Source organism: Amia ocellicauda, chromosome 14, assembly GCF_036373705.1.
Source record: "Amia ocellicauda isolate fAmiCal2 chromosome 14, fAmiCal2.hap1, whole genome shotgun sequence".
Classification (NCBI taxonomy): Eukaryota; Metazoa; Chordata; class Actinopteri; order Amiiformes; family Amiidae; genus Amia; species Amia ocellicauda.
The window spans coordinates 21,833,672-22,054,603 of record NC_089863.1 but is presented as its reverse complement, the minus strand read 5'-3'; the positions used below and the strand labels follow the sequence as shown (position 1 = coordinate 22,054,603).

At 42.6% G+C, this 220,932-nt stretch overlaps 1 long non-coding RNA gene and 70 other non-coding genes across 71 annotated transcripts; 33 read left to right on the top strand and 38 right to left on the bottom strand.

Annotated features, from left to right (window-relative positions):
- Positions 1–3,881: 3,881 nt before the first annotated feature.
- trnaa-ugc (transfer RNA alanine (anticodon UGC)) lies at positions 3,882–3,953 on the bottom strand. The gene has a single exon. It is a non-coding gene; the product is annotated as a tRNA-Ala (tRNA).
- A 1,187-nt stretch (positions 3,954–5,140) lies between these two features.
- Positions 5,141–5,211, top strand: trnag-ccc (transfer RNA glycine (anticodon CCC)). The gene has a single exon. It is a non-coding gene; the product is annotated as a tRNA-Gly (tRNA).
- Positions 5,212–6,311: 1,100 nt separating this feature from the next.
- Positions 6,312–6,383, top strand: trnag-ucc (transfer RNA glycine (anticodon UCC)). The gene has a single exon. It is a non-coding gene; the product is annotated as a tRNA-Gly (tRNA).
- Positions 6,384–9,693: 3,310 nt separating this feature from the next.
- Positions 9,694–9,765, bottom strand: trnaa-ugc (transfer RNA alanine (anticodon UGC)). Its single transcript has one exon. It is a non-coding gene; the product is annotated as a tRNA-Ala (tRNA).
- Positions 9,766–10,952: 1,187 nt separating this feature from the next.
- Positions 10,953–11,023, top strand: trnag-ccc (transfer RNA glycine (anticodon CCC)). The gene has a single exon. It is a non-coding gene; the product is annotated as a tRNA-Gly (tRNA).
- An 802-nt stretch (positions 11,024–11,825) lies between these two features.
- On the top strand, positions 11,826–11,897 carry trnam-cau (transfer RNA methionine (anticodon CAU)). The gene has a single exon. It is a non-coding gene; the product is annotated as a tRNA-Met (tRNA).
- A 226-nt stretch (positions 11,898–12,123) lies between these two features.
- trnag-ucc (transfer RNA glycine (anticodon UCC)) lies at positions 12,124–12,195 on the top strand. Its single transcript has one exon. It is a non-coding gene; the product is annotated as a tRNA-Gly (tRNA).
- A 2,648-nt stretch (positions 12,196–14,843) lies between these two features.
- Positions 14,844–14,915, top strand: trnag-ucc (transfer RNA glycine (anticodon UCC)). Its single transcript has one exon. It is a non-coding gene; the product is annotated as a tRNA-Gly (tRNA).
- Positions 14,916–18,985: 4,070 nt separating this feature from the next.
- On the top strand, positions 18,986–19,056 carry trnag-ccc (transfer RNA glycine (anticodon CCC)). The gene has a single exon. It is a non-coding gene; the product is annotated as a tRNA-Gly (tRNA).
- An 803-nt stretch (positions 19,057–19,859) lies between these two features.
- On the top strand, positions 19,860–19,931 carry trnam-cau (transfer RNA methionine (anticodon CAU)). Its single transcript has one exon. It is a non-coding gene; the product is annotated as a tRNA-Met (tRNA).
- A 226-nt stretch (positions 19,932–20,157) lies between these two features.
- trnag-ucc (transfer RNA glycine (anticodon UCC)) lies at positions 20,158–20,229 on the top strand. The gene has a single exon. It is a non-coding gene; the product is annotated as a tRNA-Gly (tRNA).
- A 3,310-nt stretch (positions 20,230–23,539) lies between these two features.
- trnaa-ugc (transfer RNA alanine (anticodon UGC)) lies at positions 23,540–23,611 on the bottom strand. The gene has a single exon. It is a non-coding gene; the product is annotated as a tRNA-Ala (tRNA).
- A 1,187-nt stretch (positions 23,612–24,798) lies between these two features.
- trnag-ccc (transfer RNA glycine (anticodon CCC)) lies at positions 24,799–24,869 on the top strand. Its single transcript has one exon. It is a non-coding gene; the product is annotated as a tRNA-Gly (tRNA).
- An 802-nt stretch (positions 24,870–25,671) lies between these two features.
- Positions 25,672–25,743, top strand: trnam-cau (transfer RNA methionine (anticodon CAU)). Its single transcript has one exon. It is a non-coding gene; the product is annotated as a tRNA-Met (tRNA).
- A 226-nt stretch (positions 25,744–25,969) lies between these two features.
- On the top strand, positions 25,970–26,041 carry trnag-ucc (transfer RNA glycine (anticodon UCC)). Its single transcript has one exon. It is a non-coding gene; the product is annotated as a tRNA-Gly (tRNA).
- Positions 26,042–36,512: 10,471 nt separating this feature from the next.
- Positions 36,513–36,586, bottom strand: trnam-cau (transfer RNA methionine (anticodon CAU)). Its single transcript has one exon. It is a non-coding gene; the product is annotated as a tRNA-Met (tRNA).
- A 2,462-nt stretch (positions 36,587–39,048) lies between these two features.
- Positions 39,049–39,121, bottom strand: trnam-cau (transfer RNA methionine (anticodon CAU)). Its single transcript has one exon. It is a non-coding gene; the product is annotated as a tRNA-Met (tRNA).
- A 5,967-nt stretch (positions 39,122–45,088) lies between these two features.
- Positions 45,089–45,159, top strand: trnag-ccc (transfer RNA glycine (anticodon CCC)). Its single transcript has one exon. It is a non-coding gene; the product is annotated as a tRNA-Gly (tRNA).
- A 901-nt stretch (positions 45,160–46,060) lies between these two features.
- trnag-ucc (transfer RNA glycine (anticodon UCC)) lies at positions 46,061–46,132 on the top strand. The gene has a single exon. It is a non-coding gene; the product is annotated as a tRNA-Gly (tRNA).
- Positions 46,133–51,502: 5,370 nt separating this feature from the next.
- trnaa-ugc (transfer RNA alanine (anticodon UGC)) lies at positions 51,503–51,574 on the bottom strand. Its single transcript has one exon. It is a non-coding gene; the product is annotated as a tRNA-Ala (tRNA).
- Positions 51,575–53,535: 1,961 nt separating this feature from the next.
- trnam-cau (transfer RNA methionine (anticodon CAU)) lies at positions 53,536–53,608 on the bottom strand. Its single transcript has one exon. It is a non-coding gene; the product is annotated as a tRNA-Met (tRNA).
- Positions 53,609–56,459: 2,851 nt separating this feature from the next.
- trnag-ucc (transfer RNA glycine (anticodon UCC)) lies at positions 56,460–56,531 on the top strand. Its single transcript has one exon. It is a non-coding gene; the product is annotated as a tRNA-Gly (tRNA).
- Positions 56,532–61,913: 5,382 nt separating this feature from the next.
- trnaa-ugc (transfer RNA alanine (anticodon UGC)) lies at positions 61,914–61,985 on the bottom strand. Its single transcript has one exon. It is a non-coding gene; the product is annotated as a tRNA-Ala (tRNA).
- Positions 61,986–63,145: 1,160 nt separating this feature from the next.
- Positions 63,146–63,216, top strand: trnag-ccc (transfer RNA glycine (anticodon CCC)). Its single transcript has one exon. It is a non-coding gene; the product is annotated as a tRNA-Gly (tRNA).
- A 798-nt stretch (positions 63,217–64,014) lies between these two features.
- Positions 64,015–64,086, top strand: trnam-cau (transfer RNA methionine (anticodon CAU)). The gene has a single exon. It is a non-coding gene; the product is annotated as a tRNA-Met (tRNA).
- Positions 64,087–67,412: 3,326 nt separating this feature from the next.
- Positions 67,413–67,485, bottom strand: trnam-cau (transfer RNA methionine (anticodon CAU)). Its single transcript has one exon. It is a non-coding gene; the product is annotated as a tRNA-Met (tRNA).
- A 2,459-nt stretch (positions 67,486–69,944) lies between these two features.
- trnam-cau (transfer RNA methionine (anticodon CAU)) lies at positions 69,945–70,017 on the bottom strand. The gene has a single exon. It is a non-coding gene; the product is annotated as a tRNA-Met (tRNA).
- Positions 70,018–72,991: 2,974 nt separating this feature from the next.
- LOC136767269 (uncharacterized) lies at positions 72,992–75,985 on the top strand. The gene is made up of 4 exons (XR_010821822.1): positions 72,992–73,128; positions 73,217–73,270; positions 73,590–73,649; positions 73,957–75,985. It is a non-coding gene; the product is annotated as an uncharacterized LOC136767269 (long non-coding RNA).
- Positions 75,986–89,293: 13,308 nt separating this feature from the next.
- Positions 89,294–89,366, bottom strand: trnam-cau (transfer RNA methionine (anticodon CAU)). Its single transcript has one exon. It is a non-coding gene; the product is annotated as a tRNA-Met (tRNA).
- A 2,461-nt stretch (positions 89,367–91,827) lies between these two features.
- On the bottom strand, positions 91,828–91,900 carry trnam-cau (transfer RNA methionine (anticodon CAU)). Its single transcript has one exon. It is a non-coding gene; the product is annotated as a tRNA-Met (tRNA).
- Positions 91,901–94,363: 2,463 nt separating this feature from the next.
- trnam-cau (transfer RNA methionine (anticodon CAU)) lies at positions 94,364–94,436 on the bottom strand. The gene has a single exon. It is a non-coding gene; the product is annotated as a tRNA-Met (tRNA).
- A 2,464-nt stretch (positions 94,437–96,900) lies between these two features.
- trnam-cau (transfer RNA methionine (anticodon CAU)) lies at positions 96,901–96,973 on the bottom strand. The gene has a single exon. It is a non-coding gene; the product is annotated as a tRNA-Met (tRNA).
- Positions 96,974–99,434: 2,461 nt separating this feature from the next.
- On the bottom strand, positions 99,435–99,507 carry trnam-cau (transfer RNA methionine (anticodon CAU)). Its single transcript has one exon. It is a non-coding gene; the product is annotated as a tRNA-Met (tRNA).
- A 417-nt stretch (positions 99,508–99,924) lies between these two features.
- On the top strand, positions 99,925–99,996 carry trnag-ucc (transfer RNA glycine (anticodon UCC)). The gene has a single exon. It is a non-coding gene; the product is annotated as a tRNA-Gly (tRNA).
- A 4,502-nt stretch (positions 99,997–104,498) lies between these two features.
- On the top strand, positions 104,499–104,569 carry trnag-ccc (transfer RNA glycine (anticodon CCC)). Its single transcript has one exon. It is a non-coding gene; the product is annotated as a tRNA-Gly (tRNA).
- Positions 104,570–116,189: 11,620 nt separating this feature from the next.
- On the bottom strand, positions 116,190–116,262 carry trnam-cau (transfer RNA methionine (anticodon CAU)). Its single transcript has one exon. It is a non-coding gene; the product is annotated as a tRNA-Met (tRNA).
- Positions 116,263–118,725: 2,463 nt separating this feature from the next.
- Positions 118,726–118,798, bottom strand: trnam-cau (transfer RNA methionine (anticodon CAU)). The gene has a single exon. It is a non-coding gene; the product is annotated as a tRNA-Met (tRNA).
- Positions 118,799–120,474: 1,676 nt separating this feature from the next.
- On the top strand, positions 120,475–120,545 carry trnag-ccc (transfer RNA glycine (anticodon CCC)). Its single transcript has one exon. It is a non-coding gene; the product is annotated as a tRNA-Gly (tRNA).
- A 901-nt stretch (positions 120,546–121,446) lies between these two features.
- On the top strand, positions 121,447–121,518 carry trnag-ucc (transfer RNA glycine (anticodon UCC)). The gene has a single exon. It is a non-coding gene; the product is annotated as a tRNA-Gly (tRNA).
- A 3,029-nt stretch (positions 121,519–124,547) lies between these two features.
- On the bottom strand, positions 124,548–124,620 carry trnam-cau (transfer RNA methionine (anticodon CAU)). Its single transcript has one exon. It is a non-coding gene; the product is annotated as a tRNA-Met (tRNA).
- Positions 124,621–127,082: 2,462 nt separating this feature from the next.
- trnam-cau (transfer RNA methionine (anticodon CAU)) lies at positions 127,083–127,155 on the bottom strand. The gene has a single exon. It is a non-coding gene; the product is annotated as a tRNA-Met (tRNA).
- Positions 127,156–127,575: 420 nt separating this feature from the next.
- trnag-ucc (transfer RNA glycine (anticodon UCC)) lies at positions 127,576–127,647 on the top strand. The gene has a single exon. It is a non-coding gene; the product is annotated as a tRNA-Gly (tRNA).
- Positions 127,648–133,317: 5,670 nt separating this feature from the next.
- trnag-ucc (transfer RNA glycine (anticodon UCC)) lies at positions 133,318–133,389 on the top strand. The gene has a single exon. It is a non-coding gene; the product is annotated as a tRNA-Gly (tRNA).
- Positions 133,390–143,837: 10,448 nt separating this feature from the next.
- trnam-cau (transfer RNA methionine (anticodon CAU)) lies at positions 143,838–143,910 on the bottom strand. The gene has a single exon. It is a non-coding gene; the product is annotated as a tRNA-Met (tRNA).
- An 8,098-nt stretch (positions 143,911–152,008) lies between these two features.
- trnaa-ugc (transfer RNA alanine (anticodon UGC)) lies at positions 152,009–152,080 on the bottom strand. The gene has a single exon. It is a non-coding gene; the product is annotated as a tRNA-Ala (tRNA).
- A 1,960-nt stretch (positions 152,081–154,040) lies between these two features.
- Positions 154,041–154,113, bottom strand: trnam-cau (transfer RNA methionine (anticodon CAU)). The gene has a single exon. It is a non-coding gene; the product is annotated as a tRNA-Met (tRNA).
- A 1,676-nt stretch (positions 154,114–155,789) lies between these two features.
- On the top strand, positions 155,790–155,860 carry trnag-ccc (transfer RNA glycine (anticodon CCC)). Its single transcript has one exon. It is a non-coding gene; the product is annotated as a tRNA-Gly (tRNA).
- Positions 155,861–156,964: 1,104 nt separating this feature from the next.
- trnag-ucc (transfer RNA glycine (anticodon UCC)) lies at positions 156,965–157,036 on the top strand. Its single transcript has one exon. It is a non-coding gene; the product is annotated as a tRNA-Gly (tRNA).
- Positions 157,037–160,063: 3,027 nt separating this feature from the next.
- trnam-cau (transfer RNA methionine (anticodon CAU)) lies at positions 160,064–160,136 on the bottom strand. The gene has a single exon. It is a non-coding gene; the product is annotated as a tRNA-Met (tRNA).
- Positions 160,137–162,587: 2,451 nt separating this feature from the next.
- On the bottom strand, positions 162,588–162,660 carry trnam-cau (transfer RNA methionine (anticodon CAU)). Its single transcript has one exon. It is a non-coding gene; the product is annotated as a tRNA-Met (tRNA).
- A 2,451-nt stretch (positions 162,661–165,111) lies between these two features.
- Positions 165,112–165,184, bottom strand: trnam-cau (transfer RNA methionine (anticodon CAU)). Its single transcript has one exon. It is a non-coding gene; the product is annotated as a tRNA-Met (tRNA).
- A 2,451-nt stretch (positions 165,185–167,635) lies between these two features.
- On the bottom strand, positions 167,636–167,708 carry trnam-cau (transfer RNA methionine (anticodon CAU)). Its single transcript has one exon. It is a non-coding gene; the product is annotated as a tRNA-Met (tRNA).
- Positions 167,709–170,159: 2,451 nt separating this feature from the next.
- Positions 170,160–170,232, bottom strand: trnam-cau (transfer RNA methionine (anticodon CAU)). The gene has a single exon. It is a non-coding gene; the product is annotated as a tRNA-Met (tRNA).
- A 2,461-nt stretch (positions 170,233–172,693) lies between these two features.
- On the bottom strand, positions 172,694–172,766 carry trnam-cau (transfer RNA methionine (anticodon CAU)). The gene has a single exon. It is a non-coding gene; the product is annotated as a tRNA-Met (tRNA).
- Positions 172,767–175,228: 2,462 nt separating this feature from the next.
- On the bottom strand, positions 175,229–175,301 carry trnam-cau (transfer RNA methionine (anticodon CAU)). Its single transcript has one exon. It is a non-coding gene; the product is annotated as a tRNA-Met (tRNA).
- A 2,454-nt stretch (positions 175,302–177,755) lies between these two features.
- trnam-cau (transfer RNA methionine (anticodon CAU)) lies at positions 177,756–177,828 on the bottom strand. The gene has a single exon. It is a non-coding gene; the product is annotated as a tRNA-Met (tRNA).
- Positions 177,829–180,281: 2,453 nt separating this feature from the next.
- trnam-cau (transfer RNA methionine (anticodon CAU)) lies at positions 180,282–180,354 on the bottom strand. Its single transcript has one exon. It is a non-coding gene; the product is annotated as a tRNA-Met (tRNA).
- Positions 180,355–182,818: 2,464 nt separating this feature from the next.
- trnam-cau (transfer RNA methionine (anticodon CAU)) lies at positions 182,819–182,891 on the bottom strand. Its single transcript has one exon. It is a non-coding gene; the product is annotated as a tRNA-Met (tRNA).
- A 2,461-nt stretch (positions 182,892–185,352) lies between these two features.
- trnam-cau (transfer RNA methionine (anticodon CAU)) lies at positions 185,353–185,425 on the bottom strand. The gene has a single exon. It is a non-coding gene; the product is annotated as a tRNA-Met (tRNA).
- A 2,463-nt stretch (positions 185,426–187,888) lies between these two features.
- trnam-cau (transfer RNA methionine (anticodon CAU)) lies at positions 187,889–187,961 on the bottom strand. Its single transcript has one exon. It is a non-coding gene; the product is annotated as a tRNA-Met (tRNA).
- A 1,676-nt stretch (positions 187,962–189,637) lies between these two features.
- trnag-ccc (transfer RNA glycine (anticodon CCC)) lies at positions 189,638–189,708 on the top strand. The gene has a single exon. It is a non-coding gene; the product is annotated as a tRNA-Gly (tRNA).
- A 901-nt stretch (positions 189,709–190,609) lies between these two features.
- trnag-ucc (transfer RNA glycine (anticodon UCC)) lies at positions 190,610–190,681 on the top strand. Its single transcript has one exon. It is a non-coding gene; the product is annotated as a tRNA-Gly (tRNA).
- Positions 190,682–196,057: 5,376 nt separating this feature from the next.
- Positions 196,058–196,129, bottom strand: trnaa-ugc (transfer RNA alanine (anticodon UGC)). The gene has a single exon. It is a non-coding gene; the product is annotated as a tRNA-Ala (tRNA).
- Positions 196,130–197,257: 1,128 nt separating this feature from the next.
- On the top strand, positions 197,258–197,328 carry trnag-ccc (transfer RNA glycine (anticodon CCC)). The gene has a single exon. It is a non-coding gene; the product is annotated as a tRNA-Gly (tRNA).
- Positions 197,329–198,432: 1,104 nt separating this feature from the next.
- trnag-ucc (transfer RNA glycine (anticodon UCC)) lies at positions 198,433–198,504 on the top strand. The gene has a single exon. It is a non-coding gene; the product is annotated as a tRNA-Gly (tRNA).
- A 3,013-nt stretch (positions 198,505–201,517) lies between these two features.
- trnam-cau (transfer RNA methionine (anticodon CAU)) lies at positions 201,518–201,590 on the bottom strand. The gene has a single exon. It is a non-coding gene; the product is annotated as a tRNA-Met (tRNA).
- A 2,462-nt stretch (positions 201,591–204,052) lies between these two features.
- trnam-cau (transfer RNA methionine (anticodon CAU)) lies at positions 204,053–204,125 on the bottom strand. Its single transcript has one exon. It is a non-coding gene; the product is annotated as a tRNA-Met (tRNA).
- A 417-nt stretch (positions 204,126–204,542) lies between these two features.
- Positions 204,543–204,614, top strand: trnag-ucc (transfer RNA glycine (anticodon UCC)). Its single transcript has one exon. It is a non-coding gene; the product is annotated as a tRNA-Gly (tRNA).
- Positions 204,615–209,109: 4,495 nt separating this feature from the next.
- On the top strand, positions 209,110–209,180 carry trnag-ccc (transfer RNA glycine (anticodon CCC)). The gene has a single exon. It is a non-coding gene; the product is annotated as a tRNA-Gly (tRNA).
- Positions 209,181–210,280: 1,100 nt separating this feature from the next.
- trnag-ucc (transfer RNA glycine (anticodon UCC)) lies at positions 210,281–210,352 on the top strand. Its single transcript has one exon. It is a non-coding gene; the product is annotated as a tRNA-Gly (tRNA).
- A 10,447-nt stretch (positions 210,353–220,799) lies between these two features.
- trnam-cau (transfer RNA methionine (anticodon CAU)) lies at positions 220,800–220,872 on the bottom strand. Its single transcript has one exon. It is a non-coding gene; the product is annotated as a tRNA-Met (tRNA).
- Positions 220,873–220,932: the final 60 nt, after the last annotated feature.

The window sequence follows — 220,932 nt, the reverse complement described above, 5'->3', positions numbered from 1 at the left end:
CAGACACTGGGTTCCTAAGCCAGGGAGTGTGGCTTTGAGTCCCAGCTGCTCAGAAGCACGGTCATTTTTAAGCTCGGATCTGAGCTTAGACTGAGCCCCGATCCGCTTAGTACAACACAATTGACATGATGCTTCCCACAGCACATACAGGGTGAAATGTGAAGGCACTGAAACCTGGAAAGCTGCTCCAGCGCATGGAGAAGCTCGGTGTGCAGTCTTGAACAGGAAAGTGGAAATAACGCAGGTCTTTGCAAACTTGTATTGCTTGCAAATATGCAATATACGAGTGGCTGTGAAGTTAACAGGTGGCTGAGTGCCCAAGGAGCAGAGTGGAGCAGCGGAAGAGTGCTGGGCCCATAACCCAGAGGTCGATGGATCGAAACCGTCCTCTGCTATGTTTCAACTTTGGTTTTGTTTCATTTCGGAAAGGTCTGAATAAAGTGCAATCTGGAAAGATGCTAATGGACATTTTCCTTCCGCACTCAGGAACAGGAAACTGCAGATAAATGAGGCCTTCCCAAATGTTCACCGATTGCAATTTGGAAAACAAATTGCCTGCCACTTTTTTAATCCTGGAATCATGTTCGACCACAGTGAGATATTGTTGGTGTGCTCTTTCATGCTGCTTCAGACACTTTTAAGAACATAAGAGAGTTAACAAACGAGAGGGGACCATTCCGACCCATCGTGCTCGTTTGGTGTTCATTAATATCAAAGTGATCCAAGGATCCTTTCCAGACCATTTTTAAATGTTCCCAAACTTTCAGATTCTTCCACATCGCTGGGTAGTTTATTCCAGATTGTGACTACTCTCTGTGTAAAGAAGTGTCTCCTGTTTTCCGTTTTAAATGCCTTGAAGCCCAATTTCCATTTGTGTCCACGGGTAGTCTCCTCTGTTCCAGGGTGACAAGGTTCAGTTCCCTCAGTCTCTCCGAGTAGGACTTTCCCTTGAAGACCTGGAATAAGTCTGGTTGCTCTCCTCTGAACTGCCTCTAAGGCAGCAATATCCTTTTTGAAGTGTGGTGCCCAGAACTGTACACAGTATTCCAGATGAGGTCTAACTAGCGCATTGTACAGTCTTTACATTACTGCACTTGTTTTAAATTCTACACTTTTGACAATATACCCTAGCATTCTGTTTGCCTTCTTTATTGCTTCCCCACATTGCTTGGATGGAGAAAGTGAGGAGTCCACATAGACTCCTAGGTCTTTCTCATGCGTTACTTCATGTAGATCTGTACCTCCCATAGTGTAATTATAGTGGACATTCTTGTTACCTGCATGTATTTCCTTGCACTTGTCCACATTGAATTTCATTTGCCAGGTGTAAGCCCACAACTGAATATTATCTAAGTTCCTCTGAATAGCCTGTGCTGCCAAGATTGTATCTGCTGAGCCACCTTTTTTCTTGAAGTACTGTTGGAATTATCCCATCTGGCCCAGGTGATTTGTTTGTTTTTAATTCTGCTAGTCCCTTTAGTACCTCCTCCTCATTTATCCTGATCTCTCTTAGGGTTTGACTGGACTGATTGTCAACCTGTGGCATGTCATCTGTTTTTTCTTTTGTAAAAACCTCTGTGAAATACTCATTAAGAATATTTGCCACATCTTGTTCAATTTCCAAGATACCTCCGTTTTTGCCCTTTATCTGTTTCACCTCCTCCCTTATTAACCGCTTGCTGTTGTGATATTGAAAAAAGCTCTTTGCATTGGTTTGAGCTCCAAGAGCTATGTTTCTTTCTAATTCCCTCTCTGCTTTCCTGATCCCTTTCTTAAGATCTCTTTGCAGCTCAACATGTTCTATGTATTTTGTTTTGTCACCATCCCTTTTGTATGCACTATACAACATTGTCTTCCTCTTTAAATTTTTTGCATACCTCTATTATACCATTTTGGCCAATGTTTTGTGTTCCTCAATTTGCTAAGTTTTGGTACAATTTGCTCCTGAGCCTCGAGTAGTATATTCTTAAAATATACCCATGCATTTTCAACTAACTCTGTATCCAGTGTGCTCCAGTCTACCTCTTCTAAGTGCCGTCTCATACCTTCAAGGTTTGCTTTTCTAAAATTGTACACCATTGTTTTAGACTTGGACCTTGTTTTTTGAAAGAATGCCTCAAAGACAACCATATTGTGATCACAATTTGCCATTGGTTCTCTGACTACTGTCCCCCTGACTCTATCTTGGTCATTTGAAAAGATCAAGTCAATACATGCGCTCTCTCTGGTTGGTTCCCTGACAAATTGAGTTAGAAAGCAGTCATTTACCATCTCAACCATTTCCATTTCTGCTTCTGTAGTCCCCACTGGGCTTTCCCAGTCTAAGTTTGGGAAATTGAAATCCCCCATTATAACAGCCACATCCTTGCTACATGCAGTCCTGATTACACTTTACAATGCAGCATCTTTCTGAATATCTGAGTTTGGTGGCCTGTAACACACTCCTACCGCTAATCCTCCAGATCTCTTGTTCAAATGTTTCACCCACAAAGATTCTGTTCCGTTACTGGGATCTAATACAAGTTCTTCTGCCTCAATGTCATTTTTCACATATAATGCTACCCCACCCCCTCTTCGATTTTGCCTGTCTCACCTAAACTGTGTGTATCCTTCCAACTTGTATTCATCCCCATCATTTTCTGTAAGCCATGTTTCTGTCACTCCTACAACATCATAGTCACACACCAGCACTGTGGCTTCCAAGTCTAACATCTTGTTCCTTATACTCCTGGCATTGAGGTACAAACATTTCAGGACTTTCCTACTGGCAGTTTCCCTTGGTTTCCTTTCCTTAGTGGAACATCGCCCATTGTCAAAGCTCCCTGCCCCCCTGGTTCCTAGTTTAATGATTCTCAATTTCACTGCACATACGCTCTTCCAATGCATTAGCCCCCCTTCTGTTTAGATGTAGACCGTCCGGTTTGTACAGGTCCCATCTATCCCAGAAGAAAGACCAATGCTCCATAAACCTAAACCCCTCTTCCCTACACCAAGCTTTCAACCACGTGTTAAACTTTCTAATCTCTGCCTGTCTCCCTGACCATGACCAGTGGATTCCCCCCGGCTTTGGCCAGTAGCCCGTCTACTAGTTTAGGGAGATCTGCAACCTGAGCACCAGGCAGGCAAGATACCAATGCGGGCCTCCATGTCACTAGAACACACTGTGTGATCTACACCTCTAAGAATTGAGTCTCCTACTATAACTACCTCCTTCTTTAGGCCCCTTAGTGCCAATTGGGCCTCGTTTAAATGCCACGTCCTACCTGAGCATTGTTTCTGACCATGTCCATCCCTTTATGACCACCATGTACCCATCCTCTGATGGCTACTTCCAGCAGGATAATGCACCATGTCACAAAGGTCGAATCATTTCAAATTGGTTTCTTGAACATGACAATGAGTTCACTGTACTAAACTGGACCCCACAGTCACCAGATCTCAACCCAATAGAGCATCTTTGGGATGTGGTGGAACGGGAGCTTCGTGCCCTGGATGTGCATCACACAAATCTCCATCAACTGCAAGATGCTATCCTATCAATATGGGCCAACATTTCTAAAGAATGCTTTCAGCACCTTGTTGAATCAATGCCATGTAGAATTAAGGCAGTTCTGAAGGTGAAAGGGGGTCAAACACAGTATTAGTATGGTGTTCCTAATAATCCTTTAGGTGAGTGTATACAGAACCAGCTTGCAATCTGGCCCATTGTTTCACTTCTCACAATGAATACATACACACACGATGTTTCTCGGACGAATGCTGGGAGAGAGTGCCGAAAAGGCCCATGCTAGTGTGACCGATGAATCACGGGCTCCCGATTTGTTCGGTACTTGCTATGTGCATCCAATGACATAGTGCACGGGCTCCATTAAAAGACAGTCTGGAGATGCCGAGGACTGAACTCGGGACCTCATACATGCAAAGCATGCGCTCTACCACTGAGCTACATCCCCAATGCCAGCCTGTCTTCTCTCAAACTTTGTATCTCTGTCAACAACAAACATACATGCAAAACGAGATAGAAAAGAGCAGTGATGGTGTCGTTACTCACAAAAAGAAATGTATTACGTTGTATTCTTTACTCATATAAACAGTAACAAGATACTTTACTTATTACTCTCTGGGCAAAGTAATTAGTTACTTTACTATTAGATTACTTTGCATTTCACCCCAAACTTTGCGGGACCTCATTAAACAATTACAAAGTTACACCCACACATGCGGTCGAATAAAGACAGAAACATACTGTTATCTCTTGCTGTTCTAATAAAGCGCCACAGGAAAACCAGGCCAGTGTCGGAAGTCCACGCCCTGATGTGGGAGGAGCGGAGCGATTGTGGGTTTGGTTTGTGTCTCGTTTTAAAGACAGTGACAGAAAGCAACACTACGAGCGATAGAGCCTGGTGTGGAAAGGACTTTTGTGGCTGTCTTATTCTGTATGCTTTAGATGATTGGAGAAAGCTAAAAATATACAAGTTTCTGTTAAGAGATATTACGAATAGCTAAAAGGGTATAGACAACATTATATTCAGAAGTTACTGTAAGAAAACTTTCCATGTGCAACACTAAAATAAATATTTGCTATGTATTATTATTATTGTTATTATTGTAATCTTTATCAAGATATGTGCTAGTAGATTTGTATTTTAAATTGCTGAACATGACTCCCTTAACGTATTACTCTTACTACAGATTTGTAACTGCAAACGACAATTTTTGTAATATTTTTAAATTACACCGTAGACGTGCTTAACCAGGGCGAGTTACAGCTGAAATAAAACACACACGTATCACGATGAATCGTACAGTAACAGCAGCTACAATAGAGTTGCACGTTGCACTCGTGGCGTTTATGGACTTATGGACGCATTTATGAAACCAGTCCTTAATGTTTCAGAGGAAAACCCAGATCTGCTTTATTTATGTATACATTCATTGAACTTGTAAATGGGCACACGTTAACGAAATCGTGTTCGCCTTCATACTGATTGTCTCTGCACCTGTGATGTAGTGATTGGCTAGGTACGTATTAAGCAGATCGACAACAGACTAATAAGGATAATCATTAAGACATCATCTTGCCCCATGGGACGCTTTCTATGAATTTGCTTCAAGGACACAAGCCAGAGCTTCCCCAGCAGCGCCAGTGGTGTAGTGGTATCATACAAGATTCCCATTCTTGTGACTCGGGTTCGATTCCCGGCTGGCGCATCGGACACAGCCTGCTCTCTTTCTTGATTTGATTGTACTTGTCATTTCATTCTTTTCTTCATTCCAGAATGCAGCGGCAAGACTCTTCTTTAGCAATTGACTGGATCATTTCTTTCTTTTGAGGTTATTCAATTTCAAAAACACAGACAATATTTTCTGGGAGTTATATTTCAGAAATAAAACGAGGCACATTGGTGACAAATGCCAGCCCTCTTTTCGAATCGATTGACGCAATAATCTGCGCAATAGGTAGTCACATTCTGCTGCAGCAGAGAAGGGGTAGTTATCCATCTCGTGTTATTTCACAGGAGTTCGTATGTGCCCGTTTCAAGTTGAGGAGCTTACGTGACAGTTCCTGTAACTATTCACTTCTTTACCTGGTGTCTATTGTGTAACGCGCCGCATCTTTTTATTTATTAATTTATTTATTTATTTCCATTTTCCGATACTGTCTGGCTGAGCCCCCGTGTCCTAGTGGATCAGACACTGGGTTCCTAAGCCAGGGAGTGTGGCTTTGAGTCCCAGCTGCTCAGAAGCACGGTCATTTTTAAGCTCGGATCTGAGCTCAGACTGAGCCCCGATCCGCTTAGTACAACACAATTGACATGATGCTTCCCACAGCACATACAGGGTGAAATGTGAAGGCACTGAAACCTGGAAAGCTGCTCCAGCGCATGGAGAAGCTCGGTGTGCAGTCTTGAACAGGAAATTGGAAATAACGCAGGTCTTTGCAAACTTGTATTGCTTGCAATATGCAATATAGGAGTGGCTGTGAAGTTAACAGGTGGCTGAGTGGCCAAGGAGCAGAGTGGCGCAGCGGAAGCGTGCTGGGCCCATAACCCAGAAATCGATGGATCGAAACCATCCTCTGCTATGTTTCAACTTTGGTTTTGTTTCATTTCGGAAAGGTCTGAATATAGTGCAATCTGGAAAGATGCTAATGGACATTTTCCTTCCGCACTCAGGAACAGGAAACTGGAGATAACGCAGGGCTTCCCAAATGTTCACCGATAGCAATTTGGAAAACAAATTGCCTGCCACTTTGCAATCCTGGAATCATGTTCGACCACAGTGAGATATTGTTGGGAAGCAGTTTCTAAGCGTTGGTGGTATAGTGGTTAGCATAGCTGCCTTCCAAGCAGTTGACCCAGGTTTGATTCCCGGCCAACGCAATATACACTCCCCTTTCTGTCTGTTCTCAGCTGCCTAGTGTGCTCTTTCATGCTGCTTCAGACACTTTTAAGAACATAAGAGAGTTAACAAAAGAGAGGGGACCATTCGACCCATCGTGCTCGTTTGGTGTTCATTAATATCGAAGTGATCCAAGGATCCTTTCCAGACCATTTTTAAATGTTCCCAAACTTTCAGATTCTACCACATCGCTGGGTAGTTTATTCCAGATTGTGACTACTCTCTGTGTAAAGAAGTGTCTCCTGTTTTCCGTTTTGAATGCCTTGAAGCCCAATTTCCATTTGTGTCCCCGGGTAGTCTCCTCTGTTCCAGGGTGAAAAGGTTCAGTTCCCTCAGTCTCTCCGAGTAGGACTTTCCCTTGAAGACCTGGAATAAGTCTGGTTGCTCTCCTCTGAACTGCCTCCAAGGCAGCAATATCCTTTTTGAAGTGTGGTGCCCAGAACTGTACACAGTATTCCAGATGAGGTCTAACTAGCGCATTGTACAGTCTTAACATTACTGCCCTTGTTTTAAATTCTACACTTTTGACAATATACCCTATCATTCTGTTTGCCTTCTTTATTGCTTCCCCACATTGCTTGGATGGAGAAAGTGAGGAGTCCACATAGACTCCTAGGTCTTTCTCATGCGTTACTTCATGTAGATCTGTACCTCCCATAGTGTAATTATAGTGGACATTTTTGTTACCTGCATGTATTACCTTGCACTTGTCCACATTGAATTTCATTTGCCAGGTGTCAGCCCACAACTGAATATTATCTAAGTTCCTCTGAATAGCCTGTGCTGCCAAGATTGTATCTGCTGAGCCACCTTTTTTCTTGAAGTACTGTTGGAAATATCCCATCTGGCCCAGGTGATTTGTTTGTTTTTAATTCTGCTAGTCCCTTTAGTACCTCCTCCTCATTTATCCTGATCTCTCTTAGGGTTTGACTGGACTGATTGTCAACCTGTGGCATGTCATCTGTTTTTTCTTTTGTAAAAACCTCTGTGAAATACTCATTTAGAATATTTGCCACATCTTGTTCAATTTCCAAGATACCTCCGTTTTTGCCCTTTATCTGTTTCACCTCCTCCTTTATTAACCGCTTGCTGTTGTGATATTGAAAAAAGCTCTTTGCATTGGTTTGAGCTCCAAGAGCTATGTCTCTTTCTAATTCCCTCTCTGCTTTCCTGATCCCTTTCTTAAGATCTCTTTGCAGCTCAACATATTCTATGTATTTTGTTTCGTCACCATCCCTTTTGTATGCACTATACAACATTGTCTTCCTCTTTATATTTTTTGCATACCTCTAATATACCATTTTGGCCAATGTTTTTTGTTCCTCAATTTGCTAAGTTTTGGTACAAATTGCTCCTGAGCCTCGAGTAGTATATTCTTAAAATATACCCATGCATTTTCAACTAACTCTGTATCCAGTGTGCTCCAGTCTACCTCTTCTAAGTGCCGTCTCATACCTTCAAGGTTTGCTTTTCTAAAATTGTAGACCATTGTTTTAGACTTGGACCTTGTTTTTTGAAAGAATGCCTCAAAGACAACCATATTGTGATCACAATTTGCCATTGGTTCTCTAACTACTGTCCCCCTGACTCTATCTTGGTCATTTGAAAAGATCAAGTCAATACATGCGCTCTCTCTGGTTGGTTCCCTGACAAATTGAGATAGAAAGCAGTCATTTACCATCTCAACCATTTCCATTTCTGCTTCTGTAGTCCCCACTGGGCTTTCCCAGTCTAAGTTTGGGAAATTGAAATCCCCCATTATAACAGCCACATCCTTGCTACATGCAGTCCTGATTACACTTTACAATGCAGCATCTTTCTGAATATCTGAGTTTGGTGGCCTGTAACACACTCCTACCGCTAATCCTCCAGATCTCTTGTTCAAAAGTTTCACCCACAAAGATTCTGTTCCGTTACTGGGATCTAATACAAGTTCTTCTGCCTCAATGTCATTTTTCACATATAATACTACCCCACCCCCTCATCGATTTTGCCTGTCTCTCCTAAACTGTGTGTATCCTTCCAACTTGTATTCATCCCCATCATTTTCTGTAAGCCATGTTTCTGTCACTCCTACAACATCATAGTCACACACCAGCACTGTGGCTTCCAAGTCTAACATCTTGTTCCTTATACTCCTGGCATTGAGGTACAAACATTTCAGGACTTTCCTACTGGCAGTTTCCCTTGGTTTCCTTTCCTTAGTGGAACATCTCCCATTGTCAAAGCTCCCTGCCCCCCTGGTTCCTAGTTTAATGATTCTCAATTTCACTGCACATACACTCTTCCAATGCATTAGCCCCCCTTCTGTTTAGATGTAGACCGTCCGGTTTGTACAGGTCCCATCTATCCCAGAAGAAAGACCAAAGCTCCATAAACCTAAACCCCTCTTCCCTACACCAAGCTTTCAACCACGTGTTAAACTTTCTAATCTCTGCCTGTCTCCCTGACCATGACCAGTGGATTCCCCCCGGCTTTGGCCAGTAGCCCGTCTACTAGTTTAGGGAGATCTGCAACCTGAGCACCAGGCAGGCAAGATACCAATGCGGGCCTCCATGTCACTAGAACACACTGTGTGATCTACACCTCTAAGAATTGAGTCTCCTACTATAACTACCTCCTTCTTTAGGCCCCTTAGTGCCAATTGGGCCTCGTTTAAATGCCACATCCTACCTGAGCATTGTTTCTGACCATGTCCATCCCTTTATGACCACCATGTACCCATCCTCTGATGGCTACTTCCAGCAGGATAATGCACCATGTCACAAAGGTCGAATCATTTCAAATTGGTTTCTTGAACATGACAATGAGTTCACTGTACTAAACTGGACCCCACAGTCACCAGATCTCAACCCAATAGAGCATCTTTGGGATGTGGTGGAACGGGAGCTTCGTGCCCTGGATGTGCATCACACAAATCTCCATCAACTGCAAGATGCTATCCTATCAATATGGGCCAACATTTCTAAAGAATGCTTTCAGCACCTTGTTGAATCAATGCCATGTAGAATTAAGGCAGTTCTGAAGGTGAAAGGGGGTCAAACACAGTATTAGTATGGTGTTCCTAATAATCCTTTAGGTGAGTGTATACAGAACCAGCTTGCAATCTGGCCCATTGTTTCACTTCTCACAATGAATACATACACACACGATGTTTCTCGGACGAATGCTGGGAGAGAGTGCCGAAAAGGCCCATGCTAGTGTGACCGATGAATCACGGGCTCCCGATTTGTTCGGTACTTGCTATGTGCATCCAATGACATAGTGCACGGGCTCCATTAAAAGACAGTCTGGAGATGCCGAGGACTGAACTCGGGACCTCATACATGCAAAGCATGCGCTCTACCACTGAGCTACATCCCCAATGCCAGCCTGTCTTCTCTCAAACTTTGTATCTCTGTCAACAACAAACATACATGCAAAACGAGATAGAAAAGAGCAGTGATGGTGTCGTTACTCACAAAAAGAAATGTATTACGTTGTATTCTTTACTCATATAAACAGTAACAAGATACTTTACTTATTACTCTCTGGGCAAAGTAATTAGTTACTTTACTATTAGATTACTTTGCATTTCACCCCAAACTTTGCGGGACCTCATTAAACAATTACAAAGTTACACCCACACATGCGGTCGAATAAAGACAGAAACATACTGTTATCTCTTGCTGTTCTAATAAAGCGCCACAGGAAAACCAGGCCAGTGTCGGAAGTCCACGCCCTGATGTGGGAGGAGCGGAGCGATTGTGGGTTTGGTTTGTGTCTCGTTTTAAAGACAGTGACAGAAAGCAACACTACGAGCGATAGAGCCTGGTGTGGAAAGGACTTTTGTGGCTGTCTTATTCTGTATGCTTTAGATGATTGGAGACAGCTAAAAATATACAAGTTTCTGTTAAGAGATATTACGAATAGCTAAAAGGGTATAGACAACATTATATTCAGAAGTTACTGTAAGAAAACTTTCCATGTGCAACACTAAAATAAATATTTGCTATGTATTATTATTATTGTTATTATTGTAATCTTTATCAAGATATGTGCTAGTAGATTTGTATTTTAAATTGCTGAACATGACTCCCTTAACGTATTACTCTTACTACAGATTTGTAACTGCAAACGACAATTTCTGTAATATTTTTAAATTACACCGTAGACGTGCTTAACCAGGGCGAGTTACAGCTGAAATAAAACACACACGTATCACGATGAATCGTACAGTAACAGCAGCTACAATAGAGTTGCACGTTGCACTCGTGGCGTTTATGGACTTATGGACGCATTTATGAAACCAGTCCTTAATGTTTCAGAGGAAAACCCAGATCTGCTTTATTTATGTATACATTCATTGAACTTGTAAATGGGCACACGTTAACGAAATCGTGTTCGCCTTCATACTGATTGTCTCTGCACCTGTGATGTAGTGATTGGCTAGGTACGTATTAAGCAGATCGACAACAGACTAATAAGGATAATCATTAAGACATCATCTTGCCCCATGGGACGCTTTCTATGAATTTGCTTCAAGGACACAAGCCAGAGCTTCCCCAGCAGCGCCAGTGGTGTAGTGGTATCATACAAGATTCCCAATCTTGTGACTCGGGTTCGATTCCCGGCTGGCGCATCGGACACAGCCTGCTCTCTTTCTTGATTTGATTGTACTTGTCATTTCATTCTTTTCTTCATTCCAGAATGCAGCGGCAAGACTCTTCTTTAGCAATTGACTGGATCATTTCTTTCTTTTGAGGTTATTCAATTTCAAAAACACAGACAATATTTTCTGGGAGTTATATTTCAGAAATAAAACGAGGCACATTGGTGACAAATGCCAGCCCTCTTTTCGAATCGATTGACGCAATAATCTGCGCAATAGGTAGTCACATTCTGCTGCAGCAGAAAAGGGGTAGTTATCCATCTCGTGTTATTTCACAGGAGTTCGTATGTGCCCGTTTCAAGTTGAGGAGCTTACGTGACAGTTCCTGTAACTATTCACTTCTTTACCTGGTGTCTATTGTGTAACGCGCCGCATCTTTTTATTTATTAATTTATTTATTTATTTCCATTTTCCGATACTGTCTGGCTGAGCCCCCGTGTCCTAATGGATCAGACACTGGGTTCCTAAGCCAGGGAGTGTGGCTTTGAGTCCCAGCTGCTCAGAAGCACGGTCATTTTTAAGCTCGGATCTGAGCTCAGACTGAGCCCCGATCCGCTTAGTACAACACAATTGACATGATGCTTCCCACAGCACATACAGGGTGAAATGTGAAGGCACTGAAACCTGGAAAGCTGCTCCAGCGCATGGAGAAGCTCGGTGTGCAGTCTTGAACAGGAAATTGGAAATAACGCAGGTCTTTGCAAACTTGTATTGCTTGCAATATGCAATATAGGAGTGGCTGTGAAGTTAACAGGTGGCTGAGTGGCCAAGGAGCAGAGTGGCGCAGCGGAAGCGTGCTGGGCCCATAACCCAGAGGTCGATGGATCGACACCATCCTCTGCTATGTTTCAACTTTAGTTTTGTTTCATTTCGGAAAGGTCTGAATAAAGTGCAATCTGGAAAGATGCTAATGGACATTTTCCTTCCGCACTCAGGAACAGGAAACTGCAGATAACGCAGGGCTTCCCAAATGTTCACCGATTGCAATTTGGAAAACAAATTGCCTGCCACTTTGCAATCCTGGAATCATGTTCGACCACAGTGAGATATTGTTGGGAAACAGTTTCTAAGCGTTGGTGGTATAGTGGTTAGCATAGCTGCCTTCCAAGCAGTTGACCCGGGTTTGATTCCCGGCCAATGCAATATACACTCCCCTCTCTGTCTGTTCTCAGCTGCCTAATGTGCTCTTTCATGCTGCTTCAGACACTTTTAAGAACATAAGAGAGTTAACAAACGAGAGGGGACAATTCGACCCATCGTGCTCGTTTGGTTTTCATTAATATCGAAGTGATCCAAGGATCCTTTCCAGACCATTTTTAAATGTTCCCAAACTTTCAGCTTCAACCACATCGCTGGGTAGTTTATTCCAGATTGTGACTACTCTCTGTGTAAAGAAGTGTCTCCTGTTTTCCGTTTTGAATGCCTTGAAGCCCAATTTCCATTTGTGTCCCCGGGTAGTCTCCTCTGTTCCAGGGTGAAAAGGTTCAGTTCCCTCAGTCTCTCCGAGTAGGACTTTCCCTTGAAGAAATGGAATAAGTCTGGTTGCTCTCCTCTGAACTGCCTCTAAGGCAGCAATATCCTTTTTGAAGTGTGGTGCCCAGAACTGTACACAGTATTCCAGATGAGGTCTAACTAGCGCATTGTACAGTCTTAACATTACTGCCCTTGTTTTAAATTCTACACTTTTGACAATATACCCTAGCATTCTGTTTGCCTTCTTTATTGCTTCCCCACATTGCTTGGATGGAGAAAGTGAGGAGTCCACATAGACTCCTAGGTTTTTCTCATGCGTTACTTCATGTAGATCTGTACCTCCCATAGTGTAATTATAGTGGACATTTTTGTTACCTGCATGTATTACCTTGCACTTGTCCACATTGAATTTCATTTGCCAGGTGTCAGCCCACAACTGAATATTATCTAAGTTCCTCTGAATAGCCTGTGCTGCCAAGATTGTATCTGCTGAGCCACCTTTTTTCTTGAAGTACTGTTGGAAATATCCCATCTGGCCCAGGTGATTTGTTTGTTTTTAATTCTGCTAGTCCCTTTAGTACCTCCTCCTCATTTATCCTGATCTCTCTTAGGGTTTGACTGGACTGATTGTCAACCTGTGGCATGTCATCTGTTTTTTCTTTTGAAAAAACCTCTGTGAAATACTCATTTAGAATATTTGCCACATCTTGTTCAATTTCCAAGATACCTCCGTTTTTGCCCTTTATCTGTTTCACCTCCTCCTTTATTAACCGCTTGCTGTTGTGATATTGAAAAAAGCTCTTTGCATTGGTTTGAGCTCCAAGAGCTATGTTTCTTTCTAATTCCCTCTCTGCTTTCCTGATCCCTTTCTTAAGATCTCTTTGCAGCTCAACATATTCTATGTATTTTGTTTCGTCACCATCCCTTTTGTATGCACTATACAACATTGTCTTCCTCTTTAAATTTTTTGCATACCTCTATTATACCATTTTGGCCAATGTTTTTTGTTCCTCAATTTGCTAAGTTTTGGTACAAATTGCTCCTGAGCCTCGAGTAGTATATTCTTAAAATATACCCATGCATTTTCAACTAACTCTGTATCCAGTGTGCTCCAGTCTACCTCTTCTAAGTGCCATCTCATACCTTCAAGGTTTGCTTTTCTAAAATTGTAGACCATTGTTTTAGACTTGGACCTTGTTTTTTGAAAGAATGCCTCAAAGACAACCATATTGTGATCACAACTTGCCATTGGTTCTCTAACTACTGTCCCCCTGACTCTATCTTGGTCATTTGAAAAGATCAAGTCAATACATGCGCTCTCTCTGGTTGGTTCCCTGACAAATTGAGTTAGAAAGCAGTCATTTACCATCTCAACCATTTCCATTTCTGCTTCTGTAGTCCCCACTGGGCTTTCCCAGTCTAAGTTTGGGAAATTGAAATCCCCCATTATAACAGCCACATCCTTGCTACATGCAGTCCTGATTACACTTTACAATGCAGCATCTTTCTGAATATCTGAGTTTGGTGGCCTGTAACACACTCCTACCGCTAATCCTCCAGATCTCTTGTTCAAAAGTTTCACCCACAAAGATTCTGTTCCGTTACTGGGATCTAATACAAGTTCTTCTGCCTCAATGTCATTTTTCACATATAATGCTACCCCACCCCCTCTTCGATTTTGCCTGTCTCACCTAAACTGTGTGTATCCTTCCAACTTGTATTCATCCCCATCATTTTCTGTAAGCCATGTTTCTGTCACTCCTACAACATCATAGTCACACACCAGCACTGTGGCTTCCAAGTCTAACATCTTGTTCCTTATACTCCTGGCATTGAGGTACAAACATTTCAGGACTTTCCTACTGGCAGTTTCCCTTGGTTTCCTTTCCTTAGTGGAACATCTCCCATTGTCATAGCTCCCTGCCCCCCTGGTTCCTAGTTTAAATGCTTCTCAATTTCACTGCACATACGCTCTTCCAATGCATTAGCCCCCCGTCTGTTTAGATGTAGACCGTCCGGTTTGTACAGGCGTGTTGCAAGCGTGCTGGGCCCATAACCCAGAGGTCGATGGATCGAAACCATCCTCTGCTATGTTTCAACTTTGGTTTTGTTTCATTTCGGAAAGGTCTGAATAAAGTGCAATCTGGAAAGATGCTAATGGACATTTTCCTTCCGCACTCAGGAACAGGAAACTGCAGATAACGCAGGGCTTCCCAAATGTTCACCGATTGCAATTTGGAAAACGAATTGCCTGCCACTTTGCAATCCTGGAATCATGTTCGACCACAGTGAGATATTGTTGGGAAGCAGTTTCTAAGCGTTGGTGGTATAGTGGTTAGCATAGCTGCCTTCCAAGCAGTTGACCCGGGTTTGATTCCCGGCCAACGCAATATACACTCCCCTTTCTGTCTGTTCTCAGCTGCCTAGTGTGCTCTTTCATGCTGCTTCAGACACTTTTAAGAACATAAGAGAGTTAACAAAAGAGAGGGGACCATTCGACCCATCGTGCTCGTTTGGTGTTCATTAATATCGAAGTGATCCAAGGATCCTTTCCAGACCATTTTTAAATGTTCCCAAACTTTCAGATTCTACCACATCGCTGGGTAGTTTATTCCAGATTGTGACTACTCTCTGTGTAAAGAAGTGTCTCCTGTTTTCCGTTTTCAGGACTTTCCTACTGGCAGTTTCCCTTGGTTTCCTTTCCTTAGTGGAACATCTCCCATTGTCAAAGCTCCCTGCCCCCCTGGTTCCTAGTTTAATGATTCTCAATTTCACTGCACATACGCTCTTCCAATGCATTAGCCCCCCTTCTGTTTAGATGTAGACCGTCCGGTTTGTACAGGTCCCATCTATCCCAGATGAAAGACCAATGCTCCATAAACCTAAACCCCTCTTCCCTACACCAAGCTTTCAACCACGTGTTAAACTTTCTAATCTCTGCCTGTCTCCCTGACCATGACCAGTGGATTCCCCCCGGCTTTGGCCAGTAGCCCGTCTACTAGTTTAGGGAGATCTGCAACCTGAGCACCAGGCAGGCAAGATACCAATGCGGGTCTCCATGTCACTAGAACACACTGTGTGATCTACACCTCTAAGAATTGAGTCTCCTACTATAACTACCTCCTTCGTCTGGGGGGGGATTGGGCACCATGGTGCTCTGGTGCTCAACTGCCCCCCATCACCCTCTGAGCTGTCACTGTCCAACTCAGTGTCCAGCAGTTGGAACCTGTTGGGCAATTCAAGCTCTTGGGGTGTCTCTACGGGGTGTGCACGCCCTTTTCTGCGGTTACGACCTACTGTAACCCAGCAGATCTCTACGCTGTCCTGCCCTAAGGTCTCAACTCTCCTAGGTTTTACCCCTAATTCACACCTAATTGGCCCCACCTGGCTCCTCCTGCAACAGAATTCCTGCTAGTCCTAGACAGATCAAGATTCTACAGATCAACAGATTCTACAACCTGTTTACTTTCACCACCTCAGCAGCTGAACTGAATTGGCTTCAATTTAGGCAAACTACAGACAATGCTAACGTCAATTTAAGGCAAACTTAAAACAAAATGAGCAATGCTAAGACTATTCTGAAACTAGTCAAACAACAAGATGGCTACCTCTCACCTGTACTCTCCGGTCTCTCTCTGTGGCAACTTGAAAATACTTCTGTTTACCTTTTTGCAAGATCAACGACAAGGTGGTAAGCACTTTACACTGTCAGCTGTGCAATTACTCATGCAACCTTAGTGTTACTGGTTACTGCTGGTGTACAAAACACTGACCCCGACGTCATTTGAACACGCACCCTTGTGATCTAGAGTCAGACGTGCTACCCTTGCCACAAGAGCTCACTGCTTTCAAGGCGGGTGGTGAAACGCTCCTCTTTAAATTATTATTGGTAGTAGTAGTAGTAGTAGTAGTAGTAGTAGTAGTAGTAGTAGTAGTAGTAGTAGTAGTAGTAGTAGTAGTAGTAGTAGTAGTAGTAGTAGTAGTAGTGGTGGTGCATATCCGATACAGCGTGCTCTACATATTGCTTTGAATGCATGTGTAATTTACTCATGAATTTAGGTCCGTTCCTTGCTGATGGATTGATTATGGAGAGAGGGAGGGTCTACATATAAGTCGGTGTCCTGTGGGGGACAATGCTTTGCTTAAGGAGTCTGCATTTGGTAGACTTTTGAGGTGCACAATTCAGTGGGAGAAAACGCATCGGTCGGTGCTTGGTTAACACTTCTTTTTTAGTAGCTTAGTAGAGCCAATGAGCTCGGTGTTAGTGCGTGTGCCTCCAATGTATCACACCTGGCACCTGTCCCCGCTAATTCCCTAGTCCTGACGACGGTCTGTGTTTAACTTCAAGCCAACATGTAAAGACAACGCGCGTTTTAGATGGCATGTGTGTCAACGTGATGATGACGATGTTCAAGTACACCGTGCCGTTTAAAGCGCCCAAATCTTACAGCCTGCGCACTTACACTCACCTAAAGGATTATTAGGAACACCTGTTCAATTTCTCATTAATGCAATTATCTAACCAACCAATCACATGGCAGTTGCTTCAATGCATTTAGGGGTGTGGTCCTGGTCAAGACAATCTCCTGAACTCCAAACTGAATGTCTGAATGGGAAAGAAAGGTGATTTAAGCAATTTTGAGCGTGGCATGGTTGTTGGTGCCAGACGGGCCGGTCTGAGTATTTCACAATCTGCTCAGTTACTGGGATTTTCACGCACAACCATTTCTAGGGTTTACAAAGAATGGTGTGAAAAGGGAAAAACATCCAGTATGCGGCAGTCCTGTGGGCGAAAATGCCTTCTTGATGCTAGAGGTCAGAGGAGAATGGGCCGACTGATTCAAGCTGATAGAAGAGCAACTTTGACTGAAATAACCACTCGTTACAACCGAGGTATGCAGCAAAGCATTTGTGAAGCCACAACACGTACAACCTTGAGACGGATGGGCTACAACAGCAGAAGACCCCACCGGGTACCACTCATCTCCACTACAAATAGGAAAAAGAGGCAACAATTTGCACAAGCTCACCAAAATTGGACAGTTGAAGACTGGAAAAATGTTGCCTGGTCTGATGAGTCTCGATTTCTGTTGAGACATTCAGATGGTAGAGTCAGAATTTGGCGTAAACAGAATGAGAACATGGATCCATCATGCCTTGTTACCACTGTGCAGGCTGGTGGTGGTGGCGTAATGGCGTGGGGGATGTTTTCTTGGCACACTTTAGGCCCCTTAGTGCCAATTGGGCCTCGTTTAAATGCCACGTCCTACCTGAGCATTGTTTCTGACCATGTCCATCCCTTTATGACCACCATGTACCCATCCTCTGATGGCTAAACTTCCAGTATCTTGTTACTGTTTATATGAGTAAAGAATACAATGTATTACATTGTATTCTTTACTCATATAAACAGTAACAAGATACTTTACTTATTACTCTCTGGGCAAAGTAATTAGTTACTTTACTATTAGATTACTTTGCATTTCACCCCAAACGTTGCGGGACCTCATTAAACAATTACAAAGTTACACCCACACATGCGGTCGAATAAAGACAGAAACATAGTGTTATCTCTTGCTGTTCTAATAAAGCGCCACAGGAAAACCAGGCCAGTGTCGGAAGTCCACGCCCTGATGTGGGAGGAGCGGAGCGATTGTGGGTTTGGTTTGTGTCTCGTTTTAAAGACAGTGACAGAAAGCAACACTACGAGCGATAGAGCCTGGTGTGGAAAGGACTTTTGTGGCTGTCTTATTCTGTATGCTTTAGATGATTGGAGACAGCTAAAAATATACAAGTTTCTGTTAAGAGATATTACGAATAGCTAAAAGGGTATAGACAACATTATATTCAGAAGTTACTGTAAGAAAACTTTCCATGTGCAACACTAAAATAAATATTTGCTATGTATTATTATTATTGTTATTATTGTAATCTTTATCAAGATATGTGTTAGTAGATTTGTATTTTAAATTGCTGAACTTGACTCCCTTAACGTATTACTCTTACTACAGATTTGTAACTGCAAATGACAATTTCTGTAATATTTTTAAATTACACCGTAGACGTGCTTAACCAGGGCGAGTTACAGCTGAAATAAAACACACACGTATCACGATGAATCGTACAGTAACAGCAGCTACAATAGAGTTGCACGTTGCACTCGTGGCGTTTATGGACTTATGGACGCATTTATGAAACCAGTCCTTAATGTTTCAGAGGAAAACCCAGATCTGCTTTATTTATGTATACATTCATTGAACTTGTAAATGGGCACACGTTAACGAAATCGTGTTCGCCTTCATACTGATTGTCTCTGCACCTGTGATGATGTGATTGGCTAGGTACGTATTAAGCAGATCGACAACAGACTAATAAGGATAATCATTAAGACATCATCTTGCCCCATGGGACGCTTTCTATGAATTTGCTTCAAGGACGCAAGCCAGAGCTTCCCCAGCAGCGCCAGTGGTGTAGTGGTATCATACAAGATTCCCATTCTTGTGACTCGGGTTCGATTCCCGGCTGGCGCATCCGACACAGCCCGCTCTCTTTCTTCATTTGATTGTACTTTATCATTTCATTCTTTTCTTCATTCCAGAATGCAGCGGCAAGACTCTTCTTTAGCAATTGACTGGATCATTTCTTTCTTTTGAGGTTATTCAATTTCAAAAACACAGACAATATTTTCTGGGAGTTATATTTCAGAAATAAAACGAGGCACATTGGTGACAAATGCCAGCCCTCTTTTCGAATCAATTGACACAATAATCTGCGCAATAGGTAGTCACATTCTGTTGCAGCAGAGAAGGGGTAGTTATCCATCTCGTGTTATTTCACAGGAGTTCGTAAGTGCCCGTTTCAAGTTGAGGAGCTTACGTGACAGTTCCTGTAACTATTCACTTCTTTACCTGGTGTCTATTGTGTAACGCGCCGCATCTTTTTATTTATTAATTAATTTATTTATTTCCATTTTCCGATACTGTCTGGCTGAGCCCCCGTGTCCTAGTGGATCAGACACTGGGTTCCTAAGCCAGGGAGTGTGGCTTTGAGTCCCAGCTGCTCAGAAGCACGGTCATTTTTAAGCTCGGATCTGAGCTCAGACTGAGCCCCGATCCGCTTAGTACAACACAATTGACATGATGCTTCCCACAGCACATACAGGGTGAAATGTAAAGGCACTGAAACTAGTAACGCTGCTCCAGCGCATGGAGAAGCTCGGTGTGCAGTCTTGAACAGGAAATTGGAAATAACGCAGGTCTTTGCAAACTTGTATTGCTTGCAATATGCAATATAGGAGTGGCTGTGAAGTTAACAGGTGGCTGAGTGGCCAAGGAGCAGAGTGGCGCAGCGGAAGCGTGCTGGGCCCATAACCCAGAGGTCGATGGATCGAAACCATCCTCTGCTATGTTTCAACTTTGGTTTTGTTTCATTTCGGAAAGGTCTGAATAAAGTGCAATCTGGAAAGATGCTAATGGACATTTTCCTTCCGCACTCAGGAACAGGAAACTGCAGATAACGCAGGGCTTCCCAAATGTTCACCGATTGCAATTTGGAAAACAAATTGCCTGCCACTTTGCAATCCTGGAATCATGTTCGACCACAGTGAGATATTGTTGGGAAGCAGTTTCTAAGCGTTGGTGGTATAGTGGTTAGCATAGCTGCCTTCCAAGCAGTTGACCCGGGTTTGATTCCCGGCCAATGCAATATACACTCCCTTCTCTGTCTGTTCTCAGCTGCCTAGTGTGCTCTTTCATGCTGCTTCAGACACTTTTAAGAACATAAGAGAGTTAACAAAAGAGAGGGGACCATTCGACCCATCGTGCTCGTTTGGTGTTCATTAATATCGAAGTGATCCAAGGATCCTTTCCAGACCATTTTTAAATGTTCCCAAACTTTCAGATTCTACCACATCGCTGGGTAGTTTATTCCAGATTGTGACTACTCTCTGTGTAAAGAAGTGTCTCCTGTTTTCCGTTTTGAATGCCTTGAAGCCCAATTTCCATTTGTGTCCCCGGGTAGTCTCCTCTGTTCCAGGGTGAAAAGGTTCAGTTCCCTCAGTCTCTCCGAGTAGGACTTTCCCTTGAAGACCTGGAATAAGTCTGGTTGCTCTCCTCTGAACTGCCTCTAAGGCAGCAATATCCTTTTTGAAGTGTGGTGCCCAGAACTGTACACAGTATTCCAGATGAGGTCTAACTAGCGCATTGTACAGTCTTAACATTACTGCCCTTGTTTTAAATTCTACACTTTTGACAATATACCCTAGCATTCTGTTTGCCTTCTTTATTGCTTCCCCACATTGCTTGGATGGAGAAAGTGAGGAGTCCACATAGACTCCTAGGTCTTTCTCATGCGTTACTTCATGTAGATCTGTACCTCCCATAGTGTAATTATAGTGGACATTTTTGTTACCTGCATGTATTACCTTGCACTTGTCCACATTGAATTTCATTTGCCAGGTTTCAGCCCACAACTGAATATTATCTAAGTTCCTCTGAATAGCCTGTGCTGCCAAGATTGTATCTGCTGAGCCACCTTTTTTCTTGAAGTACTGTTGGAATTATCCCATCTGGCCCAGGTGATTTGTTTGTTTTTAATTCTGCTAGTCCCTTTAGTACCTCCTCCTCATTGATCCTGATCTCTCTTAGGGTTTGACTGGACTGATTGTCAACCTGTGACATGTCATCTGTTTTTTCTTTTGTAAAAACCTCTGTGAAATACTCATTTAGAATATTTGCCACATCTTGTTCAATTTCCAAGATACCTCCGTTTTTGCCCTTTATCTGTTTCACCTCCTCCTTTATTAACCGCTTGCTGTTGTGATATTGAAAAAAGCTCTTTGCATTGGTTTGAGCTCCAAGAGCTATGTCTCTTTCTAATTCCCTCTCTGCTTTCCTGATCCCTTTCTTAAGATCTCTTTGCAGCTCAACATATTCTATGTATTTTGTTTCGTCACCATCCCTTTTGTATGCACTATACAACATTGTCTTCCTCTTTATATTTTTTGCATACCTCTAATATACCATTTTGGCCAATGTTTTTTGATCCTCAATTTGCTAAGTTTTGGTACAAATTGCTCCTGAGCCTCGAGTAGTATATTCTTAAAATATACCCATGCATTTTCAACTAACTCTGTATCCAGTGTGCTCCAGTCTACCTCTTCTAAGTGCCGTCTCATACCTTCAAGGTTTGCTTTTCTAAAATTGTAGACCATTGTTTTAGACTTGGACCTTGTTTTTTGAAAGAATGCCTCAAAGACAACCATATTGTGATCACAATTTGCCATTGGTTCTCTAACTACTGTCCCCCTGACTCTATCTTGGTCATTTGAAAAGATCAAGTCAATACATGCGCTCTCTCTGGTTGGTTCCCTGACAAATTGAGATAGAAAGCAGTCATTTACCATCTCAACCATTTCCATTTCTGCTTCTGTAGTCCCCACTGGGCTTTCCCAGTCTAAGTTTGGGAAATTGAAATCCCCCATTATAACAGCCACATCCTTGCTACATGCAGTCCTGATTACACTTTACAATGCAGCATCTTTCTGAATATCTGAGTTTGGTGGCCTGTAACACACTCCTACCGCTAATCCTCCAGATCTCTTGTTCAAAAGTTTCACCCACAAAGATTCTGTTCCGTTACTGGGATCTAATACAAGTTCTTCTGCCTCAATGTCATTTTTCACATATAATGCTACCCCACCCCCTCATCGATTTTGCCTGTCTCTCCTAAACTGTGTGTATCCTTCCAACTTGTATTCATCCCCATCATTTTCTGTAAGCCATGTTTCTGTCACTCCTACAACATCATAGTCACACACCAGCACTGTTGCTTCCAAGTCTAACATCTTGTTCCTTATACTCCTGGCATTGAGGTACAAACATTTCAGGACTTTCCTACTGGCAGTTTCCCTTGGTTTCCTTTCCTTAGTGGAACATCTCCCATTGTCAAAGCTCCCTGCCCCCCTGGTTCCTAGTTTAATGATTCTCAATTTCACTGCACATACGCTCTTCCAATGCATTAGCCCCCCTTCTGTTTAGATGTAGACCGTCCGGTTTGTACAGGTCCCATCTATCCCAGAAGAAAGACCAATGCTCCATAAACCTAAACCCCTCTTCCCTACACCAAGCTTTCAACCACGTGTTAAACTTTCTAATCTCTGCCTGTCTCCCTGACCATGACCAGTGGATTCCCCCCGGCTTTGGCCAGTAGCCCGTCTACTAGTTTAGGGAGATCTGCAACCTGAGCACCAGGCAGGCAAGATACCAATGCGGGCCTCCATGTCACTAGAACACACTGTGTGATCTACACCTCTAAGAATTGAGTCTCCTACTATAACTACCTCCTTCTTTAGGCCCCTTAGTGCCAATTGGGCCTCGTTTAAATGCCACGTCCTACCTGAGCATTGTTTCTGACCATGTCCATCCCTTTATGACCACCATGTACCCATCCTCTGATGGCTACTTCCAGCAGGATAATGCACCATGTCACAAAGGTCGAATCATTTCAAATTGGTTTCTTGAACATGACAATGAGTTCACTGTACTAAACTGGACCCCACAGTCACCAGATCTCAACCCAATAGAGCATCTTTGGGATGTGGTGGAACGGGAGCTTCGTGCCCTGGATGTGCATCACACAAATCTCCATCAACTGCAAGATGCTATCCTATCAATATGGGCCAACATTTCTAAAGAATGCTTTCAGCACCTTGTTGAATCAATGCCATGTAGAATTAAGGCAGTTCTGAAGGTGAAAGGGGGTCAAACACAGTATTAGTATGGTGTTCCTAATAATCCTTTAGGTGAGTGTATACAGAACCAGCTTGCAATCTGGCCCATTGTTTCACTTCTCACAATGAATACATACACACAAGATGTTTCTCGGACGAATGCTGGGAGAGAGTGCCGAAAAGGCCCATGCTAGTGTGACTGATGAATCACGGGCTCCCGATTTGTTCGGTACTTGCTATGTGCATCCAATGACATAGTGCACGGGCTCCATTAAAAGACAGTCTGGAGATGCCGAGGACTGAACTCGGGACCTCATACATGCAAAGCATGCGCTCTACCACTGAGCTACATCCCCGATGCCAGCCTGTCTTCTCTCAAACTTTGTATCTCTGTCAACAACAAACATACATGCAAAACGAGATAGAAAAGAGCAGTGATGGTGTCGTTACTCACAAAAAGAAATGTATTACGTTGTATTCTTTACTCATATAAACAGTAACAAGATACTTTACTTATTACTCTCTGGGCAAAGTAATTCGTTACTTTACTATTAGATTACTTTGCATTTCACCCCAAACTTTGCGGGACCTCATTAAACAATTACAAAGTTACACCCACACATGCGGTCGAATAAAGACAGAAACATACTGTTATCTCTTGCTGTTCTAATAAAGCGCCACAGGAAAACCAGTCCAGTGTCGGAAGTCCACGCCCTGATGTGGGAGGAGCGGAGCGATTGTGGGTTTGGTTTGTGTCTCGTTTTAAAGACAGTGACAGAAAGCAACACTACGAGCGATAGAGCCTGGTGTGGAAAGGACTTTTGTGGCTGTCTTATTCTGTATGCTTTAGATGATTGGAGACAGCTAAAAATATACAAGTTTCTGTTAAGAGATATTACGAATAGCTAAAAGGGTATAGACAACATTATATTCAGAAGTTACTGTAAGAAAACTTTCCATGTGCAACACTAAAATAAATATTTGCTATGTATTATTATTATTGTTATTATTGTAATCTTTATCAAGATATGTGCTAGTAGATTTGTATTTTAAATTGCTGAACATGACTCCCTTAACGTATTACTCTTACTACAGATTTGTAACTGCAAACGACAATTTCTGTAATATTTTTAAATTACACCGTAGACGTGCTTAACCAGGGCGAGTTACAGCTGAAATAAAACACACACGTATCACGATGAATCGTACAGTAACAGCAGCTACAATAGAGTTGCACGTTGCACTCGTGGCGTTTATGGACTTATGGACGCATTTATGAAACCAGTCCTTAATGTTTCAGAGGAAAACCCAGATCTGCTTTATTTATGTATACATTCATTGAACTTGTAAATGGGCACACGTTAACGAAATCGTGTTCGCCTTCATACTGATTGTCTCTGCACCTGTGATGTAGTGATTGGCTAGGTACGTATTAAGCAGATCGACAACAGACTAATAAGGATAATCATTAAGACATCATCTTGCCCCATGGGACGCTTTCTATGCATTTGCTTCAAGGACACAAGCCAGAGCTTCCCCAGCAGCGCCAGTGGTGTAGTGGTATCATACAAGATTCCCATTCTTGTGACTCGGGTTCGATTCCCGGCTGGCGCATCGGACACAGCCTGCTCTCTTTCTTGATTTGATTGTACTTGTCATTTCATTCTTTTCTTCATTCCAGAATGCAGCGGCAAGACTCTTCTTTAGCAATTGACTTGATCATTTCTTTCTTTTGAGGTTATTCAATTTCAAAAACACAGACAATATTTTCTGGGAGTTATATTTCAGAAATTAAACGAGGCACATTGGTGACAAATGCCAGCCCTCTTTTCGAATCGATTGACGCAATAATCTGCGCAATAGGTAGTCACATTCTGCTGCAGCAGAGAAGGGGTAGTTATCCATCTCGTGTTATTTCACAGGAGTTCGTATGTGCCCGTTTCAAGTTGAGGAGCTTACGTGACAGTTCCTGTAACTATTCACTTCTTTACCTGGTGTCTATTGTGTAACGCGCCGCATCTTTTTATTTATTAATTTATTTATTTATTTCCATTTTCCGATACTGTCTGGCTGAGCCCCCGTGTCCTAGTGGATCAGACACTGGGTTCCTAAGCCAGGGAGTGTGGCTTTGAGTCCCAGCTGCTCAGAAGCACGGTCATTTTTAAGCTCGGATCTGAGCTCAGACTGAGCCCCGATCCGCTTAGTACAACACAATTGACATGATGCTTCCCACAGCACATACAGGGTGAAATGTGAAGGCACTGAAACCTGGAAAGCTGCTCCAGCGCATGGAGAAGCTCGGTGTGCAGTCTTGAACAGGAAATTGGAAATAACGCAGGTCTTTGCAAACTTGTATTGCTTGCAATATGCAATATAGGAGTGGCTGTGAAGTTAACAGGTGGCTGAGTGGCCAAGGAGCAGAGTGGCGCAGCGGAAGCGTGCTGGGCCCATAACCCAGAGGTCGATGGATCGAAACCATCCTCTGCTATGTTTCAACTTTGGTTTTGTTTCATTTCGGAAAGGTCTGAATAAAGTGCAATCTGGAAAGATGCTAATGGACATTTTCCTTCCGCACTTAGGAACAGGAAACTGCAGATAACGCAGGGCTTCCCAAATGTTCACCGATTGCAATTTGGAAAACAAATTGCCTGCCACTTTGCAATCCTGGAATCATGTTCGACCACAGTGAGATATTGTTGGGAAACAGTTTCTAAGCGTTGGTGGTATAGTGGTTAGCATAGCTGCCTTCCAAGCAGTTGACCCGGGTTTGATTCCCAGCCAATGCAATATACACTCCCCTCTCTGTCTGTTCTCAGCTGCCTAATGTGCTCTTTCATGCTGCTTCAGACACTTTTAAGAACATAAGAGAGTTAACAAACGAGAGGGGACAATTCGACCCATCGTGCTCGTTTGGTTTTCATTAATATCGAAGTGATCCAAGGATCCTTTCCAGACCATTTTTAAATGTTCCCAAACTTTCAGCTTCAATCACATCGCTGGGTAGTTTATTCCAGATTGTGACTACTCTCTGTGTAAAGAAGTGTCTCCTGTTTTCCGTTTTGAATGCCTTGAAGCCCAATTTCCATTTGTGTCCCCGGGTAGTCTCCTCTGTTCCAGGGTGAAAAGGTTCAGTTCCCTCAGTCTCTCCGAGTAGGACTTTCCCTTGAAGACCTGGAATAAGTCTGGTTGCTCTTCTCTGAACTGCCTCTAAGGCAGCAATATCCTTTTTGAAGTGTGGTGCCCAGAACTGTACACAGTATTCCAGATGAGGTCTAACTAGCGCATTGTACAGTCTTAACATTACTGCCCTTGTTTTAAATTCTACACTTTTGACAATATACCCTAGCATTCTGTTTGCCTTCTTTATTGCTTCCCCACATTGCTTGGATGGAGAAAGTGAGGAGTCCACATAGACTCCTAGGTCTTTCTCATGCGTTACTTCATGTAGATCTGTACCTCCCATAGTGTAATTATAGTGGACATTTTTGTTACCTGCATGTATTACCTTGCACTTGTCCACATTGAATTTCATTTGCCAGGTGTCAGCCCACAACTGAATATTATCTAAGTTCCTCTGAATAGCCTGTGCTGCCAAGATTGTATCTGCTGAGCCACCTATTTTCTTGAAGTACTGTTGGATTTATCCCATCTGGCCCAGGTGATTTGTTTGTTTTTAATTCTGCTAGTCCCTTTAGTACCTCCTCCTCATTTATCCTGATCTCTCTTAGGGTTTGACTGGACTGATTGTCAACCTGTGGCATGTCATCTGTTTTTTCTTTTGAAAAAACCTCTGTGAAATACTCATTTAGAATATTTGCCACATCTTGTTCAATTTCCAAGATACCTCCGTTTTTGCCCTTTATCTGTTTCACCTCCTCCTTTATTAACCGCTTGCTGTTGTGATATTGAAAAAAGCTCTTTGCATTGGTTTGAGCTCCAAGAGCTATGTTTCTTTCTAATTCCCTCTCTGCTTTCCTGATCCCTTTCTTAAGATCTCTTTGCAGCTCAACATATTCTATGTATTTTGTTTCGTCACCATCCCTTTTGTATGCACTATACAACATTGTCTTCCTCTTTAAATTTTTTGCATACCTCTATTAAACCATTTTGGCCAGTGTTTTTTGTTCCTCAATTTGCTAAGTTTTGGTACAAATTGCTCCTGAGCCTTGAGTAGTATATTCTTAAAATATACCCATGCATTTTCAACTAACTCTCTGAAGACTCTGTATAGGAAGTTGAAGAAAGTGTTTTGTGATTATTATATAATGTTTTATATTAATACTAGCATTAGAAGTAGTTTTGTATACAGACTGAGCACATTCGATTTAGCAGTACAAGTAAAGGGTCAACAAGGTCGATTTGTTAGAAACTCCTGTCAGTAATGAAAGATTACACAGTGCCGAAATAGCCTACAGCTGTCTGCTGAGAATTTGTTTATGACTTAATCGTTTCTCCAGATAGGCAGGAATTGTTTCTGTTAAAGAACGATTGACACTAGGTAAATGATGACCGTGGGATCGCATCTTCCTAGTGCACATCAAAGACGGACATCTGCTTTGGATCCATCACCTCTTCACGGGAGGACAGATCGTAAAACGGACCCGGACCTGTTTCTTCTGATTGGATGAACGGCCATAAGATGTTACGTCATTTTTCCCATAAAGTTGTACTCATGTTTGTAAACATTAAGTCTCACTGAAGGAATTATTTCTGACGTGGAGCTTCCGAGTCGGCTCCATTAAAGTTCTATTTGCTTTATCTCTGCGACTTCTCCTCTTATTTCCCACACGGTTCTACAACTTGGCGTCACGAATGAGGATCTGAACTTGCCTCCACTCCCGGGACCAAAGCAAGGGTGAGTACCTTTAAAAATTACCACCCTGTATATTTAGATTTGATCTCGGGATTGTGTTTGGCTATCAGATTGTAATTTATAGAGAACCTGTGGAGAGGTAGAGGTAAAACAAATAGAAAGGTTGACTGTACAGCGGAGGTTCACAGTAGGGTGAACTCCAGGTAAGACAGATCTGCAGGGAGAGATACCAAAGGAACCGAAAGGTACGATTACGAGGCCTGCTGAGCCCCAAGTTAAGCAAGGAAATCATTGTACGCCAGGGCCAGAGTTAGTGGCAGTCAATAACCAGACGGAACTGGAGGTACTGTAAAGTCCAACGATATAGCCCCATCATTGGCAAAGATAGGGTTGGCATTATGGCATTACAAGATGTGTCTATATGTGAATACCTACAAGAGAAGTTTAAGAAACTTCAACTTAAGATGGAAAAGGCAGGATGGGATCCTAACTGGGTTCCCAAACAGCATAGAGAATGGTGGAATAAGGAAAAGAGAGAGAAAAACTTCTGCCCCTCCACCATATAAACATTCAGACAACCCCACTGATAATAGAACAGAGTCTAAACTTTACCCAGATTTGAGTTCATTCAAGTCAGAGAAAGTAAAATTAGCACCTATAGAGACGCGCACTAAGGAAACACCGCGATGTAGACGGACAATTTTATGCATTAACAACGTCGGTGCATCGCCCCTTCACACCCGGAGAGAAACACACAATTTTAAGCGACCTTCCAAAACTTAAACCCAATCATGGGAATCTGGATTTCTGGGAAAATTTTTATGAGATGTTAGATGTACACCAAATGCACGCTAGAGACGTACATATAATAATTAAAACTAAATGTCCAAGGCCAATCTGGGACGGGTTAAAAGCCGCCCAGCAGGATGGTACCTGGATAACAGCTGGAAATGATAATAATAATCTAAGGATCACTAACTTCATCACGGCTGTAAAGACAGTTCTCGGAGCAGGACAGGGAAATTGGGGTATAGTCTGTGGCGTCGTACAGAAGCCAGGAGAGACTTGCTACGATTATGCGGAACGAAAGTACACTACTTTTAGAGAACACTCCGGAATGCCAGACACCGAACGTGATAATGCGATCTTTTTAAAATTACTAAAAGAAGGGTTTTGTAAAGCACACCAAGACATCCTCAATATGGGTGTGACTGTACAATTGTACAATGGGCTTCAGAGGTAGAAAACAAGCAGTCAAAAGCTAAAATAAATGCTGTGGCAGCTATATCTGCCATAACACAAAACGGAGGTAAATGTTACAATTGCGGAAAAATAGGACATGTCGCTAAAGACTGTCGGTCTAAATCAACCCGCCCTAAGTGCACTTTCTGTGGGAGGACAGGGCACACGGGAGACAAGTGCTGGAAAGCAGGCGCTCCAGGCGAACACGAAGCGCCCTGGAATCAGACCAAGACAAACCCAGGCAGCCCAGAGGAAACGCGGAGCTTCTGCAGATCATCTGAGATCTGACAGAGAAACTAAATAGGAAATAGGTCGCCTCGGCACCCGAGGTCGGCACATAACCGCACTGTTAGGGGGTCGGCAGTGTTCAATGTTGGTGGATACAGGTGCCTCTGTCTCGATAACCGATCTCCCCCTCCCACTGACTAAACGCAGACTACAGATCTCAGGTGTAGGCGGCGCATGTATCACAGCCACACTCAGCATACCTCATCTTCTAGAAATAGGCGATCTCCTAATTCCAGTGTCTTTTTGGGTTTGTAAAAACCCAGAGGGGACAATATTTGGCATAGATATCCTTAGAGAAGCCGGCGCACTAATGGATGCTAATAATAATCGCATAATATGGACCAATATACACGGGAAAAAAAGGATACACAAAGATACGCAACAAATTGCGCTAGTATCTCACTCACACCGCCAACATCTCATATATGGCCAGACACACCACTTGGACACGTGTGTCAGGCATTTCCTGATGTTTGGGCAACACATTAACAAGATTGTGGTCTGGCACAAATTGAACCTATAGTTATCCCAGGTCCAGTACACAAAGCACATAAACAGTATCCTATTAAACCAGAAGCTTTTACGGCAGTTCAGACAATTATTCAAACATTGCAAAATGAAGGAATAATACGCGAAACGCATTCAACCACTAATTCTCCAATCTGGTCAGTGGCAAAACCAGACGGCTCATGGCAACTTACAATTGATTACACACAATTGAATAAAGTTACACCCCGATTACACCCGATTGTAGCCAATCCCAACACTATATTAAACGATTTGAAACCCGAACACTCTATTTTTACGGTCCTGGATATTAGCAATGGATTTTGGAGCCTGCCACTCCACTCTGATTCCCAAAATAAATGTGCGTTTACTGTATTCGACAAACAGTACACATGGACTAGAGTGCCACAGGGATTTCACAACAGCCCAACACTCTTTCACCAGGCAATGGCCAAGACTTTAGAAGCAATGGGTCTGACACCCTGGGATAGTTTAATCATCCAGTACGTGGATGATCTTTTGATTGCGTCTCCTGATGAGACCGCACACTTAGGCGCATTAATTACAGTCCTCGGTGTCTTACAAAAGGCAGGATTTAAAGCAAGCCCTAAGAAAGCACAAATAGGCCTAACTAAGGTTCAATATCTCGGACACAACATTTCACAAGGACAAAAATCTATAACGCATAATAGGCAAGAAGCCATTCAAAATATGCCAAAACCACATAATGTTAGGGCTGTGTGTAAAGTTATGGGGCTCCTTAATTATTGCCGCACTTTCATCCCTAATTTCACAAAAGCCACAGGTCCGATACAGGCGTTAATCAAAGGAAGCCCGGCTCCCTTGGACCCCATAGACTGGGGACATGAACAGGAAATAGCCTATCGTGTAATAAAACAGGCTCTCAGCAATGCCCCCGCCCTCGGGTTACCAGATCATACTAAACCATTTCACCTCTACTATTCCCAAGATGGGATCTATTATACAGCAGTTCTGACACAGGAACATGGGGATAGGCAACGTCCCGTCGCCTATTACTCCACAAAGCAACCTACGGTAGCAGCAGGCATGCATCGCTTTATGGCAGCAGTAGACTGTGCCTCTTGGGCAGTGCAGGCATGCGAGCCGATTGTAATGAACACACAGTTGATTCTGCATACAGGACACATGTTAGTTGAATTATTACACACCGGCAAATTGCGTTCAGTCTCCGATAGTAGACGAGCTGGATGGGAAGCCGTTTTGCTCCCCAGAGATAAATCCATACAAATAATAAAAGACACACGAGTAAACCCAGCAGATGGGATGTTAGGGGAGGGAGAAGAGCATACATGCTCTGAGCTGGTGCTCCAGGAGGACCACAGTCGCTTCCTAGAAAACCCCCTCACAGACCCTGACTTGGAACTATATGTTGATGGATCCAGGAAAATAATAGATGGAATCCCCCACACTGGGTGGGCGGTGGTATTGGATGACAGCACCGTTGTAAAATCTGGATCCCTGCCAGGACACTGTTCAGCCCAAGCGGCAGAACTCGTGGCGTTGACTGAGTCATTAAAAATAGCGAAAGACATTAAAGTTAATATTTTCACTGACAGTCGCTATGCATTTGGAGTAGTACACGACTATATGGCAACCTGGGAATGTAGAGGGTTTATAACAACAGCAGGAGAAGTAATCAAACATTATGAGTATGTTATAGCCCTAGCTGAGGCAGCACACCTTCCAGAAAAGGTAGCAGTAGTTAAAGTGAAAGCTCATCAGAGTCTTTCTGATGATGGATGCCCGCGCACCCGTGGGAATCACTTTGCAGACCTAGCTGCGAGAAAGGCAGCAGAGACAGGCAGTCATGTGACGTTATCAGGATTCCCCTGCTCTAGTAAACTTGCGAGTATCCTAGAAAAAAAATTCTGACCTCGCACAGCTACAGAAAGACTGTGAGAAGAATGAAGTACAAGAGTGGGTTAAGGGAGGTGCAGTACACTCAGACGGTTTGTGGCGAAGTCCTAACTTACAATGTGTATTAGCACCCCAGTGTATTAGGTCAATGCTTCTGGACCAGTACCATGGCCCAGCTCACACGGGTCGCAAGGCCATGTTAACTCAATTGCGTGAACACTGGTGGTGGCCTGGCATAGGCAGGGACACTGCGAAGTGGTGTCAACAGTGTATTCCTTGTGCACAAGTAAACCCAGGTAAACCGATCAAAGTCACTAAATCACACCAGCCCCGGCCTCGAGGTCCGTGGGAAAATATTCAAATTGACTTTACAGGACCCCTGACAAAATGTCATGGGACATCCTATTGCTTGGTAATAATTGACCATTTCACAAAATGGGTTGAGGCTTTCCCCTGCAGGGACTGCTCTGCCACCACTGCAGCACGAGTCCTAGCAACTGAGGTTATTCCTCGATGGGGTGTGCCCCGTCAAATGGACTCAGATCAAGGGACTCATTTCACCGGTAAGGTGATGAAGGAAGCATGTTTACTGCTGGGGTAAAACAACGATTTCATATACCTTATCACCCTCAGAGTTCAGGCTTAGTGGAGAGCACTAACCGGACACTGAAGAAAAGTTTGGCAAAAGCCCTGTTAACTACAGGCAAGGGATGGAGAGTAGCACTCCCCCCTGTGCTGTATAAACTTAGAGCATCACCTAATCGGAGTACTCAGCTTTCTCCATATGAGTTAATGACAGGGAGAGCTATGCAACTCCCTGCTGGCATCTGGGGTCCCATTGATCCCAGTGCTCCATTCAAAGACCATCTTAAACAGTATGTGGCACAGCTATGTACACACTTAAAAAAACTTAGATCACAAGCACGTGATCTCCAGTCCCTCAGAGACTTGGAACTCAAAGAGGAAATGCCAACAACACTTCCTGAGGTTGGTTCACAAGTAATGTGTGAAAAATTTCCAAGCAGACCAGGGCTCAGGCCCAAATGGAGAGGACCACATAATGTCCTTCTTTCTACAGACACTTCGGTTTGTATTGATGGACAGGAGGGGGGTACTAGATGGAAACATTGTTCACAAGTTAAAAATTATAATCCAGGAGAACTGTGTACTAAACCTTTATCTTTTCTCATTCCTAGGAAAGCAACAGTTGCAGATTTCCTGAATTTTGAGAGACATTCCCCTAACTGGTAAAGGTTTTGTCCCCCTACAGGTACTAAGAGATAATCCAGCATGACGACGACTGTGTACACTAGAGTATTTGGACTGATCTGCCTGTCCTTAGTTGAATCATGGACAGATAACAAATTTATCCAAATGACACGCACCTATGCAAATGCCCTTAATAAAACAAAATGTTGGGTTTGTTCCCACATTCCACACGACACTAAGAAAGGGGTTCCAATGATCCCCATTCCAATTCCAGTATTTTCTGATTATTCACAACTTAGAGTTGCCTCTAATGTACGGTATGCATATGATTATGCCTTAGGCATCACAGGAGAATGGTACTTTAGACCGAAGATGGATCAGAATAGAAGATATTTTAAAATGCCATATATTGACTTGGCTCACAGTAACAAAGGATCTGTGTGTGTTTCATACTATAACCAAACCATGCAATCCCAATTGATAGGTAATAGTACTTGTAATCACACTGTGGCTATCGATGGTCTTGACTTTAGGTATCAGACTTGTCGATTTTACGCTCCATGGAATGGGACTTATTGGATATGCGGCATGCGGGCATATTGGGAACTTCCTTGTAAGTTCACAGGTTCTTGTTATTTAGGATTTGTGGTGCCAGCTTTGCGCCACACTGAAGATAAATACCTTCCAGATATAGAACAATTTACTCACCCTAAAGGTGAGATAGGGGAAGGAGACAGGTTTGCTTCCATACTATTTCCTATGTATGGAGTCGGAAGAGCAATAAAGGAAATCAGATTAGTAGCTGGTATATTAGAAACATTAAGTATTTCTACAACTGAAGTTCTCAGCAATTTAACAACTGAAATAGTGGCTATGCGAACTGTTGCCCTCCAGAACAGGCTAGCTCTAGATTTCTTGCTAGCAGCACAAGGAGGGACATGTGCCATTATAGGGCAGGAATGCTGTACTTACATACCAGATAACTCTGAACACATTTATAATCTTATAGAGCACATTAGGAAAGCAACTACAAAGATACACCAGTCCTCCGGAGGAAAAACCCTCTGGGGATGGCTTGCTGATACCTTTGATAATCTGGGTATGATTGTATTAAAAGGATTGATATCGGTAGTTACTATTCTGCTATGTCTGTATGTTTCTTTTTTATGTCTTAAATACACTGTTCAAAGAGCATCTCAACAACTTTGTAAACCTCATAATGTATCTACTATGGTTACAGCTGCTATTAAAACACCCTCGTTGGCAGACTTTCTCTAAATTTCTACTAAACGACACCGTCCCTCACTCGGGAGGAGCAAAACTCACACACCCATTGACACAAATCTTATTCTATCCCCTTGGTTCTGGAGGCTCCATGTGACTGAGGACAAATGGATTTAGTATCAAAGGCAATAAACCTCATGACTCAAGGAAAACCAAAGGATGCATTGGAAAGATACTATTACAAAGGTCACTCACTCACGCCTACAGGACATTCTGTACATTCACATTTAGGGACACACACTTATCGCTCTCCCCGACAGCAGGGACACCCTTACACTCGCCGTACACACATATACACCCCACGGGGAAGGGTTGGGATGAAGGAGCTGAAAACGCAGCGTCAAATCTTCCTAACCCCTTGCTTGTAACTGATAAACATAACTTTTCTTTGGCTTCTTTCCGCTTTGCTCTATTGCCAAACAGCAGGGAATGAAGACTCTGTATAGGAAGTTGAAGAAAGTGTGTTGTGATTAATATATAATGTTTTATATTAATACTAGCATTAGAAGTAGTTTTGTATACAGACTGAGCAGATTCGATTTAGCAGGACAAGTAAAGGGTCAACAAGGTCGATTTGTTAGAAACTCCTGTCAGTAATGAAAGATTACACAGTGCCGAAATAGCCTACAGCTGTCTGCTGAGAATTTGTTTATGACTTAATCGTTTCTCCAGATAGGCAGGAATTGTTTCTGTTAAAGAACGATTGACACTAGGTAAATGACGACCGTGGGATCGCATCTTCCTAGTGCACATCAAAGATGGACATCTGCTTTGGATCCATCACCTCTTCACGGGTGGACAGATCATAAAATCTTCAGATTGGATGAACAGCCATAAGATGTTACGTCATTTTTCCTATAAAGTTGTACACATGTTTGTAAACATTAAGTCTCACTGAAGGAATTATTTCTGACGTGGAGCTTCCGAGCCGGCTCCATTAAAGTTCTATTTGCTTTATCTCCGCGACTTCTCCACTTATTTCCAACGTGGTTCTACAACTCAGACTTAGTAACGCGTTACCCACAACCCTGGAAAAGAGTTGCACTGTCGTTTCTTGAATCTCAGAGCATTCTAAATCTGTTTCGGAGGCGTTCCCCAAAGGCACAATATGTGGATGATATGGGCAAAAAGAAGGAGAAAAAGCTACTGTGCGCTAGATGACATGTAAAGCAAGGAACACATTCGTTACTGTCCCAGCAATCTCCGAGAAACACCGTGTGTACGCATCCACTGTGATATGTGATTGAAACAACGAGATTGCAAGCGCCTTATGTGCATCATTTTTACTTCTCGGGTTGAAGTCACAGACAGACTGTGGTCAAAAAGTAGGGAGTTATCAGGGCCAGGTGCCAGGGATGATACATGTAAGGTACACGCAATAACGCCGAGCTATAGCCTCCACTATGCTGAGTGTTGCTTTGTGGGTACAGCGACTAAATTAAGACATGTTGAAGTCAATCAATCAATGAATAAATACATGTCCATTGATTTATGTATTGATGTATTTCTTTCAACATTGAATTCTTTGTGTAATGTCGTTTTCAACACAGTCCTCAACTCTTGTTGTCCTTGTCGCCAGCACGGGTAAGTGTGTGCTCCTGAGTGGTAAAAGGACCCTTGTCAGAGGTGGGATTCAAAGCCAAGCCTCTACAGGAGATGATGACCTGCACGCAGCACCTTACACCACTCAGCCATCCTGACTTGTGCTGCAGTGATCAAATTGAGTCGTTGCCGACGTCATGGAAAACAATGAACTTTTCAATGACTGTGTTCTGCCAGGGCTTCCTTCACTTTGACTTTTGGGATCACGACGTCATCTCACCAATGGCCGAAGTAGCTCAGTTGGGGGAGCGATAGACTGAACATCTAAAGGTCCCTTGTTCCATCCCAGGATTTGGCATTTTGCCATGAATTTCTTCAGACAGCGCAAGCAACCACTTTATTGCACAGGTGTGCGCCTTTTTTCTGCAGCTGGAGATCAGTGTGGTAGAACTCAAAGATAAAGGAAGAGTGCTTGCCCCCGTGTGAGGGTCGAACTCACCACCTTCAGATTATGAGACTGACGCGCAACCTACTGCGCCAACGAGGCACGGCACAGCCAGCTCCCTCTACTCCAACTGACCTCTTAGCATGACAACCACTCCGATGAACATTCGTGAACACATATTTTCCCCGAATGACAACCATGCGCCTGTGATGTAGTGATTAGCTAGGTATGTATTAAGCAGTTCGACTGCAGATTATTACAGATAATTATTAAAAGACCATTGTGCCCCAGGGGACGCGTTTTATATGTCTTGTGCATTTGCTTCGGTGACAGAATCTAGAGCTTCCCCGCAGCGCCAGTGGTGTAGTGGTATCATACAAGGTTCCTGTTCTTGTGAGTTGCGTTTGATTTCTGGCTAGCGTATGCCACACAGCCTACTTTCTTACTTGCTTTGATTGCCCTTGTCATTTCATTTTTTTCTTCATTCCAGAATACAGCGGCTAGACTTTTCCTCGGCAATTCATTGGACCATTTCTTTCTTTTGAGGTTATTCAATTTCAAGAACACAAAGACCATACTTTCTGGGAGTTATATTTCAGAAATAAAACGAGACACTCTCAAACTTTGTATCTCCTTCAACAACAAACAAACAAGCCAAAAGAGAAGGAAAAGAGCAGTGTTGGGGTCGTTACTCACAAAAAGTAATGTCTTACATTGTACTCGTTACTCATATCAAAAGTAACTAAACACTTTACTTATTACTTCCTGGAGAATGTAATTAGTTACTTTACTTTTTCATTACTCTGCATTACACCCCAAACGTTGCGGGACCTCAATAAACAATTTCAAAGCTACACCAACACAAGCAGTTGATAATGACAGAGACATACTGTTATCTTTTGTTGTTTTAATAAAGCGCCACAGGAAAACCAGGCCAGTGTCGGAAGTCCACCCCCTGTTGTGGGAGGAGCGGAGCGATTGTGGGTTTGGTTTTGTGTTTCGTTTTAAAAATGAAGAAAGAAAGCAACACTACGAGCGATAGAGCCTGGTGTGGAAAAGACTTTTGTGGCTGTTTTATTCTTTGTGCTTTAGATGATTGGAGACAGCATAATAAATACACGTTTCTGTTAAGAGATATTAGCAGTAGCTAAACGTGTATAGACAACATTATACTCAGACAAGCATTACGTTACCATAAGAAAACGTGCAACATTAAAATACATCTTTGCTATTTATTTTTATTATTGTTATTATTGTAATCATCATCAAGATATGTGCTAGTAGATCTGCATCTTAAATGTCTCAACTTGACTCCTTTAACTTATTACTCTTACTATAGATTTGTAACTGCAATCGACAGTTTTTCTAATATTTTTAATGTACGACATAGACGTCCTTATCGTCCTTATTAAGACCATATCGTTACAATGTGTAATGCAGTAACGAGAACAAAAAAAAGGAATCAGTAACTGTAATATTATTACTCCTTTTGGAACCATACCACGTTACGTTACTCGTTACTACCAAAAGTAAAAACATTACTGTAATGCGTTACTTAGTAACGCGTTACCCACAACCCTGTAAAAGAGTTGCACTGTCGTTTCTTGAATCTCAGAGCATTCTAAATCTGTTTTGGAGGCGTTCCCCAAAGGCACAATATGTGGATGATATGGGCAAAAAGAAGGAGAAAAAGCTACTGTGCGCTAGATGACATGTAAAGCAAGGAACACATTCGTTACTGTCCCAGCAATCTCCGAGAAACACCGTGTGTACGCATCCACTGTGATATGTGATTGAAACAACGAGATTGCAAGCACCCATGTGCATCATTTTTACTTCTCGGGTTCAAGTCACAGACAGACTGTGGTCAAAAAGTAGGGAGTTATCAGGGCCAGGTGCCAGGGGTGATACATGTAAGGTACACGCAATAACGCCGAGCTATAGCCTCAACTATGCTGAGTGTTGCTTTGTGGGTACAGCGACTAAATTAAGACATGTTGAAGTCAATCAATCAATGAATAAATACATGTCCATTGATTTATGTATTGATGTATTTCTTTCAACATTGAATTCTTTGTGTAATGTCGTTTTCAACACAGTCCTCAACTCTTGTTGTCCTTGTCGCCAGCACGGGTAAGTGTGTGCTCCTGAGTGGTAAAAGGACCCTTGTCAGAGGTGGGATTCAAAGCCAAGCCTCTACAGGAGATGATGACCTGCACGCAGCACCTTACACCACTCAGCCATCCTGACTTGTGCTGCAGTGATCAAATTGAGTTGTTGCCGACGTCATGGAAAACAATGAACTTTTCAATGACTGTGTTCTGCCAGGGCTTCCTTCACTTTGACTTTTGGGATCACGACGTCATCTCACCAATGGCCGAAGTAGCTCAGTTGGGGGAGCGATAGACTGAACATCTAAAGGTCCCTTGTTCCATCCCAGGATTTGGCATTTTGCCATGAATTTCTTCAGACAGCGCAAGCAACCACTTTATTGCACAGGTGTGCGCCTTTTTTCTGCAGCTGGAGATCAGTGTGGTAGAACTCAAAGATAAAGGAAGAGTGCTTGCCCCGTGTGAGGGTCGAACTCACCACCTTCAGATTATGAGACTGAAGCGCAACCTACTGCGCCAACGAGGCACGGCACAGCCAGCTACCTCTACTCCAACTGACCTCTTAGCATGACAACCACTCCGATGAACATTCGTGAACACATATTTTCCCCGAATGACAACCATGCGCCTGTGATGTAGTGATTAGCTAGGTATGTATTAAGCAGTTCGACTGCAGATTATTACAGATAATTATTAAAAGACCATTGTGCCCCAGGGGACGCGTTTTATATGTCTTGTGCATTTGCTTCGGTGACAGAATCTAGAGCTTCCCCGCAGCGCCAGTGGTGTAGTGGTATCATACAAGGTTCCTGTTCTTGTGAGTTGCGTTTGATTTCTGGCTAGCGTATGCCACACAGCCTACTTTCTTACTTGCTTTGATTGCCCTTGTCATTTCATTTTTTTCTTCATTCCAGAATACAGCGGCTAGACTTTTCTTCGGCAATTCATTGGACCATTTCTTTCTTTTGAGGTTATTCAATTTCAAGAACACAAAGACCATACTTTCTGGGAGTTATATTTCAGAAATTAAACGAGGCACATTGGTGACAAACGCCAGCCCTCTTTTCGAATCGATTGACGCAACAATGTGCACAATAGGTAGTCACATTCTGCTGCAGCAGAGAAGGGGTAGTTATCCATCTCGTGTTATTTCACAGGAGTTCGTATGTGCCCGTTTTAAGTTGAGGAGCTTACGTGACAGTTCCTGTAATTATTCACTCCTTTACCTGGTGTCTATTGTGTAACGCGCAGCATCTTTTTATTTTTTTAATAATTTATTTATTTATTTCCATTTTCCGATACTGTCTGGCTGAGCCCCCGTGTCCTAGTGGATCAGACACTGGGTTCCTGAGCCAGGGAGTGTGGCTTTGATTCCCAGCTGGGGTGATCCTTGCTTTGCTTTCGCCCACCACACGGAAATTCACTGCATGTTAAACAGCCGTATCAAGCTCTGATCCTGCTCAGAAGCACGGTCATTTTTAAGCTCGGATCTGAGCTCAGACTGAGCCCCGATCCGCTTAGTACAACACAATTGACATGATGCTTCCCACAGCACATACAGGGTGAAATGTGAAGGCACTGAAACCTGGAAAGCTGCTCCAGCGCATGGAGAAGCTCGGTGTGCAGTCTTGAACAGGAAAGTGGAAATAACGCAGGGCTTTGCAAACTTGTAAAGCTTGCAATATGCAATATAGGAGTGGCTGTGACGTTAACAGGTGGGTGAGCGCCCAATGAGCAGGGTGGCACAGCGGAAGCGTGCTGGGCCCATAACCCAGAAGTCGATGGATCGAAACCATCCTCTGCTATGTTTCAACTTTGGTTTTGTTTCTTTTCTTAAAGGTCTGAATAAAGTGCAATCTGGAAGGATGCTAATGGACAATTTCATTCCGTACTAAGGAACAGGAAACTGCAGATAACGCAGGGCTTCCCAAATGTTCACCGATAGCAATTTGGCTTCCAAGCAGTTGACCCGGGTTCAATTCCCGGCCAGCGCAATATTCACTCCCCTCTCTGTCTGTTCTCAGCTGCTTAGTGTGCTCTTTCATGCTGCTTCAGACCCTTTTAAGAACATAAGAAAGTTTACAAACGAGAGGGGACCATTCGACTCTTCATGCTCGTTTGGTGTTCAATAATATCGAAGTGATCCAAGGATCCTTTCCAGACCATTTTTAAATGTTCCCAAACTTTCAGCTTAAACAACATCGCTGGGTAGTTTATTCCAGATTGTGACTACTCTCTGTGTAAAGAAGTGTCTCCTGTTTTCCGTTTTGAATGCCTTGAAGCCCAATTTCCATTTGTGTCCCCGGGTGCGTGTGTCCCTGCTGATCTGGAAAAGCTCCTCTGGTTTGATGTGGTCGATGCCTTTCATGATTTTGAAGACTTGGATCAAGTCCCCACGTAGTCTCCTCTGTTCCAGGGTGAAAAGGTTCAGTTCCCTCAGTCTCTCCGAGTAGGACTTTCCCTTCAGACCTGGAATAAGTCTGGTTGCTCTCCTCTGAACTGCCTCTAAGGCAGCAATATCCTTCTTGAAGTGTGGTGCCCAGAACTGTACACAGTATTCCAGATGAGGTCTAACTAGCGCATTGTACAGTCTTAACATTACTGCCCTTGTTTTAAATTCTACACTTTTGACAATATACCCTAGCATTCTGTTTGCCTTTTTTATTGCTTCCCCACATTGCTTGGATGGAGAAAATGAGGAGTCCACATAGACTCCTAGGTCTTTCTCATGCGTTACTTCATCTAGATCTGTACCTCCCATAGTGTAATTATAGTGGACATTTTTGTTACCTGCATGTATTACCTTGCACTTGTCCACATTGAAATTCATTTGCCAGGTGTCAGCCCACAACTGAATATTATCTAAGTCCCTCTGAATAGCCTGTGCTGCCAAGATTGTATCTGCTGAGCCACCTATTTTAGTATCATCTGCAAATTTGACAAGTTTGCTAACTATCCCAGAGTCCAGATCATTAATATAGATTAGAAAAAGCAAAGGCCCTAGTACTGATCCCTGTGGAACTCCACTAACAACCTCATTCCAGTTAGAAGTGACTCCTCTAATCGACACCCTCTGTTTCCTAGACATCAACCAGTTCATAATCCATCTACTTACATTACCCTGAATGCCTACAGCTTCCAATTTGAGGATCAGTCTTTGGTGTGGAACCTTATCAAAAGCTTTTTGGAAATCTAAGTATATCATATCATATGCTTTCACGTGATCTACAGCTGCAGTTGCATGTTCTAAACATTCTAATAAATTAGTAAGACATGATCTGCCTCGTCTAAACCCATGTTGACTAGCTCCGAGAATATGGTTTTCATTGAGATGCGCCTCTATTTTCTGTCTAATCATTTTTTCCAACATTTTACAGGTGATGCAGGTCAGACTGATTGGTCTGCAATTTCCTGGCTCAGTTTTGCATTGGTTTGAGCTCCAAGAGCTATGTTTCTTTCTAATTCCCTCTTTGCTTTCCTGATCCCTTTCTAAAGATCTCTTTGCAGCTCAACATATTCTATGTATTTTGTTTCGTCACCATCCCTTTTGTATGCACTATACAACATTGTCTTTCTCTTTATATTTTTTGCATACCTCTATTAAACCATTTTGGCCAATGTTTTTTGTTCCTCAATTTGCTAAGTTTTGGTACAAATTGGACCTGAGCCTCGATTAGTATATTCTTAAAATATACCCATGCATTTTCAACTAACTCTGTATCCAGTGTGCTCCAGTCTACCTCTTCTAAGTGCAGTCTCATATCTTCAAGATTTGCTTTTCTAAAATTGTAGACCATTGTTTTAGACTTGGACCTTGTTTTTTGAAAGAATGCCTCAAAGATAACCATATTGTGATCACAATTTGCCATTGGTTCTCTAACTACTGTCCCCCTGACTCTATCTTGGTCATTTGAAAAGATCAAGTCAATACATGCGCTCTCTCTGGTTGGTTCCCTGACAAATTGAGTTAGAAAGCAGTCATTTACCATCTCAACCATTTCCATTTCTGCTTCTGTAGTCCCCACTGGGCTTTCCCAGTCTTAGTTTGGGAAATTGAAATCCCCCATTATAACAGCCACATCCTTGCTACATGCAGTCCTGATTACACTGTACAATGCAGCATCTTTCTGAAAATCTGAGTTTGGTGGCCTGTAACACACTCCTACCGCTAATCCTCCAGATCTCTTGTTCAAACGTTTCACCCACAAAGATTCTGTTCCATTACTGGGATCTAATACAAGTTCTTCTGCCTCAATGTCATTTTTCACATATAATGCTACCCCACCCCCTCTTCGATTTTGCCTGTCTCACCTAAACTGTGTGTATCCTTCCAACTTGTATTCATCCCCATCATTTTCTGTAAGCCATGTTTCTGTCACTCCTACAACATCATAGTCACACACCAGCACTGTGGCTTCCAAGTCTAACATCTTGTTCCTTATACTCCTGGCATTGAGGTACAAACATTTCAGGACTTTCCTACTGGCAGTTTCCCTTGGTTTCCTTTCCTTAGTGGAACATCTCCCATTGTCAAAGCTCCCTGCCCCCCTGGTTCCTAGTTTAAATGATTCTCAATTTCACTGCACATACGCTCTTCCAATGCATTAGCCCCCCTTCTGTTTAGATGTAGACCGTCCGGTTTGTACAGGTCCCATCTATCCCAGAAGAAAGACCAATGCTCCATAAACCTAAACCCCTCTTCCCTACACCAAGCTTTCAACCACGTGTTAAACTTTCTAATCTCTGCCTGTCTCCCTGACCATGACCAGTGGATTCCCCCCGGATTTGGCCAGTAGCCCGTCTACTAGTTTAGGGAGATCTGCAACCTGAGCACCAGGCAGGCAAGATACCAATGCGGGTCTCCATGTCACTAGAACACACTGTGTGATCTACACCTCTAAGAATTGAGTCTCCTACTATAACTACCTCCTTCGTCTGGGGGGGGATTGGGCACCATGGTGCTCTGGTGCTCAACTGCCCCCCATCACCCTCTGAGCTGTCACTGTCCAACTCGGTGTCCAGCAGTTGGAACCTGTTGGGCAATTCAAGCTCTTGGGGTGTCTCTACGGGGTGTGCACGCCCTTTTCTGCGGTTACGACCTACTGTAACCCAGCAGTTCTCTACGCTGTCCTGCTCTAAGGTCTCAACTCTCCTAGGTTTTGGCGTGCACACCATCTCTCTCATGGGCTGATTGACCAATTCTTCTATATCCCTAATACAGCGCAGATCGACAAGCTGAGCCTCAAGATCAATTGATCTCTAGGATTTCAACCTGCCGACAACGTTCTCATATGAAGCCTTCTTGGATGAGTTCATCCAGGAAGGCAATCATTCTGCAAACCTGACACTGTAGTGGCCACATGCTTCTAAATGTTACTTTTTGTTTGTTTGTTTGTTTGTTTGTACTTCTCTTGGTTCCTGCTGCTAGTCAACTGCCTAACTTTTGTCAGCGAAAAACAGCACAGCTCTTTCTCAACAGCTGCTTTAAGTAGCTTTTGTCTACCTACCCCCAATTCACACCTAATTGGCCCCACCTGGCTCCTCCTACAACATAATTCCTGCTAGTCCTAGACAGAAACTCCCTTCTACAACCTGTTTACTTTCACCAACTCAGCAGCTGAACTGAATTGGCTTCAATTTAGGCAAACTACAGACAATGCTAATGTCAATTTAAGGCAAACTTAAAACAAAATGAGCAATGCTAAGACTATTCTGAAACTAGTCAAACAACAAGATGGCTACCTCTCACCTGTACTCTCCGGTCTCTCTCTGTGGCAACTTGTAAATACTTCTGCTTTAGATGATTGGAGACAGCTAAAAATATACAAGTTTCTGTTAAGAGATATTACGAATAGCTAAAAGGGTATAGACAACATTATATTCAGAAGTTACTGTAAGAAAACTTTCCATGTGCAACACTAAAATAAATATTTGCTATGTATTATTATTATTGTTATTATTGTAATCTTTATCAAGATATGTGCTAGTAGATTTGTATTTTAAATTGCTGAACTTGACTCCCTTAACGTATCACTCTTACTACAGATTTGTAACTGCAAACGACAATTTCTGTAATATTTTTAAATTACACCGTAGACGTGCTTAACCAGGGCGAGTTACAGCTGAAATAAAACACACACGTATCACGATTAATCGTACAGTAACAGCAGCTACAATAGAGTTGCACGTTGCACTCGTGGCGTTTATGGACTTATGGACGCATTTATGAAACCAGTCCTTAATGTTTCATAGGAAAACCCAGATCTGCTTTATTTATGTATACATTCATTGAATTTGTAAATGGGCACACGTTAACGAAATCGTGTTCGCCTTCATACTGATTGTCTCTGCACCTGTGATGTAGTGATTGGCTAGGTACGTATTAAGCAGATCGACAACAGACTAATAAGGATAATCATTAAGACATCATCTTGCCCCATGGGACGCTTTCTATGAATTTGCTTCAAGGACGCAAGCCAGAGCTTCCCCAGCAGCGCCAGTGGTGTAGTGGTATCATACAAGATTCCCATTCTTGTGACTCGGGTTCGATTCCCGGCTGCCACATCCGACAAAGCCCGCTCTCTTTCTTGATTTGATTGTAATCTGCGCAATAGGTAGTCACATTCTGCTGCAGCAGAGAAGGGGTAGTTATCCATCTCGTGTTATTTCACAGGAGTTCGTATGTGCCCGTTTCAAGTTGAGGAGCCTACGTGACAGTTCCTGTAACTATTCACTTCTATACCTGGTGTCTATTGTGTAATGCGCAGCATCTTTTTATTTATGAATTAATTTATTTATTTCCATTTTCCGATACTGTCTGGCTGAGCCCCCGTGTCCTAGTGGATCAGACACTGGGTTCCTAAGCCAGGGAGTGTGGCTTTGAGTCCCAGCTGCTCAGAAGCACGGTCATTTTTAAGCTCGGATCTGAGCTCAGACTGAGCCCCGATCCGCTTAGTTCAAAACAATTGACATGATGCTTCCCACAGCACATACAGGGTGAAATGTGAAGGCACTGAAACCTGGAAAGCTGCTCCAGCGCATGGAGAAGCTCGGTGTGCAGTCTTGAACAGGAAAGTGGAAATAACGCAGGGCTTTGCAAACTTGTATTGCTTGCAATATGCAATATAGGAGTGGCTGTGACGTTAACAGGTGGATGAGTGCCCAAGGAACAGAGTGGCGCAGCAGAAGCGTGCTGGGCCTATAACCCAGAGGTTGATGGATCGAAACCATCCTCTTCTATGTTTCAACTTTGGTTTTGTTTCATTTCGGAAAGGTCTGAATTAAGTGCAATCTGGAAAGATGCTAATGGACATTTTCCTTCCGCACTCAGGAACAGAAAACTGCTGATATCGCAGGGCTTCCCAAATGTTCACCGATTGCAATTTGGAAAACGAATTGCCTGCCACTTTGCAATGCTGGAATCATGTTCGACCACAGTGAGATATTGTGGGGAAGCAGTTTCTAAGCGTTGGTGGTATAGTGGTTAGCATAGCTGCCTTCCAAGCAGTTAACCCGGGTTCAATTCCTGGCCAATGCAATATACACTCCCCTCTCTGTCTGTTCTCAGCTGCCTAGTGTGCTCTTTCATGCTGTTTCAGACACTTTTAAGAGAGTTAACAAACGAGAGGGGACCATTCGACCCATCGTGCTCGTTTGGTGTTCATTAATATCGAAGTGATCCAAGGATCCTTTCCAGACCATTTTTAAATGTTCCCAAACTTTCAGCTTCAACCACATCGCTGGGTAGTTTATTCCAGATTGTGACTACTCTCTGTGTAAAGAAGTGTCTCCTGTTTTCCGTTTTGAATGCCTTGAAGCCCAATTTCCATTTCTGTCCCCGGGTAGTCTCCTCTGTACCAGGGTGAAAAGGTTCAGTTCTCTCAGTCTCTCCGAGTAGGACTTTCCCTTGAAGACCTGGAATAAGTCTGGTTGCTCTCCTCTGAACTGCCTCTAAGGCAGCAATATCCTTTTTGAAGTGTGGTGCCCAGAACTGTACACAGTATTCCAGCGCATTGTACAGTCTTAACATGACTGCCCTTGTTTTAAATTCTACACTTTTGACAATATACCCTAGCATTCTGTTTGCCTTCTTTATTGCTTCCCCACATTGCTTGGATGGAGAAAGTGAGGAGTCCACATAGACTCCTAGGTCTTTCTCATGCGTTACTTCATGTAGATCTGTACCTCCCATAGTGTAATTATAGTGGACATTTTTGTTACCTGCATGTATTACCTTGCACTTGTCCACATTGAATTGCATTTGCCAGGTGTCAGCCCACAACTGAATATTATCTAAGTTCCTCTGAATAGCCTGTGCTGCCAAGATTGTATCTGCTGAGCCACCTATTTTCTTGAAGTACTGTTGGAATTATCCCATCTGGCCCAGGTGATTTGTTTGTTTTTAATTCTGCTAGTCCCTTTAGTACCTCCTCCTCATTTATCCTGATCTCTCTTAGGGTTTGACTGGACTGATTGTCAACCTGTGGCATGTCATCTGTTTTTTCTTTTGTAAAAACCTCTGTGAAATACTCATTTAGAATATTTGCCACATCTTGTTCAATTTCCAAGATACCTCCGTTTTTGCCCTTTATCTGTTTCACCTCCTCCTTTATTAACCGCTTGCTGTTGTGATATTGAAAAAAGCTCTTTGCATTGGTTTGAGCTCCAAGAGCTATGTTTCTTTCTAATTCCCTCTCTGCTTTCCTGATCCCTTTCTTAAGATCTCTTTGCAGCTCAACATATTCTATGTATTTTGTTTCGTCACCATCCCTTTTGTATGCACTATACAACATTGTCTTCCTCTTTATATTTTTTGCATACCTCTATTATACCATTTTGGCCAATGATTTTTGTTCCTCAATTTGCTAAGTTTTGGTTCAAATTGCTCCTGAGCCTCGAGTAGTATATTCTTAAAATATACCCATGCATTTTCAACTAACTCTGCATCCAGTGTGCTCCAGTCTACCTCTTCTAAGTGCCGTCTCATACCTTCAAGGTTTGCTTTTCTAAAATTGTAGACCATTGTTTTAGACTTGGACCTTGTTTTTTGAAAGAATGCCTCAAAGACAACCATATTGTGATCACAATTTGCCATTGGTTCTCTAACTACTGTCCCCCTGACTCTATCTTGGTCATTTGAAAAGATCAAGTCAATACATGCGCTCTCTCTGGTTGGTTCCCTGACAAATTGAGTTAGAAAGCAGTCATTTACCATCTCAACCATTTCCATTTCTGCTTCTGTAGTCCCCACTGGGCTTTCCCAGTCTAAGTTTGGGAAATTGAAATCCCCCATTATAACAGCCACATCCTTGCTACATGCAGTCCTGATTACACTTTACAATGCAGCATCTTTCTGAATATCTGAGTTTGGTGGCCTGTAACACACTCCTACCGCTAATCCTCCAGATCTCTTGTTCAAAAGTTTCACCCACAAAGATTCTGTTCCGTTACTGGGATCTAATACAAGTTCTTCTGCCTCAATGTCATTTTTCACATATAATGCTACCCCACCCCCTCTTCGATTTTGCCTGTCTCTCCTAAACTGTGTATATCCTTCCAACTTGTATTCATCCCCATCATTTTCTGTAAGCCATGTTTCTGTCACTCCTACAACATCATAGTCACACACCAGCACTGTGGCTTCCAAGTCTAACATCTTGTTCATTATACTCCTGGCATTGAGGTACAAACATTTCAGGACTTTCCTACTGGCAGTTTGCCTTGGTTTCCTTTCCTTAGTGGAACATCTCCCATTGTCAAAGCTCCCTGCCCCCCTGGTTCCTAGTTTAAATGATTCTCAATTTCACTGCACATACGCTCTTCCAATGCATTAGCCCCCCTTCTGTTTAGATGTAGACCGTCCGGTTTGTACAGGTCCCATCTATCCCAGAAGAAAGACCAATGCTCCATAAACCTAAACCCCTCTTCCCTACACCAAGCTTTCAACCACGTGTTAAACTTTCTAATCTCTGCCTGTCTCCCTGACCATGACCGGTGGATTCCCCCCGGCTTTGGCCAGTAGCCCGTCTACTAGTTTAGGGAGATCTGCAACCTGAGCACCAGGCAGGCAAGATACCAATGCGGGTCTCCATGTCACTAGAACACACTGTGTGATCTACACCTCTAAGAATTGAGTCTCCTACTATAGCTACCTCCTTCGTCTGGGGGGGGATTGGGCACCATGGTGCTCTGGTGCTCAACTGCCCCCCATCACCCTCTGAGCTGTCACTGTCCAACTCGGTGTCCAGCAGTTGGAACCTGTTGGGCAATTCAAGCTCTTGGGGTGTCTCTACGGGGTGTGCACGCCCTTTTCTGCGGTTACGACCTACTGTAACCCAGCAGTTCTCTACGCTGTCCTGCTCTAAGGTCTCAACTCTCCTAGGTTTTACCCCCAATTCACACCTAATTGGCCCCACCTGGCTCCTCCTGCAACAGAATTCCTGCTAGTCCTAGACAGAAACTCCCTTCTATAACCTGTTTACTTTCACCAACTCAGCAGCTGAACTGAATTGGCTTCAATTTAGGCAAACTACAGACAATGCTAACGTCAATTTAAGGCAAACTTAAAACAAAATGAGCAATGCTAAGACTATTCTGAAACTAGTCAAACAACAAGATGGCTACCTCTCACCTGTACTATCCGGTCTCTCTCTGTGGCAACTTGTAAATACTTGTGCTTACCTTTTTGCAAGATCAACGACAAGGTGGTAAGCACTTTACACTGTCAGCTGTGCAATTACTCATGCAACCTTAGTGTTACTGGTTACTGCTAGTGTACAAAACACTGACCCCGACGTCATTTGAACACGCACCCTTGTGATCTAGAGTCAGACGTGCTACCCTTGCCACAAGAGCTCGCTGCTTTCAAGGCGGGTGGTGAAACGCTCCTCTTTAAATTATTATTGGTAGTAGTAGTAGTAGTAGTAGTAGTAGTAGTAGTAGTAGTAGTAGTAGTAGTAGTAGTAGTAGTAGTAGTAGTAGTAGTAGTAGTAGTAGTAGTAGTAGTAGTAGTGGTGCATATCCGATACAGCGTGCTCTACATATTGCTTTGAATGCATGTGTAATTTACTCATGAATTTAGGTCCGTTCCTTGCTGATGGATTGATTATGGAGAGAGGGAGGGTTTACATATAAGTCGGTGTCCTGTGGGGGACAATGCTTTGCTTAAGGAGTCTGCATTTGGTAGACTTTCGAGGTGCACAATTCAGTGGGAGAAAACGCATCGGTCGGTGCTTGGTTAACACTTCTTTTTTAGTAGCTTAGTAGAGCCAATGAGCTCGGTGTTAGTGCGTGTGCCTCCAATGTATCACACCTGGCACCTGTCCCCGCTAATTCCCTAGTCCTGATGACGGTCTGTGTTTAACTTCAAGCCAACAAGTAAAGACAACGCGCGTTTTAGATGGCATGTGTGTCAACGTGATGATGACGATGTTCAAGTACACCGTGCCGTTTAAAGCGCCCAAATCTTACAGCCTGCGCACTTACACTCACCTAAAGGATTATTAGGAACACCTGTTCAATTTCTCATTAATGCAATTATCTAACCAACCAATCACATGGCAGTTGCTTCAATGCATTTAGGGGTGTGGTCCTGGTCAAGACAATCTCCTGAACTCCAAACTGAATGTCTGAATGGGAAAGAAAGGTGATTTAAGCAATTTTGAGCGTGGCATGGTTGTTGGTGCCAGACGGGCCGGTCTGAGTATTTCACAATCTGCTCAGTTACTGGGATTTTCACGCACAACCATTTCTAGGGTTTACAAAGAATGGTGTGAAAAGGGAAAAACATCCAGTATGCGGCAGTCCTGTGGGCGAAAATGCCTTCTTGATGCTAGAGGTCAGAGGAGAATGGGCCGACTGATTCAAGCTGATAGAAGAGCAACTTTGACTGAAATAACCACTCGTTACAACCGAGGTATGCAGCAAAGCATTTGTGAAGCCACAACACGTACAACCTTGAGACGGATGGGCTACAACAGCAGAAGACCCCACCGGGTACCACTCATCTCCACTACAAATAGGAAAAAGAGGCTACAATTTGCACAAGCTCACCAAAATTGGACAGTTGAAGACTGGAAAAATGTTGCCTGGTCTGATGAGTCACGATTTCTGTTGAGACATTCAGATGGTAGAGTCAGAATTTGGTGTAAACAGAATGAGAACATGGATCCATCATGCCTTGTTACCACTGTGCAGGCTGGTGGTGGTGGTGTAATGGTGTGGGGGATGTTTTCTTGGCACACTTTAGGCCCCTTAGTGCCAATTGGGCATCGTTTAAATGCCACGGCCTACCTGAGCATTGTTTCTGACCATGTCCATCCCTTTATGACCACCATGTACCCATCCTCTGATGGCTACTTCCAGCAGGATAATGCACCATGTCACAAAGGTCGAATCATTTCAAATTGGTTTCTTGAACATGACAATGAGTTCACTGTACTAAACTGGCCCCCACAGTCACCAGATCTCAACCCAATAGAGCATCTTTGGGATGTGGTGGAACGGGAGCTTCGTGCCCTGGATGTGCATCACACAAATCTCCATCAACTGCAAGATGCTATCCTATCAATATGGGCCAACATTTCTAAAGAATGCTTTCAGCACCTTGTTGAATCAATGCCATGTAGAATTAAGGCAGTTCTGAAGGCGAAAGGGGGTCAAACACAGTATTAGTATGGTGTTCCTAATAATCCTTTAGGTGAGTGTATACAGAACCAGCTTGCAATCCGGCCCATTGTTTCACTTCTCACAATGAATACATACACACGCTGTTTCTCGGACGAATGCTGGGAGAGAGTGCCGAAAAGGCCCATGCTAGTGTGACCGATGAATCACGGGCTCCCGATTTGATCGGTACTTGCTATGTGCATCCAATGACATAGTGCACGGGCTCCATTAAAAGACAGTCTGGAGATGCCGAGGACTGAACTCGGGACCTCATACATGCAAAGCATGCGCTCTACCACTGAGCTACATCCCCAATGCCAGCCTGTCTTCTCTCAAACTTTGTATCTCTGTCAACAACAAACATACATGCAAAACGAGATCGAAAAGAGCAGTGATGGTGTCGTTACTCACAAAAAGAAATGTATTACATTGTATTCTTTACTCATATAACAATATATTTTACGTATTACTCTCTGGGCAAAGTAATTAGTTACTTTACTATTAGATTACTTTGCATTTCACCCCAAACGTTGAGGGACCTCATTAAACAATTACAAAGTTACACCCACACATGCGGTCGAATAAAGACAGAAACATACAGTTATCTCTTGCTGTTCTAATAAAGCGCCACAGGAAAACCAGGCCAGTGTCGGAAGTCCACCCCCTGTTGTGGGAGGAGCGGAGCGATTGTGGGTTTGGTTTTGTGTTTCGTTTTAAAAATGAAGACTGAAAGCAACACTACGAGCGATAGAGCCTGGTGTGGAAAGGACTTTTGTGGCTGTTTTATTCTTTGTGCTTTAGATGATTGGAGACAGCATAATAAATACACGTTTCTGTTTAAGAGATATTACCAGTAGCTAAACGTGTATAGACAACATTATACTCAGACAAGCATTACGTTACCATAAGAAAACGTGCAACACTAAAATACATCTTTGCTATTTATTTTTATTATTGTTATTATTGTAATCATCATCAAGATATGTGCTAGTAGATCTGCATCTTAAATGTCTCAACTTGACTCCTTTAACTTATTACTCTTACTACAGATTTGTAACTGCAAACGACAGTTTTTCTAATATTTTTAATGTACGACATAGACGTCCTTATCGTCCTTATTAAGACCATATCGTTACAATGTGTAATGCAGTAACGAGAACAAAAAAAAGGAATCAGTAACTGTAATATTATTACTCCTTTTGGAAACATACCACGTTACGTTACTCGTTACTACCAAAAGTAATAACATTACTGTAATGCGTTACTTAGTAACGCGTTACCCACAACCCTGGAAAAGAGTTGCACTGTCGTTTCTTGAATCTCAGAGCATTCTAAATCTGTTTCGGAGGCGTTCCCCAAAGGCACAATATGTGGATGATATGGGCAAAAAGAAGGAGAAAAAGCTACTGTGCGCTAGATGACATGTAAAGCAAGGAACACATTCGTTACTGTCCCAGCAATCTCCGAGAAACACCGTGTGTACGCATCCACTGTGATATGTGATTGAAACAACGAGATTGCAAGCGCCCATGTGCATCATTTTTACTTCTCGGGTTCAAGTCACAGACAGACTGTGGTCAAAAAGTAGGGAGTTATCAGGGCCAGGTGCCAGGGGTGATACATGTAAGGTACACGCAATAACGCCGAGCTATAGCCTCCACTATGCTGAGTGTTGCTTTGTGGGTACAGTGACTAAATTAAGACATGTTGAAGTCAATCAATCAATGAATAAATACATGTCCATTGATTTATGTATTGATGTATTTCTTTCAACATTGAATTCTTTGTGTAATGTCGTTTTCAACACAGTCCTCAACTCTTGTTGTCCTTGTCGCCAGCACGGGTAAGTGTGTGCTCCTGAGTGGTAAAAGGACCCTTGTCAGAGGTGGGATTCAAAGCCAAGCCTCTACAGGAGATGATGACCTGCACGCAGCACCTTACACCACTCTGCCAACCTGACTTGTGCTGCAGTGATCAAATTGAGTCGTTGCCGACGTCATGGAAAACAATGAACTTTTCAATGACTGTGTTCTGCCAGGGCTTCCTTCACTTTGACTTTTGGGATCACGACGTCATCTCACCAATGGCAGAAATAGCTCAGTTGGGGGAGCGATAGACTGAACATCTAAAGGTCCCTTGTTCCATCCCAGGATTTGGCATTTTGCCATGAATTTCTTCAGACAGCGCAAGCAACTACTTTATTGCACAGGTGTGTGCCTTTTTTCTGCAGCTGGAGATCAGTGTTGTAGAACTCAAAGATAAAGGAAGAGTGCTTGCCCCGTGTGAGGGTCAAACTCACCACCTTCAGATTATGAGACTGACGCGCTACCTACTGCGCCAACGAGGCACGGCATGGCCAGCTCCCTCTACTCCAACTGACCTCTTAGCATGACAACCACTCCGATGAACATTCGTGAACACATATTTTCCCCGAATGACAACCATGCGCCTGTGATGTAGTGATTAGCTAGGTACGTATTAAGCAGTTCGACTGCAGATTATTACAGATAATTATTAAATGACCATTGTGCCCCAGGGGACGCGTTTTATATGTCTTGTGCATTTGCTTCGGTGACAGAATCTAGAGCTTCCCCGCAGCGCCAGTGGTGTAGTGGTATCATACAAGGTTCCTGTTCTTGTGAGTTGCGTTCGATTTCTGGCTAGCGTATGCCACACAGCCTACTGTCTTACTTGCTTTGATTGCCCTTGTCATTTCATTTTTTTCTTCATTCCAGAATACAGCGGCTAGACTTTTCCTCGGCAATTCATTGGACCATTTCTTTCTTTTGAGGTTATTCAATTTCAAGAACACAAAGACCATACTTTCTGGGAGTTATATTTCAGAAATAAAACGAGACACTCTCAAACTTTGTATCTCCTTCAACAACAAACAAACAAGCCAAAAGAGAAGGAAAAGAGCAGTGTTGGGGTCGTTACTCACAAAAAGTAATGTCTTACATTGTACTCGTTACTCATATCAAAAGTAACTAAACACTTTACTTATTACTTCCTGGAAAATGTAATTAGTTACTTTACTTTTACATTACTCTGCATTACACCCCAAACGTTGCGGGACCTCAATAAACAATTTCAAAGCTACACCAACACAAGCAGTTGATAATGACAGAGACATACTGTTATCTTTTGTTGTTTTAATAAAGCGCCACAGGAAAACCAGGCCAGTGTCGGAAGTCCACCCCCTGTTGTGGGAGGAGCGGAGCGATTGTGGGTTTGGTTTTGTGTTTCGTTTTAAAAATGAAGACAGAAAGCAACACTACGAGCGATAGAGCCTGGTGTTTAAAGGACTTTTGTGGCTGTCTTATTCTGTATGCTTTAGATGATTGGAGACAGCTAAAAATATACAAGTTTCTGTTAAGAGATATTACGAATAGCTAAAAGGGTATAGACAACATTATATTCAGAAGTTACTGTAAGAAAACTTTCCATGTGCAACACTAAAATAAATATTTGCTATGTATTATTATTATTGTTATTATTGTAATCTTTATCAAGATATGTGCTAGTAGATTTGTATTTTAAATTGCTGAACTTGACTCCCTTAACGTATTACTCTTACTACAGATTTGTAACTGCAATCGACAATTTCTGTAATATTTTTAAATTACACCGTAGACGTGCTTAACCAGGGCGAGTTACAGCTGAAATAAAACACACACGTATCACGATGAATTGTACAGTAACAGCAGCTACAATAGAGTTGCACTCGTGGCGTTTATGGACTTATGGACGCATTTATGAAACCAGTCCTTAATGTTTCAGAGGAAAACCCAGATCTGCTTTATTTATGTATACATTCATTAAACTTGTAAATGGGCACACGTTAACGAAATCGTGTTCGCCTTCATACTGATTGTCTCTGCACCTGTGATGTAGTGATTGGCTAGGTACGTATTAAGCAGATCGACAACAGACTAATAAAAATAATCATTAAGACATCATCTTGCCCCATGGGACGCTTTCTATGAATTTGCTTCAAGGACGCAAGCCAGAGCTTCCCCAGCAGCGCCAGTGGTGTAGTGGTATCATACAAGAGTCCCATTCTTGTGACTCTGGTTCGATTCCCGGCTGGCGCATCCGACACAGCCCGCTCTCTTTCTTGATTTGATTTTACTTGTCATTTCATTCTTTTCTTCATTCCAGAATGCAGCGGCAAGACTCTTCTTTAGCAATTGACTGGATCATTTCTTTCTTTTGAGGTTATTCAATTTCAAAAACACAGACAATATTTTCTGGGAGTTATATTTCAGAAATAAAACGAGACACATTGGTGACAAATGCCAGCCCTCTTTTCGAATCGATTGACGCAATAATCTGCGCAATAGGTAGTCACATTCTGCTGCAGCAGAGAAGGGGTAGTTATCCATCTCGTGTTATTTCACAGGAGTTCGTATGTGCCCGTTTCAAGTTGAGGAGCTTACGTGACAGTTCCTGTAACTATTCACTTCTTTACCTGGTGTCTATTGTGTAACGCGCAGCATCTTTTTATTTATTTATTTATTTATTTATTTATTTCCATTTTCCGATACTGTCTGGCTGAGCCCCCGTGTCCTAGTGGATCAGACACTGGGTTCCTAAGCCAGGGAGTGTGGCTTTGAGTCCCAGCTGCTCAGAAGCACGGTCATTTTTAAGCTCGGATCTGAGCTCAGACTGAGCCCCGATCCGCTTAGTTCAAAACAATTGACATGATGCTTCCCACAGCACATACAGGGTGAAATGTGAAGGCACTGAAACCTGGAAAGCTGCTCCAGCGCATGGAGAAGCTCGGTGTGCAGTCTTGAACAGGAATGTGGAAATAACGCAGGGCTTTGCAAACTTGTATTGCTTGCAATATGCAATATAGGAGTGGCTGTGACGTTAACAGGTGGGTGAGTGCCCAAGGAGCAGAGTGGCGCAGCAGAAGCGTGCTGGGCCCATAGCCCACAGGTCGATGGATCGAAACCATCCTCTTCTATGTTTCAACTTTGGCTTTGTTTCATTTCGGAAAGGTCTGAATAAAGTGCAATCTGGAAAGATGCTAATGGACATTTTCCTTCCGCACTCAGGAACAGGAAACTGCTGATATCGCAGGGCTTCCCAAATGTTCACCGATTGCAATTTGGAAAACGAATTGCCTGCCACTTTGCAATGCTGGAATCATGTTCGACCATAGTGAGATATTGTGGGGAAGCAGTCTCTAAGCGTTGGTGGTATAGTGGTTAGCATAGCTGCCTTCCAAGCAGTTGACTCGGGTTCGATTCCCGGCCAATGCAATATACACTCCCCTCTCTGTCTGTTCTCAGCTGCCTTGTGTGCTCTTTCATGCTGCTTCAGACACTTTTAAGAGCATAAGAGAGTTAACAAACGAGAGGGGACCATTCGACCCATCTTGCTCGTTTGGTGTTCATTAATATCGATGTGATCCAAGGATCCTTTCCAGACCATTTTTAAATGTTCCCAAACTTTCAGCTTCAACCACATCGCTGGGTAGTTTATTACAGATTGTGACTACTCTCTGTGTAAAGAAGTGTCTCCTGTTTTCCGTTTTGAATGCCTTGAAGCCCAATTTCCATTTCTGTCCCCGGGTAGTCTCCTCTGTACCAGGGTGAAAAGGTTCAGTTCTCTCAGTCTCTCCGAGTAGGACTTTCCCTTGAAGACCTGGAATAAGTCTGGTTGCTCTCCTCTGAACTGCCTCTAAGGCAGCAATATCCTTTTTGAAGTGTGGTGCCCAGAACTGTACACAGTATTCCAGATGAGGTCTAACTAGCGCATTGTACAGTCTTAACATGACTGCCCTTGTTTTAAATTCTACACTTTTGACAATATACCCTAGCATTCTGTTTGCCTTCTTTATTGCTTCCCCACATTGCTTGGATGGAGAAAGTGAGGAGTCCACATAGACTCCTAGGTCTTTCTCATGCGTTACTTCATGTAGATCTGTACCTCCCATAGTGTAATTATAGTGGACATTTTTGTTACCTGCATGTATTACCTTGCACTTGTCCACATTGAATTGCATTTGCCAGGTGTCAGCCCACAACTGAATATTATCTAAGTTCCTCTGAATAGCCTGTGCTGCCAAGATTGTATCTGCTGAGCCACCTATTTTCTTGAAGTACTGTTGGAAATATCCCATCTGGCCCAGGTGATTTGTTTGTTTTTAATTCTGCTAGTCCCTTTAGTACCTCCTCCTCATTTATCCTGATCTCTCTTAGGGTTTGACTGGACTGATTGTCAACCTGTGGCATGTCATCTGTTTTTTCTTTTGTAAAAACCTCTGTGAAATACTCATTTAGAATATTTGCCACATCTTGTTCAATTTCCAAGATACCTCCGTTTTTGCCCTTTATCTGTTTCACCTCCTCCTTTATTAACCGCTTGCTGTTGTGATATTGAAAAAAGCTCTTTGCATTGGTTTGAGCTCCAAGAGCTATGTTTCTTTCTAATTCCCTCTCTGCTTTCCTGATCCCTTTCTTAAGATCTCTTTGCAGCTCAACATATTCTATGTATTTTGTTTCGTCACCATCCCTTTTGTATGCACTATACAACATTGTCTTCCTCTTTATATTTTTTGCATACCTCTATTATACCATTTTGGCCAATGATTTTTGTTCCTCAATTTGCTATGTTTTGGTTCAAATTGCTCCTGAGCCTCGAGTAGTATATTCTTAAAATATACCCATGCATTTTCAACTAACTCTGTATCCAGTGTGCTCCAGTCTACCTCTTCTAAGTGCTGTCTCATACCTTCAAGGTTTGCTTTTCTAAAATTGTAGACCATTGTTTTAGACTTGGACCTTGTTTTTTGAAAGAATGCCTCAAAGACACCCATATTGTGATCACAATTTGCCATTGGTTCTCTAACTACTGTCCCCCTGACTCTATCTTGGTCATTTGAAAAGATCAAGTCAATACATGCGCTCTCTCTGGTTGGTTCCCTGACAAATTGAGTTAGAAAGCAGTCATTTACCATCTCAACCATTTCCATTTCTGCTTCTGTAGTCCCCACTGGGCTTTCCCAGTCTAAGTTTGGGAAATTGAAATCCCCCATTATAACAGCCACATCCTTGCTACATGCAGTCCTGATTACACTTTACAATGCAGCATCTTTCTGAATATCTGAGTTTGGTGGCCTGTAACACACTCCTACCGCTAATCCTCCAGATCTCTTGTTCAAAAGTTTCACCCACAAAGATTCTGTTCCGTTACTGGGATCTAATACAAGTTCTTCTGCCTCAATGTCATTTTTCACATATAATGCTACCCCACCCCCTCTTCAATTTTGCCTGTCTCTCCTAAACTGTGTATATCCTTCCAACTTGTATTCATCCCCATCATTTTCTGTAAGCCATGTTTCTGTCACTCCTACAACATCATAGTCACACACCAGCACTGTGGCTTCCAAGTCTAACATCTTGTTCCTTATACTCCTGGCATTGAGGTACAAACATTTCAGGACTTTCCTACTGGCAGTTTGCCTTGGTTTCCTTTCCTTAGTGGAACATCTCCCATTGTCAAAGCTCCCTGCCCCCCTGGTTCCTAGTTTAAATGATTCTCAATTTCACTGCACATACGCTCTTCCAATGCATTAGCCCCCCTTCTGTTTAGATGTAGACCGTCCGGTTTGTACAGGTCCCATCTATCCCAGAAGAAAGACCAATGCTCCATAAACCTAAACCCCTCTTCCCTACACCAAGCTTTCAACCACGTGTTAAACTTTCTAATCTCTGCCTGTCTCCCTGACCATGACCGGTGGATTCCCCCCGGCTTTGGCCAGTAGCCCGTCTACTAGTTTAGGGAGATCTGCAACCTGAGCACCAGGCAGGCAAGATACCAATGCGGGTCTCCATGTCACTAGAACACACTGTGTGATCTACACCTCTAAGAATTGAGTCTCCTACTATAACTACCTCCTTCGTCTGGGGGGGGGATTGGGCACCATGGTGCTCTGGTGCTCAACTGCCCCCCATCACCCTCTGAGCTGTCACTGTCCAACTTGGTGTCCAGCAGTTGGAACCTGTTGGGCAATTCAAGCTCTTGGGGTGTCTCTACGGGGTGTGCACGCCCTTTTCTGCGGTTACGACCTACTGTAACCCAGCAGTTCTCTACGCTGTCCTGCTCTAAGGTCTCAACTCTCCTAGGTTTTACCCCCAATTCACACCTAATTGGCCCCTCCTGGCTCCTCCTGCAACAGAATTCCTGCTAGTCCTAGACAGAAACTCCCTTCTATAACCTGTTTACTTTCACCAACTCAGCAGCTGAACTGAATTGGCTTCAATTTAGGCAAACTACCGACAATGCTAACGTCAATTTAAGGCAAACTTAAAACAAAATGAGCAATGCTAAGACTATTCTGAATCTAGTCAAACAACAAGATGGCTACCTCTCACCTGTACTATCCGGTCTCTCTCTGTGGCAACTTGTAAATACTTGTGCTTACCTTTTTGCAAGATCAACGACAAGGTGGTAAGCACTTTACACTGTCAGCTGTGCAATTACTCATGCAACCTTAGTGTTACTGGTTACTGCTAGTGTACAAAACACTGACCCCGACGTCATTTGAACACGCACCCTTGTGATCTAGAGTCAGACGTGCTACCCTTGCCACAAGAGCTCGCTGCTTTCAAGGCGGGTGGTGAAACGCTCCTCTTTAAATTATTATTGGTAGTAGTAGTAGTAGTAGTAGTAGTAGTAGTAGTAGTAGTAGTAGTAGTAGTAGTAGTAGTAGTAGTCGAAGTAGTAGTAGTAGTAGTAGTAGTGGTGCATATCCGATACAGCGTGCTCTACATATTGCTTTGAATGCATGTGTAATTTACTCATGAATTTAGGTCCGTTCCTTGCTGATGGATTGATTATGGAGAGAGGGAGGGTCTACATATAAGTCGGTGTCCTGTGGGGGACAATGCTTTGATTAAGGAGTCTGCATTTGGTAGACTTTCAAGGTGCACAATTCAGTGGGAGAAAACGCATCGGTCGGTGCTTGGTTAACACTTCTTTTTTAGTAGCTTAGTAGAGCCAATGAGCTCGGTGTTAGTGCGTGTGCCTCCAATGTATCACACCTGGCACCTGTCCCCGCTAATTCCCTAGTCCTGACGACGGTCTGTGTTTAACTTCAAGCCAACAAGTAAAGACAATGCGCGTTTTAGATGGCATGTGTGTCAACGTGATGATGACGATGTTCAAGTACACCGTGCCGTTTAAAGCGCCCAAATCTTACAGCCTGCGCACTTACACTCACCTAAAGGAATATTAGGAACACCTGTTCAATTTCTCATTAATGCCATTATCTAACCAACCAATCACATGGCAGTTGCTTCAATGCATTTAGGGGTGTGGTCCTGGTCAAGACAATCTCCTGAACTCCAAACTGAATGTCTGAATGGGAAAGAAAGGTGATTTAAGCAATTTTGAGCGTGGCATGGTTGTTGGTGCCAGACGGGCCGGTCTGAGTATTTCACAATCTGCTCAGTTACTGGGATTTTCACGCACAACCATTTCTAGGGTTTACAAAGAATGGTGTGAAAAGGGAAAAACATCCAGTATGCGGCAGTCCTGTGGGCGAAAATGCCTTGTTGATGCTAGAGGTCAGAGGAGAATGGGCCGACTGATTCAAGCTGATAGAAGAGCAACTTTGACTGAAATAACCACTCGTTACAACCGAGGTATGCAGCAAAGCATTTGTGAAGCCACAACACGTACAACCTTGAGACGGATGGGCTACAACAGCAGAAGACCCCACCGGGTACCACTCATCTCCACTACAAATAGGAAAAAGAGGCTACAATTTGCACAAGCTCACCAAAATTGGACAGTTGAAGACTGAAAAAATGTTGCCTGGTCTGATGAGTCACGATTTCTGTTGAGACATTCAGATGGTAGAGTCAGAATTTGGTGTAAACAGAATGAGAACATGGATCCATCATGCCTTGTTACCACTGTGCAGGCTGGTGGTGGTGGTGTAATGGTGTGGGGGATGTTTTCTTGGCACACTTTAGGCCCCTTAGTGCCAATTGGGCATCGTTTAAATGCCACGGCCTACCTGAGCATTGTTTCTGACCATGTCCATCCCTTTATGACCACCATGTACCCATCCTCTGATGGCTACTTCCAGCAGGATAATGCACCATGTCACAAAGGTCGAATCATTTCAAATTGGTTTCTTGAACATGACAATGAGTTCACTGTACTAAACTGGCCCCCACAGTCACCAGATCTCAACCCAATAGAGCATCTTTGGGATGTGGTGGAACGGGAGCTTCGTGCCCTGGATGTGCATCCCACAAATCTCCATCAACTGCAAGATGCTATCCTATCAATATGGGCCAACATTTCTAAAGAATGCTTTCAGCACCTTGTTGAATCAATGCCATGTGGAATTAAGGCAGTTCTGAAGGCGAAAGGGGGTCAAACACAGTATTAGTATGGTGTTCCTAATAATCCTTTAGGTGAGTGTATACAGAACCAGCTTGCAATCTGGCCCATTGTTTCACTTCTCACAATGAATACATACACACGCTGTTTCTCGGACGAATGCTGGGAGAGAGTGCCGAAAAGGCCCATGCTAGTGTGACCGATGAATCACGGGCTCCCGATTTGTTCGGTACTTGCTATGTGCATCCAATGACATAGTGCACGGGCTCCATTAAAAGACAGTCTGGAGATGCCGAGGACTGAACTCGGGACCTCATACATGCAAAGCATGCGCTCTACCACTGAGCTACATCCCCAATGCCAGCCTGTCTTCTCTCAAACTTTGTATCTCTGTCAACAACAAACATACATGCAAAACGAGATAGAAAAGAGCAGTGATGGTGTCGTTACTCACAAAAAGAAATGTATTACATTGTATTCTTTACTCATATAACAAGATACTTTACTTATTACTCTCTGGGCAAAGTAATTAGTTACTTTACTATTAGATTACTTTGCATTTCACCCCAAACGTTGCGGGACCACATTAAACAATTACAAAGTTACACCCACACATGCGGTCGAATAAAGACAGAAACATACTGTTATCTCTTGCTGTTCTAATAAAGCGCCACAGGAAAACCAGGCCAGTGTCGGAAGTCCACGCCCTGATGTGGGAGGAGCGGAGCGATTGTGGGTTTGGTTTGTGTCTCGTTTTAAAGACAGTGACAGAAAGCAACACTACGAGCGACAGAGCCTGGTGTGGAAAGGACTTTTGTGGCTGTCTTATTCTGTATGCTTTAGATGATTGGAGACAGCTAAAAATATACAAGTTTCTGTTTAGAGATATTACGAATAGCTAAAAGGGTATAGACAACATTATATTCAGAAGTTACTGTAAGAAAACTTTCCATGTGCAACACTAAAATAAATATTTGCTATGTATTATTATTATTGTTATTATTGTAATTTTTATCAAGATATGTGCTAGTAGATTTGTATTTTAAATTGCTGAACTTGACTCCCTTAACGTATTACTCTTACTACAGATTTGTAACTGCAAACGACAATTTCTGTAATATTTTTAAATTACACCATAGACGTGCTTAACCAGGGCGAGTTACAGCTGAAATAAAACACACACGTATCAGCAGCTACAATAGAGTTGCACGATGCACTCGTGGCGTTTATGGACTTATGGACGCATTTATGAAACCAGTCCTTAATGTTTCAGAGGAAAACCCAGATCTGCTTTATTTATGTATACATTCATTGAACTTGTAAATGGGCACACGTTAACGAAATCGTGTTCGCCTTCATACTGATTGTCTCTGCACCTGTGATGTAGTGATTGGCTAGGTACGTATTAAGCAGATCGACAACAGACTAATAAGGATAATCATTAAGACATCATCTTGCCCCATGGGACGCTTTCTATGAATTTGCTTCAAGGACGCAAGCCAGAGCTTCCCCAGCAGCGCCAGTGGTGTAGTGGTATCATACAAGAGTCCCATTCTTGTGACTCGGGTTCGATTCCCGGCTGGCGCATCCGACACAGCCCACTCTCTTTCTTGAATTGATTGTACTTGTCATTTCATTCTTTTCTTCATTCCAGAATGCAGCGGCAAGACTCTTCTTTAGCAATTGACTGGATCATTTCTTTCTTTTGAGGTTATTCAATTTCAAAAACACAGACAATATTTTCTGGGAGTTATATTTCAGAAATAAAACGAGACACATTGGTGACAAATGCCAGCCCTCTTTTCGAATCGATTGACGCAATAATCTGCGCAATAGGTAGTCACATTCTGCTGCAGCAGAGAAGGGGTAGTTATCCATCTCGTGTTATTTCACAGGAGTTCGTATGTGCCCGTTTCAAGTTGAGGAGCTTACGTGACAGTTCCTGTAACTATTCACTTCTTTACCTGGTGTCTATTGTGTAACGCGCAGCATCTTTTTATTTATTTATTTATTTATTTCCATTTTCTGATACTGTCTGGCTGAGCCCCCGTGTCCTAGTGGATCAGACACTGGGTTCCTAAGCCAGGGAGTGTGGCTTTGAGTCCCAGCTGCTCAGAAGCACTGTCATTTTTAAGCTCGGATCTGAGCTCAGACTGAGCCCCGATCCGCTTAGTTCAAAACAATTGACATGATGCTTCCCACAGCACATACAGGGTGAAATGTGAAGGCACTGAAACCTGGAAAGCTGCTCCAGCGCATGGAGAAGCTCGGTGTGCAGTCTTGAACAGGAAAGTGGAAATAACGCAGGGCTTTGCAAACTTGTATTGCTTGCAATATGCAATATAGGAGTGGCTGTGACGTTAACAGGTGGATGAGTGCCCAAGGAGCAGAGTGGCGCAGCGGAAGCGTGCTGGGCCCATAACCCAGAGGTCGATGGATCGAAACCATCCTCTGCTATGTTTCAACTTTGGTTTTGTTTCATTTCGGAAAGGTCTGAATAAAGTGCAATCTGGAAAGATGCTAATGGACATTTTCCTTCCGCACTCAGGAACAGGAAACTGCAGATATCGCAGGGCTTCCCAAATGTTCACCGATTGCAATTTGGAAAACAAATTGCCTGCCACTTTGCAATCCTGGAATCATGTTCTACCACAGTGAGATATTGTGGGGAAGCAGTTTCTAAGCGTTGGTGGTATAGTGATTAGCATAGCTGCCTTCCAAGCAGTTGACACGGGTTCGATTACCGGCCAACGCAATATACACTCCCCTCTCTGTCTGTTCTCAGCTGCCTTGTGTGCTCTTTCATGCTGCTTCAGACACTTTTAAGAACATAAGGGAGTTAACAAACGAGAGGGGACCATTCGACCCATCTTGCTCGTTTGGTGTTCATTAATATCGAAGTGATCCAAGGATCCATTCCAGACCATTTTTAAATGTTCCCAAACTTTCAGCTTCAACCACATCGCTGGGTAGTTTATTCCAGATTGTGACTACTCTCTGTGTAAAGAAGTGTCTCCTGTTTTCCGTTTTGAATGCCTTGAAGCCCAATTTCCATTTCTGTCCCCGGGTAGTCTCCTCTGTACCAGGGTGAAAAGGTTCAGTTCTCTCAGTCTCTCCGAGTAGGACTTTCCCTTGAAGACCTGGAATAAGTCTGGTTGCTCTCCTCTGAACTGCCTCTAAGGCAGCAATATCCTTTTTGAAGTGTGGTGCCCAGAACTGTACACAGTATTCCAGATGAGGTCTAACTAGCGCATTGTACAGTCTTAACATGACTGCCCTTGTTTTAAATTCTACACTTTTGACAATATACCCTAGCATTCTGTTTGCCTTCTTTATTGCTTCCCCACATTGCTTGGATGGAGAAAGTGAGGAGTCCACATAGACTCCTAGGTCTTTCTCATGCGTTACTTCATGTAGATTTGTACCTCCCATAGTGTAATTATAGTGGACATTTTTGTTACCTGCATGTATTACCTTGCACTTGTCCACATTGAATTGCATTTGCCAGGTGTCAGCCCACAACTGAATATTATCTAAGTTCCTCTGAATAGCCTGTGCTGCCAAGATTGTATCTGCTGAGCCACCTATTTTCTTGAAGTACTGTTGGAAATATCCCATCTGGCCCAGGTGATTTGTTTGTTTTTAATTCTGCTAGTCCCTTTAGTACCTCCTCCTCATTTATCCTGATCTCTCTTAGGGATTGACTGGACTGATTGTCAACCTGTGGCATGTCATCTGTTTTTTCTTTTTTAAAAACCTCTGTGAAATACTCATTTAGAATATGTGCCACATCTTGTTCGTTTTCCAAGATACCTCCGTTTTTGCCCTTTATCTGTTTCACCTCCTCCTTTATTAACCGCTTGCTGTTGTGATATTGAAAAAAGCTCTTTGCATTGGTTTGAGCTCCAAGAGCTATTTTTCTTTCTAATTCCCTCTTTGCTTTCCTGATCCCTTTCTTAAGATCTCTTTGCAGCTCAACATATTCTATGTATTTTGTTTCGTCACCATCCCTTTTGTATGTGCTATACAACATTGTCTTCCTCTTTATATTTTTTGCATACCTCTATTAAACCATTTTGGCCAATGTTTTTTCTTCCTCAATTTGCTAAGTTTTGGTACAAATTGTTCCTGAGCCTCGTGTAGTATATTCTTAAAATATACCCATGCATTTTCAACCATCTCTCTGAAGACTCTTTTTGGAAGTTGAAGAAAGTGTTTTGTGATTATTATATAATGTTTTATATTAATACTAGCATTAGAAGTAGTTTTGTATACAGACTGAGCACATTCGATTTAGCAGGACAAGTAAAGGGTCAACAAGGTCGATTTGTTAGAAACTCCTGTCAGTAATGAAAGATTACACAGTGCCGAAATAGCCTAGAGCTGTCTCCTGAGAATTTGTTTATGACTTAATCGTTTCTCCAGATAGGCAGGAATTGTTTCTGTTAAAGAACGATTGACACTAGGTAAATGACGACCGTGGGATCGCATCTTCCTAGTGCACATCAAAGACGGACATCTGCTTTGGATCCATCACCTCTTCACGGGAGGACAGATCGTAAAACGGACCCGGACCTGTATCTTCTGATTGGATGAACGGCCATAAGATGTTACGTCATTTTTCCTATAAAGTTGTACTCATGTCTGTAAACATTAAGTCTCACTGAAGGAATTATTTCTGACGTGGAGCTTCCGAGCCGGCTCCATTAAAGTTCTATTTGCTTTATCTCCGCGACTTCTCCACTAATTTCCCACGTGGTTCTACAACTCAGACTTAGTAACGCGTTACCCACAACCCTGGAAAAGAGTTGCACTGTCGTTTCTTGAATCTCAGAGCATTCTAAATCTGTTTCGGAGGCGTTCCCCAAAGGCACAATATGTGGATGATATGGGCAAAAAGAAGGAGAAAAAGCTACTGTGCGCTAGATGACATGTAAAGCAAGGAACACATTCGTTACTGTCCCAGCAATCTCCGAGAAACACCGTGTGTACGCATCCACTGTGATATGTGATTGAAACAACGAGATTGCAAGCGCCCATGTGCATCATTTTTACTTCTCGGGTTCAAGTCACAGACAGACTGTGGTCAAAAAGTAGGGAGTTATCAGGGCCAGGTGCCAGGGGTGATACATGTAAGGTACACGCAATAACGCCGAGCTATAGCCTCCACTATGCTGAGTGTTGCTTTGTGGGTACAGCGACTAAATTAAGACATGTTGAAGTCAATCAATCAATGAATAAATACATGTCCATTGATTTATGTATTGATGTATTTCTTTCAACATTGAATTCTTTGTGTAATGTCGTTTTCAACACAGTCCTCAACTCTTGTTGTCCTTGTCGCCAGCACGGGTAAGTGTGTGCTCCTGAGTGGTAAAAGGACCCTTGTCAGAGGTGGGATTCAAAGCCAAGCATCTACAGGAGACGATGACCTGCACGCAGCACCTTACACCACTCGGCCATCCTGACTTGTGTTGCGGTGATCAAATTGAGTCGTTGCCGACGTCATGGAAAACAATGAACTTTTCAATGACTGTGTTCTGCCAGGGCTTCCTTCACTTTGACTTTTGGGATCACGACGTCATCTCACCAATGGCCGAAATAGCTCAGTTGGGGGAGCGATAGACTGAACATCTAAAGGTCCCTTGTTCCATCCCAGGATTTGGCATTTTGCCATGAATTTCTTCAGACAGCACAAGCAACCACTTTATTGCACAGGTGTGCGCCTTTTTTCTGCAGCTGGAGATCAGTGTGGTAGAACTCAAAGATAAAGGAAGAGTGCTTGCCCCGTGTGAGGGTCGAACTCACCACCTTCAGATTATGAGACTGACGCGCTACCTACTGCGCCAACGAGGCACGGCATGGCCCGCTCCCTCTACTCCAACTGACCTCTTAGCATGACAACCACTCCGATGAACATTCGTGAACACATATTTTCCCCGAATGACAACCATGCGCCTGTGATGTAGTGATTAGCTAGGTACGTATTAAGCAGTTCGACTGCAGATTATTACAGATCATTATTAAAAGACCATTGTGCCCCAGGGGACGCGTTTTATATGTCTTGTGCATTTGCTTCGGTGACAGAATCTAGAGCTTCCCCGCAGCGCCAGTGGTGTAGTGGTATCATACAAGGTTCCTGTTCTTGTGAGTTGCGTTCGATTTCTGGCTAGCGTATGCCACACAGCCTACTGTCTTACTTGCTTTGATTGCCCTTGTCATTTCATTTTTTTCTTCATTCCAGAATACAGCGGCTAGACTTTTCCTCGGCAATTCATTGGACCATTTCTTTCTTTTGAGGTTATTCAATTTCAAGAACACAAAGACCATACTTTCTGGGAGTTATATTTCAGAAATAAAATGAGACACTCTCAAACTTTGTATCTCCTTCAACAACAAACAAACAAGCCAAAAGAGAAGGAAAAGAGCAGTGTTGGGGTCGTTTCTCACAAAAAGTAATGTCTTACATTGTACTCGTTACTCATATCAAAAGTAACTAAACACTTTACTTATTACTTCCTGGAGAATTTAATTAGTTACTTTACTTTTACATTACTCTGCATTACACCCCAAACGTTGCGGGACCTCAATAAACAATTTCAAAGCTACACCAACACAAGCAGTTGATAATGACAGAGACATACTGTTATCTTTTGTTGTTTTAATAAAGCGCCACAGGAAAACCAGGCCAGTGTCAGAAGCCCACCCCCTGTTGTGGGAGGAGCGGAGCGATTGTGGGTTTGGTTTTGTGTTTCGTTTTAAAAATGAAGACAGAAAGCAACACTACGAGCGATAGAGCCTGGTGTGGAAAGGACTTTTGTGGCTGTTTTATTCTTTGTGCTTTAGATGATTGGAGACAGCATAATAAATACACGTTTCTGTTAAGAGATATTAGCAGTAGCTAAATGTGTATAGACATTATACTCAGACAAGCATTACGTTACCATAAGAAAACGTGCAACACTAAAATACATCTTTGCTATTTATTTTTATTATTGTTATTATTGTAATCATCATCAAGATATGTGCTAGTAGATTTGCATCTTACATGTCTCAACTTGACTCCTTTAACTTATTACTCTTACTACAGATTTGTAACTGCAAACGACAGTTTTTCTAATATTTTTAATGTACGACATAGACGTCCTTATCGTCCTTATTAAGACCATATCGTCACAATGTGTAATGCAGTAACGAGAACAAAAAAAAGGAATCAGTAACTGTAATATTATTTCTCCTTTTGGAACCATACCACGTTACGTTACTCGTTACTACCAAAAGTAATAACATTACTGTAATGCGTTACTTAGTAACGCGTTACCCACAACCCTGGAAAAGAGTTGCTTTGTCGTTTCTTGAATCTCAGAGCATTCTAAATCTGTTTCGGAGGCGTTCCCCAAAGGCACAATATGTGGATGATATGGGCAAAAAGAAGGAGAAAAAGCTACTGTGCGCTAGATGACATGTAAAGCAAGGAACACATTCGTTACTGTCCCAGCAATCTCCGAGAAACACCGTGTGTACGCATCCACTGTGATATGTGATTGAAACAACGAGATTGCAAGCGCCCATGTGCATCATTTTTACTTCTCGGGTTCAAGTCACAGACAGACTGTGGTCAAAAAGTAGGGAGTTATCAGGGCCAGGTGCCAGGGGTGATACATGTAAGGTACACGCAATAACGCCGAGCTATAGCCTCCACTATGCTGAGTGTTGCTTTGTGGGTACAGCGACTAAATTAAGACATGTTGAAGTCAATCAATCAATGAATAAATACATGTCCATTGATTTATGTATTGATGTATTTCTTTCAACATTGAATTCTTTGTGTAATGTCGTTTTCAACACAGTCCTCAACTCTTGTTGTCCTTGTCGCCAGCACGGGTAAGTGTGTGCTCCTGAGTGGTAAAAGGACCCTTGTCAGAGGTGGGATTCAAAGCCAAGCCTCTACAGGAGACGATGACCTGCACGCAGCACCTTACACCACTCGGCCATCCTGACTTGTGTTGCGGTGATCAAATTGAGTCGTTGCCGACGTCATGGAAAACAATGAACTTTTCAATGACTGTGTTCTGCCAGGGCTTCCTTCACTTTGACTTTTGGGATGACGACGTCATCTCACCAACGGCCGAAATAGCTCAGTTGGGGGAGCGATAGACTGAACATCTAAAGGTCCCTTGTTCCATCCCAGGATTTGGCATTTTGCCATGAATTTCTTCAGACAGCGCAAGCAACCACTTTATTGCACAGGTGTGCGCCTTTTTTCTGCAGCTGGAGATCAGTGTGGTAGAACTCAAAGATAAAGGAAGAGTGCTTGCCCCATGTGAGGGTCGAACTCACCACCTTCAGATTATGAGACTGACGCGCTACCTACTGCGCCAACGAGGCACTGCAAGGCCAGCTCCCTCTACTCCAACTGACCTCTTAGCATGACAACCACTCCGATGAACATTCGTGAACACATATTTTCCCCGAATGACAACCATGCGCCTGTGATGTAGTGATTAGCTAGGTACGTATTAAGCAGTTCAACTGCAGATTATTACAGATAATTATTAAAAGACCATTGTGCCCCAGGGGACGCGTTTTATATGTCTTGTGCATTTGCTTCGGTGACAGAATCTAGAGCTTCCCCGCAGCGCCAGTGGTGTAGTGGTATCATACAAGGTTCCTGTTCTTGTGAGTTGCGTTCGATTTCTGGCTAGCGTATGCCACACAGCCTACTGTCTTACTTGCTTTGATTGCCCTTGTCATTTCATTTTTTTCTTCATTCCAGAATACAGCGGCTAGACTTTTCTTCGGCAATTCATTGGACCATTTCTTTCTTTTGAGGTTATTCAATTTCAAGAACACAAAGACCATACTTTCTGGGAGTTATATTTCAGAAATAAAACGAGACACTCTCAAACTTTGTATCTCTTTCAACAACAAACAAACAAGCCAAAAGAGAAGGAAAAGAGCAGTGTTTGGGGTCGTTACTCACAAAAAGTAATGTCTTACATTGTACTCGTTACTCATATCAAAAGTAACTAAACACTTTACTTATTACTTCCTGGAGAATGTAATTAGTTACTTTACTTTTACATTACTCTGCATTACACCCCAAACGTTGCGGGACCTCAGTAGATAGTAGGGTTTTTTGGGCGCGGCCTATTTTGTTATGACGTATGCCCTAAGCTTATTAATATTCCTACGTCATAATTGGGGGGCGTGATTTTAGGTAGATTTATTTCCTTAATTATTCCTACGTCATATCCGTCAGAAAGTGTACACCCATAAAACCCTGAACAACAAGGCCGCCCATAACCGGTTGTTCTTGTTGTTCTTGTTGGTCAACTGTAGAGTGTGAATGGGTCGGCTCTTCCTGTAGTGGTTGGGGGTCTTTTTTAAATATGCATGTAATGGTCCCAGGTCTTAACAAGGCCTGTTTTGAATTAACAATACCATTTTGAATAGTGCGTTTATCATATTCACACTGTCTCTGTCTCTGTCTGTCTCTCTCTCTCTCTCTGTCTCTCTCTCGCCCAAGCATTTTATAAGATCAACAAGTTCTGTTGTCTGTAATGGTCCCAGGTCTTAACAATGCCATTTTGAATAGTGCGTTTATCATATTCACACTGTCTCTGTCTCTGTCTGTCTCTGTCTCTGTCTGTCTCTCTCTCTCTCTGTCTCTCTCGCCCAAGCATTTTATAAGATCAACAAGTTCTGTTGTCTGTAATGGTCACAGGTCTTAACAATAACATTTTGAATAGTGCGTTTATCATATTCACACTGCCTCTGTCTCTGTCTGTCTCTCTCTCTCTCTGTCTCTCTCGCCCAAGCATTTTATAAGATCAACAAGTTCTGTTGTCTGTAATGGTCCCAGGTCCTAACAATGCCTGTTTTGCATAGGGTACTTATGTTAACCCCAAGGTATATGGCTCTGTCTCTCCCCTCAAATTTAATTAAAAATAAAATTAAAAAAAGAGGGTGGGTGGGTGTGTGGGGGTGTTGGTGTGTATAGGTTAATTGTTTTTGTAAAAAAAAAAAAATAAAAAAAAAAAGCTGTGGTTATATTTTATCTCACACATATTGTGTTCATTCGTTTTACTTAAATACATTCTAGGGTCTTAAAGCTCATAAGAGTTAGACTTAAGATAAGGATATGTTTTTAAGGTATTTTAGCAGTCTCAATCCCTAAAGGTAAGGAATCATTTAAAAAATAAAAACAACTGATCACTCAATGCTAAATAGATCACAACACTCAAGGCTAAATCACTAACACCCGGGGGGGCGGGGTTGGGCTCAGACAAACGTCGGTATGGCGTGTGTTATCAAAACATTCAGAATACTTTTAAACTATATAATTTATAAGCTTTGTAAAATAAACCCAAATATCTCTTTTGCTGGGGATAAACGCTGTTCTGAGTAGTTTGTGACTTGTTTAATACCAAACAAAGCATCGCTATTAAAAAAAAAAAAAAAAAAAAAAAAAAACGCTGTAAAAGCGCTACTTATTTTAGATCTTTATAGTTATTTTCTTGGCTCAGGTTGTTTTTTAGCGCGTATAAAGGTCTGAAATATTCTTAGTGTTTATTGACTATAGGTCTTGATGCTTAAAAATGTTTTTTGAGAGACCAAAAGGTTCTAATAAAAGTTTAGAGTAGAGAGGAGAGAGATCGTCGCCATCTTGGTGTCTATTTGAAATTTGATGCAGGGTCATTTTATTGGTTGTTTTTGATATGTTAATTGGTAACAGGATGGCACAAAGGACAGCCCAGAACAATGCCTTACAAGCAGATCCGGCAGCTGGCCGTCAGTATAAGTATGAAGGTCTGGTCTTCAGCTCGACAGACTCGTACTGACCTTTCGATTTAAGCCTAAAGATCAACAATGTCCGGAAACAACATCAACGACTTCGATTTAAACGAGTTTTTAGGTAAGTCTTTAAATTATTTTCATTGACTCAGAGCGTGTTGTGGTCATGTATTGTAAATAAGGTTATACCATCTGTTTTAAGTTCTGTAAAATTATTTTTCAGCCAGTCAACAGGAGTTAATTCCCAACGCTGAGGAGATCATCTGGAACAACGACGGTAAGATTTTTGTGTTTGCGCTCAAGGGTTCTTATGTATGGTTGTGTGTGTGTGGTTTTGAAGCGGCTCATTAGAGTTATGAAAACGTTTTAATATATATTAAAGCCAGTCTCTTTAATTACACAGAAACTATCGAAAGGCCTGTGATTAATGTCTCCGAGGAGCAAACAAGAGAAGTGGTTGTCCCTAGACAGGCGGTCTGCCGTCCGGGTAAGAACTAAACCCCTGTTTGTTTGTATAACGTTTCTGTAAGATGTTTGAGGCCCGTTTTGTTAATTTTAAAAAATTATCCTTTCTAACAGTATTAAGAAACGTGGTTCGAGACAACGAAAGGCCTTCCACATCGAGGTCTTGTTTCGTTTTACATTCGAGAACCGTAACCTTTCAAGAATCTGAAAGGCCGTCAGCCCCGGTATCTGATAGCGGTGAGTATATATCTGCCGTTTGTCAGAGGTTAAAGCTTTTTATAAAGCGGGAGTGGTTAAAGGTTAAACATGTCTCTTACCTCCACAGAAGTGCAAAAAGCTAAACCAGCTGAAAAACATAAGAAACGATTATTCTTTGGAGGTAAGTAAGATCTTTCAAACTTTAATGTTTTTAAAAGGGGGTTTGTTTGCCCGTTGAGGGCTGATATTTAAGCGACGGGTGCCCATTTCCTGTAGGGCGGGGGGTTCTGGGAAAGATCTTTAGAAGTCCGGACAGGTCTAGGCTTGTTTCTGGGGCATGTGTTTAGAAATGACCGATTGTCCTACCGTCTGGTTAGGAAGTAAAGCTGGCCGAAAGGTTTTAGTAAGTTGTTTGGCTTATCTTCCGCAATTATACTTCTGTTTTAAAGTGGCTGTAGGAAAAGGCTTGAAGGTGTTCATTGTATTTAATATTTAAACAGATCGTGAAAACGTTTGTGAAACAGGAAGTCCCGGGATCAGGAAGCGTTTACACTTGGAAGGTTCGTTTAAAAATGAAATGTGGTGTGGGTGTGTGTGTATAAAAAGTTTTATTAACAATATTACAGTTTTTAAAGAAACATTTAAGAAACCGTTTATTTACAGAGGCTTCTCTGTTTTACATTTATTATCAAGTCCTAATAAATATATTGTCTGTAAATAATAAGGCGTTGTAGTGAATGTCTAAGACTATTTTCAAAGGTCTAAAAAAAGCTAAAGGTTTTGAAGGTCCTGGATATGTTGTTTTAAGTTTGATTTCTGTCGCCGTTTAAAGATGTAAATGTAATGTATATTTTTATTCTACCCAAGACTCTTGGGATAGTCATTCTGTGGATGAGCTATTGAGGACAATCACCCCGTCTAAGTGGGATCAAACATCTTCCCCGGAGAGATCACCGAGAGGATCCCCCACGGTGGTCTTGGAGACCCCCCAACATCTACTCAGGCCACAGCCTTCTGGGGGTAATTCAACAACCCAGATTCAGCCCGACGCATTGTCGGTCGGAACAAATACAGGCAACCAACAACCTCAGGGGTCGCCGTCAGTCAGGGTTGACACACCACCCAACGTCGGACTGGTTTCAACATCGCCCCCCCATCCCCGTTTCTTGGCTACAGAAACGCTGAACAGTACACCGCGATTGGCCAGGGTGTCACCGCAAAGGCCTTCTTGGTCTCCGTCCGTGAGTATACGCTCGCACCCTGCCTCCTTCGACCGAGATTTACCGGAGCGACCATCCTTTGAAGCTGTGCCAGGACACCATTCCCCGGAGCTACTTCCTGAAGGTCGGCATGAGTTGCTACGTACTTTGTTACTAAATCAAAGACTTGTGTTAGTGGGACAAAACCTTGTGATAGAGAGCCAAAACACCCTTATTAATACCCTTACTAACGAATTGTACCGTATTTAATGTTTTAATAGATACAGAACGCCTTACTATTGTGATTTGTTGGAAAAATAAGAAATAAATAAAAAAATGTCCGGACTTGGTAAAAGAACTCACAAACTAAAGGATTATGATCAAGTTAGGGCCCCAAAAAGACCTTCCCGAGAGAACATCCCCGGCCCTGTTGTGAACTCCTCTGATGTCCCAATGAACCAGGAACTATTACAAATGATAAATGATTTAAATAACCCCCAATCACCCCCGATAGAATGTGAATTAACAGACTTACCGGTGAACCCCGACCTGTTACAGATGGTCAATGATCTAAATAACCACCTCCCAACGGTAGAGCTTATAGAGGTTCAACCCCTAGTTCACCCCGATTTGTTTGAAATGGTGGAGGCTTTGGAGACGCTACCCCGACCAAATTCTGCCCCTGTTATAAATGATTTGAGACAATTAGAACACAGTACGGCGGCAGAAGCAGCCGTCACTATAGAGGAGGGTCTTGACATTAACCGGTTGGATATCTTTGAAGGACTTTTACGGGCTTTAAATGAGCCTCCTCAAAAAGGGGGTTTTGTAGATGTCAGCAGTGGGGGTGTTCGGAATGTGGAGGGTTCTGAGACTGATAAGGTTGTGGAGGACATGCTCTGTGAGAATGTAGGGGTTGAAGGCTTTGTTCAAAATGATGATGTGGCCAAGAGTAACAGTGATCCCGTGATTATAGATAGACCGGCCTATAACAATTTTGAAATGATTCAGCGTTTTAATTTTGCAGAACTTTTAAATTGTGACAATTATGCAGAAATATTTGTCAACATACACGAGGCCTTGCAAAACATGCTTGAACAGGTTGCTGAAAGGGTCAGACCTCGAGATGTTGTACAGTTAGAACTCAGAGGGGATGATTTGTTTAGCAACCTATCTGTAATGATGAGTGGAGATAATTTAGATGTTGATGAATTTCTGGCTAAAATCGAAGCGTTATTGCAAAGTAACGCATCCATCTTAGCGGATGAAAGTCTGTCTCTGGTAATGAATGTGGTTCGTAACCCTGAGGGTGGGGCACTTAGAAGACTGTCGAAATGCTTGAAGAACGACATAATTAGGAACAAGCTCAGGCAATTAGTGGTGAGTTCCAATGGGGACAATAAGCTCTGTTTTGCTTACAGTTTAATAAAACTACTTACCCCCGACATGCCTGAACCCCAAGCTATGCAAGAGGCTTTAATGCTTCATCAGAGGGCCGGCTTAAACTCTCAACAGATGGTTGCCTTTTCAGACATTACCAGGTTTGAGGAGTTGTTGTCTTTAAAAATTGTTGTGTGGTACCGTTGTGAGGTAAAGGAAGTATTTGTGAAATTTCAGACACATCCTGAAACCCATACACAGACACTGTTTCTCTTCCTAAGTGATAGTCATTACTTTGGAATAAAGAGTTTGACGGCTTTTTTGGGTTGTTCGTATGTTTGTCATTGGTGTTATAAGGCCTTCAATGATAAGCTTAAGCACCGCTGTGACGGTTACTGTAACGTCTGTTTCAATCCGCAATGTCGTAAGGGTTTGGCCCCTACCATCCGATGTAAAGATTGCTTAAGGATTTGTCTCTCCGCGTTCTGTTTTTCCGAACATAAGGTACAGAGGGCCGCTGCTGAGGGGGTTAAAAAACGGAGTTATTGTGATCAAACTAAATATTGCCCGCAATGTTGCCTCCAGTACCGTTTTTATGAGGCTAAACCACACAAATGTCTGGAGCCGAGATGTAGGATCTGTAATGCTGATTTAACCCCGGGGTCTGAACACCAGTGCTTTATTCAGCCGGTTAAAAAGGAGCCGCCGCACAACCGGTATGTCTTTTTTGATTTTGAATGCCGGCAAGAAAACGGGGTCCATGTTGCTAATTATATACACTGTATTGACATGTTGGATTGTGAGTGGTCAGCTAGCGGTGAGAGTTGTGTCAGGGCTTTCTTTACGCGGTATCGCGGTCCAAAATACATCAATTACACATTTATTGCCCACAATGCTAAGGGTTATGATTCTTACATTTTGATGAAGTATCTGGTGGAAAATGGGGTGACCCCAAAAATAATAGCTCAGGGTAGCAAGATCATGTGTTTCACCGACGAAGCTTTCAACCAACGTTACATAGACTCGTTAAATTTCCTCCCCATGAAATTGAGCGCTTTGCCTAAAGCTCTGGGTTTTGAGGCTCAGAAGAAAGGCTGGTTCTGCCATTTTTTTAATACTAAGGACACTCAAAATTATCGAGGGTCCTACCCGCCCGCCTCTTATTATGGGGTTGATACTATGATGTCTCATGAGAGGGAGGAATTCTTTAAATGGTACAATACGGTTAAGGGAGGTGTTTTTGATTTCCGCGAAGAGATGGCCGCTTATTGTAAAAATGATGTGGTGATCCTTAAAGAAGCCTGTTTGCGTTTCCGCGCCGAGGTTATCAACACATCGGGCCTCGACCCTTTGCAAAGTGTGACCATAGCGTCTCTCTGCATGAAAATGTATCGATCCAATTTCTTGCAGAAAAACACTATAGCGGTCACCACTTCTGACAACTATCGTGCTAGACAAAAGAACTTTTCGACTGTCTCCATACAGTGGCTGGAATATCTGAGTGCCCGGGATAACATCTTCATCAGACATGCTTTAAATCAAGGGGAAGTCAAAATGGGTCCTTACTACTTAGACGGTTTTAGCGACGTGTCCGGGCGGCGTACCGCTTATGAGTTTGCTGGTTGTATTTACCATGGCTGTCCTCAGTGCTTCGACCCAAACACCTTTAACCCCGTAACACAAAAACTCTGCGGTGACATGTACTATGATTTCCAGGAACGAATTGAAACTTTAAAAAACACCTATGGTTTGAATGTGCTGGTGATTTGGGAACACGCGTGGACGACCCTGAAGCAACAGGATGTGGGGGTACAACGGTTTATGGAAACCTTGGACTTTCCTGAACGTCTAGAGCCCAGGGATGCGTTATTTGGGGGTCGTACCAACGCCCTCTGTTTACATTATGAGGTAAAGGATGGTGAGAGAGTAGATTACTATGATTTCACCAGTCTGTACCCTTATGTCAACAAGACCAAAATGTACCCGGTGGGGCATCCAACCATTGTTTATCGTGACTTTCTCGAAATCGGACAGTACTTTGGTTTGATCAAAGTCACCATGTACCCTCCTCGCGAGCTGTTCTTACCCGTGTTGCCTTACAGGTGTTCGGGAAAATTGATGTTCCCTCTGTGTAGAACGTGTGTGGAAACTGAAAATCAAAATACCTCGTGTCTGCACAGTGATGACGAGAGAGCGCTGACGGGTGTCTGGTGTAGCATTGAGCTTGACAAGGCGGTGGAGAAAGGTTACAGAGTCGGTAAGGTGTATGAGGTTTGGCATTTTTCTGAAAAATCTGATACTCTTTTTGCTGAGTACATTATGACCCATCTGAAAGGGAAACAGGAGGCATCGGGCTATCCCTCATGGTGTGTTGACTCCGCGGCCAAAGAGCGGTACGTTCAGCAATATTTTGAAAAGGAAGGGATCCGTCTAGAGCCGGGGAACATAACTGTAAACCCCGCCAAGAGACAAATGTCCAAACTGATTTTAAACAGTTTGTGGGGTAAGTTTGGGGAAAGAAATAACCGTCTAAACACAACCTTGATTAAAACCCCTGAACAGTTTATAGAATTTATGTTTTCCAAACAACATGCAGTATCACACTTTCAATTCTTAAATGACCACGTGGCACAGGTCCAGTGGAGGGCCCCTAAAGATTTCCCCACCAAACAGGGAAACGTTAATGTTTTCATAGCGGTTTTTACCACGGCTTACGCCCGGCTTGAACTGTACAACTTAATGGATCAGCTGCAGGAACGCACGCTCTATCATGATACTGACTCTGTAATCTTTGTCACCAGGCCAGGGGATTGGGTCCCTCCCCTCGGGGACTACCTTGGGGAGTTAACGAGCGAGCTAGATCCTCAGGACCACATAGTGGAGTTTGTTTCAGGGGGTCCTAAGACTTACGCATACAGAACGGCTGCGGGTAAGACCTGTATGAAAGTTAAGGGTTTCACTCTGAACCATTGTAACAACAAGCTCATTAACATCAAGTCTCTGACGACCCTGGTACAAAGTTTTGTAACCGAGAAAGACGCGCCTCCTCGCGAGATTATTACAGCCGGAAATCAGATCTATCGCAATAAAAAGGGGTACACATTGGAAAATAGATCACTAAACAAACGGTTCAGGGTGGTGTACAATAAAAGAGTGTTGAAGACTGATTATACCACTCTGCCTTATGGATATTAGCAGGGGTTTTGATAACCGCCTTCAACACCCTTTCTCCTGTATTATAGCCGGTCCCTCCAATTCGGGTAAGAGCTATCTTATAAAGAACATCATAGAAGATGTGGACGCAACCGTGTCCCAAGCTCTTGACAACATAGTGTGGTGTTACTCTTGCTGGCAGCCTCTCTACGATGATTTGGCATCAAAAAAAAATAATCTGAAATTTGTGCAAGGTCTCCCCGCCTCGTTGTGTGACGATGACCTGTTCCCGCCCGGACAAACTAATCTAGTGATCCTTGATGACCTGATGGAGCAGGCCGGTGACAACAGTGAAGTGGAAAAAGCTTTCACAAAGTACACTCATCATAGGAATTTAAGTATTATTTATTTAGTTCAAAATCTATTTTTTCAAGGTAAAAAAAGCCGCACTATTAATTTAAATGCCAATTATATAATTCTTTTTAAAAACCCCAGAGATAAACTACAGGTCACCGTCTTGGCTCGTCAAATGTACCCTAACCAGACCAAGTTCTTTTTGGAGGCATTTGAGGATGCCACCAAAAAACCCTACGGGTACTTGATTGTGGACTTAAAAGCACAAACCCCAGAAGACTTTCGCCTCAGAACAGGTTTGTGCCCGCCCGATTGGCCGGCAGTGTATGCGCTAAAGAAAAGGAAATAAATAAGAATGTCTGTTCGGATTAAAAGAAATCTGCCGCTTTTACAAATGTTATTTGAGGGGAGCCCGCGCCATAGGAAAGCTGTGCTGGCAGGGGCCCCCTCGGATTTGATCGAGACCCTGTGTGAAATAGCTTTTAACATCTTACGCGGTAATATACCCCTAACCCCTTCTCAACATTCTAAACTCAAAAAACAAAAAGCGGTTATCAAGATCATCGCTAATAAGAAGTATTCTATTAAAAGAAAAAGAAAGAAGATTAATCAAACCGGAGGTTTTATAGGACCGCTGTTGAGCATAGCCGTGCCTTTCCTAACCAGTCTTCTAGCTTCCAGAGTGAGTTAATAATGGAATATGCTCAGAAAATGTTTTTGATCCCTCAGGAGCAGCTTGAGAAACTGAGAAAAAATGTTGTCGGGCCAGAGCCCATTAGACAAACGGCCGAAAACAACCTGGACTCTGAAATGAAAGCTATACTGGCCAGGGACGATTTAAATCAGTATTCCAAAGCCCAGATGTATAGCAACACGTTACAGCGCTACCTCCGTCTGGTTAGACAGGGTGAAAAAGATCAAAACATTTTAACTTTAACCATGGCCTCTCAAGAAAATGGTTCTGGGGCTGATGCGGGGGGTACGGTTGATAAAGATGTTGCGGTGCCCGAACCTGTTGAGAGTTCAGAGGGAGATGTTGTAACGGATGTTTTGAGAAACATGCCGGCCAGAAGCAAAAGACATGCAGAATATATTCTGCACAAAATGGTTCAGAAACCGCGGGTAACGACTTGGAATGAACAGGGTGAATTTGTTTTTAAAGGACAACTGATCAAAGGTTCACACATGTTTGATTTGTTGAAGAGTGTCACTAGCACTAATAAGGTCCCCGATAGTCGCCGACCTGTAGGCTGGAATGCTTTCCTACAGGCGATGGCCTGTCTGAACATGCCCCAATCAACAGTCCCTAACCAGGAAACGCGACAAAAAATCCGTCTGTGTAAAGAGGTGGCGACTGATCTGACGCCGATATCTCATTACTCTGACCGTGCTGAGCAAACATCCTCAGGATCTATCCATCGTTGGGAAGCTTATTAATCTCATGTTTTTATTTGTCTCCCCTGTAAATAAGGAACCGACAAACAATTTTTTTATTTTTTATTTTTATTTTCAAATGTTGTACATTTATTTATAACATAACCCTGCTTTGTATAAGAATTGTGTTGAATAAAAACAAAACTAATGATTCAAAGGCTGTTTTCATTATTTTTCACTTTAACACGCATGACATCTTTTAAAATCCTCACAAGAACACCCCATCTGTATACATGGCTGGCTAGGGTCGTAAGTAATTGTGTTATAAGGAGGGGTCCACAGTGTCCTGACAAACTCTGCCACTTTTTTATCATTTTGGCCTAAATCCTCACTGTACAAGGACATAATATCGGGGTATGACCTTCCTTTAGATCTATGATATAAGAAAAACACACAGTGTTGACCACAAGTGAAGGTCTGAAGACTTTGTACTTGACGACCGCTGTAAATGGTTTCTTGACAGTTGTTGAGCAGAAAGTTATTGATCTTCCGAGGGAAAGGTCTGAAATCCGGGGGGTTTCCATAGGAATCAAAAAATTCCCCACAGCGGTCCTCCCTTAGATAAATAGCCAGCCAATGTTCTCCGGGCATATTTTTAGGGTGTGTGTTGATTATGTACATTGCAGGTAAATTCTTGATCTTAAATTTAGGCAGCTGGTCGCAGGCGTAGACTCCTTGAAACACTTTCCGTGAGCCGGCCAGGGCATTCATGATGTGGTTGAGCTCTCTGGTGTTCATTTTAATAATAATCATACAGAACGTTTCTCCTCTGATTCACCTCAATAATGTTGTCAAACACAGCATACACGACCATATTTACAGTGCGTGGTAGAGGCTGCTTGAAACGCATCTCCAAACGCATATTGCCCGTCTTCATCAGTGAAAAATGTTGTCCACACTCTTCGTCAGGGGTCAGGTTGAAACCGTACAGGGTGTAACCGCTGCAGTATTCCCGGCGATCGATCAGCAGAGGTTGATCCTTGAGATGGCGACCCGTAGCCAGTACTAGACTGTAATATTCACGAACCGCGTTGCCGTTTTCAAAGTCAGGTTGAAAAGGTCTGGATGGAACCTGTACACCATCGACGTACAGTGCTATAAATTCCGCGTTATAATGTTTAAAGTTAAAGGGGTTCTTGTTGTAAACCCCGGTAAATGCATCATTATCCACGAGACCTATAATAACCTGTTTTGGGAGCTGTCCTAGAAACAGATTTTCCTGGTTCATCACCCGTGTCCCTGCGGGGATACTGTGGACTTTCATATAGACTCTTTCGATCGGGTACTTGGCGTTTGCCGTCATTAAAGCCTGTGCATGTCCTAGTTTAACCGCCGGGGAGACGGATACTTTTTTCACAAACAGCGAGGCCGATAATATGGTCAGTTTATATTTTTCAGTATCAGGGGTCATCAGACAAAAAGCACTTTTACTACGGATCATTTTAATTTTAATGTCTACCCCGTTGAGCATGAGTTTTTCTTGGAAAAATATGTCTGCATGGATATGTCCCATTAGCTCAAAGGTCCTCCCTTCTGTTGAAAAGGCCGTTCTTTTTTGCAAACCCTTATTGAGTCCCTCTGGATCCTGGTCGTCCATAGCTTCCGGGGTGTCTTTGAAGAAAAGGCCGGGGCTGAACTGTTTGCTTAGGGTCTCCTCACTATAATTAAGGATACACTCCATCATGGCCCTATAGGGGTAAGTATTGCTGCTTTGACTAATGAGCCGATCTCCCAGGGTCACATCCACCTGTGAAAACATGGTGGCCACCGGGTAATTGATGACCCCCGCGTTGGCCGTCTTCTCGATTGCATCGCCATCCTCATCAGTCACTTTACAGTTCATTAAAATAAATGTGTTATTCAAATCAATATAATCCTCGCCATTGCCAGCTATAAAAAACTCCAGAGGGGCCGTATCTGAAATTGCGGAAAGAGGGGGTATCTCTACATATATGCTCTTATCTATACTCGTTTGAGTGTATGGAACTGTAAACAGATCCAGTTCTGATTTGACGCATTCTTCCGATAGACTGTGGACAAAAGACATTTTTAAAAGATGTATCCTGAGGCTCTATTTGTCTTTCTTTGCGACTTTCTTTTTGCCGGTTTTTTCTTGTGCTGCTTCCTTCTCCGAGTGTTTCCACGATATGTTGGAGAATGAGAGATTCTTCGTTTTTTGTTAGCCACGGATCTTCGTCGCCCTGGTGGACACATACTGTTTCTTCTTTTACCCCCCCTCCTCGCCATTACCATGAGACCCGAACCCTCCTGCTGCTCATGGCTAGCTGCCCGGTTCATAACATTGGTGAACACGTCACTAACAATATTTTTAGCCGCTGATTTCAAGTGGGGTCTGGCTATAGCAAAGCCTCTCTTAAGCAGGGGTACGGCCATTCTAAAGAGACCACGAAAGAGTCCTCCTAGACCGGCTCCATACATTGTAGGGGCTCCTACAAAACCGGGCAAGCCGTTCCCGGCTTGCATCTTGTAATAATCCACATAGGCGCTAGGATCTACATAACCCCTCGAGGTAGCCATTTTAATAATGTACACACTGTTTCAGGGGTCGAAAATGTAGTTTGACAATAACTTTACCGAAGCGGAAGGGCACGTTGATATTCTGATCCGATTTTACTTCGATCGTGATGTTGTCAAAGTGGGTCTTTGAGACTGGTACGTAGTGTGGCTTGTCATAAGTAATTGTGACCATGTCATTGCTTTTACCTTTAATAAGTACATTTCTCAAAAGGGGGACATAGCTATCCCCGACCCTCTGGTGTGTTATGATATCCGTATACACATAAAGAGTGTAAAAGCCGCCCCTGATGTCGGCCGGGAAGGGGGCCACCACTTCTGAGAACCTGCTCTCTGTGTCAGAATAGAACCCTAATATACGACCCAGTTGTCCGTTGGTTTGAATGCTAATACAAGGTTTTGACACCTTGTACACTCTGTTTTTAATAGGGTTGTAATATAGCTTGATGTTGGGGGTGCCTTCTGAGAACTGTTTATGCATCTCATCTAATATTGTATCCACATTGTCATAATAACCTCCTTGTATCGTGAATGTCCATTGACTCTTTTTAACATCATCAAAAATGGCGAAGGTGGCATCCTTATCTTGTAAAACAGCCCAAGTGTAAGGATACTGTATTTCCGCCAACCCCACTTCCCACGAACCCCTTAGATCTATAGATTTTCCAAATTGTACCGTGTAACTGGATATTTCATTTTTAGGGTATATATCGAGAGAGGCGTTACTGGGTAGAGTCACGTAGAAGCCTCCTGATTCCATCTTGAGTATCGAAAGTAATGACCCCAACACCCCCGCGGACACGTTGTTATAAGGCTTGAATATCACAAACCTGTTGTTCCGGGACCCAACTATTGAACTTTTCAGGCCATCCAAGCCATTTCACCAACACATATTTTTTCCGGTTCTGGGTTTTCTCAGCTAATATCTTTTCAACTCTGTATACAATGTCTTTACCCACAATAATTTTTTGTAACTCGGCTTCGTAAAACGTTCCTTCTATATCCTCCCCGTCATAGTCTTTTAACCGGTACACGGGGGGGTCTCTAGCCACCTGTTCGGTAACTGTAAAATATTCGTCAGAAAATGTTTGTTCATAACCTTTGGCAAAAGTACTCCTTAGCTTTGAAACGCGAACCACATCGCCGATGTTGAACTTATAAGTAGTTTTCCCCTTCTTAATAAATGGGCCGTATAATTTTTTATAGACCTTAAAAGAATTACTTTGATCAACATCTATAGGCTTCATTTTAATACTGGCGTGATACCCTTGGTTGTAAGCATCGATAAAATCCTGAACTTTATCAAAATACTTGAACGTGTTGACCGCTGTAAAATATCTCCACATTTTGGTCTTTATGGTGCGGTTAAACCTCTCCACCACCGATGCCTTAAGCTCATTACCGGTGGTGAAATGATGTATTTTGTGTCTCTTCAGTAGATTCTGAAATTCTCTGTTGAGAAACTCTTTTCCTTTATCAGTCTGCAGTTTTTTAGGACATCGGCCCTGGGACAATATATCCTCAAAGGCTCTTGTCACCGCCCGACCTGTTTTATTATGTAGAATGCGAGCCCAGGCATATTTTGATAACACATCGATACACATCAACATAAATTTGTGACCATTGTTATGTTTTGATAAATTTGACATATCGACTAGATCCATTTGCCATTGTGAGTCTATGTCAGTTGCATATACGCGGTTTCTTTTAAAGTTAATCCTGAGAGGTTTATGTAAGGTATAGGCGTCTTGTTCCCGTAACCATTCTGAAACAACCACATCATTAACCTTCACACCGGCCTCAGCGAGTCCTCTTTGAAAACCCTTCTTACCCGCCAAACCCCCAATCTTTGCTGGGTTGTAGTATAGTTCATGCATTTGGGGAGCTTGCCGAGTCATTCTGGCAAATAAACACACAGACCCACACTATGCGCCAAAGTTTTTATACAAGGTTTTTTATTCAACTTCAGGAGAGCAGATACCCCTTTTTAGACATTTGAGAAAAGTATAACATACACAACAATTTTTTCTACGGTCCAGACAAAAAGAAATCATATGATTGGTTACTTGATCTATATCAACAAATACCTGTTTCTTTATCTTGTAGGCACACACCTCAGTTACATATGTAAATAAAACAACAATATGACCTATTTTAAAAGTAAACAGAGGGGTATTAAACATGTTCAGTAAAAGGTCATACAGATGTTGATGAAATGGCCTAATATCATTCTTGGCCCCCTTGAGCGCTTCATCCCAGTGTTCGTACCCCCCGGTCTTTGTTACAGCAACCATTAACTTTTCCAGGTTTGAAAGTTGATCCTCATCGATGGTTAAATCTGTAGAGAAAAGGCTCGCATTGGCTACTTTTCTGTCAAGCACATGGTGTAATAGCGCTCTCAGGTTAGCTGCAGAGTGTTGATGACAGAACCAGTTGCAGCAGCAGTCCAGAACATTCCCCATGTTCAAAGTCCCTTAGTTCAGGTCAGAGTCTGAATCAGTGGCGTAGATGTCGAATTCTTCGTCGCTGCCCCCAGCTTTAACTTCTTTACGGAAGAAATAAGCTTTTAGCTTGCCAGCGGTTTTTCTACTTGGCTCATCCAGGTCATTGAGCAGCTGCCCAAGTTTCTCTATTATAAACGGCTCCTTTTTCAGCTCCAGCAAAATCTCATCTATGATTTTCTGGACTTGTCCCGCAGTGACATGTATGTGGGAGTAAGACAGAGCCTTGATTAGTGCCGGTTTCAGCCACGGTTTGTTCAGTCTTCTGTAAAACACGTTGAAATAGAACAGGAAATAGTAACGGTCTGGTTCAAACAAACAACTGTGTCTCAACTGACTGGGGTGATTCACTTCACACCCTCGACAGACTTCTTTCAGAGCTCTGTCGATGAGAGCACTCAGAATATACACCAGGGTGCTTTTAACCACTCTGCTTACTTGGTCACATACCCCGGGCATAAATCCTGCGTCTTCATCACGCCCCCGAGACAGTCCGATGCTCATTGGGTCGCCTGGTGGTTTGTGGGGTGTTTCTACATCCATTGGACTGACCCCCTCCTGAGACGCACAGACGGTAGACAGTTCGGCAAAATCGAGGCCCTCCAGGAGCTCCAGAGGCTGGGGATCCACGAGACTCATTTGGACATCCATCGCCCCGCATGTTGTTTCGTCCTGAGGGACCGGGGTCTGAGGTCTTGGCGGGTAACCGCAGTCAGAGGGTTCCGGTGTGTATACAAAATCTGGGGAATAGAACCAGGGTTGATCCCGGGTTTGAAGAGGCCTGTAGAGCCTGTCGACGTCCGCAGCTTTCGGGTAAGACATTCTCTTTAATTTTAAACCATGAATGAATTGTTGCGCCTTTTATCCTATCTCTTCACTACGTCACGACACACCGCCCTCTTAGAAGAGAGTAGACCCTGAGCCGTCAGACCCCCCTCCAAACCCCCACAGGTCGTCTGTTTTATCATCGTCGTCGTCATTCAAGGGGGCTATATAATCCATAATCCAGCATATTCTCCTTCTAACAGAATCCAGTTGTGAACATTTGGTCAAGATGTCAAAACCATCATTTATACAGTTTATGACCTCTTTCAAGAACGGCCAGTCCACGGCGTCAAACATAATTTCAGTAACCTGTTTTTCTGGATCCTCCACAACCCCTTCAATAGGGTTTGTAACCAGGGTACTGCTAAACAAAACCTTACGATCAGTAGTTAGAGATAGACTCTTCACCACTGTACCATAGTTCTGCAAGCTTTCCCATTCACACCTTTCAAAACTCTGCGTCGGAGACTCCGTTTCGCCTTCTCTTGGAACCTCATGCAAGCCTTCTAGAGTCTTATCCACAAGCCCCTGGTCTCTCCATGCCATCACCTTCAACCAGTCCTCATAAGAGTATTCAATCACCGTCTCAAAAGGTTCCAACGTACCCTCCTTCTCTCCCAAAGCATAAAGCTCCACTCCAACATAGCTGGGATCCCTTTTAAAGCGGTAACCCCGTCGACCCCCCCAGAACAACACCCAGGAGTGTTCAATCTTCAAATTGGTGAGTACAGGAACCCTTGCCCGGGATTGTTTCTTGCGGGGTTTCATGTTGATGTCGCTGGCCATGTTGAAGAAGCGGGATGTTTCAGATGCTGAGAATTAAAGAGGTATTGCCTAAAAGCAGCGCGGGTTCTTAAATAGAGAGGAGAGTTTCGGGGCGTTGCCTTCAGAGGGGTGGGGGTCTTTATGGGCGGCCTTGTTGTTCAGGGTTTTATGGGTGTACACTTTCTGACGGATATGACGTAGGAATAATTAAGGAAATAAATCTACCTAAAATCACGCCCCCCAATTATGACGTAGGAATATTAATAAGCTTAGGGCATACGTCATAACAAAATAGGCCGCGCCCAAAAAACCCTACTATCTACTGACCTCAATAAACAATTTCAAAGCTACACCAACACAAGCAGTTGATAATGACAGAGACATACTGTTATCTTTTGTTGTTTTAATAAAGCGCCACAGGAAAACCAGGCCAGTGTCGGAAGTCCACCCCCTGTTGTGGGAGGAGCGGAGCGATTGTGGGTTTGGTTTTGTGTTTCGTTTTAAAAATGAAGACAGAAAGCAACACTACGAGCGATAGAGCCTGGTGTGGAAAGGACTTTTGTGGCTGTTTTATTCTTTGTGCTTTAGATGATTGGAGACAGCATAATAAATACACGTTTCTGTTAAGAGATATTAGCAGTAGCTAAACGTGTATAGACAACATTATACTCAGACAAGCATTACGTTACCATAAGAAAACGTGCAACACTAAAATACATCTTTGCTATTTATTTTTATTATTGTTATTATTGTAATCATCATCAAGATATGTGCTAGTAGATCTGCATCTTAAATGTCTCAACTTGACTCCTTTAACTTATTACTCTTACTACAGATTTGTAACTGCAAACGACAGTTTTTCTAATATTCTTAATGTACGACATAGACGTCCTTATCGTCCTTATTAAGACCATATCGTTACAATGTGTAATGCAGTAACGAGAACAAAAAAAAGGAATCAGTAACTGTAATATTATTACTCCTTTTGGAACCATACCACGTTACGTTACTCGTTACTACCAAAAGTAATAACATTACTGTAATGCGTTACTTAGTAACGCGTTACCCACAACCCTGGAAAAGAGTTGCACTGTCGTTTCTTAAATCTCAAGCATTCTAAATCTGTTTCGGAGGCGTTCCCCAAAGGCACAATATGTGGATGATATGGGCAAAAAGAAGGAGAAAAAGCTACTGTGCGCTAGATGACATGTAAAGCAAGGAACACATTCGTTACTGTCCCAGCAATCTCCGAGAAACACCGTGTGTACGCATCCACTGTGATATGTGATTGAAACAACGAGATTGCAAGCGCCCATGTGCATCATTTTTACTTCTCGGGTTGAAGTCACAGACAGACTGTGGTCAAAAAGTAGGGAGTTATCAGGGCCAGGTGCCAGGGGTGATACATGTAAGGTACACGCAATAACGCCGAGCTATAGCCTCCACTATGCTGAGTGTTGCTTTGTGGGTACAGCGACTAAATTAAGACATGTTGAAGTCAATCAATCAATGAATAAATACATGTCCATTGATTTATGTATTGATGTATTTCTTTCAACATTGAATTCTTTGTGTAATGTCGTTTTCAACACAGTCCTCAACTCTTGTTGTCCTTGTCGCCAGCATGGGTAAGTGTGTGCTCCTGAGTGGTAAAAGGACCCTTGTCAGAGGTGGGATTCAAGCCAAGCCTCTACAGGAGACGATGACCTGCACGCAGCACCTTACACCACTCGGCCATCCTGACTTGTGTTGCAGTGATCAAATTGAGTCGTTGCCGACGTCATGGAAAACAATGAACTTTTCAATGACTGTGTTCTGCCAGGGCTTCCTTCACTTTGACTTTTGGGATCACGACGTCATCTCACCAATGGCCGAAATAGCTCAGTTGGGGGAGCGATAGACTGAACATCTAAAGGTCCCTTGTTCCATCCCAGGATTTGGCATTTTGCCATGAATTTCTTCAGACAGCGCAAGCAACCACTTTATTGCACAGGTGTGCGCCTTTTTTCTGCAGCTGGAGATCAGTGTGGTAGAACTCAAAGATAAAGGAAGAGTGCTTGCCCCGTGTGAGGGTCGAACTCACCACCTTCAGATTATGAGACTGACGCGCTACCTACTGCGCCAACGAGGCACGGCATGGCCAGCTCCCTCTACTCCAACTGACCTCTTAGCATGACAACCACTCCGATGAACATTCGTGAACACATATTTTCCCCGAATGACACCCATGCGCCTGTGATGTAGTGATTAGCTAGGTACGTATTAAGCAGTTCGACTGCAGATTATTACAGATAATTATTAAAAGACCATTGTGCCCCAGGGGACGCGTTTTATATGTCTTGTGCATTTGCTTCGGTGACAGAATCTAGAGCTTCCCCGCAGCGCCAGTGGTGTAGTGGTATCATACAAGGTTCCTGTTCTTGTGAGTTGCGTTCGATTTCTGGCTAGCGTATGCCACACAGCCTACTGTCTTACTTGCTTTGATTGCCCTTGTCATTTCATTTTTTTCTTCATTCCAGAATACAGCGGCTAGACTTTTCTTCGGCAATTCATTGGACCATTTCTTTCTTTTGAGGTTATTCAATTTCAAGAACACAAAGACCATACTTTCTGGGAGTTATATTTCAGAAATAAAACGAGACACTCTCAAACTTTGTATCTCCTTCAACAACAAACAAACAAGCCAAAAGAGAAGGAAAAGAGCAGTGTTTGGGGTCGTTACTCACAAAAAGTAATGTCTTACATTGTACTCGTTACTCATATCAAAAGTAACTAAACACTTTACTTATTACTTCCTGGAGAATGTAATTAGTTACTTTACTTTTACATTACTCTGCATTACACCCCAAACGTTGCGGGACCTCAATAAACAATTTCAAAGCTACACCAACACAAGCAGTTGATAATGACAGAGACATACTGTTATCTTTTGTTGTTTTAATAAAGCGCCACAGGAAAACCAGGCCAGTGTCGGAAGTCCACCCCCTGTTGTGGGAGGAGCGGAGCGATTGTGGGTTTGGTTCTGTGTTTCGTTTTAAAAATGAAGACAGAAAGCAACACTACGAGCGATAGAGCCTGGTGTGGAAAGGACTTTTGTGGCTGTTTTATTCTTTGTGCTTTAGATGATTGGAGACAGCATAATAAATACACGTTTCTGTTAAGAGATATTAGCAGTAGCTAAACGTGTATAGACAACATTATACTCAGACAAGCATTACGTTACCATAAGAAAACGTGCAACACTAAAATACATCTTTGCTATTTATTTTTATTATTGTTATTATTGTAATCATCATCAAGATATGTGCTAGTAGATCTGCATCTTAAATGTCTCAACTTGACTCCTTTAACTTATTACTCTTACTACAGATTTGTAACTGCAAACGACAGTTTTTCTAATATTTTTAGTGTACGACATAGACGTCCTTATCGTCCTTATTAAGACCATATCGTTACAATGTGTAATGCAGTAACGAGAACAAAAAAAAGGAATCAGTAACTGTAATATTATTACTCCTTTTGGAACCATACCACGTTACGTTACTCGTTACTACCAAAAGTAATAACATTACTGTAATGCGTTACTTAGTAACGCGTTACCCACAACCCTGGAAAAGAGTTGCACTGTCGTTTCTTAAATCTCAAGCATTCTAAATCTGTTTCGGAGGCGTTCCCCAAAGGCACAATATGTGGATGATATGGGCAAAAAGAAGGAGAAAAAGCTACTGTGCGCTAGATGACATGTAAAGCAAGGAACACATTCGTTACTGTCCCAGCAATCTCCGAGAAACACCGTGTGTACGCATCCACTGTGATATGTGATTGAAACAACGAGATTGCAAGCGCCCATGTGCATCATTTTTACTTCTCGGGTTGAAGTCACAGACAGACTGTGGTCAAAAAGTAGGGAGTTATCAGGGCCAGGTGCCAGGGGTGATACATGTAAGGTACACGCAATAACGCCGAGCTATAGCCTCCACTATGCTGAGTGTTGCTTTGTGGGTACAGCGACTAAATTAAGACATGTTGAAGTCAATCAATCAATGAATAAATACATGTCCATTGATTTATGTATTGATGTATTTCTTTCAACATTGAATTCTTTGTGTAATGTCGTTTTCAACACAGTCCTCAACTCTTGTTGTCCTTGTCGCCAGCACGGGTAAGTGTGTGCTCCTGAGTGGTAAAAGGACCCTTCTCAGAGGTGGGATTCAAGCCAAGCCTCTACAGGAGACGATGACCTGCACGCAGCACCTTACACCGCTCGGCCATCCTGACTTGTGTTGCAGTGATCAAATTGAGTCGTTGCCGACGTCATGGAAAACAATGAACTTTTCAATGACTGTGTTCTGCCAGGGCTTCCTTCACTTTGACTTTTGGGATCACGACGTCATCTCAGCAATGGCCGAAATAGCTCAGTTGGGGGAGCGATAGACTGAACATCTAAAGGTCCCTTGTTCCATCCCAGGATTTGGCATTTTGCCATGAATTTCTTCAGACAGCGCAAGCAACCACTTTATTGCACAGGTGTGCGCCTTTTTTCTGCAGCTGGATATCAGTGTGGTAGAACTCAAAGATAAAGGAAGAGTGCCTGCCCCGTGTGAGGGTCAAACTCACCACCTTCAGATTATGAGACTGACGCGCTACCTACTGCGCCAACGAGGCACGGCATGGCCAGCTCCCTCTACTCCAACTGACCTCTTAGCATGACAACCACTCCGATGAACATTCGTGAACACATATTTTCCCCGAATGACAACCATGCGCCTGTGATGTAGTGATTAGCTAGGTACGTATTAAGCAGTTCGACTGCAGATTATTACAGATAATTATTAAAAGACCATTGTGCCCCAGGGGACGCGTTTTATATGTCTTGTGCATTTGCTTCGGTGACAGAATCTAGAGCTTCCCCGCAGCGCCAGTGGTGTAGTGGTATCATACAAGGTTCCTGTTCTTGTGAGTTGCGTTCGATTTCTGGCTAGCGTATGCCACACAGCCTACTGTCTTACTTGCTTTGATTGCCCTTGTCATTTCATTTTTTTCTTCATTCCAGAATACAGCGGCTAGACTTTTCTTCGGCAATTCATTGGACCATTTCTTTCTTTTGAGGTTATTCAATTTCAAGAACACAAAGACCATACTTTCTGGGAGTTATATTTCAGAAATAAAACGAGACACTCTCAAACTTTGTATCTCCTTCAACAACAAACAAACAAGCCAAAAGAGAAGGAAAAGAGCAGTGTTTGGGGTCGTTACTCACAAAAAGTAATGTCTTACATTGTACTCGTTACTCATATCAAAAGTAACTAAACACTTTACTTATTACTTCCTGGAGAATGTAATTAGTTACTTTACTTTTACATTACTCTGCATTACACCCCAAACGTTGCGGGACCTCAATAAACAATTTCAAAGCTACACCAACACAAGCAGTTGATAATGACAGAGACATACTGTTATCTTTTGTTGTTTTAATAAAGCGCCACAGGAAAACCAGGCCAGTGTCGGAAGTCCACCCCCTGTTGTGGGAGGAGCGGAGCGATTGTGGGTTTGGTTCTGTGTTTCGTTTTAAAAATGAAGACAGAAAGCAACACTACGAGCGATAGAGCCTGGTGTGGAAAGGACTTTTGTGGCTGTTTTATTCTTTGTGCTTTAGATGATTGGAGACAGCATAATAAATACACGTTTCTGTTAAGAGATATTAGCAGTAGCTAAACGTGTATAGACAACATTATACTCAGACAAGCATTACGTTACCATAAGAAAACGTGCAACACTAAAATACATCTTTGCTATTTATTTTTATTATTGTTATTATTGTAATCATCATCAAGATATGTGCTAGTAGATCTGCATCTTAAATGTCTCAACTTGACTCCTTTAACTTATTACTCTTACTACAGATTTGTAACTGCAAACGACAGTTTTTCTAATATTTTTAATGTACGACATAGACGTCCTTATCGTCCTTATTAAGACCATATCGTTACAATGTGTAATGCAGTAACGAGAACAAAAAAAAGGAATCAGTAACTGTAATATTATTTCTCCTTTTGGAACCATACCACGTTACGTTACTCGTTACTACCAAAAGTAATAACATTACTGTAATGCGTTACTTAGTAACGCGTTACCCACAACCCTGGAAAAGAGTTGCACTGTCGTTTCTTGAATCTCAGAGCATTCTAAATCTGTTTCGGAGGCGTTCCCCAAAGGCACAATATGTGGATGATATGGGCAAAAAGAAGGAGAAAAAGCTACTGTGCGCTAGATGACATGTATAGCAAGGAACACATTCGTTACTGTCCCAGCAATCTCAGAGAAACACCGTGTGTACGCATCCACTGTGATATGTGATTGAAACAACGAGATTGCAAGCGCCTTATGTGCATCATTTTTACTTCTCGGGTTGAAGTCACAGACAGACTGTGGTCAAAAAGTAGGGAGTTATCAGGGCCAGGTGCCAGGGGTGATACATGTAAGGTACACGCAATAACGCCGAGCTATAGCCTCCACTATGCTGAGTGTTGCTTTGTGGGTACAGCGACTAAATTAAGACATGTTGAAGTCAATCAATCAATGAATAAATACATGTCCATTGATTTATGTATTGATGTATTTCTTTCAACATTGAATTCTTTGTGTAATGTCGTTTTCAACACAGTCCTCAACTCTTGTTGTCCTTGTCGCCAGCACGGGTAAGTGTGTGCTCCTGAGTGGTAAAAGGACCCTTCTCAGAGGTGGGATTCAAGCCAAGCCTCTACAGGAGACGATGACCTGCACGCAGCACCTTACACCGCTCGGCCATCCTGACTTGTGTTGCAGTGATCAAATTGAGTTGTTGCCGACGTCATGGAAAACAATGAACTTTTCAATGACTGTGTTCTGCCAGGGCTTCCTTCACTTTGACTTTTGGGATCACGACGTCATCTCAGCAATGGCCGAAATAGCTCAGTTGGGGGAGCGATAGACTGAACATCTAAAGGTCCCTTGTTCCATCCCAGGATTTGGCATTTTGCCATGAATTTCTTCAGACAGCGCAAGCAACCACTTTATTGCACAGGTGTGCGCCTTTTTTCTGCAGCTGGATATCAGTGTGGTAGAACTCAAAGATAAAGGAAGAGTGCCTGCCCCGTGTGAGGGTCAAACTCACCACCTTCAGATTATGAGACTGACGCGCTACCTACTGCGCCAACGAGGCACGGCATGGCCAGCTCCCTCTACTCCAACTGACCTCTTAGCATGACAACCACTCCGATGAACATTCGTGAACACATATTTTCCCCGAATGACAACCATGCGCCTGTGATGTAGTGATTAGCTAGGTACGTATTAAGCAGTTCGACTGCAGATTATTACAGATAATTATTAAAAGACCATTGTGCCCCAGGGGACGCGTTTTATATGTCTTGTGCATTTGCTTCGGTGACAGAATCTAGAGCTTCCCCGCAGCGCCAGTGGTGTAGTGGTATCATACAAGGTTCCTGTTCTTGTGAGTTGCGTTCGATTTCTGGCTAGCGTATGCCACACAGCCTACTGTCTTACTTGCTTTGATTGCCCTTGTCATTTCATTTTTTTCTTCATTCCAGAATACAGCGGCTAGACTTTTCTTCGGCAATTCATTGGACCATTTCTTTCTTTTGAGGTTATTCAATTTCAAGAACACAAAGACCATACTTTCTGGGAGTTATATTTCAGAAATAAAACGAGACACTCTCAAACTTTGTATCTCCTTCAACAACAAACAAACAAGCCAAAAGAGAAGGAAAAGAGCAGTGTTTGGGGTCGTTACTCACAAAAAGTAATGTCTTACATTGTACTCGTTACTCATATCAAAAGTAACTAAACACTTTACTTATTACTTCCTGGAGAATGTAATTAGTTACTTTACTTTTACATTACTCTGCATTACACCCCAAACGTTGCGGGACCTCAATAAACAATTTCAAAGCTACACCAACACAAGCAGTTGATAATGACAGAGACATACTGTTATCTTTTGTTGTTTTAATAAAGCGCCACAGGAAAACCAGGCCAGTGTCGGAAGTCCACCCCCTGTTGTGGGAGGAGCGGAGCGATTGTGGGTTTGGTTCTGTGTTTCGTTTTAAAAATGAAGACAGAAAGCAACACTACGAGCGATAGAGCCTGGTGTGGAAAGGACTTTTGTGGCTGTTTTATTCTTTGTGCTTTAGATGATTGGAGACAGCATAATAAATACACGTTTCTGTTAAGAGATATTAGCAGTAGCTAAACGTGTATAGACAACATTATACTCAGACAAGCATTACGTTACCATAAGAAAACGTGCAACACTAAAATACATCTTTGCTATTTATTTTTATTATTGTTATTATTGTAATCATCATCAAGATATGTGCTAGTAGATCTGCATCTTAAATGTCTCAACTTGACTCCTTTAACTTATTACTCTTACTACAGATTTGTAACTGCAAACGACAGTTTTTCTAATATTTTTAATGTACGACATAGACGTCCTTATCGTCCTTATTAAGACCATATCGTTACAATGTGTAATGCAGTAACGAGAACAAAAAAAAGGAATCAGTAACTGTAATATTATTTCTCCTTTTGGAACCATACCACGTTACGTTACTCGTTACTACCAAAAGTAATAACATTACTGTAATGCGTTACTTAGTAACGCGTTACCCACAACCCTGGAAAAGAGTTGCACTGTCGTTTCTTGAATCTCAGAGCATTCTAAATCTGTTTCGGAGGCGTTCCCCAAAGGCACAATATGTGGATGATATGGGCAAAAAGAAGGAGAAAAAGCTACTGTGCGCTAGATGACATGTATAGCAAGGAACACATTCGTTACTGTCCCAGCAATCTCAGAGAAACACCGTGTGTACGCATCCACTGTGATATGTGATTGAAACAACGAGATTGCAAGCGCCTTATGTGCATCATTTTTACTTCTCGGGTTGAAGTCACAGACAGACTGTGGTCAAAAAGTAGGGAGTTATCAGGGCCAGGTGCCAGGGGTGATACATGTAAGGTACACGCAATAACGCCGAGCTATAGCCTCCACTATGCTGAGTGTTGCTTTGTGGGTACAGCGACTAAATTAAGACATGTTGAAGTCAATCAATCAATGAATAAATACATGTCCATTGATTTATGTATTGATGTATGTCTTTCAACATTGAATTCTTTGTGTAATGTCGTTTTCAACACAGTCCTCAACTCTTGTTGTCCTTGTCGCCAGCACGGGTAAGTGTGTGCTCCTGAGTGGTAAAAGGACCCTTGTCAGAGGTGGGATTCAAAGCCAAGCCTCTACAGGAGACGATGACCTGCACGCAGCACCTTACACCACTCGGCCATCCTGACTTGTGTTCCACTGATCAAATTGAGTCGTTGCCGACGTCATGGAAAACAATGAACTTTTCAATGACTGTGTTCTGCCAGGGCTTCCTTCACTTTGACTTTTGGGATCACGACGTCATCTCACCAATGGCCGAAATAGCTCAGTTGGAGGAGCGATAGACTGAACATCTAAAGGTCCCTTGTTCCATCCCAGGATTTGGCATTTTGCCATGAATTTCTTCAGACAGCGCAAGCAACCACTTTATTGCACAGGTGTGCACCTTTTTTCTGCAGCTGGAGATCAGTGTGGTAGAACTCAAAGATAAAGGTAGAGTGCTTGCCCCGTGTGAGGGTCGAACTCACCACCTTCAGATTATGAGACTGACGCGCTACCTACTGCGCCAACGAGGCACGGCATGGCCAGCTCCCTCTACTCCAACTGACCTCTTAGCATGACAACCACTCCGATGAACATTCGTGAACACATATTTTCCCCGAATGACAACCATGCGCCTGTGATGTAGTGATTAGCTAGGTACGTATTAAGCAGTTCGACTGCAGATTATTACAGATAATTATTAAAAGACCATTGTGCCCCAGGGGACGCGTTTTATATGTCTTGTGCATTTGCTTCGGTGACAGAATCTAGAGCTTCCCCGCTGCACCAGTGGTGTAGTGGTATCATACAAGGTTCCTGTTCTTGTGAGTTGCGTTCGATTTCTGGCTAGCGTATGCCACACAGCCTACTGTCTTACTTGCTTTGATTGCCCTTGTCATTTCATTTTTTTCTTCATTCCAGAATACAGCGGCTAGACTTTTCTTCGGCAATTCATTGGACCATTTCTTTCTTTTGAGGTTATTCAATTTCAAGAACACAAAGACCATACTTTCTGGGAGTTATATTTCAGAAATAAAACGAGACACTCTCAAACTTTGTATCTCCTTCAACAACAAACAAACAAGCCAAAAGAGAAGGAAAAGAGCAGTGTTGGGGTCGTTACTCACAAAAAGTAATGTCTTACATTGTACTCGTTACTCATATCAAAAGTAACTAAACACTTTACTTATTACTTCCTGGAGAATGTAATTAGTTACTTTACTTTTACATTACTCTGCATTACACCCCAAACGTTGCGGGACCTCAATAAACAATTTCAAAGCTACACCAACACAAGCAGTTGATAATGACAGAGACATACTGTTATCTTTTGTTGTTTTAATAAAGCGCCACAGGAAAACCAGGCCAGTGTCGGAAGTCCACCCCCTGTTGTGGGAGGAGCGGAGCGATTGTGGGTTTGGTTTTGTGTTTCGTTTTAAAAATGAAGACAGAAAGCAACACTACGAGCGATAGAGCCTGGTGTGGAAAGGACTTTTGTGGCTGTTTTATTCTTTGTGCTTTAGATGATTGGAGACAGCATAATAAATACACGTTTCTGTTAAGAGATATTAGCAGTAGCTAAACGTGTATAGACAACATTATACTCAGACAAGCATTACGTTACCATAAGAAAACGTGCAACACTAAAATACATCTTTGCTATTTATTTTTATTATTGTTATTATTGTAATCATCATCAAGATATGTGCTAGTAGATCTGCATCTTAAATGTCTCAACTTGACTCCTTTAACTTATTACTCTTACTACAGATTTGTAACTGCAAACGACAGTTTTTCTAATATTTTTAATGTACGACATAGACGTCCTTATCGTCCTTATTAAGACCATATCGTTACAATGTGTAATGCAGTAACGAGAACAAAAAAAGGAATCAGTAACTGTAATATTATTACTCCTTTTGGAACCATACTACGTTACGTTACTCGTTACTACCAAAAGTAATAACATTACTGTAATGCGTTACTTAGTAACGCGTTACCCACAACCCTGGAAAAGAGTTGCACTGTTGTTTCTTGAATCTCAGAGCATTCTAAATCTGTTTCGGAGGCGTTCCCCAAAGGCACAATATGTGGATGAAATGGTCAAAAAGAAGGAGAAAAAGCTACTGTGCGCTAGATGACATGTAAAGCAAGGAACACATTCGTTACTGTCCCAGCAATCCCCTAGAAACACCGTGTGTACGCATCCACTGTGATATGTGATTGAAACAACGAGATTGCAAGCGCCCATGTGCATCATTTTTACTTCTCGGGTTCAAGTCACAGACAGACTGTGGTCAAAAAGTAGGGAGTTATCAGGGCCAGGTGCCAGGGGTGATACATGTAAGGTACACGCAATAACGCCGAGCTATAGCCTCCACTATGCTGAGTGTTGCTTTGTGGGTACAGTGACTAAATTAAGACATGTTGAAGTCAATCAATCAATGAATAAATACATGTGCATTGATTTATGTATTGATGTATTTCTTTCAACATTGAATTCTTTGTGTAATGTCGTTTTCAACACAGTCCTCAACTCTTGTTGTCCTTGTCGCCAGCACGGGTAAGTGTGTGCTCCTGAGTGGTAAAAGGACCCTTGTCAGAGGTGGGATTCAAAGCCAAGCCTCTACAGGAGATGATGACCTGCACGCAGCACCTTACACCACTCGGCCATCCTGACTTGTGCTGCAGTGATCAAATTGAGTCGTTGCCGACGTCATGGAAAACAATGAACTTTTCAATGACTGTGTTCTGCCAGGGCTTCCTTCACTTTGACTTTTGGGATCACGACGTCATCTCACCAATGGCCGAAGTAGCTCAGTTGGGGGAGCGATAGACTGAACATCTAAAGGTCCCTTGTTCCATCCCAGGATTTGGCATTTTGCCATGAATTTCTTCAGACAGCGCAAGCAACCACTTTATTGCACAGGTGTGCGCCTTTTTTCTGCAGCTGGAGATCAGTGTGGTAGAACTCAAAGATAAAGGAAAAGAGCTTGCCCCGTGATAGGGTTGAACTCACCACCTTCAGATTATGAGACTGACGCGCTACCTACTGCGCCAACGAGGCACGGCATGGCCAGCTACCTCTACTCCAACTGACCTCTTAGCATGACAACCACTCCGATGAACATTCGTGAACACATATTTTCCCTGAATGACAACCATGCGCCTGTGATGTAGTGATTAGCTAGGTTCGTATTAAGCAGTTCGACTGCAGATTATTACAGATAATTATTAAAAGACCATTGTGCCCCAGGGGACGCGTTTTATATGTCTTGTGCATTTGCTTCGGTGACAGAATCTAGAGCTTCCCCGCAGCGCCAGTGGTGTAGTGGTATCATACAAGGTTCCTGTTCTTGTGAGTTGCGTTCGATTTCTGGCTAGCGTATGCCACACAGCCTACTGTCTTACTTGCTTTGATTGCCCTTGTCATTTCATTTCTTTATTCATTCCAGAATACAGCGGCTAAACTTTTCTTGTTCAAGTGTTGGTGGTATAGTGGTTAGCATAGCTGCCTTCCAAGCAGTTGACCCGGGTTCAATTCCCGGCCAGCGCAATATTCACTCCCCTCTCTGTCTGTTCTCAGCTGCTTAGTGTGCTCTTTCATGCTGCTTCAGACACTTTTAAGAACATATGAAAGTTTACAAACGAGAGGGGACCATTCGACTCTTCATGCTCGTTTGGTGTTCAATAATATCGAAGTGATCCAAGGATCCTTTCCAGACCATTTTTAAATGTTCCCAAACTTTCAACTTAAACAACATCGCTGGGTAGTTTATTCCAGATTGTGACTACTCTCTGTGTAAAGAAGTGTCTCCTGTTTTCCGTTTTGAATGCCTTGAAGCCCAATTTCCATTTGTGTCCCCGGGTGCGTGTGTCCCTGCTGATCTGGAAAAGCTCCTCTGGTTTGATGTGGTCGATGCCTTTCATGATTTTGAAGACTTGGATCAAGTCCCCACGTAGTCTCCTCTGTTCCAGGGTGAAAAGGTTCAGTTCCCTCAGTCTCTCCGAGTAGGACTTTCCCTTCAGACCTGGAATAAGTCTGGTTGCTCTCCTCTGAACTGCCTCTAAGGCAGCAATATCCTTCTTGAAGTGTGGTGCCCAGAACTGTACACAGTATTCCAGATGAGGTCTAACTAGCGCATTGTACAGTCTTAACATTACTGCCCTTGTTTTAAATTCTACACTTTTGACAATATACCCTAGCATTCTGTTTGCCTTTTTTATTGCTTCCCCACATTGCTTGGATGGAGAAAATGAGGAGTCCACATAGACTCCTAGGTCTTTCTCATGCGTTACTTCATCTAGATCTGTACCTCCCATAGTGTAATTATAGTGGACATTTTTGTTACCTGCATGTATTACCTTGCACTTGTCCACATTGAATTTCATTTGCCAGGTGTCAGCCCACAACTGAATATTATCTAAGTCCCTCTGAATAGCCTGTGCTGCCAAGATTGTATCTGCTGAGCCACCTATTTTAGTATCATCTGCAAATTTGACAAGTTTGCTAACTATCCCAGAGTCCAGATCATTAATATAGATTAGAAAAAGCAAAGGCCCTAGTACTGATCCCTGTGGAACTCCACTAACAACCTCATTCCAGTTAGAAGTGACTCCTCTAATCGACACCCTCTGTTTCCTAGACATCAACCAGTTCATAATCCATCTACTTACATTACCCTGAATGCCTACAGCTTCCAATTTGAGGATCAGTCTTTGGTGTGGAACCTTATCAAAAGCTTTTTGGAAATCTAAGTATATCATATCATATGCTTTCACGTGATCTACAGCTGCAGTTGCATGTTCTAAACATTCTAATAAATTAGTAAGACATGATCTGCCTCGTCTAAACCCATGTTGACTAGCTCTGAGAATATGGTTTTCATTGAGATGCGCCTCTATTTTCTGTCTAATCATTTTTTCCAACATTTTACAGGTGATGCAGGTCAGACTGATTGGTCTGCAATTTCCTGGCTCAGTTTTGCATTGGTTTGAGCTCCAAGAGCTATGTTTCTTTCTAATTCCCTCTTTGCTTTCCTGATCCCTTTCTAAAGATCTCTTTGCAGCTCAACATATTCTATGTATTTTGTTTCGTCACCATCCCTTTTGTATGCACTATACAACATTGTCTTTCTCTTTATATTTTTTGCATACCTCTATTAAACCATTTTGGCCAATGTTTTTTGTTCCTCAATTTGCTAAGTTTTGGTACAAATTGGACCTGAGCCTCGATTAGTATATTCTTAAAATATACCCATGCATTTTCAACTAACTCTGTATCCAGTGTGCTCCAGTCTACCTCTTCTAAGTGCAGTCTCATATCTTCAAGATTTGCTTTTCTAAAATTGTAGACCATTGTTTTAGACTTGGACCTTGTTTTTTGAAAGAATGCCTCAAAGATAACCATATTGTGATCACAATTTGCCATTGGTTCTCTAACTACTGTCCCCCTGACTCTATCTTGGTCATTTGAAAAGATCAAGTCAATACATGCGCTCTCTCTGGTTGGTTCCCTGACAAATTGAGTTAGAAAGCAGTCATTTACCATCTCAACCATTTCCATTTCTGCTTCTGTAGTCCCCACTGGGCTTTCCCAGTCTTAGTTTGGGAAATTGAAATCCCCCATTATAACAGCCACATCCTTGCTACATGCAGTCCTGATTACACTGTACAATGCAGCATCTTTCTGAAAATCTGAGTTTGGTGGCCTGTAACACACTCCTACCGCTAATCCTCCAGATCTCTTGTTCAAACGTTTCACCCACAAAGATTCTGTTCCATTACTGGGATCTAATACAAGTTCTTCTGCCTCAATGTCATTTTTCACATATAATGCTACCCCACCCCCTCTTCGATTTTGCCTGTCTCACCTAAACTGTGTGTATCCTTCCAACTTGTATTCATCCCCATCATTTTCTGTAAGCCATGTTTCTGTCACTCCTACAACATCATAGTCACACACCAGCACTGTGGCTTCCAAGTCTAACATCTTGTTCCTTATACTCCTGGCATTGAGGTACAAACATTTCAGGACTTTCCTACTGGCAGTTTCCCTTGGTTTCCTTTCCTTAGTGGAACATCTCCCATTGTCAAAGCTCCCTGCCCCCCTGGTTCCTAGTTTAAATGATTCTCAATTTCACTGCACATACGCTCTTCCAATGCATTAGCCCCCCTTCTGTTTAGATGTAGACCGTCCGGTTTGTACAGGTCCCATCTATCCCAGAAGAAAGACCAATGCTCCATAAACCTAAACCCCTCTTCCCTACACCAAGCTTTCAACCACGTGTTAAACTTTCTAATCTCTGCCTGTCTCCCTGACCATGACCTGTGGATTCCCCCCGGATTTGGCCAGTAGCCCGTCTACTAGTTTAGGGAGATCTGCAACCTGAGCACCAGGCAGGCAAGATACCAATGCGGGTCTCCATGTCACTAGAACACACTGTGTGATCTACACCTCTAAGAATTGAGTCTCCTACTATAACTACCTCCTTCGTCTGGGGGGGGATTGGGCACCATGGTGCTCTGGTGCTCAACTGCCCCCCATCACCCTCTGAGCTGTCACTGTCCAACTCGGTGTCCAGCAGTTGGAACCTGTTGGGCAATTCAAGCTCTTGGGGTGTCTCTACGGGGTGTGCACGCCCTTTTCTGCGGTTACGACCTACTGTAACCCAGCAGTTCTCTACGCTGTCCTGCTCTAAGGTCTCAACTCTCCTAGGTTTTGGCGTGCACACCATCTCTCTCATGGGCTGATTGACCAATTCTTCTATATCCCTAATACAGCGCAGATCGACAAGCTGAGCCTCAAGATCAATTGATCTCTAGGATTTCAACCTGCCGACAACGTTCTCATATGAAGCCTTCTTGGATGAGTTCATCCAGGAAGGCAATCATTCTGCAAACCTGACACTGTAGTGGCCACATGCTTCTAAATGTTACTTTTTGTTTGTTTGTTTGTTTGTTTGTTTGTACTTCTCTTGGTTCCTGCTGCTAGTCAACTGCCTAACTTTTGTCAGCGAAAAACAGCACAGCTCTTTCTCAACAGCTGCTTTAAGTAGCTTTTGTCTACCTACCCCCAATTCACACCTAATTGGCCCCACCTGGCTCCTCCTACAACATAATTCCTGCTAGTCCTAGACAGAAACTCCCTTCTACAACCTGTTTACTTTCACCAACTCAGCAGCTGAACTGAATTGGCTTCAATTTAGGCAAACTACAGACAATGCTAATGTCAATTTAAGGCAAACTTAAAACAAAATGAGCAATGCTAAGACTATTCTGAAACTAGTCAAACAACAAGATGGCTACCTCTCACCTGTACTCTCCGGTCTCTCTCTGTGGCAACTTGTAAATACTTCTGCTTTAGATGATTGGAGACAGCTAAAAATATACAAGTTTCTGTTAAGAGATATTACGAATAGCTAAAAGGGTATAGACAACATTATATTCAGAAAATACTGTAAGAAAACTTTCCATGTGCAACACTAAAATAAATATTTGCTATGTATTATTATTATTGTTATTATTAAATCTTCATCAAGATATGTGCTAGTAGATTTGTATTTTAAATTGCTGAACTTGACTCCCTTAACGTATTACTCTTACTACAGATTTGTAACTGCAAACGACAATTTCTGTAATATTTTTAAATTACACCGTAGACGTGCTTAACCAGGGCGAGTTACAGCTGAAATAAAACACACACGTATCACGATGAATCGTACAGTAACAGCAGCTACAATAGAGTTGCACGTTGCACTCGTGGCATTTATGGACTTATGGACGCATTTATGAAACCAGTCCTTAATGTTTCAGAGGAAAACCCAGATCTGCTTTATTTATGTATACATTCATTGAACTTGTAAATGGGCACACGTTAACGAAATCGTGTTCGCCTTCATACTGATTGTCTCTGCACCTGTGATGTAGTGATTGGCTAGGTACGTATTAAGCAGATCGACAACAGACTAATAAGGATAATCATTAAGACATCATCTTGCCCCATGGGACGCTTTCTATGAATTTGCTTCAAGGACGCAAGCCAGAGCTTCCCCAGCAGCGCCAGTGGTGTAGTGGTATCATACAAGATTCCCATTCTTGTGACTCGGGTTCGATTCCCGGCTGGCACATCCGACAAAGCCCGCTCTCTTTCTTGATTTGATTGTACTTGTCATTTCATTCTTTTCTTCATTCCAGAATGCAGCGGCAAGACTCTTCTTTAGCAATTGACTGGATCATTTCTTTCTTTTGAGGTTATTCAATTTCAAAAACACAGACAATATTTTCTGGGAGTTATATTTCAGAAATAAAACGAGACACATTGGTGACAAATGCCAGCCCTCTTTTCGAATCAATTGACGCAATAATCTGCGCAATAGGTAGTCACATTCTGCTGCAGCAGAGAAGGGGGAGTTATCCATCTCGTGTTATTTCACAGGAGTTCGTACATGCCCGTTTCAAGTTGAGGAGCTTACGTGACAGATCCTGTAACTATTCACTTCTTTACCTGGTGTCTATTGTGTAACGCGCAGCATCTTTTTATTTATTAATTAATTAATTTATTTCCATTTTCCGATACTGTCTGGCTGAGCCCCCGTGTCCTAGTGGATCAGACACTGGGTTCCTAAGCCAGGGAGTGTGGCTTTGAGTCCCAGCTGCTCAGAAGCACGGTCATTTTTAAGCTCGGATCTGAGCTCAGACTGAGCCCCGATCCGCTTAGTACAAAACAATTGACATGATGCTTCCCACAGCACATACAGGGTGAAATGTGAAGGCACTGAAACCTGGAAAGCTGCCCCAGCGCATGGAGAAGTTCGGTGTGCAGTCTTGAACAGGAAAGTGGAAACAACGCAGGGCTTTGCAAACTTGTATTGCTTGCAATATGCAATATAGGAGTGGCTGTGACGTTAACAGGTGGCTGAGTGCCCAAGGAGCAGAGTGGCACAGCGGAAGCGTGCTGTGCCAATAACCCAGAGGTCGATGGATTGAAACCATCCTCTGGTGTTTTTCAACTTTGGTTTTGTTTCATTTCGGAAAGGTCTGAATAAAGTGCAATCTGGAAAGATGCTAATGGACATTTTCCTTCCGCACTCAGGAACAGGAAACTGCAGATAACGCAGGGCTTCCCAAATGTTCACCGATTGCAATTTGGAAAACGAATTGCCTGCCACTTTGCAATCCTGGAATCATGTTCAACCACAGTGAGATATGGTGGTGAACTAGTTTCTAAGTGTTGGTGGTATAGTGGTTAGCATAGCTGCCTTCCAAGAAGTTGACTCGGGTTCGATTCTCGGCCAACACAAAATACACTCCCCTCTCTGTCTGCTCACAGCTGCCTAGTGTGCTCTTTCATGCTGCTTCAGACCCTTTTAAGAACATAAGAGAGTTTACAAATGAGAGGGGACCATTAGACCCATCGTGCTCGTTTGGTGTTCATTAATATCGAAGTGATCCAAGGATCCATTCCAGACCATTTTTATATGTTCCCAAACTTTCAGCTTCAACCACATCGCTGGGTAGTTTATTCCAGATTGTGACTACTCTCTGTGTAAAGAAGTGTCTCCTGTTTTCAGTTCTGAATGCCTTGAAGCCCAATTTCCATTTGTGTCCCCGGGTAGTCTCCTCTGTTCCAGGGTGAAAAGGTTCAGTTCCCTCAGTCTCTCCGAGTAGGACTTTCCCTTGCTCTCCTCTGAACTGCATCTAAGGCAGCAATATCCTTTTTGAAGTGTGGTGCCCAGAACTGTACACAGTATTCCAGATGAGGTCTAACTAGCGCATTGTACAGTCTTAACATTACTGCCCTTGTTTTAAATTCTACACTTTTGACAATATACCCTAGCATTCTGTTTGCCTTCTTTATTGCTTCCCCACATTGCTTGGATGGAGAAAGTGAGGAGTCCACATAGACTCCTAGGTCTTTCTCATGCGTTACTTCATGTAGATCTGTACCTCCCATAGTGTAATTATAGTGGACATTTTTGTTACCTGCATGTATTACCTTGCACTTGTACACATTGAATTTCATTTGCCAGGTGTCAGCCCACAACTAAATATTATCTAAGTTCCTCTGAATAGCCTGTGCTGCCAAGATTGTATCTGCTGAGCCACCTATTTTCTTGAAGTACTGTTGGAAATATCCCATCTGGCCCAGGTGATTTGTTTGTTTTTAATTCTGCTAGTCCCTTTAGTACCTCCTCCTCATTTATCCTGATCTCTCTTAGGGTTTGACTGGACTGATTGTCAACCTGTGGCATGTCATCTGTTTTTTCTTTTGTAAAAACCTCTGTGAAATACTCATTTAGAATATTTGCTCATCTTGTTCAATTTCCAAGATACCTCCGTTTTTGCGCTTTATCTGTTTCACCTCCTCTTTTATTAACCGCTTGCTGTTGTGATATTGAAAAAAGCTCTTTGCATTGGTTTGAGCTCCAAGAACTATGTTTCTTTCTAATTCCATCTTTGCTTTCCTGATCCCTTTCTTAAGATCTCTTTGCAGCTCAACATATTCTATGTATTTTGTTTCATCACCATCCCTTTTATATGCGCTATACAACATTTTCTTCCTCTTTATTTTTGTTTGCATACCTCTATTAAACCATTTTGGCCAGTGTTTTTTGTTCCTCAATTTGCTAAGTTTTGGTACAAATTGCTCCTGAGCCTTGAGTAGTATATTCTTAAAATATACCCATGCATTTTCAACTAACTCTCTGAAGACTCTGTATAGGAAGTTGAAGAAAGTGTTTTGTGATTATTATATAATGTTTTATATTAATACTAGCATTAGAAGTAGTTTTGTATACAGACTGAGCACATTCGATTTAGCAGGACAAGTAAAGGGTCAACAAGGTCGATTTGTTAGAAACTCCTGTCAGTAATGAAAGATTACACAGTGCCGAAATAGCCTACAGCTGTCTGCTGAGAATTTGTTTATGACTTAATCGTTTCTCCAGATAGGCAGGAATTGTTTCTGTTAAAGAACGATTGACACTAGGTAAATGATGACCGTGGGATCGCATCTTCCTAGTGCACATCAAAGACGGACATCTGCTTTGGATCCATCACCTCTTCATGGGAGGACAGATCGTAAAACGGACCCGGACCTGTTTCTTCTGATTGGATGAACGGCCATAAGATGTTACGTCATTTTTCCTATAAAGTTGTACTCATGTTTGTAAACATTAAGTCTCACTGAAGGAATTATTTCTGACGTGGAGCTTCCGAGTCGGCTCCATTAAAGTTCTATTTGCTTTATCTCTGCGACTTCTCCTCTTATTTCCCACACGGTTCTACAACTTGGCGTCACGAATGAGGATCTGAACTTGCCTCCACTCCCGGGACCAAAGCAAGGGTGAGTACCTTTAAAAATTACCACCCTGTATATTTAGATTTGATCTCGGGATTGTGTTTGGCTATCAGATTGTAATTTATAGAGAACCTGTGGAGAGGTAGAGGTAAAACAAATAGAAAGGTTGACTGTACAGCGGAGGTTCACAGTAGGGTGAACTCCAGGTAAGACAGATCTGCAGGGAGAGATACCAAAGGAACCGAAAGGTACGATTACGAGGCCTGCTGAGCCCCAAGTTAAGCAAGGAAATCATTGTACGCCAGGGCCAGAGTTAGTGGCAGTCAATAACCAGACGGAACTGGAGGTACTGTAAAGTCCAACGATATAGCCCCATCATTGGCAAAGATAGGGTTGGCATTATGGCATTACAAGATGTGTCTATATGTGAATACCTACAAGAGAAGTTTAAGAAACTTCAACTTAAGATGGAAAAGGCAGGATGGGATCCTAACTGGGTTCCCAAACAGCATAGAGAATGGTGGAATAAGGAAAAGAGAGAGAAAAACTTCTGCCCCTCCACCATATAAACATTCAGACAACCCCACTGATAATAGAACAGAGTCTAAACTTTACCCAGATTTGAGTTCATTCAAGTCAGAGAAAGTAAAATTAGCACCTATAGAGACGCGCACTAAGGAAACACCACGATGTAGACGGACAATTTTATGCATTAACAACGTCGGTGCATCGCCCCTTCACACCCGGAGAGAAACACACAATTTTAAGCGACCTTCCAAAACTTAAACCCAATCATGGGAATCTGGATTTCTGGGAAAATTTTTATGAGATGTTAGATGTACACCAAATGCACGCTAGAGACGTACATATAATAATTAAAACTAAATGTCCAAGGCCAATCTGGGACGGGTTAAAAGCCGCCCAGCAGGATGGTACCTGGATAACAGCTGGAAATGATAATAATAATCTAAGGATCACTAACTTCATCACGGCTGTAAAGACAGTTCTCGGAGCAGGACAGGGAAATTGGGGTATAGTCTGTGGCGTCGTACAGAAGCCAGGAGAGACTTGCTACGATTATGCAGAACGAAAGTACACTACTTTTAGAGAACACTCCGGAATGCCAGACACCGAACGTGATAATGCGATCTTTTTAAAATTACTAAAAGAAGGGTTTTGTAAAGCACACCAAGACATCCTCAATATGGGTGTGACTGTACAATTGTACAATGGGCTTCAGAGGTAGAAAACAAGCAGTCAAAAGCTAAAATAAATGCTGTGGCAGCTATATCTGCCATAACACAAAACGGAGGTAAATGTTACAATTGCGGAAAAATAGGACATGTCGCTAAAGACTGTCGGTCTAAATCAACCCGCCCTAAGTGCACTTTCTGTGGGAGGACAGGGCACACGGGAGACAAGTGCTGGAAAGCAGGCGCTCCAGGCGAACACGAAGCGCCCTGGAATCAGACCAAGACAAACCCAGTCAGCCCAGAGGAAACGCGGAGCTTCTGCAGATCATCTGAGATCTGACAGAGAAACTAAATAGGAAATAGGTCGCCTCGGCACCCGAGGTCGGCACATAACCGCACTGTTAGGGGGTCGGCAGTGTTCAATGTTGGTGGATACAGGTGCCTCTGTCTCGATAACCGATCTCCCCCTCCCACTGACTAAACGCAGACTACAGATCTCAGGTGTAGGCGGCGCATGTATCACAGCCACACTCAGCATACCTCATCTTCTAGAAATAGGCGATCTCCTAATTCCAGTGTCTTTTTGGGTTTGTAAAAACCCAGAGGGGACAATATTTGGCATAGATATCCTTAGAGAAGCCGGCGCACTAATGGATGCTAATAATAATCGCATAATATGGACCAATATACACGGGAAAAAAAGGATACACAAAGATACGCAACAAATTGCGCTAGTATCTCACTCACACCGTCAACATCTCATATATGGCCAGACACACCACTTGGACACGTGTGTCAGGCATTTCCTGATGTTTGGGCAACACATTAACAAGATTGTGGTCTGGCACAAATTGAACCTATAGTTATCCCAGGTCCAGTACACAAAGCACATAAACAGTATCCTATTAAACCAGAAGCTTTTACGGCAGTTCAGACAATTATTCAAACATTGCAAAATGAAGGAATAATACGCGAAACGCATTCAACCACTAATTCTCCAATCTGGTCAGTGGCAAAACCAGACGGCTCATGGCGACTTACAATTGATTACACACAATTGAATAAAGTTACACCCCGATTACACCCGATTGTAGCCAATCCCAACACTATATTAAACGATTTGAAACCCGAACACTCTATTTTTACGGTCCTGGATATTAGCAATGGATTTTGGAGCCTGCCACTCCACTCTGATTCCCAAAATAAATGTGCGTTTACTGTATTCGACAAACAGTACACATGGACTAGAGTGCCACAGGGATTTCACAACAGCCCAACACTCTTTCACCAGGCAATGGCCAAGACTTTAGAAGCAATGGGTCTGACACCCTGGGATAGTTTAATCATCCAGTACGTGGATGATCTTTTGATTGCGTCTCCTGATGAGACCGCACACTTAGGCGCATTAATTACAGTCCTCGGTGTCTTACAAAAGGCAGGATTTAAAGCAAGCCCTAAGAAAGCACAAATAGGCCTAACTAAGGTTCAATATCTCGGACACAACATTTCACAAGGACAAAAATCTATAACGCATAATAGGCAAGAAGCCATTCAAAATATGCCAAAACCACATAATGTTAGGGCTGTGTGTAAAGTTATGGGGCTCCTTAATTATTGCCGCACTTTCATCCCTAATTTCACACAAGCCACAGGTCCGATACAGGCGTTAATCAAAGGAAGCCCGGCTCCCTTGGACCCCATAGACTGGGGACATGAACAGGAAATAGCCTATCGTGTAATAAAACAGGCTCTCAGCAATGCCCCCGCCCTCGGGTTACCAGATCATACTAAACCATTTCACCTCTACTATTCCCAAGATGGGATCTATTATACAGCAGTTCTGACACAGGAACATGGGGATAGGCAACGTCCCATCGCCTATTACTCCACAAAGCAACCTACGGTAGCAGCAGGCATGCATCGCTTTATGGCAGCAGTAGACTGTGCCTCTTGGGCAGTGCAGGCATGCGAGCCGATTGTAATGAACACACAGTTGATTCTGCATACAGGACACACGTTAGTTGAATTATTACACACCGGCAAATTGCGTTCAGTCTCCGATAGTAGACGAGCTGGATGGGAAGCCGTTTTGCTCCCCAGAGATAAATCCATACAAATAATAAAAGACACACGAGTAAACACAGCAGATGGGATGTTAGGGGAGGGAGAAGAGCATACATGCTCTGAGCTGGTGCTCCAGGAGGACCACAGTCGCTTCCTAGAAAACCCCCTCACAGACCCTGACTTGGAACTATATGTTGATGGATCCAGGAAAATAATAGATGGAATCCCCCACACTGGGTGGGCGGTGGTATTGGATGACAGCACCGTTGTAAAATCTGGATCCCTGCCAGGACACTGTTCAGCCCAAGTGGCAGAACTCGTGGCGTTGACTGAGTCATTAAAAATAGCGAAAGACATTAAAGTTAATATTTTCACTGACAGTCGCTATGCATTTGGAGTAGTACACGACTATATGGCAACCTGGGAATGTAGAGGGTTTATAACAACAGCAGGAGAAGTAATCAAACATTATGAGTATGTTATAGCCCTAGCTGAGGCAGCACACCTTCCAGAAAAGGTAGCAGTAGTTAAAGTGAAAGCTCATCAGAGTCTTTCTGATGATGGATGCCCGCGCACCCGTGGGAATCACTTTGCAGACCTAGCTGCGAGAAAGGCAGCAGAGACAGGCAGTCATGTGACGTTATCAGGATTCCCCTGCTCTAGTAAACTTGCGAGTATCCTAGAAAAAAAATTCTGACCTCGCATAGCTACAGAAAGACTGTGAGAAGAATGAAGTACAAGAGTGGGTTAAGGGAGGTGCAGTACACTCAGACGGTTTGTGGCGAAGTCCTAACTTACAATGTGTATTAGCACCCCAGTGTATTAGGTCAATGCTTCTGGACCAGTACCATGGCCCAGCTCACACGGGTCGCAAGGCCATGTTAACTCAATTGCGTGAACACTGGTGGTGGCCTGGCATAGGCAGGGACACTGCGAAGTGGTGTCAACAGTGTATTCCTTGCGCACAAGTAAACCCAGGTAAACCGATCAAAGTCACTAAATCACACCAGCCCCGGCCTCGAGGTCCGTGGGAAAATATTCAAATTGACTTTACAGGACCCCTGACAAAATGTCATGGGACATCCTATTGCTTGGTAATAATTGACCATTTCACAAAATGGGTTGAGGCTTTCCCCTGCAGGGACTGCTCTGCCACCACTGCAGCACGAGTCCTAGCAACTGAGGTTATTCCTCGATGGGGTGTGCCCCGTCAAATGGACTCAGATCAAGGGACTCATTTCACCGGTAAGGTGATGAAGGAAGCATGTTTACTGCTGGGGTAAAACAACGATTTCATATACCTTATCACCCTCAGAGTTCAGGCTTAGTGGAGAGCACTAACCGGACACTGAAGAAAAGTTTGGCAAAAGCCCTGTTAACTACAGGCAAGGGATGGAGAGTAGCACTCCCCGCTGTGCTGTATAAACTTAGAGCATCACCTAATCGGAGTACTCAGCTTTCTCCATATGAGTTAATGACAGGGAGAGCTATGCAACTCCCTGCTGGCATCTGGGGTCCCATTGATCCCAGTGCTCCATTCAAAGACCATCTTAAACAGTATGTGGCACAGCTATGTACACACTTAAAAAAACTTAGATCACAAGCACGTGATCTCCAGTCCCTCAGAGACTTGGAACTCAAAGAGGAAATGCCAACAACACTTCCTGAGGTTGGTTCACAAGTAATGTGTGAAAAATTTCCAAGCAGACCAGGGCTCAGGCCCAAATGGACAGGACCACATAATGTCCTTCTTTCTACAGACACTTCGGTTTGTATTGACGGACAGGAGGGGGGTACTAGATGGAAACATTGTTCACAAGTTAAAAATTATAATCCAGGAGAACTGTGTACTAAACCTTTATCTTTTCTCATTCCTAGGAAAGCAACAGTTGCAGATTTCCTGAATTTTGAGAGACATTCCCCTAACTGGTAAAGGTTTTGTCCCCCTACAGGTACTAAGAGATAATCCAGCATGACGACGACTGTGTACACTAGAGTATTTGGACTGATCTGCCTGTCCTTAGTTGAATCATGGACAGATAACAAATTTATCCAAATGACACGCACCTATGCAAATGCCCTTAATAAAACAAAATGTTGGGTTTGTTCCCACATTCCACACGACACTAAGAAAGGGGTTCCAATGATCCCCATTCCAATTCCAGTATTTTCTGATTATTCACAACTTAGAGTTGCCTCTAATGTACGGTATGCATATGATTATGCCTTAGGCATCACAGGAGAATGGTACTTTAGACCGAAGATGGATCAGAATAGAAGATATTTTAAAATGCCATATATTGACTTGGCTCACAGTAACAAAGGATCTGTGTGTGTTTCATACTATAACCAAACCATGCAATCCCAATTGATAGGTAATAGTACTTGTAATCACACTGTGGCTATCGATGGTCTTGACTTTAGGTATCAGACTTGTCGATTTTACGCTCCATGGAATGGGACTTATTGGATATGCGGCATGCGGGCATATTGGGAACTTCCTTGTAAGTTCACAGGTTCTTGTTATTTAGGATTTGTGGTGCCAGCTTTGCGCCACACTGAAGATAAATACCTTCCAGATATAGAACAATTTACTCACCCTAAAGGTGAGATAGGGGAAGGAGACAGGTTTGCTTCCATACTATTTCCTATGTATGGAGTCGGAAGAGCAATAAAGGAAATCAGATTAGTAGCTGGTATATTAGAAACATTAAGTATTTCTACAACTGAAGTTCTCAGCAATTTAACAACTGAAATAGTGGCTATGCGAACTGTTGCCCTCCAGAACAGGCTAGCTCTAGATTTCTTGCTAGCAGCACAAGGAGGGACATGTGCCATTATAGGGCAGGAATGCTGTACTTACATACCAGATAACTCTGAACACATTTATAATCTTATAGAGCACATTAGGAAAGCAACTACAAAGATACACCAGTCCTCCGGAGGAAAAACCCTCTGGGGATGGCTTGCTGATACCTTTGATAATCTGGGTATGATTGTATTAAAAGGATTGATATCGGTAGTTACTATTCTGCTATGTCTGTATGTTTCTTTTTTATGTCTTAAATACACTGTTCAAAGAGCATCTCAACAACTTTGTAAACCTCATAATGTATCTACTATGGTTACAGCTGCAATTAAAACACCCTCGTTGGCAGACTTTCTCTAAATTTCTACTAAACGACACCGTCCCTCACTCGGGAGGAGCAAAACTCACACACCCATTGACACAAATCTTATTCTATCCCCTTGGTTCTGGAGGCTCCATGTGACTGAGGACAAATGGATTTAGTATCAAAGGCAATAAACCTCATGACTCAAGGAAAACCAAAGGATGCATTGGAAAGATACTATTACAAAGGTCACTCACTCACGCCTACAGGACATTCTGTACATTCACATTTAGGGACACACACTTATCGCTCTCCCCGACAGCAGGGACACCCTTACACTCGCCGTACACACATATACACCCCACGGGGAAGGGTTGGGATGAAGGAGCTGAAAACGCAGCGTCAAATCTTCCTAACCCCTTGCTTGTAACTGATAAACATAACTTTTCTTTGGCTTCTTTCCGCTTTGCTCTATTGCCAAACAGCAGGGAATGAAGACTCTGTATAGGAAGTTGAAGAAAGTGTGTTGTGATTATTATATAATGTTTTATATTAATACTAGCATTAGAAGTAGTTTTGTATACAGACTGAGCAGATTCGATTTAGCAGGACAAGTAAAGGGTCAACAAGGTCGATTTGTTAGAAACTCCTGTCAGTAATGAAAGATTACACAGTGCCGAAATAGCCTACAGCTGTCTGCTGAGAATTTGTTTATGACTTAATCGTTTCTCCAGATAGGCAGGAATTGTTTTTGTTAAAGAACGATTGACACTAGGTAAATGACGACCGTGGGATCGCATCTTCCTAGTGCACATCAAAGATGGACATCTGCTTTGGATCCATCACCTCTTCACGGGTGGACAGATCATAAAATCTTCAGATTGGATGAACGGCCATAAGATGTTACGTCATTTTTCCTATAAAGTTGTACACATGTTTGTAAACATTAAGTCTCACTGAAGGAATTATTTCTGACGTGGAGCTTCCGAGCCGGCTCCATTAAAGTTCTATTTGCTTTATCTCCGCGACTTCTCCACTTATTTCCAACGTGGTTCTACAACTCAGACTTAGTAACGCGTTACCCACAACCCTGGAAAAGAGTTGCACTGTCGTTTCTTGAATCTCAGAGCATTCTAAATCTGTTTCGGAGGCGTTCCCCAAAGGCACAATATGTGGATGATATGGGCAAAAAGAAGGAGAAAAAGCTACTGTGCGCTAGATGACATGTAAAGCAAGGAACACATTCGTTACTGTCCCAGCAATCTCCGAGAAACACCGTGTGTACGCATCCACTGTGATATGTGATTGAAACAACGAGATTGCAAGGGCCTTATGTGCATCATTTTTATTTCTCGGGTTGAAGTCACAGACAGACTGTGGTCAAAAAGTAGGGAGTTATCAGGGCCAGGTGCCAGGGGTGATACATGTAAGGTACACGCAATAACGCCGAGCTATAGCCTCCACTATGCTGAGTGTTGCTTTGTGGGTACAGCGACTAAATTAAGACATGTTGAAGTCAATCAATCAATGAATAAATACATGTCCATTGATTTATGTATTGATGTATTTCTTTCAACATTGAATTCTTTGTGTAATGTCGTTTTCAACACAGTCCTCAACTCTTGTTGTCCTTGTCGCCAGCACGGGTAAGTGTGTGCTCCTGAGTGGTAAAAGGACCCTTGTCAGAGGTGGGATTCAAAGCCAAGCCTCTACAGGAGACGATGACCTGCACGCAGCACCTTACACCACTCGGCCATCCTGACTTGTGTTGCAGTGATCAAATTGAGTCGTTGCCGACGTCATGGAAAACAATGAACTTTTCAATGACTGTGTTCTGCCAGGGCTTCCTTTACTTTGACTTTTGGGATCACGACGTCATCTCACCAATGGCCGAAATAGCTCAGTTGGGGGAGCGATAGACTGAACATCTAAAGGTCCCTTGTTCCATCCCAGGATTTGGCATTTTGCCATGAATTTCTTCAGACAGCGCAAGCAACCACTTTATTGCACAGGTGTGTGCCTTTTTTCTGCAGCTGGAGATCAGTGTGGTAGAACTCAAAGATAAAGGAAGAGTGCTTGCCCCGTGTGAGGGTCGAACTCACCACCTTCAGATTATGAGACTGACGTGCTACCTACTGCGCCAACGAGGCACGGCATGGCCAGCTCCCTCTACTCCAACTGACCTCTTAGCATGACAACCACTCCGATGAACATTCGTGAACACATATTTTCCCCGAATGACAACCATGCGCCTGTGATGTAGTGATTAGCAAGGTACGTATTAAGCAGTTCGACTGCAGATTATTACAGATAATTATTAAAAGACCATTGTGCCCCAGGGGACGCGTTTTATATGTCTTGTGCATTTGCTTCGGTGACAGAATCTAGAGCTTCCCTGCAGCGCCAGTGGTGTAGTGGTATCATACAAGGTTCCTGTTCTTGTGAGTTGCGTTCGATTTCTGGCTAGCGTATGCCACACAGCCAACTGTCTTACTTGCTTTGATTGCCCTTGTCATTTCATTTTTTTCTTCATTCCAGAATACAGCGGCTAGACTTTTCTTCGGCAATTCATTGGACCATTTCTTTCTTTTGAGGTTATTCAATTTCAAGAACACAAAGACCATACTTTCTGGGAGTTATATTTCAGAAATAAAACGAGACACTCTCAAACTTTGTATCTCCTTCAACAACAAACAAACAAGCCAAAAGAGAAGGAAAAGAGCAGTGTTGGGGTCGTTACTCACAAAAAGTAATGTCTTACATTGTACTCGTTACTCATATCAAAAGTAACTAAACACTTTACTTATTACTTCCTGGAGAATGTAATTAGTTACTTTACTTTTACATTACTCTGCATTACACCCCAAACGTTGCGGGACCTCAATAAACAATTTCAAAGCTACACCAACACAAGCAGTTGATAATGACAGAGACATACTGTTATCTTTTGTTGTTTTAATAAAGCGCCACAGGAAAACCAGGCCAGTGTCGGAAGTCCACCCCCTGTTGTGGGAGGAGCGGAGCGATTGTGGGTTTGGTTTTGTGTTTCGTTTTAAAAATGAAGACAGAAAGCAACACTACGAGCGATAGAGCCTGGTGTGGAAAGGACTTTTGTGGCTGTTTTATTCTTTGTGCTTTAGATGATTGGAGACAGCATAATAAATACACGTTTCTGTTAAGAGATATTAGCAGTAGCTAAACGTGTATAGACAACATTATACTCAGACAAGCATTACGTTACCATAAGAAAACGTGCAACACTAAAATACATCTTTGCAATTTATTTTTATTATTGTTATTATTGTAATCATCATCAAGATATGTGCTAGTAGATCTGCATCTTAAATGTCTCAACTTGACTCCTTTAACTTATTACTCTTACTACAGATTTGTAACTGCAAACGACAGTTTTTCTAATATTTTTAATGTACGACATAGACGTCCTTATCGTCCTTATTAAGACCATATCGTTACAATGTGTAATGCAGTAACGAGAACAAAAAAAAGGAATCAGTAACTGTAAAATTATTACTCCTTTTGGAACCATACCACGTTACGTTACTCGTTACTACCAAAAGTAATAACATTACTGTAATGCGTTACTTAGTAACGCGTTACCCACAACCCTGGAAAAGAGTTGCACTGTCGTTTCTTGAATCTCAGAGCATTCTAAATCTGTTTCGGAGGCGTTCCCCAAAGGCACAATATGTGGATGATATGGGCAAAAAGAAGGAGAAAAAGCTACTGTGCGCTAGATGACATGTAAAGCAAGGAACACATTCCTTACTGTCCCAGCAATCTCCGAGAAACACTGTGTGTACGCATCCACTGTGATATGTGATTGAAACAACGAGATTGCAAGCACCTTATGTGCATCATTTTTACTTCTCGGGTTCAAGTCACAGACAGACTGTGGTCAAAAAGTAGGGAGTTATCAGGGCCAGGTGCCAGGGGTGATACATGTAAGGTACACGCAATAACGCCGAGCTGTAGCCTCCACTATGCTGAGTGTTGCTTTGTGGGTACAGCGACTAAATTAAGACATGTTGAAGTCAATCAATCAATGAATAAATACATGTCCATTGATTTATGTATTGATGTATTTCTTTCAACATTGAATTCTTTGTGTAATGTCGTTTTCAACACAGTCCTCAACTCTTGTTGTCCTTGTCGCCAGCACGGGTAAGTGTGTGCTCCTGAGTGGTAAAAGGACCCTTGTCAGAGGTGGGATTCAAAGCCAAGCCTCTACAGGAGACGATGACCTGCACGCAGCACGTTACACCACTCGGCCATCCTGACTTGTGTTGCAGTGATCAAACTGAGTCGTTGCCGACGTCATGGAAAAAAATGAACTTTTCAATGACTGTGTTCTGCCAGGGCTTCCTTCACTTTGACTTTTGGGATCACGACGTCATCTCACCAATGGCCGAAATAGCTCAGTTGGGGGAGCGATAGACTGAACATCTAAAGGTCCCTTGTTCCATCCCAGGATTTGGCATTTTGCCATGAATTTCTTCAGACAGCGCAAGCAACCACTTTATTGCACAGGTGTGCGCCTTTTTTCTGCAGCTGGAGATCAGTGTGGTAGAACTCAAAGATAAAGGAAGAGTGCTTGCCCCGTGTGAGGGTCGAACTCACCACCTTCAGATTATGAGACTGACGCGCTACCTACTGCGCCAACGAGGCACGGCATGGCCAGCTCCCTCTACTCCAACTGACCTCTTAGCATGACAACCACTCCGATGAACATTCGTGAACACATATTTTCCCCGAATGACAACCATGCGCCTGTGATGTAGTGATTAGCTAGGTACGTATTAAGCAGTTCGACTGCAGATTATTACAGATAATTATTAAAAGACCATTGTGCCCCAGGGGACGCGTTTTATATGTCTTGTGCATTTGCTTCGGTGACAGAATCTAGAGCTTCCCCGCAGCGCCAGTGGTGTAGTGGTATCATACAAGGTTCCTGTTCTTGTGAGTTGCGTTCGATTTCTGGCTAGCGTATGCCACACAGCCTACTGTCTTACTTGCTTTGATTGCCCTTGTCATTTCATTTTTTTCTTCATTCCAGAATACAGCGGCTAGACTTTTCTTCGGCAATTCATTGGACCATTTCTTTTTTTTTAGGTTATTCAATTTCAAGAACACAAAGACCATACTTTCTGGGAGTTATATTTCAGAAATAAAACGAGACACTCTCAAACTTTGTATCTCCTTCAACAACAAACAAACAAGCCAAAAGAGAAGGAAAAGAGCAGTGTTGGGGTCGTTACTCACAAAAAGTAATGTCTTACATTGTACTCGTTACTCATATCAAAAGTAACTAAACACTTTACTTATTACTTCCTGGAGAATGTAATTAGTTACTTTACTTTTACATTACTCTGCATTACACCCCAAACATTGCGGGACCTCAATAAACAATTTCAAAGCTACACCAACACAAGCAGTTGATAATGACAGAGACATACTGTTATCTTTTGTTGTTTTAATAAAGCGCCACAGGAAAACCAGGCCAGTGTCGGAAGTCCACCCCCTGTTGTGGGAGGAGCGGAGCGATTGTGGGTTTGGTTTTGTGTTTCGTTTTAAAAATGAAGACAGAAAGCAACACTACGAGCGATAGAGCCTGGTGTGGAAAGGACTTTTGTGGCTGTCTTATTCTGTATGCTTTAGATGATTGGAGACAGCATAATAAATACAAGTTTCTGTTAAGAGATATTACGAATAGCTAAAAGGGTATAGACAACATTATATTCAGAAGTTACTGTATGAAAACTTTCCATGTGCAACACTAAAATAAATATTTGCTATGTATTATTATTATATTTATTATTGTAATCTTTATCAAGATATGTGCTAGTAGATTTGTATTTTAAATTGCTGAACTTGACTCCCTTAACGTATTACTCTTACTACAGATTTGTAACTGCAAACGACAATTTCTGTAATATTTTTAAATTACACCGTAGACGTGCTTAACCAGGGCGAGTTACAGCTGAAATAAAACACACACGTATCACGATGAATTGTACAGTAACAGCAGCTACAATAGAGTTGCACTCGTGGCGTTTATGGACTTATGGACGCATTTATGAAACCAGTCCTTAATGTTTCAGAGGAAAACCCAGATCTGCTCTATTTTTGTATACATTCATTGAACTTGTAAATGGGCACACGTTAACGAAATCGTGTTCGCCTTCATACTGATTGTCTCTGCACCTGTGATGTAGTGATTGGCTAGGTACGTATTAAGCAGATCGATAACAGACTAATAAGGATAATCATTAAGACATCATCTTGCCCCATGGGACGCTTTCTATGAATTTGCTTCAAGGACGCAAGCCAGAGCTTCCCCAGCAGCGCCAGTGGTGTAGTGGTATCATACAAGATTCCCATTCTTGTGACTCGGGTTCGATTCCCGGCTGGCGCATCCGACAAAGCCTGCTCTCTTTCTTGATTTGATTGTAATCTGCGCAATAGGTAGTCGCATTCTGCTGCAGCAGAGAAGGGGTAGTTATCCATCTCGTGTTATTTCACAGGAGTTCGTATGTGCCCGGTTCAAGTTGAGGAGCTTACGTGACAGTTCCTGTAACTATTCACTTCTTTACCTGGTGTCTATTGTGTAACGCCCAGCATCTTTTTATATATTAATTTATTTATTTATTTCCATTTTCCGATACTGTCTGGCTGAGCCCCCGTGTCCTAGTGGATCAGACACTGGGTTCCTAAGCCAGGGAGTGTCGCTTTGAGTCCCAGCTGCTCAGAAGCACGGTCATTTTTAAGCTCGGATCTGAGCTCAAACTGAGCCCCGATCCGCTTAGTTCAAAACAATTGACATGATGCTTCCCACAGCACATACAGGGTGAAATGTGAAGGCACTGAAACCTGGAAAGCTGCTCCAGCGCATGGAGAAGCTCGGTGTGCAGTCTTGAACAGGAAAGTGGAAATAACGCAGGGCTTTGCAAACTAGTATTGCTTGCAATATGCAATATAGGAATGGCTGTGACGTTAACAGGTGGGTGAGTGCCCAAGGAGCAGAGTGGCGCAGCAGAAGCGTTTTGGGCCTATAACCCAGAGGTCGATGGATCGAAACCATCCTCGTCTATGTTTCAACTTTGGTTTTGTTTCATTTCGGAAAGGTCTGAATAAAGTGCAATCTGGAAAGATGCTAATGGACATTTTCCTTCCGCACTCAGGAACAGGAAACTGCTGATATCGCAGGGCTTCCCAAATGTTCACCGATTGCAATTTGGAAAACGAATTGCCTGCCACTTTGCAATCCTGGAATCATGTTCGACCACAGTGAGATATTGTGGGGAAGCAGTTTCTAAGCGTTGGTGGTATAGTGGTTAGCATAGCTGCCTTCCAAGCAGTTGACCCGGGTTCGATTCCCAGCCAACGCAATATACACTCCCCTCTCTGTCTGTTCTCAGCTGCCTAGTGTGCTCTTTCATGCTGCTTCAGATACTTTTAAGAACATAAGAGAGTTAACAAACGAGAGGGGACCATTCGACCCATCGTGCTCGTTTGGTGTTCATTAATATCGAAGTGATCCAAGGATCCTTTCCAGACCATTTTTAAATGTTCCCAAACTTTCAGCTTCAACCACATCGCTGGGTAGTTTATTCCAGATTGTGACTACTCTCTGTGTAAAGAAGTGTCTCCTGTATTCCGTTTTGAATGCCTTGAAGCCCAATTTCCATTTCTGTCCCCGGGTAGTCTCCTCTGTACCAGGGTGAAAAGGTTCAGTTCTCTCAGTCTCTCCGAGTAGGACTTTCCCTTGAAGACCTGGAATAAGTCTGGTTGCTCTCCTCTGAACTGCCTCTAAGGCAGCAATATCCTTTTTGAAGTGTGGTGCCCAGAACTGTACACAGTATTCCAGATGAGGTCTAACTAGCGCATTGTACATGACTTAACATGACTGCCCTTGTTTTAAATTCTACACTTTTGACAATATACCCTAGCATTCTGTTTGCCTTCTTTATTGCTTCCCCACATTGCTTGGATGGAGAAAGTGAGGAGTCCACATAGACTCCTAAGTCTTTCTCATGCGTTACTTCATGTAGATCTGTACCTCCCATAGTGTAATTATACTGGACATTTTTGTTACCTGCATGTATTACCTTGCACTTGTCCACATTGAATTGCATTTGCCAGGTGTCAGCCCACAACTGAATATTATCTAAGTTCCTCTGAATAGCCTGTGCTGCCAAGATTGTATCTGCTGAGCCACCTATTTTCTTGAAGTACTGTTGAAAATATCCCATCTGGCCCAGGTGATTTGTTTGTTTTTAATTCTGCTAGTCCCTTTAGTACCTCCTCCTCATTTATCCTGATCTCTCTTAGGGATTGACTGGACTGATTGTCAACCTGTGGCATGTCATCTGTTTTTTCTTTTGTAAAAACCTCTTTGAAATACTCATTTATAATATGTGCCACATCTTGTTCGTTTTCCAAGATACCTCCGTTTTTGCCGTTTATCTGTTTCACCTCCTCCTTTTTTAACCGCTTGCTGTTGTGATATTGAAAAAAGCTCTTTGCATTGGTTTGAGCTCCAAGAGCTATTTTTCTTTCTAATTCCCTCTTTGCTTTCCTGATCCCTTTCTTAAGATCTCTTTGCAGCTCAACATATTCTATGTATTTTGTTTCGTCACCATCCCTTTTGTATGTGCTATACAACATTGTCTTCCTCTTTATATTTTTTGCATACCTCTATTAAACCATTTTGGCCAATGTTTTTTGTTCCTCAATTTGCTAAGTTTTGGTACAAATTGTTCCTGAGCCTCGTGTAGTATATTCTTAAAATATACCCATGCATTTTCAACTAACTCTCTGAAGACTCTTTTTGGAAGTTGAAGAAAGTGTTTTGTGATTATTATATAATGTTTTATATTAATACTAGCATTAGAAGTAGTTTTGTATACAGACTGAGCACATTCGATTTAGCAGGACAAGTAAAGGGTCAACAAGGTCGATTTGTTAGAAACTCCTGTCAGTAATGAAAGATTACACAGTGCCGAAATAGCCTAGAGCTGTCTCCTGAGAATTTGTTTATGACTTAATCGTTTCTCCAGATAGGCAGGAATTGTTTCTGTTAAAGAACGATTGACACTAGGAAAATGACGACCGTGGGATCGCATCTTCCTAGTGCACATCAAAGACGGACATCTGCTTTGGATCCATCACCTCTTCACGGGAGGACAGATCGTAAAACGGACCCGGACCTGTATCTTCTGATTGGATGAACGGCCATAAGATGTTACGTCATTTTTCCTATAAAGTTGTACTCATGTTTGTAAACATTAAGTCTCACTGAAGGAATTATTTCTGACGTGGAGCTTCCGAGCCGGCTCCATTAAAGTTCTATTTGCTTTATCTCCGCGACTTCTCCACTAATATCCCACGTGGTTCTACAACTCAGACTTAGTAACGCGTTACCCACAACGCTGGAAAAGAGTTGCACTGTCGTTTCTTGAATCTCAGAGCATTCTAAATCTGTTTCGGAGGCGTTCCCCAAAGGCACAATATGTGGATGATATGGGCAAAAAGAAGGAGAAAAAGCTACTGTGCGCTAGATGACATGTAAAGCAAGGAACACATTCGTTACTGTCCCAGCAATCTCCGAGAAACACCGTGTGTACGCATCCACTGTGATATGTGATTGAAACAACGAGATTGCAAGCACCCATGTGCATCATTTTTACTTCTCGGGTTCAAGTCACAGACAGACTGTGGTCAAAAAGTAGGGAGTTATCAGGGCCAGGTGCCAGGGGTGATACATGTAAGGTACACGCAATAACGCCGAGCTATAGCCTCAACTATGCTGAGTGTTGCTTTGTGGGTACAGCGACTAAATTAAGACATGTTGAAGTCAATCAATCAATGAATAAATACATGTCCATTGATTTATGTATTGATGTATTTCTTTCAACATTGAATTCTTTGTGTAATGTCGTTTTCAACACAGTCCTAAACTCTTGTTGTCCTTGTCGCCAGCACGGGTAAGTGTGTGCTCCTGAGTGGTAAAAGGACCCTTGTCAGAGGTGGGATTCAAAGCCAAGCCTCTACAGGAGACGATGACCTGCACACAGCACCTTACACCACTCGGCCATCCTGACTTGTGTTGCAGTGATCAAATTGAGTCGTTGCCGACGTCATGGAAAACAATGAACTTTTCAATGACTGTGTTCTGCCAGGGCTTCCTTCACTTTGACTTTTGGGATCACGACGTCATCTCACCAATGGCCGAAGTAGCTCAGTTGGGTGAGCGATAGACTGAACATCTAAAGGTCCCTTGTTCCATTCCAGGATTTGGCATTTTGCCATGAATTTCTTCAGACAGCGCAAGCAACCACTTTATTGCACAGGTGTGCGCCTTTTTTCTGCAGCTGGAGATCAGTGTGGTAGAACTCAAAGATAAAGGAAGAGTGCTTGCCCCGTGTGAGGGTCGAACTCACCACCTTCAGATTATGAGACTGACGCGCTACCTACTGCGCCAACGAGGCACGGCATGGCCAGCTCCCTCTACTCCAACTGACCTCTTAGCATGACAACCACTCCGATGAACATTCGTGAACACATATTTTCCCCGAATGACAACCATGCGCCTGTGATGTAGTGATTAGCTAGGTACGTATTAAGTAGTTCGACTGCAGATTATTACAGATAATTATTAAAAGACCATTGTGCCCCAGGGGACGCGTTTTATATGTCTTGTGCATTTGCTTCGGTGACAGAATCTAGAGCTTCCCCGCAGCGCCAGTGGTGTAGTGGTATCATACAAGGTTCCTGTTCTTGTGAGTTGCGTTCGATTTCTGGCTAGCGTATGCCACACAGCCTACTTTCTTACTTGCTTTGATTGCCCTTGTCATTTCATTTTTTTCTTCATTCCAGAATACAGCGGCTAGACTTTTCTTCGGCAATTCATTGGACCATTTCTTTCTTTTGAGGTTATTCAATTTCAAGAACACAAAGACCATACTTTCTGGGAGTTATATTTCAGAAATAAAACGAGACACTCTCAAACTTTGTATCTCCTTCAACAACAAACAAACAAGCCAAAAGAGAAGGAAAAGAGCAGTGTTGGGGTCGTTACTCACAAAAAGTAATGTCTTACATTGTACTCGTTACTCATATCAAAAGTAACTAAACACTTTACTTTTTACTTCCTGGAGAATGTAATTAGTTACTTTACTTTTTCATTAGTCTGCATTACACCCCAAACGTTGTGGGACCTCAATAAACAATTTCAAAGCTACACCAACACAAGCAGTTGATAATGACAGAGACATACTGTTATCTTTTGTTGTTTTAATAAAGCGCCACAGGAAAACCAGGCCAGTGTCGGAAGTCCACCCCCTGTTGTGGGAGGAGCGGAGCGATTGTGGGTTTGGTTTTGTGTTTCGTTTTAAAAATGAAGACAGAAAGCAACACTACGAGCGATAGAGCCTGGTGTGGAAAGGACTTTTGTGGCTGTTTTATTCTTTGTGCTTTAGATGATTGGAGACAGCATAATAAATACACGTTTCTGTTAAGAGATATTAGCAGTAGCTAAACGTGTATAGACAACATTATACTCAGACAAGCATTACGTTACCATAAGAAAACGTGCAACACTAAAATACATCTTTGCTATTTATTTTTATTATTGTTATTATTGTAATCATCATCAAGATATGTGCTAGTAGATCTGCATCTTAAATGTCTCAACTTGACTCCTTTAACTTATTACTCTTACTACAGATTTGTAACTGCAAACGACAGTTTTTCTAATATTTTTAATGTACGACATAGACGTCCTTATCGTCCTTATTAAGACCATATCGTTACAATGTGTAATGCAGTAACGAGAACAAAAAAAAGGAATCAGTAACTGTAATATTATTACTCCTTTTGGAACCATACCACGTTACGTTACTCGTTACTACCAAAAGTAATAACATTACTGTAATGCGTTACTTAGTAACGCGTTACCCACAACCCTGGAAAAGAGTTGCACTGTCGTTTCTTGAATCTCAGAGCATTCTAAATCTGTTTCGGAGGCGTTCCCCAAAGGCACAATATGTGGATGATATGGGCAAAAAGAAGGAGAAAAAGCTACTGTGCGCTAGATGACATGTAAAGCAAGGAACACATTCGTTACTGTCCCAGCAATCTCCGAGAAACACCGTGTGTACGCATCCACTGTGATATGTGATTGAAACAACGAGATTGCAAGCGCCCATGTGCATCATTTTTACTTCTCGGGTTCAAGTCACAGACAGACTGTGGTCAAAAAGTAGGGAGTTATCAGGGCCAGGTGCCAGGGGTGATACATGTAAGGTACACGCAATAACGCCGAGCTGTAGCCTCCACTATGCTGAGTGTTGCTTTGTGGGTACAGCGACTAAATTAAGACATGTTGAAGTCAATCAATCAATGAATAAATACATGTCCATTGATTTATGTATTGATGTATTTCTTTCAACATTGAATTCTTTGTGTAATGTCGTTTTCAACACAGTCCTCAACTCTTGTTGTCCTTGTCGCCAGCACGGGTAAGTGTGTGCTCCTGAGTGGTAAAAGGACCCTTGTCAGAGGTGGGATTCAAAGCCAAGCCTCTACAGGAGATGATGATCTGCACGCAGCACCTTACACCACTCGGCCATCCTGACTTGTGTTGCAGTGATCAAATTGAGTCGTTGCCGACGTCATGGAAAACAATGAACTTTTCAATGACTGTGTTCTGCCAGGGCTTCCTTCACTTTGACTTTTGGGATCACGACGTCATCTCACCAATGGCCGAAATAGCTCAGTTGGGGGAGCGATAGACTGAACATCTAAAGGTCCCTTGTTCCATCCCAGGATTTGGCATTTTGCCATGAATTTCTTCAGACAGCGCAAGCAACCACTTTATTGCACAGGTGTGCGCCTTTTTTCTGCAGCTGGAGATCAGTGTGGTAAAACTCAAAGATAAAGGAAGAGTGCTTGCCCCGTGTGAGGGTCGAACTCACCACCTTCAGATTATGAGACTGACGCGCTACCTACTGCGCCAACGAGGCACGGCAGCTATTGGCCAGCTACCTCTACTCCAACTGACCTCTTAGCATGACAACCACTCCGATGAACATTCGTGAACACATTTTCCCCGAATGACAACCATGCGCCTGTGATGTAGTGATTAGCTAGGTACGTATTAAGCAGTTCGACTGCAGATTATTACAGATAATTATTAAAAGACCATTGTGCCCCAGAGGACGCGTTTTATATGTCTTGTGCATTTGCTTCGGTGACAGAATCTAGAGCTTCCCCGCAGCGCCAGTGGTGTAGTGGTATCATACAAGGTTCCTGTTCTTGTGAGTTGCGTTCGATTTCTGGCTAGCGTATGCCACACAGCCTACTGGCTTACTTGCTTTGATTGCCCTTGTCATTTCATTTCTTTATTCATTCCAGAATACAGCGGCTAGACTTTTCTTGTTCAAGTGTTGGTGGTATAGTGGTTAGCATAGCTGCCTTCCAAGCAGTTGACCCGGGTTCAATTCCCGGCCAGCGCAATATTCACTCCCCTCTCTGTCTGTTCTCAGCTGCTTAGTGTGCTCTTTCATGCTGCTTCAGACACTTTTAAGAACATATGAAAGTTTACAAACGAGAGGGGACCATTCGACTCTTCATGCTCGTTTGGTGTTCAATAATATCGAAGTGATCCAAGGATCCTTTCCAGACCATTTTTAAATGTTCCCAAACTTTCAGCTTAAACAACATCGCTGGGTAGTTTATTCCAGATTGTGACTACTCTCTGTGTAAAGAAGTGTCTCCTGTTTTCCGTTTTGAATGCCTTGAAGCCCAATTTCCATTTGTGTCCCCGGGTGCGTGTGTCCCTGCTGATCTGGAAAAGCTCCTCTGGTTTGATGTGGTCGATGCCTTTCATGATTTTGAAGACTTGGATCAAGTCCCCACGTAGTCTCCTCTGTTCCAGGGTGAAAAGGTTCAGTTCCCTCAGTCTCTCCGAGTAGGACTTTCCCTTCAGACCTGGAATAAGTCTGGTTGCTCTCCTCTGAACTGCCTCTAAGGCAGCAATATCCTTCTTGAAGTGTGGTGCCCAGAACTGTACACAGTATTCCAGATGAGGTTTAACTAGCGCATTGTACAGTCTTAACATTACTGCCCTTGTTTTAAATTCTACACTTTTGACAATATACCCTAGCATTCTGTTTGCCTTTTTTATTGCTTCCCCACATTGCTTGGATGGAGAAAATGAGGAGTCCACATAGACTCCTAGGTCTTTCTCATGCGTTACTTCATCTAGATCTGTACCTCCCATAGTGTAATTATAGTGGACATTTTTGTTACCTGCATGTATTACCTTGCACTTGTCCACATTGAATTTCATTTGCCAGGTGTCAGCCCACAACTGAATATTATCTAAGTCCCTCTGAATAGCCTGTGCTGCCAAGATTGTATCTGCTGAGCCACCTATTTTAGTATCATCTGCAAATTTGACAAGTTTGCTAACTATCCCAGAGTCCAGATCATTAATATAGATTAGAAAAAGCAAAGGCCCTAGTACTGATCCCTGTGGAACTCCACTAACAACCTCATTCCAGTTAGAAGTGACTCCTCTAATCGACACCCTCTGTTTCCTAGACATCAACCAGTTCATAATCCATCTACTTACATTACCCTGAATGCCTACAGCTTCCAATTTGAGGATCAGTCTTTGGTGTGGAACCTTATCAAAAGCTTTTTGGAAATCTAAGTATATCATATCATATGCTTTCACGTGATCTACAGCTGCAGTTGCATGTTCTAAACATTCTAATAAATTAGTAAGACATGATCTGCCTCGTCTAAACCCATGTTGACTAGCTCCGAGAATATGGTTTTCATTGAGATGCGCCTCTATTTTCTGTCTAATCATTTTTTCCAACATTTTACAGGTGATGCAGGTCAGACTGATTGGTCTGCAATTTCCTGGCTCAGTTTTGCATTGGTTTGAGCTCCAAGAGCTATGTTTCTTTCTAATTCCCTCTTTGCTTTCCTGATCCCTTTCTTAAGATCTCTTTGCAGCTCAACATATTCTATGTATTTTGTTTCGTCACCATCCCTTTTGTATGCACTATACAACATTGTCTTTCTCTTTATATTTTTTGCATACCTCTATTAAACCATTTTGGCCAATGTTTTTTGTTCCTCAATTTGCTAAGTTTTGGTACAAATTGGACCTGAGCCTCGATTAGTATATTCTTAAAATATACCCATGCATTTTCAACTAACTCTGTATCCAGTGTGCTCCAGTCTACCTCTTCTAAGTGCAGTCTCATATCTTCAAGATTTGCTTTTCTAAAATTGTAGACCATTGTTTTAGACTTGGACCTTGTTTTTTGAAAGAATGCCTCAAAGATAACCATATTGTGATCACAATTTGCCATTGGTTCTCTAACTACTGTCCCCCTGACTCTATCTTGGTCATTTGAAAAGATCAAGTCAATACATGCGCTCTCTCTGGTTGGTTCCCTGACAAATTGAGTTAGAAAGCAGTCATTTACCATCTCAACCATTTCCATTTCTGCTTCTGTAGTCCCCACTGGGCTTTCCCAGTCTTAGTTTGGGAAATTGAAATCCCCCATTATAACAGCCACATCCTTGCTACATGCAGTCCTGATTACACTGTACAATGCAGCATCTTTCTGAAAATCTGAGTTTGGTGGCCTGTAACACACTCCTACCGCTAATCCTCCAGATCTCTTGTTCAAACGTTTCACCCACAAAGATTCTGTTCCATTACTGGGATCTAATACAAGTTCTTCTGCCTCAATGTCATTTTTCACATATAATGCTACCCCACCCCCTCTTCGATTTTGCCTGTCTCACCTAAACTGTGTGTATCCTTCCAACTTGTATTCATCCCCATCATTTTCTGTAAGACATGTTTCTGTCACTCCTACAACATCATAGTCACACACCAGCACTGTGGCTTCCAAGTCTAACATCTTGTTCCTTATACTCCTGGCATTGAAGTACAAACATTTCAGGACTTTCCTACTGGCAGTTTCCCTTGGTTTCCTTTCCTTAGTGGAACATCTCCCATTGTCAAAGCTCCCTGCCCCCCTGGTTCCTAGTTTAAATGATTCTCAATTTCACTGCACATACGCTCTTCCAATGCATTAGCCCCCCTTCTGTTTAGATGTAGACCGTCCGGTTTGTACAGGTCCCATCTATCCCAGAAGAAAGACCAATGCTCCATAAACCTAAACCCCTCTTCCCTACACCAAGCTTTCAACCACGTGTTAAACTTTCTAATCTCTGCCTGTCTCCCTGACCATGACCGGTGGATTCCCCCCGGCTTTGGCCAGTAGCCCGTCTACTAGTTTAGGGAGATCTGCAACCTGAGCACCAGGCAGGCAAGATACCAATGCGGGTCTCCATGTCACTAGAACACACTGTGTGATCTACACCTCTAAGAATTGAGTCTCCTACTATAACTACCTCCTTCGTCTGGGGGGGGATTGGGCACCATGGTGCTCTGGTGCTCAACTGCCCCCCATCACCCTCTGAGCTGTCACTGTCCAACTCGGTGTCCAGCAGTTGGAACCTGTTGGGCAATTCAAGCTCTTGGGGTGTCTCTACGGGGTGTGCACGCCCTTTTCTGCGGTTACGACCTACTGTAACCCAGCAGTTCTCTACGCTGTCCTGCTCTAAGGTCTCAACTCTCCTAGGTTTTGGCGTGCACACCATCTCTCTCATGGGCTGATTGACCAATTCTTCTATATCCCTAATACAGCGCAGATCGACAAGCTGAGCCTCAAGATCAATTGATCTCTAGGATTTCAACCTGCCGACAACGTTCTCATATGAAGCCTTCTTGGATGAGTTCATCCAGGAAGGCAATCATTCTGCAAACCTGACACTGTAGTGGCCACATGCTTCTAAATGTTACTTTTTGTTTGTTTGTTTGTTTGTTTGTACTTCTCTTGGTTCCTGCTGCTAGTCAACTGCCTAACTTTTGTCAGCGAAAAACAGCACAGCTCTTTCTCAACAGCTGCTTTAAGTAGCTTTTGTCTACCTACCCCCAATTCACACCTAATTGGCCCCACCTGGCTCCTCCTACAACATAATTCCTGCTAGTCCTAGACAGAAACTCCCTTCTACAACCTGTTTACTTTCACCAACTCAGCAGCTGAACTGAATTGGCTTCAATTTAGGCAAACTACAGACAATGCTAATGTCAATTTAAGGCAAACTTAAAACAAAATGAGCAATGCTAAGACTATTCTGAAACTAGTCAAACAACAAGATGGCTACCTCTCACCTGTACTCTCCGGTCTCTCTCTGTGGCAACTTGTAAATACTTCTGCTTTAGATGATTGGAGACAGCTAAAAATATACAAGTTTCTGTTAAGAGATATTACGAATAGCTAAAAGGGTATAGACAACATTATATTCAGAAGTTACTGTAAGAAAACTTTCCATGTGCAACACTAAAATAAATATTTGCTATGTATTATTATTATTGTTATTATTGTAATCTTTATCAAGATATGTGCTAGTAGATTTGTATTTTAAATTGCTGAACTTGACTCCCTTAACGTATTACTCTTACTACAGATTTGTAACTGCAAACGACAATTTCTGTAATATTTTTAAATTACACCGTAGACGTGCTTAACCAGGGCGAGTTACAGCTGAAATAAAACACACACGTATCACGATGAATCGTACAGTAACAGCAGCTACAATAGAGTTGCACGTTGCACTCGTGGCGTTTATGGACTTATGGACGCATTTATGAAACCAGTCCTTAATGTTTCAGAGGAAAACCCAGATCTGCTTTATTTATGTATACATTCATTGAACTTGTAAATGGGCACACGTTAACGAAATCGTGTTCGCCTTCATACTGATTGTCTCTGCACCTGTGATGTAGTGATTGGCTAGGTACGTATTAAGCAGATCGACAACAGACTAATAAGGATAATCATTAAGACATCATCTTGCCCCATGGGACGCTTTCTATGAATTTGCTTCAAGGACGCAAGCCAGAGCTTCCCCAGCAGCGCCAGTGGTGTAGTGGTATCATACAAGAGTCCCATTCTTGTGACTCTGGTTCGATTCCCGGCTGGCGCATCCGACACAGCCCGCTCTCTTTCTTGATTTGATTGTACTTGTCATTTCATTCTTTTCTTCATTCCAGAATGCAGCGGCAAGACTCTTCTTTAGCAATTGACTGGATCATTTCTTTCTTTTGAGGTTATTCAATTTCAAAAACACAGACAATATTTTCTGGGAGTTATATTTCAGAAATAAAACGAGACACATTGGTGACAAATGCCAGCCCTCTTTTCGAATCAATTGACGCAATAATCTGCGCAATAGGTAGTCACATTCTGCTGCAGCAGAGAAGGGGGAGTTATCCATCTCGTGTTATTTCACAGGAGTTCGTACATGCCCGTTTCAAGTTGAGGAGCTTACGTGACAGATCCTGTAACTATTCACTTCTTTACCTGGTGTCTATTGTGTAACGCGCAGCATCTTTTTATTTATTAATTAATTTATTTATTTCCATTTTCCGATACTGTCTGGCTGAGCCCCCGTGTCCTAGTGGATCAGACACTGGGTTCCTAAGCCAGGGAGTGTGGCTTTGAGTCCCAGCTGCTCAGAAGCACGGTCATTTTTAAGCTCGGATCTGAGCTCAGACTGAGCCCCGATCCGCTTAGTACAAAACAATTGACATGATGCTTCCCACAGCACATACAGGGTGAAATGTGAAGGCACTGAAACCTGGAAAGCTGCCCCAGCGCATGGAGAAGCTCGGTGTGCAGTCTTGAACAGGAAAGTGGAAATAACGCAGGGCTTTGCAAACTTGTATTGCTTGCAATATGCAATATAGGAGTGGCTGTGACGTTAACAGGTGGCTGAGTGGCCAAGGAGCAGAGTGGCACAGCGGAAGCGTGCTGGGCCCATAACCCAGAGGTCGATGGATTGAAACCATCCTCTGGTGTGTTTCAACTTTGGTTTTGTTTCATTTCGGAAAGGTCTGAATAAAGTGCAATCTGGAAAGATGCTAATGGACATTTTCCTTCCGCACTCAGGAACAGGAAACTGCAGATATCGCAGGGCTTCCCAAATGTTCACCGATTGCAATTTGGAAAACGAATTGCCTGCCACTTTGCAATCCTGGAATCATGTTCAACCACAGTGAGATATGGTGATGAACTAGTTTCTAGGTGTTGGTGGTATAGTGGTTAGCATAGCTGACTTCCAAGCAGTTGACCCGGGTTCGATTCTCGGCCAACACAAAATACACTCCCCTCTCTGTCTGCTCACAGCTGCCTAGTGTGCTCTTTCATGCTGCTTCAGACCCTTTTAAGAACATAAGAGAGTTTACAAATGAGAGGGGACCATTCGACCCATCGTGCTCGTTTGGTGTTCATTAATATCGAAGTGATCCAAGGATCCATTCCAGACCATTTTTAAATGTTCCCAAACTTTCAGCTTCAACCACATCGCTGGGTAGTTTATTCCAGATTGTGACTACTCTCTGTGTAAAGAAGTGTCTCCTGTTTTCCGTTTTGAATGCCTTGAAGCCCAATTTCCATTTGTGTCCCCGGGTAGTCTCCTCTGTTCCAGGGTGAAAAGGTTCAGTTCCCTCAGTCTCTCCGAGTAGGACTTTCCCTTGCTCTCCTCTGAACTGCCTCTAAGGCAGCAATATCCTTTTTGAAGTGTGGTGCCCAGAACTGTACACAGTATTCCAGATGAGGTCTAACTAGCGCATTGTACAGTCTTAACATTACTGCCCTTGTTTTAAATTCTACACTTTTGACAATATACCCTAGCATTCTGTTTGCCTTCTTTATTGCTTCCCCACATTGCTTGGATGGAGAAAGTGAGGAGTCCACATAGACTCCTAGGTCTTTCTCATGCGTTACTTCATGTAGATCTGTACCTCCCATAGTGTAATTATAGTGGACATTTTTGTTACCTGCATGTATTACCTTGCACTTGTCCACATTGAATTTCATTTGCCAGGTGTCAGCCCACAACTAAATATTATCTAAGTTCCTCTGAATAGCCTGTGCTGCCAAGATTGTATCTGCTGAGCCACCTATTTTCTTGAAGTACTGTTGGAAATATCCCATCTGGCCCAGGTGATTTGTTTGTTTTTAATTCTGCTAGTCCCTTTAGTACCTCCTCCTCATTTATCCTGATCTCTCTTAGGGTTTGACTGGACTGATTGTCAACCTGTGGCATGTCATCTGTTTTTTCTTTTGTAAAAACCTCTGTGAAATACTCATTTAGAATATTTGCTCATCTTGTTCAATTTCCAAGATACCTCCGTTTTTGCGCTTTATCTGTTTCACCTCCTCTTTTATTAACCGCTTGCTGTTGTGATATTGAAAAAAGCTCTTTGCATTGGTTTGAGCTCCAAGAACTATGTTTCTTTCTAATTCCATCTTTGCTTTCCTGATCCCTTTCTTAAGATCTCTTTGCAGCTCAACATATTCTATGTATTTTGTTTCATCACCATCCCTTTTATATGCGCTATACAACATTTTCTTCCTCTTTATTTTTGTTTGCATACCTCTATTAAACCATTTTGGCCAGTGTTTTTTGTTCCTCAATTTGCTAAGTTTTGGTACAAATTGCTCCTGAGCCTTGAGTAGTATATTCTTAAAATATACCCATGCATTTTCAACTAACTCTCTGAAGACTCTGTATAGGAAGTTGAAGAAAGTGTTTTGTGATTATTATATAATGTTTTATATTAATACTAGCATTAGAAGTAGTTTTGTATACAGACTGAGCACATTCGATTTAGCAGGACAAGTAAAGGGTCAACAAGGTCGATTTGTTAGAAACTCCTGTCAGTAATGAAAGATTACACAGTGCCGAAATAGCCTACAGCTGTCTGCTGAGAATTTGTTTATGACTTAATCGTTTCTCCAGATAGGCAGGAATTGTTTCTGTTAAAGAACGATTGACACTAGGTAAATGATGACCGTGGGATCGCATCTTCCTAGTGCACATCAAAGACGGACATCTGCTTTGGATCCATCACCTCTTCATGGGAGGACAGATCGTAAAACGGACCCGGACCTGTTTCTTCTGATTGGATGAACGGCCATAAGATGTTACGTCATTTTTCCTATAAAGTTGTACTCATGTTTGTAAACATTAAGTCTCACTGAAGGAATTATTTCTGACGTGGAGCTTCCGAGTCGGCTCCATTAAAGTTCTATTTGCTTTATCTCTGCGACTTCTCCTCTTATTTCCCACACGGTTCTACAACTTGGCGTCACGAATGAGGATCTGAACTTGCCTCCACTCCCGGGACCAAAGCAAGGGTGAGTACCTTTAAAAATTACCACCCTGTATATTTAGATTTGATCTCGGGATTGTGTTTGGCTATCAGATTGTAATTTATAGAGAACCTGTGGAGAGGTAGAGGTAAAACAAATAGAAAGGTTGACTGTACAGCGGAGGTTCACAGTAGGGTGAACTCCAGGTAAGACAGATCTGCAGGGAGAGATACCAAAGGAACCGAAAGGTACGATTACGAGGCCTGCTGAGCCCCAAGTTAAGCAAGGAAATCATTGTACGCCAGGGCCAGAGTTAGTGGCAGTCAATAACCAGACGGAACTGGAGGTACTGTAAAGTCCAACGATATAGCCCCATCATTGGCAAAGATAGGGTTGGCATTATGGCATTACAAGATGTGTCTATATGTGAATACCTACAAGAGAAGTTTAAGAAACTTCAACTTAAGATGGAAAAGGCAGGATGGGATCCTACCTGGGTTCCCAAACAGCATAGAGAATGGTGGAATAAGGAAAAGAGAGAGAAAAACTTCTGCCCCTCCACCATATAAACATTCAGACAACCCCACTGATAATAGAACAGAGTCTAAACTTTACCCAGATTTGAGTTCATTCAAGTCAGAGAAAGTAAAATTAGCACCTATAGAGACGCGCACTAAGGAAACACCGCGATGTAGACGGACAATTTTATGCATTAACAACGTCGGTGCATCGCCCCTTCACACCCGGAGAGAAACACACAATTTTAAGCGACCTTCCAAAACTTAAACCCAATCATGGGAATCTGGATTTCTGGGAAAATTTTTATGAGATGTTAGATGTACACCAAATGCACGCTAGAGACGTACATATAATAATTAAAACTAAATGTCCAAGGCCAATCTGGGACGGGTTAAAAGCCGCCCAGCAGGATGGTACCTGGATAACAGCTGGAAATGATAATAATAATCTAAGGATCACTAACTTCATCACGGCTGTAAAGACAGTTCTCGGAGCAGGACAGGGAAATTGGGGTATAGTCTGTGGCGTCGTACAGAAGCCAGGAGAGACTTGCTACGATTATGCGGAACGAAAGTACACTACTTTTAGAGAACACTCCGGAATGCCAGACACCGAACGTGATAATGCGATCTTTTTAAAATTACTAAAAGAAGGGTTTTGTAAAGCACACCAAGACATCCTCAATATGGGTGTGACTGTACAATTGTACAATGGGCTTCAGAGGTAGAAAACAAGCAGTCAAAAGCTAAAATAAATGCTGTGGCAGCTATATCTGCCATTACACAAAACGGAGGTAAATGTTACAATTGCGGAAAAATAGGACATGTCGCTAAAGACTGTCGGTCTAAATCAACCCGCCCTAAGTGCACTTTCTGTGGGAGGACAGGGCACACGGGAGACAAGTGCTGGAAAGCAGGCGCTCCAGGCGAACACGAAGCGCCCTGGAATCAGACCAAGACAAACCCAGGCAGCCCAGAGGAAACGCGGAGCTTCTGCAGATCATCTGAGATCTGACAGAGAAACTAAATAGGAAATAGGTCGCCTCGGCACCCGAGGTCGGCACATAACCGCACTGTTAGGGGGTCGGCAGTGTTCAATGTTGGTGGATACAGGTGCCTCTGTCTCGATAACCGATCTCCCCCTCCCACTGACTAAACGCAGACTACAGATCTCAGGTGTAGGCGGCGCATGTATCACAGCCACACTCAGCATACCTCATCTTCTAGAAATAGGCGATCTCCTAATTCCAGTGTCTTTTTGGGTTTGTAAAAACCCAGAGGGGACAATATTTGGCATAGATATCCTTAGAGAAGCCGGCGCACTAATGGATGCTAATAATAATCGCATAATATGGACCAATATACACGGGAAAAAAAGGATACACAAAGATACGCAACAAATTGCGCTAGTATCTCACTCACACCGTCAACATCTCATATATGGCCAGACACACCACTTGGACAAGTGTGTCAGGCATTTCCTGATGTTTGGGCAACACATTAACAAGATTGTGGTCTGGCACAAATTGAACCTATAGTTATCCCAGGTCCAGTACACAAAGCACATAAACAGTATCCTATTAAACCAGAAGCTTTTACGGCAGTTCAGACAATTATTCAAACATTGCAAAATGAAGGAATAATACGCGAAACGCATTCAACCACTAATTCTCCAATCTGGTCAGTGGCAAAACCAGACGGCTCATGGCGACTTACAATTGATTACACACAATTGAATAAAGTTACACCCCGATTACACCCGATTGTAGCCAATCCCAACACTATATTAAACGATTTGAAACCCGAACACTCTATTTTTACGGTCCTGGATATTAGCAATGGATTTTGGAGCCTGCCACTCCACTCTGATTCCCAAAATAAATGTGCGTTTACTGTATTCGACAAACAGTACACATGGACTAGAGTGCCACAGGGATTTCACAACAGCCCAACACTCTTTCACCAGGCAATGGCCAAGACTTTAGAAGCAATGGGTCTGACACCCTGGGATAGTTTAATCATCCAGTACGTGGATGATCTTTTGATTGCGTCTCCTGATGAGACCGCACACTTAGGCGCATTAATTACAGTCCTCGGTGTCTTACAAAAGGCAGGATTTAAAGCAAGCCCTAAGAAAGCACAAATAGGCCTAACTAAGGTTCAATATCTCGGACACAACATTTCACAAGGACAAAAATCTATAACGCATAATAGGCAAGAAGCCATTCAAAATATGCCAAAACCACATAATGTTAGGGCTGTGTGTAAAGTTATGGGGCTCCTTAATTATTGCCGCACTTTCATCCCTAATTTCACACAAGCCACAGGTCCGATACAGGCGTTAATCAAAGGAAGCCCGGCTCCCTTGGACCCCATAGACTGGGGACATGAACAGGAAATAGCCTATCGTGTAATAAAACAGGCTCTCAGCAATGCCCCCGCCCTCGGGTTACCAGATCATACTAAACCATTTCACCTCTACTATTCCCAAGATGGGATCTATTATACAGCAGTTCTGACACAGGAACATGGGGATAGGCAACGTCCCGTCGCCTATTACTCCACAAAGCAACCTACGGTAGCAGCAGGCATGCATCGCTTTATGGCAGCAGTAGACTGTGCCTCTTGGGCAGTGCAGGCATGCGAGCCGATTGTAATGAACACACAGTTGATTCTGCATACAGGACACACGTTAGTTGAATTATTACACACCGGCAAATTGCGTTCAGTCTCCGATAGTAGACGAGCTGGATGGGAAGCCGTTTTGCTCCCCAGAGATAAATCCATACAAATAATAAAAGACACACGAGTAAACCCAGCAGATGGGATGTTAGGGGAGGGAGAAGAGCATACATGCTCTGAGCTGGTGCTCCAGGAGGACCACAGTCGCTTCCTAGAAAACCCCCTCACAGACCCTGACTTGGAACTATATGTTGATGGATCCAGGAAAATAATAGATGGAATCCCCCACACTGGGTGGGCGGTGGTATTGGATGACAGCACCGTTGTAAAATCTGGATCCCTGCCAGGACACTGTTCAGCCCAAGTGGCAGAACTCGTGGCGTTGACTGAGTCATTAAAAATAGCGAAAGACATTAAAGTTAATATTTTCACTGACAGTCGCTATGCATTTGGAGTAGTACACGACTATATGGCAACCTGGGAATGTAGAGGGTTTATAACAACAGCAGGAGAAGTAATCAAACATTATGAGTATGTTATAGCCCTAGCTGAGGCAGCACACCTTCCAGAAAAGGTAGCAGTAGTTAAAGTGAAAGCTCATCAGAGTCTTTCTGATGATGGATGCCCGCGCACCCGTGGGAATCACTTTGCAGACCTAGCTGCGAGAAAGGCAGCAGAGACAGGCAGTCATGTGACGTTATCAGGATTCCCCTGCTCTAGTAAACTTGCGAGTATCCTAGAAAAAAAATTCTGACCTCGCATAGCTACAGAAAGACTGTGAGAAGAATGAAGTACAAGAGTGGGTTAAGGGAGGTGCAGTACACTCAGACGGTTTGTGGCGAAGTCCTAACTTACAATGTGTATTAGCACCCCAGTGTATTAGGTCAATGCTTCTGGACCAGTACCATGGCCCAGCTCACACGGGTCGCAAGGCCATGTTAACTCAATTGCGTGAACACTGGTGGTGGCCTGGCATAGGCAGGGACACTGCGAAGTGGTGTCAACAGTGTATTCCTTGCGCACAAGTAAACCCAGGTAAACCGATCAAAGTCACTAAATCACACCAGCCCCGGCCTCGAGGTCCGTGGGAAAATATTCAAATTGACTTTACAGGACCCCTGACAAAATGTCATGGGACATCCTATTGCTTGGTAATAATTGACCATTTCACAAAATGGGTTGAGGCTTTCCCCTGCAGGGACTGCTCTGCCACCACTGCAGCACGAGTCCTAGCAACTGAGGTTATTCCTCGATGGGGTGTGCCCCGTCAAATGGACTCAGATCAAGGGACTCATTTCACCGGTAAGGTGATGAAGGAAGCATGTTTACTGCTGGGGTAAAACAACGATTTCATATACCTTATCACCCTCAGAGTTCAGGCTTAGTGGAGAGCACTAACCGGACACTGAAGAAAAGTTTGGCAAAAGCCCTGTTAACTACAGGCAAGGGATGGAGAGTAGCACTCCCCGCTGTGCTGTATAAACTTAGAGCATCACCTAATCGGAGTACTCAGCTTTCTCCATATGAGTTAATGACAGGGAGAGCTATGCAACTCCCTGCTGGCATCTGGGGTCCCATTGATCCCAGTGCTCCATTCAAAGACCATCTTAAACAGTATGTGGCACAGCTATGTACACACTTAAAAAAACTTAGATCACAAGCACGTGATCTCCAGTCCCTCAGAGACTTGGAACTCAAAGAGGAAATGCCAACAACACTTCCTGAGGTTGGTTCACAAGTAATGTGTGAAAAATTTCCAAGCAGACCAGGGCTCAGGCCCAAATGGACAGGACCACATAATGTCCTTCTTTCTACAGACACTTCGGTTTGTATTGACGGACAGGAGGGGGGTACTAGATGGAAACATTGTTCACAAGTTAAAAATTATAATCCAGGAGAACTGTGTACTAAACCTTTATCTTTTCTCATTCCTAGGAAAGCAACAGTTGCAGATTTCCTGAATTTTGAGAGACATTCCCCTAACTGGTAAAGGTTTTGTCCCCCTACAGGTACTAAGAGATAATCCAGCATGACGACGACTGTGTACACTAGAGTATTTGGACTGATCTGCCTGTCCTTAGTTGAATCATGGACAGATAACAAATTTATCCAAATGACACGCACCTATGCAAATGCCCTTAATAAAACAAAATGTTGGGTTTGTTCCCACATTCCACACGACACTAAGAAAGGGGTTCCAATGATCCCCATTCCAATTCCAGTATTTTCTGATTATTCACAACTTAGAGTTGCCTCTAATGTACGGTATGCATATGATTATGCCTTAGGCATCACAGGAGAATGGTACTTTAGACCGAAGATGGATCAGAATAGAAGATATTTTAAAATGCCATATATTGACTTGGCTCACAGTAACAAAGGATCTGTGTGTGTTTCATACTATAACCAAACCATGCAATCCCAATTGATAGGTAATAGTACTTGTAATCACACTGTGGCTATCGATGGTCTTGACTTTAGGTATCAGACTTGTCGATTTTACGCTCCATGGAATGGGACTTATTGGATATGCGGCATGCGGGCATATTGGGAACTTCCTTGTAAGTTCACAGGTTCTTGTTATTTAGGATTTGTGGTGCCAGCTTTGCGCCACACTGAAGATAAATACCTTCCAGATATAGAACAATTTACTCACCCTAAAGGTGAGATAGGGGAAGGAGACAGGTTTGCTTCCATACTATTTCCTATGTATGGAGTCGGAAGAGCAATAAAGGAAATCAGATTAGTAGCTGGTATATTAGAAACATTAAGTATTTCTACAACTGAAGTTCTCAGCAATTTAACAACTGAAATAGTGGCTATGCGAACTGTTGCCCTCCAGAACAGGCTAGCTCTAGATTTCTTGCTAGCAGCACAAGGAGGGACATGTGCCATTATAGGGCAGGAATGCTGTACTTACATACCAGATAACTCTGAACACATTTATAATCTTATAGAGCACATTAGGAAAGCAACTACAAAGATACACCAGTCCTCCGGAGGAAAAACCCTCTGGGGATGGCTTGCTGATACCTTTGATAATCTGGGTATGATTGTATTAAAAGGATTGATATCGGTAGTTACTATTCTGCTATGTCTGTATGTTTCTTTTTTATGTCTTAAATACACTGTTCAAAGAGCATCTCAACAACTTTGTAAACCTCATAATGTATCTACTATGGTTACAGCTGCAATTAAAACACCCTCGTTGGCAGACTTTCTCTAAATTTCTACTAAACGACACCGTCCCTCACTCGGGAGGAGCAAAACTCACACACCCATTGACACAAATCTTATTCTATCCCCTTGGTTCTGGAGGCTCCATGTGACTGAGGACAAATGGATTTAGTATCAAAGGCAATAAACCTCATGACTCAAGGAAAACCAAAGGATGCATTGGAAAGATACTATTACAAAGGTCACTCACTCACGCCTACAGGACATTCTGTACATTCACATTTAGGGACACACACTTATCGCTCTCCCCGACAGCAGGGACACCCTTACACTCGCCGTACACACATATACACCCCACGGGGAAGGGTTGGGATGAAGGAGCTGAAAACGCAGCGTCAAATCTTCCTAACCCCTTGCTTGTAACTGATAAACATAACTTTTCTTTGGCTTCTTTCCGCTTTGCTCTATTGCCAAACAGCAGGGAATGAAGACTCTGTATAGGAAGTTGAAGAAAGTGTGTTGTGATTATTATATAATGTTTTATATTAATACTAGCATTAGAAGTAGTTTTGTATACAGACTGAGCAGATTCGATTTAGCAGGACAAGTAAAGGGTCAACAAGGTCGATTTGTTAGAAACTCCTGTCAGTAATGAAAGATTACACAGTGCCGAAATAGCCTACAGCTGTCTGCTGAGAATTTGTTTATGACTTAATCGTTTCTCCAGATAGGCAGGAATTGTTTTTGTTAAAGAACGATTGACACTAGGTAAATGACGACCGTGGGATCGCATCTTCCTAGTGCACATCAAAGATGGACATCTGCTTTGGATCCATCACCTCTTCACGGGTGGACAGATCATAAAATCTTCAGATTGGATGAACGGCCATAAGATGTTACGTCATTTTTCCTATAAAGTTGTACACATGTTTGTAAACATTAAGTCTCACTGAAGGAATTATTTCTGACGTGGAGCTTCCGAGCCGGCTCCATTAAAGTTCTATTTGCTTTATCTCCGCGACTTCTCCACTTATTTCCAACGTGGTTCTACAACTCAGACTTAGTAACGCGTTACCCACAACCCTGGAAAAGAGTTGCACTGTCGTTTCTTGAATCTCAGAGCATTCTAAATCTGTTTCGGAGGCGTTCCCCAAAGGCACAATATGTGGATGATATGGGCAAAAAGAAGGAGAAAAAGCTACTGTGCGCTAGATGACATGTAAAGCAAGGAACACATTCGTTACTGTCCCAGCAATCTCCGAGAAACACCGTGTGTACGCATCCACTGTGATATGTGATTGAAACAACGAGATTGCAAGCGCCCATGTGCATCATTTTTACTTCTCGGGTTCAAGTCACAGACAGACTGTGGTCAAAAAGTAGGGAGTTATCAGCGCCAGGTGCCAGGGGTGATACATGTAAGGTACACGCAATAACGCCGAGCTATAGCCTCCACTATGCTGAGTGTTGCTTTGTGGGTACAGCGACTAAATTAAGACATGTTGAAGTCAATCAATCAATGAATAAATACATGTCCATTGATTTATGTATTGATGTATTTCTTTAAACATTGAATTCTTTGTGTAATGTCGTTTTCAACACAGTCCTCAACTCTTGTTGTCCTTGTCGCCAGCACGGGTAAGTGTGTGCTCCTGAGTGGTAAAAGGACCCTTGTCAGAGGTGGGATTCAAAGCCAAGCCTCTACAGGAGACGATGACCTGCACGCAGCACCTTACACCACTCGGCCATCCTGACTTGTGTTGCAGTGATCAAATTGAGTCGTTGCCGACGTCATGGAAAACAATGAACTTTTCAATGACTGTGTTCTGCCAAGGGCTTCCTTCACTTTGACTTTTGGGATCACGACGTCATCTCACCAATGGCCGAAATAGCTCAGTTGGGGGAGCGATAGACTGAACATCTAAAGGTCCCTTGTTCCATCCCAGGATTTGGCATTTTGCCATGAATTTCTACAGACAGCACAAGCAACCACTTTATTGCACAGGTGTGCGCCTTTTTTCTGCAGCTGGAGATCAGTGTGGTAGAACTCAAAGATAAAGGAAGAGTGCTTGCCCCGTGTGAGGGTCGAACTCACCACCTTCAGATTATGAGACTGACGCGCTACCTACTGCGCCAACGAGGCACGGCATGGCCAGCTCCCTCTACTCCAACTGACCTCTTAGCATGACAACCACTCCGATGAACATTCGTGAACACATATTTTCCCCGAATGACAACCATGCGCCTGTGATGTAGTGATTAGCTAGGTACGTATTAAGCAGTTCGACTGCAGATTATTACAGATAATTATTAAAAGACCATTGTGCCCCAGGGGACGCGTTTTATATGTCTTGTGCATTTGCTTCGGTGACAGAATCTAGAGCTTCCCCGCAGCGCCAGTGGTGTAGTGGTATCATACAAGGTTCCTGTTCTTGTGAGTTGCGTTCGATTTCTGGCTAGCATATGCCACACAGCCTACTGTCTTACTTGCTTTGATTGCCCTTGTCATTTCATTTTTTTCTTCATTCCAGAATACAGCGGCTAGACTTTTCCTCGGCAATTCATTGGACCATTTCTTTCTTTTGAGGTTATTCAATTTCAAGAACACAAAGACCATACTTTCTGGGAGTTATATTTCAGAAATAAAATGAGACACTCTCAAACTTTGTATCTCCTTCAACAACAAACAAACAAGCCAAAAGAGAAGGAAAAGAGCAGTGTTGGGGTCATTACTCACAAAAAGTAATGTCTTACATTGTACTCGTTACTCATATCAAAAGTAACTAAACACTTTACTTATTACTTCCTGGAGAATGTAATTAGTTACTTTACTTTTACATTACTCTGCATTACACCCCAAACGTTGCGGGACCTCAATAAACAATTTCAAAGCTACACCAACACAAGCAGTTGATAATGACAGAGACATACTGTTATCTTTTGTTGTTTTAATAAAGCGCCACAGGAAAACCAGGCCAGTGTCGGAAGTCCACCCCCTGTTGTGGGAGGAGCGGAGCGATTGTGGGTTTGGTTTTGTGTTTCGTTTTAAAAATGAAGACAGAAAGCAACACTACGAGCGATAGAGCCTGGTGTGGAAAGGACTTTTGTGGCTGTCTTATTCTGTATGCTTTAGATGATTTGGAGACAGCAAAAAAAATACAAGTTTCTGTTAAGAGATATTACGAATAGCTAAAAGGTTATAGACAACATTATATTCAGAAGTTACTGTATGAAAACTTTCCATGTGCAACACTAAAATAAATATTTGCTATGTATTATTATTATATTTATTATTGTAATCTTTATCAAGATATGTGCTAGTAGATTTGTATTTTAAATTGCTGAACTTGACTCCCTTAACGTATTACTCTTACTACAGATTTGTAACTGCAAACGACAGTTTCTGTAATATTTTTAAATTACACCGTAGACGTGCTTAACCAGGGCGAGTTACAGCTGAAATAAAACACACACGTATCACGATGAATTGTACAGTAACAGCAGCTACAATAGAGTTGCACTCGTGGCGTTTATGGACTTATGGACGCATTTATGAAACCAGTCCTTAATGCTTCAGAGGAAAACCCAGATCTGCTTTATTTATGTATACATTCATTGAACTTGTAAATGGGCACACGTTAACGAAATCGTGTTCGCCTACATACTGATTGTCTCTGCACCTGTGATGTAGTGATTGGCTAGGTACGTATTAAGCAGATCGACAACAGACTAATAAGGATAATCATTAAGACATCATCTTGCCCCATGGGACGCTTTCTATGAATTTGCTTCAAGGACGCAAGCCAGAGCTTCCCCAGCAGCGCCAGTGGTGTAGTGGTATCATACAAGATTCCCATTCTTGTGACTCAGGTTTGATTCCCGGCTGCCACATCCGACAAAGCCCGCTCTCTTTCTTGATTTGATTGTAATCTGCGCAATAGGTAGTCACATTCTGCTGCAGCAGAGAAGGGGTAGTTATCCATCTCGTGTTATTTCACAGGAGTTCGTATGTGCCCGTTTCAAGTTGAGGAGCCTACATGACAGTTCCTGTAACTATTCACTTCTTTACCTGGTGTCTATTGTGTAACGTGCAGCATCTTTTTATTTATAAATTAATTTATTTATTTCCATTTTCCGATACTGTCTGGCTGAGCCCCCGTGTCCTAGTGGATCAGACACTGGGTTCCTAAGCCAGGGAGTGTGGCTTTGAGTCCCAGCTGCTCAGAAGCACGGTCATTTTTAAGCTCGGATCTGAGCTCAGACTGAGCCCCGATCCGCTTAGTTCAAAACAATTGACATGATGCTTCCCACAGCACATACAGGGTGAAATGTGAAGGCACTGAAACCTGGAAAGCTGCTCCAGCGCATGGAGAAGCTCGGTGTGCAGTCTTGAACAGGAAAGTGGAAATAACACAGGGCTTTGCAAACTTGTATTGCTTGCAATATGCAATATAGGAGTGGCTGTGACGTTAACAGGTGGGTGAGTGCCCAAAGAACAGAGTGGCGCAGCAGAAGCGTGCTGGGCCCATAACCCAGAGGTCGATGGATCGAAACCATCCTCTTCTATGTTTCAACTTTGGTTTTGTTTCATTTCGGAAAGGTCTGAATTAAGTGCAATCTGGAAAGATGCTAATGGACATTTTCCTTCCGCACTCAGGAACAGAAAACTGCTGATATCGCAGGGCTTCCCAAATGTTCACCGATTGCAATTTGGAAAACGAATTGCCTGCCACTTTGCAATCCTGGAATCATGTTCGACCACAGTGAGATATTGTGGGGAAGCAGTTTCTGAGCGTTGGTGGTATAGTGGTTAGCATAGCTGCCTTCCAAGACCCGGGTTCAATTCCCGGCCAATGCAATATACACTCCCCTCTCTGTCTGTTCTCAGCTGCCTAGTGTGCTCTTTCATGCTGCTTCAGACACTTTTAAGAGAGTTAACAAACGAGAGGGGACCATTCGACCCATCGTGCTCGTTTGGTGTTCATTAATATCGAAGTGATCCAAGGATCCTTTCCAGACCATTTTTAAATGTTCCCAAACTTTCAGCTTCAACCACATCGCTGGGTAGTTTATTCCAGATTGTGACTACTCTCTGTGTAAAGAAGTGTCTCCTGTTTTCCGTTTTGAATGCCTTGAAGCCCAATTTCCATTTCTGTCCCCGGGTAGTCTCCTCTGTACCAGGGTGAAAAGGTTCAGTTCTCTCAGTCTCTCCGAGTAGGACTTTCCCTTGAAGACCTGGAATAAGTCTGGTTGCTCTCCTCTGAACTGCCTCTAAGGCAGCAATATCCTTTTTGAAGTGTGGTGCCCAGAACTGTACACAGTATTCCAGATGAGGTCTAACTAGCGCATTGTACAGTCTTAACATGACTGCCCTTGTTTTAAATTCTACACTTTTGACAATATACCCTAGCATTCTGTTTGCCTTCTTTATTGCTTCCCCACATTGCTTGGATGGAGAAAGTGAGGAGTCCACATAGACTCCTAGGTCTTTCTCATGCGTTACTTCATGTAGATCTGTACCTCCCATAGTGTAATTATAGTGGACATTTTTGTTACCTGCATGTATTACCTTGCACTTGTCCACATTGAATTGCATTTGCCAGGTGTCAGCCCACAACTGAATATTATCTAAGTTCCTCTGAATAGCCTGTGCTGCCAAGATTGTATCTGCTGAGCCACCTATTTTCTTGAAGTACTGTTGGAATTATCCCATCTGGCCCAGGTGATTTGTTTGTTTTTAATTCTGCTAGTCCCTTTAGTACCTCCTCCTCATTTATCCTGATCTCTCTTAGGGTTTGACTGGACTGATTGTCAACCTGTGGCATGTCATCTGTTTTTTCTTTTGTAAAAACCTCTGTGAAATACTCATTTAGAATATTTGCCACATCTTGTTCAATTTCCAAGATACCTCCGTTTTTGCCCTTTATCTGTTTCACCTCCTCCTTTATTAACCGCTTGCTGTTGTGATATTGAAAAAAGCTCTTTGCATTGGTTTGAGCTCCAAGAGCTATGTTTCTTTCTAATTCCCTCTCTGCTTTCCTGATCCCTTTCTTAAGATCTCTTTGCAGCTCAACATATTCTATGTATTTTGTTTCGTCACCATCCCTTTTGTATGCACTATACAACATTGTCTTCCTCTTTATATTTTTTGCATACCTCTATTATACCATTTTGGCCAATGATTTTTGTTCCTCAATTTGCTAAGTTTTGGTTCAAATTGCTCCTGAGCCTCGAGTAGTATATTCTTAAAATATACCCATGCATTTTCAACTAACTCTGCATCCAGTGTGCTCCAGTCTACCTCTTCTAAGTGCCGTCTCATACCTTCAAGGTTTGCTTTTCTAAAATTGTAGACCATTGTTTTAGACTTGGACCTTGTTTTTTGAAAGAATGCCTCAAAGACAACCATATTGTGATCACAATTTGCCATTGGTTCTCTAACTACTGTCCCCCTGACTCTATCTTGGTCATTTGAAAAGATCAAGTCAATACATGCGCTCTCTCTGGTTGGTTCCCTGACAAATTGAGTTAGAAAGCAGTCATTTACCATCTCAACCATTTCCATTTCTGCTTCTGTAGTCCCCACTGGGCTTTCCCAGTCTAAGTTTGGGAAATTGAAATCCCCCATTATAACAGCCACATCCTTGCTACATGCAGTCCTGATTACACTTTACAATGCAGCATCTTTCTGAATATCTGAGTTTGGTGGCCTGTAACACACTCCTACCGCTAATCCTCCAGATCTCTTGTTCAAAAGTTTCACCCACAAAGATTCTGTTCCGTTACTGGGATCTAATACAAGTTCTTCTGCCTCAATGTCATTTTTCACATATAATGCTACCCCACCCCCTCTTTGATTTTGCCTGTCTCTCCTAAACTGTGTATATCCTTCCAACTTGTATTCATCCCCATCATTTTCTGTAAGCCATGTTTCTGTCACTCCTACAACATCATAGTCACACACCAGCACTGTGGCTTCCAAGTCTAACATCTTGTTCATTATACTCCTGGCATTGAGGTACAAACATTTCAGGACTTTCCTACTGGCAGTTTGCCTTGGTTTCCTTTCCTTAGTGGAACATCTCCCATTGTCAAAGCTCCCTGCCCCCCTGGTTTCTAGTTTAAATGATTCTCAATTTCACTGCACATACGCTCTTCCAATGCATTAGCCCCCCTTCTGTTTAGATGTAGACCGTCCGGTTTGTACAGGTCCCATCTATCCCAGAAGAAAGACCAATGCTCCATAAACCTAAACCCCTCTTCCCTACACCAAGCTTTCAACCACGTGTTAAACTTTCTAATCTCTGCCTGTCTCCCTGACCATGACCGGTGGATTCCCCCCGGCTTTGGCCAGTAGCCCGTCTACTAGTTTAGGGAGATCTGCAACCTGAGCACCAGGCAGGCAAGATACCAATGCGGGTCTCCATGTCACTAGAACACACTGTGTGATCTACACCTCTAAGAATTGAGTCTCCTACTATAACTACCTCCTTCGTCTGGGGGGGGATTGGGCACCATGGTGCTCTGGTGCTCAACTGCCCCCCATCACCCTCTGAGCTGTCACTGTCCAACTCGGTGTCCAGCAGTTGGAACCTGTTGGGCAATTCAAGCTCTTGGGGTGTCTCTACGGGGTGTGCACGCCCTTTTCTGCGGTTACGACCTACTGTAACCCAGCAGTTCTCTACGCTGTCCTGCTCTAAGGTCTCAACTCTCCTAGGTTTTACCCCCAATTCACACCTAATTGGCCCCACCTGGCTCCTCCTGCAACAGAATTCCTGCTAGTCCTAGACAGAAACTCCCTTCTATAACCTGTTTACTTTCACCAACTCAGCAGCTGAACTGAATTGGCTTCAATTTAGGCAAACTACAGAATGCTAACGTCAATTTAAGGCAAACTTAAAACAAAATGAGCAATGCTAAGACTATTCTGAAACTAGTCAAACAACAAGATGGCTACCTCTCACCTGTACTATCCGGTCTCTCTCTGTGGCAACTTGTAAATACTTGTGCTTACCTTTTTGCAAGATCAACGACAAGGTGGTAAGCACTTTACACTGTCAGCTGTGCAATTACTCATGCAACCTTAGTGTTACTGGTTACTGCTAGTGTACAAAACACTGACCCCGACGTCATTTGAACACGCACCCTTGTGATCTAGAGTCAGACGTGCTACCCTTGCCACAAGAGCTCGCTGCTTTCAAGGCGGGTGGTGAAACGCTCCTCTTTAAATTATTATTGGTAGTAGTAGTAGTAGTAGTAGTAGTAGTAGTAGTAGTAGTAGTAGTAGTAGTAGTAGTAGTAGTAGTAGTAGTAGTAGTAGTAGTAGTAGTAGTAGTAGTAGTAGTGGTGCATATCCGATACAGCTTGCTCTACATATTGCTTTGAATGCATGTGTAATTTACTCATGAATTTAGGTCCGTTCCTTGCTGATGGATTGATTATGGAGAGAGGGAGGGTTTACATATAAGTCGGTGTCCTGTGGGGGACAATGCTTTGCTTAAGGAGTCTGCATTTGGTAGACTTTCGAGGTGCACAATTCAGTGGGAGAAAACGCATCGGTCGGTGCTTGGTTAACACTTCTTTTTTAGTAGCTTAGTAGAGCCAATGAGCTCGGTGTTAGTGCGTGTGCCTCCAATGTATCACACCTGGCACCTGTCCCCGCTAATTCCCTAGTCCTGATGACGGTCTGTGTTTAACTTCAAGCCAACAAGTAAAGACAACGCGCGTTTTAGATGGCATGTGTGTCAACGTGATGATGACGATGTTCAAGTACACCGTGCCGTTTAAAGCGCCCAAATCTTACAGCCTGCGCACTTACACTCACCTAAAGGATTATTAGGAACACCTGTTCAATTTCTCATTAATGCAATTATCTAACCAACCAATCACATGGCAGTTGCTTCAATGCATTTAGGGGTGTGGTCCTGGTCAAGACAATCTCCTGAACTCCAAACTGAATGTCTGAATGGGAAAGAAAGGTGATTTAAGCAATTTTGAGCGTGGCATGGTTGTTGGTGCCAGACGGGCCGGTCTGAGTATTTCACAATCTGCTCAGTTACTGGGATTTTCACGCACAACCATTTCTAGGGTTTACAAAGAATGGTGTGAAAAGGGAAAAACATCCAGTATGCGGCAGTCCTGTGGGCGAAAATGCCTTCTTGATGCTAGAGGTCAGAGGAGAATGGGCCGACTGATTCAAGCTGATAGAAGAGCAACTTTGACTGAAATAACCACTCGTTACAACCGAGGTATGCAGCAAAGCATTTGTGAAGCCACAACACGTACAACCTTGAGACGGATGGGCTACAACAGCAGAAGACCCCACCGGGTACCACTCATCTCCACTACAAATAGGAAAAAGAGGCTACAATTTGCACAAGCTCACCAAAATTGGACAGTTGAAGACTGGAAAAATGTTGCCTGGTCTGATGAGTCACGATTTCTGTTGAGACATTCAGATGGTTGAGTCAGAATTTGGTGTAAACAGAATGAGAACATGGATCCATCATGCCTTGTTACCACTGTGCAGGCTGGTGGTGGTGGTGTAATGGTGTGGGGGATGTTTTCTTGGCACACTTTAGGCCCCTTAGTGCCAATTGGGCATCGTTTAAATGCCACGGCCTACCTGAGCATTGTTTCTGACCATGTCCATCCCTTTATGACCACCATGTACCCATCCTCTGATGGCTACTTCCAGCAGGATAATGCACCATGTCACAAAGGTCGAATCATTTCAAATTGGTTTCTTGAACATGACAATGAGTTCACTGTACTAAACTGGCCCCCACAGTCACCAGATCTCAACCCAATAGAGCATCTTTGGGATGTGGTGGAACGGGAGCTTCGTGCCCTGGATGTGCATCACACAAATCTCCATCAACTGCAAGATGCTATCCTATCAATATGGGCCAACATTTCTAAAGAATGCTTTCAGCACCTTGTTGAATCAATGCCATGTAGAATTAAGGCAGTTCTGAAGGCGAAAGGGGGTCAAACACAGTATTAGTATGGTGTTCCTAATAATCCTTTAGGTGAGTGTATACAGAACCAGCTTGCAATCCGGCCCATTGTTTCACTACTCACAATGAATACATACACACGCTGTTTCTCGGACGAATGCTGGGAGAGAGTGCCGAAAAGGCCCATGCTAGTGTGACCGATGAATCACGGGCTCCCGATTTGTTCGGTACTTGCTATGTGCATCCAATGACATAGTGCACGGGCTCCATTAAAAGACAGTCTGGAGATGCCGAGGACTGAACTCGGGACCTCATACATGCAAAGCATGCGCTCTACCACTGAGCTACATCCCCAATGCCAGCCTGTCTTCTCTCAAACTTTGTATCTCTGTCAACAACAAACATACATGCAAAACGAGATCGAAAAGAGCAGTGATGGTGTCGTTACTCACAAAAAGAAATGTATTACATTGTATTCTTTACTCATATAACAAGATATTTTACTTATTACTCTCTGGGCAAAGTAATTAGTTACTTTACTATTAGATTACTTTGCATTTCACCCCAAACGTTGCGGGACCTCATTAAACAATTACAAAGTTACACCCACACATGCGGTCGAATAAAGACAGAAACATACAGTTATCTCTTGCTGTTCTAATAAAGCGCCACAGGAAAACCAGGCCAGTGTCGGAAGTCCACCCCCTGTTGTGGGAGGAGCGGAGCGATTGTGGGTTTGGTTTTGTGTTTCGTTTTAAAAATGAAGACAGAAAGCAACACTACGAGCGATAGAGCCTGGTGTGGAAAGGACTTTTGTGGCTGTTTTATTCTTTGTGCTTTAGATGATTGGACACAGCATAATAAATACAAGTTTCTGTTAAGAGATATTAGCAGTAGCTAAACGTGTATAGACAACATTATACTCAGACAAGCATTACGTTACCATAAGAAAACGTGCAACACTAAAATACATCTTTGCTATTTATTTTTATTATTGTTATTATTGTAATCATCATCAAGATATGTGCTAGTAGATCTGCATCTTAAATGTCTCAACTTGACTCCTTTAACTTATTACTCTTACTACAGATTTGTAACTGCAAACGACAGTTTTTCTAATATTTTTAATGTACGACATAGACGTCCTTATCGTCCTTATTAAGACCATATCGTTACAATGTGTAATGCAGTAACGAGAACAAAAAAAAGGAATCAGTAACTGTAATATTATTACTCCTTTTGGAACCATACCACGTTACGTTACTCGTTATTACCAAAAGTAATAACATTACTGTAATGCGCTACCTAGTAACGCGTTACCCACAACCCTGGAAAAGAGTTGCACTGTCGTTTCTTGAATCTCAGAGCATTCTAAATCTGTTTCGGAGGCGTTCCCCAAAGGCACAATATGTGGATGATATGGGCAAAAAGAAGGAGAAAAAGCTACTGTGCGCTAGATGACATGTAAAGCAAGGAACACATTCGTTACTGTCCCAGCAATCTCCGAGAAACACCGTGTGTACGCATCCACTGTGATATGTGATTGAAACAACGAGATTGCAAGCGCCCATGTGCATCATTTTTACTTCTCGGGTTCAAGTCACAGACAGACTGTGGTCAAAAAGTAGGGAGTTATCAGGGCCAGGTGCCAGGGGTGATACATGTAAGGTACACGCAATAACGCCGAGCTATAGCCTCCACTATGCTGAGTGTTGCTTTGTGGGTACAGCGACTAAATTAAGACATGTTGAAGTCAATCAATCAATGAATAAATACATGTCCATTGATTTATGTATTGATGTATTTCTTTAAACATTGAATTCTTTGTGTAATGTCGTTTTCAACACAGTCCTCAACTCTTGTTGTCCTTGTCGCCAGCACGGGTAAGTGTGTGCTCCTGAGTGGTAAAAGGACCCTTGTCAGAGGTGGGATTCAAAGCCAAGCCTCTACAGGAGACGATGACCTGCACGCAGCACCTTACACCACTCGGCCATCCTGACTTGTGTTGCAGTGATCAAATTGAGTCGTTGCCGACGTCATGGAAAACAATGAACTTTTCAATGACTGTGTTCTGCCAGGGCTTCCTTCACTTTGACTTTTGGGATCACGACGTCATCTCACCAATGGCCGAAATAGCTCAGTTGGGGGAGCGATAGACTGAACATCTAAAGGTCCCTTGTTCCATCCCAGGATTTGGCATTTTGCCATGAATTTCTTCAGACAGCGCAAGCAACCACTTTATTGCACAGGTGTGCGCCTTTTTTCTGCAGCTGGAGATCAGTGTGGTAGAACTCAAAGATAAAGGAAGAGTGCTTGCCCCGTGTGAGGGTCGAACTCACCACCTTCAGATTATGAGACTGACGCGCTACCTACTGCGCCAACGAGGCACGGCATGGCCAGCTCCCTCTACTCCAACTGACCTCTTAGCATGACAACCACTCCGATGAACATTCGTGAACACATATTTTCCCCGAATGACAACCATGCGCCTGTGATGTAGTGATTAGCTAGGTACGTATTAAGCAGTTCGACTGCAGATTATTACAGATAATTATTAAAAGACCATTGTGCCCCAGGGGACGCGTTTTATATGTCTTGTGCATTTGCTTCGGTGACAGAATCTAGAGCTTCCCCGCAGCGCCAGTGGTGTAGTGGTATCATACAAGGTTCCTGTTCTTGTGAGTTGCGTTCGATTTCTGGCTAGCGTATGCCACACAGCCTACTGTCTTACTTGCTTTGATTGCCCTTGTCATTTCATTTTTTTCTTCATTCCAGAATACAGCGGCTAGACTTTTCTTCGGCAATTCATTGGACCATTTCTTTCTTTTGAGGTTATTCAATTTCAAGAACACAAAGACCATACTTTCTGGGAGTTATATTTCAGAAATAAAACGAGACACTTTCAAACTTTGTATCTCTTTCAACAACAAACAAACAAGCCAAAAGAGAAGGAAAAGAGCAGTGTTGGGGTCGTTACTCACAAAAAGTAATGTCTTACATTGTACTCGTTACTCATATCAAAACTAACTAAACACTTTACTTATTACTTCCTGGAGAATGTAATTAGTTACTTTACTTTTACATTACTCTGCATTACACCCCAAGCGTTGCGGGACCTCAATAAACAATTTCAAAGCTACACCAACACAAGCAGTTGATAATGACAGAGACATACTGTTATCTTTTGTTGTTTTAATAAAGCGCCACAGGAAAACCAGGCCAGTGTCGGAAGTCCACCCCCTGTTGTGGGAGGAGCGGAGCGATTGTGGGTTTGGTTTTGTGTTTCGTTTTAAAAATGAAGACAGAAAGCAACACTACGAGCGATAGAGCCTGGTGTGGAAAGGACTTTTGTGGCTGTCTTATTCTGTATGCTTTAGATGATTGGAGACAGCTAAAAATATACAAGTTTCTGTTAAGAGATATTACGAATAGCTAAAAGGGTATAGACAACATTATATTCAGAAGTTACTGTAAGAAAACTTTCCATGTGCAACACTAAAATAAATATTTGCTATGTATTATTATTATTGTTATTATTGTAATTTTTATCAAGATATGTGCTAGTAGATTTGTATTTTAAATTGCTGAACTTGACTCCCTTAACGTATTACTCTTACTACAGATTTGTAACTGCAAACGACAATTTCTGTAATATTTTTAAATTACACCGTAGACGTGCTTAACCAGGGCGAGTTACAGCTGAAATAAAACACACACGTATCACGATGAATTGTACAGTAACAGCAGCTACAATAGAGTTGCACTCGTGGCGTTTATGGACTTATGGACGCATTGATGAAACCAGTCCTTAATGTTTCAGAGGAAAACCCAGATCTGCTTTATTTATGTATACATTCATTGAACTTGTAAATGGGCACACGTTAACGAAATCGTGTTCGCCTTCATACTGATTGTCTCTGCACCTGTGATGTAGTGATTGGCTAGGTACATATTAAGCAGATCGACAACTGACTAATAAGGATAATCATTAAGACATCATCTTGCCCCATGGGACGCTTTCTATGAATTTGCTTCAAGGACGCAAGCCAGAGCTTCCCCAGCAGCGCCAGTGGTGTAGTGGTATCATACAAGAGTCCCATTCTTGTGACTCGGGTTCGATTCCCGGCTGGCGCATCCGACACAGCCCGCTCTCTTTCTTGATTTGATTGTACTTGTCATTTCATTCTTTTCTTCATTCCAGAATGCAGCGGCAAGACTCTTCTTTAGCAATTGACTGGATCATTTCTTTCTTTTGAGGTTATTCAATTTCAAAAACACAGACAATATTTTCTGGGAGTTATATTTCAGAAATAAAACGAGACACATTGGTGACAAATGCCAGCCCTCTTTTCGAATCGATTGACGCAATAATCTGCGCAATAGGTAGTCACATTCTGCTGCAGCAGAGAAGGGGTAGTTATCCATCTCGTGTTATTTCACAGGAGTTCGTATGTGCCCGTTTCAAGTTGAGGAGCTTACGTGACAGTTCCTGTAACTATTCACTTCTTTACCTGGTGTCTATTGTGTAACGCGCAGCATCTTTTTATTTATTTATTTATTTATTTATTTATTTCCATTTTCCGATACTGTCTGGCTGAGCCCCCGTGTCCTAGTGGATCAGACACTGGGTTCCTAAGCCAGGGAGTGTGGCTTTGAGTCCCAGCTGCTCAGAAGCACTGTCATTTTTAAGCTCGGATCTGAGCTCAGACTGAGCCCCGATCCGCTTAGTTCAAAACAATTGACATGATGCTTCCCACAGCACATACAGGGTGAAATGTGAAGGCACTGAAACCTGGAAAGCTGCTCCAGCGCATGGAGAAGCTCGGTGTGCAGTCTTGAACAGGAAAGTGGAAATAACGCAGGGCTTTGCAAACTTGTATTGCTTGCAATATGCAATATAGGAGTGGCTGTGACGTTAACAGGTGGATGAGTGCCCAAGGAGCAGAGTGGCGCAGCGGAAGCGTGCTGGGCCCATAACCCAGAGGTCGATGGATTAAAACCATCCTCTTCTATGTTTCAACTTTGGTTTTGTTTCATTTCGGAAAGGTCTGAATAAAGTGCAATCTGGAAAGATGCTAATGGACATTTTCCTTCCGCACTCAGGAACAGGAAACTGCAGATATCGCAGGGCTTCCCAAATGTTCACCGATTGCAATTTGGAAAACAAATTGCCTGCCACTTTGCAATCCTGGAATCATGTTCTACCACAGTGAGATATTGTGGGGAAGCAGTTTCTAAGCGTTGGTGGTATAGTGGTTAGCATAGCTGCCTTCCAAGCAGTTGACACGGGTTCGATTACCGGCCAACGCAATATACACTCCCCTCTCTGTCTGTTCTCAGCTGCCTTGTGTGCTCTTTCATGCTGCTTCAGACACTTTTAAGAACATAAGGGAGTTAACAAACGAGAGGGGACCATTCGACCCATCTTGCTCGTTTGGTGTTCATTAATATCGAAGTGATCCAAGGATCCATTCCAGACCATTTTTAAATGTTCCCAAACTTTCAGCTTCAACCACATCGCTGGGTAGTTTATTCCAGATTGTGACTACTCTCTGTGTAAAGAAGTGTCTCCTGTTTTCCGTTTTGAATGCCTTGAAGCCCAATTTCCATTTCTGTCCCCGGGTAGTCTCCTCTGTACCAGGGTGAAAAGGTTCAGTTCTCTCAGTCTCTCCGAGTAGGACTTTCCCTTGAAGACCTGGAATAAGTCTGGTTGCTCTCCTCTGAACTGCCTCTAAGGCAGCAATATCCTTTTTGAAGTGTGGTGCCCAGAACTGTACACAGTATTCCAGATGAGGTCTAACTAGCGCATTGTACAGTCTTAACATGACTGCCCTTGTTTTAAATTCTACACTTTTGACAATATACCCTAGCATTCTGTTTGCCTTCTTTATTGCTTCCCCACATTGCTTGGATGGAGAAAGTGAGGAGTCCACATAGACTCCTAGGTCTTTCTCATGCGTTACTTCATGTAGATTTGTACCTCCCATAGTGTAATTATAGTGGACATTTTTGTTACCTGCATGTATTACCTTGCACTTGTCCACATTGAATTGCATTTGCCAGGTGTCAGCCCACAACTGAATATTATCTAAGTTCCTCTGAATAGCCTGTGCTGCCAAGAGTGTATCTGCTGAGCCACCTATTTTCTTGAAGTACTGTTGGAAATATCCCATCTGGCCCAGGTGATTTGTTTGTTTTTAATTCTGCTAGTCCCTTTAGTACCTCCTCCTCATTTATCCTGAGCTCTCTTAGGGATTGACTGGACTGATTGTCAACCTGTGGCATGTCATCTGTTTTTTCTTTTGTAAAAACCTCTGTGAAATACTCATTTAGAATATGTGCCACATCTTGTTCGTTTTCCAAGATACCTCCGTTTTTGCCCTTTATCTGTTTCACCTCCTCCTTTATTAACCGCTTGCTGTTGTGATATTGAAAAAAGCTCTTTGCATTGGTTTGAGCTCCAAGAGCTATTTTTCTTTCTAATTCCCTCTTTGCTTTCCTGATCCCTTTCTTAAGATCTCTTTGCAGCTCAACATATTCTATGTATTTTGTTTCGTCACCATCCCTTTTGTATGTGCTATACAACATTGTCTTCCTCTTTATATTTTTTGCATACCTCTATTAAACCATTTTGGCCAATGTTTTTTCTTCCTCAATTTGCTAAGTTTTGGTACAAATTGTTCCTGAGCCTCGTGTAGTATATTCTTAAAATATACCCATGCATTTTCAACTAACTCTCTGAAGACTCTTTTTGGAAGTTGAAGAAAGTGTTTTGTGATTATTATATAATGTTTTATATTAATACTAGCATTAGAAGTAGTTTTGTATACAGACTGAGCACATTCGATTTAGCAGGACAAGTAAAGGGTCAACAAGGTCGATTTGTTAGAAACTCCTGTCAGTAATGAAAGATTACACAGTGCCGAAATAGCCTAGAGCTGTCTCCTGAGAATTTGTTTATGACTTAATCGTTTCTCCAGATAGGCAGGAATTGTTTCTGTTAAAGAACGATTGACACTAGGTAAATGACGACCGTGGGATCGCATCTTCCTAGTGCACATCAAAGACGGACATCTGCTTTGGATCCATCACCTCTTCACGGGAGGACAGATCGTAAAACGGACCCGGACCTGTATCTTCTGATTGGATGAACGGCCATAAGATGTTACGTCTTTTTTCCTATAAAGTTGTACTCATGTTTGTAAACATTAAGTCTCACTGAAGGAATTATTTCTGACGTGGAGCTTCCGAGCCGGCTCCATTAAAGTTCTATTTGCTTTATCTCCGCGACTTCTCCACTAATTTCCCACGTGGTTCTACAACTCAGACTTAGTAACGCGTTACCCACAACCCTGGAAAGAGTTGCACTGTCGTTTCTTGAATCTCAGGGCATTCTAAATCTGTTTCGGAGGCGTTTCCCAAAGGCACAATATGTGGATGATATGGGCAAAAAGAAGGAGAAAAAGCTACTGTGCGCTAGATGACATGTAAAGCAAGGAACACATTCGTTAATGTCCCAGCAATCTCCGAGAAACACCGTGTGTACGCATCCACTGTGATATGTGATTGAAACAACGAGATTGCAAGCGCCCATGTGCATCATTTTTACTTCTCGGGTTCAAGTCACAGACAGACTGTGGTCAAAAAGTAGGGAGTTATCAGGGCCAGGTGCCAGGGGTGATACATGTAAGGTACACGCAATAACGCCGAGCTATAGCCTCCACTATGCTGAGTGTTGCTTTGTGGGTACAGCGACTAAATTAAGACATGTTGAAGTCAATCAATCAATGAATAAATACATGTCCATTGATTTATGTATTGATGTATTTCTTTCAACATTGAATTCTTTGTGTAATGTCATTTTCAACACAGTCCTCAACTCTTGTTGTCCTTGTCGCCAGCACGGGTAAGTGTGTGCTCCTGAGTGGTAAAAGGACCCTTGTCAGAGGTGGGATTCAAAGCCAAGCCTCTACAGGAGACGATGACCTGCACGCAGCACCTTACACCACTCGGCCATCCTGACTTGTGTTGCGGTGATCAAATTGAGTCGTTGCCGACGTCATGGAAAACAATGAACTTTTCAATGACTGTGTTCTGCCAGGGCTTCCTTCACTTTGACTTTTGGGATCACGACGTCATCTCACCAATGGCCGAAATAGCTCAGTTGGGGGAGCGATAGACTGAACATCTAAAGGTCCCTTGTTCCATCCCAGGATTTGGCATTTTGCCATGAATTTCTTCAGACAGCGCAAGCAACCACTTTATTGCACAGGTGTGCGCCTTTTTTCTGCAGCTGGAGATCAGTGTGGTAGAACTCAAAGATAAAGGAAGAGTGCTTGCCCCGTGTGAGGGTCGAACTCACCACCTTCAGATTATGAGACTGACGCGCTACCTACTGCGCCAACGAGGCACGGCATGGCCAGCTCCCTCTACTCCAACTGACCTCTTAGCATGACAACCACTCCGATGAACATTCGTGAACACATATTTTCCCCGAATGACAACCATGCGCCTGTGATGTAGTGATTAGCTAGGTACGTATTAAGCAGTTCGACTGCAGATTATTACAGATAATTATTAAAAGACCATTGTGCCCCAGGGGACGCGTTTTATATGTCTTGTGCATTTGCTTCGGTGACAGAATCTAGAGCTTCCCCGCAGCGCCAGTGGTGTAGTGGTATCATACAAGGTTCCTGTTCTTGTGAGTTGCGTTCGATTTCTGGCTAGCGTATGCCTACTCTCTTACTTGCTTTGATTGCCCTTGTCATTTCATTTTTTTCTTCATTCCAGAATACAGCGGCTAGACTTTTCCTCGGCAATTCATTGGACCATTTCTTTCTTTTGAGGTTATTCAATTTCAAGAACACAAAGACCATACTTTCTGGGAGTTATATTTCAGAAATAAAACGAGACACTCTCAAACTTTGTATCTCCTTCAACAACAAACAAACAAGCCAAAAGAGAAGGAAAAGAGCAGTGTTGGGGTCGTTTCTCACAAAAAGTAATGTCTTACATTGTACTCGTTACTCATATCAAAAGTAACTAAACACTTTACTTATTACTTCCTGGAGAATGTAATTAGTTACTTTACTTTTACATTACTCTGCATTACACCCCAAACGTTGCGGGACCTCAATAAACAATTTCAAAGCTACACCAACACAAGCAGTTGATAATGACAGAGACATACTGTTATCTTTTGTTGTTTTAATAAAGCGCCACAGGAAAACCAGGCCAGTGTCAGAAGCCCACCCCCTGTTGTGGGAGGAGCGGAGCGATTGTGGGTTTGGTTTTGTGTTTCGTTTTAAAAATGAAGACAGAAAGCAACACTACGAGCGATAGAGCCTGGTGTGGAAAGGACTTTTGTGGCTGTTTTATTCTTTGTGCTTTAGATGATTGGAGACAGCATAATAAATACACGTTTCTGTTAAGAGATATTAGCAGTAGCTAAATGTGTATAGACATTATACTCAGACAAGCATTACGTTACCATAAGAAAACGTGCAACACTAAAATACATCTTTGCTATTTATTTTTATTATTGTTATTATTGTAATCATCATCAAGATATGTGCTAGTAGATTTGCATCTTACATGTCTCAACTTGACTCCTTTAACTTATTACTCTTACTACAGATTTGTAACTGCAAACGACAGTTTTTCTAATATTTTTAATGTACGACATAGACGTCCTTATCGTCCTTATTAAGACCATATCGTCACAATGTGTAATGCAGTAACGAGAACAAAAAAAAGGAATCAGTAACTGTAATATTATTTCTCCTTTTGGAACCATACCACGTTACGTTACTCGTTACTACCAAAAGTAATAACATTACTGTAATGCGTTACTTAGTAACGCGTTACCCACAACCCTGGAAAAGAGTTGCACTGTCGTTTCTTGAATCTCAGAGCATTCTAAATCTGTTTCGGAGGCGTTCCCCAAAGGCACAATATGTGGATGATATGGGCAAAAAGAAGGAGAAAAAGCTACTGTGCGCTAGATGACATGTAAAGCAAGGAACACATTCGTTACTGTCCCAGCAATCTCCGAGAAACACCGTGTGTACGCATCCACTGTGATATGTGATTGAAACAACGAGATTGCAAGCGCCCATGTGCATCATTTTTACTTCTCGGGTTCAAGTCACAGACAGACTGTGGTCAAAAAGTAGGGAGTTATCAGGGCCAGGTGCCAGGGGTGATACATGTAAGGTACACGCAATAACGCCGAGCTATAGCCTCCACTATGCTGAGTGTTGCTTTGTGGGTACAGCGACTAAATTAAGACATGTTGAAGTCAATCATTCAATGAATAAATACATGTCCATTGATTTATGTATTGATGTATTTCTTTCAACATTGAATTCTTTGTGTAATGTCGTTTTCAACACAGTCCTCAACTCTTGTTGTCCTTGTCGCCAGCACGGGTAAGTGTGTGCTCCTGAGTGGTAAAAGGACCCTTGTCAGAGGTGGGATTCAAAGCCAAGCCTCTACAGGAGACGATGACCTGCACGCAGCACCTTACACCACTCGGCCATCCTGACTTGTGTTGCGGTGATCAAATTGAGTCGTTGCCGACGTCATGGAAAACAATGAACTTTTCAATGACTGTGTTCTGCCAGGGCTTCCTTCACTTTGACTTTTGGGATCACGACGTCATCTCACCAATGGCCGAAATAGCTCAGTTGGGGGAGCGATAGACTGAACATCTAAAGGTCCCTTGTTCCATCCCAGGATTTGGCATTTTGCCATGAATTTCTTCAGACAGCGCAAGCAACCACTTTATTGCACAGGTGTGCGCCTTTTTTCTGCAGCTGGAGATCAGTGTGGTAGAACTCAAAGATAAAGGAAGAGTGCTTGCCCCATGTGAGGGTCGAACTCACCACCTTGAGATTATGAGACTGACGCGCTACCTACTGCGCCAACGAGGCACGGCATGGCCAGCTCCCTCTACTCCAACTGACCTCTTAGCATGACAACCACTCCGATGAACATTCGTGAACACATATTTTCCCCGAATAACAACCATGCGCCTGTGATGTAGTGATTAGCTAGGTACGTATTAAGCAGTTCGACTGCAGATTATTACAGATAATTATTAAAAGACCATTGTGCCCCAGGGGACGCGTTTTATATGTCTTGTGCATTTGCTTCGGTGACAGAATCTAGAGCTTCCCCGCAGCGCCAGTGGTGTAGTGGTATCATACAAGGTTCCTGTTCTTGTGAGTTGCGTTCGATTTCTGGCTAGCGTATGCCTACTGTCTTACTTGCTTTGATTGCCCTTGTCATTTCATTTTTTTCTTCATTCCAGAATACAGCGGCTAGACTTTTCCTCGGCAATTCATTGGACCATTTCTTTCTTTTGAGGTTATTCAATTTCAAGAACACAAAGACCATACTTTCTGGGAGTTATATTTCAGAAATAAAATGAGACACTCTCAAACTTTGTATCTCCTTCAACAACAAACAAACAAGCCAAAAGAGAAGGAAAAGAGCAGTGTTGGGGTCATTACTCACAAAAAGTAATGTCTTACATTGTACTCGTTACTCATATCAAAAGTAACTAAACACTTTACTTATTACTTCCTGGAGAATGTAATTAGTTACTTTACTTTTACATTACTCTGCATTACACCCCAAACGTTGCGGGACCTCAATAAACAATTTCAAAGCTACACCAACACAAGCAGTTGATAATGACAGAGACATACTGTTATCTTTTGTTGTTTTAATAAAGCGCCACAGGAAAACCAGGCCAGTGTCAGAAGCCCACCCCCTGTTGTGGGAGGAGCGGAGCGATTGTGGGTTTGGTTTTGTGTTTCGTTTTAAAAATGAAGACAGAAAGCAACACTACGAGCGATAGAGCCTGGTGTGGAAAGGACTTTTGTGGCTGTTTTATTCTTTGTGCTTTAGATGATTGGAGACAGCATAATAAATACACGTTTCTGTTAAGAGATATTAGCAGTAGCTAAATGTGTATAGACATTATACTCAGACAAGCATTACGTTACCATAAGAAAACGTGCAACACTAAAATACATCTTTGCTATTTATTTTTATTATTGTTATTATTGTAATCATCATCAAGATATGTGCTAGTAGATTTGCATCTTACATGTCTCAACTTGACTCCTTTAACTTATTACTCTTACTACAGATTTGTAACTGCAAACGACAGTTTTTCTAATATTTTTAATGTACGACATAGACGTCCTTATCGTCCTTATTAAGACCATATCGTCACAATGTGTAATGCAGTAACGAGAACAAAAAAAAGGAATCAGTAACTGTAATATTATTTCTCCTTTTGGAACCATACCACGTTACGTTACTCGTTACTACCAAAAGTAATAACATTACTGTAATGCGTTACTTAGTAACGCGTTACCCACAACCCTGGAAAAGAGTTGCACTGTCGTTTCTTGAATCTCAGAGCATTCTAAATCTGTTTCGGAGGCGTTCCCCAAAGGCACAATATGTGGATGATATGGGCAAAAAGAAGGAGAAAAAGCTACTGTGCGCTAGATGACATGTAAAGCAAGGAACACATTCGTTACTGTCCCAGCAATCTCCGAGAAACACCGTGTGTACGCATCCACTGTGATATGTGATTGAAACAACGAGATTGCAAGCGCCCATGTGCATCATTTTTACTTCTCGGGTTCAAGTCACAGACAGACTGTGGTCAAAAAGTAGGGAGTTATCAGGGCCAGGTGCCAGGGGTGATACATGTAAGGTACACGCAATAACGCCGAGCTATAGCCTCCACTATGCTGAGTGTTGCTTTGTGGGTACAGCGACTAAATTAAGACATGTTGAAGTCAATCATTCAATGAATAAATACATGTCCATTGATTTATGTATTGATGTATTTCTTTCAACATTGAATTCTTTGTGTAATGTCGTTTTCAACACAGTCCTCAACTCTTGTTGTCCTTGTCGCCAGCACGGGTAAGTGTGTGCTCCTGAGTGGTAAAAGGACCCTTGTCAGAGGTGGGATTCAAAGCCAAGCCTCTACAGGAGACGATGACCTGCACGCAGCACCTTACACCACTCGGCCATCCTGACTTGTGTTGCGGTGATCAAATTGAGTCGTTGCCGACGTCATGGAAAACAATGAACTTTTCAATGACTGTGTTCTGCCAGGGCTTCCTTCACTTTGACTTTTGGGATCACGACGTCATCTCACCAATGGCCGAAATAGCTCAGTTGGGGGAGCGATAGACTGAACATCTAAAGGTCCCTTGTTCCATCCCAGGATTTGGCATTTTGCCATGAATTTCTTCAGACAGCGCAAGCAACCACTTTATTGCACAGGTGTGCGCCTTTTTTCTGCAGCTGGAGATCAGTGTGGTAGAACTCAAAGATAAAGGAAGAGTGCTTGCCCCGTGTGAGGGTCGAACTCACCACCTTCAGATTATGAGACTGACGCGCTACCTACTGCGCCAACGAGGCACGGCATGGCCAGCTCCCTCTACTCCAACTGACCTCTTAGCATGACAACCACTCCGATGAACATTCGTGAACACATATTTTCCCCGAATGACAACCATGCGCCTGTGATGTAGTGATTAGCTAGGTACGTATTAAGCAGTTCGACTGCAGATTATTACAGATAATTATTAAAAGACCATTGTGCCCCAGGGGACGCGTTTTATATGTCTTGTGCATTTGCTTCGGTGACAGAATCTAGAGCTTCCCCGCAGCGCCAGTGGTGTAGTGGTATCATACAAGGTTCCTGTTCTTGTGAGTTGCGTTCGATTTCTGGCTAGCGTATGCCTACTGTCTTACTTGCTTTGATTGCCCTTGTCATTTCATTTTTTTCTTCATTCCAGAATACAGCGGCTAGACTTTTCCTCGGCAATTCATTGGACCATTTCTTTCTTTTGAGGTTATTCAATTTCAAGAACACAAAGACCATACTTTCTGGGAGTTATATTTCAGAAATAAAACGAGACACTCTCAAACTTTGTATCTCCTTCAACAACAAACAAACAAGCCAAAAGAGAAGGAAAAGAGCAGTGTTGGGGTCGTTTCTCACAAAAAGTAATGTCTTACATTGTACTCGTTACTCATATCAAAAGTAACTAAACACTTTACTTATTACTTCCTGGAGAATGTAATTAGTTACTTTACTTTTACATTACTCTGCATTACACCCCAAACGTTGCGGGACCTCAATAAACAATTTCAAAGCTACACCAACACAAGCAGTTGATAATGACAGAGACATACTGTTATCTTTTGTTGTTTTAATAAAGCGCCACAGGAAAACCAGGCCAGTGTCAGAAGCCCACCCCCTGTTGTGGGAGGAGCGGAGCGATTGTGGGTTTGGTTTTGTGTTTCGTTTTAAAAATGAAGACAGAAAGCAACACTACGAGCGATAGAGCCTGGTGTGGAAAGGACTTTTGTGGCTGTTTTATTCTTTGTGCTTTAGATGATTGGAGACAGCATAATAAATACACGTTTCTGTTAAGAGATATTAGCAGTAGCTAAATGTGTATAGACATTATACTCAGACAAGCATTACGTTACCATAAGAAAACGTGCAACACTAAAATACATCTTTGCTATTTATTTTTATTATTGTTATTATTGTAATCATCATCAAGATATGTGCTAGTAGATTTGCATCTTACATGTCTCAACTTGACTCCTTTAACTTATTACTCTTACTACAGATTTGTAACTGCAAACGACAGTTTTTCTAATATTTTTAATGTACGACATAGACGTCCTTATCGTCCTTATTAAGACCATATCGTCACAATGTGTAATGCAGTAACGAGAACAAAAAAAAGGAATCAGTAACTGTAATATTATTTCTCCTTTTGGAACCATACCACGTTACGTTACTCGTTACTACCAAAAGTAATAACATTACTGTAATGCGTTACTTAGTAACGCGTTACCCACAACCCTGGAAAAGAGTTGCACTGTCGTTTCTTGAATCTCAGAGCATTCTAAATCTGTTTCGGAGGCGTTCCCCAAAGGCACAATATGTGGATGATATGGGCAAAAAGAAGGAGAAAAAGCTACTGTGCGCTAGATGACATGTAAAGCAAGGAACACATTCGTTACTGTCCCAGCAATCTCCGAGAAACACCGTGTGTACGCATCCACTGTGATATGTGATTGAAACAACGAGATTGCAAGCGCCCATGTGCATCATTTTTACTTCTCGGGTTCAAGTCACAGACAGACTGTGGTCAAAAAGTAGGGAGTTATCAGGGCCAGGTGCCAGGGGTGATACATGTAAGGTACACGCAATAACGCCGAGCTATAGCCTCCACTATGCTGAGTGTTGCTTTGTGGGTACAGCGACTAAATTAAGACATGTTGAAGTCAATCATTCAATGAATAAATACATGTCCATTGATTTATGTATTGATGTATTTCTTTCAACATTGAATTCTTTGTGTAATGTCGTTTTCAACACAGTCCTCAACTCTTGTTGTCCTTGTCGCCAGCACGGGTAAGTGTGTGCTCCTGAGTGGTAAAAGGACCCTTGTCAGAGGTGGGATTCAAAGCCAAGCCTCTACAGGAGACGATGACCTGCACGCAGCACCTTACACCACTCGGCCATCCTGACTTGTGTTGCGGTGATCAAATTGAGTCGTTGCCGACGTCATGGAAAACAATGAACTTTTCAATGACTGTGTTCTGCCAGGGCTTCCTTCACTTTGACTTTTGGGATCACGACGTCATCTCACCAATGGCCGAAATAGCTCAGTTGGGGGAGCGATAGACTGAACATCTAAAGGTCCCTTGTTCCATCCCAGGATTTGGCATTTTGCCATGAATTTCTTCAGACAGCGCAAGCAACCACTTTATTGCACAGGTGTGCACCTTTTTTCTGCAGCTGGAGATCAGTGTGGTAGAACTCAAAGATAAAGGAAGAGTGCTTGCCCCGTGTGAGGGTCGAACTCACCACCTTCAGATTATGAGACTGACGCGCTACCTACTGCGCCAACGAGGCACGGCATGGCCAGCTCCCTCTACTCCAACTGACCTCTTAGCATGACAACCACTCCGATGAACATTCGTGAACACATATTTTCCCCGAATGACAACCATGCGCCTGTGATGTAGTGATTAGCTAGGTACGTATTAAGCAGTTCGACTGCAGATTATTACAGATAATTATTAAAAGACCATTGTGCCCCAGGGGACGCGTTTTATATGTCTTGTGCATTTGCTTCGGTGACAGAATCTAGAGCTTCCCCGCAGCGCCAGTGGTGTAGTGGTATCATACAAGGTTCCTGTTCTTGTGAGTTGCGTTCGATTTCTGGCTAGCGTATGCCTACTGTCTTACTTGCTTTGATTGCCCTTGTCATTTCATTTTTTTCTTCATTCCAGAATACAGCGGCTAGACTTTTCCTCGGCAATTCATTGGACCATTTCTTTCTTTTGAGGTTATTCAATTTCAAGAACACAAAGACCATACTTTCTGGGAGTTATATTTCAGAAATAAAACGAGACACTCTCAAACTTTGTATCTCCTTCAACAACAAACAAACAAGCCAAAAGAGAAGGAAAAGAGCAGTGTTGGGGTCGTTTCTCACAAAAAGTAATGTCTTACATTGTACTCGTTACTCATATCAAAAGTAACTAAACACTTTACTTATTACTTCCTGGAGAATGTAATTAGTTACTTTACTTTTACATTACTCTGCATTACACCCCAAACGTTGCGGGACCTCAATAAACAATTTCAAAGCTACACCAACACAAGCAGTTGATAATGACAGAGACATACTGTTATCTTTTGTTGTTTTAATAAAGCGCCACAGGAAAACCAGGCCAGTGTCAGAAGCCCACCCCCTGTTGTGGGAGGAGCGGAGCGATTGTGGGTTTGGTTTTGTGTTTCGTTTTAAAAATGAAGACAGAAAGCAACACTACGAGCGATAGAGCCTGGTGTGGAAAGGACTTTTGTGGCTGTTTTATTCTTTGTGCTTTAGATGATTGGAGACAGCATAATAAATACACGTTTCTGTTAAGAGATATTAGCAGTAGCTAAATGTGTATAGACATTATACTCAGACAAGCATTACGTTACCATAAGAAAACGTGCAACACTAAAATACATCTTTGCTATTTATTTTTATTATTGTTATTATTGTAATCATCATCAAGATATGTGCTAGTAGATTTGCATCTTACATGTCTCAACTTGACTCCTTTAACTTATTACTCTTACTACAGATTTGTAACTGCAAACGACAGTTTTTCTAATATTTTTAATGTACGACATAGACGTCCTTATCGTCCTTATTAAGACCATATCGTCACAATGTGTAATGCAGTAACGAGAACAAAAAAAAGGAATCAGTAACTGTAATATTATTTCTCCTTTTGGAACCATACCACGTTACGTTACTCGTTACTACCAAAAGTAATAACATTACTGTAATGCGTTACTTAGTAACGCGTTACCCACAACCCTGGAAAAGAGTTGCACTGTCGTTTCTTGAATCTCAGAGCATTCTAAATCTGTTTCGGAGGCGTTCCCCAAAGGCACAATATGTGGATGATATGGGCAAAAAGAAGGAGAAAAAGCTACTGTGCGCTAGATGACATGTAAAGCAAGGAACACATTCGTTACTGTCCCAGCAATCTCCGAGAAACACCGTGTGTACGCATCCACTGTGATATGTGATTGAAACAACGAGATTGCAAGCGCCCATGTGCATCATTTTTACTTCTCGGGTTCAAGTCACAGACAGACTGTGGTCAAAAAGTAGGGAGTTATCAGGGCCAGGTGCCAGGGGTGATACATGTAAGGTACACGCAATAACGCCGAGCTATAGCCTCCACTATGCTGAGTGTTGCTTTGTGGGTACAGCGACTAAATTAAGACATGTTGAAGTCAATCAATCAATGAATAAATACATGTCCATTGATTTATGTATTGATGTATTTCTTTCAACATTGAATTCTTTGTGTAATGTCGTTTTCAACACAGTCCTCAACTCTTGTTGTCCTTGTCGCCAGCACGGGTAAGTGTGTGCTCCTGAGTGGTAAAAGGACCCTTGTCAGAGGTGGGATTCAAAGCCAAGCCTCTACAGGAGACGATGACCTGCACGCAGCACCTTACACCACTCGGCCATCCTGACTTGTGCTGCAGTGATCAAATTGAGTCGTTGCCGACGTCATGGAAAACAATGAACTTTTCAATGACTGTGTTCTGCCAGGGCTTCCTTCACTTTGACTTTTGGGATCACGACGTCATCTCACCAATGGCCGAAATAGCTCAGTTGGGGGAGCGATAGACTGAACATCTAAAGGTCCCTTGTTCCATCCCAGGATTTGGCATTTTGCCATGAATTTCTTCAGACAGCGCAAGCAACCACTTTATTGCACAGGTGTGCGCCTTTTTTCTGCAGCTGGAGATCAGTGTGGTAGAACTCAAAGATAATGGGAGCGTGCTTGCCCCGTGTGAGGGTCGAACTCACCACCTTCAGATTATGTGACTGGCACGCTACCTACTGCGCCAACGAGGCACGGCATGGCCAGCTCCCTCTACTCCAACTGACCTCTTAGCATGACAACCACTCCGATGAACATTCGTGAACACATATTTTCCCCGAATGACAACCATGCGCCTGTGATGTAGTGATTAGCTAGGTATGTATTAAGCAGTTCGACTGCAGATTATTACAGATAATTATTAAAAGACCATTGTGCCCCAGGGGACGCGTTTTATATGTCTTGTGCATTTGCTTCGGTGACAGAATCTAGAGCTTCCCCGCAGCGCCAGTGGTGTAGTGGTATCATACAAGGTTCCTGTTCTTGTGAGTTGCGTTCGATTTCTGGCTAGCGTATGCCACACAGCCTACTGTCTTACTTGCTTTGATTACCCTTGTCATTTCATTTTTTTCTTCATTCCAGAATACAGCGGCTAGACTTTTCTTCGGCAATTCATTGGACCATTTCTTTCTTTTGAGGTTATTCAATTTCAAGAACACAAAGACCATACTTTCTGGGAGTTATATTTCAGAAATAAAACGAGACACTCTCAAACTTTGTATCTCCTTCAACAACAAACAAACAAGCCAAAAGAGAAGGAAAAGAGCAGTGTTTGGGGTCGTTACTCACAAAAAGTAATGTCTTACATTGTACTCGTTACTCAAATCAAAAGTAACTAAACACTTTACTTATTACTTCCTGGATAATGTAATTAGTTACTTTACTTTTACATTACTCTGCATTACACCCCAAACGTTGCGGGACCTCAATAAACAATTTCAAAGCTACACCAACACAAGCAGTTGATAATGACAGAGACATACTGTTATCTTTTGTTGTTTTAATAAAGCGCCACAGGAAAACCAGGCCAGTGTCGGAAACCCACCCCCTGTTGTGGGAGGAGCGGAGCGATTGTGGGTTTGGTTTTGTGTTTCGTTTTAAAAATGAAGACAGAAAGCAACACTACGAGCGATAGAGCCTGGTGTGGAAAGGACTTTTGTGGCTGTTTTATTCTTTGTGCTTTAGATGATTGGAGACAGCATAATAAATACACGTTTCTGTTAAGAGATATTAGCAGTAGCTAAATGTGTATAGACAACATTATACTCAGACAAGCATTACGTTACCATAAGAAAACGTGCAACACTAAAATACATCTTTGCTATTTATTTTTATTATTGTTATTATTGTAATCATCATCAAGATATGTGCTAGTAGATCTGCATCTTAAATGTCTCAACTTGACTCCTTTAACTTATTACTCTTACTACAGATTTGTAACTGCAAACGACAGTTTTTCTAATATTTTTATTGTACGACATAGACGTCCTTATCGTCCTTATTTAGACCATATCGTTACAATGTGTAATGCAGTAACGAGAACAAAAAAAAGGAATCAGTAACTGTAATATTATTTCTCCTTTTGGAACCATACCACGTTATGTTACTCGTTACTACCAAAAGTAATAACATTACTGTAATGCGTTACTTAGTAACGCGTTACCCACAACCCTGGAAAAGAGTTGCACTGTCGTTTCTTGAATCTCAGGGCATTCTAAATCTGTTTCGGAGGCGTTCCCCAAAGGCACAATATGTGGATGATATGGGCAAAAAGAAGGAGAAAAAGCTACTGTGCGCTAGATGACATGTAAAGCAAGGAACACATTCGTTAATGTCCCAGCAATCTCCGAGAAACACCGTGTGTACGCATCCACTGTGATATGTGATTGAAACAACGAGATTGCAAGCGCCCATGTGCATCATTTTTACTTCTCGGGTTCAAGTCACAGACAGACTGTGGTCAAAAAGTAGGGAGTTATCAGGGCCAGGTGCCAGGGGTGATACATGTAAGGTACACGCAATAACGCCGAGCTATAGCCTCCACTATGCTGAGTGTTGCTTTGTGGGTACAGCGACTAAATTAAGACATGTTGAAGTCAATCAATCAATGAATAAATACATGTCCATTGATTTATGTATTGATGTATTTCTTTCAACATTGAATTCTTTGTGTAATGTCGTTTTCAACACAGTCCTCAACTCTTGTTGTCCTTGTCGCCAGCACGGGTAAGTGTGTGCTCCTGAGTGGTAAAAGGACCCTTGTCAGAGGTGGGATTCAAAGCCAAGCATCTACAGGAGACGATGACCTGCACGCAGCACCTTACACCACTCGGCCATCCTGACTTGTGCTGCAGTGATCAAATTGAGTCGTTGCCGACGTCATGGAAAACAATGAACTTTTCAATGACTGTTCTGCCAGGGCTTCCTTCACTTTGACTTTTGGGATCACGACGTCATCTCACCAATGGCCGAAATAGCTCAGTTGGGGGAGCGATAGACTGAACATCTAAAGGTCCCTTGTTCCATCCCAGGATTTGGCATTTTGCCATGAATTTCTTCAGACAGCGCAAGCAACCACTTTATTGCACAGGTGTGCGCCTTTTTTCTGCAGCTGGAGATCAGTGTGGTAGAACTCAAAGATAAAGGAAGAGTGCTTGCCCCGTGTGAGGGTCGAACTCACCACCTTCAGATTATGAGACTGACGCGCTACCTACTGCGCCAACGAGGCACGGCATGGCCAGCTACCTCTACTCCAACTGACCTCTTAGCATGACAACCACTCCGATGAACATTCGTGAACACATATTTTCCCCGAATGACAACCATGCGCCTGTGATGTAGTGATTAGCTAGGTACGTATTAAGCAGTTCGACTGCAGATTATTACAGATAATTATTAAAAGACCATTGTGCCCCAGGGGACGCGTTTTATATGTCTTGTGCATTTGCTTCGGTGACAGAATCTAGAGCTTCCCCGCAGCGCCAGTGGTGTAGTGGTATCATACAAGGTTCCTGTTCTTGTGAGTTGCGTTCGATTTCTGGCTAGCGTATGCCACACAGCCTACTGTCTTACTTGCTTTGATTACCCTTGTCATTTCATTTTTTTCTTCATTCCAGAATACAGCGGCTAGACTTTTCCTCGGCAATTCATTGGACCATTTCTTTCTTTTGAGGTTATTCAATTTCAAGAACACAAAGACCATACTTTCTGGGAGTTATATTTCAGAAATAAAACGAGACACTCTCAAACTTTGCATCTCCTTCAACAACAAACAAACAAGCCAAAAGAGAAGGAAAAGAGCAGTGTTGGGGTCGTTTCTCACAAAAAGTAATGTCTTACATTGTACTCGTTACTCAAATCAAAAGTAACTAAACACTTTACTTATTACTTCCTGGATAATGTAATTAGTTACTTTACTTTTACATTACTCTGCATTACACCCCAAACGTTGCGGGACCTCAATAAACAATTTCAAAGCTACACCAACACAAGCAGTTGATAATGACAGAGACATACTGTTATCTTTTGTTGTTTTAATAAAGCGCCACAGGAAAACCAGGCCAGTGTCGGAAGTCCACCCCCTGTTGTGGGAGGAGCGGAGCGATTGTGGGTTTGGTTTTGTGTTTCATTTTAAAAATGAAGACAGAAAGCAACACTACGAGCGATAGAGCCTGCTGTGGAAAGGACTTTTGTGGCTGTTTTATTCTTTGTGCTTTAGATGATTGGAGACAGCATAATAAATACACGTTTCTGTTAAGAGATATTAGCAGTAGCTAAACGTGTATAGACAACATTATACTCAGACAAGCATTACGTTACCATAAGAAAACGTGCAACACTAAAATACATCTTTGCTATTTATTTTTATTATTGTTATTATTGTAATCATCATCAAGATATGTGCTAGTAGATCTGCATCTTAAATGTCTCAACTTGACTCCTTTAACTTATTACTCTTACTACAGATTTGTAACTGCAAACGACAGTTTTTCTAATATTTTTAATGTACGACATAGACGTCCTTATCGTCCTTATTAAGACCATATCGTTACAATGTGTAATGCAGTAATGAGAACAAAATAAAGGAATCAGTAACTGTAATATTATTACTCCTTTTGGAACCATACCACGTTACGTTACTCGTTACTACCAAAAGTAATAACATTACTGTAATGCGTTACTTAGTAACGCGTTACCCACAACCCTGGAAAAGAGTTGCACTGTCGTTTCTTGAATCTCAGAGCATTCTAAATCTGTTTCGGAGGCGTTCCCCAAAGGCACAATATGTGGATGATATGGGCAAAAAGAAGGAGAAAAAGCTACTGTGCGCTAGATGACATGTAAAGCAAGGAACACATTCGTTACTGTCCCAGCAATCTCCGAGAAACACCGTGTGTACGCATCCACTGTGATATGTGATTGAAACAACGAGATTGCAAGCGCCCATGTGCATCATTTTTACTTCTCGGGTTCAAGTCACAGACAGACTGTGGTCAAAAAGTAGGGAGTTATCAGGGCCAGGTGCCAGGGGTGATACATGTAAGGTACACGCAATAACGCCGAGCTATAGCCTCCACTATGCTGAGTGTTGCTTTGTGGGTACAGCGACTAAATTAAGACATGTTGAAGTCAATCAATCAATGAATAAATACATGTCCATTGATTTATGTATTGATGTATTTCTTTCAACATTGAATTCTTTGTGTAATGTCGTTTTCAACACAGTCCTCAACTCTTGTTGTCCTTGTCGCCAGCACGGGTAAGTGTGTGCTCCTGAGTGGTAAAAGGACCCTTGTCAGAGGTGGGATTCAAAGCCAAGCATCTACAGGAGACGATGACCTGCACGCAGCACCTTACACCACTCGGCCATCCTGACTTGTGTTGCGGTGATCAAATTGAGTCGTTGCCGACGTCATGGAAAACAATGAACTTTTCAATGACTGTGTTCTGCCAGGGCTTCCTTCACTTTGACTTTTGGGATCACGACGTCATCTCACCAATGGCCGAAATAGCTCAGTTGGGGGAGCGATAGACTGAACATCTAAAGGTCCCTTGTTCCATCCCAGGATTTGGCATTTTGCCATGAATTTCTTCAGACAGCGCAAGCAACCACTTTATTGCACAGGTGTGCGCCTTTTTTCTGCAGCTGGAGATCAGTGTGGTAGAACTCAAAGATAAAGGAAGAGTGCTTGCCCCGTGTGAGGGTCGAACTCACCACCTTCAGATTATGAGACTGACGCGCTACCTACTGCGCCAACGAGGCACGGCATGGCCAGCTCCCTCTACTCCAACTGACCTCTTAGCATGACAACCACTCCGATGAACATTCGTGAACACATATTTTCCCCGAATGACAACCATGCGCCTGTGATGTAGTGATTAGCTAGGTACGTATTAAGCAGTTCGACTGCAGATTATTACAGATAATTATTAAAAGACCATTGTGCCCCAGGGGACGCGTTTTATATGTCTTGTGCATTTGCTTCGGTGACAGAATCTAGAGCTTCCCCGCAGCGCCAGTGGTGTAGTGGTATCATACAAGGTTCCTGTTCTTGTGAGTTGCGTTCGATTTCTGGCTAGCGTATGCCACACAGCCTACTGTCTTACTTGCTTTGATTGCCCTTGTCATTTCATTTTTTTCTTCATTCCAGAATACAGCGGCTAGACTTTTCTTCGGCAATTCATTGGACCATTTCTTTCTTTTGAGGTTATTCAATTTCAAGAACACAAAGACCATACTTTCTGGGAGTTATATTTCAGAAATAAAACGAGACACTCTCAAACTTTGTATCTCCTTCAACAACAAACAAACAAGCCAAAAGAGAAGGAAAAGAGCAGTGTTTGGGGTCGTTACTCACAAAAAGTAATGTCTTACATTGTACTCGTTACTCATATCAAAAGTAACTAAACACTTTACTTATTACTTCCTGGAGAATGTAATTAGTTACTTTACTTTTACATTACTCTGCATTACACCCCAAACGTTGCGGGACCTCAATAAACAATTTCAAAGCTACACCAACACAAGCAGTTGATAATGACAGAGACATACTGTTATCTTTTGTTGTTTTAATAAAGCGCCACAGGAAAACCAGGCCAGTGTCGGAAGTCCACCCCCTGTTGTGGGAGGAGCGGAGCGATTGTGGGTTTGGTTCTGTGTTTCGTTTTAAAAATGAAGACAGAAAGCAACACTACGAGCGATAGAGCCTGGTGTGGAAAGGACTTTTGTGGCTGTTTTATTCTTTGTGCTTTAGATGATTGGAGACAGCATAATAAATACACGTTTCTGTTAAGAGATATTAGCAGTAGCTAAACGTGTATAGACAACATTATACTCAGACAAGCATTACGTTACCATAAGAAAACGTGCAACACTAAAATACATCTTTGCTATTTATTTTTATTATTGTTATTATTGTAATCATCATCAAGATATGTGCTAGTAGATCTGCATCTTAAATGTCTCAACTTGACTCCTTTAACTTATTACTCTTACTACAGATTTGTAACAGCAAACAACAGTTTTTCTAATATTTTTAGTGTACGACATAGACGTCCTTATCGTCCTTATTAAGACCATATCTTTACAATGTGTAATGCAGTAACGAGAACAAAAAAAAGGAATCAGTAACTGTAATATTATTACTCCTTTTGGAACCATACCACGTTACGTTACTCGTTACTACCAAAAGTAATACCATACCGTTACTTAGTAACGCGTTACCCACAACCCTGGAAAAGAGTTGCACTGTCGTTTCTTGAATCTCAGAGCATTCTAAATCTGTTTCGGAGGCGTTCCCCAAAGGCACAATATGTGGATGATATGGGCAAAAAGAAGTAGAAAAAGCTACTGTGCGCTAGATGACATGTAAAGCAAGGAACACATTCGTTACTGTCCCAGCAATCTCCGAGAAACACCGTGTGTACGCATCCACTGTGATATGTGATTGAAACAACGAGATTGCAAGCGCCCATGTGCATCATTTTTACTTCTCGGGTTCAAGTCACAGACAGACTGTGGTCAAAAAGTAGGGAGTTATCAGGGCCAGGTGCCAGGGGTGATACATGTAAGGTACACGCAATAACGCCGAGCTATAGCCTCCACTATGCTGAGTGTTGCTTTGTGGGTACAGCGACTAAATTAAGACATGTTGAAGTCAATCAATCAATGAATAAATACATGTCCATTGATTTATGTATTGATGTATTTCTTTCAACATTGAATTCTTTGTGTAATGTCGTTTTCAACACAGTCCTCTACTCTTGTTGTCCTTGTCGCCAGCACGGGTAAGTGTGTGCTCCTGAGTGGTAAAAGGACCCTTGTCAGAGGTGGGATTCAAGCCAAGCCTCTACAGGAGATGATGACCTGCACGCAGCACCTTACACCACTCGGCCATCCTGACTTGTGTTGCAGTGATCAAATTGAGTCGTTGCCGACGTCATGGAAAACAATGAACTTTTCAATGACTGTGTTCTGCCAGGGCTTCCTTCACTTTGACTTTTGGGATCACGACGTCATCTCACCAATGGCCGAAATAGCTCAGTTGGGGCAGCGATAGACTGAACATCTAAAGGTCCCTTGTTCCATCCCAGGATTTGGCATTTTGCCATGAATTTCTTCAGACAGCGCAAGCAACCACTTTATTGCACAGGTGTGCGCCTTTTTTCTGCAGCTGGAGATCAGTGTGGTAGAACTCAAAGATAAAGGAAGAGTGCTTGCCCCGTGTGAGGGTCGAACTCACCACCTTCAGATTATGAGACTGACGCGCTACCTACTGCGCCAACGAGGCACGGCATGGCCAGCTCCAACTGACCTCTTAGCATGACAACCACTCCGATGAACATTCGTGAACACATATTTTCCCCGAATGACAACCATGCGCCTGTGATGTAGTGATTAGCTAGGTACGTATTAAGCAGTTCGACTGCAGATTATTACAGATAATTATTAAAAGACCATTGTGCCCCAGGGGACGCGTTTTATATGTCTTGTGCATTTGCTTCGGTGACAGAATCTAGAGCTTCCCCGCAGCGCCAGTGGTGTAGTGGTATCATACAAGGTTCCTGTTCTTGTGAGTTGCGTTCGATTTCTGGCTAGCGTATGCCACACAGCCTACTGTCTTACTTGCTTTGATTGCCCTTGTCATTTCATTTTTTTCTTCATTCCAGAATACAGCGGCTAGACTTTTCTTCGGCAATTCATTGGACCATTTCTTTCTTTTGAGGTTATTCAATTTCAAGAACACAAAGACCATACTTTCTGGGAGTTATATTTCAGAAATAAAACGAGACACTCTCAAACTTTGTATCTCCTTCAACAACAAACAAACAAGCCAAAAGAGAAGGAAAAGAGCAGTGTTTGGGGTCGTTACTCACAAAAAGTAATGTCTTACATTGTACTCGTTACTCATATCAAAAGTAACTAAACACTTTACTTATTACTTCCTGGAGAATGTAATTAGTTACTTTACTTTTACATTACTCTGCATTACACCCCAAACGTTGCGGGACCTCAATAAACAATTTCAAAGCTACACCAACACAAGCAGTTGATAATGACAGAGACATACTGTTATCTTTTGTTGTTTTAATAAAGCGCCACAGGAAAACCAGGCCAGTGTCGGAAGTCCACCCCCTGTTGTGGGAGGAGCGGAGCGATTGTGGGTTTGGTTTTGTGTTTCGTTTTAAAAATGAAGACAGAAAGCAACACTACGAGCGATAGAGCCTGGTGTGGAAAGGACTTTTGTGGCTGTTTTATTCTTTGTGCTTTAGATGATTGGAGACAGCATAATAAATACACGTTTCTGTTAAGAGATATTAGCAGTAGCTAAACGTGTATAGACAACATTATACTCAGACAAGCATTACGTTACCATAAGAAAACGTGCAACACTAAAATACATCTTTGCTATTTATTTTTATTATTGTTATTATTGTAATCATCATCAAGATATGTGCTAGTAGATCTGCATCTTAAATGTCTCAACTTGACTCCTTTAACTTATTACTCTTACTACAGATTTGTAACTGCAAACGACAGTTTTTCTAATATTTTTAATGTACGACATAGACGTCCTTATCGTCCTTATTAAGACCATATCGTTACAATGTGTAATGCAGTAACGAGAACAAAAAAAAGGAATCAGTAACTGTAATATTATTACTCCTTTTGGAACCATACCACGTTACGTTACTCGTTACTACCAAAAGTAATAACATTACTGTAATGCGTTACTTAGTAACGCGTTACCCACAACCCTGGAAAAGAGTTGCACTGTCGTTTCTTGAATCTCAGAGCATTCTAAATCTGTTTCGGAGGCGTTCCCCAAAGGCACAATATGTGGATGATATGGGCAAAAAGAAGGAGAAAAAGCTACTGTGCGCTAGATGACATGTAAAGCAAGGAACACATTCGTTACTGTCCCAGCAATCTCCGAGAAACACCGTGTGTACGCATCCACTGTGACATGTGATTGAAACAACGAGATTGCAAGCGCCCATGTGCATCATTTTTACTTCTCGGGTTCAAGTCACAGACAGACTGTGGTCAAAAAGTAGGGAGTTATCAGGGCCAGGTGCCAGGGGTGATACATGTAAGGTACACGCAATAACGCCGAGCTATAGCCTCCACTATGCTGAGTGTTGCTTTGTGGGTACAGCGACTAAATTAAGACATGTTGAAGTCAATCAATCAATGAATAAATACATGTCCATTGATTTATGTATTGATGTATTTCTTTCAACATTGAATTCTTTGTGTAATGTCGTTTTCAACACAGTCCTCAACTCTTGTTGTCCTTGTCGCCAGCACGGGTAAGTGTGTGCTCCTGAGTGGTAAAAGGACCCTTCTCAGAGGTGGGATTCAAGCCAAGCCTCTACAGGAGACGATGACCTGCACGCAGCACCTTACACCGCTCGGCCATCCTGACTTGTGTTGCAGTGATCAAATTGAGTTGTTGCCGACGTCATGGAAAACAATGAACTTTTCAATGACTGTGTTCTGCCAGGGCTTCCTTCACTTTGACTTTTGGGATCACGACGTCATCTCAGCAATGGCCGAAATAGCTCAGTTGGGGGAGCGATAGACTGAACATCTAAAGGTCCCTTGTTCCATCCCAGGATTCGGCATTTTGCCATGAATTTCCCCAGACAGCGCAAGCAACCACTTTATTGCACAGGTGTGCGCCTTTTTTCCGCAGCTGGAGATCAGCGTGGTAGAACTCAAAGATAAAGGAAGAGTGCTTGCCCCGTGTGAGGGTCAAACTCACCACCTTCAGATTATGAGACTGACGCGCTACCTACTGCGCCAACGAGGCACGGCATGGCCAGCTCCCTCTACTCCAACTGACCTCTTAGCATGACAACCACTCCGATGAACATTCGTGAACACATATTTTCCCCGAATGACAACCATGCGCCTGTGATGTAGTGATTAGCTAGGTACGTATTAAGCAGTTCGACTGCAGATTATTACAGATAATTATTAAAAGACCATTGTGCCCCAGGGGACGCGTTTTATATGTCTTGTGCATTTGCTTCGGTGACAGAATCTAGAGCTTCCCCGCAGCGCCAGTGGTGTAGTGGTATCATACAAGGTTCCTGTTCTTGTGAGTTGCGTTCGATTTCTGGCTAGCGTATGCCACACAGCCTACTGTCTTACTTGCTTTGATTGCCCTTGTCATTTCATTTTTTTCTTCATTCCAGAATACAGCGGCTAGACTTTTCTTCGGCAATTCATTGGACCATTTCTTTCTTTTGAGGTTATTCAATTTCAAGAACACAAAGACCATACTTTCTGGGAGTTATGTTTCAGAAATAAAACGAGACACTCTCAAACTTTGTATCTCCTTCAACAACAAACAAACAAGCCAAAAGAGAAGGAAAAGAGCAGTGTTTGGGGTCGTTACTCACAAAAAGTAATGTCTTACATTGTACTCGTTACTCATATCAAAAGTAACTAAACACTTTACTTATTACTTCCTGGAGAATGTAATTAGTTACTTTACTTTTACATTACTCTGCATTACACCCCAAACGTTGCGGGACCTCAATAAACAATTTCAAAGCTACACCAACACAAGCAGTTGATAATGACAGAGACATACTGTTATCTTTTGTTGTTTTAATAAAGCGCCACAGGAAAACCAGGCCAGTGTCGGAAGTCCACCCCCTGTTGTGGGAGGAGCGGAGCGATTGTGGGTTTGGTTCTGTGTTTCGTTTTAAAAATGAAGACAGAAAGCAACACTACGAGCGATAGAGCCTGGTGTGGAAAGGACTTTTGTGGCTGTTTTATTCTTTGTGCTTTAGATGATTGGAGACAGCATAATAAATACACGTTTCTGTTAAGAGATATTAGCAGTAGCTAAACGTGTATAGACAACATTATACTCAGACAAGCATTACGTTACCATAAGAAAACGTGCAACACTAAAATACATCTTTGCTATTTATTTTTATTATTGTTATTATTGTAATCATCATCAAGATATGTGCTAGTAGATCTGCATCTTAAATGTCTCAACTTGACTCCTTTAACTTATTACTCTTACTACAGATTTGTAACTGCAAACGACAGTTTTTCTAATATTTTTAATGTACGACATAGATGTCCTTATCGTCCTTATTAAGACCATATCGTTACAATGTGTAATGCAGTAACGAGAACAAAAAAAAGGAATCAGTAACTGTAATATTATTTCTCCTTTTGGAACCATACCACGTTACGTTACTCGTTACTACCAAAAGTAATAACATTACTGTAATGCGTTACTTAGTAACGCGTTACCCACAACCCTGGAAAAGAGTTGCACTGTCGTTTCTTGAATCTCAGAGCATTCTAAATCTGTTTCGGAGGCGTTCCCCAAAGGCACAATATGTGGATGATATGGGCAAAAAGAAGGAGAAAAAGCTACTGTGCGCTAGATGACATGTATAGCAAGGAACACATTCGTTACTGTCCCAGCAATCTCAGAGAAACACCGTGTGTACGCATCCACTGTGATATGTGATTGAAACAACGAGATTGCAAGCGCCTTATGTGCATCATTTTTACTTCTCGGGTTGAAGTCACAGACAGACTGTGGTCAAAAAGTAGGGAGTTATCAGGGCCAGGTGCCAGGGGTGATACATGTAAGGTACACGCAATAACGCCGAGCTATAGCCTCCACTATGCTGAGTGTTGCTTTGTGGGTACAGCGACTAAATTAAGACATGTTGAAGTCAATCAATCAATGAATAAATACATGTCCATTGATTTATGTATTGATGTATGTCTTTCAACATTGAATTCTTTGTGTAATGTCGTTTTCAACACAGTCCTCAACTCTTGTTGTCCTTGTCGCCAGCACGGGTAAGTGTGTGCTCCTGAGTGGTAAAAGGACCCTTGTCAGAGGTGGGATTCAAAGCCAAGCCTCTACAGGAGACGATGACCTGCACGCAGCACCTTACACCACTCGGCCATCCTGACTTGTGCTGCAGTGATCAAATTGAGTCGTTGCCGACGTCATGGAAAACAATGAACTTTTCAATGACTGTGTTCTGCCAGGGCTTCCTTCACTTTGACTTTTGGGATCACGACGTCATCTCACCAATGGCCGAAATAGCTCAGTTGGAGGAGCGATAGACTGAACATCTAAAGGTCCCTTGTTCCATCCCAGGATTTGGCATTTTGCCATGAATTTCTTCAGACAGCGCAAGCAACCACTTTATTGCACAGGTGTGCACCTTTTTTCTGCAGCTGGAGATCAGTGTGGTAGAACTCAAAGATAAAGGTAGAGTGCTTGCCCCGTGTGAGGGTCGAACTCACCACCTTCAGATTATGAGACTGACGCGCTACCTACTGCGCCAACGAGGCACGGCATGGCCAGCTCCCTCTACTCCAACTGACCTCTTAGCATGACAACCACTCCGATGAACATTCGTGAACACATATTTTCCCCGAATGACAACCATGCGCCTGTGATGTAGTGATTAGCTAGGTACGTATTAAGCAGTTCGACTGCAGATTATTACAGATAATTATTAAAAGACCATTGTGCCCCAGGGGACGCGTTTTATATGTCTTGTGCATTTGCTTCGGTGACAGAATCTAGAGCTTCCCCGCTGCACCAGTGGTGTAGTGGTATCATACAAGGTTCCTGTTCTTGTGAGTTGCGTTCGATTTCTGGCTAGCGTATGCCACACAGCCTACTGTCTTACTTGCTTTGATTGCCCTTGTCATTTCATTTTTTTCTTCATTCCAGAATACAGCGGCTAGACTTTTCTTCGGCAATTCATTGGACCATTTCTTTCTTTTGAGGTTATTCAATTTCAAGAACACAAAGACCATACTTTCTGGGAGTTATATTTCAGAAATAAAACGAGACACTCTCAAACTTTGTATCTCCTTCAACAACAAACAAACAAGCCAAAAGAGAAGGAAAAGAGCAGTGTTGGGGTCGTTACTCACAAAAAGTAATGTCTTACATTGTACTCGTTACTCATATCAAAAGTAACTAAACACTTTACTTATTACTTCCTGGAGAATGTAATTAGTTACTTTACTTTTACATTACTCTGCATTACACCCCAAACGTTGCGGGACCTCAATAAACAATTTCAAAGCTACACCAACACAAGCAGTTGATAATGACAGAGACATACTGTTATCTTTTGTTGTTTTAATAAAGCGCCACAGGAAAACCAGGCCAGTGTCGGAAGTCCACCCCCTGTTGTGGGAGGAGCGGAGCGATTGTGGGTTTGGTTTTGTGTTTCGTTTTAAAAATGAAGACAGAAAGCAACACTACGAGCGATAGAGCCTGGTGTGGAAAGGACTTTTGTGGCTGTTTTATTCTTTGTGCTTTAGATGATTGGAGACAGCATAATAAATACACGTTTCTGTTAAGAGATATTAGCAGTAGCTAAACGTGTATAGACAACATTATACTCAGACAAGCATTACGTTACCATAAGAAAACGTGCAACACTAAAATACATCTTTGCTATTTATTTTTATTATTGTTATTATTGTAATCATCATCAAGATATGTGCTAGTAGATCTGCATCTTAAATGTCTCAACTTGACTCCTTTAACTTATTACTCTTACTACAGATTTGTAACTGCAAACGACAGTTTTTCTAATATTTTTAATGTATGACATAGACGTCCTTATCGTCCTTATTAAGACCATATCGTCACAATGTGTAATGCAGTAACGAGAACAAAAAAAGGAATCAGTAACTGTAATATTATTACTCCTTTTGGAAACATACCACATTACGTTACTCGTTACTACCAAAAGTAATAACATTACTGTAATGCGTTACTTAGTAACGCGTTACCCACAACCCTGGAAAAGAGTTGCACTGTCGTTTCTTGAATCTCAGAGCATTCTAAATCTGTTTCAGAGGCATTCCCCAAAGGCACAATATGTGGATGATATGGGCAAAAAGAAGGAGAAAAAGCTACTGTGCGCTAGATGACATGTAAAGCAAGGAACACATTCGTTACTGTCCCAGCAATCTCCGAGAAACACTGTGTGTACGCATCCACTGTGATATGTGATTGAAACAACGAGATTGCAAGCGCCCATGTGCATCATTTTTACTTCTCGGGTTGAAGTCACAGACAGACTGTGGTCAAAAAGTAGGGAGTTATCAGGGCCAGGTGCCAGGGGTGATACATGTAAGGTACACGCAATAACGCCGAGCTATAGCCTCCACTATGCTGAGTGTTGCTTTGTGGGTACAGCGACTAAATTAAGACATGTTGAAGTCAATCAATCAATGAATAAATACATGTCCATTGATTTATGTATTGATGTATTTCTTTCAACATTGAATTCTTTGTGTAATGTCGTTTTCAACACAGTCCTCAACTCTTGTTGTCCTTGTCGCCAGCACGGGTAAGTGTGTGCTCCTGAGTGGTAAAAGGACCCTTGTCAGAGGTGGGATTCAAAGCCAAGCCTCTACAGGAGACGATGACCTGCACGCAGCACCTTACACCACTCGGCCATCCTGACTTGTGCTGCAGTGATCAAATTGAGTCATTGCCGACGTCATGGAAAACAATGAACTTTTCAATGACTGTGTTCTGCCAGGGCTTCCTTTACTTTGACTTTCGGGATCACGACGTCATCTCACCAATGGCCGAAATAGCTCAGTTGGGGGAGCGATAGACTGAACATCTAAAGGTCCCTTATTCCATCCCAGGATTTGGCATTTTGCCATGAATTTCTTCAGACAGCGCAAGCAACCACTTTATTGCACAGGTGTGCGCCTTTTTTCTGCAGCTGGAGATCAGTGTGGTAGAACTCAAAGATAAAGGAAGAGTGCTTGCCCCGTGTGAGGGTCGAACTCACCACCTTCAGATTATGAGACTGACGTGCTACCTACTGCGCCAACGAGGCACGGCATGGCCAGCTCCCTCTACTCCAACTGACCTCTTAGCATGACAACCACTCCGATGAACATTCGTGAACACATATTTTCCCCGAATGACAACCATGCGCCTGTGATGTAGTGATTAGCAAGGTACGTATTAAGCAGTTCGACTGCAGATTATTACAGATAATTATTAAAACACCATTGTGCCCCAGGGGACGCGTTTTATATGTCTTGTGCATTTGCTTCGGTGACAGAATCTAGAGCTTCCCCGCAGCACCAGTGGTGTAGTGGTATCATACAAGGCTCCTGTTCTTGTGAGTTGCGTTCGATTTCTGGCTAGCGTATGCCACACAGCCTACTGTCTTACTTGCTTTGATTGCCCTTGTCATTTCATTTTTTTCTTCATTCCAGAATACAGCGGCTAGACTTTTCCTCGGCAATTCATTGGACCATTTCTTTCTTTTGAGGTTATTCAATTTCAAGAACACAAAGACCATACATTCTGGGAGTTATATTTCAGAAATAAAACGAGACACTCTCAAACTTTGTATCTCCTTCAACAACAAACAAACAAGCCAAAAGAGAAGGAAAAGAGCAGTGTTGGGGTCGTTACTCAGAAAAAGTAATGTCTTACATTGTACTCGTTACTCATATCAAAAGTAACTAAACACTTTACTTATTACTTCATGGAGAATGTAATTAGTTACTTTACTTTTACATTACTCTGCATTACACCCCAAACGTTGCGGGACCTCAATAAACAATTTCAAAGCTACACCAACACAAGCAGTTGATAATGACAGAGACATACTGTTATCTTTTGTTGTTTTAATAAAGCGCCACAGGAAAACCAGGCCAGTGTCGGAAGTCCACCCCCTGTTGTGGGAGGAGCGGAGCGATTGTGGGTTTGGTTCTGTGTTTCGTTTTAAAAATGAAGACAGAAAGCAACACTACGAGCGATAGAGCCTGGTGTGGAAAGGACTTTTGTGGCTGTTTTATTCTTTGTGCTTTAGATGATTGGAGACAGCATAATAAATACACGTTTCTGTTAAGAGATATTAGCAGTAGCTAAACGTGTATAGACAACATTATACTCAGACAAGCATTACGTTACCATAAGAAAACGTGCAACACTAAAATACATCTTTGCTATTTATTTTTATTATTGTTATTATTGTAATCATCATCAAGATATGTGCTAGTAGATCTGCATTTTAAATGTCTCAAATTGACTCCTTTAACTTATTACTCTTACTACAGATTTGTAACTGCAAACGACAGTTTTTCTAATATTTTTAATGTACGACATAGACGTCCTTATCGTCCTTATTAAGACCATATCGTTACAATGTGTAATGCAGTAACGAGAACAAAAAAAAGGAATCAGTAACTGTAAAATTATTACTCCTTTTGGAACCATACCACGTTACGTTACTCGTTACTACCAAAAGTAATAACATTACTGTAATGCGTTACTTAGTAACGCGTTACCCACAACCCTGGAAAAGAGTTGCACTGTCGTTTCTTGAATCTCAGAGCATTCTAAATCTGTTTCGGAGGCGTTCCCCAAAGGCACAATATGTGGATGATATGGGCAAAAAGAAGGAGAAAAAGCTACTGTGCGCTAGATGACATGTAAAGCAAGGAACACATTCCTTACTGTCCCAGCAATCTCCGAGAAACACTGTGTGTACGCATCCACTGTGATATGTGATTGAAACAACGAGATTGCAAGCGCCTTATGTGCATCATTTTTACTTCTCGGGTTGAAGTCACAGACAGACTGTGGTCAAAAAGTAGGGAGTTATCAGGGCCAGGTGCCAGGGGTGATACATGTAAGGTACACGCAATAACGCCGAGCTATAGCCTCCACTATGCTGAGTCTTGCTTTGTGGGTACAGCGACTAAATTAAGACATGTTGAAGTCAATCAATCAATGAATAAATACATGTCCATTGATTTATGTATTGATGTATTTCTTTCAACATTGAATTCTTTGTGTAATGTCGTTTTCAACACAGTCCTCAACTCTTGTTGTCCTTGTCGCCAGCACGGGTAAGTGTGTGCTCCTGAGTGGTAAAAGGACCCTTGTCAGAGGTGGGATTCAAAGCCAAGCCTCTACAGGAGACGATGACCTGCACGCAGCACGTTACACCACTCGGCCATCCTGACTTGTGTTGCAGTGATCAAACTGAGTCGTTGCCGACGTCATGGAAAAAAATGAACTTTTCAATGACTGTGTTCTGCCAGGGCTTCCTTCACTTTGACTTTTGGGATCACGACGTCATCTCACCAATGGCCGAAATAGCTCAGTTGGGGGAGCGATAGACTGAACATCTAAAGGTCCCTTGTTCCATCCCAGGATTTGGCATTTTGCCATGAATTTCTTCAGACAGCGCAAGCAACCACTTTATTGCACAGGTGTGCGCCTTTTTTCTGCAGCTGGAGATCAGTGTGGTAGAACTCAAAGATAAAGGAAGAGTGCTTGCCCCGTGTGAGGGTCGAACTCACCACCTTCAGATTATGAGACTGACGCGCTACCTACTGCGCCAACGAGGCACGGCATGGCCAGCTCCCTCTACTCCAACTGACCTCTTAGCATGACAACCACTCCGATGAACATTCGTGAACACATATTTTCCCCGAATGACAACCATGCGCCTGTGATGTAGTGATTAGCTAGGTACGTATTAAGCAGTTCGACTGCAGATTATTACAGATAATTATTAAAAGACCATTGTGCCCCAGGGGACGCGTTTTATATGTCTTGTGCATTTGCTTCGGTGACAGAATCTAGAGCTTCCCCGCAGCGCCAGTGGTGTAGTGGTATCATACAAGGTTCCTGTTCTTGTGAGTTGCGTTCGATTTCTGGCTAGCGTATGCCACACAGCCTACTGTCTTACTTGCTTTGATTGCCCTTGTCATTTCATTTTTTTCTTCATTCCAGAATACAGCGGCTAGACTTTTCTTCGGCAATTCATTGGACCATTTCTTTTTTTTTAGGTTATTCAATTTCAAGAACACAAAGACCATACTTTCTGGGAGTTATATTTCAGAAATAAAACGAGACACTCTCAAACTTTGTATCTCCTTCAACAACAAACAAACAAGCCAAAAGAGAAGGAAAAGAGCAGTGTTGGGGTCGTTACTCACAAAAAGTAATGTCTTACATTGTACTCGTTACTCATATCAAAAGTAACTAAACACTTTACTTATTACTTCCTGGAGAATGTAATTAGTTACTTTACTTTTACATTACTCTGCATTACACCCCAAACATTGCGGGACCTCAATAAACAATTTCAAAGCTACACCAACACAAGCAGTTGATAATGACAGAGACATACTGTTATCTTTTGTTGTTTTAATAAAGCGCCACAGGAAAACCAGGCCAGTGTCGGAAGTCCACCCCCTGTTGTGGGAGGAGCGGAGCGATTGTGGGTTTGGTTTTGTGTTTCGTTTTAAAAATGAAGACAGAAAGCAACACTACGAGCGATAGAGCCTGGTGTGGAAAGGACTTTTGTGGCTGTCTTATTCTGTATGCTTTAGATGATTGGAGACAGCATAATAAATACAAGTTTCTGTTAAGAGATATTACGAATAGCTAAAAGGGTATAGACAACATTATATTCAGAAGTTACTGTATGAAAACTTTCCATGTGCAACACTAAAATAAATATTTGCTATGTATTATTATTATATTTATTATTGTAATCTTTATCAAAATATGTGCTAGTAGATTTGTATTTTAAATTGCTGAACTTGACTCCCTTAACGTATTACTCTTACTACAGATTTGTAACTGCAAACGACAATTTCTGTAATATTTTTAAATTACACCGTAGACGTGCTTAACCAGGGCGAGTTACAGCTGAAATAAAACACACACGTATCACGATGAATTGTACAGTAACAGCAGCTACAATAGAGTTGCACTCGTGGCGTTTATGGACTTATGGACGCATTTATGAAACCAGTCCTTAATGTTTCAGAGGAAAACCCAGATCTGCTCTATTTTTGTATACATTCATTGAACTTGTAAATGGGCACACGTTAACGAAATCGTGTTCGCCTTCATACTGATTGTCTCTGCACCTGTGATGTAGTGATTGGCTAGGTACGTATTAAGCAGATCGATAACAGACTAATAAGGATAATCATTAAGACATCATCTTGCCCCATGGGACGCTTTCTATGAATTTGCTTCAAGGACGCAAGCCAGAGCTTCCCCAGCAGCGCCAGTGGTGTAGTGGTATCATACAAGATTCCCATTCTTGTGACTCGGGTTCGATTCCCGGCTGGCGCATCCGACAAAGCCTGCTCTCTTTCTTGATTTGATTGTAATCTGTGCAATAGGTAGTCACATTCTGCTGCAGCAGAGAAGGGGTAGTTATCCATCTTGTGTTATTTCACAGGAGTTCGTATGTGCCCGGTTCAAGTTGAGGAGCTTACGTGACAGTTCCTGTAACTATTCACTTCTTTACCTGGTGTCTATTGTGTAACGCCCAGCATCTTTTTATATATTAATTTATTTATTTATTTCCATTTTCCGATACTGTCTGGCTGAGCCCCCGTGTCCTAGTGGATCAGACACTGGGTTCCTAAGCCAGGGAGTGTCGCTTTGAGTCCCAGCTGCTCAGAAGCACGGTCATTTTTAAGCTCGGATCTGAGCTCAAACTGAGCCCCGATCCGCTTAGTTCAAAACAATTGACATGATGCTTCCCACAGCACATACAGGGTGAAATGTGAAGGCACTGAAACCTGGAAAGCTGCTCCAGCGCATGGAGAAGCTCGGTGTGCAGTCTTGAACAGGAAAGTGGAAATAACGCAGGGCTTTGCAAACTAGTATTGCTTGCAATATGCAATATAGGAATGGCTGTGACGTTAACAGGTGGGTGAGTGCCCAAGGAGCAGAGTGGCGCAGCAGAAGCGTTTTGGGCCTATAACCCAGAGGTCGATGGATCGAAACCATCCTCGTCTATGTTTCAACTTTGGTTTTGTTTCATTTCGGAAAGGTCTGAATAAAGTGCAATCTGGAAAGATGCTAATGGACATTTTCCTTCCGCACTCAGGAACAGGAAACTGCTGATATCGCAGGGCTTCCCAAATGTTCACCGATTGCAATTTGGAAAACGAATTGCCTGCCACTTTGCAATCCTGGAATCATGTTCGACCACAGTGAGATATTGTGGGGAAGCAGTTTCTAAGCGTTGGTGGTATAGTGGTTAGCATAGCTGCCTTCCAAGCAGTTGACCCGGGTTCGATTCCCAGCCAACGCAATATACACTCCCCTCTCTGTCTGTTCTCAGCTGCCTAGTGTGCTCTTTCATGCTGCTTCAGATACTTTTAAGAACATAAGAGAGTTAACAAACGAGAGGGGACCATTCGACCCATCGTGCTCGTTTGGTGTTCATTAATATCGAAGTGATCCAAGGATCCTTTCCAGACCATTTTTAAATGTTCCCAAACTTTCAGCTTCAACCACATCGCTGGGTAGTTTATTCCAGATTGTGACTACTCTCTGTGTAAAGAAGTGTCTCCTGTATTCCGTTTTGAATGCCTTGAAGCCCAATTTCCATTTCTGTCCCCGGGTAGTCTCCTCTGTACCAGGGTGAAAAGGTTCAGTTCTCTCAGTCTCTCCGAGTAGGACTTTCCCTTGAAGACCTGGAATAAGTCTGGTTGCTCTCCTCTGAACTGCCTCTAAGGCAGCAATATCCTTTTTGAAGTGTGGTGCCCAGAACTGTACACAGTATTCCAGATGAGGTCTAACTAGCGCATTGTACATGACTTAACATGACTGCCCTTGTTTTAAATTCTACACTTTTGACAATATACCCTAGCATTCTGTTTGCCTTCTTTATTGCTTCCCCACATTGCTTGGATGGAGAAAGTGAGGAGTCCACATAGACTCCTAGGTCTTTCTCATGCGTTACTTCATGTAGATCTGTACCTCCCATAGTGTAATTATAGTGGACATTTTTGTTACCTGCATGTATTACCTTGCACTTGTCCACATTGAATTGCATTTGCCAGGTGTCAGCCCACAACTGAATATTATCTAAGTCCCTCTGAATAGCCTGTGCTGCCAAGATTGTATCTGCTGAGCCACCTATTTTCTTGAAGTACTTTTGGAAATATCCCATCTGGCCCAGGTGATTTGTTTGTTTTTAATTCTGCTAGTCCCTTTAGTACCTCCTCCTCATTTATCCTGATCTCTCTTAGGGATTGACTGGACTGATTGTCAACCTGTGGCATGTCATCTGTTTTTTCTTTTGTAAAAACCTCTGTGAAATACTCATTTAGAATATGTGCCACATCTTGTTCGTTTTCCAAGATACCTCCGTTTTTGCCCTTTATCTGTTTCACCTCCTCCTTTATTAACCGCTTGCTGTTGTGATATTGAAAAAAGCTCTTTGCATTGGTTTGAGCTCCAAGAGCTATTTTTCTTTCTAATTCCCTCTTTGCTTTCCTGATCCCTTTCTTAAGATCTCTTTGCAGCTCAACATATTCTATGTATTTTGTTTCGTCACCATCCCTTTTGTATGTGCTATACAACATTGTCTTCCTCTTTATATTTTTTGCATACCTCTATTATACCATTTTGGCCAATGATTTTTGTTCCTCAATTTGCTAAGTTTTGGTTTAAATTGCTCCTGAGCCTCGAGTAGTATATTCTTAAAATATACCCATGCATTTTCAACTAACTCTGTATCCAGTGTGCTCCAGTCTACCTCTTCTAAGTGCCGTCTCATACCTTCAAGGTTTGCTTTTCTAAAATTGTAGACCATTGTTTTAGACTTGGACCTTGTTTTTTGAAAGAATGCCTCAAAGACAACCATATTGTGATCACAATTTGCCATTGGTTCTCTAACTACTGTCCCCCTGACTCTATCTTGGTCATTTGAAAAGATCAAGTCAATACATGCGCTCTCTCTGGTTGGTTCCCTGACAAATTGAGTTAGAAAGCAGTCATTTACCATCTCAACCATTTCCATTTCTGCTTCTGTAGTCCCCACTGGGCTTTCCCAGTCTAAGTTTGGGAAATTGAAATCCCCCATTATAACAGCCACATCCTTGCTACATGCAGTCCTGATTACACTTTACAATGCAGCATCTTTCTGAATATCTGAGTTTGGTGGCCTGTAACACACTCCTACCGCTAATCCTCCAGATCTCTTGTTCAAAAGTTTCACCCACAAAGATTCTGTTCCGTTACTGGGATCTAATACAAGATCTTCTGCCTCAATGTCATTTTTCACATATAATGCTACCCCACCCCCTCTTAAATTTTGCCTGTCTCTCCTAAACTGTGTATATCCTTCCAACTTGTATTCATCCCCATCATTTTCTGTAAGCCATGTTTCTGTCACTCCTACAACATCATAGTCACACACCAGCACTGTGGCTTCCAAGTCTAACATCTTGTTCCTTATACTCCTGGCATTGAGGTACAAACATTTCAGGACTTTCCTACTGGCAGTTTGCCTTGGTTTCCTTTCCTTAGTGGAACATCTCCCATTGTCAAAGCTCCCTGCCCCCCTGGTTCCTAGTTTAAATGATTCTCAATTTCACTGCACATACGCTCTTCCAATGCATTAGCCCCCCTTCTGTTTAGATGTAGACCGTCCGGTTTGTACAGGTCCCATCTATCCCAGAAGAAAGACCAATGCTCCATAAACCTAAACCCCTCTTCCCTACACCAAGCTTTCAACCACGTGTTAAACTTTCTAATCTCTGCCTGTCTCCCTGACCATGACCGGTGGATTCCCCCCGGCTTTGGCCAGTAGCCCGTCTACTAGTTTAGGGAGATCTGCAACCTGAGCACCAGGCAGGCAAGATACCAATGCGGGTCTCCATGTCACTAGAACACACTGTGTGATCTACACCTCTAAGAATTGAGTCTCCTACTATAACTACCTCCTTCGTCTGGGGGGGGATTGGGCACCATGGTGCTCTGGTGCTCAACTGCCCCCCATCACCCTCTGAGCTGTCACTGTCCAACTCGGTGTCCAGCAGTTGGAACCTGTTGGGCAATTCAAGCTCTTGGGGTGTCTCTACGGGGTGTGCACGCCCTTTTCTGTGGTTACGACCTACTGTAACCCAGCAGTTCTCTACGCTGTCCTGCTCTAAGGTCTCAACTCTCCTAGGTTTTACCCCCAATTCACACCTAATTGGCCCCACCTGGCTCCTCCTGCAACAGAATTCCTGCTAGTCCTAGACAGAAACTCCCTTCTATAACCTGTTTACTTTCACCAACTCAGCAGCTGAACTGAATTGGCTTCAATTTAGGCAAACTACAGACAATGCTAACGTCAATTTAAGGCAAACTTAAAACAAAATGAGCAATGCTAAGACTATTCTGAAACTAGTCAAACAACAAGATGGCTACCTCTCACCTGTACTATCCGGTCTCTCTCTGTGGCAACTTGTAAATACTTGTGCTTACCTTTTTGCAAGATCAACGACAAGGTGGTAAGCACTTTACACTGTCAGCTGTGCAATTACTCATGCAACCTTAGTGTTACTGGTTACTGCTAGTGTACAAAACACTGACCCCGACGTCATTTGAACACGCACCCTTGTGATCTAGAGTCAGACGTGCTACCCTTGCCACAAGAGCTCGCTGCTTTCAAGGCAGGTGGTGAAACGCTCCTCTTTAAATTATTATTGGTAGTAGTAGTAGTAGTAGTAGTAGTAGTAGTAGTAGTAGTAGTAGTAGTAGTAGTAGTAGTAGTAGTAGTAGTAGTAGTAGTAGTAGTGGTGCATATCCGATACAGCGTGCTCTACATATTGCTTTGAATGCATGTGTAATTTACTCATGAATTTAGGTCCTTTCCTTGCTGATAGATTGATTATGGAGAGAGGGAGGGTTTACATATAAGTCGGTGTCCTGTGGGGGACAATGCTTTGCTTAAGGAGTCTGCATTTGGTAGACTTTCGAGGTGCACAATTCAGTGGGAGAAAACGCATCGGTCGGTGCTTGGTTAACACTTCTTTTTTAGTAGCTTAGTAGAGCCATTGAGCTCGGTGTTAGTGCGTGTGCCTCCAATGTATCACACCTGGCACCTGTCCCCGCTAATTCCCTAGTCCTGACGACGGTCTGTGTTTAACTTCAAGCCAACAAGTAAAGACAACGCGCGTTTTAGATGGCATGTGTGTCAACGTGATGATGAAGATGTTCAAGTACACCGTGCCGTTTAAAGCGCCCAAATCTTACAGCCTGCGCACTTACACTCACCTAAAGGATTATTAGGAACACCTGTTCAATTTCTCATTAATGCAATTATCTAACCAACCAATCACATGGCAGTTGCTTCAATGCATTTAGGGGTGTGGTCCTGGTCAAGACAATCTCCTGAACTCCAAACTGAATGTCTGAATGGGAAAGAAAGGTGATTTAAGCAATTTTGAGCGTGGCATGGTTGTTGGTGCCAGACGGGCCGGTCTGAGTATTTCACAATCTGCTCAGTTACTGGGATTTTCACGCACAACCATTTCTAGGGTTTACAAAGAATGGTGTGAAAAGGGAAAAACATCCAGTATGCGGCAGTCCTGTGGGCGAAAATGCCTTCTTGATGCTAGAGGTCAGAGGAGAATGGGCCGACTGATTCAAGCTGATAGAAGAGCAACTTTGACTGAAATAACCACTCGTTACAACCGAGGTATGCAGCAAAGCATTTGTGAAGCCACAACACGTACAACCTTGAGACGGATGGGCTACAACAGCAGAAGACCCCACCGGGTACCACTCATCTCCACTACAAATAGGAAAAAGAGGCTACAATTTGCACAAGCTCACCAAAATTGGACAGTTGAAGACTGGAAAAATGTTGCCTGGTCTGATGAGTCACGATTTCTGTTGAGACATTCAGATGGTAGAGTCAGAATTTGGTGTAAACAGAATGAGAACATGGATCCATCATGCCTTGTTACCACTGTGCAGGCTGGTGGTGGTGGTGTAATGGTGTGGGGGATGTTTTCTTGGCACACTTTAGGCCCCTTAGTGCCAATTGGGCATCGTTTAAATGCCACGGCCTACCTGAGCATTGTTTCTGACCATGTCCATCCCTTTATGACCACCATGTACCCATCCTCTGATGGCTACTTCCAGCAGGATAATGCACCATGTCACAAAGGTCGAATCATTTCAAATTGGTTTCTTGAACATGACAATGAGTTCACTGTACTAAACTGGCCCCCACAGTCACCAGATCTCAACCCAATAGAGCATCTTTGGGATGTGGTGGAACGGGAGCTTCGTGCCCTGGATGTGCATCACACAAATCTCCATCAACTGCAAGATGCTATCCTATCAATATGGGCCAACATTTCTAAAGAATGCTTTCAGCACCTTGTTGAATCAATGCCATGTAGAATTAAGGCAGTTCTGAAGGCGAAAGGGGGTCAAACACAGTATTAGTATGGTGTTCCTAATAATCCTTTAGGTGAGTGTATACAGAACCAGCTTGCAATCCGGCCCATTGTTTCACTTCTCACAATGAATACATACACACGCTGTTTCTCGGACGAATGCTGGGAAAGAGTGCCGAAAAGGCCCATGCTAGTGTGACCGATGAATCACGGGCTCCCGATTTGTTCGGTACTTGCTATGTGCATCCAATGACATAGTGCACGGGCTCCATTAAAAGACAGTCTGGAGATGCCGAGGACTGAACTCGGGACCTCATACATGCAAAGCATGCGCTCTACCACTGAGCTACATCCCCAATGCCAGCCTGTCTTCTCTCAAACTTTGTATCTCTGTCAACAACAAACATACATGCAAAACGAGATCGAAAAGAGCAGTGATGGTGTCGTTACTCACAAAAAGAAATGTATTACATTGTATTCTTTACTCATATAACAAGATATTTTACTTATTACTCTCTGGGCAAAGTAATTAGTTACTTTACTATTAGATTACTTTGCATTTCACCCCAAACGTTGCGGGACCTCATTAAACAATTACAAAGTTACACCCACACATGCGGTCGAATAAAGACAGAAACATACTGTTATCTCTTGCTGTTCTAATAAAGCGCCACAGGAAAACCAGGCCAGTGTCGGAAGTCCACGCCCTGATGTGGGAGGAGCGGAGCGATTGTGGGTTTGGTTTGTGTCTCGTTTTAAAGACAGTGACAGAAAGCAACACTACGAGCGATAGAGCCTGGTGTGGAAAGGACTTTTGTGGCTGTCTTATTCTGTATGCTTTAGATGATTGGAGACAGCTAAAAATATACAAGTTTCTGTTAAGAGGTATTACGAATAGCTAAAAGGGTATAGACAACATTATATTCAGAAGTTACTGTAAGAAAACTTTCCATGTGCAACACTAAAATAAATATTTGCTATGTATTATTATTATTGTTATTATTGTAATCTTTATCAAGATATGTGCTAGTAGATTTGTATTTTAAATTGCTGAACTTGACTCCCTTAACGTATTACTCTTACTACAGATTTGTAACTGCAAATTTGTTACAGCTGAAATAAAACACACACGTATCACGATGAATCGTACAGTAACAGCAGCTACAATAGAGTTGCACGTTGCACTCGTGGCGTTTATGGACTTATGGACGCATTTATGAAACCAGTCCTTAATGTTTCAGAGGAAAACCCAGATCTGCTTTATTTATGTATACATTCATTGAACTTGTAAATGGGCACACGTTAACGAAATCGTGTTCGCCTTCATACTGATTGTCTCTGCACCTGTGATGTAGTGATTGGCTAGGTACGTATTAAGCAGATCGACAACAGACTAATAAGGATAATCATTAAGACATCATCTTGCCCCATGGGACGCTTTCTATGAATTTGCTTCAAGGACGCAAGCCAGAGCTTCCCCAGCAGCGCCAGTGGTGTAGTGGTATCATACAAGAGTCCCATTCTTGTGACTCGGGTTCGATTCCCGGCTGGCGCATCCGACACAGCCCGCTCTCTTTCTTGCTTTGATTGTACTTGTCATTTCATTCTTTTCTTCATTCCAGAATGCAGCGGCAAGACTCTTCTTTAGCAATTGACTGGATCATTTCTTTCTTTTGAGGTTATTCAATTTCAAAAACACAGACAATATTTTCTGGGAGTTATATTTCAGAAATAAAACGAGACACATTGGTGACAAATGCCAGCCCTCTTTTCGAATCGATTGACGCAATAATCTGCGCAATAGGTAGTCACATTCTGCTGCAGCAGAGAAGGGGTAGTTATCCATCTCGTGTTATTTCACAGGAGTTCGCATGTGCCCGTTTCAAGTTGAGGAGCTTACGTGACAGTTCCTGTAACTATTCACTTCTTTACCTGGTGTCTATTGTGTAACGCGCAGCATCTTTTTATTTATTTATTTATTTATTTATTTATTTCCATTTTCCGATACTGTCTGGCTGAGCCCCCGTGTCCTAGTGGATCAGACACTGGGTTCCTAAGCCAGGGAGTGTGGCTTTGAGTCCCAGCTGCTCAGAAGCACGGTCATTTTTAAGCTCGGATCTGAGCTCAGACTGAGCCCCGATCCGCTTAGTTCAAAACAATTGACATGATGCTTCCCACAGCACATACAGGGTGAAATGTGAAGGCACTGAAACCTGGAAAGCTGCTCCAGCGCATGGAGAAGCTCGGTGTGCAGTCTTGAACAGGAAAGTGGAAATAACGCAGGGCTTTGCAAACTTGTATTGCTTGCAATATGCAATATAGGAGTGGCTGTGACGTTAACAGGTGGGTGTGTGCCCAAGGAGCAGAGTGGCGCAGCGGAAGCGTGCTGGGCCCATAACCCAGAGGTCGATGGATTGAAACCATCCTCTTCTTTGTTTCAACTTTGGTTTTGTTTCATTTCGGAAAGGTCTGAATAAAGTGCAATCTGGAAAGATGCTAATGGACATTTTCCTTCCGCACTCAGGAACAGGAAACTGCAGATATCGCAGGGCTTCCCAAATGTTCACCGATTGCAATTTGGAAAACAAATTGCCTGCCACTTTGCAATCCTGGAATCATGTTCGACCACAGTGAGATATTGTGGGGAAGCAGTTTCTAAGCGTTGGTGGTATAGTGGTTAGCATAGCTGCCTTCCAAGCAGTTTACCCGGGTTTGATTCCCGGCCAACGCAATATATACTCCCCTCTCTGTCTGTTCTCAGCTGCCTTGTGTGCTCTTTCATGCTGCTTCAGACACTTTTAAGAACATAAGAGAGTTAACAAACGAGAGGGGACCATTCGACCCATCTTGCTCGTTTGGTGTTCATTAATATCGAAGTGATCCAAGGATCCATTCCAGACCATTTTTAAATGTTCCCAAACTTTCAGCTTCAACCACATCGCTGGGTAGTTTATTCCAGATTGTGACTACTCTCTGTGTAAAGAAGTGTCTCCTGTTTTCCGTTTTGAATGCCTTGAAGCCCAATTTCCATTTCTGTCCCCGGGTAGTCTCCTCTGTACCAGGGTGAAAAGGTTCAGTTCTCTCAGTCTCTCCGAGTAGGACTTTCCCTTGAAGACCTGGAATAAGTCTGGTTGCTCTCCTCTGAACTGCCTCTAAGGCAGCAATATCCTTTTTGAAGTGTGGTGCCCAGAACTGTACACAGTATTCCAGCGCATTGTACAGTCTTAACATGACTGCCCTTGTTTTAAATTCTACACTTTTGACAATATACCCTAGCATTCTGTTTGCCTTCTTTATTGCTTCCCCACATTGCTTGGATGGAGAAAGTGAGGAGTCCACATAGACTCCTAAGTCTTTCTCATGCGTTACTTCATGTAGATCTGTACCTCCCATAGTGTAATTATACTGGACATTTTTGTTACCTGCATGTATTACCTTGCACTTGTCCACATTGAATTGCATTTGCCAGGTGTCAGCCCACAACTGAATATTATCTAAGTTCCTCTGAATAGCCTGTGCTGCCAAGATTGTATCTGCTGAGCCACCTATTTTCTTGAAGTACTGTTGAAAATATCCCATCTGGCCCAGGTGATTTGTTTGTTTTTAATTCTGCTAGTCCCTTTAGTACCTCCTCCTCATTTATCCTGATCTCTCTTAGGGATTGACTGGACTGATTGTCAACCTGTGGCATGTCATCTGTTTTTTCTTTTGTAAAAACCTCTGTGAAATACTCATTTATAATATGTGCCACATCTTGTTCGTTTTCCAAGATACCTCCGTTTTTGCCGTTTATCTGTTTCACCTCCTCCTTTATTAACCGCTTGCTGTTGTGATATTGAAAAAAGCTCTTTGCATTGGTTTGAGCTCCAAGAGCTATTTTTCTTTCTAATTCCCTCTTTGCTTTCCTGATCCCTTTCTTAAGATCTCTTTGCAGCTCAACATATTCTATGTATTTTGTTTCGTCACCATCCCTTTTGTATGCGCTATACAACATTGTCTTCCTCTTTATATTTTTTGCATACCTCTATTAAACCATTTTGGCCAATGTTTTTTGTTCCTCAATTTGCTAAGTTTTGGTACAAATTGTTCCTGAGCCTCGTGTAGTATATTCTTAAAATATACCCATGCATTTTCAACTAACTCTCTGAAGACTCTTTTTGGAAGTTGAAGAAAGTGTTTTGTGATTATTATATAATGTTTTATATTAATACTAGCATTAGAAGTAGTTTTGTATACAGACTGAGCACATTCGATTTAGCAGGACAAGTAAAGGGTCAACAAGGTCGATTTGTTAGAAACTCCTGTCAGTAATGAAAGATTACACAGTGCCGAAATAGCCTAGAGCTGTCTCCTGAGAATTTGTTTATGACTTAATCGTTTCTCCAGATAGGCAGGAATTGTTTCTGTTAAAGAACGATTGACACTAGGTAAATGACGACCGTGGGATCGCATCTTCCTAGTGCACATCAAAGACGGACATCTGCTTTGGATCCATCACCTCTTCACGGGAGGACAGATCGTAAAACGGACCCGGACCTGTATCTTCTGATTGGATGAACGGCCATAAGATGTTACGTCATTTTTCCTATAAAGTTGTACTCATGTTTGTAAACATTAAGTCTCACTGAAGGAATTATTTCTGACGTGGAGCTTCCGAGCCGGCTCCATTAAAGTTCTATTTGCTTTATCTCCGCGACTTCTCCACTAATTTCCCACATGGTTCTACAACTCAGACTTAGTAACGCGTTACCCACAACGCTGGAAAAGAGTTGCACTGTCGTTTCTTGAATCTCAGAGCATTCTAAATCTGTTTCGGAGGCGTTCCCCAAAGGCACAATATGTGGATGATATGGGCAAAAAGAAGGAGAAAAAGCTACTGTGCGCTAGATGACATGTAAAGCAAGGAACACATTCGTTACTGTCCCAGCAATCTCCGAGAAACACCGTGTGTACGCATCCACTGTGATATGTGATTGAAACAACGAGATTGCAAGCACCCATGTGCATCATTTTTACTTCTCGGGTTCAAGTCACAGACAGACTGTGGTCAAAAAGTAGGGAGTTATCAGGGCCAGGTGCCAGGGGTGATACATGTAAGGTACACGCAATAACGCCGAGCTATAGCCTCAACTATGCTGAGTGTTGCTTTGTGGGTACAGCGACTAAATTAAGACATGTTGAAGTCAATCAATCAATGAATAAATACATGTCCATTGATTTATGTATTGATGTATTTCTTTCAACATTGAATTCTTTGTGTAATGTCGTTTTCAACACAGTCCTAAACTCTTGTTGTCCTTGTCGCCAGCACGGGTAAGTGTGTGCTCCTGAGTGGTAAAAGGACCCTTGTCAGAGGTGGGATTCAAAGCCAAGCCTCTACAGGAGACGATGACCTGCACACAGCACCTTACACCACTCGGCCATCCTGACTTGTGTTGCAGTGATCAAATTGAGTCGTTGCCGACGTCATGGAAAACAATGAACTTTTCAATGACTGTGTTCTGCCAGGGCTTCCTTCACTTTGACTTTTGGGATCACGACGTCATCTCACCAATGGCCGAAGTAGCTCAGTTGGGTGAGCGATAGACTGAACATCTAAAGGTCCCTTGTTCCATCCCAGGATTTGGCATTTTGCCATGAATTTCTTCAGACAGCGCAAGCAACCACTTTATTGCACAGGTGTGCGCCTTTTTTCTGCAGCTGGAGATCAGTGTGGTAGAACTCAAAGATAAAGGAAGAGTGCTTGCCCCGTGTGAGGGTCGAACTCACCACCTTCAGATTATGAGACTGACGCGCTACCTACTGCGCCAACGAGGCACGGCATGGGCAGCTCCCTCTACTCCATCTGACCTCTTAGCATGACAACCACTCCGATGAACATTCGTGAACACATATTTTCCCCGAATGACAACCATGCGCCTGTGATGTAGTGATTAGCTAGGTACGTATTAAGTAGTTCGACTGCAGATTATTACAGATAATTATTAAAAGACCATTGTGCCCCAGGGGACGCGTTTTATATGTCTTGTGCATTTGCTTCGGTGACAGAATCTAGAGCTTCCCCGCAGCGCCAGTGGTGTAGTGGTATCATACAAGGTTCCTGTTCTTGTGAGTTGCGTTCGATTTCTGGCTAGCGTATGCCACACAGCCTACTTTCTTACTTGCTTTGATTGCCCTTGTCATTTCATTTTTTTCTTCATTCCAGAATACAGCGGCTAGACTTTTCTTCGGCAATTCATTGGACCATTTCTTTCTTTTGAGGTTATTCAATTTCAAGAACACAAAGACCATACTTTCTGGGAGTTATATTTCAGAAATAAAATGAGACACTCTCAAACTTTGTATCTCCTTCAACAACAAACAAACAAGCCAAAAGAGAAGGAAAAGAGCAGTGTTGGGGTCGTTACTCACAAAAAGTAATGTCTTACATTGTACTCGTTACTCATATCAAAATTAACTAAACACTTTACTTTTTACTTCCTGGAGAATGTAATTAGTTACTTTACTTTTTCATTAGTCTGCATTACACCCCAAACGTTGTGGGACCTCAATAAACAATTTCAAAGCTACACCAACACAAGCAGTTGATAATGACAGAGACATACTGTTATCTTTTGTTGTTTTAATAAAGCGCCACAGGAAAACCAGGCCAGTGTCGGAAGTCCACCCCCTGTTGTGGGAGGAGCGGAGCGATTGTGGGTTTGGTTTTGTGTTTCGTTTTAAAAATGAAGACAGAAAGCAACACTACGAGCGATAGAGCCTGGTGTGGAAAGGACTTTTGTGGCTGTTTTATTCTTTGTGCTTTAGATGATTGGAGACAGCATAATAAATACACGTTTCTGTTAAGAGATATTAGCAGTAGCTAAACGTGTATAGACAACATTATACTCAGACAAGCATTACGTTACCATAAGAAAACGTGCAACACTAAAATACATCTTTGCTATTTATTTTTATTATTGTTATTATTGTAATCATCATCAAGATATGTGCTAGTAGATCTGCATCTTAAATGTCTCAACTTGACTCCTTTAACTTATTACTCTTACTACAGATTTGTAACTGCAAACGACAGTTTTTCTAATATTTTTAATGTACGACATAGACGTCCTTATCGTCCTTATTAAGACCATATCGTTACAATGTGTAATGCAGTAACGAGAACAAAAAAAAGGAATCAGTAACTGTAATATTATTACTCCTTTTGGAACCATACCACGTTACGTTACTCGTTACTACCAAAAGTAATAACATTACTGTAATGCGTTACTTAGTAACGCGTTACCCACAACCCTGGAAAAGAGTTGCACTGTCGTTTCTTGAATCTCAGAGCATTCTAAATCTGTTTCGGAGGCGTTCCCCAAAGGCACAATATGTGGATGATATGGGCAAAAAGAAGGAGAAAAAGCTACTGTGCGCTAGATGACATGTAAAGCAAGGAACACATTCGTTACTGTCCCAGCAATCTCCGAGAAACACCGTGTGTACGCATCCACTGTGATATGTGATTGAAACAACGAGATTGCAAGCGCCCATGTGCATCATTTTTACTTCTCGGGTTCAAGTCACAGACAGACTGTGGTCAAAAAGTAGGGAGTTATCAGGGCCAGGTGCCAGGGGTGATACATGTAAGGTACACGCAATAACGCCGAGCTGTAGCCTCCACTATGCTGAGTGTTGCTTTGTGGGTACAGCGACTAAATTAAGACATGTTGAAGTCAATCAATCAATGAATAAATACATGTCCATTGATTTATGTATTGATGTATTTCTTTCAACATTGAATTCTTTGTGTAATGTTGTTTTCAACACAGTCCTCAACTCTTGTTGTCCTTGTCGCCAGCACGGGTAAGTGTGTGCTCCTGAGTGGTAAAAGGACCCTTGTCAGAGGTGGGATTCAAAGCCAAGCCTCTACAGGAGATGATGACCTGCACGCAGCACCTTACACCACTCGGCCATCCTGACTTGTGTTGCAGTGATCAAATTGAGTCGTTGCCGACGTCATGGAAAACAATGAACTTTTCAATGACTGTGTTCTGCCAGGGCTTCCTTCACTTTGACTTTTGGGATCACGACGTCATCTCACCAATGGCCGAAATAGCTCAGTTGGGGGAGCGATAGACTGAACATCTAAAGGTCCCTTGTTCCATCCCAGGATTTGGCATTTTGCCATGAATTTCTTCAGACAGCGCAAGCAACCACTTTATTGCACAGGTGTGCGCCTTTTTTCTGCAGCTGGAGATCAGTGTGGTAAAACTCAAAGATAAAGGAAGAGTGCTTGCCCCGTGTGAGGGTCGAACTCACCACCTTCAGATTATGAGACTGACGCGCTACCTACTGCGCCAACGAGGCACGGCATGGCCAGCTACCTCTACTCCAACTGACCTCTTAGCATGACAACCACTCCGATGAACATTCGTGAACACATATTTTCCCCGAATGACAACCATGCGCCTGTGATGTAGTGATTAGCTAGGTACGTATTAAGCAGTTCGACTGCAGATTATTACAGATAATTATTAAAAGACCATTGTGCCCCAGAGGACGCGTTTTATATGTCTTGTGCATTTGCTTCGGTGACAGAATCTAGAGCTTCCCCGCAGCGCCAGTGGTGTAGTGGTATCATACAAGGTTCCTGTTCTTGTGAGTTGCGTTCGATTTCTGGCTAGCGTATGCCACACAGCCTACTGTCTTACTTGCTTTGATTGCCCTTGTCATTTCATTTCTTTATTCATTCCAGAATACAGCGGCTAGACTTTTCTTGTTCAAGTGTTGGTGGTATAGTGGTTAGCATAGCTGCCTTCCAAGCAGTTGACCCGGGTTCAATTCCCGGCCAGCGCAATATTCACTCCACTCTCTGTCTGTTCTCAGCTGCTTAGTGTGCTCTTTCATGCTGCTTCAGACACTTTTAAGAACATATGAAAGTTTACAAACGAGAGGGGACCATTCGACTCTTCATGCTCGTTTGGTGTTCAATAATATCGAAGTGATCCAAGGATCCTTTCCAGACCATTTTTAAATGTTCCCAAACTTTCAGCTTAAACAACATCGCTGGGTAGTTTATTCCAGATTGTGACTACTCTCTGTGTAAAGAAGTGTCTCCTGTTTTCCGTTTTGAATGCCTTGAAGCCCAATTTCCATTTGTGTCCCCGGGTGCGTGTGTCCCTGCTGATCTGGAAAAGCTCCTCTGGTTTGATGTGGTCGATGCCTTTCATGATTTTGAAGACTTGGATCAAGTCCCCACGTAGTCTCCTCTGTTCCAGGGTGAAAAGGTTCAGTTCCCTCAGTCTCTCCGAGTAGGACTTTCCCTTCAGACCTGGAATAAGTCTGGTTGCTCTCCTCTGAACTGCCTCTAAGGCAGCAATATCCTTCTTGAAGTGTGGTGCCCAGAACTGTACACAGTATTCCAGATGAGGTCTAACTAGCGCATTGTACAGTCTTAACATTACTGCCCTTGTTTTAAATTCTACACTTTTGACAATATACCCTAGCATTCTGTTTGCCTTTTTTATTGCTTCCCCACATTGCTTGGATGGAGAAAATGAGGAGTCCACATAGACTCCTAGGTCTTTCTCATGCGTTACTTCATCTAGATCTGTACCTCCCATAGTGTAATTATAGTGGACATTTTTGTTACCTGCATGTATTACCTTGCACTTGTCCACATTGAATTTCATTTGCCAGGTGTCAGCCCACAACTGAATATTATCTAAGTCCCTCTGAATAGCCTGTGCTGCCAAGATTGTATCTGCTGAGCCACCTATTTTAGTATCATCTGCAAATTTGACAAGTTTGCTAACTATCCCAGAGTCCAGATCATTAATATAGATTAGAAAAAGCAAAGGCCCTAGTACTGATCCCTGTGGAACTCCACTAACAACCTCATTCCAGTTAGAAGTGACTCCTCTAATCGACACCCTCTGTTTCCTAGACATCAACCAGTTCATAATCCATCTACTTACATTACCCTGAATGCCTACAGCTTCCAATTTGAGGATCAGTCTTTGGTGTGGAACCTTATCAAAAGCTTTTTGGAAATCTAAGTATATCATATCATATGCTTTCACGTGATCTACAGCTGCAGTTGCATGTTCTAAACATTCTAATAAATTAGTAAGACATGATCTGCCTCGTCTAAACCCATGTTGACTAGCTCCGAGAATATGGTTTTCATTGAGATGCGCCTCTATTTTCTGTCTAATCATTTTTTCCAACATTTTACAGGTGATGCAGGTCAGACTGATTGGTCTGCAATTTCCTGGCTCAGTTTTGCATTGGTTTGAGCTCCAAGAGCTATGTTTCTTTCTAATTCCCTCTTTGCTTTCCTGATCCCTTTCTAAAGATCTCTTTGCAGCTCAACATATTCTATGTATTTTGTTTCGTCACCATCCCTTTTGTATGCACTATACAACATTGTCTTTCTCTTTATATTTTTTGCATACCTCTATTAAACCATTTTGGCCAATGTTTTTTGTTCCTCAATTTGCTAAGTTTTGGTACAAATTGGACCTGAGCCTCGATTAGTATATTCTTAAAATATACCCATGCATTTTCAACTAACTCTGTATCCAGTGTGCTCCAGTCTACCTCTTCTAAGTGCAGTCTCATATCTTCAAGATTTGCTTTTCTAAAATTGTAGACCATTGTTTTAGACTTGGACCTTGTTTTTTGAAAGAATGCCTCAAAGATAACCATATTGTGATCACAATTTGCCATTGGTTCTCTAACTACTGTCCCCCTGACTCTATCTTGGTCATTTGAAAAGATCAAGTCAATACATGCGCTCTCTCTGGTTGGTTCCCTGACAAATTGAGTTAGAAAGCAGTCATTTACCATCTCAACCATTTCCATTTCTGCTTCTGTAGTCCCCACTGGGCTTTCCCAGTCTTAGTTTGGGAAATTGAAATCCCCCATTATAACAGCCACATCCTTGCTACATGCAGTCCTGATTACACTGTACAATGCAGCATCTTTCTGAAAATCTGAGTTTGGTGGCCTGTAACACACTCCTACCGCTAATCCTCCAGATCTCTTGTTCAAACGTTTCACCCACAAAGATTCTGTTCCATTACTGGGATCTAATACAAGTTCTTCTGCCTCAATGTCATTTTTCACATATAATGCTACCCCACCCCCTCTTCGATTTTGCCTGTCTCACCTAAACTGTGTGTATCCTTCCAACTTGTATTCATCCCCATCATTTTCTGTAAGACATGTTTCTGTCACTCCTACAACATCATAGTCACACACCAGCACTGTGGCTTCCAAGTCTAACATCTTGTTCCTTATACTCCTGGCATTGAAGTACAAACATTTCAGGACTTTCCTACTGGCAGTTTCCCTTGGTTTCCTTTCCTTAGTGGAACATCTCCCATTGTCAAAGCTCCCTGCCCCCCTGGTTCCTAGTTTAAATGATTCTCAATTTCACTGCACATACGCTCTTCCAATGCATTAGCCCCCCTTCTGTTTAGATGTAGACCGTCCGGTTTGTACAGGTCCCATCTATCCCAGAAGAAAGACCAATGCTCCATAAACCTAAACCCCTCTTCCCTACACCAAGCTTTCAACCACGTGTTAAACTTTCTAATCTCTGCCTGTCTCCCTGACCATGACCGGTGGATTCCCCCCGGCTTTGGCCAGTAGCCCGTCTACTAGTTTAGGGAGATCTGCAACCTGAGCACCAGGCAGGCAAGATACCAATGCGGGTCTCCATGTCACTAGAACACACTGTGTGATCTACACCTCTAAGAATTGAGTCTCCTACTATAACTACCTCCTTCGTCTGGGGGGGGATTGGGCACCATGGTGCTCTGGTGCTCAACTGCCCCCCATCACCCTCTGAGCTGTCACTGTCCAACTCGGTGTCCAGCAGTTGGAACCTGTTGGGCAATTCAAGCTCTTGGGGTGTCTCTACGGGGTGTGCACGCCCTTTTCTGCGGTTACGACCTACTGTAACCCAGCAGTTCTCTACGCTGTCCTGCTCTAAGGTCTCAACTCTCCTAGGTTTTGGCGTGCACACCATCTCTCTCATGGGCTGATTGACCAATTCTTCTATATCCCTAATACAGCGCAGATCGACAAGCTGAGCCTCAAGATCAATTGATCTCTAGGATTTCAACCTGCCGACAACGTTCTCATATGAAGCCTTCTTGGATGAGTTCATCCAGGAAGGCAATCATTCTGCAAACCTGACACTGTAGTGGCCACATGCTTCTAAATGTTACTTTTTGTTTGTTTGTTTGTTTGTACTTCTCTTGGTTCCTGCTGCTAGTCAACTGCCTAACTTTTGTCAGCGAAAAACAGCACAGCTCTTTCTCAACAGCTGCTTTAAGTAGCTTTTGTCTACCTACCCCCAATTCACACCTAATTGGCCCCACCTGGCTCCTCCTACAACATAATTCCTGCTAGTCCTAGACAGAAACTCCCTTCTACAACCTGTTTACTTTCACCAACTCAGCAGCTGAACTGAATTGGCTTCAATTTAGGCAAACTACAGACAATGCTAATGTCAATTTAAGGCAAACTTAAAACAAAATGAGCAATGCTAAGGCTATTCTGAAACTAGTCAAACAACAAGATGGCTACCTCTCACCTGTACTCTCCGGTCTCTCTCTGTGGCAACTTGTAAATACTTCTGCTTTAGATGATTGGAGACAGCTAAAAATATACAAGTTTCTGTTAAGAGATATTACGAATAGCTAAAAGGGTATAGACAACATTATATTCAGAAGTTACTGTAAGAAAACTTTCCATGTGCAACACTAAAATAAATATTTGCTATGTATTATTATTATTGTTATTATTGTAATCTTTATCAAGATATGTGCTAGTAGATTTGTATTTTAAATTGCTGAACTTGACTCCCTTAACGTATTACTCTTACTACAGATTTGTAACTGCAAACGACAATTTCTGTAATATTTTTAAATTACACCGTAGACGTGCTTAACCAGGGCGAGTTACAGCTGAAATAAAACACACACGTATCACGATGAATCGTACAGTAACAGCAGCTACAATAGAGTTGCACGTTGCACTCGTGGCGTTTATGGACTTATGGACGCATTTATGAAACCAGTCCTAAATGTTTCAGAGGAAAACCCAGATCTGCTTTATTTATGTATACATTCATTGAACTTGTAAATGGGCACACGTTAACGAAATCGTGTTCGCCTTCATACTGATTGTCTCTGCACCTGTGATGTAGTGATTGGCTAGGTACGTATTAAGCAGATCGACAACAGACTAATAAGGATAATCATTAAGACATCATCTTGCCCCATGGGACGCTTTCTATGAATTTGCTTCAAGGACGCAAGCCAGAGCTTCCCCAGCAGCGCCAGTGGTGTAGTGGTATCATACAAGATTCCCATTCTTGTGACTCGGGTTCGATTCCCGGCTGGCACATCCGACAAAGCCCGCTCTCTTTCTTGATTTGATTGTACTTGTCATTTCATTCTTTTCTTCATTCCAGAATGCAGCGGCAAGACTCTTCTTTAGCAATTGACTGGATCATTTCTTTCTTTTGAGGTTATTCAATTTCAAAAACACAGACAATATTTTCTGGGAGTTATATTTCAGAAATAAAACGAGACACATTGGTGACAAATGCCAGCCCTCTTTTCGAATCAATTGACGCAATAATCTGCGCAATAGGTAGTCACATTCTGCTGCAGCAGAGAAGGGGGAGTTATCCATCTCGTGTTATTTCACAGGAGTTCGTACATGCCCGTTTCAAGTTGAGGAGCTTACGTGACAGATCCTGTAACTATTCACTTCTTTACCTGGTGTCTATTGTGTAACGCGCAGCATCTTTTTATTTATTAATTAATTTATTTATTTCCATTTTCCGATACTGTCTGGCTGAGCCCCCGTGTCCTAGTGGATCAGACACTGGGTTCCTAAGCCAGGGAGTGTGGCTTTGAGTCCCAGCTGCTCAGAAGCACGGTCATTTTTAAGCTCGGATCTGAGCTCAGACTGAGCCCCGATCCGCTTAGTACAAAACAATTGACATGATGCTTCCCACAGCACATACAGGGTGAAATGTGAAGGCACTGAAACCTGGAAAGCTGCCCCAGCGCATGGAGAAGCTCGGTGTGCAGTCTTGAACAGGAAAGTGGAAATAACGCAGGGCTTTGCAAACTTGTATTGCTTGCAATATGCAATATAGGAGTGGCTGTGACGTTAACAGGTGGCTGAGTGGCCAAGGAGCAGAGTGGCACAGCGGAAGCGTGCTGGGCCCATAACCCAGAGGTCGATGGATTGAAACCATCCTCTGGTGTGTTTCAACTTTGGTTTTGTTTCATTTCGGAAAGGTCTGAATAAAGTGCAATCTGGAAAGATGCTAATGGACATTTTCCTTCCGCACTCAGGAACAGGAAACTGCAGATAACGCAGGGCTTCCCAAATGTTCACCGATTGCAATTTGGAAAACGAATTGCCTGCCACTTTGCAATCCTGGAATCATGTTCAACCACAGTGAGATATGGTGATGAACTAGTTTCTAGGTTTTGGTGGTATAGTGGTTAGCATAGCTGCCTTCCAAGCAGTTGACCCGGGTTCGATTCTCGGCCAACACAAAATACACTCCCCTCTCTGTCTGCTCACAGCTGCCTAGTGTGCTCTTTCATGCTGCTTCAGACCCTTTTAAGAACATAAGAGAGTTTACAAATGAGAGGGGACCATTCGACCCATCGTGCTCGTTTGGTGTTCATTAATATCGAAGTGATCCAAGGATCCATTCCAGACCATTTTTAAATGTTCCCAAACTTTCAGCTTCAACCACATCGCTGGGTAGTTTATTCCAGATTGTGACTACTCTCTGTGTAAAGAAGTGTCTCCTGTTTTCCGTTTTGAATGCCTTGAAGCCCAATTTCCATTTGTGTCCCCGGGTAGTCTCCTCTGTTCCAGGGTGAAAAGGTTCAGTTCCCTCAGTCTCTCCGAGTAGGACTTTCCCTTGCTCTCCTCTGAACTGCCTCTAAGGCAGCAATATCCTTTTTGAAGTGTGGTGCCCAGAACTGTACACAGTATTCCAGATGAGGTCTAACTAGCGCATTGTACAGTCTTAACATTACTGCCCTTGTTTTAAATTCTACACTTTTGACAATATACCCTAGCATTCTGTTTGCCTTCTTTATTGCTTCCCCACATTGCTTGGATGGAGAAAGTGAGGAGTCCACATAGACTCCTAGGTCTTTCTCATGCGTTACTTCATGTAGATCTGTACCTCCCATAGTGTAATTATAGTGGACATTTTTGTTACCTGCATGTATTACCTTGCACTTGTCCACATTGAATTTCATTTGCCAGGTGTCAGCCCACAACTAAATATTATCTAAGTTCCTCTGAATAGCCTGTGCTGCCAAGATTGTATCTGCTGAGCCACCTATTTTCTTGAAGTACTGTTGGAAATATCCCATCTGGCCCAGGTGATTTGTTTGTTTTTAATTCTGCTAGTCCCTTTAGTACCTCCTCCTCATTTATCCTGATCTCTCTTAGGGTTTGACTGGACTGATTGTCAACCTGTGGCATGTCATCTGTTTTTTCTTTTGTAAAAACCTCTGTGAAATACTCATTTAGAATATTTGCTCATCTTGTTCAATTTCCAAGATACCTCCGTTTTTGCGCTTTATCTGTTTCACCTCCTCTTTTATTAACCGCTTGCTGTTGTGATATTGAAAAAAGCTCTTTGCATTGGTTTGAGCTCCAAGAACTATGTTTCTTTCTAATTCCATCTTTGCTTTCCTGATCCCTTTCTTAAGATCTCTTTGCAGCTCAACATATTCTATGTATTTTGTTTCATCACCATCCCTTTTATATGCGCTATACAACATTTTCTTCCTCTTTATTTTTGTTTGCATACCTCTATTAAACCATTTTGGCCAGTGTTTTTTGTTCCTCAATTTGCTAAGTTTTGGTACAAATTGCTCCTGAGCCTTGAGTAGTATATTCTTAAAATATACCCATGCATTTTCAACTAACTCTCTGAAGACTCTGTATAGGAAGTTGAAGAAAGTGTTTTGTGATTATTATATAATGTTTTATATTAATACTAGCATTAGAAGTAGTTTTGTATACAGACTGAGCACATTCGATTTAGCAGGACAAGTAAAGGGTCAACAAGGTCGATTTGTTAGAAACTCCTGTCAGTAATGAAAGATTACACAGTGCCGAAATAGCCTACAGCTGTCTGCTGAGAATTTGTTTATGACTTAATCATTTCTCCAGATAGGCAGGAATTGTTTCTGTTAAAGAACGATTGACACTAGGTAAATGATGACCGTGGGATCGCATCTTCCTAGTGCACATCAAAGACGGACATCTGCTTTGGATCCATCACCTCTTCATGGGAGGACAGATCGTAAAACGGACCCGGACCTGTTTCTTCTGATTGGATGAACGGCCATAAGATGTTACGTCATTTTTCCTATAAAGTTGTACTCATGTTTGTAAACATTAAGTCTCACTGAAGGAATTATTTCTGACGTGGAGCTTCCGAGTCGGCTCCATTAAAGTTCTATTTGCTTTATCTCTGCGACTTCTCCTCTTATTTCCCACACGGTTCTACAACTTGGCGTCACGAATGAGGATCTGAACTTGCCTCCACTCCCGGGACCAAAGCAAGGGTGAGTACCTTTAAAAATTACCACCCTGTATATTTAGATTTGATCTCGGGATTGTGTTTGGCTATCAGATTGTAATTTATAGAGAACCTGTGGAGAGGTAGAGGTAAAACAAATAGAAAGGTTGACTGTACAGCGGAGGTTCACAGTAGGGTGAACTCCAGGTAAGACAGATCTGCAGGGAGAGATACCAAAGGAACCGAAAGGTACGATTACGAGGCCTGCTGAGCCCCAAGTTAAGCAAGGAAATCATTGTACGCCAGGGCCAGAGTTAGTGGCAGTCAATAACCAGACGGAACTGGAGGTACTGTAAAGTCCAACGATATAGCCCCATCATTGGCAAAGATAGGGTTGGCATTATGGCATTACAAGATGTGTCTATATGTGAATACCTACAAGAGAAGTTTAAGAAACTTCAACTTAAGATGGAAAAGGCAGGATGGGATCCTAACTGGGTTCCCAAACAGCATAGAGAATGGTGGAATAAGGAAAAGAGAGAGAAAAACTTCTGCCCCTCCACCATATAAACATTCAGACAACCCCACTGATAATAGAACAGAGTCTAAACTTTACCCAGATTTGAGTTCATTCAAGTCAGAGAAAGTAAAATTAGCACCTATAGAGACGCGCACTAAGGAAACACCGCGATGTAGACGGACAATTTTATGCATTAACAACGTCGGTGCATCGCCCCTTCACACCCGGAGAGAAACACACAATTTTAAGCGACCTTCCAAAACTTAAACCCAATCATGGGAATCTGGATTTCTGGGAAAATTTTTATGAGATGTTAGATGTACACCAAATGCACGCTAGAGACGTACATATAATAATTAAAACTAAATGTCCAAGGCCAATCTGGGACGGGTTAAAAGCCGCCCAGCAGGATGGTACCTGGATAACAGCTGGAAATGATAATAATAATCTAAGGATCACTAACTTCATCACGGCTGTAAAGACAGTTCTCGGAGCAGGACAGGGAAATTGGGGTATAGTCTGTGGCGTCGTACAGAAGCCAGGAGAGACTTGCTACGATTATGCGGAACGAAAGTGCACTACTTTTAGAGAACACTCCGGAATGCCAGACACCGAACGTGATAATGCGATCTTTTTAAAATTACTAAAAGAAGGGTTTTGTAAAGCACACCAAGACATCCTCAATATGGGTGTGACTGTACAATTGTACAATGGGCTTCAGAGGTAGAAAACAAGCAGTCAAAAGCTAAAATAAATGCTGTGGCAGCTATATCTGCCATTACACAAAACGGAGGTAAATGTTACAATTGCGGAAAAATAGGACATGTCGCTAAAGACTGTCGGTCTAAATCAACCCGCCCTAAGTGCACTTTCTGTGGGAGGACAGGGCACACGGGAGACAAGTGCTGGAAAGCAGGCGCTCCAGGCGAACACGAAGCGCCCTGGAATCAGACCAAGACAAACCCAGGCAGCCCAGAGGAAACGCGGAGCTTCTGCAGATCATCTGAGATCTGACAGAGAAACTAAATAGGAAATAGGTCGCCTCGGCACCCGAGGTCGGCACATAACCGCACTGTTAGGGGGTCGGCAGTGTTCAATGTTGGTGGATACAGGTGCCTCTGTCTCGATAACCGATCTCCCCCTCCCACTGACTAAACGCAGACTACAGATCTCAGGTGTAGGCGGCGCATGTATCACAGCCACACTCAGCATACCTCATCTTCTAGAAATAGGCGATCTCCTAATTCCAGTGTCTTTTTGGGTTTGTAAAAACCCAGAGGGGACAATATTTGGCATAGATATCCTTAGAGAAGCCGGCGCACTAATGGATGCTAATAATAATCGCAATATATGGACCAATATACACGGGAAAAAAAGGATACACAAAGATACGCAACAAATTGCGCTAGTATCTCACTCACACCGTCAACATCTCATATATGGCCAGACACACCACTTGGACACGTGTGTCAGGCATTTCCTGATGTTTGGGCAACACATTAACAAGATTGTGGTCTGGCACAAATTGAACCTATAGTTATCCCAGGTCCAGTACACAAAGCACATAAACAGTATCCTATTAAACCAGAAGCTTTTACGGCAGTTCAGACAATTATTCAAACATTGCAAAATGAAGGAATAATACGCGAAACGCATTCAACCACTAATTCTCCAATCTGGTCAGTGGCAAAACCAGACGGCTCATGGCGACTTACAATTGATTACACACAATTGAATAAAGTTACACCCCGATTACACCCGATTGTAGCCAATCCCAACACTATATTAAACGATTTGAAACCCGAACACTCTATTTTTACGGTCCTGGATATTAGCAATGGATTTTGGAGCCTGCCACTCCACTCTGATTCCCAAAATAAATGTGCGTTTACTGTATTCGACAAACAGTACACATGGACTAGAGTGCCACAGGGATTTCACAACAGCCCAACACTCTTTCACCAGGCAATGGCCAAGACTTTAGAAGCAATGGGTCTGACACCCTGGGATAGTTTAATCATCCAGTACGTGGATGATCTTTTGATTGCGTCTCCTGATGAGACCGCACACTTAGGCGCATTAATTACAGTCCTCGGTGTCTTACAAAAGGCAGGATTTAAAGCAAGCCCTAAGAAAGCACAAATAGGCCTAACTAAGGTTCAATATCTCGGACACAACATTTCACAAGGACAAAAATCTATAACGCATAATAGGCAAGAAGCCATTCAAAATATGCCAAAACCACATAATGTTAGGGCTGTGTGTAAAGTTATGGGGCTCCTTAATTATTGCCGCACTTTCATCCCTAATTTCACACAAGCCACAGGTCCGATACAGGCGTTAATCAAAGGAAGCCCGGCTCCCTTGGACCCCATAGACTGGGGACATGAACAGGAAATAGCCTATCGTGTAATAAAACAGGCTCTCAGCAATGCCCCCGCCCTCGGGTTACCAGATCATACTAAACCATTTCACCTCTACTATTCCCAAGATGGGATCTATTATACAGCAGTTCTGACACAGGAACATGGGGATAGGCAACGTCCCGTCGCCTATTACTCCACAAAGCAACCTACGGTAGCAGCAGGCATGCATCGCTTTATGGCAGCAGTAGACTGTGCCTCTTGGGCAGTGCAGGCATGCGAGCCGATTGTAATGAACACACAGTTGATTCTGCATACAGGACACACGTTAGTTGAATTATTACACACCGGCAAATTGCGTTCAGTCTCCGATAGTAGACGAGCTGGATGGGAAGCCGTTTTGCTCCCCAGAGATAAATCCATACAAATAATAAAAGACACACGAGTAAACCCAGCAGATGGGATGTTAGGGGAGGGAGAAGAGCATACATGCTCTGAGCTGGTGCTCCAGGAGGACCACAGTCGCTTCCTAGAAAACCCCCTCACAGACCCTGACTTGGAACTATATGTTGATGGATCCAGGAAAATAATAGATGGAATCCCCCACACTGGGTGGGCGGTGGTATTGGATGACAGCACCGTTGTAAAATCTGGATCCCTGCCAGGACACTGTTCAGCCCAAGTGGCAGAACTCGTGGCGTTGACTGAGTCATTAAAAATAGCGAAAGACATTAAAGTTAATATTTTCACTGACAGTCGCTATGCATTTGGAGTAGTACACGACTATATGGCAACCTGGGAATGTAGAGGGTTTATAACAACAGCAGGAGAAGTAATCAAACATTATGAGTATGTTATAGCCCTAGCTGAGGCAGCACACCTTCCAGAAAAGGTAGCAGTAGTTAAAGTGAAAGCTCATCAGAGTCTTTCTGATGATGGATGCCCGCGCACCCGTGGGAATCACTTTGCAGACCTAGCTGCGAGAAAGGCAGCAGAGACAGGCAGTCATGTGACGTTATCAGGATTCCCCTGCTCTAGTAAACTTGCGAGTATCCTAGAAAAAAAATTCTGACCTCGCACAGCTACAGAAAGACTGTGAGAAGAATGAAGTACAAGAGTGGGTTAAGGGAGGTGCAGTACACTCAGACGGTTTGTGGCGAAGTCCTAACTTACAATGTGTATTAGCACCCCAGTGTATTAGGTCAATGCTTCTGGACCAGTACCATGGCCCAGCTCACACGGGTCGCAAGGCCATGTTAACTCAATTGCGTGAACACTGGTGGTGGCCTGGCATAGGCAGGGACACTGCGAAGTGGTGTCAACAGTGTATTCCTTGCGCACAAGTAAACCCAGGTAAACCGATCAAAGTCACTAAATCACACCAGCCCCGGCCTCGAGGTCCGTGGGAAAATATTCAAATTGACTTTACAGGACCCCTGACAAAATGTCATGGGACATCCTATTGCTTGGTAATAATTGACCATTTCACAAAATGGGTTGAGGCTTTCCCCTGCAGGGACTGCTCTGCCACCACTGCAGCACGAGTCCTAGCAACTGAGGTTATTCCTCGATGGGGTGTGCCCCGTCAAATGGACTCAGATCAAGGGACTCATTTCACCGGTAAGGTGATGAAGGAAGCATGTTTACTGCTGGGGTAAAACAACGATTTCATATACCTTATCACCCTCAGAGTTCAGGCTTAGTGGAGAGCACTAACCGGACACTGAAGAAAAGTTTGGCAAAAGCCCTGTTAACTACAGGCAAGGGATGGAGAGTAGCACTCCCCGCTGTGCTGTATAAACTTAGAGCATCACCTAATCGGAGTACTCAGCTTTCTCCATATGAGTTAATGACAGGGAGAGCTATGCAACTCCCTGCTGGCATCTGGGGTCCCATTGATCCCAGTGCTCCATTCAAAGACCATCTTAAACAGTATGTGGCACAGCTATGTACACACTTAAAAAAACTTAGATCACAAGCACGTGATCTCCAGTCCCTCAGAGACTTGGAACTCAAAGAGGAAATGCCAACAACACTTCCTGAGGTTGGTTCACAAGTAATGTGTGAAAAATTTCCAAGCAGACCAGGGCTCAGGCCCAAATGGACAGGACCACATAATGTCCTTCTTTCTACAGACACTTCGGTTTGTATTGACGGACAGGAGGGGGGTACTAGATGGAAACATTGTTCACAAGTTAAAAATTATAATCCAGGAGAACTGTGTACTAAACCTTTATCTTTTCTCATTCCTAGGAAAGCAACAGTTGCAGATTTCCTGAATTTTGAGAGACATTCCCCTAACTGGTAAAGGTTTTGTCCCCCTACAGGTACTAAGAGATAATCCAGCATGACGACGACTGTGTACACTAGAGTATTTGGACTGATCTGCCTGTCCTTAGTTGAATCATGGACAGATAACAAATTTATCCAAATGACACGCACCTATGCAAATGCCCTTAATAAAACAAAATGTTGGGTTTGTTCCCACATTCCACACGACACTAAGAAAGGGGTTCCAATGATCCCCATTCCAATTCCAGTATTTTCTGATTATTCACAACTTAGAGTTGCCTCTAATGTACGGTATGCATATGATTATGCCTTAGGCATCACAGGAGAATGGTACTTTAGACCGAAGATGGATCAGAATAGAAGATATTTTAAAATGCCATATATTGACTTGGCTCACAGTAACAAAGGATCTGTGTGTGTTTCATACTATAACCAAACCATGCAATCCCAATTGATAGGTAATAGTACTTGTAATCACACTGTGGCTATCGATGGTCTTGACTTTAGGTATCAGACTTGTCGATTTTACGCTCCATGGAATGGGACTTATTGGATATGCGGCATGCGGGCATATTGGGAACTTCCTTGTAAGTTCACAGGTTCTTGTTATTTAGGATTTGTGGTGCCAGCTTTGCGCCACACTGAAGATAAATACCTTCCAGATATAGAACAATTTACTCACCCTAAAGGTGAGATAGGGGAAGGAGACAGGTTTGCTTCCATACTATTTCCTATGTATGGAGTCGGAAGAGCAATAAAGGAAATCAGATTAGTAGCTGGTATATTAGAAACATTAAGTATTTCTACAACTGAAGTTCTCAGCAATTTAACAACTGAAATAGTGGCTATGCGAACTGTTGCCCTCCAGAACAGGCTAGCTCTAGATTTCTTGCTAGCAGCACAAGGAGGGACATGTGCCATTATAGGGCAGGAATGCTGTACTTACATACCAGATAACTCTGAACACATTTATAATCTTATAGAGCACATTAGGAAAGCAACTACAAAGATACACCAGTCCTCCGGAGGAAAAACCCTCTGGGGATGGCTTGCTGATACCTTTGATAATCTGGGTATGATTGTATTAAAAGGATTGATATCGGTAGTTACTATTCTGCTATGTCTGTATGTTTCTTTTTTATGTCTTAAATACACTGTTCAAAGAGCATCTCAACAACTTTGTAAACCTCATAATGTATCTACTATGGTTACAGCTGCAATTAAAACACCCTCGTTGGCAGACTTTCTCTAAATTTCTACTAAACGACACCGTCCCTCACTCGGGAGGAGCAAAACTCACACACCCATTGACACAAATCTTATTCTATCCCCTTGGTTCTGGAGGCTCCATGTGACTGAGGACAAATGGATTTAGTATCAAAGGCAATAAACCTCATGACTCAAGGAAAACCAAAGGATGCATTGGAAAGATACTATTACAAAGGTCACTCACTCACGCCTACAGGACATTCTGTACATTCACATTTAGGGACACACACTTATCGCTCTCCCCGACAGCAGGGACACCCTTACACTCGCCATACACACATATACACCCCACGGGGAAGGGTTGGGATGAAGGAGCTGAAAACGCAGCGTCAAATCTTCCTAACCCCTTGCTTGTAACTGATAAACATAACTTTTCTTTGGCTTCTTTCCGCTTTGCTCTATTGCCAAACAGCAGGGAATTAAGACTCTGTATAGGAAGTTGAAGAAAGTGTGTTGTGATAATTATATAATATTTTATATTAATACTAGCATTAGAAGTAGTTTTGTATACAGATTGAGCAGATTCGATTTAGCAGGACAAGTAAAGGGTCAACAAGGTCGATTTGTTAGAAACTCCTGTCAGTAATGAAAGATTACACAGTGCCGAAATAGCCTACAGCTGTCTGCTGAGAATTTGTTTATGACTTAATCGTTTCTCCAGATAGGCAGGAATTGTTTTTGTTAAAGAACGATTGACACTAGGTAAATGACGACCGTGGGATCGCATCTTCCTAGTGCACATCAAAGATGGACATCTGCTTTGGATCCATCACCTCTTCACGGGTGGACAGATCATAAAATCTTCAGATTGGATGAACGGCCATAAGATGTTACGTCATTTTTCCTATAAAGTTGTACACATGTTTGTAAACATTAAGTCTCACTGAAGGAATTATTTCTGACGTGGAGCTTCCGAGCCGGCTCCATTAAAGTTCTATTTGCTTTATCTCCGCGACTTCTCCACTTATTTCCAACGTGGTTCTACAACTCAGACTTAGTAACGCGTTACCCACAACCCTGGAAAAGAGTTGCACTGTCGTTTCTTGAATCTCAGAGCATTCTAAATCTGTTTCGGAGGCGTTCCCCAAAGGCACAATATGTGGATGATATGGGCAAAAAGAAGGAGAAAAAGCTACTGTGCGCTAGATGACATGTAAAGCAAGGAACACATTCGTTACTGTCCCAGCAATCTCCGAGAAACACCGTGTGTACGCATCCACTGTGATATGTGATTGAAACAACGAGATTGCAAGCGCCCATGTGCATCATTTTTACTTCTCGGGTTCAAGTCACAGACAGACTGTGGTCAAAAAGTAGGGAGTTATCAGGGCCAGGTGCCAGGGGTGATACATGTAAGGTACACGCAATAACGCCGAGCTATAGCCTCCACTATGCTGAGTGTTGCTTTGTGGGTACAGCGACTAAATTAAGACATGTTGAAGTCAATCAATCAATGAATAAATACATGCCCATTGATTTATGTATTGATGTATTTCTTTAAACATTGAATTCTTTGTGTAATGTCGTTTTCAACACAGTCCTCAACTCTTGTTGTCCTTGTCGCCAGCACGGGTAAGTGTGTGCTCCTGAGTGGTAAAAGGACCCTTGTCAGAGGTGGGATTCAAAGCCAAGCCTCTACAGGAGACGATGACCTGCACGCAGCACCTTACACCACTCGGCCATCCTGACTTGTGTTGCAGTGATCAAATTGAGTCGTTGCCGACGTCATGGAAAACAATGAACTTTTCAATGACTGTGTTCTGCCAGGGCTTCCTTCACTTTGACTTTTGGGATCACGACGTCATCTCACCAATGGCCGAAATAGCTCAGTTGGGGGAGCGATAGACTGAACATCTAAAGGTCACTTGTTCCATCTCAGGATTTGGCATTTTGCCATGAATTTCTTCAGACAGCACAAGCAACCACTTTATTGCACAGGTGTGCGCCTTTTTTCTGCAGCTGGAGATCAGTGTGGTAGAACTCAAAGATAAAGGAAGAGTGCTTGCCCCGTGTGAGGGTCGAACTCACCACCTTCAGATTATGAGACTGACGCGCTACCTACTGCGCCAACGAGGCACGGCATGGCCAGCTCCCTCTACTCCAACTGACCTCTTAGCATGACAACCACTCCGATGA